A 288,358-nucleotide genomic window follows, 5' to 3' on the forward strand; every position below is an offset into this window, starting at 1 on the left:
TGTAAACAAGACAGTTACAAACAATTATCATATGTTTATCTTATTTAAATTAAACGAGATAAACCCATATGTCATAAACTCAATATAATTTTTCTTTCAACTTACATTAAAATAACAAGCGAAATTGCGTGACCCGTAAAATAAAATCCAGAAGGAAATTTGCAAATATTTTTTACCAAAACATTGTGCTCAGTATTCTTTAGCTGTTGGCCAAATTTCATATCAATTGGTCAAGCCATTACATTCTGATGCCCTTACAAAGAAGTTACAAAGTGAGGGAAAGTGATCTTCGCTCAACTAAAATACAAAACTCCTAATGTAGTACATCTGTAAAACTTTTTACAGTTGGGTTGTGACTACCAGCATAGATAAAACCATAAACATACCGTGACCAGCCGGAAAATCCCGGATCACAGCACGGCCACCGTCTAGCCACTATATGCCATTAGCGTGACCGTGCACTAGCTCAGTGCTTTTTTCCATTATCCCAGCAAATAACAATATTGGGACTGGACTGACTGGGAATGGAGTGGGTTTTTATTTGTGTTGAGATTTGGGTAATTTCTTTGCTACTGGGTTGGGTTTGGGTATATGAATGGGTAACGGGTAACCTAACATAGCATTGTTCATTGATTAGTTGAGTTAGTCCTTATTTTTTTCCATTGTAATTCTATTCTAAAGTTGATTGCAATGGATCTCACCAAAATGAAAAACGATAAGAAACTGTATCTCTGCAGATGGTATTTTCGTGGTAAGTTAATTTGTCCTAATATAAATAAGCTAAATTGTAAAATAACAATAACCATCCAGGCCTAGCCTAGGTCTAGACAACTTGAACCTATTCCTGCCTATCACTACAGTACTTCTAACCTCTCAACAAGAATCGCCACTGTGGAACATGACTGAAAACTATAACTCAGCATCTTCTGATATCTTATGCTGCATTAATTATCAAATCCCCAATAAATAGAATAGGCCATGAATTTTGACATGACTGCAATCAACTAGGCTAGGCCTAGTAGCCTAGTTTAACACGGTGAGTGCGGCCGTTGCCGATCTGGTACGGTGCTCGGTCTCCCGTACGTACCCGATCGGGAACGCTCGGCAATGCCTTTTACATACCTTCGTTTTTGCAGCGTGTAGTGTGTGACTTGCATTTTGTTGTGGTGTAGGTTGGTAGTAAATTTCCCTGTTAAAAATACCCATCTGGCAAGCTTAGGCTATAAATCAACTTTTTGTCCTGTCTTTTTCCCTCCATTTGGCAGTAAAATTTGAATGGGACCGGCTACGTTCCAAGCAGTGCTGCTATCTGTGGGTGTTAAGCGAACTACTTCGACTCTCGTCGTAAAGCAGGACATCCCCGCACGTTAAGTTTATTTGCTATTCGTCAGACCGAAATTGGAAAGCCAATCACATGCGGCAATCGGGTTTGTTCGACGCTGCAGGCTGCACCACACTGGGGATACACCTGCCATTTGACGTGCCACAGCGAACGTGCTAACGAGCCGGTGAAGAGGAAATGGGTACAGTTTCTTAACTGGACTAACTTATGCTAATATAGATTGATCCTTTCGGTTTGATTAGTAATTACCTTCTTTAGATATTATTTCATTATCTGCAAGTTTGGTTGGTTAAGTACCTAGGTTAGGTTATGGCAGCCAATTTCATTGTTTGGCCTACTTAGTTAAGCTATGTCCCGTGCACTGTAAAGTTTGTGTTTTGTTTACAATTTGTTTCTTGTTATTTTAGGTAGTCATTTTAAACCTCGTTTAACATGTTCGCTACCGCAAAAGTATTAAATTATCATTATTTACTAAATTTTTCATTCATATGGACCAGGAATACTAGAACAGACCCGGTATGGATCGTAATCGTTAACAAATGGTACTTTGATATTATCTGGAGGTCACCCTTATACAGCGCGCTACTGCTGTTATTTTAGGTTAAAGGGTTATCATAAATATGTTTGTAGGACTTCCCTCGTTTCATTATGAATCAAACAATACCAGATGAGTCATACTTTTGACCACCAAATCCCCTCAAAGTTGGCCAAGATCAGGTCGTTGACCGTAGCGTGCGCATCACCTGTCACCGCCTGTATCTTGGAGTTAAGTGTCCTGAGTGTGACTCATTGATTCATAACGAAACGAAGAAAGTCCTACAAACATAGGCTATATATGATAACCCAACCTAACATAACCTCTGCAGCGTGCTGTATACCTATTTGGCGGAGTACATGAACATGTGGCAGCTACCGGTGGCGACGCATTCAACTCACCCTCGCCGACATCACTGCCTTCTGGGAGGCAGAACTCAAAGGCCACTAATTGTAATTGTGTCAAATTTGTATACAGTATGTCAATTAAAGTATGTTCTTTCCAACTTTGTAGTTATTTAAAACTCCTGTAGGCCTATGTAAATGAAATCCCTTTAAAATAAGTGGCCTCCAGACAATACCAAAGTACCTAACAAATTACTGGCTTGAAAGTAATCATTGTTTAATATTGCTCAAATGGAACTGTTTAAACCATATGTTAATGCTATTCGTAGGATTTAGGCAAGCAGTGTCATTTGTTTATGATCCAAACTGCTTTTGTTCAAGAATTTGTGAAATGGACTAGCACAGAAGCTTATGTGACGGCCGGTTTCTACCCATAGACTGCCGTCGTAGATACGACAGCTGGTCACATTAAAATAGAATGACCTTGCATATTTGCGTTGGTGTGCACATGTTATTCAAAAGCTTATATCTTTGTAACGGTCTATTTAAAGCCACTGAATTCTCTGCAGTGGTCTACAACCTGGATGTCTGTCACATTTGCGTCACTTGGTCTGTGGATATGATTAGTGACGTCACATGATAGTTGGAAAAACTTTTTAACACTGGCCCGTGGTCTGCATGTACACCCAAGTGACATGTCCCGTCTATGTGTAATAATAAAATGTATATATCTTGGGCCGTGGCAATCAACGCAGCGTCGCAAACATGTGGCGATCGGTAGCTAACGTGTTAACCAAAAAACAATCTAAACATGAACAATAAAGGTAAAGTACAAATCAAACTTTGCCACTTTTGATAAATAGTAAATGGGTAGACCTACAGTAGGCCTACTTAATCCTTAGAATTTTAAAACTACAGTATGTATACCGGTACATAATTTGTAAAGAGAAATTTTGTTACATTTCAGCTGGATTCGCCTTTTTGCCCTTTGTATGGTTGGTGAATGCTGTTTGGTTCTTCCAAGAGGCATTTAGAAAACCACCGTTTGAAGAACAAAAGCAAATCCAAAGGTGTAAGTATGAGTGGCTATGTAAAAGTTTATAAAAATGTTATAGCCCATATGTATCTCAAGAAAAATTTGTGGAAGTCTTAAGTTTTTAAATGGAAAGCTGGCGATAGTTGTTTCAGCTTAAGAGATCGCAGAAGACCATAGTCATCTGCACAACGGGCCAGCAGCGGGCTTCTGTCAAGGCAGTGAATGAATTTTAAGAAACTTTGTTTGCTGGTTGGTGTGTTAAGGAGTTCCATGATATGGCCATAGTTCTTGATGATCTGCGTCCTCTGTTTAGTTCGACAATCCCTCTATTTTAGTCACCGCAATCCAAGTTCAAAATGTGTTCACTTTGGTCATTGTTTCAAATACGACTGATGATCGACAGCAGTGTGTCTACAACAGGAAAAGGCCAACTTCGTACTCCCCCACTCCTTGTGCACATTTTCTTAGATAAACTCCATCAACACCTGTCAATTAGTGCTAGACTTCGATGCTAATTAAAGATTGACCATAGAAATCAACAAGTGCCTGTCAATTTTCATTTTGTTTTCAAATACATTGACGAGACTTATCATCTCATAACCATTAGTAATAGTAATAGATGGAAGAAAGAGAAACACGACATTAGTCTTGGATTTAAATTTTAATCTTGATAGGTTAGCTGTGATGGAAACACAATGGAGGCCTTAATTTACGGATGATAACCCTTGTAATTCAGATAATAGTATCAAATCTAATAAATGATATACTGTTGCAGATGTAGTGTTGTCTGGGATTGGTGCTTCCATCTGGGCAGCTGTCATTGCAGTTTGGATCTACATATTCCAGACACATCGGACAGAATGGGGAGAGACTGCGGATTATATTTCCTTTGTCATTCCAACTGGTATAAAATAATCTGACAGTTCCTTTGAATTTTGTTACTCATTGTATAAATGCTGTATATCAGTTAATGTAGGTTAAGGCATAAGAAATTGTTACTGTAGCAAATATTTATTTTTACTTTGCTTAGTATTGTTGTTTAAAATTAAAGCTAACTCAATCATGAAATACATAATCTACAAAACAATAAGTTGTGTAATAGTAAAAGTTATGCAGTTATTTGGTTCACCTCTGTTTTCTTATTATATGCTATTCAATTTTTTTATACTTCATGCACTGTATAGTTGGTACAGTTATATAATTGGGATAAACCTCTTTGTAATAAATCATATTTTTTTATAATTCTCTATTTTATAAATTCCCATCCTATTAATTGGTAATCCAGTAGGCCTATTAAATATAGTTATTATAGTACTGTTCTTGGACAAGATCCTGCGTCTGGCAGAGACTTTCGGGGACATGTCATCTGCGATGTATTTTTGTTTGTTTTGGAATGTCTTGTTACAATCTGATGTTGATCCTTTGTTAAATAGCGTCATAATTTAACGGGCAAAGAGGTCCTAAGCTGTTTCGGTATATAGTTAGCAACCTTTTAAAATTCTACTTGTAAATTGGCATCCATTAAGAACAGCATAATATGGACCCGTTCACTTGCATAGTTGGTGGCGACGACGGCGGTGGTGCCACCAAAAGACCCCTTGTCGTCGCGTTATCACGGAAGCCTTATTGAACGATCTTGGTGGCATGGAAAACCATTTAGCGTATTGCAGAATTCTCATCATCATTAGTTTTTCGCTGTCACCCATCTACCACGCCTTGTATGAAACATCTCTTCCTGGAGTACTATAAAATTAAGAGTTTATGACTGAAGTGTGCTTGGAAATGTGCTTATCAAACTTTCATATGCCTTGGGTCCAATATTGTTTTTCCGAGATGAAAGTAAAGAGACATGTGGGCAATATCAGTGCGCTTCCTCTGGGTATCTCAGTCTGAAAGTATGGTACACTTTGTTTAATGAGCCTGATACAGAGTCTACTATAGTTCGGCCGCGTAGAAAGCGACCTCCTCCAGCATTGGTTTAGCATTAGCGCGCAGGTCGTTTTCTAAGCGGCCGAACTATAGTGTGTAAATTTCTACTTTCTTGCTTATTTCGTTAACGATATATGTAGTTGATAGGGAAAGTCAGATGCAATAGCTTAGGGCCTACATAAATCGTCCGATCAGTATGACTTGGTTAAAAAGTTGGTGTATTCAACAGAAATCAGTAATTTGCAACAGCACACACAACTCAACTCTGTCAATGACTCAATTCTTCAACTACGTCAAATCTAATAAAAAAACTGGCAAAAAAATGAACATGGGGATGGAACCTCTGGTTGTATCAATAGTCAAAATATATCTATCCATCTAATATCTATCCATAATAGCCCTATTATCAAATTGAGATGGTGTCTGTCTGTCTGGGCAGCTGTAACGACTAAATAACTAAACCGATAAAGCCAAAATTAAGCACAAAGATGGTCCACATATCTAGGAATGCCATCGGCCTATTCATTTCCCTGAGTTCCTCTTGGGCTACGCCCCTTGGATGTTTGAAATTTTGAGTTGAGGTTTTCAAAAGTAAATGTATTAGGTCTCCATGGAAGCATGAGAAAATTCACCATTTTAACATTTAAGGCGGCACTCCACCTGAGAATGTGTAAGCGGTGAGAGTAAATATACGGAAATGGGATTTGTACAATTTTGTTCAGAATTTAAAGGACTATTTCTGTTATTTTTGTAGTTTTACTTTTATTACTTTTAATTTTAGCTTTTAACATTTAAATAAGGACATAGATGAACTTGTAACAAACTTTATTTCTATTCAAACCATTCTTCATTATTGATCTTATTTACATAACACAAAACCAAAAACATATGATATTAAGCTATTAACTATTTGACAGTTTCTAGGAGACAGAACATTTTGCCATTACACAAAGTACTATACTTACTATATACATTCCTTTCTTAGCTTTATCACCCTCAATCACATCACAGTTTTCTGGAAACTCAATTTTTTCATTTAAAATGTATACTTTTTTATCGTCAAAATATACTGAACCGTTGTTTTCTGTGATTTTGTTTACAGACATAAGATTCTTAGATAATTCAGGAACACAATACACATCTTTTAATAAGCATTCATCATATTCAATTGAACCAACCCCTGTTACAGACATACTTTGACCATTTTTAGCTGTATTTATTTTCTCAGAACATTGTCAAATTTCTTTAAAATACTCACTTTGACTTACCATATGAGAACTTGCTCCACTGTCTACAATGAATTGGCATAATTCGTTTAGACATTTTTCACTTTTACTCAAAAAAGCTATTTTAGCGTTTTTGTGACTTTTATTAAATGTATTTTGTTCAGGCTTACCTTTATTCCTAAAAAAACAGTCCTCCTCTCTATGATTTGTCTTTTTACAAATTCGACAGACTTTAAATATACAGTTGTTTTCATCATGATTGTTTTTCTTACATATTGAGCACCATCTCTTTGGGCAGTTTGCTCTAAGATGTCCTGTTGTACCACACGAAAAACATGTTACTTTCTTCTTCTTACCTCCATAATTTGCTTCCACTTTAAAAGATACGTTTTCATCCTCTTTACTTGCCATTTTCACTTTATCCTCTTCTAGAGTCAGTCTTGCAATAAGATTCTCGAGGGTTTTGTTTGTCTCCTGAGTAGAATCCCAGGCACTGCTGAAATGCTTAAAGCGTTCCGGGAGGATAGTCATTATCTTTGAAATCATCATTTGTTCTGTGATTTCCTCATTTAGACATTTTAATTTACAAACAATGTTTTGAACTTCACTAATATTAGTATTTACATCTTTGGATTGATCAAACTTGAAATTGTAAAAATCTTGAAGTAGTAAACATTTTTGTTGACCAGAGTCTTTTCTGTATATTCTCAATAGTGTATCTTACATTTATTTTGCTGTTTCACATGGCATGAGACGGACTTTCACTTTGTTATCAACTGTTCTCAATATTACATGTTTAGCAGTTGCATCTTTTGTCTTCCATTTCTCAATTTTGTCTGTATCACGTCCACATTTAGCCAAAAGTTCTGTTCCATCCACTATGTCCATTAATTTCTTTGCAGTAAATAATATTTTTACCTCAAAATGCCACATAGGAAATGTGCTAGAGTCTTTCAGTTTTTGTATGCACACTATTTCATCACTATTTACTGATGTCATCTTACCCTTATTTCTATTTTATTTTCACATAAATATTTTTAGTTATTGTTACAAGCTTTTACTGGGACTGGGCCCATAACCTTCTGTTTATTTTTGTAGGTTTACTTTTACTTTTATTACTTTTAATTATAGCTTTTAACATTTAAATAAGGACATAGATGAACTTGTAACAAACTTTATTTCTATTCAAACCATTCTTCATTATTGATCTTATTTACATAACACAAAACCAACAACATATGATATTAAGCTATTAACTATTTGACAGTTTCTAGGAGGCAAACATTTTGCCATTACACAAAGTACTATAAGTAATTTCAACAACTATAACATACTAAATTTTTATCAAAATCGTTCGGGCCATTTCTTAGAAAATCCATTTTCCGTTATTTTATGGGAAAATAACATAATTTTCAAAACTTTTGAACCGTAATTTTTACAGAAATGGGATTTGTACCATTTTGTTCAGAGTATAAAGGACTAAACATACTAAATTTTTATCATCATCGTTCAGGCCATTTTTGGGAAAATCTTGATTTTTCCGTTATTTTGTGGGGTTTTATGTGAAAATCCCATTAAAAATCAAAATTTCTAAAAAATGAAAAAAAAAACTATAAAAATGTTACCATGGTATATCATGGTAATTTTCAGAAAGAACTGTAGAACACTTTTTAGAAAACAACTGAAATTTTATAAATTTTTGTTAAATTCCTAGCTTTTTTGGGCATGGAGTGTTAAATGTTAACAATCATAAATGCCAAATGGTCATTTCACAATTTTAGACAGGTCGTAGGATTATTTGATCTAAAATGTTATTATATTATTTTATCTATAAAGCTCAAAGTACCCATGAACTTTTGAGAAAACTACAATTCACACCCCCATAAATAATATACATAAAATATTCGTCATGACGAGAAACCTTGCACAAAACTATCCATTATTTCATAAATTGTCCTATAAGGTCGGAATTGCTTTCAAAAGGGAACTCTCCATTATACCTAATGTTAAAAATACCTCAGCTGTACTTATTTGTGTTATTCTTTCAATTTATTACCTACAGGTCAGGTGTGATTATTTGTTGGTATTACTGTACCTGTTCTGTTTTGTTTATTTCAGCTAAACTTGACCAATCAATAGTTTTATTAATACTTTTGAAGTGAAACGCGGGGTGAAGCCCGTGGGTAACAGCTAGTTTATCCTAGATCTATTTCAATGATCATGAAACTGATTTTTCTCCCCGTTACAAAGCATGGGTACAACAGCTAATAAAAGATCAAATATATACACGCTATATGAGGGGCCCATATTCAACTATCTTTAAGAAAAAACCTAGCAACAGCTGATCTACATTGTGGATGGAATTACTACTACAAAATCCAAAATTTAATCTCAAACACAATTATTCGTAATACACATTTTGCGTCAAATTAATTAAGGGTCGAGGAGGTCTAGTTTCGTCCCCACAGGTCTTGTTATCCCGCGTGATGTGTGATCATTACAACAGCTGTTTTAGTCAGCTGGTAACACAGCTGGTATCGTTGGTGATAACAGAACAGTTGTGTGACCACGTTGACTAGTGCTCCCGGTATCAGTGCGTTCTACTTTCTGTCCTTTTACTTTCTTACTTTCGGTGTTTTAACTCAATCAAAGCAAATAGCAAATTGTTATTGTGTATGTGGTGTTTGATGGCTGACTTCGATTGTTAAAAGTGTTGCAATAAGGTAAGTCTAAATTATTTAATGACATAATTAACACCATTTGTGAACAATTCAAGTTGAATTATTTAATTGGTCTCGAAGAACGTTCGAGTGTATGCAAGACTGTATATTGTGTAAATACCATTTTACTGATTTAGTTACTGAGGAAATTTTGTAACTATCTATTATATTATTAAAGTGATACAATCAAATTTTATGTAAACGGTTAAGGCAATTTACCAAATAAAAATATAGGCATATCTCACATCAAAATTAAGCTTAGAATGTGTAGATTTGCCGAAAAGTATTGATATGGACGAATTTCCTAAGGGCTCTGCCTCACAGGCTGATTTCCAAAGGGCTACGCGTGGCATGCTTCCAAAGTTTACATGATTTAATTTAGTTAATGAAACAGCTGGTCAGTACAATGAACTGGTGTTTGTTTATTTACTCGATCAAGATGTTTGTGATGCTTTATGTAGATTTAGGAGGGTTATGTTTGGTTTGAAAGAAAGGTTGTAGGTATACGTTTTGTAAAGTATTGCTCAAAGTTTCATTTTTTAATTTATTTAGTAAGCTACATGTAAAGAGCCTTGACTAAAGTTGAAGAGTTATCGTAAAACATGTCATTCGTGAAGCATCAATATGAAGCAGCAATTGATGCTATTGCTACACTAAGGTAGCATGTCATTTTGGATCTATTAACATAAAAAGTAGGAGTTTGAAAGTAAGTAGGTTTACACTTTTAAATCAGTTTATATTTTCATACTAAATCATAGAGTTGCTGAAATTTTAAAACACACATCAGAATTACTTTAATAGTACTCTATGTCAAATTTTTTTCCCGTTGCAAAGCACGGGTGTAGCAGCTTGTTTACATATACAGGCCAAATTTTGATTTTCGTACATTGGTTTCATTAATTTTGTCTTTACAAAATCACTGTAAGATGAAAGAAGGTTGATTTTGTGCGATAATAATTATTTTAATGTTGGAAATGCAACTTAAAATTGGATTTACTTCAATGTTGAAATAAAGTTTAAAAAGATTCGAAACTGTAAAAAACTTTAAATGATCTGTAACAAATACGTTTGTATTTCAGCGTTTAAAATAATGCAAAGCCTAAATATTTTATTTGCATTTTCGTTGCATATTGTATTGTTAATAATTGCACATTGTCTGGCAAGTGAACGCATCGCCTGAACAAAGTTTTGATGTAGATGTTTTATCTATGATTATGTACTGAAATATAGGTAGAAAAACAGCTTAATTGTTTTAAAATCGACATTACTTTGTCAAAAATATAAATAGGTCAAACTATTTTCGAGATACATATTTATTTTAATTTAAAATAAACTGGAGTATGTCGTCACACACCAGTGTTTTTCATATTTAGTACATTATAGAGAAAAAACACAACTCAATACACAATGATAAAATGGAAGTTAAAATTTACCCTAAGGGTTTTAAAGTTTAGTCAAAATCATCGATGTAATTATATATCGATGGTCAAAATTAGCGAACCTTACTCGTAAAGGAAATTTAAACATGTTATCGTACATGTTGTTGTGGAGGGATGTCTATTTGCAGTAACGATACTGGATCTATATCCAATTTTGAAAGTTAACAAAACTCAACTTATGCTTTGCAGTAGACGTTTATTTATTAACTGAACCACCAACACAATACCAATGTGTAGGTTGGCAAACACGAGGGACGACAAACCCAACGAGAGGTACTGTAAATACAACAACCAATCTAATTACTAAACGAACTGCAGATTAAGTAACGCATGTTTACCACTGGCTACTAATTAAACTATCCGTGTTTTCTCTCAATTGTGCGGTTAGAGACTTGGGTTAGTAGTTTTTTTGTAATTACAAAAAAAACTACTTAGCTACTTTATCCGTTCCTTTAGGAAATTAAACTAGAGGGAAAACTCGTTATAAGTACTGTAAAACACGGTTGCAATATCACCACTGAATACAAAATACTACATGTTGTATTTTATGATCGACTTTACTATCGTGAAGTAAAATTCGTATAGTAGTGTTCGTCACTAGGGGCGAAAGTGGCTCTTTTTGGTACGCAATCGTGTTTTACAAGTGAGGCGCAGCCCAGCTTGGACTGTTCCCTATTTAAAGTTACCCGAAAACGATGATTTGGCTATAAAGAACTAAAAACTGATGCTTTCCTGACACTATGATGAAAAAGTATTATTTATATAGGCAACTATTTAACAGTAAGCTTAAAAATGTACTATTAACTGTTGTTTAAACGTCAGAAACATATAACAAGATCATATTCAGCTTTCAAACACCTATTTCTTGACGTAACAACAATAATTACATTAAACAAATAACACTATAGGGATGAATTTAATTTAAAACTTAGCTGTGTACCATGGAAGCGTTTTGCGGTTTCCTGTAGAGTGTCAGTTCAACGCGCCGCTATCATGGGTGAAAGCATTGTTATCACCTCAACCTTGTGCTGTGCTGCACTGTAGTCTCGGGTTGCTTCAATTACTCATTTCATACCTCCAATTACAATTACAATCACTATTGGACAATTGTGATGGAGACTATCGGGCGTGTTTTACCTCAAAATGTGAATGGAAAATGTAGAGTGAGATTCTGTGTGTAGCTTTGTTACTGACGAATATCAGTTCTCAATTGTCTTCAGGATCAACCAACGATCTAGGACAACTAAGTCAAGTTTCAACTATCAAAAAGCGAATCAATATCTAAATAAAATGTATTAAAAGAGTTCGTTGGACGTTTGTATACAGCAAATTTACCCATAAATATTTATTTTTACAGACAGATTAGGTATCAATAATTTAAAGCTCTCATCCTCTAGATGTGCCTTTTGCAGGTTTGGATAATATTCCGTGAAAGCCCTTAGTCTTACAGGCTTTTAATATTTCATAGTTTGTGCTGAATTCTGTTGTCATCAATCATTTAAACTTTTTCAAGCTAACATTTGTTCACATCAAAACAGATCGCCATGATACAATTTGGCTCCAAATATATAGCTACAGTTGGTGATGTTTTAGTGAGTTCAAGTAAAATATTGTTATGTTATTTGTATGAAATGTAAATAAGAAAATCATTTACGTTTGATTTTATGTTTTCATAGTATGTTTCATTAGTATTTGTAAACTTTCTACGGTGCCTCGAAGAGATCGCGCACGGACATATCATCAAATATATATCACTAAGTGACGCTGACTGTTAGTCATGGATAAAAAATGAATGAGGGTTATGAGTGTTGATTCCCTATCCAAGTCTCTGTCGGGTCTAGTACTGGTAATGTTGTCACAAGTGTTGCCACAACACGAAACACAATACACAATCACAATACACCTAACACCTACAACAGCTGACGTTCCTTATCCGGGTCGCTGATGTCAGATTTCCTTGGGTAATCGAGTTAGTTTGTATATTAAATCGGATTAGTACGTTGATCCACCAGGCTGCTTAGGTGAAAATTAGTTATGGAAGAGTGTAGAGAATGAGGGTGTATTGATGAATAGCATAAAGTTCTTCAGTAGAAGTAAACGACCAAGACAGTTAGGTTATCGAACGATAAAAACTGTCTTCACCCTGGATCGAACTGGGAACCTTTGTGCAGCAGGCGAGCATTCAATGCACTCAGTTACCTAGCTAATAAACTGTGTAGCCTAGCTATATAATTCTACCTTAAGTCCACCTACTGTATTAAATTATACAGATTAATGACCATTCAACAGTTTTTCAAATTTAGCATATGCTGGTCTGTGAAGAAGTTTCTAATCATTGCTATCAATACTTTTAATTGTAAAAATACATGCAATATTTCAAAACGTATTCCTTTTATTTGACTTATGACACCATATATGCGTTTTGACGTTTTTTAGTAGAGCCGCCACAAATAACTAACTAGCATTCATTCAATAATCGAATCACTACTGCGTCACTTAACCTAAATTTATTTCCAATGTAATAAGTAAAGCTGCAATAACTTTTGGTTACAATTTAGATCACAATATATTAATTCAGAAGAGGTTTCCTTTCCAAAGAGGACGAGACCTTCTCAGTACAGACGGTTTCAAAACATACATAAACTCATGTTTGTTTTTCCCCTTATTATTCATGAGTCATTTTCACCACTATGACATTTCAGTAGGAATGCAGCATACAGCATACAAGTGTTCAGCATTGAATACTGTAGTTCCGTATTGACTTTACTTTACCTGTTTGTGACTCACCGAACCAACAATAGATGAAGTTGTGTCGGTTGAATAGATTCACGACTTCGATAACATTGTGAGATATCACCAGACTGAAACCGGCGTAGTTTAGTTTCCATGCAGCTTCGCTGTTCTTTTCGTTTGACGTGTTGAACATTTTGATACGTTTATAATTAGGATTGAGGATGCTGATTTTCTAACCCACAAAAATTAGTGGCCCAATGTCGCTGACATATTTACAGAAAACTCATTTTATTGTATACTGTAGCTGTGAATCACATATTTTACGTCTAGTATGATTTAAAAGCTTAGGTACAACTGTTATTTCATTTAACACTGTTTCTTGTATGCATATAGAATAATAAATATTACCGTTTTAATTGTGGTTTTAGTCCACCATTAAGTGTGGGAATACGATATGCAATACAATTTTTAACTGGGTTCTGAAACTTTATACTAAACCCTACATGTTGAAATGTTGAACGATTTTTTAACGTCAAACCCTTAAAATTTAATCAGTTCTGAAAAAGATCTATCAAAATTAGTGATTGCCAATGAAGTGCCTAAATAAAAGATAGTTGTAGTCGTTAAAAGATAAAAAGTCCGTCTTCTTTTTGTCCTCAAAATACGTTAAACTCTCAGTGGAACGTTTAAGAGAGAGACAAGAAAACACAATTAAACGCCAAACACTATTGTCTTATTGAAGTGGGGGTCCGAGAAAACACTTTTAAATCAAATTTGACTGCAGACGTCCAAAGAAGTCCTAAATGCTCTTTCATTTGGCGAAGTTCACTTATTTCGCACATAACTTGAGAATTTTCTTGTATTATATATTTTTCTCTTATCCGTAATACTCCCTCTTAATTTTTTAGGTATTTATATTTTGTTAACTTTAAATTTAAAGATAAGTGATTGTATGAACTGAAGATCGATAAAAGTAATACAAATGTGGCTGGAATAAAAATTATCACTTGCAGTGTGTTTCACTGAAAGTGTTCAAGATAACCTTGTGTTTAGATTTAACCTAAACCCAATGCACTAAACAGGAGTGACTCACTTTCATATAATACACATTAGCCTTTTATGCTATAAGTCCGTGTTTAGGTATCTTACTTTAAATTAATTTAAATGTGTAAATATATTCAAGTCGTTTGCAAGTGAAACCTTTTTGTGACGAATATCAATGGTATTTCTTTACGTGATGCGTTTTGACTAGAGATCGAGGTTGGATTGTAACAAGACCAGTGTTTGGAAAAAAAGTTAAAAAATGCAATTGTAAAAAATCGCACAAAATACGCAACATGAACTATTAATTCAGATTAACCACTTAAGGTTCCTTAACCCTGCACCTTCTATCGACACATACGGGCTCGTAACATCTGCTGAATATTCATGCTACTCTGACAATTGATACTTTACCAGCTGTTAGATAACTAATCAGCTGATGTGTTATAATCATTCAGATTACTGTTTTGTTTATTCATGGTGTTTGTAAACTTTGAAGGCAATGACCTGAATGTTGTATTTACGGTGAAATTGTGTTGCAGGTTGAAAATGAGCGTTGAAAATGAAGATTAAAGAGATTCTCCCGTTCACGATTGAATCGCCGGTGATTCACTTGGTACAACCGAGTCCTACGATCCCTCTAGGACATGAAGTTGTCTTCCAACAAAGTTCTGCGAATGGTGGAGGAGTCAACGCCATTTACGCTCTTGCTGCCCAGGAGAAGAGAGTTAGAAAGCAGAAAAAGCTCCAACAAGAGAGTAAAAAGTTTAACGAAAAAGACAGTAATCTAAACTGTGGGTTTATCTCACCTCCTATACATCCAAGGATGGACGACAAGGCGAAAACCAAGGCGAGCTTCTACGATCTAAGAAACAACAGGTCGATGTCAATTGTGGAAACGTCTCTACCGAAGTTGAGTCCTACTTTGTCAGCGAGATCGAAATCGGTCGACGAATCTCCTAGACCGGAGAGACGAAAGAAAAGTCCGGACTTTGAAGATATCTTGAGAGAGTTAGGATGTTCCTCGAGAACTTCCGACGCCGGAGAATCCACAACGTCTAAAGCAAGTTCTGGAGAAAGTGAACCGAAGCAAGAAGTTCGCAAATGCTCGATCGCCAGCAACGACTCAGTATTCTATGACATATCCCTCGATGACGCAAACATAGACTCAAGCGCTTCTCCAGATATCGCTCCGAGGAAATCCTTCAGCGAGGAGACCTTTGACAGAAACCAATCCGCGTACAAAAACCGCACAAGGATTTTAGAAACGATGAGGAGGAGTTGGAGGACGATGTCTTCTGACTCGTGTGACGAGAGCTACGAAGAAGCCTGGAACAGTCTGAAGCCTCACGACAGAAGAAGAGTTTCCCAGATGGTGGACGACCTTCTGTTGGAGATCTACGGAGAGAAGGGGACGAGACCAGCAAGACGTAGAAGCTACACTGGGATAGCTAGAGGCAGATCTCCTGCTCTGGATGACTCACATTGTGAATCTCTGTATGAGGACACTTGTTGTACAGAGTACACGTCGGCCAATGAGAGCTTCAGACTGGCGTACTTGCAGCAGAAACGTGAGTTTTAGTTGGCACATTATTTTTTTTTAGTTTCAGTTTACAATCAATTTTATTTCACTGAAAGTATTTAAAAAGTAGTTAGTCGGTAATATTTTCAAATCCTGCAATATTCATAGTTAAACCACTTTTCCAGATTTTTTGAACGTTTGGCTTTGGTTTTGGATAGAAAATTGCTTACATGAATCATCTAAATAATTTTTATGTCTCACCTTCACATCCTTGGACATTAGGTTCTACCCCGGAACTGTTTTGCACCTTACTTCAGTCTAGTCCTAGATGGTGGCGGCATTACCACATAGATACAACACATTGGGGGTTGGTGGGATTTGAGCCCGGGACCTCGGGTTTCGAAGCCCCGCGCTGCACCACTAGAACAGCTTGCTCCCTGTCTACATCTATAGTAGAGTCATGTTGACAGACATACAGAAATTGAGTTAAGACGCGTTTCGGCTTCTCTTGTTCCTTAGGCGTTGGAACGTAAAATAAAACCAAAATGTTCATTAATTTACGCAATGTACAATAAACAAACAGACAACATTTTATTTATATAGATGTTGCCAAGCTAGGAAGCAGGGTTGCTACTACTGTATAGAGACTAGAGTTCCTGTTATAGTATTTGTTGCTGATACTACAGTATAGCAACCGTAGCAACTTCAACTACTATTATTGTAATCATAGTATTTTACTGATATTCCTATATTTTATGTCGTACAGAGATAATATACAGAAGGTTTGCTATATATTATATTACAATAGCTTACAACTCATGAAGCAAAAATACTGTAGGCCCTACCATTGACTATACTAGAGGTGTATAGTCAATGGCCCTACTCATCTTAAGTCTTCTTTCACGAAATACAAATTATAATTTCACTAAGCTTAGCATACTAATCAGCCTTTTATTTCAATTGCACTTTTCGAATTTAATTATTCTATTTTTCCAGTTGATTACATATTTGACCAACGCCCTAACTAAGCTCTGGAGTAATGTTTACACAGCAAATATTTATTTAGACGGGAAATAAATTGACTCTTCCTAAAATAAACAGTGTTGATTTTTGAACTAAAATCCGTTTAGGTGTTCCATTTAATTGAAAAACATATTTACAGGGGATGTAAAATGTTAATATAAACTAACAACTGGAATATATACTCATAAAATACATTTGGAATTATGTTAAAATGTTTACTGTGTGGTAGATGAACTATATGAAATATGTTTTGAAAATAACAATGTACATAAATATAGTTTTGTATAATAATAATGCTGTCTGGGCTTTATCCATATAAATAAAATTACAGTATTATGTCTGTACAATGCGTAGATTCATGAAGTTTTTGGTTACTTTTGCTATTGATATTTTAATAAAAAACACACTTTATTAGTTTCCTTGTAGCAGCTAATCATAACATAAATGTTAATTTAATAGATTAATTGAAAATCAATCCAGGCAAATGGAAATTCGCTTATAGTCGGCAGGTTTGCTGCAGCGGGGGTATAATGGTATTCAGTGGATTGGCAAGAATGCTTTTTAGCTATTAAAACATGGCATAACTACTTCAAAAATAAAATTACGAACCTTCTGTGCGGTGTTAAACACATTTTACCTAATGTGTACATACTTCATTTATGAAATACTAGCTGTAACCCGCGGGCTTTGCCCCGTTTAACTTCTTAATTTTCAAGATTATCTCGTTCGCATGGCTCAATCACGTCCTGGTTGAAGTTTGTTCGCTACGCTCACTCCCCTTTAGGTTGGAGCTCGTTCGCTACGCTCACTCACCTTTAGGTTGGAGCTCGTTCGCCACGCTCACTCACCTTTAGGTTGGAGCTCGTTCGCTGTGCTCACTTGCCTTCAGGTTAGCTCGTTCGCTACGCTAACTCGCCTCCAGGTTGAAGTTCGTTCGCTACGCTCACTCACCTTTTGGTTGCAAATTAGCTGTTGTCATAAATTATGTAAATGTAAAAGAAATAATAGTGCTGCACCCTGTTGGTAATCCTTGTAACTTTAATGCTATTGAACATCATAGAACAGAACCAACTTGTTTAATTGAAACAGCTGTTAAGATTCAATAATTCCATTTCTCATAAGGTTAACATGGGAAACTCCAGAGCCACTGGGGCGGAGCCCGAAAGGATTTTTGAAATAAGAATATGCCTATATGTTAATCGGGAATGTGAGCTATCATCATGCCAAATTTCAGCCCAATCCGACCAGTATTTTTCGCGTTCACTTGTCACAAACATACATCCATACATCTTTACATCCATACATCCAAACATTCTCATTTATAATATTAGTAGGAAATCATCTGTTCAGAGAATACGTCATGAAATACATATCAGTTGTTAGTACTTCTTTGATTGTCAATTCTTTCTGCAGACTGTCACTGATGTTTAAGTTGTTTACAAATGGTTCGTTTTTTAGGCAAATCTAAAATAGAAGCTAGAAATATTTTTTGCAAATGCTGTTATAACTGTTAATAAGTACCATTCTGAATGGTGGTTAAGACTGACCGGGTGATGTCATGTATTTGTGTTTTGATACGGGGTTTTTAATTGTCACCTTTATTAACCTACAGTCACGTGCCCATTCATAACTGTGTTTTTTGGCTCTCTTTTCACGTAATCTCAAGTAAACATCACGATTGAGTGGTCACGGATGTAGCAACGATCGCGGAAGATTTTACGATGTCATCGTGATCGCCACTGATGTTTACGGATATGCTGCAATCGTTTCTTCGTATTTTTAACTTCGCTTTTGTGTTCCACTAATACGTCCTCCATTCTTCTGGACCTTATACGCATCCGATGGGCCCACCTCCTGTTGGTCAAGACCATTTTGACAACGGATCTCAATACCTGTACCTTTCACATTATTTGTTGTTAATTATTATTTATCATTTGCATAAATTATTTTGACAACTCAACATCTATATAACAGACAGAAATGTCAATTCAGACTATAGGAAGCACTAAGGAGGCCGGAGTGACGTGCTTCCGTGTCGTGGAGAGAAATGTTGCTGGTATCACTCCGCTATCAGCTTCCGCCCCTTATCATACAATAGTATAAAATATATACTGTATTGCACGTGTATTGGTTGGTAAACTCACGTTGAAATGCACGAGGAAATGCATGTGTTGTGTTCACTAAGGGGAATTTATGTTTGTTTACCTCACCTACCGTAGACTTCCCAAGTGTTGAATCATTTGTTTTTGAAAAACATTGAATGATGAACACAATTTAAGTTGATGTGTGACTTTTGAGCGGACGTTTGATTTTGGCTCATGTTAATTAAACTGGCAAAATGGGGCAGTCCACTGGGTTAATAAGACAACCTAATTACTCAACACATATACTTCTACTTACTTTTGTAAAAAAATTGGCTTTATTGTGGCATAGGCACTACATACAAGATACATTAAGATGTTTATCAAGATGTATAGCATAACTAGCTTTATCACTGGTGAAACAGCTGGCAAGACTGTCTGCTAGCTAAGTAGTAATGTTGTGCTGTGTCACCTGACCATTGACCAAGAACTGGGGTTACGAACTGTGGATATTTATATGCATGCACTGTGGATGCTATATTCCTGGTGTGGATTAACATCCGCACGAGTGAGTACTACGACTATCCGCAGTACTATCCTGAAAATTAGACCAATTCGTATATACCAAGGCAAAAATTTGGTTCGGATTCCTCTATAAACTGTAGGTCCCTTAGTTGCCATTAGCTGTATGGGCATTAAATTAACTGCTGTGTCTAAGGAATATGTTGAACTTAGTCACTAACAAGACTACAAGATCGCGCCACTCATCCTACACTCTTCTTCATTCATACTTGGCTTAAAATACCTACTTTGTACGTTTGCGCAGGTGTGGCGGAGCTGGCGGGGATGGTGCGCAGTCTACAGGCAGACGTGAAGCGCCTTGGCGGGAGACTGGTGAAACAGCTGGTGCGGCGAGACTGTCTGCTAGCCAAGAGAGATTACCACTGCAACTGGATCACTGCCTACCTACAAGCCAACTCCGAGAAACGCAGTGAGTAGAATATGTACACTAAACGAAGTAATGAGTATTTCGGTCAATATTTTGGGTGTGTTGCCAGCCTAGTGGTTAACGTCTCGGGCCTCTGTGCGGGAGGGACGGGTTCAATTCCTGACACATCTACAACACTTGATCGCATTTCCTTAAAAGCGTTTGAACTTAAACTAACATTGACTCGATAAAAAATGTCACTGGAGTAGAAAAAAAGAAAAAAGATTAACACGCTGTTGCAGGTAATTTAGCTACTGATTTTCCGTGATGCAGGTATTAACGTCACCACATTTAAATCTCATAAAAAATTCCTCGGTGGAGGTCTGTAGTAGACTAGTTAATGAAATAGACACGAATTACGCACACAGACGTAACGAAAACAATACTACTGGCCGAACCAAAAGTAATAAAGGAATAGGATACAGTGTTGGTGTAAGATAAGTAGATTTATTCCTAATCGTGTTTCATCTGTCCGGTTCCGGTTGTCTAATAAATTAAACTTTGATGGCTCGTTATATCAAGGTACTACATAAAATATATTTAAACATTATTATGAGCATGACGTTTATATGTCCCATTTTTAGCATAAGTTTTTATCCGTAGTTCAATGCGTTTCTTCATTTAAAAGTCAAACAACCTGAGATATTCAGTTGTGTTTTGTGTTATCAGAGACTGCTGTCCCAGACGTCCGCTATACACGTCTTATCACGACCATGTGTCACATATTGTACACCGCTCCATTTACATATGCCTGCAATCTATCAAGTTTAAAGTAGAGATTTCTTTGTTCTTGTGTTACTTTATGTGCTTAAAGTTTTTGTTTTTGTTTGTATCGGCATTCTGTAGTTGGCTCATCTGTATCTACTTTACGTTGTGTATAACCAAAGCATATGTAATCTTTGGTATAACTTACAAAATAATTCTTTATTTATAATATAATTAAGTAAATAATTTATTGATCAGCCTTGTACGAATCGCCTATCGGGTCCGATGATGATTGGAGTGTCCCATGTCCCATCAAAATGTATCACTACTTACCATCTTTTATATCTCTTTTACCGTCTTGTCAGTTAATAGTATAAGAGTGTAAATATATATTTTAAGTGTTTTAGACATGTTTCATTTACTTGTTTGTAATTTACTTACTATTATTGCATATAACTAATCAACCCTCAGATCCCGAACATTTCTCTGCCATTCTTACGATAGTAAATTTTAATAAAAAGGCTATGTGTGTTGTATGTTTAAAAAATGAAAAGTGTTTTGCCTTTGGAAGTGTAACATTGGAGGGTTAGAAAGACTACTATCATCAGTACAAAATGTATACAGTAACACTTTGGTCCCGATTTATAAAATGGTTTCTTAATTATAATACTATCAATAAACTCATTTGATCATCGCACGCTCAATCAAAACGATTTACATTTGAAATCAATTAGTATTTCGCCAGTTAAAACTGTAATTAAGCTAGCTATATTTTGAATGTAAATCATACACGTACAAGTACGTTATATATTTACACCCTTTAAAAACAATAATTAAAAGTCAATCGAACCTAAATTATTGAATTTCAGCCGGTGCAAAATTAGTTTTGTTAAACGAGTATTTATACGACATTAACTCGTCTCTTGTAAAGCGTAAATAGATTACTCTGACAACAATGACAGACATGATCAGCTGATCACATCAGTATTGCCAACCTTACCCCTGTAATGACGTAATGAAACATGCACTTCGCCGGAATACTAATGTGGTGGACTTGCATTACTACTCTTTATTGACAAACTGTAATGTTCCCGTTCAATAGTTATTTGCGTAACTAGTGTGCAAAGTGGCGCTTTGCTGCAAACGAGAGAAACGTTTACTCGACTGTGTACGCTTGAATAGTTATTTGTGTATCTAGTGGGTAAAATAGCTTAATAGCACTTTGCTGAACCAGATAATCGTAGTCGTAATATCTGTAAGTGTCGCCAACTTATTTTCGAGCGTACACGTAATACGTTCCTAATAAAAGCACGCTGATTTGTGTTGTTTGGTTGGAATATTGGAGTGCGTAAAAAAAGAGTGCGGCAAAAGTAAGTAAATGCAGCAATTAGCAACTTTCTCTGCTGTAATCAGTGCAAGGAAGGCCAACTGATTTAGGAAAAATAAGTTGGCAACACTTTAAGATATTACGAGCACCGACCAGCTGGTGCAGCATTTCACATTTCGTTCACGCTTGGATTTATCCTAACCTATAAACGTGTTGTATATGTATAGTGTTTGAAAGACTAATTATTTATATGATTTGTTAGTAAATGTAGGGAAAATGGAAAATATAGTGTGTAATGCGAGTGCAAAGTGCCTTTTCGCTCACTAGGTACACAAATAACTATTTCACACAATTTGTTTTCTAGTCAGTTGAAAAAAGTATAGTTTAAACAGCAGCAAAATATTGAACAACTTAAACAAACCATCTGACCTAAGTGAACAACGGATTAAATGAATGCATAAGTTAAGGTTGTAATGTTTGTCAATAGAATTTCAATCCTAATACATATTTATATTATTGTTTATGTTTGCAAGAATAATAAAGAATGATATAACAAATACCAATGTACTCAGACGTACTAATAAGGGGGCAAAAGAAAATTACACGTCTTAAAAGAGATGAGGATAAACGAAGGTAGAAGGAATTTGATAAATTACCTTCCTTTGTCTTCTCGCCCCCGCGTTACACTGATATTAAATACAAGATGGCATTTTAGTCATAACGTATTACAGGAATATTGTTTTTTCTATGGTACGCTAATTATGTTTTGTTTAGCAATGACGATATGGTATATTGAATACGTTACGTCGTTATTGATTTGTATTCTATTCACTATAGTTGTTGGATCTGAGATTGTAGAAAAATAATTGCAACAGTCAATTTTCATTATTTTAAAATGTTTTCTTTTGATTGGAATAATAAAAAGTTACGATTTACTTACGATTTAAGTTTATTATTGACTATAAATCGTGTTATTTATTATTAACTCTACATGCCAATTTATCTTATAAAACGTACACTAAATGTAAGAAGCGCTAATGTAATTAAAAATACCCCCGCCGCAGCAAACCTGCAGACTAAGCGAATTTCCATATGTCTGATTGGATTTACACTAAAATGTCTACTTAAAAATTTAACATTTATTTCCTATTTAAATAGAATTAGTTTAACAGGTACTTAGGTTTGCTGCATCAGGGAGGGTAAAACTGTTTTTTTTTTTGTAAAATGTTAATAGTTAGTAAGAAATAAAAACATTTTCCAAATTTGATCAAAATATGTTCATAAACAAGCAAACTACAACAGTTTACTTATTCTCCATAAGAATAACATGGGAATTTAAAATTTACATTTTTTTGGAATTTTCTCCGTAACTATTGGGTGCATAGTAACACTTCAATATACTAAATTATTTGTTTTTTTAAGCTCTACAAAATGGTTTGAAAAGATTTTGCAAATTTTTATGTTTTTTGGGTCAAAAATGGGAAAAACCTATTTTTACCCCATAAAACCCTCCGTAAACCCCCGTTCCCATAGTCCGATCATGCTGGTTCGCGAACTCGTTCAAGTTTATCCCGCCTTACACCTTCAAACCAAATTTTATCAAAATCGGATAAAAATTACTCAAGTTATCGTGCGGATGGACATATATATATATATATATATATATATATATATATATATATATATATCTCTATATATAGATATATAAAAATTTGAACGAATGGTGTTTTTGGCCTCCGGGGACATCAAAATGAAAAAGTAAATTGGTCCCGGGCCTAGGTCTTACCATGAGACCTACGGTAATAGCTACTTCCCTATAGGGAAATTCGCTAAAAAAATTATTTATAATTGTTATGTGACGGTAATTTTCTTTCATCTTGGGACATGTTGAACAAAGAACTGCAGAAGTTAAAATTAAAAAAGCGGTGAAAGATTCATATCAACAATATTGGAAAAGTTTCATATATTGTTAACATTTTTATTGTATAAAACGCAGACTAGGTTTCTAATACACTTAAGTTTAAGTTAGAATTATCTATGACTTTTGTAGGTTATAGCTTTCAAAAACCGAGAAAACTCTTCTGAGAGACCCATCCTTTTCTGTGTCCCATTAAAGTAGACCTACATCTTGTTTTCGGCTATGAACCACCGTGTGTTTAAGCTAAGGTAATGAATATAAAATTTTAAACATTTGTACCTATTCCCCGATGTTGGTAATTCTTTTAGACGTTTCCCACGATTCCGAAACATCTAATAATTCCAAATGTAAGCCGAGGAAGGCTTTTACAGAAGCTTAACATAATTATCTCCCTCTCTCTGTAGCTCTTGCAGTTACACTGACCTTTACGAGGACCTCTTCCTCTGTTAATGGCATTTGCTGTCTTCCCTTTGGAAATAACTCGGTTATAAATGTTTTCCTACGTGCTCGCTGTGGATGAAATAGCTTTGGAAAATGAGTTAAATGTACTAAATTAGGTATTAAAAAGGTTAGAGGATTAGATAGAAAATTTATAAGATTTGGTATTTCAATTATTTAGTTTTCGATTTCAACCAATTGCCATTATTAGACTTAATTTGGTCGTTCCGACATTGTAGTCAAATACTGTACATCCAGCTCGTTTCAATTTTGCAATGACTGTATTGTCGTTATTTACCACTTTGAGTTATATCGTTTGGTTTTAAACGAGAATGGTCTAACTATAACAGATGACATACGTTTTAGCGTACGGAAAGTCCAATAAACATGTTCAGTATGTTGGGCTTATCTATTATAAAATAAATTAAGCTTTATGTCGAAAGTCAATACACTAGATAGAATGGGCGTAATTAGTAATTTTAATAAATGTATGGTAACAATACATCATTGTTAACTTTCACAAGTGGTGTTAATGTTAAAAATATTAACCGGCAGTAACACGTTTATTACCTTGATTTCACTTAGGTCGAGTGCAGTGAATGTAGTGTTCCTATTACTTTTATTCCTCTTTCCGTTATATTTGTGAACCATATCTCTCCATTCTCTACATGAAAAATATATGAAATAGGTGTTCACTAGGCACAGGCTAACGGTGAACACGGTGATATCGATATGTCAGCGTGATTTCAGCAAAGTTATTTGCAAGTTTCTAAGCAACGCGAGGAACGTAATTTGACGTTTGGCAGTGACATACTCTCTGTTGATGAAACAAACTTCTGTCATGTGATCGACTTTAGTCGTCTATTGACAGGAGATGACTAACACAGGCTAATAACGGTGAACAAAACAATCCTGGCTAAGAAACAGCTGGTCTTAGTCAGTAACAAAACCACACAGCTAATTAATCTATCTCCATTCTACACCCTTCATTCATAATCAACTTAAACTACGGACCAAAGACTCTAAATACAATTAATTGTTTGGTTGTTGATGGGATGATTATGATAATTTATTATACAATGAAATTAAATTACACTGCGAAGTTTTAATCACGTTGTTTCACTATCTAGCTAAAATATGATACATTATAATAAGTTATACATTCATTAATAAAAAATAAAAAATACATTTTTTTAATAATTAAAAAAATTGCTCCTTTACTACAAACCTCTTTCAACAAAACAATGATGGTACAGTACTAAATACAAACAAATACTATATATCCAGAGAAAATTAAAATTTCGTTTTTTATTCAAAGCACTCTTTTCTAGTCGTCACTTAAGGCACAAAATACAAACGATTGCAGCAGATCTTTTTAAGTGTGTCAGTTAAGGAAGTAAGGGAAAAGTTCTTAACAAAGTTATATTGCTTAGAAGTCGGCAAACTACGTTTAGTTAGTGAAATATAAGTATATAACCCAGAGGGTATTTTCTTGACTGAGGAGTATATTTTGTTTTCATGGTCATCATGGAGAACAGTTCTACTAGATTTTGTTCTTGGTTTTAACCATTACACAATTAAAACAAACCACGAAAATTAGAGTTATCGGTTACTCCATGGACGCTATAAGCAGTTTATGTAATTTTTAAAGTTTGGCTGTTTTTTTAAATTTTCAAATATGACTTCAGCGATTAAGAGATCAACACGGGACTTTTTGTCCATTTGGGTGAATTTTCAACCTACAAAACACAAAAAAAAACAAATTACAAAATACGATTTTAGCTTTCGGTATATATTAAAAATCTAAATTTTTGGTGAACTTTTCGTTACTAGGCTAATCAAAACGTATTATTTCGGTTGCCTGATTGAGGGCGTTAATCGAATCCAGCACAAAAAATTAAAATAAAACTGCTTGGATAAAAATACGCAATATGATGGGTTTTTCATCGAACAGAGAGGTATAAATGGGGAGGACATTAAAGCCTGATAGTACAGACCGCAGTGGTTGTAAGGGTTCTGAAGACCGCCACATGTGGATTATTATGTGGAAATGATCACGAGATAATCCCCAATAGCCTCAACTAATTTAGATTTGATATTCAGTGGTTGTCACTGTATATTCATCAGGTCCTGATTGCAATTGTATTCTGTTTGTTGTATAAATTATAATTGTGCAGATTTTCCAAAATAGTAATATTCTAGTAGCTAGTCCGTGCTTCACAATACGGTTATAGAGGAACGAGTACTCTATATTTCTAACGCTATTTTAGATAGCTGTTCCAATTTCACCCTGGATGAAAAATAACCGTATAGTTCCAATAGCAAATGTCATCATCACTTATGTTTTAATGGAAGTATAGATTTCACTTTTTGTTGCATACAATAGGGAATGAACTCACAACTCTCGCACTGAAGTGAGAGGCGTTAACCACTAATCACCAACAATATTCAGTACACAGTTTTTTTACGAAAAAGTCTCAACTCCTGATATAAAAATATATACATTTTCTTAAGTTTTTTTTCTTGCAGATTTAGCCTAATTTTCCTTTAAAGACAAGTAAGACATTGTAAACGGAGTAACCTAGTGTTGAGGAAATTCTAATTCAGCTTACTGGATGTCATTTGAATTGTTAACAAGCGCTGTGGTTGGTCAGGTTAGCAGGGTGATACCACGAATAATTGCATTCTATAATTAGTTTGTTAACTTGCAGGAACGAGAGTTGTACCTTGGTTTGTTTAGGAATATAGGGTTAGCATATGGTGTTGAGATAAGTCCAACAAATTATGTTGTTGTGTATTTTCACATTATTGTGTTGCGACGAAACTCAGCTGTCTTGATTTTAAATTTAGTACAATTTTTTTTTACTAATAAATGGATGGAAATAAATCATTCCAAAAAAACTTCCATCATAGTGCTTTTAAATTATTTTGATCTAATCCAAGCTAGTGCCATTACATATACAAAATTTTAATAGTTTCAAATATTACAAAAGAACATTGTTTTTATTTTTTTAAAGACAAACCTACTTAATGAGTTCAAAAAACTAACACACCCGTTTTTCTAGTTTGGAACACACTACTTTACAAACCTCTTACTATGTAGCCTCCCACGATCACATGACATCAATACGTTACACCGGTCAGTATGGGACTTAAGTCACTTAACAAATTTCATTAAACTGTAATTTATTGAACATGTTAGACTTACTTTCTGCATAATTATAGTTTTAAATTATATAAGGAATCGTGTGACGAAATGACTAATTAAAAAAGCACAAAATATATTAAGTTTGTACACTTAAAATGTAAAGAATATTTTTACAGCCACTTTTTTTACAATAAAAAATTCTTAAGGCAGGTAGTAAGAGGTTCCGAAAGAGTTTAAATGGATTCGAATCATCAAAAGTTCATTTGAAATGTGTTTCATGTATTTTGTCTCAAATTTGTTGTCATTTTGTCACTTGGATAGACAATTGGCTGTGGATTGTTGAAATATTCACTATTCGCGCTTCACTATTCCCAGTGAATGTATGCGAGAGAGATGGCACAATATTATTCTCTCTCTCTCACTTGAGCCGAAGTATATCGATTGCCATTTGGCGTTCTGACCTTTTACATAATCCCACTCCGGCGTACGGCTTCCAAGTCATTCAAACTCGGTCTAAACTCTGTTGCTCGATATCGAGCATAGATTTCTGAGAGTATTCCAAAAAAATTTTTTTGGGACATTCACTTTAGCCCCCAGATAAATAAAATGATATTTTTTTATATTATTTTCTCGGCTCAAATAAATAAATGTAATTTATTTGTGCTACAGTTGGATGCAGCTAAGCAAGTTTACTTATGATATGGTAAACAGTGTAGCGCCGAATGCGCGATTCAATCGAACTAGCTGCAGGCATTTAAATAGCTTAAATCTCACGTGTTGAAGAACAAATTGCTTACAAACTTCATAAAACATAATGTCAAACTATTCTCAATTCAAACACGTTAAAACATTTGTGTAATGGAGTATGATACAGATCCCGATATTTCTAAGTGTGGCTGTAGAAAGTAAAACCGTTGTGAAATGATGAAATGAAAATGATTCCAAGAAGAGATTTCCGCATCCGCAAAACACGTGTTTTATTCCAACCAACTTGACGTATGGATGCAGTTGTCAACTTTGACACAAATATATTTTCCCGCTTCAATCCAAACGCAGACTGCATGTCACTGCTTGGTGTAGAATAGCGACACTTAATTTGATTATTTTCAACAACCTTAAATGTTTATGCTTAGTTTACATGTCGTGTTTGAAAAATATTTAAATTAGTGTTCCATATTATATTATTCCTACAGCAATCATTAGTGATAAAAGCCATTTTTCAGTATTTTAGTTTGTGTTTTGGAACCCAACTAAACAATTACAACACACAATACAAAAATTACAACACTTGTTTTGATCCCAATAAGGACTTTTTTTATAAAACTCCTGCAAACGATTGATACAAATAAATTTATAAGAAACTGATTCATTTGTAATAATTTTTTAATACGAGTAAGAATGGATTATTAACTGCTTTCAGGAAATAATAAATAGGCCTTCTTTTTAATTGTAGGCTACCTTTGTCATTAGGGATTTAACTTAGGATGTCCAATATATATTACAAAGTCTTTGTTTGTGGGCTACAGTAAAATACAGGAAAATACAGTATTGTAGAAAGTTTATTCAGCTGCAGTGCTGACTTTTGCATCATAATGCAATGCAGCAAAGCGAGCTTTAAATGCACTCTGCATATCCGCGTGCATCGTTATGGATTTGCAAATTTTACTACATAGTCTAAGGGCTGACTTGATGAAAGGATTTAATTATGCAAGCTATGAAAATCGTAAAATTTTCCACTATGACGTTGTTGCGTGGTCGATAATATCAATTTAAGGCAGTTCGTTATTATATATGATTTTTTTTGTCATTGAATACTAAAGTGGACTTTCATTGGTTTAGTTACTAAGAATAGTTAGATTTGTATTAAATGGTGTATTAGTGTAGTAAACAAATGATGAGACTAAAATATTTCCTATTTCATACGAATTACGCTTCGAAATGTAATACTTTATGAATAAAGTACTTGGATAATCATACTATGATGACACTCCTGTGCAGTTAAATTTGACAAAATATCTCAAGAATAACAAGAACATAGATGTTTTGTTATAGACAATTTAAATAGTCCTTCACTTGTAAAATCATATTTTCATGTCCAAATTAATGTGATTTAACCAATTAAAATTATCACTGAGATCGACGTGATGGTAAATACCTCACTTATTATATGGTAAAATCAATATTAATTTATATTTTTTAAATATTCTTTAACCCATACAGACAACAAGACGAATATACGGTTCAGAAATACGCTAAAGCGGATTATAGTCCAATCACAATAACTGGCTTTAAACTCTAAATCCCTCGATGGTCGAACCAGACAATCTGTCTTTGTGAGCTTCAGGATTTTATTAGTCATAGAATGGGGTTAAAAATTGGATTTGAAATAGTGATGCACTTTTTCCTTGTACCTTTAAATCCCAAAAACATAATTTCAGTAGAATTAAATAAGTAGGGTGTGTTACTATCCTTTATTAAATCGATTAACAAATAAAAATACCCCCGCCGCAGCAAACCTGCAGACTAAGCGAATTTCCATTTGACTGATTGGATTTACACTGAAATGTCTACTTAAAAATATAACATTTATTCCCGATTTAAATAGAATTAGTTTAACAAGTACTTAGGTTTGCTGCATCAGGGAGGGTAAAACTGTTTTTTTTGTAAAATGTTAATAGTTAGTAAGAAATAAAAACATTTTCCAAATTTGATCAAAATATGTTCATAAACAAGCAAACTACAACAGTTTACTCATTCTCCATAAGAATAACATGGGAATTTTAAATTTACAATTTTTTGGAATTTTCTCCGTAACCATTAGGCGCATAATAACGCTTCAATATACTAAATTATTTGTTTTTTGAAGCTCTACAAAATGGTTTGGAAATAAATTGCTAAATTTTATGTTTTTTGGGTCAAAAATGGGAAAAACCTATTTTTACCCCATAAAACCCCCCGTAAACACCCGTTCCCATGGTCCGATCATGCTGGATCGCGAACTCGTTCGAATAAACGTAGGTCTACACGTTTGTACCAAATTTCATCAAAATCGGATCATTTTTGCTCGAGTTATTGTGCTGACGGACACACACATATATATATATATATAAATATATAAATATATAAATATATATATATGAATTTGAACGGATGGTGTTTTTGGCCTCTAGGGACCTCAAAACGAAAAAAAAAATCGGTCCCGCGTCCAGGTCTTACCATGAGTACTACGGTAATAGCTTATTCCCTATATGGGAAATTCGCTAAAAACTAGATTAATTCAATTCGTAGGTTTGGCATGTTAAAAATTATATAACCTGCAGTCAACAATTTTAAATACCAGTTGGTAGCATTGTTCAACCCTATTAAGTGATGCCAGACAGGAATATCTGACCCTGAGAGTTAATTTTGCTGTCAGCAACAGCAGTGATAATCTCACTTGGGCAGATTTCAAGTTAATTGATAGTGGTTATCGTCTGATAAATGCTATTTGAAGTAGTGTATTTGTGTACATCCTAATAAATTTGGCAAATTTAGTGGATTCGTATTGTTTTATTGTTACCTTTTAAAGTACCAACACTCAAATAAAAAGTGTGTATACTGATCGTTTGGATTATTTATTCATTGCCAAAAACAGAAACAATATCTATCAAATAAACGTAACATATGCGAGAAACAATTCATCAAATCCTTAGAACCTCCTATTACAAAACAATAACTGATATAGGCTAGTATATTTTGTTCTTGACTACGTAGTAATTATAACTAGGAACATCAACTTGTTCATGAGTTGAACCTTTGTCTATTTAATACTACTTCAGTGTCTATGTATAGGGAGAACATGTAAACTCTGTATGAACTCTGTATGTATCTTGTACAAAGTGTGACATAATGAACGCATCAATGGCGTATTAGTACTTCTTCGCCGTTGGGTTATTTTTATTTGAAATGTATTTTGTCTCATTGGGTACTTTAACAGGTAAATGACCTATGGAGTAAGAGCATGCTCCTCTGTGCAGCTTACAGATTGTATTGTGTTTGTAAAATATTTGTATATGGACATCAACTCTATTGCCCGTTCTAGAGCGAACTAAAGACACATAAGTTACTAAATAGAACGACAATGTATTGCAGCGTTAAGACCTGCTCAAGGTTTTCAAAATATATTTTTGTTATTTTCTATTTATTTTTATTTTTAGATGGGGGTTGTCCTGTATTACTTGCTAACTACAAATTAAAGAACCTCGTTTGAACCATAATTATTGATTTGACACGTACTAACGAAGTGTTTATAAATAAAAACTCCTAAACCATATGTGCAAGGTTCAACCGGAAGCTTAACGTTACAGAACGTAAAAAATAGCTTTTAAGACACAAACCTGGTAAAATAACAATTATAACCGTGGAAAAACTCAATCTATCTCACACTTCAATTATTTTTCTTACCTAAACTTTAAACTTTAATAATTAAAATAAACTGAATCAAGAAGAATGGTCGAGGTACGATGGAAAGTTTTAATTGGTTATTGGCTGCAATTGTGGTTCAAGATTTTACCTTTATTTTACTTAAAACGCTGTCGTTCCCACGTCAAGGTTTGCAAATTTAATTACCTACGAGACGTCATTTAATATTTCATCCTGCAACGCAAATTATTTTAATATTTAAATTATCTAATATTACCGGTAAATTGTTTTAATTTTTAAAAGATTTCCATAATAAATTATGTAAGTCTTTATAAAATTTGTGGTTTAATATTGTGAAGCAGACGCAGTACATACAATAACAAGTGACAAACCTTTGAGATGATCTAATCAATGTGACTGGTTGATGGAATATTTTTAATTGGTTGTTAGTTAAATCCTAATGACACCATAATACAATGATTCTGCATAAAAAGTGTAGTGAGAATCGCAAAAAAACCTACTTACATTTTTTATTTTAATTCACCAATCTAAGGAATCCAATTTTTACAACAGAATATTTTTAGTAGGTACAGTAATTATACGACCTACTTATTTTAATAACTCCACATTTATTTTTAAGCATATTTCTATGTAAAGAAAATTGTTGGCGTTATTGTGATAGGCCTAGTGTATTTTGCAGTGTACAAAAGTTCGCAAGTATGTACACTTAAACAATTTTAAATTAGTCCATTCAATCCTGCATATAAAAAGCACAGAGATATTTAATTAATAAGTAACAAATTAATACGTTGTATACATGTAATATACATATTTTTGTATAATTATTAATGACTTATATTTACAACTGATTCAGTTTTCTCACATATAAGAATTAACTGATTTTTCAAAGAAATGGTTATTCAAATTCTTAGATATTGACCTCATGCTTAAATAAACGCAGTTGAAACAGTTGGTTCTCGCAGGAAAGTATGCGCTTCGCCGCAGCATATATACAACCGCCGGACCCGCTAACTACGGGAGGACCGATGCTGCTAGGTGTCGAAAGAGATTCATTTCTCTACCCTGTTGTCGAGCCCCTATATTCCGAACTCTGAAGCGAAACTTAGTTTCAGTTTCAAGTTGGTCACTTACACCTCAGTAGCGGACTTTGTTCTCCTTTTACTTTTACAAATGAATAATTTATTTATTCGTTACATATAATACATATTAATAATATTACTAAATATTATTTAGACTACAAGATCGCGCCACTCATCCTACACTCATCTCCATTCATACTTGGCTTAAAATACCTACTTTGTATGGTCGCCATTTCATAGAACAGAGTATTAACAGTATTAGTTATAAGATATTTTTATCGAACTTAACAGTTGCCAGACGATGTACAACTGAAAAGTTCCCGATGAAATTTAGGACACAGATTCCCTTTGGACCTAATTTATTTCAGAATTATTGTTTCCTAGACGTTCAAGATCGACCTCCAAAGCCCAGAAAAGTGTTATTCTTTTATTTTGAAGCACCTCACACAGTCAAAGATTATTATTTGTGCCATTAACAATTTAATCCACATTAAAAACACGTTTCCTAACTTAATTTTCCTAAAAAAAACTTCACTGATTCTGGGTCAATAAATAATTACCAAATATTTTAGTAGAGTACCAAATATATAGTTTAGTACCAAATATAACTGTGTAAAACTTATATTTATTCTTGTAGTTTCTCTAAATTTGATATCAGACATTTAATTTATAAATTTATTGAATTAATTACATATCTGTACATTATATAATGGGCAGGGCGTGTTATAAAGGGTTTAAAACAAGACTTTAAACTTAAATACTCCTGCGTTTATATAAATGCAACTAAACCTTCCAGAAGGCAAATGTAAAAAAAAAATAAAAAGATTACTGCTGGAATGGAGCTAGGTGGAGTGAGTAGATTCATTCATACGTAAATCCAGCAACCATCTAAAAGGTCTGCCAATGAATAATGGTATCGCATTAAGTCTAAATTTTAAAAGATTATTTTAGGCTAACTAAACTTTTTTTGGTAAGTTATTCAAAATTTTATGACCAATGTATTGTGGGGATTGGAATGCGTTACATTTGTAATACAGTTACCGATGTGCACTGTATCCAATGGAAGTAGAGTTTTGTTCTAAAAGTAATTTAAATCGATGTGAGTAATTTAAGTCATAAGTCTTAAACTGTATTATATTGAATTCAAAAATAAGATACCTAATTATATCGTGCATAACCAACAAATTCATAATGCTGTGAACATGACACTATATTATCATTTACTTCATCAATATAGGCAATGCAAAATCACAACGTGTGTCTGAATCAAGCTATTCCTAACACAAGGTAATCCACATGTCACTCACTATATCCAGTAATGAAAGAAGCCTGTCACAAGCCTGTCACAAGCCTGTGACAAGCCTGTTGCAAGATCGGCAGCCGGCTCATCCCACGAGAGCCGTGTCAGTGTTTTTGTTTACTCTCCGTAGGTGATAAGGGTCGGTGTGACCGGTTAAAATACATATCAAACTCTAATCATTTATCATTGTAAATTTGTTGCGTGAACCTATCGAGTCTGGAAAGAAATAGTCTTTTATTTCATCCGTATAACCTTTTTTATGACCTTCCAACTCCAACTATAAGGTTTCAAAAATGAAACTTACAAAATTAGTTTTCCAATTTAACATAGGTGTTCGCACAAGTTATACTGGGTAAAACGATGAAGAAATACAAATTTATAATGCAAAATTGGAAACTTACATATATCTAATGACAATTATTTATCGTAAAACATTTGTGGAAACTACAATATGTGCGATGTTGTTATACGGGCTCATATTATTTAGGTCGCATTTACAATGCGGATCTTTCGAAGTACCGGAACTACTAGATGTCTTTGAAATAACCCCAACCATCGGTAGCTACATATCCCTTGCTGACCTCTTTTTGTTTGTTTTCACTAAAGTAGATATCCTAAATATTTAAATAAATTTATGTCCTGTTTTAAACCCACCAACAATACAGTTAAATGAGTCCCTTGTACAGTAACGTTTTCTATTTTAGCTTTCATACACAGATGGTGGAATTTAAAAAGATAAGTTTTCCATAAGATAAAATGGAATGTTTGCTTCACAGAACTTTATATTTAGCCAAAGTGTAAACTTTTTCAAAGTTAAGTTTCAATCTTGTCATGTTTTACCAGTTATTAACAGATTTATCAATCACACTCTTGTTACAATCATCGTAATTATCTTACAATCAATACAAGTTGTAACAGGATCACGAATGGCGTGACTCGAACCTATTAACTCCGTTCTATTATCGTCCTTTTACCAAGTTTATAAATAACCTCTACGTCACCGAGGTACCGACCTCATCTGTATGTATCGATAGACAAACTCTTGGCGCGGTCGTTAAATTTAATTCCCGCTTTGTGTGTGAGGTTTGGAATTGTCTTGAAGTCAATGTGAGAATAAAATACTGTATGACGTATCTAAACTGTTTATGTATTGTGTATACCTGAATTGTTTACGATCTTACAAGTGAAATCCCAGAATGTTACGAATCAGTTGCTCAGCGAGTTAGGTCAGACGTCGCCGGTTCGAGGATAGTCAGTTACTATTTTAGCCTACTCTTATGTGACTATACAGCAATTGTACTTCGTTGCATTTAGAACACCAGTAGGGAATCGTAGACGAAAGTGTGATAATAATCGAACAGATTTTATTCAAGGTCTCTTTGTTTTATAAATCCAATACTGTAATATCTTTATGACATTCGTTTTATACATAAGGATAAAAACAATTACATTAATCGCTCGTTATTCATATGGAATCGTTGACGTATGTTATTATTTATCGTTGGTTATGTTGCCACTAAAAAGATATAATTTAACAATAACATAATTTGCTAATAATTTCGTATTATACTCTAACGAGTTTTTTACATTCTAAAACAAAATACCCCCGCCGCAGCTAACCTGCAGACTAAGCAAATTTCCATTTGACTGATTTGATTTACACTGAAATGTCTACTTAAAAATATAACATTTATTCCCGATTTAAATAGAATTAGTTTAGCAAGTACTTAGGTTTGCTGCATCAGGTTAAACTGTTTTTTTTTGTTTTTTTTTGTAAAATGTTAATAGTTAGTAAGAAATAAAAACATTTTCCAAATTTGATCAAAATATGTTCATAAACAAGCAAACTACAACAGTTTACTTATTCTCCATAAGAATAACATGGGAATTTTAAATTTAAAATTTTTTGGAATTTTCTCCGTAACCATTAGGCGCATAATAACACTTCAATATACTAAATTATTTGTTTTTTTAAGATCTACAAAATGGTTTGGAAAGAAATTGCTAAATTTTATGTTTTTTGGGTCAAAAATGGGAAAAACCTATTTTTACCCCATAAAACCCCCCGTAAACCCCCGTTCCCATGGTCCGATCATGCTGGATCGCAAACTCGTTCGAATAAACGTGGGTTTACACGTTTGTTCCAAATTTCATCAAAATCGGACCATTTTTGCTCGAGTTATCGTGCTAACGGACACACACATGTGTATATATATATATATGAATTTGAACGGATGGTGTTTTTGGCCTCTAGGGACCTCAAAACGAAAAAAAATCGGTCCCGCGTCCAGGTCTTACCATGAGTACTACGGTAATAGATTATTCCCTTTATGGGAAATTCGCTAAAACCACACATTTGGCAATGGTTTTCTGACGTTTTAATAATTAATGTAAAACAAAAATAGCCTACGTAATTCTAAACTTATATCCTAGCGATGAATTAACCCCGAACTGCATATATCGGATATATGAAAGCGAAAGCTAAAAAAATCATGAAGGTCCAGAGATATTGACAAATGGGATGTCAACCTGGTAGCGTCTGTATAAATGGTTGTTGGGGAAGGTCGGGCAGGCGCCAAGGTTTTGCCGCCAATTTTGCTACCTTCGCCAAGTGTTCTTCATCCCTCAGCTTTTCCAATATAGGGTCATGTAAAGTTTTATTATTTTTTTAAATAATTTAAAATCGCTTGAAAATAACTTGCAAAGCGGACGGAGATTAGCCTTACTTGTCAATACTTACGTACCAAGTTTCAAGTCAATTGCTTAAGAATGTTCGAAAGTTATGGATTCATTTGTGAAAATCACTTACAGGCAGACAGCCGGCAAACGAGGCTCCGGCGACCCATGCTTATAACGTGAAATATTCTTGTATTAACCCAAGGAACAATCCTGTGAAGTTTTTTGATAGAGTTCACAGACACCCCGTATAATTCTAATCTCTTATCACAAAAAGTTATGCAATAATTTGTAATAATAGAAATTGTGTAAAGTATTGCAACATCAATTGAATATTTGTGTTTTATTTTTAAGCATCATTTATAATTTAACAGACGAGTAGTTAAAGTGGCTTTGACACTTGTTAAACTCTTGGTAACTTTCAGTTACGTATTTGCGGATGTGTTAATTATGTGTCAAAGTAATGAAAATGTCAAATGTACATTTAGGTTTGACGGTTTACTACGAAATGTCAAACTTTTAATGAAGCTTTGTTTGTAACTTGCCCTTCGTTTTACACGTGGTTCATTCAGTTTGATCAAACTTTGGACTTGAAAAACCAACTTTTTATTCTTGACGTGTATTAGTTTACAATGAGCAGATCTGGAGTAGTTGAGCGTAGCTCTGCTTGGAGTCTCGGGTTCAAATTTCACCAATGACTAAGCTGTATTCTAATGACGTTGCCTTGTGTTTTGGATCCACATGTCTATGATCTGACACAGATAATTTCAGGCGAGGAGCAATTACTACAGAAGATCACCCTCTAGGAAAATGCCTATTCATTTTCATCAATTAATGTTTTTGTTCTCTCATTTTACTCATTTGAGTGTACGTTTAATCTAGATTGGGACTTATCTTAAATTTCAAGTCTTGAGGATTTTTTAGTTTAACGTTTGAAGGTGCCCAATCGGCAATCAGAGTAAACGTGTTTATTTTATTCTAGATGATAAAGTTGAATGATGATGATGTTGAATGATTGAATTGATGAAGATGTAAAGAGTTTTTTTTCTATAGTGAGGAGACGAGCAGTTAGATTTTGTTCAATTTTAAGGGAAATATATTGAAATAATATTGTATCCAATTGTAATAACCAGTAATTTATAACCTTATAAAATTGAACTCCTTTACTTACATGTTAATTACATGATAAGCAATTAGTTAATGTTCAAGATCGCCTAGTTATGGCCATAGGTTTACGATTGTTTACAGTCTGAGGGGACCCGGAGTGTTGGAGGGGTGGACAGGAAAAAGACAGGGGAGAAATGGGGAGAGGAATCGATAGTGGGGGTGCAGGGATGTCCTTCGTGGGACAGAATAATTCCCTGCACCCTCACACCACACTACCTTACCGCACATGGGGTAAACTGTCTAGCGTCATATGGAATGAACTGATGATAGTTTCATAGGGACAAGTGGTTGAATATTTTATTTCTTCTTTTCAATTGGATTTTTGTTTTTGTTATTCAAACTGCCGTACATTCTCAAGGTGTAAACCAACTAAAAACAAATCAAATATAGAAGAAGGTGACAATCAAACACTTTATATGCCACACAGTGGAAGTTTAATTATTGGATAAGGATACATAATGTGTCCAATATACCAAATGGCATTATGGTGCCAAGTAGGGATCCACCATGTGCCAATAGTGCGGAATATTGGACTATGAATTAAATAAAATTATTTCCCTATGGTTCTTCTTCCTAGTTGCCTGGCTTTTTAGGGAATTACGTCGATATCGTGTTTAATTTCAGTTTTTAAGTATGTAAGAAGGGAGATATATGCTATGTTTTATTTTCGGTTTTATTGTTAGTCAAATGGATTGACGATTTGTTCGATTGGTGCAGTGCCCCCATCTTAATTGCTAATATAGTGTGCGTTTTTGTGGTTACCTTGCCAACGTATGAACACAACGCGATGCGTAAATTAATTTCGAGACTTTTGAACCTGGTTATCGGCGCGTCGCACGCAGACACAACCTCCATTTAGTCGACACACGTTGACCTTTCCGTGTATTTCTCGTTAGTTTCACATTTGAATGTATTATTTCAGCTCTTATTCTGTTTACTCAATATTATTATTTTTATTTTGAAACATATAATCTGTAGAATCACGGTTAGATGTAAGGATTAATTATACAGTAAGTGAAACGTGATTAATTTTTGACGTCACGAGAGAATTACAGAAAACATAAAAGTAGAATTTTGACCAGCTGTTTGTAGTTTTTGCTTCTATTGGATTCAGATGAAAAAGGGTTAATTAGCATTATATCGCTTTTTAAGTGGCAGTAGGGTATCTTGTTTGATTGCATGTATTTTTTATGCCAATAACACTTTTAATAATTGTTCAAAATTTAACTTCTCTTTCACACCCACTTGCTACAACAATGTTAAAGTTTACACCCTGTTTATTGTATCCAGTTTTTGTAGACCATGTTTGATGGTTCTAATATATAGCTTTTGCTTATGTTACATGTATTTAAAGTTTAAACTATAACTCACAAATTACCTGTTACTGAACACCTGTAACCTTTACAATACCGCTTTTTTGCGATTAAAATGGTCTGAAACAATATCAGAGCAATCGATGGATTACTTTACAAGTACAGACGGTAGATTTTTCACTGAAATCCAATAAAATTAACCGGACAGTGAAACAAATCCAATCGTCCCCCTGTGACAGCCCCATGCTGCGATGGTCGTCGTTCATTGTGTGCTAAATCAGGCACTGATTGATCTGATTACTACTCTGAAAAGAATTCATGGGTAAATTTAGAGCTGTAAAAGCTGAAACTATAGAGAAAAGTACCTTGGTGGTAGCCGTTACAGCATTGGTTCTATTAGTGTTGTGTAATACATGTAAGTAAATTAAACAAATTTACTATGTTGAGGAATATATGCATACAGTATATACAGGGTGATTCACCTAAAGTGTTACAATAGGTAACTTGTTAGGCATTTATTTTACGGAGAACTTTAAATTAACAACTTCACTTATGTTTTTGGTAAATTTTACGACATGCTAATTGTTATTTAAAATTGTGCCGCTATTTTGGGAAATGGTGGACAACTTGGTTTTATAAATGGCATCCGAATGTTAAAACTCACACTAAAATAAACCTAAAATAAGGGAATATTCTTTTGTCGACATCAGAGCACCAAATTAATAGTATACACAATTTTTTACAACGTGAATTAACTTATTGGTCGTAAAGCAATGTTTCCTTCGCTAAATTAGAAAGTTTATTGTTTAGATGTTGTTTTATATTGAAAACTCTCGATACTGTTTCCATGGTTCAGCCAGCACTTGAAGGTAGCGTTGTATTCCCAGATAAGCGTTGTACTACATCACTATTGAGTTATCTGGGCAATAAACCTCGCCGTAGTCTTGGTTGAACGAAGGAGGGAAATGTACATTATTTTGCCGCCAATTTCATTGTTCCTTGTTCTCTTATCTTTGGTCAGTTAAAATAGTTCCCCGTTAGGCCCACTATCGATAAATAAATTACATTATGTTAGATTGGTAAAACACGATTACTTTGAATCCTACAATAATGTATAATTTTAATTGTTTTTTTAGCGAATTTCCCATATAGGGAATAAGCTATTGCCGTAGTACTCATGGTAAGACTTGGACGCGGGACCGATTTTTTTTCGTTTTGAGGTCCCTAGAGGCCAAAAACACCATCCGTTCAAATTCATATATATGTGTCCGTTAGCACAATAAATCGAGCAAAAATGATCCGATTTTGATGAAATTTGGTACAAACGTGTAAAAATAGGTTTTTCCCATTTTTGACCCATAAAACATAAAATTTAGCAATTTCTTTCCAAACCATTTTGTAGAGCTTAAAAAACAAATAATTTAGTATATTGAAGCGTTATTATGCGCCTAATGGTTACGGAGAAAATTCCAAATAAATTGTAAATTTAAAATTCCCATGTTATTCTTATGGAGAATAAGTCAACTGTTGTAGTTTGCTTGTTTATGAACATATTTTGATCAAATTTGGAAAATGTTTTTATTTCTTACTAACTATTAACATTTTACAAAAAAAAGTGTTACCCTCCCTGATGCAGCAAACCCAAGTACTTGTTAAAACTAATTCTATTTAAATCGGGAATAAATGTTATATTTTTAAGTAAACATTTCAGTGTAAATCCAATCAGTCAAATGGAAATTCGCTTAGTTTGCAGGTTTGCTGCGGCGGGGTAATTTTATTTACTAAAAGGGTTGTGTCAAAAGGTTAATGTTTGACGCTTTATGAAGTACTCAACAATGGACATGACACGTACACAGTCAAATCTGGGCGTGTATTGATCGTTGGCCGAACGCCAGACTGAAGCAAGCTTGCCTTCTCATACGTGGCTCGTTATTGAGGGGTCGCAATAGAGACATTCTGCGTACAAGGAGGGTAGTTGAAGTACTCCCATAGCAGTGAAAATTAAAGGGAATTAACTAGAAGACATGTAAGCGTAATTACCGCAGGGGATTTAGTTGTTCAGTTATTGAATACATTTTTTGTTACATAAATAACATTTTTACAACAGATGGGATCAATACAGTAATAGGGCTTCAGTAATTCAAAACTGCCCCTTTAATAAGCAATCTGACCGGCGTTCTTTCGTTATGGTGTATTGATGAAAAGATGCATTTTTTAAGTTTAAGTCTGAGATAATAGTAAAGTCGTGGTATACCGGATGCCCATGAATATGCCATAGTTTCACTCAACCACTGTTTTCACTCAGTATAGCGAAGCATCCAACAAGCTACAAACTTAAAACCCAGCGGCCTCAACGAAATCGTGTGGTTAGCTGGATACGGATCAATATATAGACAGACGCTGGGGATAACAGAATAAGATTTTATCAAAATAAACATTTATTTGTATTCAACAACATTTGTTTGAAAAGGGCAATTCTCCTATAGTGACTCTGTCTTTTTAGGAAACCAATTGGCACATGTTGTTTGGTGGCGTTGACCGTTTGTGTGTTTGCTGAGTTTACCGAATCAAGGGCCGTCAGCTGTTTGCAATTACAACCAAAACAATTGATTCACTAGCTTGAAAAGATAGCTTTAAAACAATTCGTGTTTGTCAGTTGCATTAACTCATTTATTTGTAATCTTTGCTAACGTAAAATTAAAGCAATTATGTTTTTAATAATAACATTTGAATACATAGAGGTATACTTTTTTAATCAAGTTGAGAAGATTGGTTGTATATATCACATAAGAATGGTTTGATCATGTTTGTTGAGTTGAACGTGTACTCATACAGAAACGTGAAGAACAGTTATACCTGGAATTGAAAAGGCGAATAAGCTGCTTTGGTGAATCGGAAACGTTTTGCAGCATTCTAGGGCTCAGCTATTAATCGTATTTACTGTGGAGTAATACCTTAAACTGAACCGAATCATAAACCTATTTTATACTGGGGATTTTCATATTATCGTATGAAGTTTTAAACAAGTCTAAATGAAATAACCGTTTCAATCATGTAGTTTTTGTTAGAAGAATATAGAATTTTTAACAACTAAAACTTTTCCCTGTCTTCCCTGTAACTTGTAAATCATCAAAACTTACTATTAGTAGTTAAAGTATGAAAATTATTACATAACTACTACATTAGCTATTAAACCTTCTAAAGAAATCCTTCATCTAAAGTCTTACGAATTACGATTAATAATAATAATGTCCGACAGTGTGTAAAGATACAAGCTTTCATAATTATAACACAACACCTATATTGATGTAAACGTCGTAACTTCTATGACAAAAATCTTTAAATAAAAATAATCTGGATATGAAATGGAAGAAGTCATTAAATGATTCACTGATGCGAAGATTTCGATCGTGCATCAAATATTGAGGTTGAAGCGACATTCAGTCATTCGATATCAACTGATGAATTCCGAGTAAAATTTCCACCGTAAAGATCGTTTGACAAATATTGTCATACGAGTTTTTTTTACCCCGTTCACGCAAAACCGACAGTTGTGTTTATATAGTTTATTTAAAGTTTACTTTGATATCCAAATATATTTTGAAATAGCAATTGAATACTCAAACTATCTCTAGCATATAAAGTTCCACACTCCACCACTTTCCCGATCATCAATGTTTAACACTTCATCTTTAATAACTTGTTACATTTGTTTATGAATTAATGTTATTAAATAACTTCTTGATCAGCAGTGTACGTCTTATTAAATTTACGGAGAGTAAATAAAAGAAACGTCATATAACACTTAAAACATATATGTACTGTTACTCACAAGACGGTAAATATACAAAAAAGATGGTAAGTGGTGATCGATTTCGATTGGACACTCCAATCAATTTAAACCCATAAGCACTATATGTAATTATTGCAGACCACGTCAAGATACTCGGCAGCTATTGAGTGAACGTTCATACATTTAATACTTGTAGAGTGTAAAACAAAACTATATTCATGTATACTAGACGTATCTGGGATGTAGATATATTTTTCAATATATTTTGGGATATTGAAATAGTTTTTAATGAAAATATTTATGATTGAAAGAGCATATTGTATAATCTACGCAAATTTAGCTAAGCAAATTTAACTTCAAAATAAATTAGGATCTAGATTTATATTAATTAGATACACAGTATTATCATAACACTTATGACCTTGAATACGGAAGAGAAATCATCCACATTTAGAGTTGCTATTTTTCCTAAAAGAGTAGAAAATTAAATGAGCTCACAGTGTCCTACTTTTGAAATTATATTCTGTATTTAGATTTTTAAATTGGAGTTAAAACTATTTTTTTAATATGCTGGCTTTTTATCGTTGAATGACTAAAAAGTTAGTATTGAAGAAAGAAAGCGGCATTAAACCGCTGCAGTCAAAGGTAGTGGCTGAATTCAAGAAGTTTGTAATGGCTTCAATTTAAAATTCATTTTTATATGAGAATAAAATACGTTCTTTGCGTTTCCATATTCAAGGTATTTCTAATGATTTACCGAATTTACTTATTCTACATATTAGATATTAGAAAACAACCGAATTTTATTTTGATTGAGTATTTGCAAAGAACAAAAAAATCTTGCTCTAGTTGTTGAACTAGCAGAAATCGTATTCTGGTGCGATGCCAAACAACAACGATTCTTCGATGAAGAAGATAATCTCATTTTTACATTCTCACTACCCTTAATTTTGATCAATGGATTAATGCCAAGATAGTTAAACTATGTAATAAACATTCCCCATATTTTTCGTCATTCCCACATGGGTAAGGTGAGTTTTTATTAACAACGTTATCAAATTGAGGTTTCGAATAAACAACGAACTGCAACGTAGAAAATATTTATATAAATATTCAACAGAATTGGACTGAGAGTGATGCATTTAAATGTGTTTGGTTCAACACAACTAATGATTGGATCCATTGAAGTGAGGCGGACAATGATGTTTAAAACCAGATTTAAAAGGATTTGTTGTAGACTCTTTTAAAAGCCGATAAATGATTGAGGCCTAAAACGTTCATAACCGAAGCTATAACTGTTATTGTAAGTAGATATAATAGGACAATATGACCCCACTTTCGGCGTTTTAGAGGCACTTTTAGGGCACTTTTTATAGGGGAAAAATGAGAAAAAAATGGAAGAGCTTTTTTTGGCCACTTTTTTTAAAGATCCAGCTCTCGACCTATACACCCCTATATAAATTTTCTACTTTTGTTAATACTAAAAATCACGTCTGGAATATGGCTCATTTTTTGGCCACTTTTTTAAAAGACCTGGATCTCGTCCAATACAAGCCTATATAAATGTTCAAACTCTATTAAAATTTCAAATCCACATCCATTCCCATGTATATTTTCAAAATCATGTGAGGTTTGTGTGTGAACTCGGGCATGCTTATGGCTATGCGTAAACTATGCCTGACTCAAATGAATGACTGTGAGTGTAACCTAATGACCCCAATCAAAACCAATTGTCAACATTCTCTGCCTGTCTGGTGCCAGTCTGTCTGGGGCAGGTTTAGACAATTGCCAAATATGTTTGATTGATTGACCTCAATTATTCAATTGTTCAATTTCAGTTTGTTCAATTTCCATTGTTAAGTTCTAAATTAATTTAGACAATTTTGTGGTATATAAGGGGGGCATTCTATGGAATCATCACTAACTCTTCCACCTGGATCTTCTTGTTATGGTAAGTCTTTGACATCTAAGCTAGACTAATGTAATATGTTGTCGCGTGTCGGGTCATGGGATCAATTGGTGATGTAATTGATGCTTGTAGGCTACTCATACTCTGTATTTCTTTTAACTTAGGAGTGTAGTTAATTTCCCGAGTCCATTTTTAAACACTTAGCCGAATTGAGTCACTAAGGAACTTATAAAAATGTATATAAATCTATTTTTAAACACTTAGAGTATTTTGAACAGTCACTAAGGAACTTAAAATGTATATAAGTCTATTTTAAAAAACTTAGCCAAATTCACTCATGAGGGGGACTTTGAGTCAAAAGTTTGCACAAGTTATTATTTAAAAACTTAGCCAAACTTCACGCACTGGGGAACTTTGAGTCAAAATGTGTACAAGTTATTATTAAAAAACTTAGCCGAATTATACTCACTATATAATTTTGTCAAGTCCCTTTTAACATAGGTAACATAGTCTTCTCTATAACTAACACTCACTCTGTATATATGTAGACTCAGTATTCTGAATTGCTAAAAAGTATTTTTATTTAAGATTTTGGATTTAGTTTTGATTTAGAAAATTACAATTGCCAAATCTTATTGTATTAAATTGTTTTGAATATTAAAATTTAAAATTTTGATTTAAATTATTATTTCCCATTAATTGAAATTGTCTAAAATGTAATTTCCACCATATAGAACATGCTAACTTAGTTTTTTTAGTTACATGTCAACTGTGTGCTGCTTCTCTATCCAAAAAAGTAACTTATTTTGTTATTACTATTTTTAAGTGAGTCAAAAATATATACAAGTTATTTTTTAAAACTTAGCCAAATTCACTCACGGGGGAACTTTGAGTCAAAAGTTTGTACACGTTATTTTTTTAAAACTTAGCCAAATTTACTCACGGGGGGAACTTTGAGTCAAAAGTGTGCACAAGTTATTATTTAAAAACTTAGCCAAACTCACTCACGGGGGGACTTTGAGTCAAAAGTGTGCACAAGTTATTATTTAAAAACATAGCCAAATTTTATGCACCGGGGGACTTTGAGTCTAAAGTGTGTACAAGTTATTATTTAAAAACTTAGCTGAATTATACTATATAATTTTGTCAAGTCCCCTTTAAAATAGGTAACACTCACTCTGTATATATGTAGACTCAGCAATCTGAATTGCTAAAAAGTATTTTTTATTTAAGATTTTGGATTTAGTTTTGATTTAGAAAATTACAATTGCCAAATCTTATTGTATGAAATTGTTTTGAATATTAAAATATAAAATTCTAATTCAAATTATTATTTCTCATTAATTGAAATTGTCAAAATGTAATTTCTACTATATAGAAGATGCCAACCTATTTTTTAATTACATATATAAAAATGAAGACTACATGTCAACATTGTTTTGCATCGCTCTCCAAAAAAAGCAACCTGATTCGCCACTACAAGGTAATACATAAAATGAAGGTGAAACTGTGCAAAGTTTGTGATATAATCTGTGATAATAACATGGCTCTAAAATCTCATATATTACAAACTCATAAGACTTGTAATTTCTGTAAAAGAAATGTTGTTGGTCATTTTAAAAGACACATCAATTCTTGTAACAAATGTCCATATACAATGATTAAATTTGTTGGTGAATCGATTAAAACTGAACTTAAAAGTACTCTTCAGTCTTGTCCTCTACCGATAAAATGGACTTTAGTAAGGAGAATCAAATTTATAAAATATACAATAGATCAAAATGGAAAATTAGTTAATGAGAAAGAATGTATTGCAGATTTTAGAAGCCTTACTACCTTAACCATTGAGAAGAGAGATTTAAAGCCTCAAATTGAAAATGCTCTTTTAAAGATTGATGCTTCCATACACAAATATCAAGCCGAAGGCAGTGGATGGATTTATGACCATACTAAATATTGGCAGTTGCACGTTTACAAGTATAAGCCCCTAACTCCAAAGTCATATATCCCCACACCAAAAAGTATTAAATTGACAAAAGCAGTTTTAAATATAAAGAATGTTGATAATAAATGCTTTCTTTGGTCAATTTTAGCAGCTTTACATCCAAGGAATGCTAAACATGCTGAAAGGGTATCGAAATATGCACCCTATGAAAATCAGTTAAATATGACAAACATAAAGTATCCTGTTAAAATATCTGATATAGATAAATTTGAAAGACAAAATAATATAAGTGTTAATGTATTTGGAGTTGAAGACCAAAAATTTATATATCCATTAAGAAGAACCAAACTGAATAGTAATGCTCACATAGATCTATTATTATTACTACAAGGTCGTAAATCACATTACTGTTTAATTCGTGATTTTGATAGGTTAATGCTACGGTCTACGAAACAAGACCACAAGAAGTATTTTTGCAAGTTTTGTTTACAACATTTTTACACCAAAGATAAATTAGAATGTCATATAACATATTGTAAGAACTTTGATGCACAAAGAGTGGAAATGTCTAAACAAGATACATTACAATTTAAAAACTATAAATATCAACTTAAAGCCCCATTTGTGATTTATGCTGATTTTGAGTGCTTTATAAACTCCAATATACATATTCCATCGGGATTTGCATTTGTCGTAGTAAAAGATTCTAAGATTATTTCTGAAGAGTTATATAGTGGTGCAAATGTTATGGATGTGTTTTTCGAAAGATTATTTGAGACTTATGATTTTATTAAAAGTCAAATGGCGATATATATTCCCCTTGTAATGACTCCTGAGCAAGAGGCATCTTTCCAAAACTCAACACATTGTCATATTTGTGAAAAGCCCCTATATTTTGATAGGGTACGAGAACATTGTCATTCAAATGGCCGATACCGTGGAGCTGCCCATAATGATTGTAATTTAAACTATAAAGTAACAAAGAAAATACCAGTATTCTTCCATAACTTGAAAAATTACGATGGACATTTAATAATGCAACACTTGGGAAAATATAATCGTAAATTAAATTGCATAGCCAAAGATATGGAAAAGTACATTTCATTCTCTGTTGATGATTTAGTATTTTTAGATTCCTATAACTTTCTGTCCCTTCCATTATACAAATTAGCTTCCAATTTAAATACATTTAGATTCATAGACAATCCACTACTACAACGTAAAGGCGTATTTCCCTATGAATACATGACAGGACCAGATAAGTTTGCAGAGTCTCTACCTCTAATTGAAAATTTTTACAGTACTTTAACTAAAGAACATATCTCTCCCATGGAATATGAACATGCTAAAAATGTCTGGACCCATTTTAATATAGACAATTTACAAGAATATCATGATTTATATCTTAAAACAGATGTATTGCTACTGGCTGATGTCTTTGAGACATTTAGAGACCTGTGTTTAAAAGATTATAAACTTGACCCCGTACATATGTATTCACTTCCAGGACTAACATGGGAAGCCTGTCTTAGAATGACTGGTATAAAATTACAATTATTTCAAGATATTGACATGCATTTGTTCATAGAAAGTGCAATCAGAGGAGGAGTCAGTATGATTTCTACACGTTACGCTAAAGCCAATAATAGATATATGGGCGAACATTATGATCCCAATCAAGAAAGTGTGTATTTAATATATTTAGATTGTAACTCGCTATACTCCACAGCTATGTGTGAGACACTACCCGTGGATGGATTTTGTTGGACGAATGAGATAGACTACAAATACAATCAAAATGATGAGTTTGGATACATTTTAGAAGTTGATTTAAAATATGATAAAAGCTTACATGATTTACATAATGACTATCCATTAGCACCTGAGAAAATGAATGGCAAATTAATACCTAATTTAAATGACAAAACTAAATATATTTTACATTATAAAGCATTACAAAAATATGAGGAATTGGGTTTGGTTGCTACAAAATACCATAGAATTTTAAAATTTAGACAGTCCAAATGGCTTGCACCCTATATTAATTTTAATATTGAAAAACGCAAATGTGCTAAAAATGATTTCGAAAAAGACTTTTACAAATTGTTAAATAATAGTCTCTTTGGTCGAACAATTATGAATCAACGCAAGTTTCGTGACATATATCTCAAAGATGAGTCACTATTAACAAAATATGTCACTAATCCAAGGTTTGACTGTAGCAAAAAGTTTGATAACAATTTACATGCTATACATTTAAATAAATTAGTTGTAAAGTTTAATAAACCTATATATTTAGGAATGACAATTTTGGATATTAGTAAAGTAATAATGTATGATTTTCACTATAATTATATGTCAAAATTTAAGAACAAAAGATTTCTTATGACAGATACAGATTCTTTAATGTATTCTATAGTTACAGAGGACTTTTACAAGGAAATAGAATGTGACTTGCACTTTTTTGATACCTCTGGATATAGTAAAGACCATTTCTTATACTCTGATAAAAATAAAAAAGTCACTGGCAAGTTTAAAGATGAATTAGATGGTCATATTATGTATGAATATTGTGGTTTAAGACCAAAGTTATATTCTTATATTCCTCTAAAATGGTTAAATGAAGAAGACAAGCAAGCTTTAGAGGTGAAGAAAGCTAAAGGAGCTGATGCTGCCACAGTTAAACATCTCCTCAGACATCAACATTATTTGAACTGCCTTGCAACTGGGCAAGATTACTATGAGAATGTGACAAGGATAAAATCTACAAATCATCATCTTCAAACCTTGACCATGAACAAGAAAGTACTATCATTTGACGATGACAAGAGGTTTATTCTAGAAGATGGCATCAATACTCTTGCACTTGGTCATTATAAAATTGATGTTCAATAAATTGCATGTGTAGATATATTTAATGATGCAAAATAAATGCAAATGTTAAAAAACTTCAGTCTTTTATTTATTTACCCTTACCATCCTCTTGATAGAATTGATCAAACATAAATCTATATTTGCCATTATTCTTTGACCTTTCTTTGTCTATTACGAAAAAGCCATATTTAGTTTTATCCCAACATTGATGACAGAGATTTTTAAATTGTTCAAATGAAAAGTCATTACCAACATGATTGTGATATACATGTTTTAAATTTAAATCATCTTGTTTGAATAATATTAGGAAATTTACATTATCACGTAAATGTTTGTGTACTTTGCTGTAAGATTGACACAAGTAAAAACAGTTAATATTTTTATGTCGACCCATTGAAAAAAAATGTGTAATATTTTGACTATTTATGTCATCAAATACAACAACTGACTGTGATTTTACATCATTTGGTGTGATTTCACAGTCAGTAAACGTGTGTAATTTCACTTCGTCACACAAACTAAATATTTCAATTATTTTTTTATATTTTTCTTGTTCTAAAGATTTAGATATTAAATATAAGTTTGTAAATTTTAATCCTTCCTTTCTTACAATTAAATTGTAAATTACAACCGTCTTCCCACTTCCACTTGGACCACAAATAACACATCGAATATTGGTAGGAAATAGACCCAACTTCTTTGGTATATTTTCCTTAGTATGTACTATTTTAAATTTATGTTTTTGTTGAATAAAAGACATTTTTTATATAATAAAAATGGTAAAAAATGATAATAAGAAAACATGTAAAAAAGGCAAAGGTTTATTCTTAAAGCCTTACAGGGGTCGAGGGTTATTGAATACTCTTATAAATAACCTTCCATTTAATTTGAAAATACCAACATATCAATACTGTGGACCTGGAACGAATATACGTCAGAATTTAGCTAAAAATGTACCTCCAAAAAATAAGCTAGACTCTTATTGTAAAGAGCATGACATATTCTACATGAATAATCCCGATACCGCTGCTCGGAACAAAGCAGACATGAGATTAGCAGACTTAGCTTGGACTAGAGTAACGGCAAATGACGCAAATCTTGCTGAAAGAGCTGCAGCTTATGCGGTGACAAATTTGATGAAGGCAAAAGCAAAAATGGGAATGGGATTAAAATTTAATAAAAAAGATGGACAACTACCAGCTGTTAGAGGCCGCAAAAGACGTGCCTCACTTCCGGGGGGTGTACCTAAAAAACGAGCTAAAAAATCTAACACCAAAAGTAAAAGAGTGCGGAATAGTTAATTTAGACAGTTCATCTGGCACACATTGGACAGCATATCGTAAAAATAAAGATATTGTAATTTATTTTGACCCATTTGGAATCCAACCTCCAAAAGAAGTAATTAAATATTTTGAGGGACATAAAATATTCTATACAACCGATCAAATACAAGATTTAAATAGTTCTATTTGTGGAATTTTATGTTTATCATTCATAAAAAATTTTTGTTTATAAAAATGGATTCATTTACTATAACATTTTCGGGTACAGAGCCAGAGCTAAAGTCAGTGTTCTTTCCTCCCATAGAATTAAATGATGATTATGTAATTGGATTAGTAGATTTTCAAAGTTATAATTCTATATTTAATGTAAAAAAACCACTTAATACTTTAACATATTACAAAGTAGAGAAAAAAACATTACCAAAGGGAGAGATCTTAGTTGATGATTTAAACCAGTTATTAGATGGTAAACTTAAAGTTATAATACATAAGAATGGAGAAGCATTAATTAATACTAAAGTCAAACTTTTATTCAAAGGGCTTATTCCAAAATTAAATCAACTTAAAGGCAACAAATTAACCATTGAAGAAGGTGATGATGTTTTCTATTATGACCACAAAGCTCCAGTTACAATAGAAATTTCTGAAGGAACATATGAGGTGGTTGAGCTTGCAAAGGAAATTCAAAAGCAAATCCCAGACTTTTTCCTTACAGCTAATAATAAAACTATGAAAGCGACATTACTTTCTAGCCATGTGTTTGATTTTACAAAACCATGTTTAGGGTCTGTTTTATTGGGATTTAAAGGTGTTTCTACTCCTGGTGTTCAGTTTGAATCTACAAATAAAATAAACATTAATAATGTAAATGTGATTAGAGTAAAATGTAATATTGCAAATGGGTCCTATTTAAACGGAAACAAATCACACACCATACATAGCTTTTATCCAGAAGCTCCTCCTGGCTACAAAATTATTGAAGTTCCAAGAAATATTATATATTTTCCTGTAAATAAGAGAAGTTTAGATGTTGTCAGTATTACATTTGCCGATCAGCATGACAAGGCAATTGACTTTAATGGAGAAGAAACTACAATTACTTGTCATATAAAAAAGATATGAGAATTTATAAGAATTTATCTATAAGTGTACAAAATGCTAGGTTCCTACGATCAATAGGACTAAAGTTAAAATTTTCTATTAATAAAAATGGAAGATTTTCTAGACGTTACAGGGAAATCCCAATTCGACGATAGTGTGGTTAAAATTACAAATCACTCCTATGTTCCCCACAACACTTTAGCAATAAATAATTCCGATGAAATTCGAATATGTATTAATAATCAAGATTTGCTAACTCTCCCGTGTAGGAGTTATCTGTATATTAAGGGAGAAATTGAAAATCATGATAAAGGTCATTTTATAAATAATGCATTTGCATTCTTATTTGATGAAATTAGATATGAAGTCGCAGGTAAAGAAATAGACATTGTAAGAAACCCAGGAATTTCTAGTCTTATGAAAATATTGAGCTCTTACAATAAAACTACTAAATTGTCAAATGTGGCATTTGATTCTGACACGAATTTAAAAGAGTTCCATAAAAGTGGCAAGTTTAGTACTTGTTTGCCATTAGAACTGTTAATGGGTGTATTTGAGGATTTTAATAAGGTATTAGTAAATGTCAAACAAGAATTGGTGTTAAAAAGATCCAAAAATGATTTGAATTGTATATTAACAACCACTAGTGCTCCAGCCAGTGGTACTGCTGATATGATTCCTAAAATTACACTTAACTCAATTCAATGGGTGATGCCACATGTAATACCATCAGATGGGGAGAAGTTACAATTACAAAAGATGTTACTGCAAAATAAAAATTTGCAAATTGCATTTAGAAGCTTAGAGTTGCATGAACTTCCATCATATCCCAATACTACAAGACATACATGGTCAGTAAAGACATCTTCAAGTTTGGAGAAGCCTAGGTATATTATATTTGGTTTCCAAACAGCTAGGGATAATAGTGCACGAAAAAGAACTGATGAATTTGATCACTGTAAGTTAAAAAATCTCAAAGTATTTCTAAACTCTGAATATTATCCTTATAGTGATTTAAATCTCGACTTTGAAAATGGAGATGTCTCTAAAGCTTATGAGATGTTTATGAGGTTTAGAGAGACTTACTATAATACTATCCCAGATCCTATGATTAGTAGGGCTGAGTTTATGAAGAAATATCCACTAATTGTAATAGACTGTTCTAGACAGAACGAAACAGTGAAGGAAGGAATTGTTGATATTAAATTAGAGATTGAAACTGCAGAAAATGTGCCAGCAAATACATCTGCATATTGTTTGATAATACATGATAAAGTGTTTGAGTACAATCCTTTGTCAAATGAGATAAATAAAATGTAAATAAAAGATGAAAAACATTCAACAAGAATTGGTTGACTCTGCAAATCAAATACGAGAGAAATATAGAGCTTTAAAACGTGGCAAGTTTCTAGAGGCTGAAGAGAGGTTCCAAACATTCCAACCTTTAATAGAGCCATTACAAGAATTAAAAAAAATCGCCAAAACAGAGAGGCCTCGAATGGAGATTCTCCCAATGACTCCATCTAGAATACCAATAATACCAAGATTACAACCATTACAACAATCTACTCCACAGAAATTAGATTTTGGTCTTTTAGCATCAGACTATTTAGGAAATTACCTCAGTAAAAGTAGTATGACAGACACTACATATGGTATTAGACGAGAGGCAAATAAATTTTTTATTGGAAATAAGGAAGTTGATATTGCCAATGATGATGTTACAATTGCAAATAAAACCTACAAGGGGACAAAAGGTTTGTGGCAATTGTTAACTTTAAAAGAACCTGAGGATTATACTCCGGCTGATTTGCAAAATTATAAGGAAATTTTGGAAGCTACAAATGGACATTTAAAGAGTTACAAAGATGGTGCACCAATTTCAAGTAATAGACATACTAAATATCTTAATATAATTAAACCTCTTTTTAAATCTGTTGGTGAAGGTTTGAGACAAGTGACTGGTAAGAAAATAGACTATATTTATTGGGATGATCCTAATGAGCTTGTAGATAGGTTAAGACTTCTTTGGCTAAGTCGCCAAGCCGGTAACTCAGGAGTGGATAATGAAATAGATTCCATTATTGAGGAATTGAGAGAAAGTGGAATTATTTATTAAATAAAAATATGTTTATAGATAAATTTTATCGTTTATATAATCCATATAATAAGCCTGCAGAACCCAGGGCTAGTAGTGAACCTACTTTAAATTTACAAGACGATAGTTGGAATGGTTTAAACCGTAAACTTGGTAATGTTAAAGATGGGGAGTTTGTAGATGATGTATCAACTTTGGGACAGACATTAACTAGAAAAGGTGATGTCTTCTTACAAGGTAAAACTAAATATGAGTTTTTAGAATCCAAGAATAAAAATTGGAATGCTAAAAAACAGAAAATTACTAATGTGGAAAAGGGTGAAAGTTTAGATGATGTGCCCACTTTACAACAGACTTTAATACGAAAAGAAGATGGTAAATTTGTACAAGACAATAATAATTATGAATTTTTAGAATCAGAGAATGGTGTTTGGAATGCGAAGAAACAGAAAATTAGTAATTTGATGGAAGGTACAGATAGTAAAGATGCTGTGAATGTTTCACAAGTTCCAAAAATGGAAGCAGGCTATTGGAGTTTTAATAGTAAAAGGTTAGTACGTGTTAAACCTGCCATTGATGACACTGACTGTGTTATAAAAGAACAGACTATAACTTTTGATAAAAAAGAAAAATGTTGGGATGCCAAAAAACAATTCATAAGAAATCTACCAGAGGGGGAACATTTGGATGATATTTGTCTAATGTCACAATCTATGCATTATGATGGATCAAAATTTGTATATGGAGAAAAAAAATTTAATTTGATGGAATATAATCCTGATTTATTAGTTGCTGACCCCACATCTTTGAGTGGATTTAAGTATATAGATAATAGACCATATATACCAGAAAACTATGTATTTAAAAGAATGGAAGATAATCTATTGATTGGGGCTAATGGTGATGTATTTAGAGTTACAGGAAAGGATGATGTTATAAAAAATGAATGAAATTGCATACGAACTTCATAAACCTGCAAGAAAGAATTTCATTAGAAGGTCTTTCAAAGTATTAGGTATAAATGAAACCGTACAAATAGATTTAATTGATATGCAAAACTATGCTAGAGAAAATTCTGGCAATAAATATATTTTAACTTTAATAGATACATTTTCTAAAAAAGCTTATGCTGCTCCACTAAAGAATAAGACAGGGTTAGTGGTTACAGAAGCCATTAAAACCATTCTACCAAAGGGGGTTAAAAACATTCAATCTGACAATGGAAAAGAATTTTTTAATCAATATTTTAGCAAACTAATGAAAAAATTAAATATTAATCACTATCACACATTTTCTACAACTAAGGCTGCAATTGTGGAGAGGTTTCAGAGAACTTTAAAGAATTGGTTATATAGGGAATTTAGTGCTCAGGGGAGTTATAAATGGTTGGATTTACTTCCAAAGTTAATTCGAAAATATAATAATAAAGTGCATAGATCTATAGGAATGAAGCCTAACCAAGTAAATGTTAAGAATAGTAAATATATACATGAGAGGTTGACTTCTATAGTGCAAGTTAAAAAGCCAAGATATAAGGTAGGTGATAGCGTAAGGATTTCCAAGTATAAACATGTTTTTAGTAAAGGTTATACTCCAAATTGGACAGGGGAACTATTTACAATAGCAGAAGTAAAGAATACAAAGCCTGTGACTTATATCTTGAAAGATGAAAATGGTAATATAATCAGGGGAGGCTTCTATACAGAGGAGTTGTTAAAGACCAAGTATAAAGACATGTATTTGATAGAGAAGGTAATTAGGAGGAAGGGTGATTTATTGTATGTCAAATGGCTTGGATTCCCAAGTAGCCAGAACTCATGGATTTCCACTAAGGATGTCCAAGGGAGCACGTCATAAGCCGGGAGCATGCCCGAGTTCACGCACAAACCTCACATGATTTTGAAAATATACATGGGAATGGATGTGGATTTGAAATTTTAATAGAGTTTGAACATTTATATAGGCTTGTATTGGACGAGATCCAGGTCTTTTAAAAAAGTGGCCAAAAAATGAGCCATATTCCAGACGTGATTTTTAGTATTAACAAAAGTAGAAAATTTATATAGGGGTGTATAGGTCGAGAGCTGGATCTTTAAAAAAAGTGGCCAAAAAAAGCTCTTCCATTTTTTTCTCATTTTTCCCCTATAAAAAGTGCCCTAAAAGTGCCTCTAAAACGCCGAAAGTGGGGTCATATTGTCCTATTATATCTACTATTGTAATACTATTTTCACAATAACGGAACTGGAACAAAATGTGTGCAATAAAGTTGTGATTTACCAATAAAATATCAAAGTTACTCCCACCACCATGATAAAGATTGCTTCAAGTTAATGGGAGAAAGTATGTGTCAGATTGCTGAAACAGTTTTTTTTTATATGTGTACTATTAGGTTGTCTGAAATTAGTTGTTTGTAATAATACCCCAAACTAATCACTTTAAATTTATGTAGTATTTATTGTGAAGATTATCAACAATATGTATATTCAAGTAAACACGTTGTCACTAAAAACTAACTTTGTTTTTTTCTTTTTCAGGTAAGTTGACATTTGTCCATGCAAGACCGCTTCAAATGTATGTAAAATGGTTATCAGCTTGTATATTTTTAATACAGTAGCCTAACTAACATATTATGGGATGAATATAAATCAACGGCTTCTACCACTGCTCATGTTCAAAGCGAAGACCTATTAGGTTTTTATTATTTGATTTTTATCACTGAAATAATTATTTCAACCAATAACGCGTTCGCCACTTTGCCATATCCCGGGGCTCCGAAGTTTCCCTAAACTTATGTGTTCACCCTTAATCTAAACAACACAAACGGATAGTAAAGTTTTATTTCGGTTACCTTATTGTTCTTGATGTTGTCCAGAAGTCAGTGAGGCGTTCTTTGCCTCAATCTGGCATTTTTAGAGTACGTACTAAATTGTATTACCATTTACATTTGTGAAGAACGTTAAGCACGGCGGGTACGTGTTGGGTGTAAGTCGTGGTTCACTTCTTTCGCTGTTCAACCATTGAATATAATAGTTCAACTGACTGGACTGTTCCCGCAGGGGGCTCACGCTTGCGTGGGTACGTGGCCTAGCGACCACGCGGACCCTAGCTCTCCCAGAGGGGAGGTAATTGCCCGGTGTTTGAACCGGCACTTCAGGTAGGCCACAGTTATGGACGACTGGTAAGCGCCAGCCCCTTAGGGGGAGCCTCCAGTGACATTCCCTCCATTCAGGGTGGTGGGGTGTTTAGCTCTCAGTGACGCCGTTAATTCCGCCTCTCCTCACCTACCTGTAACTGTGACTTGAGTTCTTCGGGCTCGTCCTACCTGTTGTGTACGACTGACATTTTGCGAGGCATATCCTCGGCTCTGGAAGTAGCCTCGTCCTGGGAGGTGAAAAACCTAGCCCCCAAAGGGGAGGTAACTGCTCGGTGTTGGTATCGGCTTTTCAAGTGGGCCATAGTCATGGACGTCTGGTAAGCGCCAGCCCCTTAGGGGGAGCCTCCAGTGACATTCCTCCATCCAGGTTGGTGGGGTGTTTAGCTCTCGGAGAGGTGGAAGTGCGCCATCAATCTCCCATCTACCTGTGACTATGGTTCTCTGGGCTTCGGCCTGCTTGTTCTGTGCGACCAGCATTCAGTGTGGCAAATCCTCCACTTTGGAAGTAGCCTTTCCTGGAGGTGAAATCGGGCAAGTACCCGTAAGCTCATGGGGACACTCTAGGGGAGCGTAACTTTCCGCAGTGTGAGGGCAACGGCTGGGCGCACTCCATCAGCCAATCCCTGTCTCTGAGACCGGAAGGTATGGTTATCTAGAGTGTGGGGAGTTCTCCCTGGAACTTTAATTGAGCAAAGGGTGTCGCCACCTTTGGTGGATAGGTTCATCCGGGTGGGACCCACTTCTATTCCTGCCTCCTTTTGGGAAACCCTGATGGCCTGGCAGTGATGTTGGGCTGGACGGGCAAACGAAGTAGATCGGGTGCTGGGTTCAAGCCCGCTAGGGGTGTTCAGGGATCTATCGCCTAGGCCACCTCTGGTTTCCCAGCAACTGGGTAAGGCCTCGATCGGGTAGTGGTAAAAAAAAGGTGGTTGGGGTTCCCCCCATCAGCTTGCTGGTGGTCCCCTTCTTCCTGGCTTTGATGGCGGGCTCTGCCTGTCAGGGATTGGATAGGTCCCGAGTGTTACTTGCACTAAATGCGTCAGGGCATTCCACTATGGTCCTTCAGGGTTTTGTACCTGGGGGAACCCAGGTGGAGTGACGCTTAAACAAGTAGCCGGTATCCCTGGTTAGGATTGAGGGGAAACCCTCTCTCTCTGAAGGGTGTGCTTCGGCAGCCGGTGAGCCTGATGACCTTAAGTCAAGGCCGTAGCCAGGACAAACTTTCGGGGGGGGTCATGTCGGTTTTAGGACCTTGACAAGAGGGTGGCCACAGGGGGGTTTGGGTGGTGTGGAGCACCCCCCAATAAAGCAGGGGGGTCTGGGGGTATTTGGTGGCTTTCTAAAGCCATTTTTAACACCTAAAACCGTGCCCAATTGTCCATATAAACTCCCATTTCACCCGTTGTTTGTCATGAGCAAATAGACATTTAAAAAACTAAACAATGACGGTTGCATTAATGAATTTTAAAACACACTGTAGACCACGGCCATCCCTCCTAAAAGCCGTTGGGTGACTTTCTACAGCCAGTTTTAACGTCTAGTAAAACTGTGTGCAAAACCTCCCATTTCCTCATTTACAACCTTAACCTAGACGGCGGCGCCAGCACGTGTTGGTTGGTGTCTTGCCGCCTGCACCCTGTACCTAGTGCCCGGTAGCCTATGAGTTAATATGCTATATTCTGGATCGCACCGCACGCGCACACTACAGTCACGCAGCGCACGGCAAAGACTAGGGAGTAAGGCAGTAACCTACTGCATCCATGTGATATTTATACTTGTGCATTTTTGTATCTTGTATTTTAATTAAAAAATCTAAAATATTAGTATGCATGCAATGTACAATGTTGTTATGTTGTTGGATCCTCTGTTATGATTTAAATTTTATAATTTAATTTTAATCCCAGTATTAATGTTTACTACTAAATTTCGGGATTTCGGGGGGGGGGGGGTTTGACCCCCTAACCCCCCCCCCTGGCTACGGCCTTGCCTTAAGTCATCCTCCCATGATGTACCAAAGGTTGGTGCATTAGCTTCGGCCTACATCATGGGGCCCGGGTATGTTTAATTATAGGTACCGGGCTTGCAGTCAGGGAGCTCCATGCTCTCATGACAAAACAAAATGGAATGGAATGGAATGGTTACTGGACTGTGGCTAGAGACAGGCTTATCCAAGTAATGTAGAATGATAATTAATTATAACAAGTTCTTGAAACTAGGCAATACTATAAAATGCATAGTAGAAAAGGTCTTACAAGCTTTGAGAACCTTCTATAAGTTTGAATACTTCCTAATTTCAAAGTAGTTAGACTATTATTACCATTAATTGAGATGGCGACGCCACCTAGGTGCGTATTTTAACCCAAGGATGAGTGTAAAATGGTGTGAGATGATTCGTGTAGTTTAGCAACTAACTAAGATCAGCTGTTTCATTAGCCGGGATAATTCATTTAAAGCCCAATGATCAGGGACAGCTGGGTATAGTTTCGAACCTTAAAAAAGCGACTTAACTTTCTCAGGATCAATCCGGCAACCTCTCGATTGTCAGGCGAGTACTATAACCAATCCGGTACTTAGCCACTTTAAATATAATTATTGTAATATCTTAATTAAAACGTCATGACCCCCTCTCTTACTTATAGATTTTACTTTATACTTTAGAAATTTAACAAAATTAATAATAGATGTTGAGATACATGCTGATCTCCAAAAACTTAATAGTTTAACAAATCTACATTTGAATTTGGCTACATAAAAAATCAGTAACTTCAACATTTAGTCAGATAAACTTCATTATCAACGAAAGCGTTTGAATAATTAATTAGCGGCAAACACACAGTGGAGTCTACAATGTCAGTTTATGCAGTAATCATGTCACGGTGGTGTGATGCGTTTTAAACTTGCATTGTGGTTATTGCCTCGACAATGGTTGTGGCTTTTTGTTGTGGTTATAACTGCGAATTATAGCCTGCATTTTTGTAAAGGAATTTTTCAAAGTAGTATTGTATAAGTTACAAGTTTTTTGTTTTTGTTTTGCATTGGGATGATAATTTTTTCAGCGATTAAACCTCGACATTTAAGGGTTTTTGGGTTGAATCAGGCATTATTAGTATTTGTTTAAACTAATGTAATATAATAACACTAATATAACTGATGAAATGACTTTTTTATCTGTAATAATTACTGAAACCAGGAAGGAAAGAAACAAAGCATATAACACGTTATTCTAAAATAATTTTATTTCCTTTGTCTTGTAAATTTAAAAAGATCGTTAAAATACTATAAGGTGATGATTTTTTACCAGATTTGTTTTTTTAGGAACATTAGTTAGAGATCTTTGTCAAATGAAGACTACGTTATTCATTGTTTCACATAGATCACGTAAAAAGAGTCAAAGTTGTGTACAAAATGTTTGGCCAGACCGTTTTTTCTTCTCAAAAATAAACTATCTTTTTCAAAGTACATAAAGTGTAGTTTACAAAAGTACTCATTTCATTCAGTTTTGATTCACCCAAGAGGGTTTCCAACTGAAACAATTGAACAACACTCTGTTATACCAGATTAATTGAATTTAAAACAAATTTTGTCGCAATGGGGCAAAACACAGAGAGAGAGTATCTTTGAAACTTAACTGGGAAAACAGAGGTCAAAGTTATTTTGTCAGTTTGTTTTGGTTGTAATATTCACTCTAACAGCAAACGTTACACCTCAGGCAACGTTTACGTTAAAATATTATTGAATAAATTTACTATTAATGAGTAGTGAAGCATAACACTTAGTAAAGCACTATTGTGCTTGCTAAAATTGTACAAAATAATACTGTAGTTGTTTATATATTGTTGGATTATAACATTAATGTTTTATTTTCAAATCTAAAATTGTTTACGGTATTTCCTTGTCCTTTGTTTGATATTAATTTTCCTATTTATATCATATTGTTGCCTACTATTGTAGGCTATAAACTATATTTTTCTGCTACATCCTCAAGTTTATCATTTACGATTAATTATAAAAAAAAATGAAACAGACGTTGACAAATACACAAAAATTGTTTAAAATTCTACATAGATGCAACAATAGACAATAGACAATCCAACAATAGAAACCAATATCTGCATTAAGTACCAAACTTTGAAATTATAAATCTTTAAAATCCGACAGCAATAACATTTTCCATGACAAAATAAATAGCGAAGCGTACGCAATGATTTAATTATTAGAATAAACAAATACATTGAACAGCTGATCGACCTGTCACGTGACCTTGAACCGGACACAACAATGCCAGTGGCTACCGACCTGTCTAAACGCCCGCACGCACCGCGACGATGATCTAATTAATGTGCAGTTTTGTGTCAAATGTCTATATGTCAAGGTGTGTTTCGTATTCGGTTTTATGACGAATGGTTGAAAAGGATAAATCTGTGGCAGAAACATACAGTTGAAGACATATAAGGACATTGTAAGGTAACCAAATACTTTCATAAAATTTGATACTCTCTTAGAGTGATGATAGCGTATGGGTTTGAATATTTTTTTAGTAAATCATATTATTTTTTCACCACACTATGATGTTTTTGGCTGTATTACATACGTCAATTGGTGGCTGAAAGTTACGTTTTGCTGGCCATGCCAGCTGTCATCAAAATTTGGGGATCGAGCAGGTTTTTACAGGCCGGGGCCGCAAAATCAGCTGTCCGCTTACTTACTTAAAACATGAATGCATTTTAAATACACAATCAAAATCCATAGCATTGCAATAGAATTGTGTTATTGTCACCGTTGCCTAGCAACTATTTATTTTTATTTTTGCTGATTCCTCAAATTATTTCTTTACATAACCTTAATGTTGTAGTTGTGTTGACTATCAGTGTGCATTATTATAGTGGTGAATAGTGGTAATAGGGTATAGTGTGGTGAAAAATAGCGTTCGTACCACGGGCAGAAATGGTTTTGCAGCTCTCGATCGATTTAAGTTCTCGACTTCGTCTCGAACTTAAAAACTATCTCGAGCCGGCAAAACCTCATTTTCGGCCCTAGGTACGAAATATACTATTCTTGTATTGATAAAGTTATGGAGCGTGCAATAATGTGAAGGTTAACAGGATTTACAAAACAATAGCTACATCCATATGAAGAGTGTTGATAAAAATATAATTTTTAGCAAAACATAGCTATATGAAGCAAACCAGCCAAACATATGGCTTATGCATTAGATTAGCTCTGCATGTGATGCGTGACGTATGTGCAAATGTGAACCGAACACCTGACATGAAGAGGGCGTGATTCAATAGACTGTGTACATAATGTCTACCTTACTGTGTGTCATGCCTAGCACTACATGGATATAGTTATGTATACAGTGTAATTTAACTTGTTACCATGCGTATTACATTAGCTGACAATGTATGGCAATTGCTTTTGTAAGGTTTACATATTTAAAAATTACGTCCAAATTGTAGAAATGGCGAAGCTATCAGCTGTTCAGGCTAACAATTAATTGTTGTCAACTGTATTAGGAATTTTTAGAGCATAAGACATAGATTACACGTTTCCTGTAATGACATAGAGATATCACTTAAACGTAATAATGGAAAGTTTCATCCGTTATCTTATTCTAATATTTATTTGGTGGTAAACTGTGTGTAACCAAATATGTCCTGTGTTTACGTTCTTATTTAGCAGCTACTGTGGAGTATATTGTGTCCAAGTTCTCCGAAGTTTTTTTGCTATGGCCTGAACACTATTTTATTCCAAGCATCAGTTGCCTTACAATTTATTTTGCATTATAAATCGTGTATTCAAGAAATATTACGAGCATGTATTGCGTTTTATGAGTTGTGAGTTGAGTTTTCGAGGTACTTTTCGTTAGATATAGGCCGTATAAATTGTTGATGTATAAAATTATTGCTTTTGCTTACTTGCTTCGTCAATTTTTTTGAGTTCACAGAGCTCTCTGGGGTGGGGTTGGCTGATTTATTAACCTAACTGAATAAAAAAGCTTAGTTAATTTTAATACATACATTAGGTGTAAATTATTATAAAATTTGTTTTATACATTAAAATGAACAATGTTTTTCTAATCAAAGTGAAGTGTACAAAAGTGTTCAAATTGAGTTGTTGTAGTTAACGTAATAGAATATACAAATTCTACTATATCACAACTGGTACAAAAAAAAATTAAAATAATATGCATAATTTATAGTTTGAAATACTAATAAACTTAGGCCCTACTCATTTTGTTTCATATCGATTAACTAATAAATACGTTTATATCGTAATACATCTTAGAGACGTGTGGCGGGTTTTATAGAAGCAGCGAATTGAGTTAAACAGTCTGAAACTCTGTTAACAGATTCTGTTAGTAACAAGTTGAAAAGGTTGTCACTAAACTTGAGACCTCAGTTTTCAACGTACTTTAGCAACTTTGTCTTCCCACAAACATGTTTTAATCTACTTAGGTAGGCCACGTGAGGCAATATAATTTCATCCTGTGATGTAATCAAAAATTCGATACACTCTTATTTATAAGACCTATAGCAAATGTATTTCAATAGAATATTATTAATTCAAATATCATTGTGATACCTAAACTAACTGGATATTTAGGAGTTTTCTTATTTTATAACTAGTTGTTTGCATAATAAAAACAAAAAATACATTTTTTAAACTTATTTTAAAATATTTTACAGCACTACCACTGATCATAAAATTTAATTTTTACTTTTTTTTACTTGGTCATACAAAATATAGAGCCATATAAGTTTAAAATAATCAACATTGTTTCTTTTTTAACCGAGAAAAATTTAAGTGAATCAAACTGGACAATGCTTTTACCCTTTTCGTTATCATAAAAAAATGCTCTTATCATACATGAAAACATAGAACTAAACCTAGAATCAAAACACAATGCATATCTCACTCATCGGTATATAAGTTGTGTTTTTGTTTTCGAGGTTCCATTAAGTTTTCATGTAGCTTTTCACAATGGTGGGACAGAAAGACCAAGCTATATAATAGTAATCAAGATTTTACCAAGTGTTGAACATCTCGCATGTACGATACCTAGCTTACTGCGATATTATGATTTTTACAACAATTATGTTCAAATTCTTCATACCAAGCTCACAACACGCCGGGTTGTCTGCGTATTCGTTACTTAGGTATGAATATCAGTAGAGACAGGCAACAATATTAACCGGGTATGTAACACATTATTGGACTGTCCATATGGACTGTGATGGACATATGGACTTACCCACATGACAGGCTGGCATTTGTAATATCATGTACCAACTTTGACGAATATCAGTTAAGACAGAAAACAATAAATGACACATTTAATACACTCCGGCCCTAGTTGTATGACGTACTAAGACTAAAATGAAGTCATAATACAAGTGTAATCCATGTATTGCTTTAAATGTGTATAATTACAAAAGTAAAATAATGCAATCTATTTATGAAACAGATTTTAAAAACCAAATTAACTATTGGGATTAAGGCTGTGCAAAACTACTTGCTTTTAAATCTGTCACAGCATTGGCTTTTAAATACTAAGAGCTTTAAATCAGATAAACTGTCATGTCAAGTCCAGGTAGGTCTATCTCTCACATGTTCACCTTGTCAACCAAAACTTCGTACATGTTCTATAAAAACGTAGCGTGAAGTCAATTAACAAATTTTGTCGGTTAGTTTCCTACGTAGTGAAATTTGCATTATTTAGTATTTTATTCGATTATATATTTATCAAATGGTACACCAAAACTATGCCTAAAGCACATACTACCTGTTGTAGATTTTGAAATAGTTAATGTTAATTTTAATGTTTACTGATCATTTTTCTTACCACACCACACGCGAGTTTTGTACAGAAAACAAACCTTAGAGGGAAACGAACATTGTTGAGCGGATTGATTTGAACTGAGGGCTTCAGATAACCTGTTCTTTACAAACTATATTGCTCAATAGCGTATGCTAATATAAATTAGAACCAAGCGCAAACTGTACGAAGGACACGTTACTTTTTCAATATAAAGCAATACTGTATTTGGTCTTTGAATTTTAAGTAATAATTTTTATTGTATATGTAATCCAAATTATTATATATCAAAACTCTAAAACCTATTGTAAGAGTTTTAAATCAATCGGTCATTGGAATGTGACACCTCAACACTCCGAATAAAAGTAAAGAAGAATCCAACTAACCTAATAAATCACAGTTAATCAATTCAGCCAGGTTTCTATTTCAGTGTAGAGTGTCACGTTGGAATTGACTAACCGCACTGAGAATCTGCTTGCCTCAGTAAATTGAATTCCCCAATCAATAGCTTCTGTATATTAAATTTATCATTCGCTAATGCTAGTTTTCAAATTTGTTGAATAAAGATTTACTATATAACAGTTTGTTTGGTTATAAATTATTAAGAGTAACATGACTTTGCATAAACGAGTTTTTCCCATCTTTGGATTTTTTTACAATTTGTTGTCAGGAAACATTTTCTAAAAAGTACACCTTTTTCATTGATTTTCATCGATTCTATTTGAAAATGCATATTGCAGAGCGTATGTGTAACTTTTTTATACAAAAGATGTAAAGGTCAAATCTTTCTCTTCTGTGTCCTCTCCGTTGTGAAGCATGGGTGCAGCAGCTAGATGAATATATTAACTATTATAATTTCTAAATCCAGCTCTTCAAAACTTGAATGAATGAATTGAATTTAATTGAATGAATGAACTCAACAGCCCAGCCACAACAACAACTTCTCTTCATCATGTAGCAACGTTAGAATGTTGTTTACCACTGTATATCACCAGAGAATGTAAGTGGATGAGTACAAGCGACGTCTGGGTTGTGTCGTGTACATTGTCCCTCAAGTAAACAACCCAGCAACAACAACAACTTCTCTTGATCATGTGTGACAACGTTAGAATGTTGTTTACCACTGTATATCACCAGAGAATGTAAGTGGACGAGTACAAGCGACGTCTGGGTTGTGTCGTGTCCATTGTCCCTCAAGTAAACAACCCAGCAACAACAACAACTTCTCTTCATCATGTGTAACAACGTTAGAATGTTGTTTACTACTGTATACCACCAGAGAATGTAAGTGGACGAGTACAAGCGACGTCTGGGTTGTGTCGTGTCCATTGTCCCTCAAGTAAACAACCCAGCCACAACAACAACTTCTCTTTATCATGTAGCAACGTTAGAATGTTGTTTACCACTGTATATCACCAGAGAATGTAAGTGGACGAGTACAAGCGACGTCTGGGTTGTGTCGTGTCCATTGTCTCTCAAGTAAACAACCCAGCAACAACAACAACTTCTCTTGATCATGTAACAACGTTAGAATGTTGTTTACCACTGTATATCACCAGAGAATGTAAGTGGACGAGTACAAGCGACGTCTGGGTTGTGTCGTGTCCATTGTCCCTCAAGTAAACAACCCAGCAACAACAACAACTTATCTTTATCATGTAGCAACGTTAGAATGTTGTTTACCACTGTATATCACCAGAGAATGTAAGTGGACGAGTACAAGCGACGTCTGGGTTGTGTCGTGTCCATTGTCCCTCAAGTAAACAACCCAGCAACAACAACAACTTCTCTTTATTATGTAGCAACGTTAGAATGTTGTTTACCACTGTATATCACCAGAGAATGTAAGTGGACGAGTACAAGCGACGTCTGGGTTGTGTCGTGTCCATTGTCCCTCAAGTAAACAACCCAGCAACAACAACAACTTCTCTTGATCATGTGTAACAACGTTAGAATGTTGTTTACCACTGTATATCACCAGAGAATGTAAGTGGACGAGTACAAGCGACGTCTGGGTTGTGTCGTGTCCATTGTCTCTCAAGTAAACAACCCAGCAACAACAACAACTTCTCTTTATCATGTAGCAACGTTAGAATGTTGTTACCACTGTATATCACCAGAGAATGTAAGTGGACGAGTACAAGCGACGTCTGGGTTGTGTCGTGTCCATTGTCCCTCAAGTAAACAACCCAGCAACAACAACAACTTCTCTTGATCATGTGTAACAACGTTGGAATGTTGTTACCACTGTATATCACCAGAGAATGTAAGTGGACGAGTACAAGCGACGTCTGGGTTGTGTCGTGTCCATTGTCCCTCAAGTAAACAACCCAGCAACAACAACAACTTCTCTTCATCATGTGTGACAACGTTAGAATGTTGTTACCACTGTATATCACCAGAGAATGTAAGTGGACGAGTACAAGCGACGTCTGGGTTGTGTCGTGTCCATTGTCCCTCAAGTAAACAACCCAGCAACAACAACAACTTCTCTTGATCATGTGTGACAACGTTAGAATGTTGTTACCACTGTATATCACCAGATAATGTAAGTGGACGAGTACAAGCGACGTCTGGGTTGTGTCGTGTCCATTATCCCTCAAGTAAACAACCCAGCAACAACAACAACTTCTCTTGATCATGTGTGACAACGTTAGAATGTTGTTTACCACTGTATATCACCAGAGAATGTAAGTGGACGATTACAAGCGACGTCTGGGTTGTGTCGTGTCCATTGTCCCTCAAGTAAACAACCCAGCAACAACAACAACTTCTCTTGATCATGTGTGACAACGTTAGAATGTTGTTTACCACTGTATACCACCAGAGAATGTAAGTGGACGAGTACAAGCGACGTCTGGGTTGTGTCGTGTCCATTGTCCCTCAAGTAAACAACCCAGTAAACAACCCAGCAACAACAACAACTTCTCTTTATCATGTAGCAACGTTAGAATGTTGTTTACCACTGTATATCACCAGAGAATGTAAGTGGACGAGTACAAGCGACGTCTGGGTTGTGTCGTGTCCATTGTCCCTCAAGTAAACAACCCAGCAACAACAACAACTTCTCTTCATCATGTGTGACAACGTTAGAATGTTGTTTCCACTGTATATCACCAGAGAATGTAAGTGGACGAGTACAAGCGACGTCTGGGTTGTGTCGTGTCCATTGTCCCTCAAGTAAACAACCCAGCAACAACAACAACTTCTCTTGATCATGTAACAACGTTAGAATGTAGTTTACCACTGTATATCACCAGAGAATGTAAGTGGACGAGTACAAGCGACGTCTGGGTTGTGTCGTGTCCATTGTCCCTCAAGTAAACAACCCAGCAACAACAACAACTTCTCTTGATCATGTGTGACAACGTTAGAATGTTGTTTACCACTGTATACCACCAGAGAATGTAAGTGGACGAGTACAAGCGACGTCTGGGTTGTGTCGTGTCCATTGTCCCTCAAGTAAACAACCCAGCAACAACAACAACTTCTCTTGATCATGTGTAACAACGATAGAATGTTGTTTACCACTGTATATCACCAGAGAATGTAAGTGGACGAGTACAAGCGACGTCTGGGTTGTGTCGTGTCCATTGTCTCTCAAGTAAACAACCCAGCAACAACAACAACTTCTCTTTATCATGTAGCAACGTTAGAATGTTGTTACCACTGTATATCACCAGAGAATGTAAGTGGACGAGTACAAGCGACGTCTGGGTTGTGTCGTGTCCATTGTCCCTCAAGTAAACAACCCAGCAACAACAACAACTTCTCTTGATCATGTGTAACAACGTTGGAATGTTGTTTACCACTGTATATCACCAGAGAATGTAAGTGGACGAGTACAAGCGACGTCTGGGTTGTGTCGTGTCCATTGTCTCTCAAGTAAACAACCCAGCAACAACAACAACTTCTCTTTATCATGTAGCAACGTTAGAATGTTGTTACCACTGTATATCACCAGAGAATGTAAGTGGACGAGTACAAGCGACGTCTGGGTTGTGTCGTGTCCATTGTCCCTCAAGTAAACAACCCAGCAACAACAACAACTTCTCTTCATCATGTGTGACAACGTTAGAATGTTGTTACCACTGTATATCACCAGAGAATGTAAGTGGACGAGTACAAGCGACGTCTGGGTTGTGTCGTGTCCATTGTCCCTCAAGTAAACAACCCAGCAACAACAACAACTTCTCTTGATCATGTGTGACAACGTTAGAATGTTGTTACCACTGTATATCACCAGAGAATGTAAGTGGACGAGTACAAGCGACGTCTGGGTTGTGTCGTGTCCATTGTCCCTCAAGTAAACAACCCAGCAACAACAACAACTTCTCTTGATCATGTGTGACAACGTTAGAATGTTGTTTACCACTGTATATCACCAGAGAATGTAAGTGGACGATTACAAGCGACGTCTGGGTTGTGTCGTGTCCATTGTCCCTCAAGTAAACAACCCAGCAACAACAACAACTTCTCTTGATCATGTGTGACAACGTTAGAATGTTGTTACCACTGTATATCACCAGAGAATGTAAGTGGACGAGTACAAGCGACGTCTGGGTTGTGTCGTGTCCATTGTCCCTCAAGTAAACAACCCAGCAACAACAACAACTTCTCTTTATCATGTAGCAACGTTAGAATGTTGTTTACTACTGTATATCACCAGAGAATGTAAGTGGACGAGTACAAGCGACGTCTGGGTTGTGTCGTGTCCATTGTCCCTCAAGTAAACAACCCAGCAACAACAACAACTTCTCTTCATCATGTGTGACAACGTTGGAATGTTGTTACCACTGTATATCACCAGAGAATGTAAGTGGACGAGTACAAGCGACGTCTGGGTTGTGTCGTGTCCATTGTCCCTCAAGTAAACAACCCAGCAACAACAACAACTTCTCTTGATCATGTAACAACGTTAGAATGTTGTTTACCACTGTATATCACCAGAGAATGTAAGTGGACGAGTACAAGCGACGTCTGGGTTGTGTCGTGTCCATTGTCCCTCAAGTAAACAACCCAGCAACAACAACAACTTCTCTTCATCATGTGTGACAACGTTAGAATGTTGTTACCACTGTATATCACCAGAGAATGTAAGTGGACGAGTACAAGCGACGTCTGGGTTGTGTCGTGTCCATTGTCCCTCAAGTAAACAACCCAGCAACAACAACAACTTCTCTTGATCATGTAACAACGTTAGAATGTTGTTTACCACTGTATATCACCAGAGAATGTAAGTGGACGAGTACAAGCGACGTCTGGGTTGTGTCGTGTCCATTGTCCCTCAAGTAAACAACCCAGCAACAACAACAACTTCTCTTTATCATGTAACAACGTTAGAATGTTGTTTACCACTGTATATCACCAGAGAATGTAAGTGGACGAGTACAAGCGACGTCTGGGTTGTGTCGTGTCCATTGTCCCTCAAGTAAACAACCCAGCAACAACAACAACTTCTCTTGATCATGTGTGACAACGTTAGAATGTTGTTTACCACTGTATACCACCAGAGAATGTAAGTGGACGAGTACAAGCGACGTCTGGGTTGTGTCGTGTCCATTGTCCCTCAAGTAAATAACCCAGCAACAACAACAACTTCTCTTGATCATGTGTGACAACGTTAGAATGTTGTTTACCACTGTATACCACCAGAGAATGTAAGTTGGCGAGTACAAGCGACGTCTGGGTTGTGTCGTGTCCATTGTCCCTCAAGTAAACAACCCAGCAACAACAACAACTTCTCTTGATCATGTGTGACAACGTTAGAATGTTGTTTACCACTGTATATCACCAGAGAATGTAAGTGGACGATTACAAGCGACGTCTGGGTTGTGTCGTGTCCATTGTCCCTCAAGTAAACAACCCAGCAACAACAACAACTTCTCTTGATCATGTGTGACAACGTTAGAATGTTGTTTACCACTGTATACCACCAGAGAATGTAAGTGGACGAGTACAAGCGACGTCTGGGTTGTGTCGTGTCCATTGTGCCTCAAGTAAACAACCCAGCAACAACAACAACTTATCTTGATCATGTATAACAACGTTGGAATAATTTGTGGCTTGAGGAATAGTTTGAATACTTTTACAACGTACATGGAAAAATATTCGTTAATCTTAAACTAAATACAGCATTAAATCATTATAAATTATTCTTCTTATTTGGAAAAGAAAATGTACAAATAACTTTAAACACGAATAAAATATGAAGACGTATGAAAATGAAATGGTGATGCAAATTAAATAAGTAATTGAAATAATCTGAACCTCTTAAGATTTTTGTAAGCTACTAAGTTGATCTGGTTGTGACATGTTTATTTGTGAAGATAATTGAATAAATTTACGCTCAGGAATAACGTTATAAAGTGATTAATGAATGTTTTTTTTTTGTCGGCAACATCTATTAAATCAAAACAAAAAGGTCTTATAAATAGTTGCACATAAATTTCAATGGATCTTGTAGAACAAAATAATATTTCCCCATGTCATAAAAAAATAATACAATGCTATACTATTATGAACAAGTATGTAATTTTTAACTTGATTAACATCAACATAGATTTAATTTACCAATAGTGAATCTTCCTATTTTTTTATAAACTTTTCTCGTGTTTTGTGTAGAACTAATGATAGTCGCTAGGAACAACCCTGGACAGTTGGCTCAGAGGGATAATGACTCTTCTAATGAAGTCCTCGTCAAATATTGAAACTTAGCGTCTAATTTGCACAAAGCTTTTCGTCAAACTGAACTGTACTTGGTGATGAATAATGTTCAAGTACTGAGAACTTGCAGTTCCTCGTATTTTGTCTGAGAGGAAAATATTTACAGAAACTTAAATTTTATTACTGTAAAATCTTATAAGTTTACGATATTAACCTCATTAAAATCCTCACTCGAATATAATTTCAATTATTTAACGGATTCCTTCTTGGACAATGGTTTTGGATGTTTAAAAATGTAATGAATTTTGTACAGCAATATAATTTAGCTATCATAATATTAAAAATCTACTTTTTTAATGTATATAAACCACACAGTTTTTTGTTATTACCTTGAAAAGTATGATTATAATTTTACTTTGTAGTACTTCTACTAGATTTTTCGTTTATAAATAATTAAAATCGCAATGCATATGATTTCTCCAATCGTATCTAGTATTTTTTCTTTCGAGTGTTAAGTTAAAACAATTTATAGCATTGATAGTTTATACAGTGACCTTTTTTGGACGATGTGCAGAATAAACCTATACGTTGAGGGTTTACTCTTAAATCTACTGAGCATAATAGAAGTAATACAGTTAGTAGTTATTTAAACATTCATTGTTACTCTACATTTAAGGGGAATGCAAAAATACACCAAATTTTCCATCATAAGACTAGTTTTTCTACTTAGTACTTTTATTTAAGAATGATTAAAACTGTTTGACATTTTGTGTTTCAAACCAGTTTGTAGTCTTTGTTTGCGAGCTTGGACATTTTATCTTAGCATCCAATTGCATCGCTGGATTAAGTAGCCGTATTGTATTTTATTAGATCATTTTTAGGTATTCATACGTTTTCGTTGCTGTTATCGTAGACGCTGCAATACAATACAACAACATACAATACAACATACAATACAATACAATACAATACGGCTGCACTACTGCAATAGATGCATTGTGATACAGTAGGCATCCAAATACCATGTTAAATCTGTGTACTTTGCTCGTCTGAGTTATAAAACAAGTGTATTTGTGTAACTCCCGGTTTTCTTACTTATACAGCATCTTTTTAACCACAAGTTAAAAATAATTTGATAACCTTAAAATATTTGTCAATAGTACATTTTTATTTAAGTTATAAATGCCTGGCACGGCGTAGTTAGCGGCAACACCAGTGCAGTATCTAGATTGCGTCCGTGCGTCTGCAGGCGCTCCTTCACAGCCAAGTACTGTATCGCTATGTATAAATACAGTAGTTTTAAATAGGTAACACCATGGGAGATTGTTGGTTATACAATCATTCATCTTGTTATTTATTTGCCATAACAGGTTAAGTGTAGATGTTTCGAGTGTTGTTAGACGTATTTGTATTTAATTTTCCTATCCATCAATGCATGAGTGAGGAGCGGAGTCAACTATTTCTTGATTTTCAATAACCTATTGTTCAGTACTTCTTTAATATTTAAAATCGATCCTTTAATTGTCTTAATTATAATTTAGTTATCTTCAAAACTCTTTGCTTTCCTGATGTTAGAATGCATATCAAATCCTAGACGTATAAATATTGATATTGTGCATATTTTTATTCAAAGTGTCATTAAATGCAGTTCTCATATTTTTTTTCAATCCACAATTATGTGGTTCTTAGCTATAAAATACAGTCCAATTATTAATTAACACACAACTATAAAGAATTTAATTGTCTTCCTATACTTTTCTTACACCGTGAAACAAAAATAAAGAGTTCTTCAAAAAAAGCACTTTAAAAAATGTTAATGCCAAATGTGCGCATTCATTACTATGATTACGGCGAAGTAACATTATGTGAAAACCCGCTATCTGACAATGCTGGAATAAAACAATCAACTAATTGTAATCACCCCGCGTTTGTTCCCACACAACCGCAGTAAATACCACCTGCAGCTATTTAGCATTCAACCGAATGTGGGATTTACAGAGGCGACGGGGAAATTTAGGGCGGTAACGTTTGCCACCCTGCATCCCTGCCAGCTGATATTACTCAGTTGCAGTGCAGCCATTCGCGGTACTGTGTCGTCTGCTAGTGTATACGAAAGTGAAACCTCTTTTCAGTGAATCGTGTATTGTACAGTATCTGTGTTTGTGTAATGGTTTAGTAGTAAGATATTTGGTCACGTGACGTCCGTTGTATTCTGATAATCGATTGATTTTCTGTCGCTGAGCTCATCGTAAGTGTAGGTGTCAGGAAATATGTTTGTACGGCTTCGCGGTGTAGGGATGAATGTGCTTGGTTTGTTTACCATGTTGTACGTGTGTGTGCGTTTCAAAATATTGTGTGGAGAAATTAATGAAATGTATTTCTTAATTACATAATAAATCGGTTTACACTAGGAATAGAATTACACGGAATAGAATTAATTAAACACAAAACGGTAATTGTTTTAAAATTAAAATGTAAAATTTCAACCTAGTACATGTTATAAAATTTAAAGATCATTATAAAATTAATGTATGACATTGTATCTCACCTAATGAATAGGAAAGTTTGTTATTATTACTAAAACGAACTAACGTGACGTATTTTGTCGTTTCGTTGTCAAGCCCGATTCTTTCTTGGGCTCTTTAGACCTTTCAAAACATAAACAACTCGAGATGAATAATATGCCATATGTAGAAGATAATAATATACTGTATATTAGTATGTTTTATTATTACAATCCTTTAAAATCACTCCAGTTGTCTCTGTTTCAAATGCTTCTTTTGTAGAAAATGAGAGACATCGCCAAAATAATGAAAATGAATTAAGAATTAGCATATGTAATATGTAATATATTTTAGCTTCAAATTATAAATGGATATTATAAAAGTTTAATATATAATATTTTGATATTTAAAGTTTAACAATGATATATTTGAAATCGGATAAAATTAAACTCTATTTCTATTACAGACACGTTGGTTCCTATAATCAAAGATAGGCTATTTTAAACACTAGGCTATTGTAGGTAATTTCGCTACTAGTATTATACATTATCTAAATTGAATTCCCTAGGGAAATGCATTGCGAGGGAACAAGTCGTTAAACCTCAGTTCGATGCACACAATAATGAAATTACATAATGTGATTCGTAATAAACTGTTACAATAGGTTGTAAAATTGATATAACACTGCAGTTGGCCTTTGCGTTATTGACAATATTTGTATCAAAACACGTGAGTTTATTTGTCCCTTTGCGTAATTTTTATTCAACATTTGAGTGACGTTTACGATTACAGTTTAATACTTCAGTCTTGGAAGTTACAGGCTCTAATCCCTCCAATCAGTAGCTTTTAGTTGACGCCGAGAATCGGTGGTTAAAAAGAGAGAATTACAGTATACTTAAGCTAGATTAGAGAAAGTAGTGCTTAAGCTGTAGGTCTATCAATCAAACTTAATCTAGGGGGGGGAAATTAATAGGTTTTTGTTTTTGGAAAGACAATTTTCTTTCCTCTTTGCGTTTGAGAGCTTCCTAAATTAAAAGCCAAACTTAAAGTTTTTGTCATAAAACTATATTCAAGAGTTTATTTTTTTTGGTACCTGATTGTTTAAGTATTACGTATCCATACAAAGCCCGACATCAATATTAATAAACTATTTAACAACAAAAATGTAGCAGTAGATCTAGATTGACAGATTTATTAAAGTTTAGGAGGAAAGATAAGTGTTGAAACGATACTTTGTTTTGAAATGAAAATAACAAAATGTAAAATGTTCTTGGTTTTCCGAGGTCTGAATAGGACGATGTTTAGCAATGTTTGTGTTGTGGAACAAGTACAAACTTTGAGTTTGCTTGTATTTGCCTTCTACAAACAGGATTTTAACATTTGTACAGCCCAATCTGTTCTTGGCTTATTATACGCAACCCAATAGTTAAAAACTAAGTTAAAATTAAACCTTTTATTACTGTAATGCAGTATTTTCCATTATAGTATTAACTAAATCATAATTTCATCATCATCGTCATTTTTTCATCATCACCATCATTAATAATTTTCGGGAACCTTATAGTTCCCAAACATTTAGAAATATGCATCTTTTTAATTTTTAATGCTGAATCAATTTTTTATTTGAATTTAAACAATTTGAGTTTAAACATAATCTTAATGAAACACTATATTATAAATAAGACCTAATGTTATCTTATAAAATTTAGTTGGAATGGTTTTAAAGTCCTCTTGTGTAGAGTAGTTCACAGTTTTTGTGATTTTAAGACAGAAAATGTTTGTATTACGTGACCAAATACGCTAAAATTGAAGAAAAAACTTCCTTGGGCGATTAAAACGTTGAATAGTTTTGAATCCCCGTAAAGTAGGCCTATACACAACTGCTAAACAAACACAGTTACATTGTATACTCATTCCACCGTGCAAACTTTTTTCTATTGAAAAATCAAAATAATTAATTAAAACAGTTTTAGACAGTTTAATTACTTGTAGTTTTTTTTTATAATACACCATTAAACATGAGTGTTTGATGATTAATTTTCCAAAACTGTGAGAGATGCAATAAATTCTTCAGGGAATTTTAAACCAATTCATTATAAAACTAACCCTAGTTGTAATAAACATTGTGGTTTAGTTGTAATACTAGGCGTATTACAAGTTCATCACAAAACGAAACCGAAATGATTTTACCCTTTTTTCAATTCGTTCCAGTGAATGGTTTCAGCAAACTTTAACTAATAAAAATGCATAGTTTATTTCACATCACACATTTAATTCCCTTTTTTGTGATCACACTCATTAATACAAGTCACTTGCTAATACATGTAGGGTTATATATGAAGCAGTTCTAATTATCATCAGACAACAATTTACAATCGATGGCACACATTTCATTTTACATTTGGTAAAACAAGCCAATTACAAAATAGTTATGTAATAACATGTAATAAAACACTCTTAATTACAATGAATGTAAGAGAGTCACGCGTATTATCATGACTCAGCTGAGTACACGTACGTTAAAACCCCCGAAAGCAAAACGACGTAATTCTGGCGAAAACTCTGTCATGTGTTTACGTTCGCTGGACGTATATTTTCACAATGTTTTTAGAATGTTGGTTGTAACGAAAGCAAGAAATGAACCAAAAACATGTATTGCCTTCAAAATAAATATTCCCTCTGCCAAACAAGAGTAGATATTTTATCAATTTATCTTTGTTTTATTTGATTTCAATGGAAACCTTTGCTTAAATTATGTTATTTTCAATTAATAAATATATTTAAAAAAAAACCTTATTTAGTCTAGTGTGTAACATCTCGTGCTTACAAAATTATAAACGATATACGTTAAAATATTTGTATTATATTATTCTTTTTATTAAATATTATTACAGTATTTGTTTAGTTTCTTTCTCTTTGTTTTAGTAATTACATTCTCTAAAATGTTCCTAGTTTTGGGCTGGATTATCTTTAGAATGCTTTATTAGGAAAATAAAAATAAATTATTTTAAAAAAGGAAATTTTGGAGAATGTTGTAGGTACAGAGTTTGCCAAATAAAGTGTCCTTTACTTAGCATTTAATTTAAATACAATTTTACCCTCCAGAATGTTGATATTTTTTAAAGGAATTATTTTCCTATTTCTCTATTAGAACGAACAATGTTGGACTATAGTTCATAATAATATTGTGAACCATGAATTATTTTGCACATAAAAAATGAACGCCACTGATCAGCTTATAATTGAATGAGGAACTTTGGTCTCGAAGTCACGAGTTCAAATCATGTCAGAGATCAACGCCTTTTATGTATTTGATAACTCAGTAACTATTCTTGACTCAGTAGTTCAGAGCCTACCTTGAACTGAATTAAACTATCAGTTATTTGAGATTCCCACTTATCCAGAAAACTAAATATAAATGACAAGTTTCGTTTCTGATGATTTTAATTTGAATTGAAAACGTATTTTTTCTACCTCCTCTTTCCAGTCCTCTTTCTAGTCATAAATAATCTATGCGAACCAGTAATATTTCGAACGATAAAACCATGTACAATTATGACGTTTAACTTTCATATACTTTTTTTTTATTTTACGTGGTCTAACACATCCTGGTAGGTTTTGTGAATCCCTTATTTAAGACCAATCTCCCGAGGGAAGGATAGATCGCTCAGCTGTGAAACAAATCGATTCCGCTTGTTTTACCAAGTCTCCGTTGAACCTTCGCAAACGCCTCATTAATTCCCATAGAGGATGTCTGTCTTAAAACACAGCCCATGAACTGTATTAAATATTCTTCAACGAAACATATGTGAATTAGTTGAGTGTTTTATAAATATTTTTAACTATGACGTCACCATACTAAGGGACAAAATCGTGAAGAGAGCATGTAATTTATGCGCTATTAAAGTTTTAACTCAAAGATTTAAAAAATAACCTAACCGAAGAGTGTAGTTTCAATGTAATTCAATTTGCTTTTTCTCTTGTAGTTTTTTTCATAATCATGGAGAAATTAATGTTGTCATTTGCAGACGAGTAATAGAAAGCAATGTTACAACTTCATCAGCATGGTTATGTAGTAAACCTGAATAATGTGAAACACCGTAATTAAAACATAAAACTTGCTTATGTAGTTGACAATTTTGACCAATTCATTAGCCTATTGTAAAGTTTACTGAACTTGTAAATCGAATTGCGTATTGAAAGGAACCTCTTTCGTGTTTAAAAATTGCTGACAAACATTGTTTGTTACTATACAGTACATGTTTGTCAGCCCTTTTAATGCATTTAGAAATATATATTGTATTTAAACTATGAAACATTCATTCTTTTTTTTTAAATATACCCACATAACGTAATTTGAAAGGTTGCTCAGACTGTTTGGTAAAATAATCGGTAAACATAGTTAATGATAAGTGATAAGTGACAAGTTGTTCCAACAAACCTCCATTAAGTTGAAAAATAACATAAATGACTTTTGAATTGAACCATCAGTATAAGCAATGACGCAAAATGTCCTGTTTGCGACATCAGCATCGATACAGCTGTTAGGATTGGTTTTGTACATTAGAGAACGACCTTCGACCCATTCCAACAATAGAGGAGCTTTCAATGTTTTTACTGCTTTGCACATTACCGTCAGCAATTCTCCACATGGTTGTTTAGTTTTATAAAATATAAAATTATGAAAACACCTCGAGGATGTTACAAAGATTAGTTGAATCGTGTGTGCTTAATTTATTCCTTTTGAGATTAATTTTGTTTTCTCTTTCTTCTGTTAGAGAAATGTTTACGTTCGTTCAACAATCTTAAGAAAATTAGTTTATATAAAATGATTACGAGTTTATATTTTATAAAACTAACCGTTTTACGTTTTTTTACCGTGTGTAACTAATTTATTTGGCGAATCCAAGGCAATTAAAAACCGGTTGTTAATTATTGTTATCTTATAAATTCACTTATCCCCAACAGCTTAAAACCATATCACAAAGAATATTAGGTATAGCCACAAAACAATTGCACCCTTAAAAACCTTTATGAAGATACATTTAAAAAGGGTTGACACTATCTTATTAAATCTTGATAATGATGCATTATGTGTAAAAGCGAACACATAACCCGTGGGTTTGAGGTGAAATGTCTCTCTTATTAGCGGTAAAATTTGTTTTATGCAGCAATAGAAGCAATAATTGGTCATTGGACGCCCATCTCCCCGATATTGGATAATAATTGCTCCTTTCTCCCGGGTTTGTGCATTTACTGCTGTTAACTTCAGCTTCTGTTTGGACGTGGTTGATTTTCAAAATCTACTTGTACGGTATTTTAAAACTTAACTTATTAATTCTAGTATCTGTTGCAAGCTTGTATGTGTTAAACAGTTTAAAATTAAAATACTTATAAAATTTTTTTATATCGTTTATTCACTGTGAATATTTTTTAAAGTAGTTTCTAAAACTCAATATAAAAAAGTTAGGAGGAAAATAGAACAAGATGATTATTCTCAGATCTAAATATTTCAATGACTTTATTTCACATTCGTGTTTGCCTCTTCAATGCAAAGCCTGAATCTGTATTTCCATTCATATCTCGACAGAAGAAATACAATGTTTTATTTATAATTTTCTTTGTACCTGTATATACTTGAAAACATATTACAGTGAGTCTCTTTTATATGAGTAAAGGATCTCGTTTTTCTTCAGATTACCTTACCTGTTTGATAGGCAATCTTATCCTCTTGGAAAATCCATTTGAAGTGAAAACTTAGAATATTGAACTGTCAAGAAAGTGCGTGAAAAAATTTTACTGTAAAACAAAGTGTTTTCATTCTATAGTGTCAAACTGAGAAATACCTGTGAGAAAACTACAGATAGTGAACCGGAAGTGTAAAGCCTAGGGATTATTGAACCGGAAGTGTGGAGGACGATGGGAGTTTGGCGGTAAGACTCAAGATGGCAACTCCTGGGCTCGACTTGACCTGACATGACCAGCTTACTCAACTCCATTAAAAACCTCGCTAGACAAAATGGTAAGTAGGCATTCAAACATGATGAGTATTCTCAAATATATACATATCCTTTACGTATGATGCATAAGTAGTCCAGTCAAGGAATGAGGTGTAGAGTGCGTGAGCAGGTAACTAAGCGATTCCTTCAGAAACTTGTTCAGGGGGCTTAGGGTGTTAACATACCAAAAGTCCTGACTCCTAGGTGGTGAGCCAGGGGGTGGAGGGGGGAGAAAGGGGGGGAGAAAGGTACGCATTTTGGGTTTTTTGATTATATCTCGAAAACTATCAACTTTTTGAATACTATAGTAAATTATAAAATTGAAGAAGATTAAATTTTCTACAAGAAAAGTATATAATGTGTTTATTTTGGTTCAACAGATTACGAGTTATAACTTATTTAATTGATATCTTATTAAAATCTCCTTCCATAAGAAATACATGTAAATTAGTATGCGAAATGGGGCGAATCCTATCCGCCCAAAGGAAATATAAATGATATTCTGGAAATCTTGACAAAATTTCCAGTAATTTGACACTTTAATCATTAAAATTGATCCAAAATTAAGGCGAGGGCGAGGTAACAAAATGTCGAGTTTTGGTGTTTTTTTATTGGAAATATAAAAAAAACCTTAAATCATCCCATTTTTAAACGCTCACCCTCGCTTTAATTTTTGACAAAATTTCATGATTAAAGTGTAAAATTACTGGAAATTTTGTCAAGATTTCTAGAATATCAGTTATATTTCCTTTGGGCGGATAGGATTCGCCCCATTTCGCATACTAATTTACATGTATTTCTTATGGAAGGAGTATTTTAATAAGATATCAATTAAATAAGTTATAAATCGCAATCTGTTGAACCAAAATAAACACATTATATACTTTTCTTGTAGAAAATTTAATCTTCTTCAATTTTATATTTTACTATAGTATACAAAAAGTTGATAGTTTTCGAGATATAATCAAAAAACCCAAAATGCGTACCTTTTTCCCCCCCTTTTTCCCCCCTCCACCCCCTGGCTCAGCACCTAGGAGTCAGGACTTTTGGTATGTTAACACCCTAAGCCCCCTGAACAAGTTTCTGAAGGAATCGCTTAGTTACCTGCTCACGCACTCTACACCTACTTTTGGATCATTCATTGACTGGACTAAAGGATAGCAAAGGTATTTCAGTGTCTTAGAATAAGTTTGTTTATTTGTTCTTTAATGCCTTGACTGTTAGGATGTTAGAAGTTAGTACAGTTTTTTTAGACATCAATTCCAGTTTTTTTCTATTTTATTTGATTTAATTAGTAAATATCTTTTCTGCTGTTCTACTTCTACCATTCTCTGTGATGACTTTTGTATTTATTTATAGTAGTTTTACTCATTTTGATTTTTTTGTTTTAATATTTCCCTCTTTTTTTCTTTTCTTCTATTTTGGCTGGTCTTATTTTATTTTGTCTAAACAAACATTTATATTGTTTTAATTATTTTCTATTTTCCTTTTTTATTTATTGTACTTTTTATTCTTCTAATTAACGTTTTATTTTATTTAGTAAATATAGACCTATCCTATTTATATATCTGGGTGACGATATTCGTATATATACGTCACTCTTTTGCATCGTTCGACTCTGGTTTCTTTCGTGGATAAGATTCAAGCTAATGTAACAACGACATTTTAAGCTGTGTTTAAGCTTAATTAAGCTGTGAAATTGAATCACTTTTCCAATGTTCGTTCAGTTGTTAATAGTTTTAATTTTCTACCATAGAAACGTTATTCCGTTAATATTAAACCTATTATTTGTTACTGCATACAAAGTTATATGGGTGAAGTTCTACATATTTATCTTCAAATATACCTAAAATAATATTGAAATATTCAAGCTTGGTTCAAGCCGATCATTGATATGAGTTCATATGATGTACTTTTATAGTGTAATTCAGATATAATCCATAGGTTTCATACAATAGAGAGAAATATGAATTGAAATCCTCAAAGGAAAACGCGACGAGAGCTCTACTTTGATATAAGACACCTTTTTCACTCCTAAGTTGCTGCACCATTCAGGGATAATAACTCTTTGAAGTGTTGTGATGATCATTTTTTCTCGTGAAATTTAATAAGATTTTTATAAGTAAACTTTCGATATATTGATATACTTTCGATTTACTTAAGTTGCGATAAACTTAATGATGAGTAAAAATCTTATATTCTGTATCAGCCAATTAGAGTAGACAATAAAGTTAATTTAAGTTTGATCGATGTCACGTCAGGTTTGAATTAACTTTAATGTAAAGGTAATGTAATTTTAAATCCTTGTGGTGGAAAACAATTTGTCAGTTATCAAAATATTTATTTCGGACCATTTTTTCTCCGTTCCAAAAGATTGCGTAGAAATCAAGAAAACGCATTGCAAGTCATTGCAGAGTTTTGTAAATTGTAAACCATACATCGACATTCTATTAAGCGAGTATATTTTGATAATCCAGATGTCATTAAACCATAATACACATGTCAATAATGGAAAATAATTTCATTGGAAATCCCCGTTAATACTATATCACCATGATATACATTTATTTCATAACGCATTAAAAAAAGAATCTTAATATTTCATTTTAAAAATACATATACAGCAAATCGGATCGTAATTAATCCAGCACAAACATATGTACAAAACAAAAACAAAGAAACTAAGAAATAAATGTTCAATTCGTAACCTCCAATTAAGTCGGTTATTCGCCTTTCCCTTTAATAATCAATGTATTGTCAAACCAAAGTTCAATTTAATAATGTTTAGATATATTGAACCCGACTCGATTACAAAAATCACAGCTAAATCATTTCCACCGCAGAATTTATGGAAGGAACTCTTGCGATGCTCGTATTCACTTTGCTCGATGTCGATAAAAATTCATGATGGAAACTTTTCGATTTCACAACAATATTTTGACATATTTAACGTATATTCAACGTATACTTTACAGCAACACACGTGTAAACGAGTAGATTCTTGCTGAAGTAGAATATGTTTCGATCATAAATGTCAATTTCAAGGAAGCCTATCAATATGGCGACCTAGCCAATATAAACCTTCTATCATACGACCTCAGCTTGGAGTGTTGACTCTTCAGCTAGTAAACGTGTCAGTTTATGTCTTGAGATGTATATCAGGGTTGTAAACAATGTAGACGGTAAATCTTTATTTCTCAGTGTTGCCAACTTAATGTTTGTTGAGGTAGTGATGGTGTTGTGTGTTCAAATCAAATGTTGTTTTCAGTGTTCGTCAAGAAAACGTTATATGTAAAACTTATGAGTGTTTTTACAATTTTCAATCGGAATTATTGTAAACAATTAGATGTCAAAACCAGCATTAATAAGTTTTAGTTTATACCATACGAAAAAAGTTATTTTCCAATTTTATGTATATTTTGGCACAAAATTCAAAAAAATACATTTTTCTTCAACTACACTTTTTAATTTCACGACAAGATCCACAATAAAATCCATAAGATGCTACAGTGCCATGAAAATTGGTTTTAAAATGTACATTTAATAGCTCTTAATAAATTGTGTAAATAAAAAATTGTCGTCCGAAGTTGTAAAAGACAATTTCTTCAAAATTAAAATCGTAGTCAATTTACAGGTAAAATAGTTGTTAATGGTAATCAAAAGTCATTAAAAAAATTAACAGCTAAAATCAAGCACGGGTAAGTTTTATTTATGTTAAATGTTTATGTTTATGTAAATGTGCTATGTTATGTTTGCCTTGCTGCAAACATTTTACTTTAATTTTGCTCTGGCAATTCAGCTGTAATACAGAAGTTATTTCAGGAGCTTTAAAAGGCTTGAAAATGCATTTAATTAACATAATGAAAGGTAACATGCAAATTGGTAAGTCATTCAGGGAGCTGCGTTCTCGTTTCAATTAAACTAAGCTGATGTGAGAAACTTCATTCACGAAAACTTTTAACATTCGTTTACTGTTAATGCAATATGAAACATGGTCTTATAGTACCAGCAAAAATATACCTTGATAAGCTTACTCAAATGTAGTTAATAATGATGTTATCTGTTCGTTTATATTTTTCTCACTAAAGTGTGCGAACGACTTTGTGGAAATGTGCTTCCAGAGAGCTCAATTCTCCATCAGTGTTGACGAAACTGTGTTGTTTTTGTACATTAGGGCGACCTGAAAACTCAAGAATGGTGCTTTTAGCTGGTCGTCTCTTTAAACACATTACTGCCTGTATTTACGGTGTAATATTTCAGCCAAGGGTTATATCAATAGTTTAGAGCTATAAACAGCATGACCTCGTTGAAGGAATGTGTGTTAAGTACTCTTAAACGCCCCAGGTAAAATATTATAAGTTATTTTTTCATCTAAATATTATAAAGACAAGCAAAGCATTAAACTGTATTGTTTGAAATTTATATGAATGATCTTATTAGTTAACACTCGTAGATGAGTGTTGTAGCAAACTTTACGTATTCACATGGCTTTAAGTGTGAAAAGTCCACATAGCTCCAAGTCACATAGCTATTCCTTTTCGATATTACAGTGAATCGCAAGAAGCACCGCGCTCTCGCCTCCTGAGATCCAGGGTCGTTCTTCTTAGCAAACAAAGATAGATTAGCCATCAGAAAAAATGTACTGCGTATATTAACCTTAGTTTTATTATAAATTCGATCTCTATCATATTGCTGCATTTAATAAACAATAAACCATATTATCATACAACGCACACTCGATGATCGCATAGCGACCTAATTCTGTCGAGATAGTCACACACCCATAATGGAATGTATTACTAATATATTGTATTAGTAATCCTATTCCATGTCAACAGCTAGAGTTATCAACTTTTTACTCTGACTTTGTGCAAAATTTGACCAATTGTTTGCATACGGTTTTAATGTAAAAGGTAAAGAATAAACTGGCAAAAATTACACGATCATGATTCGAAAGTTTTGTATCAGTTTTCATTAATTAATTTCGTTCCCTTTATTTAGTCAAATTTATAATCAAAGTCTTTACATTTTTATACATGTGTCCTTGTAAAGCTGGCGGTCTCATAGAATTTATTTTATTTTGAATATTTGTTCATTAAAGTTTTATGGCGTCGATAGATTGATTAGTAGAATATTACACTTTTAACTTCACAACAGTAGTATCACTCTATACGCTGATAACTAACAACTATGGAACAAACTCCAAATCAACATCAGTTTGAATCACAGTAACCCAATTAAAAGACACTTGTAGTAACTAGGCGTTGCGATTGATTGAATACAACGTTCCATTGATACGAAACTGACAATTAACAAATCTGTTGTCAGTTTGTTGATCACCCAAGGTAAATAGTATTTTTAGTGTTGACGGCTTTAAAAACAAAATCTATAATTTAACACAGCAACCATGTCCGTTAAAAAAAGTAAATTATTAAAAATTGATACTCAAGTAAGCGTATCGTTTCTACGTTACTAAGCCCAACTGATTTTTTGGCCAACATATTTTTAAAGCAGTAACGGTTACAAATAGTGGCTTTACCCATCATCGGACCACCAAAAAGTGTTTAAATTAAATGAAAAACCTAATGATTCGGTTAGAAAAACTTCATCATGTTTTCAAAGTATTATTTTAGATTATTTTAAACCATAGTGTTTATAAACCACACAAACTGTTAATGTTTACCAAACAGACCTTACTAAAAATAAGATTGTTTCTATTCCAACCGAAGCAATTATCTTTCATTTTCAGATATATGACCGTGAAAGAATCGATTTAATACAGATAGATTATCGATTGTGTTTATCGTCTGTATTGATAGGTTATTACTTTCTGATGAAGGAGCCATAAATAAAAACGGGCGCGAGGTACACTTCGTTTGGAGGATTGATACTTTATTGATTTGGTGTTCGCTTCAAGTAACTCGCTCAGGTAAATAATTCATGAGAAATTTTAATTTTTTTTTATACGATTGTTCACACTGACCATATTCAAATAGAATTTAGAAAGTGATAAAATTATTGTTACATTTCTTAACTATTTGTGTTTGAATTCCTAAGTAAAAAAATAAGTTCCTAAAGATAGTACTAGAATTTAATTTACACATTTCAGGTACTGTAAAACCAACTAAAGGAGAAGGCGAGTTCCGTTAAGTCTGTTTTTGCTATCTTTTCTCCGAGGAACCAAACGTCAAACGGAAGTTAGCTTAACTTCCTGTCACGAACGGACGTCCACTGCGAAGGAATAGAGAAATATTTCAAGTTCAATCTTTTCATGGAAGTTTGCCATGAAATAAACATGAGCTATTAGTTGTTCTACTTTATCTAAAAAATATCTAAATACTCCGTCTTGGAAAAATTAACTGAACAGTGTTACCGTATGTTATTTAAATGTAATAATTAAAAAAAACACAATGCCTCATTGATAGTAAATAATTAGTAACACATTTTTTGCATTGTTATAACAATGTATTATGAGACATGTTGATCTTAATGACTCACGTTACGGGAAAATTTAGTAATAGTGTACAAACATAGATATTATAGTTAGAAGTCGCATTTATGTTTTCCAAAAGCCACCTCCATGAACGATTGTAATGATTCGATCTTCACTAATCAGCTGTTTATGCAAATTTAATTGTTGAGTGATGCAATTAGTGTTTGGTACAATGTTTCTTTGCATCACTGTCGGCGGCAATGAGAGGTTATAAACGAAAACATAGGCTAACCTCTCTTAGGCCAGGGACACACTTACCGGCGAAACCGCCGGACGCCGGATCCGGCGGCGCCGGAGCAAGTTGAGATACACAGGAAGGCATGGGGCAGGCCACACTTCTCCGGTTCGGCGAATCTGCCGATCCGGCAGGAAAATGCTCCGGCGAAACCACCGGATATTCTCTACCTCGCCGGACCGCCGGAGCAGCGGGTAGCGGGGCATTGTGCATTATGGAGATGAACACACTTACCGGCGAAACAGCCGGACTGCCACTGCCCCCACTCCTCAGTCGTGGTTCAACCCTCGAGGATGGTGATTGTTTATGATTTTAATGCATTGTCCAAGGAGTGTATTTTTTTCTGTTTTCCTATTTAGTTAATTTAGCTTTGATTTTTAGTTTGTTTAGTTTTCTATATCATCATGGTAGATGTTGATATGGATTTACTATTAGCATAGAATAAATAAACACCATATTAGTTTGGTTCATGAGAAACCAGAACTTTGTGATAGGTCTTTGGAAGTTTACAAAAAAAAAAAAAAAAACAAAAAAAAAAAAAAACTAGGGACAGCAGCAGCTGGCGACAAATTTGTGCCGCACTGAATCCAGCCTTTCCAGCGTCTCATGTATATGCTTTGACCTTGTATTTGCACTGTAATCTTTGATAGTAGCTCGTCGAATGAGGGGACAGACATTCGAAAATAATTAAAAAAACTTATTTTCTCCATTTCTCAGTGGCACAAATAGAGTGTAAAAAGCTCCATGTAGCTGTCTGTTCTCCAGAATAGGATGTACCCAAACAGTTCGGTGGTGTTTTCTCTTCCTTCGGTGGTGGATCAAACACAGCAAGGCCAACTTTTGAGGTCTTGACAGCACCATTTCTAAGACTAAACTGTACTAGTGTAAGACAAAACTCATTCAGAGTTCATTGCACTCTATTTATTGTCGCCGGCTCCGGCAAAATAGTTTTCGCCGGAACAAGTGTGTTCTGACCCTCAACCTCCGGCGGATCCGCCGGATCCGGCGCTCGGCGGTTTCGCCGGTAAGTGTGTCCCTGGCCTTAGAAGTTATGAGTAGTGATTTTTTTTACACTGTCGTAGGTAAAGTAGTGTACGCAACTCGCGTAAATGGTGTTAACGACACTCGCTGCGTAAACTACTATAAAAAACCTTGAATATAATATTGGATTTTAAGTAGATAATACATGTCGGTACACGACCACAGCCAGTATGCAACGCAGCTTGATGCAATAACCACAAAGTGCCACGCTTCAATAGAGTTTTACGACAAAATAACCTTACACAAATGGTTTTTGTCGGTCATTTAACCACTAGCACTGTTCTCTGTAGTCATGCATGGTTGCAGTAAAACATTAAATTGATTTTATATTGTAATTACGCTTTTGAGCATTTATTAATAATACACGTATTTCCGGAAATTTCGCATTTGTTTCTTTGGCTTGCAAAACACTAAATTTAATGTATTCGTTACTATTCATTTCAATGTCTAGTTAGAATATTTTCACAAACAAAACTGCTAAGTTGTCGGTTATTTGTTATATTCATTTAATTTATACGCTACCGTAATTTTTTATTTTTGTTCATTGAACACATATTTCCAATGTTTTGTCCCTTCATTAGCAAAATGTTTTACAATGATTTATGTTTAGTACTTTGAAAATTATTTGATCATGCTTTGCTTAGTTTTGGTAATAGGTTACAAACTAAGTTTATCTTAATGAGTTGTAATAATATTAAGTTAATATTTCAGTGGGCCGTCCCAATCAGAATAAATAAAAGCCAAAGCTCTACACCCAAAAGTCACCAGATAGGTGTCTTAAGTGTGCAAAAATAAAAAAACAAGGTTATCCGTAGATTTTCTGAAAGAAAAACCTGCAACAGATTACGCAAACGATACAAAAATTACAACTCTATGCATATTTGGTTTGATACTTTGTTTTCATTATTGTATTCAGCATTGCCAACGTTATCATATTTGTTTAAAAATCGCAATATAAAGGTTTTCTGAAAACCCTTAATCATTTAAAAGTCATCTGTTAACATGACGAGATTTTCTAGCCAAAAAACCGTTCTCTTGATAAAATCTTACTTTTGAATGGATCTAGTGAATGGAAGCTAAGGATTTGAATTACTGATTTAAAGATTCAGCTAAAACTTAACGAAAAGTTTTATCAAAAATAATGAAACTGAAGAGTATTTGCTTTTATTATCCACCATACAAATAAATGTTATTCTTTACAGTACAAACTCGTACAAATAGAAAGGTATTACTTTATTGTTACAGTAATCAAGACTTTTTTTCGATTTCATGATTAGGATTTTTAAGGTGACAGTAATAACTGGTTGACTCTTTGTTTATAAAATGAGTTTTTCAAAGTCAGACTCGATGACTTACAAAATCGTTATGATTGATTCGCAATATCAATTCAAGTGTGCTCAGGCATCACATAACTTCTTCAATTTTGCCTTCGATACTAATAACTCTATTGAAGTGTTTGTAACATATTTTTTTCATTATTAAAAGTCAGCAGTGACAGCAAAGTATGCATTAACACCGATAAAATATTTCAATTTGATCCCTTGTAGAGTTGGCAACAGAAAAACGTTGTTAGCTTCCTGACAAAAATATGCATCATTCTACATCAAAATATCAGAGGGAAAAGGGTAGGCTTGTTTTTTTATTACAAAATACAATTTTCCAAATTTGTTTTTACATGATAGAAGTAAAATGAACTGTTCCTCAGGCCACACGACATTCTAACGTTGTTACACATGATGATGAGAAGTTGTTGTTGTTGCTGGGTTGTTTACTTGAGGGAGAATGGACACGACATAACCCAGACATTTATTTTATACTGTACATGTTGGACTGGCATTTTTATTGCATCAGTATTTTTTGAAACGCTGAATTATTTTGTGATTCGAGTTGTGGTTGGTACAGTAGTTGTTACAGCGTGGCATTTTCGTTTTTGTGTCAAATCGCACCAACCAAAAATTGATTTAAATATCCAATAATGATATCACTATGAGATTTAGGGACTACGGTAAAGGTCTAACCATAAATTAAAATGGCTAGGTCTTTCAGGGCAGATTGAGTCCTTGCGCATTGAAAAGTTCTCCCAAGAGTCAATTGAACTAATAACACTACCGTTTTACATTTCTTCAAAGAGCGTGTTATTAATGTGATACAAATTTGTCCTATGCCAAAGTGATCCCTGCATATAAACTATTTTAAAAATGAATGTTTCACTAATTAGCAGCAAAATATGTCTATCAGTTGAGGAAAGTATTTGAATTTTTCATGTGCAAAAAGTGTTCTTTTGTATTCATGAAATGAAGCATTTCCGTAACGCTTCAGCAACTCCGCCAGGTTGCGAAAAGTTGCGACAAGACGGCAAAAATCGATTCAGGTATTAAGCCACGTTTAATTCACTCTCCATTAGTTTTACCGAGTTATAAACTTAATTTTCATCCAGATTACGACAGCGTTAACAGAAAATTACCTCCAGTTACCACGGATTTTGTTTATTGACGTCTTAGAACTACAGTCCTTACTGATATGGGTTGGATTGCAATTTTAAATATATTAATCATCGTATTATGAACACGTATTGTGTCAGCTAGTTTATTATTTTAAATATTATTTTTCTAGTTGTAATTGAAATTCGGTACAAAAATTCCCATTTAGCATTCACTTTTTATTGTTCCAATATTTTTTGGACCATTACAATGATTAAATTTACATGGTACTTGTTTCGTAATAAAAACATAATTGGTTAACAATATTCACTCCATTTATTTCAGGTTCAATAAGTTATATTTTTCTATAATATTGCGTATTTGTGTCCCATCTTGTTTGATACCCATCTTGTTTAATGTTTAAGCTACCGGTGACGTCATCGCTATAATTACCTTCAATGATTGTGCTATAGGCTCGATTGTTGATTAGATGTTGCTGTTTGTCAAACAAATTAAACTAATTAGTATGAAAATCATTCCATTCGCACGAGAGATAAGTTCCTCTCATTAAAATACACTGATTGTTCTATCTAAACCAGAAATGTAATCTAGTCGATATATTGCACAGTCGTACTATATAGTGTATTCATAAAATGATCGTTTTAGAAACTTATTCGCAAATATTTGTGACATTTTGTAATCTTTTCACGCTATTGAGTCCATTGACGCGTAGTACTTGCTTTATTAAGACTTAGACCTAGGTTATTGAGTCCATACTTCTAGTAGACTGCCCATTTTTCATCTTGTTGATAAAACGCATTTTTGGGCTGTGAAGAATTTAAAGGGAATAAGCATACCGACATTCACTCCTAGATCAAAAATTATTTTAATTCGTTCATGATTATAAGCGTTTAGTGTATATAAACTTACAAAAGTCATTTTTAAAGGAAGTTTTAAAGTCGAAAATCGCTAGTGACATTCATCCAAAGAACCAAGGAGATTCTGGCAAAGTTAGGATTATGTTGTCAAATGGTTTGACACTAGTAACTGCGGTGCTGTAGCTATGTTATGTCATATCTGTGTCGTTGTATGTTCTTCTCCAATATTCTGATTTTATTAACAGATAAAACAATAAAAATTATGTCAAACAAGGCTCATTTTGTTTGCGTTCCACGGACATATGTTAGTAACAAGTTTGGCTTGACAAAATGAATTAATACCAATAACATCAGTAGGCAATGAGTTTCTATAAAGAAAATGCAACTTCTTTGCTTAACCATTTACATTACAGAAAAAGACATTTCATAGCTGCACCACACTTTTTATGGGTCCATCAAAACTTAGCACTCCTCGGTAAAGTTTTCTTTCAGCTTTATGTTTCCTGTTGAAGTTTCGTTGCAGCTCATCCCATTACTTGTCGTGTGTAAAATGTATATTTGTCAACGTGTGTTCAGTGTTCAATATTTTATTTTGTATATAACGAATCGTATGACAAGATTTTACCAGGAGATGTAGCAGTCGCCACATCCCATATAGTTTAACATGATTTTAACGTATATTGTCAGACAAATAAATACTTTTTATTTTCATTCCTCTTAAGCATTTCGGGTAATCAACACAACTCGTCAGTCCACTTTGCCATAGATATGTCGAGTTGAACGTTTTATCTAGTACCACAAACATGATATTGTAATCATAACTAATGTACTGTTAAGATGATTTAAATAATATCTACGTTAATCGTGTTAAAATTTTAATCACAATGGGTTTTAACGAAATGTGTAATGAAACTAGAAGGATGATACGGAAAATGAAAAGGTTCTCAATTGTGACTGAAGTAAGATTTTCTGGCGAGGTAATCAATATAGGGTGAGGGAGGGTCTCAACTTTCCACGTACAAGAGTAATGTAAAATGGACAATGAAAGAACGGCAGTAAAACGTGATGTCTAAGTACAAGACAGGAAATACGAGAAATGTATTCATTTGAACTCTACTATAACTGTTAAAACTAGTTTTTAATTTGCAACTTGGGTTTAAACGTTAATCATTATAAAAGAGTTTAACTAGCTGAACAATTTTTTATTCACGTTTTTAGTATGAATTAAATAAATTCGTCTAAGAACAAACAAACCAATATGTCACAAGTATGCAAATATTTTGTTCGAAATACCCTTTGAATAATTTAAACACCATTGATCACGTGTTCACAAATCTGTAGCTTTTTGCGTGTTTTCATTGTTAGTATACTCTTATAGCGAATTGCCCATATAGGGAATAATTTATTACCCATCTTTAATGCACTTTGCTATGAAAAGAAAAAAACATTTATCTCGCGGTTTTAACCTACCATTGAAGATATTTGATTAAATAAATGTGTTATTAATATTCTCTCAATTAGTCGTGCGTTCCATCTTGTATTTATTTACAAGCATACTACTGCACTAGATAATTACTAAACAAAGAATAACAAAGCGCGTTAATCCAACGTGAACGAAGAAATATTACATTCTCATTAATCTTTCTTATTTGGAATTTTTATAATGAAAAGTAAAGCGAGAGTGTAGCAAGATGGATTGAAAAGCAGACATTCTAGATTGATGAAGATCAGCTGATCGGCCCACGCAGAGTTCAAGTCATTGATCACTATCGTTACTAGCCTCACATCAGGCCGAGGTTCAAGCCGGTCAGCCCTTAATATCTCAATTTTATTATATTTTCTAGTTGGTTATCACATTTTTGTAAACTCATTTGTGGGAGGTCAAAGCATGAAGGGGTTGGTAAGGTTTCGAAAGATTACCTGATTAACAATATTAACTAAAGAATACCTCTTGAATACAATATCAACTATCCTAATCACGGTTGAAAATTGGCAGTAAGGAAGTACACTTTCTCCGCCTTTAACAAGAATAGATATTCGGCTAAAAAGAACAAGTAAAGTATTCAAAGCATTAAGAATAAATTTTAAAAATGAACTTGAACTTTTATAACTTGAAGATCCTATATCCATGTAAGTTTTATACTGGGAGGGAAACACTTATCTATTATTGGACGTGAAAATAAAGAAAACTTTGGAGGACATTAAAAGGGTAATCCTCGGGATGTAAATTTAAAACATATACATGTAGAACGTTAATGAGTATTTTATTATTCAAGATACGTCATATGTTTATATTTATATATCCTAGAGATATTACCTAGAATCAAAAGACTGAAACAACAATCAAAACTGTACGGAAGAGTGACTTGGGTAAGTTAGGTTAGTTTCTTGTTATCATTGCTCTCTAGGACTGTACATCAAAAGTTGTACTGGTGAAGAGTTGCTTTGAGGTCACGTAAAACACGTTTCAAACCATCCGGGAATATACAAGTTCTATAAAGTTCTTTGAATTTTGCTTTGACTTTATCTAGCTTAACATTGCGTAGTAACAAAACTGTGTCGACTAAAAATCTAGGCCGGTCTCATTTCATGACTAAAACATAAATAAGAGGATTTGCCAACGTTGTTATTCAGTTGGGAATAGTGTTTGTAAAAGATAATACAAAAACTGGTTGACCCTAATGATGGACGATGTGTTTCCTTACAGTGTTATGCATCGATTTTGTATTCATGGACAATATGTATCGGAAGTTATGGAAAACACTGTTTCATAAAAATGGAAATACAATGTTTAAACACCAAAAGGGATCCGTTTAACTTTTTCTCTAGGCGTAACATGTTTTGAAAATTGTTGGCATTTGTCATCGTAAAAATAATTTAAAATACTCCTTTACCGAAATTGAGGACGAACTGAAATTCTAAATAAGTTCAATAATAAATTATGAATGTATTATTGGTGGAGTAATACATATTGGCAGAATAATACATAAAGCTTCAAGAGTAGTTCTAGTACAGTAATTACGAAAAATATAGTTCATCGCAGTCAAAAAGTGTTTTTTTAAACCTAACTCATATTCAAATTAAGATAGCGAGTTGTAAATATTAAATTTGAATCTTGGTGAGATGGCTTTTCTCAGTTAGTGACCCTAATACGATACAATGTTGAAGGTGTTGAAGAAGGTTTTTCCATCGTTTTTATCCAATTACTTGAGCACACCAAAGCTGCCACTAATTTGATTGCTTTTCAATATTTACAGTGAATTTTATTGTGTGCAGTCCAATTACGGTTACAACATAATTAAATAAATGTTTTGTTTATAGCAAATTTATTACACATTCTCTTTAATTTGCGTAACTCTTTTAATCGATCTGATCACTTATCCTTCCATAATATTATTTTAAGTTATCCGTTTTAAAATTAACATTCAAATAATACTTCAAATGTTCTTATTTGCCTCATTCAACAAAAATATTCTTGCATCACATGCTCAGGTAAAGAGTGTTTTCTCGCACGAATATTAGAACAGAAACGGTAAGGATTATAAGCTTAATCGAAATACGTCACTGGCCTGAACATCGGTTTTGAAGTATTTTTGCAGTACACCATTTAAAAACAACACAAGCATGTTTAAAACTGTATTTGTGACGTAATTTGTATATATTTATGATCAGCGTTTCTGTTCTAATACCCGTGTTCTATCAGAGTATTGTCTATCGAATGGAGACGAACTGAAAAACTCTGTCCTATAAATTACGCGTTACACAAAATTCTTTTTCATACAGAAAGTTTATTAATTTGAAAGGTTTTTTATTTCAATACTGTAACAGGCAACGAGTGTAACTACGTCAAATAACACAAACAAATCACTCTACGTGACCAATAGATTACACCATACACAAGTAATGTCCACATATTACGTCATTCCATTACGTGACACCGAGTCTGTCACGTGGTATGTGACATTACACCATACACAAGTAATGTAGAATGTGACGTCATAATGAGTCACGTACTTACCACTTCCATTAGAATGTGACGTCATAATGAGTCACGTACTTATTATTATTATCAATTATCAATTATCAATCATTAATAAACTTACCACTTCCATTACGTGACACCGAGTCTGTCACATGGTATGTGACATTACACCATACACAAGTAATGTCGAATATGACGTCATAATGAGTCACGTACTTACCACTTCCATTACGTGACACCGAGTCTGTCACGTCGTATGTGACATTACACCATACACAAGTAATGTCGAATATGACGTCATAATGAGTCACGTACTTACCACTTGCATTACTTGACACTGGGTCTGTCACGTGGTATGTGACATTATACCATACACAAGTAATGTCGAATATGACGTCATAATGAGTCACGTACTTACCACTTGCATTACTTGACACTGGGTCTGTCACGTGGTATGTGACATTACACCATACACAAGTAATGTCGAATATGACGTCATAATGAGTCACGTACTTACCACTTGCATTACTTGACACTGGGTCTGTCACGTGGTATGTGACATTACACCATACACAAGTAATGTCGAATATGACGTCATAATGAGTCACGTACTTACCACTTCCATTACGTGACACTGGGTCTGTCACGTGGTATGTGACATTATACCATACACAAGTAATGTCGAATATGACGTCATAATGAGTCACGTACTTACCACTTCCATTACGTGACACCGAGTCTGTCACGTCGTATGTGACATTATACCATACACAAGTAATGTCGAATATGACGTCATAATGAGTCACGTACTTACCACTTGCATTACTTGACACTGGGTCTGTCACGTGGTATGTGACATTACACCATACACAAGTAATGTCGAATATGACGTCATAATGAGTCACGTACTTACCACTTCCATTACGTGACACCGAGTCTGTCACGTCGTATGTGACATTACACCATACACAAGTAATGTCGAATATGACGTCATAATGAGTCACGTACTTACCACTTCCATTACGTGACACCGAGTCTGTCACGTTGTATGTGACATTACACCATACACAAGTAATGTCGAATATGACGTCATAATGAGTCACGTACTTACCACTTCCATTACGTGACACCGAGTCTGTCACGTCGTATGTGACATTATACCATACACAAGTAATGTCGAATATGACGTCATAATGAGTCACGTACTTACCACTTGCATTACTTGACACTGGGTCTGTCACGTGGTATGTGACATTACACCATACACAAGTAATGTCGAATATGACGTCATAATGAGTCACGTACTTACCACTTCCATTACGTGACACTGGGTCTGTCACATGGTATGTGACATTACACCATAATGAGTCAAACAGTTACGTGATGTAGACATCACATAAGTGATCATCGGTCACGTAGTTTGATCGGAAAACGTTGAATGTTTTGTGGCAACTGTGACGTGATGGGACGTGCGAGTTGTACACTCGTCACTAAACCTGTATCACTAAACCACACTATTCACAGGATTGACAGGATTTTGTTTATAGCATTTGTATGTTTACGGTTCGATTTCATTGTGAATTTTCATCCGTCGATAATCGTCTGTATTGTTTTGTTCCATAACTCAGGTTGAAAACGAAGTTGAGGCTCATGACGTCTCATTCATCAATAGCAAACCTCACTGATTGATGGATGTGGTTTGTCAATTAATGAAATGTATGAAGTTTTGCTTTTATAATTCGTAAAACTGGTTTACTTTGAACTCTGATCGATGAGTAAAATGGTGTCTGCTCAGTGTGTTTTCATAATTATAAAAAATATTGAATAACAATAATGTTTTACTCTCTAAGTATTAGAACCTGAAGTAGTGTTTGAATTTAGGATTTACTATTTTTTAAAGAATAGTATTCAAAATAATAGAACTGTTTAGCACAGATCCACATTCTCAAAATATAAAATAAGAGTACTTCTTAGGTTACCGTGGACATTTTGCAAGACAAACCGTCTATAAAAGTATAAAATCACAGATTTATTTGATCAGTGATGTTATAAAACATAATCAAACCACCACGTTGCTTCCAACGAGAGTAATATCAAAGACTGACAAATTGAAACGCTCGTTAACTAGCGTCCAAAGACCACTAGAATACCCTTGAGCTGCTCTGCTGTGAATTGTAATTATTTCCATAGCTTTTGACACAAAATAATATAAGACTCATCTCAATAGATATTACATAATACTACTTGTCTTGTGGGATGGTTTCACGCCACTTTCCGTCTGGTTTCACTCAAAGTTCCCATCACGTTCGAAACTTTATGGCCAACAAATTTGCTGGTGGCGATCGTAATAAAACTAGGAATTTTACGATTTGGAGCGTTTTCCACGTGTTACAAAGTACACGCTTTTACAATATTTCACAATATGTTTCAATAAGTTTTTTATTTAATTTAATTTGTTTGATAATAGTTTCAATCTGATCAAATTGATAACCATTTAATTGTTAACAGCCCTTATTACTGAAGGTCGAAGTTTTACATATTGTTTATAACAGTTTTGTTCAGTCAAACCCAGTTCAACGAGCAACGACAAGGCTAACTCGTATGATTTAGAGATTACAGTATGGATTGTATTGTTCTACAATTTAAATATCGATACAACTAATTATAAACGGACTCCTTATTCATTTATTTTGTCGAGAGTTTAATAAAATTAAATAGTCGAATGAGCTTAAGTATTTCTAATAAAAATAACGTTGAACTTACATTTTTTCCTTGAAAGAATGTTGGTATATTTTCCATTTATTAACGCCAACCTGTCTTAGTAGGAGGTTGATAAGTTACTTAGGACTCTCAGAACAGCATTTTTCTATTTTAATTCTTTCGAGCTATGACGTAATGTTTTATTTTAAGATTGTAATACTTTATTAAAATATGTTTTTTTTTATTTAAACATATTTTATTGAGGCAGAATGCATTATGCAGAATGATTTTATAAATAATGTACTCAGCTTATTGCTTTTCACACCTTTAAATATTTGAGAGCATTTTCTTGGTGCTGAAATAGACTCCTGTATATTTTTACAAAATTATTTTAAGTTTGGTTATTGTTTAAAAGGTTAAAATTCACCCAGGCATACTCATCGCAGACTTCGTCCGTAAGAAACCCCTAATTATGCGGAACAAATTTAGTGTAAACATTTTGAAACTTATTTTCGACTGCCCACAAACTCTCAAATTTGGGATTTATGCAGCTGAAGTTGCCCGACACAATTAAAACAACTCATTATCGAATTGCATACGTTAATTGTACTAATTGCAGCAATGTCCAGGTCCAGGCCTAATTAACATATTTAATTAACACATCCTAAGTGATAGGATGGATTGGCTCATACAATACGACGAGCAAATACAATAGTGAACGCTTGATGCATTATGTGTTTATATAGAAAAGATGCTAATTATTTTACAACTTATTTGTTCGAAATCTAGAATTTTTTCCCTAAAGATTGCTTTTTAACCAACTTATTCAAACTAATAGGGTTCTAAAATTAATTTGAGATTGTAAGTTGGGATCCAGAAGTAAGTTTAATTAATTAATTACACCTTTTATTTTCAAAGAGTTCAAAAAAATGTTTAAGTAAAAACTAATTTAAACAAACATATTATAAACTAATTGATATAGAAAATATCCAGTTTTGTTTTCTTATTCTTTGAAAGTGATTGGTCAGCTGTGCTTTAATTTCACACTAACATGGTTTGAGTTAGATAACGGTATTGTAGGCCAAACTAAATGTATTTATGTGTCTAATCATAAAATTCCAAGAATTCCTTATACATTTATAGATTTTCAACCTGACTGAATTGTGTTCATTTTTTATCATCATCGAAAATGAAGGTTAACTTATCCAAAAGATTATGTCCATTTGTTTTTGTATTAAGGCGAAGTGGTTGAATTTTCAATGCAAAACTCGCATGTTGACTCTTAAATATTTAAAGCAACAAGAAAGCTTTTCTAGGGTAAGGTAAAACACTTCTAGATAAAGTTTGCGGTAGCTCCAGAAATACTTTCGAAGTATTTAGTGTCTCAAGCTCTTGTGCTTGCCTGTACAGTATTCATATAAACACTACTACTATCCTGTTTTCGAAGCTTAAGTGCAATGCAGTAATAATTATAATGGGGATTCTTGATTTAAAAAATATGTATTGCCTTTTAGGTGTATTTATTTTATGCTGGTTTTTTGTATTTTGTGTCAGTGGCATGTTTACTTTTTTCCAAAGAAACAGTTCAAATTTTGGTCCAGTAACTATATAACGTTGACTTTTTCTTGGAGCACATACTAGCATCAATAGATAATAGCCAAATTACAAATAGCATCTTTCTCCGTAATTTACACCAATCAGGAAACTAGCAGGCTACCTTCAGATCAAAAAGTAAACCCCATAACCACAGACTACAGAGTAAAACATTACACATTCTACAGTCTGTGCTACAATCACTCGGCTACCCATACACTCAGGAGTGCTCAATGGAGTAAAATAAATGAACCACGTAAATTTTAGTAAATAAAATTTAAATAGAACACATGATGAAAAATAAATTCAACTTGTCGATAATGTAATACATTGTATGTGAATACTTACTTGCACTTAAACTATACCATCTAATTAGGAACATATATGAATCGTTTTATTGTTCTGATTTACCTATAATCTTATTTACGTTTGTTTTGTTAACGTATAATCTTCTATGCATCATCTGAAACTCATTTAGACACATGTATCAATCCATTGAATTTTGTGCAATTTTAATTATTTTCTTGATAGGTTACCGAAGTTAAAACAACTTTGGACACATACATTTATGTATTTGAACGAAAGAGTTAATTGCATAATGTAACATTTACCAACTGAGGAAAAACATACTGATAATAAGAATACATAATGAAGAATACATATTCAAACGTAACAGGGAATAGAACTCCTATCAAAACCGATCTCAAAATTGTACAATAAAACTATATATCCTCCTTTAAATATCCAAAATCTCTATTTGAAAACATCATAAAAACATTAGTACCCTTTTAACGCATTTTAATTATCAACGACTAGTTTCTTCATTAAGGTCGTAGTCATGTTGACATTTTACACAAAATCGATAACAAAATCACTAATATCACCAGTTTCAATGTAGGTATTTGCTAATGTCTTTGATTCACTGGACGTCGATTATTTTATCCAAGTTGTCAAAAAATATGTAATTCATTGTAAAAAGAATTAAATATGTACAGACATTTATAACAATAATTATTCACCCGATAAAAAGAATTAAATATGTACAGAGATTTATAACAATAATTATTCACCCGATAAAAAGAATTAAATATGTACAGACATTTATAACAATAATTATTCACCCGGTAAAGTATAAATAAAAGTACGGTGACGTGAGACGTGACGATAGATCCTCAACCTGCTCACTGAGCTGTCGAACTGAACAACGAAACTATTTAAACCTTGATCCTGCAAACTTGGCTATTTTACAAGTTCAAATCGATAATACGTATTTCCAGTAGTTCAAGTAAGACAAGTTCAGTTTTAAGCGCAATGTACGTTGGAAAATGTCTGCAGAGATGTTGCATTTAGTCTAAAAAAGTGTCAAATATTTCCAAACAGAAGATTAAGCTTTGAATAATAGTGGGATCCTATGACGGTTTATAAATTTTGCAATACTTACAATATACAATGATGTGTTGTGGTGTTATATGACTCAATAACTTCTTGATCAGCATTGTACGTGTTATTAAATTTACGGTTATTATGACTTTAACACGGTGCTCTTAGCAGTTCAGACAATACAAAATTCCGTAATGATCAATATAACTAATATTAACTAAAAAGAAATTTTAGTAGTAGTATTAATTTTGTATAAGTATTCATATCTTTAGCAATGAATGAGTTAGGATATTAGCTAAGATGGAAAAGGTTAAGTTGTAGAATTGACTATTGGATACAGAAGGTTGTAGCATTAAAACCTTGGATCAAGCTTAATATCTCATTATTTGATGCCATTTAAACCGCAGACCGCTTCAAAAGACACTAATTAATATCACCAGCCTACGCGGCTTTGCTGTACAATGCTAAGCTTCTTGAGGGATAACACCACCATTAATATCACACAGCCTCTCTGACAATAAGGTTTCAAGTGAATTTTACATTGCAAAGTGTATCCCTTATGTAAATAATATTACAGTTTTGCCCGTTCTTTGGCTGTATATAGAATCGTGAAATTTGTAATTATTTTTACGTTTATAAAAAAGGCATTCATTTTGCATTGGCCTAAGAAATTTGAACGAGACTTATCTCAATTTCTGTCCGTCTGTCTGTCAATTCGCTTGTCTTGCTTGTCTGCCATTGTATCTGCGACGACAAAATGCCAATTCACGCGGCCTACTTGGAAAAGAATAGTAACAATCAAGATTCAAATACTTGTATTCGGTAGATTGGTTAGAATGCCTTCAGCTGATAAAACATTACCTATACACTTTGAAAATAAAATAATGAACGTTCATAACCCCAGTTTTGTGCGACATTTGTGACGTTTTCTATGTTAATTGCCTCTTTAAGTTAGCAAGCACACAAATAGTTTTTTTTTAATATAGATATAGACTAGAAAACAAAATACTGAATGTTATTGTCTCTCAGTGTGACAATAGGAATTTCGTATTATATAAGAGGTGTAGATTAAGAATTCCATATCTGAACTTAAGTAATAAATTTCCTGTCACTTTGATTACTTGTTTTTTTTTTTTCAAAACAAAAAAACAGTGTCGCTAAAAAATTAATGTTGATGATTATATAGATTTTTAAGATTATTTATAAACCATTATTTTCATAGTACTGGGTGGATCCATGAAACTGGAATAACTTATTTACATGCAAAGCTGCTAGTCAGAACGGAAGGGAGAGATCATCGCGTAACCAGATTCCACCCTTCACAAAGTGCTTACCTTCTCGGGATATCCACCAGCTTAGAGAGACTTTTTGGCGTCCAATATCTTCCACACACTATCAACGCTTACAACTTACTCCGTTAAACATGTAGCGTTTGTAAACGAATGGTTTATAGCACTCCTCAAAACATGAGCTACAAAATGGAAGACACAGCTGATTTCATTGTTGCATTGTCTAAATCTGTTTGGTTTGTTGCATGAACAAGGAGAGGAGGTGTCTGAAATTTTTCAAGCAGATTTACTCACCTCAATAATTTTTAGGCCTACGAAGAAGAATTTTTAAATGTTAATTTGTATGCTTAATTATCTTCAATGATGATTAATATGATTATGTGTGTATACAAAGAACCACATTAATATCGTCAAGGTTTTCTTTCTGTTGCTCAGCCCGAATTAGCAAATGGTTTGTACTTTAAAACTTTATACTTTCTTTAATACTTTCTTATTAAATGGCGACCATATAAAGTAGGTATTTTAAGCAAAATATGAATGGAGATGAGTGTAGGATGAGTGGCGCGATCTTGTAGTCTTGTTAGTGACTAAGGATATATTCCTTAGACATATTTGTTAATTAATAGCCCATACAGTTAATGGTAACTGAGGGACCTACAGTTTATAGTGGAATCCGAAACACATTTTTGCCTTGGTATATACGAATTGTCTAATTATCAGGATAGTACTGCGGATAGTCGTAGTACTCACTCGTGCGGACGTTAATCCACACCAGGGAGTATCGCATCCACAGTGCATGCCTATAAATATCCACAATTCGTGACCTCCTAGTAGTTGGATTACAGGACGACGCCACCCGTCCCAATCGATCTAATGTCTTAACTTTTTGATTCTTCACTTTGGCAACCTCAGAGTCTAATTGTTGGTAACTTAGGTGGTAAATTCAATGCACTAATTCCTCAGTTAGGCAAAAAAACAACTCTATAGTTTGAGTTATTGTAAATTACCATCAAATATGATTCATTTACAGATTAGAAAATGTATTTGGCCAACAACCAGTCTGTTGCACTCGAATGTGAAGTGTAACTAACTCTGACTGTTCCAGTAACTGCACGTAACATTGTTCATTACTGTACTGATTGAATCTCTCTACAAGGATTTGAGCTCTATCTCTAATATTAGATACACCCAGTGATTTATTGTAATATTCATAGAAACTGTCTATAAAAATAGTGTTTATATTCGTAGAGATAGTTTACAGACGTCTAGGAATTTTCCATTGTTTTGTTTACCCCATTACCATAATATAACAACCGATGTTTCAGCTGTATATTTTACTTTTTCGTACAACGGAAACCACATGCTTACATATAAAACTTTCTCAATGTACTTGTTTTAATTTAACTATGTTTTTGTTCACAGGTAAGTTGCATATGGCTGACTTTCATTGCAGTGTTTTGTAAGTAAAGCTTATATGACCGTATATATTTGTGCTATTTTTAGAACCATAAATTGTTACGCTTGACTATACGAGTATGTATAAAAAATATTTTAGACGACAAATCAAGTTCGACCACAACATTATTTAGGAAATTTAAGGGAATCGTTGTCAAGATATTGTAACATTTTAACTCAACCATACTTTTGTCACAATGTTGATCTGAAATTCATTACCATGGGCTGTTTGTCATATAAATGTCGTATATTCTCTTAATTCAAGTTCTAGCTTTTACACAGCACAGCCATTACTGCACCCTAGGGATGACCCTGTCTGTGCTGCAAATTCTGCAGGAACATTTAGTTTAACGAGCTTTGCGCGGGTTAAAAATTATTTTTGTATTTCACAAGCTTTGAATCACATATTGTTTCATTTATTCATTTGAACCAACACTCCGTGGATGAATTCATGTGTGTTTAAATCTGAATTTCATTGACGTTATCGTGTGTGACATTCTTATGACAATTTGATGAACCGGTACTTTTGCTCTGTGGACAGAAAAACCATATTTGTCCCAGACATTACCATAAAGTCTTCCCTACAAAATAATTCAGTGTAACATTGCTTGGGATCCATGTTAAATTATTTTATAATATAGCATTAATACGTTTATTGTACAATAAATGCAATTTACGTTCAAACTATAGTTACAATTTAATTTTAGATTCAACCAGTGAATGAGGTTTTAATTAAAAACAAACATTGTTATGAAAGCAGATAAATGTGGACACAAAGAGCTGCCGCTGAAAGGTGGTCAAATGCCAATTAAAGTTTCTGAGCCAACTATAACTGGATCCAGACAACCCGCTGTTTCTGAGCCAACTATAACTGGATCCAGACAAACCCGCTGTTTCTGAGCCAACTATAACTGGATCCAGACAACCCGCTGTTTCTGAGCCAACTATAACTGGATCCAGACAAACCCGCTGTTTCTGAGCCAACTATAACTGGATCCAGACAACCCGCTGTTTCTGAGCCAACTATAACTGGATCCAGACAAACCCCGCTGTTTCTGAGCCAACTATAACTGGATCCAGACAACCCGCTGTTTCTGGAGGGTAATATTTTTCACAATTTTCCCTAACTTATAAAACGTAATCTACAGTGTTTTGAGTGATGAACGACAAAGCGAGGTTCAAACTTCGTATTTACGACAGCATTTGTTTCAGACTAAGCTTCAAAGCTTCATCTCAAATTCCGATATTTAATATTGAGCACCTCTTCTTGTAGCACGTGAAACATGAGGTATTGTAATATGTCTCGTATTCAGACATTTATTTCCGCTTCGCTACGGTTATTGGAAAACAAAAGAATATTCCCTATTTCTTGTAATGCAACGTAACAGTAATGTGATCTTTTTAAAACATTACAAAACAGCCACATAGCCAGCAATGATGTTAGTGAAGCCGTCTTTAAAACAACGAACAAGCAAATGACAAAGTGAATGAAAATGAACCGTTAAAACGTGTATCAGTAAAAACTACCTGGAGCCACACTATAAGATTGGCTTCAAATTAAACAGTTTATATAAACAAATAGAACCAGTGATGAGTAACATAAGGCCAGAAATAGAATCTCATTCTTTAAACATTTACGAAGGTCTCCTATAGGAGGTTAAAGAGGAGGCTATTCCAAGGATAATTAGAAATGGTTTAGATAAAACATGGTACAGCAAAACAAATATAAAGTGGAATACAGAAATGAAATATAAGACATTAAGCGAACAAATAGTTACACTGAGGATTTAAAAAACATTAATGAAAGACTTACAGTTATAAAATAAAGCAGACGATGTATCAAGTAAAAGTAAATTAACAAAGGACAAAAAGTGATTTTAAACGAAGAAAGAAAATTACATCGGGTCTGGTGAAAATGTACTGGTAGAAACGAAAACAGAAGACTATAAGAAAGAAGAACACTTCCAATTAATATGGCTTGAGTTCTTGGACATTAAAATATAAATAACTAAATATACAATCTGTTTTTATTTATAATTTTATTTTAAAACTATACATTACATCGTTAATGTTTGTTTAATTTGGTTTAAGGTTTGTAATACAGGCTTTGTACATAATTTCCTTCCGGATTATTTTCAGGGCGTATAGTTGCTATGAACAGACTAAAATGTCCAGAACTATAAATTAACAACCTTGCTGGAATATGTTTTGCATGTAGTACAGGCGTTTTGATGGCTATAATAATCCATAGCTTGACACTAGAATAGACAGGCTTTTGATACTGTCATGAATAGTAATGCGTTTGAGCCACCTACAGTCGTAGAGCCGGGTACTGCTTTGTACTGCTTGCTACCTTGTACAAGCTAGTGTACACATTTGGTATCATAATCAAACACTTACATAAATTGTTTTGTTTAACATGACATGTACATTACTTTGTATAGAATGATATATTCGAAAAACCTCTAATCACAGACAAGGGAGACAACCTTTAATTTCCTTAGTCAATGCTCTAATGTTCCACACAGGGTGTGACTTTTAAATTTATTCCTTTGAGTTACTAGGATACAAAATACATTAAAATCTTACTACAGAGCCTTCCTGATATTATCGTTTGGGTCTAAATTAGTATTTCGAAGTTTCCGTCTGTTGACAAACCACTCACTGTTTGAAACTGCTATACAGTATTTGTTTCGCTTTTTTTACTAAATGAGAAAAGTTTTATTTTAAAAAGTTAATCCAGCTTGTGGGTAAACTGATTTTTTCTAGTTTACACATATTATTGCTTCAAATTAGTTATTTTGACTATATACAAATGTAATTGGACCAGGTTTTATTATGTTTGAGTCATTTACTAGGCAGCCCTCTTTTATGTTAACCTGATCATAATAGGCATAAACTACGGGCAAACTGATAACAAATTGTTGGCAAACTGATAGTAAACTATTGGCAAACTGATAGTAGCTATTGGCAAACTGGTAGTAATTATTGGCAAGATGATAGTAAACTATTGGCAAACTGATAGTAACTATTGGGCAAACTGATAGTAAACTATTGGCAAACTGATAAACTATAAGCAAACTGATAGTAAACTATAGGCAAACTGATAAAAAAACTGTAGGCAAACTGATAATAAACTGTAGGCAAACTGATAATAAACTATAGGCAAACTGATAGTAAACGTTTGGCAAACTGATAAAAAACTGTTGGAAAACTGATAATAAACCATAGGCAAACTGATAGTAAACTTTTGGCAAACTGATAGTAAACTATGCGCTGGATACTCGGATCGATGATGTCGCGAGCATTGTACATTGTACGAATAAGAGAGATTTTTTTTGTACTATATTTTTATCTGCACCTGCACACAATAATCCATGTACTGTATTATTAGTTGTGTTTTTTACACTAAACCAAACCACTCACCTGTAGTGATCGTTGGATGTTAAAAGCGTCCGATTTGCGCTCCAGCCTTTGACAAACAATCTGTCTGGGCCACGGATGGGAGAGTTTTATTCTCTGCTATAAAAGAAGCGATAAAATTTATGACCCGTAGTCTGCTGCGCCTATACTACTGTACACATTGGCTTGGAACTGATTGAAAAATGTACTACGTAGTACGTTTGAAAAAATGTTTTTCCAGGGTATTATTTTCCTCTTTCTAGTAGGAAACATTGTTGCATAAGGTTTATGTGTTTCACTTGTATAATACTTACCACTACTTTCCTCACAAATCAAATATTTAGTGATTCATGGTAGCTTGTAGCTTATGTTCCAGTTAGTAAATGTTGAATTTTAATATTCATGAATTGTTTTCACCGGACCTCTTTACGTTCTCATTATATTTTTTGTCATTAGTTTACTTGTAGCTGATTCCATGAAAATGCTAAATGTGCCGACCCTAGTATAGGATGAATATGTGCTAAAAAAGTTGGACACCTATATGATATAGGAAATTGACACAATAATCAGACCTGTATAAAACAACAATTCATTTATAAAAACGTGCAACATCATACAGTGGTTGAAAGGGGAAAGTCATTAAATCAGTAGCCAGGACCAAAAGAATAAAGGTTAACTTTATAGCTATTCATCCATAGTCTAATAGCTGTTATTAAAAGTCCGAACAAATTATACGTGTTCAGAGTGGTAGTTTTTATTACAGATCATGATTTAGATTTGAAAGTTGCAATATAAACGTGCCCGTAATGTAATTGACTCTCAATAATGCTAGTTTACATCGTTTTCATCTTAGTGATGTATACATTTTACAACCGGTTCCTTAGTCTTAATAATGTTCTTAATACGTTAATGTTAGTTACTCAATATCATTCATACGTTGTCGAACATAAAATAACGTGAAATAGTGTCTGCCATTGTTACTGTTAATAGCGATGAATTGATGTAAAACCAAGCTGAAAGTTACGTGTTTTTCAACCAAATTGCTCTTATGAAAGTTGATATTGGCCAACAACCAGCCAGTTGCACCTGAATGTGAAGTGTAACTAACTCTGACTGTTCCAGTAACTGCACGTAACATTGTCCATTACTGTACTGATTGAATCTCTCTACAAGGGTTGCACTCTATCTCTAATATTAGATACACTCAGTGATTTATTGCAATATTTATAGAAACTGTCTATAAAAATAGTAGCTATATTCGAAACTGTAAAAAAATCTGAGCGATATTTTTTCGATATTTTAGATAGTGCAGGCTAACTTTAATGGATTACAGTTTAATGTTTAAATTCAACCGAACTCTTTTACAGCCAGAACGACGCTGATAATTAAATTAAAAACAGTTCTAAGCTACAAACCGAATGTAATCAGGGATAATGCTAAAAAATAACAGCCCCCATACATAACAATAAAAAAATCAGGGAATCACTTTAAAAGTCTTGGGCCCAACATGAAGTAGCCCCACATACCCTCGACATAAAGACTAGCATTTAAACGTTGCTTACTCGTCGTACCCTCTGGGGACCCTCCCTTCAACCCTGCGTAGAATCTTGAGTAGGCGAGAGTGCGATTTTATTATTGAATCGCTTTTTTCAATACTGCAAAAGTTAAATTATTTATAAAATTTTAATTTAACGTCGATATGTTTGGTAATGTGTTCATATATATTTACTTAAACCTCCTGGAGTGGCTTTGGTTGGTTTCAAATGCAATTTAAATTTTTGTAAACAACAGAAGAGAAACACCTTAGTTTGTTCATAAATTACAAAACGATATAATTATTATATTATGTCGAGTTAGTTACGTGTACCAATAGTAAGCTACATGTTGTCACACGAATTTAAAAACCGCTCAATTCTTTACGCCTTTAATTTAAAAATTATTTATCAAAATGAGAAAATAAGAATTTACCCATACCTATTCAAAAACAAATAAAAAATACTGCGTTCTAATAGACTTTCTTAATCAGAGTAATATTCTCCTGTAAATTTTTGTAAATAAAATGATAAAGATGGTCATAATTTAATGTTTTAACAGCGATGGTACTATCGTAAGAAGTGTTATTTTAAAGTAGGCTCATCATTTAAATGTATTGATGTTTACTTAAAGTGGACTGAAAGGTTGAATAGAAGTTCAAACCAACCATCAGAATGAAAGGAAATCCATACCACAACAATACCCATGGACATTTCAGTCCTCGTCGATCAGCTTTTCATTGTTGCGCCGTTTTGTTGGAAACCATACACTCTACTTGATGAGACGTATAAATTACTAAGCTCGTTATAAAATCAATATGTCAAGTCGGACCGTCCTTGTAGTATCTAATCCAACATGAGTGAATGATTTGAATATTCAAAATATACCAGAGTTTTGAATAAAGAAATCAACACGAACAAAATTTTGTGACATGTAAAGATTAATTAACAGCCTAAAATTTGTCTTCAATTTAGGCATATCAGGTGCAGCCCGACAAAAATTACTAGATTTTGGACTGTCCTACACAAACAACCTGTAGAAAACATGCACAAAATACAAAATAAAATTTATAGGTCGATATTTAGATTTCATTAATTAATGTACAAAAGACTTGCATGCTTTACGATGCCTACTTAAAAAATTAACTTTTAATTATTATTGTTGTTTATTTGCCCCCCAGTATTACTTGAAGATGTTTAGTAAATTAAAAACTATTGAGTAAGTGCTTATCATAATCAAAATTAATTTTTAAGTTTGACAAATAAGTCTGGAAGCTGTTCATATCTTCGTCAAATTTAATTCACAACGTTTAAACTAACGTAAAATTACTAAAGTATGTTTTTTGCAAAAAAATACAAGTTTCATGAGGGATTTTCAGTAATCTAGAAGCGATATATTTGTGGTGTGACTGCAGCTGTCGCATTTATTTGCTCCTTAAGTGACGTTTGGATTGAGTTTTGTAAACTCACCTTACAATAATCATTTAGGCTAGGCCTATTCTATAAATGTTTAAAGTTAATAAGTTAACAAAGATAAGGATTACAAAAGGTGTTTTATTTAAACAAATGAACAATTAACATGCAATGAGAAAAGGCTTGACGTTACAATGAAAGGATTGACAATGGTGTATGGGGTTAAAATTAAATTGAAATAAAAGATAAATTTGAATAATAACTTGAAGGTTCAAATAATTTAGATGTGATCTATCCCAGGGTAGGGTGTCGTGCTGGCTTGAATGCTAATAATTAATAAATGTAATAGTGTCCAAATAGGCCTAATTAAGGTGTTGAACTTATAAATCCCAACAATGAAAAAAATATAATTTTGGTGTTGTCCAAAAGGGAAGTCCAATTAGCACAAAATTTAAAAGAGTTTAAAGAAAATGTTATACTTAATTTTGAAGATAATGATTGAGTTGAGTCCTCTTGAGGTTTAGGCTACTATATGATATAACTTAAAACTTGAAATGAACTTGATTCTTGATAAATGAATTTGATTTAACTTAGGTAAAAATTTTAAGTCCTTCTTCTAATAATTTCAACTTCTCAATGGCTTCCTTCTCTCTCAATTCCAATGTTCACATCACTGATTGTTGAACACATGGGATCACTTTCACTGCTTCTTAAATTTTGATTCCTTATGGACTAATTTTGAAATTATATTATAAGAAATTTTGATGTATTGCAATTCTCTTACATATTTAATAAATAATTAGGTTGTGGGTGTTGAAAAAAAAATATAGGCTATGGAATGAATATTATTAATGATTAATTGAACATATTAATGAAATGATCTAAATTAGGAAAATGAATATTAGGGCAGCCTTTCTGAGGAGTGATTATTAGGTGTATGAATAAAAGTTAACATTTAAAAAAAATTTAATACTAAATAATGAATGAAATGAAATGAAATATTACAGTTTGATCAAACAACTTTGTTGACTTTTATCACTTTTTGAAACTTTCACTAATGAGCAACTCTCAGAAAAAGTTTTTCCACTTGGTTTTCTCTTGAAGAATGTCATGTACGCCAAGAATTATGGTTTTCAGTTTGATCGGTTCTAATTAAAACAGAACCGGATTCAATTTGAATCAACTGGATATTTAAAATGAACTATATAGTGGTTTATAAATCACTGCTAACAAATAGTTATGTGTCAAACAAAATCCATCCAAAATTAGGAAACAATTTTAGTCGTTATTCCATTTAATTGTTACCACGCGTTAAGAACACATGAAAACATTCTTAAAATTTTAAGGAAAAATGTAATCGTGGTCAGGTTCGCTCAAAAGTAAAATACGGTTCTCAGAATAAATTGATCCGTTGCTTGGATGAAAAAAGTATTTTTTAGCTACTCTAGCCTAGAACTACCTCGATAGTAATGTAATCATTTCCAATAGCACTAATCAAATTGGAAGCAAGGTATAACAATTATTTGTTAGACTGTGTTTACTGTGTTTTTTTTATATTAGTTGCTCTCCATGGAATAAAAGAGGAACACACATTTTTACCTTGAAACCCTTGTACAGTATCGAGTATCATGGCGCTCGCTCGGAATCCTAAGAGACTTCAAATGATCTTGATAACTGTGTTTGCATGTTTCGTGTCCGCTGAGCCCTGCAGTATCTGTCGCGTTATATACAGATTTATAGAACAATCATTTACGTGTCCTGCAGTGCACTTCTCTCAAATTAAAAATATTGAAAGCATACTTTGCAGATTTGTGCCTACGGAAATTACACAAAGGCACAAACAAACCTTAAAGTCTTTTGGTTAGTAGCGTTCTGAAATACAGAAAGTGCCCTCATCGCCTCTGAGGCCTGTATTTTTTTCTCGATATATAGTAGACTTAGACTTACTTATGCTTTAAACGGACACTAAACTAAGTTCCCAATTTACGGCATGATTCGTGACATAGACAAAAACTACTGGTAATTAGAGGGATTTGAACCCTAAACCTATGGGGAGAAATGTTCGAGTACAGCCTCGTGCTTGTTAAGTATATAACAATAATGATTAACTAACATGTTTACCTTCCGATGTTAGATTAAATGAGGAAATTTACTTTTGTGTTTACTAATTTTTAGTTTGCAATTTCGTGAAGTACAATTATATATAAATTTCCATGTAGTCCATAGAATACTCTGTTCCTATATTTTGTGCACGCGTAGCATGGTTAGCTACTAGTAAAATTTTAAACCAATATTCGTTAATAATTTAAGCTACAGTCAAATTAATAATACGCTTTCCTACTAATAAAATAATCTGATACAAGCATTTGATATCTAATTTACCGCATAAAGCACCGGTAAATCCCCTAAGTCTATGGTAATGGGAAAAGTTTACCGAGTAGCAGAGCGCACCAGTTAAGCTTTGGAAGCGGCGTTCAAAAATCTCTGTTACGGAACAAAAATTAAACTATGTACAATTGATGATAACTAAATAAATTGTAGTTTGACACACTGTATATAATACGAAAATAATATATGTTTAATAGGAATTTCTTATGTTCCCTTTGAGAAAGAGTAAACTTTTTCAGTTCTCTTTGATTTTTTATTTATATATAGCTACATTAAAAAAGAATATTTATTTATATATATAAAAGGCAAAGCCCTCACTGACTGACTGACTGACTGACTGACTGACTGACTCACTCACTCACTCATCACTAATTCTCCCACTTCCCACTTACCTAGAAGGCTGAAATTTGGTACACTGATTCTTTAGGCATTAAATAGGAAAACTAAGTGGTTTTTATTCTGATCAGACTCACGGGCTCCGCCCCAGTGGCTCTGGAGTTCCCCATGTTAATCTAATGAGCACTCATATTTAAATGGAATTAATGAATCATAACAGCTGTTTCAATTAAACAAGTTGGTTCTGTTCTATGATGTTCAATAGCATTAAAGTTACAAGGATTACCAACAGAGTGCAGCACTATTATTTTTTTAAATATTTGACAACAGCTAATTTTAAACCAAAAGGTGAGTGAGCGTAGCGAACGAACTTCAACCCGGAGGCGAGGTAGCGTAGCGAACGAGCTAACCTGAAGGCAAGTGAGCGTAGCGAACGAGCTGCAACCGTAAAGGTGAGTGAGCGTAGCGAACGAACTTCAACCATGACGTGTGAGCGCAGCAAACGAGCTCCAACCTAAAGGTGAGTGAGCGTAGCGAACGAACTTCAACCAGGACGTGATTGAGCCATGCGAACAAGCTCACGTATGAAGTTAAACGGGGCAAAGCCCGCGGGTACAGCTAGTTTATTTATAAAACAGATGTTCCACGGCCATGTTGAGCTAGTTGTAAAATTACCTATTTGGCAACAATATAATTAAGTTCAATAGTATAAAACTTCCGTACTCTTAGTTTAAGAAGTTTATTGAAGTATTGAAGTTATTGAAGTACAAATAAAATAGACAATGAAATATTTTATCAAATTTAAACCTATTGTCCATGGAGATAAAAACCAGAGTCGAGTTGAATATAAAAATATATAGACTCTATATATATATAAGTTATAGTAATTCATGATTTATAACAAAAACAAAATACAGAATGGTGTCAGCAACATAATATCTAAGAAAACGTTAAAAAAAATGTTCGTTGAAACAGTATAATGATTTAGTATTAAAAGATACCCATATACTTGTAATTAGGTTGAATCTGGATTTATAATCTTGTATTAACAAGGTAATGGTATACATAATATATTAGGTATTAGAAATTTAAATTGAAATCACTAAAATGGCTTCAAACGTCGTTCAGTATTTATATTCAATAATGAAACATATCTAAATTTGTAAAATCATAATTATTTACGAGTTATAAGTTGCTTAATTGGTAAACCTGTGGTAATGTCCATTGTTTTGGTAAACCTGTTTTTTATAAATCTCCCTAGTTATTCTGTATGAGTACAAGCGAGGCAACATTAGCTATTCCCGAAAGGGTTATTCATTTTAGCGTGTATTCTCTGAAGAGTTATTAATTAATTCCCTCACACAGTCTCTCTTAGCTAATTCCATTAGTATCCTTGAAAACATATTTATGTTGGGTTTGTTTTTATATTTTTCTAAAGGTCGCACAGTCAGTATACAAACACAGAAGGAAAATAAGCATATTTACTAGGAGATAAATTAAAGTTGTAATTCATTACTGCACTTACCGGCTCACCCCTTACTTTACAGTACTTGATACATTCCACACACATCTGTGGACAGGAATATCCAATCCAAAATACCGCCAAATTTTGAACATGATACATGGAATTCAATTTCCCATAGCCTGTTTATTTAGTAGAAAGTTTGCTTACATTTATGGTCTAGTTTGATAAACTTTAAACCCCATAAAGCAACTGTAGCTGTGTGTTAATGCCGGTGGCCATCTGAATGTGTCATCTTATCTATATAGATATTAAATACAACTCCATCAAAAAACATACCAAACAAATTTAATTCCATCATTGGAAAATCGTGTTTAATTTCACTTCAGAAACTTTGATATCCAAAATGATTAGATCAAGTTGGAAATCGTAAGCGGTAAAGAAAGTTGTAAGTTTCCAAGTAGTGAGCTTGATGCATGTTGATTGTACAGGATTTATGATGCTGACGTAAATTTGACTGTTGATCTATGACTCTTGGGATTGTTGTCTAAAACTTTGTATTGCTTAAGAGATTTATTTCAAAATGCACTACTTGTTGAACAGTCTTACCGAAGTAGATTTTAATTGGATTAATAATTGTTTCATTAGTTTATTTCTTACAAGTTAAATTTTATAAATATAATTACAATCCTTCACAATATTAATGTGAAATCTACATCAGAGTTTACACTTAAACTGATTGGTTCAAATATATAATAATAATACACTAAGCTCCTATGTGGGCTGAGAATTAATTATCCGATTAAAAGGTTAGATAATTAAAATATTCAAAAAAACATAACATGTCATATTTCATAGATCAAATAAATTGCATTGTAACGTTGGCGTGAATCGTATTTCAACCTTTACATACTTTTAGCAAAGTCTTCAATCCATTTAAATATTTGTATAGAGACAAGGAGTGGAATTTTCTGAAACGGGTTGTCAGCAGTTCATTTACGGGCACTTATTTTCCTTATTGAGGACTCACAACTAAAAAACACGCTAAAGTGAAGGATTAATTTTCCATTTTGATTGAATTACTGTAGTGTTTTAATAAAATCTGTGTTATTATTTTGTATTATTTATTTGTTTACAATAAAGTCTATGATTAATCGATTAGTGATTATGTTTTTATTTTCAATTGGCATTAAGTTCAGCTTATATAACACTCACAATGATATGCTCAATTGATATAGAAAGATTTTCCCGAATCTTTATCATTCTCATTCATGTTCACTCTACATCTTTATTGTATCGCTTTATATAACCCCTCATTTTGAATGGGGTTTCAAGAAATAAGCAATGGTGCAAACCTGAAGTCGCTGTGTCACCTCTAGCCAAAATGGCAGGTATTTAAAAATTCGAAATGGTGAAATGGGTGCTTTTTCACCCGATCGTTTTTTTTAATACCTGCCACTTTCGCTAGGGGTGGCATATCGACTTCAAGTTTGCACCTTTGCTTATTTCTTGACAAACCCCTTCAAAATGAGGGGTCACTCAATAGGGGGTGGTATTAATATTAATTAGTAAGATTGTTAATTAAAACACCATGGGGTCCACGATTGTACCACCATTAACAAAATAATGATACAATTAACTTAAAACGGTAAACTTAAAATCGCCCTTCAGCGTTATTTATTTTAGCATACCTTATGGTTGCCAGCTAACCCAGTTTAATTAATCATTTGTTCTTGAAACTGGGATACCACTCAAATCTTAGATTTTTCATGATGTTTGCCTCCAAATCACTCCATAAATTGGGTAAGATGTGTTTTTTTTAATCTTAGATAATGATAAAGGGAACTGACAATTTACTATCAAGTAATTGAGCATGCGATTGAAAACATACTACCTATTTTTTAAGTTTGAATGTAATATGTATAATAGAAACATAAGTATTAACAACAAAAAAAAAACAACATGGGGTCCACGATTGATTGTACCATTAACTAAAATTTACTAAAATTGTTTATAAATAAACTGAAACCGGGAAACACAGGTTTAAAACAATCCACCAAACTATTTTTGGAAATCAATTTGTATAATCCATATCCTTTTTCTCTATAAATTTTGTTTATTCAAAGAACTATTTTCGTCTCCTAATTTCCTGAGAGAGATTCAGATCCTTTCAGCCGATCCTGAGTGGATCCAAGGAGGGGATAATCTAAACGCAAGTGGCGCAGATGGCAAATTATAACTCCTTCTGTCTCCTCGCCGTAAAAATTAGACACGACGATTTTTATTGATTTGATCCAGATATAGATTTAGCTCGTTCACTCTCCAATGTTTATATTTAGAAGAAAATTTAGAGTTTTCTTGGATTTTGCATGCATTACTTTAAGACAGGGAATGCGTATATTAAGCTGAATATAGATTAAGGGTGAGTGTAGAATGGACTGAGATGATCTCTGCTTTGTTACTGCCCAAGATCTTTGTTTCTCTAGGCAAAACACTATTGACTGAAATCCCAATAAACGATTAGGAACAGCTGAGTCCAGTTTCAAACCATCAAAAAACTATGGCCAGGATTGTACCGGCGACCTTTTGATTGCTATGTGAGCACTGTAACCAACTCAGCTGACAAGCATTTGTAGTATTTTATGAATAATCCATAGAACAAAATATTTTATTGACGTATGGTATTTATTGTGCCTAAAAGGATTAACATTTTGTGTCGAAATAAAACCCTTCTTAACGAGTAGTTAATTCTGGTATTTTTATGCTGGGTTTTTAATATTTGATAAATTATTGGAAATCATAATTTAATGAATTATACCATATCATTTTGTGGTGATTTTATTTCGTTGCTTACTTTGATAACTTCAATATATTGTTCCATAGTTTCCCCATGAATATAATCCAGTTTTATATGTTTCAAAACAAAACAACTGTTTGCGTTTTCATGAATATCTAATAAGGATTTTCATTGAATAATGCACAATGAATACACTCTGAAATCAATTCCAGATTCACAGAAAGGAGAAACATGAATAGACAGCATAGTAAACTAGACGTTATGTTCTCTTTGATAAATAATCATGTTGCATACACAAAATGTCATGTTCAGTAACTGTGTTAAGGTTCATAACTGGATTCGGCTGTACTGATCATTGGAATGTTAATTGGTCATTGCTAATGAAATAGTTTAGTGTTAGTGCTATGAAATTTAGTTAGTGGTAATGAAATTATCTTAGCCAGTAACAAGGTATCTCTCGCCATTCTAAATTCACCCTTCTTCTATAATTAGGTTAAAATTGCGTTTCATACTGATTGATAATTAAAATACTGTACCTTCAAAATATACCAATAGCTTCAGAGGAATATTTACGTAAGGTTAAATTTATTACATGATAAAATACACCAAATTTCGGGAGATGATTCATTTGTCTACACCTACACCTGATGTTAATGTTTTTAATAAGAATGTTAACATTAAGCACTAATATGGTTTTCAATTTTGGTCTATCATGAAACCCAAGCAAGAGCTAGCATAAGGTTGGTGCTCAATAATAAATTAAAATTGCGTTTTTTGTAAATAAGTATTTTCGATATGTTCGGAAATCGTTTTACTTTGATGTTGCTTGTGTTCGCGTCTGGAGGTGATTCATTGTCGCTTGATGCGAAAAGGAAATTAAACACTTAGTTTTGATGGGAAGTTCCCAAGCACACCTGAGTTAGCAGGATTCGGAACAGAGTTTGAATTTTAATACTCTTTATAATCTCCAAATTATATAATTTCCAAAAAATATTTATGTGAATGGTGAATGGCTTACCCATAAAAACGTGTCCGTATATCCAAAAATTTCTTATATCGTTATTATGTTTTCCAGGATAATGTTTACTTGACCTTGTAAAAACCACGATGGTCACATATCAATTTCACATCAGCGCAGATTGCACTACAGAGATGTCATGTTTGTGATTGTCCAGAATTGTGTCAACATTGCCATTGATTATTTAATCTTTCGCCATAACATTTTAGAAAGGTCAACATATGTTTTTTTAACATTGCATCATTCTAATTAAATTGAAAGGCATTCGTTTTTTTTTTTGTATCTTACAAATATAAATAAATAAATAAATAATAAAAAGGCCTTTATTTACAAGCGAGTTTCATATACATGATTTTCAAACTTACTCAAGTCAAACTAAAACTAAACTAACCTAATATATACAGAAATTTAATATACAAAAAACTACAAAGAAAAAACATTTACAATTTACATTTGTTTTTATGCATTGCGGCCCTGAATGAGCCATACGATTTGGAGCTCTTTATGTCCTGAGGGAGGCCATTATACAACTGCGGGCCAAAATAAGAAAATGACTTTCTTCCAACCTCAAGCCTCACTTTAGGAAAGTGAAGCCTGCGGTCGGAACGAGTACCACGCAGGCAGATCTCCCCCCTGTACTTAAGCCTCTCGCTGAGGTACTGAGGCTCTCCCAGCGTGAGCACTTTGTGGACCAGGCAGCAGGTCAGCCTCCTGCATATTTCATCCATTGGGATGAGCTTTGCAGCATCTCGGAAGGAGGACACGTGGTCAAAGCGGTTAAGGCCAAAAATGAACCTTACTGCAGAATTTTGAATTCTTTGAACTCTTGCCATATCCTCCTTAAAGGATATGTTTCAATATATAATATGAAAACATATTTTATTGTTTGAAATAACCATTGTTTGAAATGTAAAGTAATAAAGTCATGTACCGAAGCTGTAGGTAACTTAACTGCAAATAAAATATGAATAATAATCGAGTAGAATTAATTATTTTATTTTTTAATTGAAAATAATACTAATAGAATTTGTTATAAAAGAAACAAACTATATAGCACAAACGTGTGATTGTTTTTATGACTTTGCAAGTATTGGGATAAGGGCATTAAGCAAGGTAAAACATGTTGGAACTCATAAAACAGAGGTTCAAAAAGTTGAAACGCTTGTTATTTTGGAAGCAGCGGAGAAGATTAATTCACTATTTATGCCTTTGTTTTCTTCCTCTCTTTACAACCATGGTTCATTATTCTCATCTTTTAAAAGTCTTGTTTTCTTTAATCTCTAATGGCGTGTTAATGTGCGTTACCCCTTGGAAATTGTTTAATGAATACCTAATGGTCTTGGGACAAATAAAATTAAGCCAGATATTAGATAGATTTACATAAGGTCTTAAAAATCAAGAAGTACCCCGGGCCCTGGTTGCTTTTTGCACGCGCTTGTCTTACGTTGCAACTTTGAACTAAAAGATCAGATGATCTTAATGAATTCAAATATGTTATCTTTTATGAAGTAAAGTGTCCTCAAGAGACATGGTCCATAGAATTTTTTTCTAATTGCATTGACTTTAGAATAAACTCATATGACTGCAATTGCAGAGAATGATTTGAATAATCTTATAAATAGTCTAAAAAATTATCGTGTTAAATGTCGATTGTCCTGTATATCTTTGTGTGATAATCTACACTTAAGATACTAAATATCAAAACCGATATTAATGCCAAGGGCTAATGGTGTAAATTGAATCTGTCTTTAAAATATTGATATTTTCATGTAAACTAAACCAGTTTTTCTCTTTTGCGATCGCTTACTTGTGTCAACTCTCGGTGTTTTGGCGGCAAAAGATCAAAGGTGAAACTGTAATGAAACTCGAGAACTTGTATCAGTGAGTAAAATAAATGTTTGTCTAAACCGTGTTTCAATTTTATTCCAATATTTTATATTATTCTAGCATTATATATACAAACTGTTAAACTTATTGCATTATTAATTAAACGACAATGAACTGTATTTTTGTTATAAACACCGTAAATAGTATTGCATTTTAAAAGATGCCGTATGTTTGGTTCAATAGTTAAAATTGCATATATTCCCTCTTTTTATCAATTTGAATATTTTAACATAGCCTTCTTCGGTATATTGCATATTTATAACGAATTAAATTCAAATTTGTTACAACAACTAATTAGTTTCATTGACCGTTTTAGTTCTTTCAAATTTCATAGAATATATTTATTAGTTTTTTTTTCTTGTAAAACTTTGTTTACTTGTATCAACTTATCAAATTATTTATTAAACGATTCCACCACAACGAGTTTAGTTTTATTTGTTTATGTATTTAATTTTATTTGTAACAGTATTTTTATCTGTTAAGTTTCCTAATTATGTAAATGTAAACGGACAAACTTCTCTCTTAGAGATCCTAAGCTTATTCAAACTAACTCAATCAAACTTGTAGAAACATTAAGCAGCTAGTTAAATAACTCCTTGACTTGTAGATTCGTTCAAAATCAGCTGTAGAAGGATGTGTGTATATGTTTACCAAAGTTAAATTGGAGCAAACTCAATTAATCGTTCAAACATCCAAACCAGTTGAAACTAAACTCTCATATTTTTGCAAAATTTCTGTAATACACTTTGGTGATTTGATCGCCTCAATTTATGTGTCAAAATGTGTGCTGCAAAAACAAATAAAAATATTTGGATTGCAGCATTCAGTAAAAAATTTTTGAATAGTCCCAGATTCAATTACTTATCTAAGTTATAGCACACAAGTCCTTTAGTAGTGCCAGTGATAAAAAATATGCGTCTTAAATAATTTATACTTTTGAGTGATTAATTTAGCTTAATATCATAAAGAACATTGAACAAAACAAAGGCTAAACTTGATCATACTGAATATATTAAAATCTAAAATTATAAAACTTCCAATATACAACACCAAATTAAATGTGAATTTACCGAGCCAAGGAATTTCACTTTTATTGGACTTTTAATAAGGGAAATTAAGTTACCTAGCTAGCTGATTAGGTATTTTCTTTCTTGAAATTGTAGCAGAATTAATTGTATTCGCTTCATCTTCGCCGACGTAAAAAATATCCTTTCAAGGCAGAATTTGTATATTTATGTTACAAATGGCATTAGTATTTTAGATGATGAATAACTTAATATATATTAAATGCATCAATGGGGAAACCCCTTTAAGAATATTGGGTGTGTGGGATTTGTGAATATATGATTAGTTGCTACACTCGAGCTACCTTTGTTGAATACAGTACATATTCATGTTGCATTACCAAATTATATAGTAATTAATACACGAATACATGGCGATGTTATTTTCTCTTCTGCATTTATATTCAAAACGGTAATGTTAATTAATCGTGTAAGGTTTGTTTTGACAAATACCAGTGTCAGAGTAGGGCCCAAGTAATAGAGATTGAAGCGATTTTCAAAGGAGAATCCTACTATTCCTTTATCTCTATAACTGAATTAGTTCGAAGGAAATTGTGTGTTTAACGACACTCAATGAACAAGATCGGTTAAATAAAGTGTAATAAATCCATGCGGGTCCCTAAAGGTTCAAAAGAACTTCAGAAGATTTGTCCAAACCCAGATTTCCCCCTCAGATTTGTATGAGTTGTAAATGAGGTCTCGGAGGAAAATAAAAAGAAGTTAATTAAGCTGTCAAAAATTAAACATTCATATTTTTTCATAATATCGATTTTAAATTTTGAAGGGACACAATAACTTAACACTGTATACAATCAAACAATAAATGTACGATTATTAATGATTAATTTATGAACTATACTTTTAGGGAATTTTGACGGAATTTTTAAACATAAATTAAAACGTATTTTTAAGATTTTTTTCTAATTACTAGTGTCAATTGAACAATGTTAAATCGAGTTAAACTGTTTTCTTTACTTTATTCCAAATTTTGCTTTATGAAAATTTTCACCAGCTAAATTCTAAAAATTACATATAATTAGCTAATAATTACCTACAGTGAATCTACACACTCCGTAACTAACACTACTGGGTTCGTAGCAGAAAACTTAACTCTGCGCAAGTTGTAACTGAGAGAGTTAATTTCTTGTTAGCTCAAGGCGTGAAGCTTAGATTACCAAGTGTTTATTTACATTAGGCACAAAAACGACTCAACCAAATTCTCACCCGGTTCTCTTCAATTTGTGTAGGTTTACAAGCTGCCATTCAAACTTGTTAAATGTAGTCCTTTTATGTTTGTCTAAATAGTAATAACTAATCATAATTGAACTACACTTTGTATTTATTTTCACAGGAGAATATTAAAGTGTCCTCTTAGTTTCATTTTGAGATGTCTAATTCCAGTTTGACGGTAGGATGTTAAAAAGTTTGATAACATAATATTATTACTCGGAAAAATTTGTAATTTGGTGTGTGTGATGTGAGCTCAATACATATCATCAAAACGAAAATGAGCAGATTATTGTAACCTGTAAAGAAAACTCGTCTACATTAATCAACTACTATACCATACGATACATTTATTCACTATACGAGGACATAGAGACTTAGAGCCATAGAGCCATAGGGACATAGCTAGAACTTTCACTGTGGACAAATTTGACTGATATGATCTTCGAAGGACGAAGATACTGCTACTGTCTTTTAGATGCGACTTACGTTAGGAGTACGTTTAGAATAAAGTTCGTTGTCAATAATCAAACCCAACCAAACTTGTATGTTGACAGATTTAACGTAACTTTCACCAAGAATCAAACAAGAAACGTCGCTGTGTGGGTTGTGAAGTTTCAAACCAATCAAATTAGATCTCTTGATTTTACACCCAAGTAATTCTTAAACGACGACTGAAGGAGGAGTTCTAAGAAGTTTTATATGTGCTTTGTTTTATTTATAGTCTATCCATTTTCTAAATGAGTGTCAATATTAATAAATATTTAAAACGTTAAGTATATTTAAGTACTGTGTATATCAATGAGTAGGACAAAATACTACTACTATGCTGGATCGGGAACATGTCCGGATAACAAAAGAAGATTACGGAAGATATTATTCAGCAATTCATTGCAAACTGGAACACCAGTTGATTGATTCTAGTACTGTCTTATTTTAGCATCTTTCTATCAAGAATCGCTTCATTCATGGAATTAGATACATTATTCCTTTGACAATGTTACTCAAATATATATTTTAAGAATTAGAGGATCAAGTGGCTCCACTGGCTCTGATACTAATGATTCTATTTCATTTTGCGGAAAACAATCAAAACACCCTACGGACTTTTGTGATAAAATTCAATAGCATAGTTAAAAATACCGATATTTAAATACTACAATGATAAACTCGTTTTCAAAATCGTAAAAGTAAAACCTCTAGATACACTTTTAAATATTCCAAAAAGTAATAAAACTCTTTAAAATGTACTAAATATCAAACGATGTTGTGAATATTAAAAGAAAAACAATACATTAAATGAATCTTTGAATGAAATGTATACATGTTTACGGTAAACATAATGTATTATCAGAACACACGTGATATCAAGGAGGCAGACGCTTTCATCCAATCAGAATCTTGTTTGCATTTGCTTCTCCTCCACATCCGCCTTAGCTTTCCCTTCATCTCCTGCATAACATTTCAACTTAATTGTATTAACTGGGTCCTTTGATTAGTAAATGTACAGATCGGAAGTAATATAGGGGTGAATACAGCTTCTAGACGTATATTTGTCCAATTATTATGTTTTTATCAAGTAGATTTTTCAGTAGGGGGAATTTCCGAATATGAATAAGGTGCTTCTCACCTAAGAGACCTTGTTTTAATTAGCTGTGTGGTAGAGTAAGATAAATTAACGTATAGCAAATCAAACTGCATACTGCAAAATGTCCTCCTTTTGTCGAAATAGAATCCAATAACAATTTACTTCCGAAAGCACCTCAAAAACTTTGATGTCCACAAGGAGTAGCTAGGTAAATATTTTAAAAATATGAAAAGGCCAAGTTCCTTATCTATTTTTGTACAAAGTTTCATGAGGTTCCAGTAGATGTTTCCGTCCGCAGGAAAAAAAATCCTCTTTATCATTTTATAGTACCGTATGATAGATAAGTAACCTTATATGTATGTAAGGGGAACGGGCTGGTCAAGTGGTTAAGAGCGAGACTTCAGTCCTCAGATGTCCCGTGTCCAAATCCTGCCATTCAACAATGATCAAAGTGATGATTCCGCATCATCTAGGTCTGGTCTGAAGTAATGTGCATAACCCGAAGCCTAGTTAAAACAGCCTTGACAAGATGGGAAAGCTGGGGTGCATACCCGACATTTTTGCAGAAGGTATAATTTTACAACTACAGTACACGAATCCTAATAACATGGCCGCTTGTTCTCTACCACTTCAGTACAATACGAGTGGACGATTTTTTCCGAAGCGCCTACACAGTTTAAACTAATCCCTAACGGAGGTTGTTAACGCGGCTTTAACACTTTTCAGAATCGGAATCCCTGACGTGACACAAATCTGGTTTTACGAGGCTGACGTCGTAAGTGATGTCAGTTTTGACGACCTATAAAAGCCGCATGTGAATGATGGGCTATCAGTCTTCTGGTTTAACAGATTATGTAAATGTTTACAGACTTCAGATTGAAGGAATGTTGATTCTCACATGAAATTGGTAAATGTTGGTGAGCTATTATAAAATATGATATTATTTTTTTATCTTAAAAAAAATTAGTAAAATTTCAAAACAGTTGTACCGTGTTTTGTCATTGACTATACACAGAATGGACTTGACATGTAATGTAAAAAGTTTAAGCTAAGAAAATAGATACAGTTCAGGACCATCTCACAAACCGGGTACTAGTGTATTGTGTTAAATACATTATTAATGGCATTAATTAAAACCAATGCAATATCATAGCATACAGCTGATTGATTTATCACTTGACACAGAATATTGTCCTTAGTTGGTAGACCAACTCAACAGATTGCATCTCAGTTCTGTTTGCTTCAATTGTTTATATTACATTGTGTATAGGCTAGTCAATGGTTTCACTGAGTGATAGTTTGTCTTCGAAATCATGATCGAACAGCCAAAAAAGTAACTAACGACCTTTTGACCGTTTGACATTTTACGTTAACTTATAATCCATCCCATTACTTCAGGCTACTCTATACTAGGTTCTAACTCGGGATTGTGTTTCACATTACTTTAAACTAGACTAGTAGCATTATCACTTAGCCATTGTTGATTAACAACAGCTGATCAGCAACAAACATTAAATACAAAAAAGTGGTTTGGGGACTTTCCCTCAAAGTGCCTAAATATTGTAAACGACGTAACATTGAAAACTGTTGCAATTCAGTAGAATATAAGCCTTGGAATGTAAAAGAACCATGGTTGAACCATTTTCATATAAATGTGTTTTGACGCAAGCACTCTTTTGAAACTATTCCAAACTATTGTATAGGTACTAGAAGCATCGTTTATCATTAACATGCAAGTAGACTAATTTGCAGTTTTCTCTCAGAAACTGTAACACGTAAGTCGCCTGGTAATGAGTTTAGTTTCTCGGGCGGAAAAGTTCATCAGACATGCTTACGAGGAAGCTTGCAGCATTGACTATATAACACTGTCTATAAATATATTGACTATAAAAGTAGTTAGGGCCGATACTTGAGGTCTAACATGGGCTCTTATGGGGAATAGATTTACAGCTATCTAACGTAAATAAACTGTTATTTTATTCCTGCGTAAATGTTTATTGAATAACTGTATACTGACACTGTATTATATTTGTACTGTTTAATATGTGTAGTATAAGCTATAATCTAATTTCTAATGTTTATGTCTTTTAACTAATGTATACAATATCTATTCAACATTTATACAGGGAGTAGGATACCCAGCTCTTGCGGGCACCAATCAGAGAAGAGCATTTCATCCCCACTCCTCCCCTTAAACTATGCCCTCTGGTGTCCCACGTGGTCTAACCACACTTTTACCCACGTGGTCTAACCATACTTTTACCCACGTGGTCTAACCACACTTTTACCCACGTGGTCTAACCACACTTTTACCCACGTGGTCTAACCACACTTTTACCCACGTGGTCTAACCTAACTTTTATTTTCGCGCCAAACGAAAAAACCCTTACTTCCCGCCGATTCCTGCCAAACGAAAGAAAACCTCTCCTTCCCGCCAAGTGACATAACCTCACTTTTATTTTCGCGCCAAACGAAAAAACCCTTACTTCTCACCAATTCCCGCCAAACGAAAAAAACCTCTCCTTCCCACCAAGTGACATAACCTCACTTTTATTTTCGCACCAAACGAAAAAATCCCTTACTTCCCGCCCATTCCTGCCAAACAAAAAAAACCTCTCCTTCCTGCTAAGTGACATAACCTCACTTTTATTTCACGTCAAACAAAAAAAACCTTACCTTCCCGCTAAATGAAAAAATCACCTTACCGCCAAGTAACATAACCTCACTTTTATTATCGCGCCAAACAACGTAACCTCATCTTCCCGCCAAGCCTCACTTAATCACGTATTGCATACGTAGGCTCCCGCCATCTTATATAACCTCTGTAATTAGGTGATACCGCCAACTCTTGCTAAGTGATACCATAGACGGCATAGACTAACCAACACAAGTAGACTTCTCATCCCATTGTAAATTTTGAAGCACGTTTTTCGTGTCTAGTTCATGTACGTGACACAAAGGCGCTAGTGTCGACGAAACTTTGTTTCTATTATTTTAGGGTTGTTTTCTTGATTTGTGCTTTGCTGTTTGGTTATATAACTAGGGGACAAGTTATTGTTTATGATTAGATCGTATTATTTGGTTAAACGAGGTTTTAAATGGCTGTAATAACGGGGAAAAATTGTAAACAAAAGACGACCTCTATATAAACCGTACAGAACTAACAATAAAATTTTCTTCAGCTGTTCTATAAGGATGAGAAATCTACTAAGGGAGTATGTTTTATCTATGGTGATACCAACGTGGTCATTTCATACATGCTATGTATTGTTGGAATGATGTTTAATCTGAATAATGTTTCTATCTAGTAGTTGGCTGTGTATGAGCCTCTGGTCTCAGAGGTTTGTTGGTTGACAACACCACTATTGTTTGATTTTATTATTTTAGTTGGTTACTAGTTGGTGTTGTCACCATAGTTCCGTGTTTTACCACTAGAGTCGCTAGTTTGAGTTGCGTTGTAGTTTGATGTTTTGCCACTGGAGGCAGCACCGTCGCTTACAGCACCATATATATAGCGTGGATAGACCAGCTACTTTAGACTATCATCTGACTTTGCTGGGGTTAGACGTGTTTTGAGCTCTTAACTTATCCTTAGACATTTATATTATGGAGTCCTGTGACGGAGTTTGCCAAAAAGGTTCTCATAAATCTACCGGCCCCGTTACTTTTATCGATGAAAACAGAACATTTGTGCCAAAGTTTAGGCTTTATGGATGGAAAACTACCTTTAAATTTACTGAACCTCCGGAAGGTGTATCTGAATTAGAGTGGATACGCAGGGGCCTTGAGCAAATAGTAGAACAATCTAAACACGACTGTTCACCAACTGACTACTTAGGGTTTACTCTTACCTCTATTAATTTGAAATCTAAAGAACCCGGGTATGTTGTTCCACAACTAGCCTCTGAGGTTACAGTTGATTCACTATGGGCTATTTTTGGAGGTATCATTCAAAGTAACTCAGAGTCAATTACTAGTAGTGACACATTTACAGTAAGTGTTTCTAGAGTTAATGTTCCTGTAGGCAAGGGTAGAGTGCGTCCGGGAATGTATAATTCATTCAACGAAGAATGCAAGGCCAGAAGGGGGATGGTAGTTATAAATAACACTGACAACTTATGTCTAGCTAGAGCAATAGTGGTAGGTAAAGCATATGCAAAAATGGATCCTCAGATTTATGGAATTCGTAAAGACAAGTGTTTGCGGCAGACAATTAGGGCAAAGAAACTTATAGCTAAAGCTAGAGTTGAAATGCCTGAAGAGGGGTCAGGTATCCCTGAACTTGAAAAGTTCCAGGCACACTTAAAGAAATATAGAATAACTGTGTATAATTACGATAGCAAAGGCCGGAATGTATATTTCTCTGGCGGTAATAGTGAAGCAAAGTTTAAAATCAACTTATTGTACCATGATAACCATTATAATGTAATTACAAACTTAACAGCCGCTTTTGCCTGTGGTTACTTTTGTGACGCATGTCACATACCCTATGAGCATAAAGGTGAGCACCGCTGCTCAAACATCTGTCCATCTTGTCACACCTTCTCACCTCCTTGTGTAGAGGAAGATGCCGGCATATCTTGCCGCTATTGTAACCGATTTTTCAAAAATGAACGGTGCTTTATTGCCCATCAGAGACAGATTTGTAAAACAATTAAATTCTGCCGAGGGTGTGAAAAAATGATATTCCCGACTAAACGTAAATCGGCTCATGTGTGTGGAGAGGTATATTGTCACCCTTGTGGTACATTTAAAGATCCCAATCATAAATGTTACATTCAGATAGACAAGAAAAGCCCAAAAGACCGTGACTACCTATTTATTTTCTTTGATCTGGAAACACGCCAAGATGAGTCCCTACCCTCAGATCCCGAGACTAAGTTACATAAAGTGAATTTATGTGTTTCACAACAGTTTTGTTTCAAATGCATCAATGGGGGTGAATGTGAATCTTGTTCGGAACGTTATAAAATATTTGATAGCAATCCTGTTAGGCAGTTCATGAACTATGTAATGGAAGCCCGCAAACAATTCAAAAACGTCTGTGTAATTGCACACAACGGACAAGGGTTTGACTTTCAATTTATACTTAGGTATATCCTTGAAGAAACAAAATTCACACCAAACATCATCCCAAGAGGAACTAAAATTATTTTGATGGAGGTGGCTAACGTTAGATTTATTGACTCCCTTAGCTACTTTCCCATGTCCTTATCTGCCTTACCGAAAGCTTTTGACTTACCACCTGAAAAGAAGAAAGGTTACTTCCCACATTTGTTCAATACAGTAGCAAATCAAAATTACATAGGCCCTATGCCTGATAAAAAGTACTACTGTCCCGAATCCATGTTTGAGAAATCCCATAATGACTTTGACAAATGGTACAATGAACAGGCTGCTAAAAAGTATGAATTTAATTTAAAAAAAGAATTATTAGAATATTGCATGTCAGACGTTGACATTTTAGCTCAGGCATGTATCAAATTTAGATCATTGCTACTTGAACAATGTAATGTAGATCCGTTTCTTGAGTCCGTAACAATTGCTAGTGCCTGCAATCTGGCCTTTCGCCGTAACTTTCTAAAACCAAATACAATCGGTCTGATCCCTAAAAATGGTTACCGGTCTTCTACGCAATCAGCTGTTGCTCTACAGTGGCTTACCTGGGAGGAGGAAAGACGTGGGGTGACAATCAATCATGCTGGACGTAGTAAAGAGGTTGTTATAAAGGGAATGAAAGTAGATGGGTTTGACGGCGAAAACATATACGAGTTCCACGGATGTTACTGGCACGGGTGCCCTAAATGCTTCCCCTATAATCGCGATACCCCATTAAAAGAGGACCCTTCTGATTCACTTCATCTCCGTTACGAGAGAACCAAAGCTAAAATTGAAAAGCTCGGAGATGTGGTGCAGATGTGGGAATGTGAATTCCATAAGCTGAAAAAGGATCAAAAACTCAACCATCTAGACAAATTACCTGTTTTAAGTACACTTCCATTAAATCCTAGAGACGCATTCTTTGGAGGTAGAACAGGAAACGCAAAAACTTACCATAAATGCGGCCCTGGAGAGACTATTCAATACGTCGATGTTTGCTCGCTATATCCTTTTGTAAATAAATACTGTAAATATCCTATAGGTCATCCAACTATATATGTTGGTAATAAGGAATGTAGAAAGAGAGGTATAGAAGTAGATGGACTGTTGAAATGCAAGATCTTACCTCCTTTCAACTTGTATCATCCAGTTTTACCAACACGTGTTCATGATAAATTGATGTTTGTTCTGTGCAGAACATGTGGGGAAATAATGTACCAGGGGGATTGTTTTCACGAGAGTGAAGATAGAGCATTGGTTGGGACGTGGACAATGGATGAGATTAGGAAGGCTGTAGAGAAAGGCTATATTATACAAGATATGTATGAGTTGTGGGAGTATGAGGTAGCCACATATGAGAAAGGAGGGCTATTCACTGAGTTTATTGATAAATTTTTAAAACTAAAGCAGGAGGCATCTGGATACCCTGGGTGGTGTAAGACTGAGGAGGATAAGAAACAGTACATTGCAAAATTTCTTGAGCGTGAAGGTATAGAAATGACAAAGGAGCATATTGTTAAAAATGGGGGCTTAAGATCAGTAGCAAAATTGATGCTAAACAGTTTTTGGGGTAAATTTGGGCAAAGGGAAAATATGATGAAAACATCAATCATCCGAGATGCCAAAGAGTTCTTTCGGTTATTAACCAATCCTGAGGGTAAGTTAAAATACTTTCAGGCTATTAACCAAGATGTTGTGCTAGTAAATTGGCAAAATATTGAAGAGGCTAGTGAGTCTTTAAAAACTGTAAATGTAGTTATGGCAGCCTTCACTACTGCTCACGCTAGACTAAAGTTGTATGAACACCTTGATGCCTTAGGAGATCAAGTACTATATTGGGATACAGATAGTATTATATATTACTACCACGAAGGACTGTATAGGGTGCCTACAGGAGATTACCTCGGCGAAATGACCGATGAATTGGTAGAGTATGGACCCGGCTCATACATTACTGAGTTTGTCTCTGGGGGGCCTAAAACATACGCGTACCTTGTCTGGTCGACAAATCAACATAAATTTATCCCAGTTTGTAAAATCAAAGGGCTTACATTAAACATGAAAACTTCTAAAAAGATTGGATTTGACAGTTTGAAAGAGATGGTTTTAAGTGAAGCTTCTAAAATCGTTGAAATTGATGAGCACAGGATTAGACGAACAAAATATAGAGATATTGTAACAACAGATGAAGTTAAACAGTTTAAGGTAACTGGTCCAAAGAGAAAGTACGAAGGAGAGCATGATACTCTCCCCTATGGATACAAAAAACAGGAGCATTGACCCTTACATAGGTGGGTGTCATAGTATGTTTTTAATCACTTTACCGGTAACAGTCAGCGAGAACAGACGTATCATTGGTGATCTCCTCACTTGTAATGGCTGTATTTCTGAGGTTTCTGTCTAAAAAAGACATAATTGAAAGTAAGAGGTTTGGTATTAAAACTTCAGAGTTTCAGTTTTTTCTCACTGATTCAATAGATGTGTTGGAATGGCCAAGGGCATTTTCAGACCACATTATAGGAATAATTACAGAAGACACACCCCCATCATGTTTTATTGGGGCGTTATTAACATATGAAGACACATCTGGTAATATACCATTTATTCCTATTGCAACACTTACATCAGCATCATTTTCTAATTACTTTGACAGTATATTTGCTAAAATAGAATCAATGACCGGTGTTTTAAAAATTGAAGTGACAACCGTTTCCATACCAAGCAGGTATCGTTGATACATTAAACCCTTAATCATTTAACCTAAAAACAAGTTTAATCCTTGAGCATCTATGAACATGAGATATTCCTCTTAAACTTTCTCCAGAATAGCTACCAAATAAAATGTTGGAATATGTATCAAAGTAAAGTAAATTGGAACAATGTAATTTTATATCAGATTAAAAATATATAATTCACCTTAAATACCAGATTATAGTTCGAGGTGTTTCCTTGTGTGTATGTGAATATGTGTACTCGCCCAACAGGCAGGCTTAAAATCCATAAGTCCAGGGGCTGGTACGGAGGTTGGCCTAAAAATCATAAAACATTGCGTTATCCTCCCTATGTGTGAGTGTGTGTGTGTGTGTGTGTGTGTGTACTCGCCCAACAGGCAGGCTTAAAACCCATAAGTCCAGGGGCTGGTACGGAGGTTAGCCTAAGAATCGTAAAACATTGCGTTATCCTCCATGTCACCTAATTTCCCTTTCACCTCGGACTATAATCTGACAAAAAAATTACAAAAAATTAAAAAATCTCTGTCATTCTTAGTAAATAAAATGTCGTAGGCTAAAATGAACGGTTCGCCTAGTAAATGGCCTGTTGACTTTTAAAATGAACGGGTTGACAGAGACAAAAAAAACATATAAAAGAAAAATATCCTTTGTCAATGGTAAAAAGGGTTAATTGAAAAGCTTCACCGAGTAAATAATCCTTTACATTTGTCAAAGGACAAAAAATTGGGAGGTGGCAAATCTGTTATGGAGTGGCCATCACCGTAGGCTGCGATGGTTGGGGCAGCCTACCTCAGAGGTTAGGACTCTTGGTGAAACTCTGGGTTAACAAAAAGAACGCGCTGAGACCCTACGGCCTAGCCTAACAGCTTACCGTGGTGTGGAAACTGGGTCACCTAAGCTCTTTTGAGATTAGGCAGCTACATACAATTGAAATAAGATTAAAAAAGGTTGCAGCTATAGTTTAATTATATGTCTAGGTAGTGTTGACGTCTAAAGTCTTAAGCATAGAAATGATTTTTAAAACCATTAACTTAACACCATTTACTTGAAATGAGTATACTCCTCCTCCTCTTCTTTTTCCCCTTCGTCGTCCCTCTCCTTTTCTTCCTCCATTTCCCTCATCCTTATCCTCTTCTTCCTCCTTTTCCTCTTCCTCCTCCTGCTCCTACTCCTTCTCCTTTTCTAACTCCTTCTATTTCTTCTCCACCTTCTCCTCCTTCTTCTCTTTCTTCTCCTCTTCTTCCTCCTTCTCCTCCTCCTTTTCTTCTTCCTTTTCCATCTCCTCATCCTACAACTCCTCTTCCTTCTCTTCTTCCTCCTTCTCCTCCTACTCCAGGTATAATATGTTTAATTACATATTTAGAAATTGAATACGCAACCTTTATTTTATTTTTTATCTTCTGTTCTTTATTTATCCTTATAATAGGTGTTCTATGTTTACAAGTCAGTAAAATGATTAGTTTTCATTGCTCTAAAACTAATTTCAAACACATAATAAGAAATAAATTTACTAAAATAAACAGTACAATCAAATTGTTTCTCTATAATCCCTGGTAGGTATATAACTTTTACTGTAGATTTAAGCAACCATATTAACCAATTCCCATCTGTACTCTAATTCTGTTGAAACGTGTAACTAGTTGACCATAGCATTCAGAAATCATCTAGACATTTAAGCATAGACCTTGACAAGAGGTGATCAGGACAGTAGACTGTGTCCATAGAAAATAATCATTAGCACTATATAGGAATGACTAAATGTTTACACTATTAACCAGAGATAATACCAATTTAACATCAGTATAAAAAAAGGATACATTAGAAGTTGTATACTGGTAAATCTAAACATAGAGCTATTATCAGTGCATTAGGTTCAATAACTTAAGTCAACATACATTCTAAGCTCTCCACTGTTGGGATATGACAGGTATAAAGAAAGATGTTAGACGATAATGCACAGGCAAAAGTCATCAGGTAGTTAAAAGAGTATGTTTACAGTTACAACAACAAAAAGTCATAGACAGTAAATTAAACACTTAACAAAGCCATTGATATTATTACTATATAGTTAGCTAAACAGAAAACTGTTAACACACAAGGATTATAACAGGTTTTAATGTAGGTAGCAACAAGTTATACAATAAACAGCTGCTGAGGTGGTGCATAAATGTGTATGTTGATCCATGAAAATATCAACAGGAAGTTACAACAGAAACCACAATCGATGGTGATAAAGTCAACACATATCAGTATTAGTTATCATATGTACAACTCTATAAAAGTTATTGTGTATTAGAACAGTACAATTATTAAGTGTAATACAATGCAGTACAAGTAATAAGTGGGTTCAGTACAGTACAGATGTAATACAGTGCAATACAAGTGTAATACAATATATTACAAGTGTGATACAGTACAGTACACATATAATGTACTAATTTAAAGTTACAAGGATACAGGTAATTAATTTAAATCATGTTACATTCATTACCATAAACTTGGTAAATTACCCTATTTGTTTCTTGTTATTCAACGTTTCAATAAATCAAGCACAAATGATAAAACTTCATCAACACTAGTTTAATTCCAAAAAGACTTGTTTTAGACTATATACATAACTAAGGTTCAAAGTTAAGGTTATGTCACAGCTGATTAATTTGGCAGAAACATATTACACAAGAAATACCAGATATGAAGATGGGTATTAGTAAGATACAAACCTATAACCTCTGGGATCATAGTTCACACTACTCCCACTTCAATACTAAAACTCAAAGTATTAACCCAACCAGATCGGTGACTGATAGGATTCGAACCCACAACCTCTGAATTGAGGTAGTGCATAAATATAAAAAGTCGGATGTTATGCCAGAAAGATGAAGTCATTCACTTATCAGATTTACAACACTCCACAAAAGTGATAGTATATTAGTTGGGTGTATTAAAATACATTACAAGTAATAGTGAAAAATACAGTACTCATTTTTTAATATGTTGGTGTAATCTTTTGTAGTAAATCTTCAGTGCCGGTTCGTTAGTCTCATGGTAATAGTTAAATTACATGTTACAGTGATACAAAGTCTGTGATGATTACCATTAATAAATCATTTAAGTAAGGTTATCATTAATATAGAACAAGCTTTATCAGGTATTCTGTAGATGCTTTGTTAGTCAATATATCATTAAATCAAATTACACTAGGCAAATTTCATCGAGACTAGCGCTCCAGTGTCACAAATATGAATGAATAGACTTGGTATAATACAGAAAGAGAGGTTATGTTACAGATACAATCTTGGCATGGGAATTCACAGCTGATTAATTTAGCAGGTACATGTTACAAAACCATAAGAAATACCGGTTATGAAACAATTAGATACTAGTAGGGTTTAAGCCCTAGACTAAACCACTAAACTCTCTATACCATACTAAAACTCATTTTGACCAAGAATGAAACAATCAGTGGCTGGTAGGACTCAAACCCTCAGGCTCTGAGATTGAAGGTCCACACTACTACAGCTACAATACAACATCATACCAAAATCAACATATCACCCCGACCGGAAATAAACATTTGGTGACTGGTAGGATTCGAACCCGCGAACCTCTGGGACCAAAGGTGCATATACAAACAGTTAACTACAAGACAACACCAAAAATCAACATATCACCCCAACCGGAGATGAAACATTTAGTGACTAATAGGATTCGAACCCGCAAACCTCTGGGATCAAAAGCTCATACACAGACAGGAGACTACAATACAACACCGAAAATCAACATATCACCCCAACCGGAAATAAACATTTGGTGACTGGCAGGATTCAAACCAACAAACCTCTGAGACCAGAGGCTCATACACAGCCAACTACTAGATAGAAACATTATTCAGATTAAACATCATTCCAACAATACATAGCATGTATGAAATGACCACGTTGGTATCACCATAGATAAAACATACTCCCTTAGTAGATTTCTCATCCTTATAGAACAGCTGAAGAAAATTTTATTGTTAGTTCTGTACGGTTTATATAGAGGTCGTCTTTTGTTTACAATTTTTCCCCGTTATTACAGCCATTTAAAACCTCGTTTAACCAAATAATACGATCTAATCATAAACAATAACTTGTCCCCTAGTTATATAACCAAACAGCAAAGCACAAATCAAGAAAACAACCCTAAAATAATAGAAACAAAGTTTCGTCGACACTAGCGCCTTTGTGTCACGTACATGAACTAGACACGAAAAACGTGCTTCAAAATTTACAATGGGATGAGAAGTCTACTTGTGTTGGTTAGTCTATGCCGTCTATGGTATCACTTAGCAAGAGTTGGCGGTATCACCTAATTACAGAGGTTATATAAGATGGCGGGAGCCTACGTATGCAATACGTGATTAAGTGAGGCTTGGCGGGAAGATGAGGTTACGTTGTTTGGCGCGATAATAAAAGTGAGGTTATGTTACTTGGCGGTAAGGTGATTTTTTCATTTAGCGGGAAGGTAAGGTTTTTTTTGTTTGACGTGAAATAAAAGTGAGGTTATGTCACTTAGCAGGAAGGAGAGGTTTTTTTTGTTTGGCAGGAATGGGCGGGAAGTAAGGGATTTTTTCGTTTGGTGCGAAAATAAAAGTGAGGTTATGTCACTTGGTGGGAAGGAGAGGTTTTTTTCGTTTGGCGGGAATTGGTGAGAAGTAAGGGTTTTTTCGTTTGGCGCGAAAATAAAAGTGAGGTTATGTCACTTGGCGGGAAGGAGAGGTTTTCTTTCGTTTGGCAGGAATCGGCGGGAAGTAAGGGTTTTTTCGTTTGGCGCGAAAATAAAAGTTAGGTTAGACCACGTGGGTAAAAGTGTGGTTAGACCACGTGGGTAAAAGTGTGGTTAGACCACGTGGGTAAAAGTGTGGTTAGACCACGTGGGTAAAAGTATGGTTAGACCACGTGGGTAAAAGTGTGGTTAGACCACGTGGGACACCAGAGGGCATAGTTTAAGGGGAGGAGTGGGGATGAAATGCTCTTCTCTGATTGGTGCCCGCAAGAGCTGGGTATCCTACTCCCTGTATAAATGTTGAATAGATATTGTATACATTAGTTAAAAGACATAAACATTAGAAATTAGATTATAGCTTATACTACACATATTAAACAGTACAAATATAATACAGTGTCAGTATACAGTTATTCAATAAACATTTACGCAGGAATAAAATAACAGTTTATTTACGTTAGATAGCTGTAAATCTATTCCCCATAAGAGCCCATGTTAGACCTCAAGTATCGGCCCTAACTACTTATAAATATAGTCAATGCTTGCAGATACTGAGTGTAAACGTTCATTATGTATGAAGCAAAACTGAATATTAAATTCTTCATTTTCCTCAAAACATTAAATCAGATAAAATGTTAAAATTGTACCTATTTATCTTGTTATGTTTGGAGAAATGGAAACATAAGTACGTTGGTAGAATGTTAGTTAGACTAAGCGTAAATCCATGTTTAAATATTATTTGTTTCGTATGAAACCCCTCTATTGAGCAACTTGAAATGTTCGTAGTCTGCAGGTTTGCTGCGACGTGGGTAAAATATTTTCAGCTCATTTCTCTTGTTGGAGTGGTTATTTTGAAATTGATTTTGGTCATTTGATTACTCATTGGTACTTAAATAAAATAGTTATGAAGAAATAATAATGTATTTTCACGTTATCCAAATAAGGTAATCTCTACAATTTCTGTTGGTTTTGTAAGTGATCGAATTTAATGGAGAGGAAGCATGTATGGAGTATGACTGTTGCATTTTTGGGTTTACTGAAAAAGATAAACAGCTTGAGTGCAGTAAAAGATCTGAGTGAAGCGGGGAAAAAACTAAAGACTGTCGCGTATTTGTTTTCTCAAGGTTTATCTGATATTTATTTATCCTAAAATACACAACTCCACGGGGAAGCCTTCGATGATTTCAAAAGGATTCTTCATTGGAAACCTTTGTCTTTAAAGCGTCATTCTTGTTCAGTTGAAGGTAAAGTTTTGTTGGTTTTTATGTTCCTTGTAAATAACTTGGTCTCTCTTGTATCGCTAAACGCCTTTGTTTCGATTGTTATGACTTGAATTCCATCTATTTTCGAATGAAAAGCGTTTCGGTTTATTTTTAGTGTAAGGTTTTCTCACAACTAAGGCTAAATTTTGTGTGTTTAAACGTTAACTAACGTAAGCTAAATCATAGAATTAGTGATATAATAATTACAATTTCAACTCCTTTTCAATTTGACTAGAATATAATATAACATAGCTTTTTCTCCTTTCTACATATTTTTATACTTAACCTTTTTAGCTTAATTTCTTGCTGAACATAGTTATGCCAACTGCAATACACAATGTTAGTCTTATAAATTACAAAGTTTAAGAGTTTGTTTAAAGGTTGATTAAGACTTTGGTAGAAATGTCTTAACGTAATCAAGGCTATGGTTTCAACATTGCACTAGCTGTTGAAGAAGATATAACATGAACATATAAACCCGAAATACAAAAAAAATCATGTGACTGTTCGGAGATCATGCGTAATTTCTAACTCGAAAACATATTCTTGAATAAATTCTTATTAAAGAAGGTATCTTTACCTACTTCTCTACAGGGAAATTCACTAAAAAAACACTTACCAAAACACTAGCGACAGTTGAGGTACAAAAGAGTCATTCATCAAGATTTATTTTCTTCCAGAGTTCCCTCTTCTTTGCGTTCTTTTATTTTGTTCTCGTTCAAAGTTTCCCGTTAAATGTCGAAATACTTTTTGAGCAGTTTGTAGCTAAATATCTGTTTTTTAGCTTTTAGAACTAACAAGTAAAATTATTTGAGTTTTCAATATTTTGTTTGTCACTTGAAATATGAAAATTGTATGTTCATCTTGGTAAAATGTTATTTTAAAGTCGATGGGTATCACTTCAAAGGAATCATGAATACTATAAATGTTTTACTAATTGACTCACTTAATAAACCACGTTATTTATTTAATAGATTGACTATTAACCACGGTTTATTATTGTGTACATAATTAAACGAAGCTGTAAATGAATTACTAAGCTATCAATTTAATCAGTGACATTCAACCGCTGTTAATGTTTGGATCACCCACAGATATATTTCCATGAAACGCTAAACCACTTTGTCTGATTGTAACTCAAATGAAGAACACGATGTTTCAATCACTCAATGCATTGTTAAATAAATAAACTTGTTTAACAACACTTCATAACAGTGTGTTGGTATTGAATATTGTTTTGGTGTTGTTTGCCTAAGAATGTTGGAACCGTAGACTATATGATATAGGTCTTACAATCTTAATACAGTATTGTAAAGACAGTATTGTAGTTCATATATTCTACTAATGGTTATTGTACTTTTAAAATGATTTGACAATTTAGTGTCATATTTTTTCTGTACAAGTAAGAACTGTTTTATACAAATTATCAATTGACGTTTGTGTATCAACAAATTTGTCATAACTTAAATGTACGTTTTCCAGGTTTTAATTTAATCTACCCTCAGAATAAACACATTATCGGCTTTCAGAACTAAAATATTCATAACCAATTCCTGCGTGAAGCATTAGCAGATTAGTTAACGCCTTTTAATTAAATGTTTCCAATTCCCAATAGTTAATCCGATGAAAAGTTTTTTTTTTATAAATTCGTTTTGTGTCGAAGCAGCTTATTCCAATTGTTAAGACATGCAAAGCAATGCGGTTCCCCATAAAGGTCTAACAAAAGCAACTCTTCAAATAAACCATTGGATTTAGATACTGAAGTAGTATTCTCATTTCAAAAATCGTAAGCTTGTTTTAATTGAATTGTGGTGTCGTAAATGTTTTCTTGTGAGTTTTACATCGGGTGCTTTTATGTTTGGTAAGAATGCCAGAGAACAATCAACTAATTGTAAATAATTCTGTTTGTAACGGTGATAGTTGGTAAAATAACATGAAATAAGTAGTTAACATCGAAATGCACTTTACATATACCAGTAGAACATGCCTTCAGGGAGTTTGTTTAGCAATGAATAAATATTGTGTTATAGCATTGTGTAATGTTAACAACGTGTTGACATATGTGTCAGACGATTGTAACTGTCATTCATACTGTAATGAATAAAAAGAGCATTACTTTAAATATTATAAATGTGAACGCTGTATGCCACATTGAGGTTTATGTGGGAAATTATTTTTATTATTTAAGATTTCCTCGCGTTATATAAGATACAGCGCCGGGATATAAGAGATTTGATGTAATGGCTGTGTGTAACTGCTTGGAAAGGAAGTGGGTTTACCGGTCGATTATGGCTCTCTATGGTTAGTTTAGTATACTTTACCATATGTTCGTTCAATGGACGTCATTTTTCAACATGCAATACACTTAACACATTTAGGATATTGCTTTGAGAGATAAAAAAATTACATTAGAAAATGAAAATTTTGAAGCAACTAATATATTGTAGAAGAGGGATCTGTTGGGTTGTAGAGTTAAAGATGGCCGTGGTTTAAATGACTTTAATTCAATATTCACTAGTCAACGGACGCCGTCGGATCCGATCAGTTACAGTTTGGTATCTCTGATCTTTACGTGTCATGTTATGTGTCGTATTTGTTTATCTCTTCTCAAGTGTTGGTGTTTTGCTTACTTTGACAACTAGTCAGCACCTGGCGAAGAAAATTTAGGACTATTCCGAAGATAAGATGGACTATTTTGTCTGGGATTCATCTGATATCTAAGAAAGACGAGTTCATGTTAAATTTATGCTTTAAAGCTGCATAGAGCAATATGCAGCTTTAAAAAAAGTATTGAGCCTGTATATGAACTTTAAACAATAAAATATAGCTTGTGACGCTACGATACGTGTAGAGATAGTGATACAGTTTGAAACTTGGCTGTTATACGTGGTGGTAAAAATCGCAATGTAATCCAAAGAGCTGTTGTACATCACACAGAATGGGGTGTATAATATAACCACAACGGCACATCCCTGGTGTACAGTAACACGGACACTCCATACATCTTTGTTACAACAGAAATATTGCTACCAAGAGTTACTTATTTTTACATTCTGTAATAACTTTTATGTTTATGAGAGTATGAAAGTGTATTTCAAGACACAGTCTACAATGGATACGTCAATGAAACATTTTTAAAAGTGAGAAATCTACTTACCTATCTGAAAACTTTATTAATTTCTTTAGCTTTCCAGCACAAAATATGTTATATGGTGTATTTTCCATGAGCGGTAAAATACATAATAGAAAATAGTTTCTATATACTACTAGCTGTAACCCGCGGGCTTTGCCCCGTTTAACTTCTTAATTTTCAAGATTATCTCGTTCGCATGGCTCAATCACGTCCTGGTTGAAGTTTGTTCGCTACGCTCACTCACCTTTAGGTTGGAGCTCGTTCGTTACGCTCACTCACCTTTAGGTTGGAGCTCGTTCGCTGCGCTCACTTGCCTTCAGGTTAGCTCGTTCGCTACGCTAACTCGCCTCCAGGTTGAAGTTCGTTCGCTACGCTCACTCACCTTTTGGTTGCAAATTAGCTGTTGTCATAAATGTAAAAGAAATAATAGTGCTGCACCCTGTTGGTAATCCTTGTAACTTTAATGCTATTAAACATCATAGAACAGAACCAACTTGTTTAATTGAAACAGCTGTTAAGATTAATTAATTCCATTTCTCATAAGGTTAACATGGGAAACTCCAGAGTCACTGGGGCGGAGCCCAAAAGGATTTTTGAAATAAGAATATGCCTATATGTTAATCGGGAATGTGAGCTATCATCATGCCAAATTTCAGCCCAATCCGACCAGTATTTTTCGCATTCACTTGTCACAAACATACATCCATACATCCATACATCCATACATCCATCCATACATCCATACATCCAAACTTTCTCATTTATAATATTAGTAGGATTGAATAACACTACCTGGCGAATACAACCACATATAGTTACTTACTCTATACAGTCTTATACTTCTACTACTCTACTTTATACGGAAATATTTTGTAGTTTGACCTAAAAACTACATTGTGAAAACCTTGTGCTTATTGCTCACATTATATGTTTTCACAGTTCAGAATCACTCAGCAAATTGCAACTACAAGTTAAAGGTTCACATCGCCATTTATCAAAGTTTAATCCCTCACCTGTGGCAAGATGGAATCAGTTCTGCAACTTGTTGGTGTCTATTGCAATTTGTTTCTCTTCTCGTGAACATTTTTTACAGTTTTGTTTGAAACTAAAAAAATATATCATCCAACTATTGATGTATTTATAGGCATGCACTGTGGATGGGATACTCCCTGGTGTGGATTAACGTCCGCACTAGTGAGTACTACTACTATCCGCAGTACTATCCTGATAATTAGACCAATTCGTATATACCAAGGAAAAAATGTGGTTCGGATTCCACTATAAACTGTAGGTCCCTTAGTTGCCATTAGCTGTTTGGGCTATTAATTAACAGCTGTGTCTAAGGAATGTCGGCCTTAGTCACTAACAAGACTACAAGATCGCGCCACTCATCATACACTCATCTCCATTCATACTTGGCTTAAAATACCTACATAGTATGGTCGCCATTTCATAAGAAAGTAGTAAAGTAGAAAGATGAAACTACTGTGGTGAGTGCACCAATTCATAACCAGCTGGACAATGATTTATTTTTTAATAGTTTAAATTTTGTTTTTGTTTATTGTGTAACAAAAACAAAATTTAAACTATTTAAAAAATAAATCATTGTCCAGCTGGTTATGAATTGGTGCAGTGTTGTTCCTATAAGTTAGGAATCTAGGTGACTGGTTTATGGATGTTTAATGGGATGTTTAATGTACACTTAGGTTTACTCACGTTTAAAAGGTAGCTTCTAAAAACGTGTTATTAGCTTTTTCAATTATAGGTTTCATATGCGGATACACAATAAACCATGGGTAATGATCGGTGCAAGCATTGACTTTATACTAAGTGCAAGTAGACCTCACATCATATTCAATCATCTGAAACCTATATAAGTATAACTACGCAATAAAATGTAGATTACGAATAAACAGAATGATCAAAAGAATTTAAAGAGTATGTCTTAAAATATTTATCCTGAAATAAGAAATAAAGAACGACATCAACAGAACCTGGGCAAATTTACCGAACAAAAATAAACGGTATCAGCAATCTGACACATACTTTCTCCCTTTAGCTTGTCAACAACCTTTCCTTTATCATGGGTACAGTAAGCGATGCGAGTATACCTATAATATTTTATGTGAAAAATAACAAAAGTTGTAATAACTTTCGAACCGTAATTTTTACCGCAATGTATGGTTGCACTATGTTGTTAAGAATTTTAAGGACCATCACATGCTTATTTAAATAAAAACCGGCTTTAAAAATAAAATAATCTTTTATTTTATGTTTTTTTATGGGAAAATAAATTAAATAATTTAGAATAACTTTTGAACCGTATTTTAAAGAATGGGAGTTTTACCACTTTGTTCAGAATCCAAAGGGCAACAAAAAACTAAATCTTTATCAAAACCGTTCTAGCCATTTTTGAGAAAATCTCTTTTTTTTTGTTTTTTATTGGTTTCTATATAAAAATCACAATTAAAAATCAAAATTTCAAAATAATGAAAAATCCTTATAGTACCTAAGTTTCATCAAAATCAAATCACAGGTGTAGTCTGTAGCTCTGCACACTCAGTGGCGGATCCAGAAGGGGGGTGACCGTCCCCCCTCGGGCATACATATACATATATATTCTTTACTGCATGTAATACAGTAGTGCATAGAAGTTGTGTAAAATAATTTGTCTAATCGAAATTTTGTAGAACACAACACTTTATCTATCATTATTACTATGTATAGGGAAAGAAAGCAATTAACATATGCACCAGGCTTCAGATCTTAAGATAAGGAGACAAATCGAATTGCACTATCTATCACAATGTTCGATTAACATGTACCAAGAAGTGAAATTCTTATAATTGAGATAGTCAGACTTGAATATTGGCTGTACCTTATTCTATTAATCAGGATAGCCTGGTCACGCAATATTATTAATAACGTTGCATGAGAGTTGGGAGTAGCCTATGTATGTCAGTAAATAAAAATATGAAACTTCGAAGAAAATAAATTGTATTCTATATAGTGTATCAAAAAAGTAAGAGAAGACTCCATGTTACAAAAATGTCGTTTGACCCACTTTCCTAAAACTAACCTAAAAAAGGCGAACAAACAAAAACAATTCGATCATAAACGTTCATCTCATCTCTACTAGTTAGTACTACTAACCTCTACATCGCTAGCCTATGTAAGTATTTTTAATAACTTAGAATTTTATGAAGTTTTAGTTAACTGTTTAATAGTAAATTATGAAGTTTGTCTGACGAATCCCAATCGTGTAACGTGGCGAAATTCAATACGATGGTACTAGTTTAGTACAGTAATAGGGCGGCCTGGGCCTAGTACTGTCCATTGTAAGTTAGGCCTGTTTTGATCTCACATTTGATCAAATACCGTAAATAAAGAGTAGCGTACATTATATTGTACGATGGTTTGTGCTTCAAATTAATAAACAGACCTGGTACAGTTTCTTAACTGAGCTATGCTAATATCTATTGAAACTATCGATTCGATTAGTAAAAACCTTCATGAATGTTTTCACCCTCAGCAAGTTTGGTTGGTTAGGTTAGGTTAATTTTATAATAGATTTAAAATATCGATTATTAGCAATATTTTCAATTCTATAGTTTCAATCAATATTAGCATAGCCCAGTTAAGAAACTGTACCCAACAGACCTTTAGCTTCGCTAATTATAAATTTCTAAACTCTATTTTACCGTTCTTTTGACTTAACTATTTTGCACTCATACTTAAGGTATGTTAGCTAATTTATTTCGCTAAATATGTTAGGACTAGGCCTAATCTCCTAACTGGTCAAATATTCCTAGACGACTTATTTTTACGTCTTTAAAGGCTAAGGTGTAGTAACCTAAAACACAAGAGGACTAGAGGCTTGCTAAAAATACAGCTTTTGGACCCTTACAATTTAAGCCTAATTTGCTGTGGGTTTCAGTAAGATAGTCCCTTACTTAAGTTAGGCCTATATCCAAATAGGCCTAATACCAAGAAGGAAATAACGGGAAGTGGAGCCTATTCTTCGGGGTGCCATCCTATTCTTTGCCGTTGTGGGTCATTTCATGGTAATACTGAGCTTAACCTATTAACCGTCAGGTAGGCCCGAGTGCCGTTTGACTCAGAGCGTAAGAGTGATTCAGGGAAAGAGTTACAGTGGAAGGGGGTGTAGTGGGCAGGATCTAACGGAGACCAGGCATATTTTCTTAACCAGGCTACCCTAATAAGTTACCAATTGAAAATATTGATTTGATTAGTAAGTTTAAACCTTCCTATCATTTTTTCATACTGTAACTTCTTAATCATCATCGTTTGGCTACTTTATAGTAGTTTCATTTTATCCCTCAAACAAGTTTTGCTCATCCTGCTTCCCCCCCCCCCCCTTGGTCGATTATTCAACCCCCATACCCTCCGCACACGAAACCGGTCACTGATATCTGGCTGGCACGGCATTCGCACCGCAAAGCCCCAGGCTCTAAAATGACCCTTGTCAAAGTTTTTAGGAAATTTCCACTCGGAAATAAGGGTACTTTCCTGTTAAAGGGAACATTCATTATTATCGATGACTTTTCTCGATATATCAATATTAATAAATTGCAACATATCAGCTGACAACTAAGTTACGATAAATATTGTTCAGTATCATCAACAAACAATAATGAAATGAAACTGTTCTAAAAAAATAACCTAACGTAACTAACCAAACTTGCTGTGTAACATTCCATGTTTAACTTGCCTTTTCTGTTATCAATAGGAATTTTTAAATAGTAGGCCCTACAGCAAGTTTGGTTGGTTATGTTAGGTTAGCTTAGAACAGTTTCATTTCTTAATCCATATAATTGACTATTTTATCCTAAACAAGATCAGTTGTCAATATGTAATGGATCGGTAAACAAAAATATCGATATATCTAAAAAATCATCGATAATAATGAATGTTCCCTTTAACAGGAAAGTACCGAAATAAGTTAACAAACAAATTAATTTGGATAATTTCCAAGTAGAGTAGCCCAAAGAACATTAGTTTCTTTATTTAGGCTAAATGTATTTTTTCTTCATTTAGGTCACTTTATCCATGGCTAAGTTAATCTTAGTTTGCAAGTAGCCTACGCTAGTTAGATGTTCATATGTCCACCATTTTGAGTTATTATGGTAAATGAGGTTGTAGCTGCTAAAAGGGGGCCTAGGTTCAAGATGGGCTCTTTTAAAGGAGAATCGCCATTTCGTTTCCTCATGTTTTCTAATTGGCCATAACCTTATGACGCTTAAAGCTGGTGGCACCATCGATATATAAACACAATGTTTGTTATACCGGTATATCGATGGGGGGCACTAGGCCCTTTATGCATAGACGACTGCCAACGTTGACAGCCAAACATAACCTCTAAACTTTAACAGCAGTTATCTCAAAACATCAGTTATTGAGATATGCCCATTTAGCTGCTTTTCAGCCTCAAATATTTATTGTTGCTAGTGAAATTTCGCTTAAGTTAGCTACTGTAAATACATCAACTATTTTTCAGTTGAGCTTCTAGAGAAAAAAACCTTTAAAATAACTATCTATTAATTTATTTGGTTTGTGCCTACAAGGGCAATTCCACGGTGTCGGACATAGATTTCAGACACATTTTTCTGCTATTTTAATGCTTTAAAATTACTTTTTGTAAAAAACCTTAATCTTTAGTATTTTTATTTGAAAGAACAGTTCTTTAAGAACATTTTCATATGTAACATTTTTTAAATTTTAAAATCTTTAATGGCTAAAAAAAATTTTTTCTGCGGTGTCGGACGTAGAGTGCACAAAATCGATATTTCTTTTTTCCTTATTTGACTTTAAAAATCTGTGAATTTTAAAGAGATAAAACAACAGAAAAAATCATGGATGTAAAGAAACTTATTAGCTTTAAAAAGAGCCTAGGTTCAAGTTTTTTGGTTCAATAGTTTTGACACAAAAAAAAATCTCCTACGGTGTCGGACGTAGAATTTTTGGTGTCGGACGTAGGTTGTGTGATTTTTTTTAGATTTACAAATAATAGGTAGTAATTAAATGTAAAAAAACGTTCACAATTTTATATGAACCCTTTTAAACATTTATTCATGCATTTAAATGAGCCTGAGCAAATAAAATTACTAAAATCCTCTATAGGCTACCTGGGTTTAAAATATTTAAATTTCGAACATTTACGTTGCACAATATGGTTTGACATTTTACCTTCAGGGAAAAAGTAAAAGACTGATAAACACTTTACATCTTTTATTAGATATTTTGCTTATTTAACTTAAAAAAGTTACAGCTTCTTAATTCCTACAAATTACCCATTCTCTACAAATTAGTCTCTTTAAAAAAAATAATGAAATGAAAAATTCATGGGCACTTTGGGTTATATGCCTAAAAGTAAGACATGAGAAAATGTGTTCAAGGGAGCACATCTGGAAGTGGACCGATGATACTTTTAAATTTATAGTGGTCTCTTGTTCCTCCGTAAGGTTCAGGAGGCTCAATTTTCTTCACAATGTCTTTGGCTTTGTACATAATACAGTCTTCATCAGTTGGCCAGAAATAGTATGCACCTGACTTGGAGCAATGCATTACTTTCACTTTGGCTTCATTTTGTTCAACACACTGTACTTCACCTGGATAGTAATCATTATCGTATTTAACCACAACCCAGTCTTTTTGAGGCACTAAATCCTGAAGGTTTAGGTCATTTCTCTCTATTTCGAAACGCTCGCCATACTCCTGTTCTGAGTCATCACTGTCCGAAGACTCCGGATTTTGAACAGTTTTTACTTTTCTTTTTACTAAATCGTCGCTTGTGTCGCCTACAATTAAGAAGATTTAAAGACGATTTAAGAGATTTAATAACCAACAGTTGTAGCAAATGTTATATATTTTTTTTTTACTTTTGAAGCTTACAAAAACTTATAAATTTGGGTGATATGTTTTTATTTATGTTTAACAATGGGGGTGTGGGATAAATTTTACATCTAACTAAACTGAAAGGTTCCTTAGTGCAGGTTAATTGAGTACTATGATAAAAACTCAACTTAGGGTTTTATAGTATATGCAGCATGTTACGGTATTTAACATACACTACCCAATTTTAGTACTTTGGTGTCGGACGTAGAGTCGGACGTAGGAAATATTTTCTACGTCCGACACCATGATTAAAAAAAAACCATACATGATAGATTTTTTTCCAAACATGGATCATTTAGACCTATGTAAACTTGCTTTGCATACTAGTTTTCAAGCTTTAAAAAAAATCCCTCTAGCCACAGTAAAACTAAACGTACATTTTTGGTGTCGGACGTAGAATTTAATCTTTCTTAATGTTAAACATCTGTAGGGTGGACAGAAAACCTTTTTCTTAATTCTAAATTGCATTAATATTTAGCTTTACTCTTAAACTATCAAAAAAATAATTCATAAGGCTTATTTGAGAAAATTTTGTTTGTTGGTTATGAAAATAACCAACATGGTTGTAAATCGGAGTGAAAAAAAAAACGGTAGTCTATAAAAAAACATGTATATATTTTTTATTTATTTATTTTTTTGTAACCAATGTTATGAGTGGAAAGCTACACTAACGAGCTTTCCAAAAATGTATAACAGTAATGGGTTTGATAAAGTTGACAAAAAAGTATAGAGGTTGACCATTTTATGGAATTGCCCACAAGCTGTCACCTACCTTCCCAGAATTGGGTTGCTTGCCTGTGGGCTTCCAGAACACAGGCACGCAACAATACTGATAAAGCGATGTTTTAATGTCTAGTTACAATTACAATGGTACAATCAAGCGCAATGCTATACAATTACTTAACTTTTAAACTATTAAACAAATTTTGTAAACTCACCGAACCCGTAAATTGACTGCAGTTACACCATGGGATTTTTACAGATTTTTGGAACCCTGAAAACAATGGCAACAGCTGCACCACAAACGGAACAAAGAGACAGGAAGCGGAAAGAGAGCATTCTTGACCTGTCAAAGTACCTGGAAAAAGTTATCAGGGTAAAGTTTTCTGGAGGGAGAGAAGTGGCTGGCGTTCTGAAAGGATACGATCCTCTCCTGAACCTTGTGTTGGACAACACGACAGAATACCTGAGAGATCCCGACGATCCCTACAAACTCACAGACGACACTCGGTTGTTGGGACTGGTCGTTTGTCGTGGAACTTCTGTGGTGCTCATCTGCCCATCGGATGGAATGGAAAGCATTTCAAACCCTTTTGTCACCCAGGAGGGCTAAATTAGGCTATAAATTGTGACTGTTAAATTTATAAAAATATAAATCAATGTGTGTGGGGAGGGGGGGGTTGTTCGCCCTATAGACCCACGTTTCTTCTTTTTGAACTAATAACGTGACTATCATTTTCAGTATTTTAACCCAGAGATTTAATTGGATTTCATGAACAATTTTCATCTTTCATCATTTCCTGATTTAGTCAAGAAGTTTAGTCTGTTTTTACAAAGTTGTTTTAGTTTTTTTTTTTCTTGTAAATAAAGAGTTTTGTACATATTTCTTTATTGTTTTATTTTTAAGATATACCCGTAACCAGAGATTTTTAAATTGTTCTTCTTCTTGAATGTGAAGACTAACTGCATTAGGTTTTTCACGAGGCCTATTTTTTGTTTTATTTTAATTTTTATTACACTTAAAATAATTTTGCAGCAGATTGAATCCTTAAACTGATTTCTACAATTTTTAAAATCTTACAGTAATTCTTTTGTGGAATTTAACTGTAAATAAGTCTTCCGTAAGTACAGGGTTTAGTTATCCAGCTATTACGCTAACCAAGTGCATGTCAAAGTGCAAACAAAGTCTTTTTAATTGGTCTAATTGTTTGTCAAATATCTATCTAATCAACCAAACTGCAAATATAACAATAAAATTATCCGCATTCTCGTTATATAGATGCAATTTACTCATCTCGTAGAGACGTTTTCATAAGAATCTCGACGTATAAACAGTTTGAAACGTGTAGTGTTTACCCTGTGTACTGTACTGCGTCAACATGTCTCGGCTACTGGAATATCTACGCCAAAGGCAACATTTGCATGCGACACACGCCTGTGAAGGGAGGTTGACAGCAAAGACACAGATTGGTTACTACAGCGCTAAACTTACAAAGTGACTCTGTTGAATGCGAGAGGTTCAAATAATACTGAATAAAAAGGTACGAGTGAATGTTTATTAAATTATAAATTTATAACCATGCAATCCAATGACTTTATAATTGAGAATATGATTTCTTTTACAGTAATTATTTAATTTATAACGTTTATAGAATAATGTAGGTTCATTAAAAGAATATTTTAATGAAGGTGTTAGTTTTATGAAGGGTGTTCTTTGATTTATCTTTGAAGAAAGAAGTAGACCTATAGAAAGTTTTTAAAATTTTGATTTTAAAATAACTAATTTTCACAAGATAAAGTTTTTTTTTTTTTCTCATTGATAAATGTACTAAATTCAAGTGTTATTTGAGGTGACTACAAACTATTGTTGAGCACAGTTACATGTTCACCCATTTTAGTAATGCACAGAAAGGGTGTCTTGGAAGTGTGATGCAAAAAGAAGAAAGTTTGCTTCAACAACCCAGGAGCACTACACAACTTTTTACTTGCATAAACTGTATTCAAAAGTATTACTACTTACTGTATACTTTTGAAGTGTGATACTTTTGTGGATGAATTAATGTTGAATATTCTACATTGGCCTGATTGTAAATTGCAGTTTCTGTTGTATGATAAATGATAGAAGGATACTTTCAGTACAGATTTTACACAATACCTTAAAATGTTGTGGTTCTTATCAATCACATTAAGACCATTGTTGACTTATGTCACTAGTGACGAAGAAACTATTTTGTCTCAGCCTAGCTACCCAAAGTAATAAGGGGTGAAACATATGGCAGTAATCACAAACTAACGAAACTGTTTACACTGAAAATAACTATGAGTTTTAAATTATATTTCAGTCCAGCAGAGTAAAATTTTATGTGGCATTTTATTTCTTGTTGTTTAGTTGCTTTGAAATCAATTAAATCAAATACAATTCTTGTTTATGCCTACTCCAATACTCGAATAAAAATACTAAATACACTTCTAAATACATTACTTAGTAAATTTTATCCTCAAACAAGGTAAACATTTATTTATTTAAAGCTAGATATCATAACAATCTTCAATATTTTTTTCAGTCCAGCAGAGTAAAATTTAATGTGGCATTTTATTTCTTGTTTTTAGTTGCTTTGAAATTAATTAAATCAAATACAATTCTTTTTTATGCCTACTCCAATACTCGAATAAAAATACTAAATACACTTTTAAATACATTTCTTTTAGTAAATTTTACCCTCAATTTCTCAAACAAGGTAAACATTTATTCAAAGCTAGACATCATACTTCAATGTTTTTTTCAAATGATATTTGGTTCTTTTTCGGTTTCAAAAGAGAATGTATCATGGATGATTAATTTTCTTAACTGTGGTTGATACTTTTCAAATCCAGGATGTAGATTTTGGGTTGTGTATGACACAAAAAAATCTTAAAAATATAGACATAACCTAAAACAAAAGTCAATAAAATGACAGTTTGTTTATGTTAATCTGTAACATGAATGTATAGTTCTTGTTCTGCCAATAGTCAAAGGTAATGCTCAGAGATTGCAGTAGACATAACATGGCTTACGTCATAATCACATGACAGCTGTATGTGAACTTCAAGTTTTTTTTTATGGAAAAAGTTTTTAATAGACTTTATCTTTGCAAAAGTTTACTGCTTGGTTAACTACTCTCTGATTCTCACACCAGAGTTGGATTTGACTTGTTCCTGCCTTGACCAGTCTGTAATCTGTAATCAACTTCTAATCACGGAAATTATTTCATTTTGTTCATTGAAAGTTATATCAACAATATGAGTTTCAATTGTTTTAGATTCTAGCCCTAAGTGAGTGTGCTCAAGGCCCCACTAGAAAAACAGGCTATGCTGCAGCGCGGAGTGCAACACTACGTCACAGTGGTGGATAGTTGTACTAAAATCTGACAAACAGCCAGCTTATTTACCTAAAACATATAGGATATTGCAGTGAATCTATCCACTAGTGTGACGTCATGGATCCTGCAGCATGGCCTGTTTTTCTAGTGGGGCCTTGGTGTGCTACGCTATTGACCACTACAACTCTACTCAAGCAGGAAATAAATACATGTCAAAGGTCAACTCATCATGACAAATTAAAGTCATAGACGCATTGGTAAATATGGTTCTGTGATTGTTTCAGGCGAGGATACAAAGACCCGGTTCTCGGTGGCGCCGGCACCGGGAGACTCTGGGTTCACACAATGGCAGAACGGTATGCGGATGGTAGCCAGGCTACCGGAAGGCATACCATCGCAGTTCAGGAAAACGGTGAGTGGAACCTCCACAGTGTTTGGTTACAGTCTTTCGTAAAAAAGTGACACCATTTGCATTAACATTTAAATTGGATATCAAAAAATACTGAGAGCTCATCCCTAAAAAAGCTTACTTGATGAATATTAACGGAACCAGGCTAATCCACAATTATTGGATAAGAGGGCTCCAAAAACTATGAATTTTAATATTTCCTGAAAATAGAAGTACAGTAGAGTCTCGCAAACTCGGCACTCGATAATCTGGCAGTCTGGATAACTTGGCCATCACCTGGCTCAGAAAAGTAGTGATTTTTTCGAGTCCAAGTTAAACATGGACTTTAGCCAGCTCAAGTAAAATCATTCACAACTCATACCAAGGATTGGTTTTACTATATCTTGTTGGTTTATACAGACTTGTAATATAAATATAAATAAAAAAGGTGGTTAAATGCAACTCGGCACCTTTCCAGTCCACATTAGGCAGAGTTTGCGGGACTCTACTGTATTAGATACTTGTTCACCAAGCAAATCAGTTAAAAAAAGAAACAATCAAGCATAATACTATAGCCCCTTATTACACCTGTTTTGTTAACCACTAGATTAAAGTCCTGATCACAATACATTCCTCCATGGAGAGTAAACTAAATTTGTAATGTTTTAAGCTTTAAGAATTTAATAATAATTCTCATTTTGTTAGCGGTCTTTAAAAACGTTTTATAGCCTGAACTAAATATAAATAAACTTTTAGAATTAATCCAACTTTTCAAATTACAACCACCAACCCTAACCTTCTGTTTTGGCATGTTTTGTTTTCACAAGTTCTTTCATTGTTGAAGCTCAGGGTGATAACCAAATCCATAAATATTTAAGTTGAACATTTCATTGGGAACCATTCATCCATTCATATTTGCCCTCCAAACTCGCTCAAGCGAAACGATAGTATTGGAAGTTGTGTTAGCGAGTTTAGACTTTGTCAGTTCAACGAGCTGTGAGTTCACTCAGGTGTGCCAACCTTTGATTACAGCTTTTGTGGCCAATATTGAACACACTTCAAGGCTTACTTTCACTGTGCAACCATCAGGACATTGTTACCAACCTGAAAACAAACATTTTCTTAACAATGCTTCTAATAATATGTTCTTCAGACTTTGTTTTAATAACAAACCCAATTATTGAAATGGGCCCTAAAACATGAGAAATTAATACCCCCGCCGCAGCAAACCTGCAGACTAAGCGAATTTCCATTTGACTGATTGGATTTACACTAAAATGTCTACTTAAAAATATAACATTTATTCCCAATTTAAATATAATTAGTTTAACTAGTACTTAGGTTTGCTGCATCAGGGAGGGTAAAACTGTTTTTTTTTTTTTTTTTTTTGTAAAATGTTAATAGTTAGTAAGAAATAAAAACATTTTCCAAATTTGATCAAAATATGTTCATAAACAAGCAAACAGTTTACTTATTCTCCATAAGAATAACATGGGAATTTTAAATTTACAATTTTTTGGAATTTTCCCCGTAACCGCTAGGCGCATAATAACGCTTCAATATACTAAATTATTTGTTTTTTTAAGCTCTACAAAATGGTTTGGAAATAAATTGCAAAATTTTAAGTTTTTTGGGTCAAAAATGGGAAAAACCTATTTTTACCCCATAAAACCCCCCCCCGTAAACACCCGTTCCCATGGTCCAATCATGCTGGATCGCGAACTCGTTCGAATAAACGTAGGTTTACACGTTTGTACCAAATTTCATCAAAATCGGATCATTTTTGCTTGAGTTATCGTGCTGACGGACACACACACACATATATATATATATATATATTTGAGATGGTAAATAACTCTTTATTTAGCAACTGTTTGAAATTATCCATGATGGCCGCTACAAGGACTCTTAAGGGAAAGTCATAAATAATGCAAGATTCAACAATCCAAATTATTACTTCATTCAACCTCACCTAGACAAACATAAGACTCTCTTTTCTTTAGTAAGTCTCTTTTACAGCCAATGATGCCTTACGTTAGGTTAGTTGATGTGTTGGAGGGTGACTGCTCATTCCTGCACTCATGATTACAAAATATTCTGAGGCTGTGTTAAGGAAAAAAACAATAATTTTTGTGTAGCCAGTTGAAGTCTGATCCACAACATTTTTTAAATCCCCCAGCCATATTCTTTCCAGGGGCCCACTTATAAGCAATGCATAAACTTGTAGCTAATAACAATGGTAAAAATTTCAGGAAATTTTAAATATTTAAATCTTGTTATACGAGACGAGATTTGTTTTTGATCAAGATTTTTTCAAGACAAGATAAAAATAAAGAAATTTAAACGCCTGCAGAAAGTCAATGCAATACACGCAATACAGGAGCGCGTTGTAGTTGCCAAATAAATATTACATAAATTGTTTTATCATTTGATAAGTTTTGTTAAGTGTAAGCAGTTAGAGGCATGTTTTACTACTGTAAACATAGCCAAAACAAGTAAGTAGCCTATTTTATACAAATTAATATTGCTTTTATTTTATGATTTATTTTATTTTAGGACAAGTTTAACTCTATCCCTAGAACTGATATCACCATGTTTCCTAAGCCTAAGTGTTATTTTTAATAAGATAGGCGTAATTAATATAATTTTTTAAAATTCTGATTAGAGATGAGCCGATACCAAAAATTGTCGATACCGATACCACCAAAGTACTCTCGATAGCCTACCTATCGATACCGATACTTCCGATACCTATCTTTTTTGCACAGTTTCTTCCACTAATAATATCATAAACTGTTATACCATAAAAAACACAATATGTATGTGTATCAAACTTATATTTTGGTGTTAAAGGTTTATTATTAATTGCAAACAACAATTGCAAAAATATGGAACTAAGTGTTTATTTTAAAATAGGCCTACTGTAAATGTTTGAATTTGACTAAAACATGAGATCTAATAAAGTTTCCTCTAATTTATAAATAAGCTTATATAAGTATTTATCTAAGTCATTTGTCAGTTTTTGTATTTATTTGAAATTGCATCAATTGCCAATTGTTGTTAGTTGGAAATTGTTAGTTAACTCATTAAGCTATAAATAAAAAAAAAAAAATTACGTACATCTTGGCCTACAAATATTCTTTGTGAAGGTAAGTTTTTTTTCCCTAAGAGAGTAAAAACAAACTTCCTATATAATGACATTTTCTCACTAGTTGTATGAAAAACAGTTAGGCCTATATATCTTCAAAATTTGTTTAACTATGAAAAAGTCACCAAGTCTAGCTGAAAACACATTCATAAATGAGGATATTTTTGAAATACAGAATAACTAATCAAACAACATTTTTATTTTTAACACTTTTATTTCTTAACTTATTTTCCTTGAAAATGTCAACAGTTTTTAAAACGTTTTTATTAGGTCGCTTTCTTGTCCGCTACAAATTTTGCAACCGATTTTATACTAACTTCCCGATGAGCTAGGGACTTGAAACTTGAAACATATCTCACAAATGGAAGACAATGCAATATTATATCATTTAATTTTCATATTTCCTTTCGGGCTACGCCCCATGGGCTTGTTTTTATTAGCTCGCTTTCATACAAATTTTGATATCAATTTTAAACGATGTAACCGATAAGCTAGAGACTTGAAATTTGAAACATAGCTCACAAATGCATGACAATGCGATATTATATCATTTAACTCGCCTTTGGCTCGCTGGGGGCTCCGCCCCCAGGCCCCCTAGCTGTTAGTCGTCATTAGTAGATTAGAGTATAGCCCAAGTCCCCCATTGTGGGGTGTTGAATTATTGTTATACATCCTTGGCAAATTTAAAATCTCTAGTAACACATATCTAACAGCCCCTTTCAAACTTTTTCCCTATAAAAATAAAAGGGGGAATTCAAAACTTGGGAGGGGGTGAAAGGCCAACACCAAGAAGCGTAAAGAAGTCAAGAAGGCAATACAAATAAAAATAACTGTAAGATGGTTATTACGGAAAAGTAGTTTTTAAAAGGCTTCTGTTCCATATAAAAAAAGTCAGAAGCTTAAAAATTTATTTCCCAAAAGAAAAGGTTGGGAGCGGAATTCTTAAAAAGGGTTATAATAGGAAAGTTTAACTTTTAAAAATTGTCTAGTTTGTTTGAGGGGGGGGGGGTTGTTATTGTAAAACGTCACTTTTCAAGAAGGACGCAGGACCTAAAGACCTACAATCGTGCCAAATTTAAGATCTCCAGTTGATGTAGAAGTGGGTAACCGTGATTTAGACTGATGCAATTGGAGAAGTCAATATTTTAGAAGGGCGTTATTATTATTTTCAAATGTCAATTTCCGAAAAGGGTGCAAGACCAACAATCGGGCCAAATTTCAGTATCTCCAACTAATCTAAAAATGGGTAAACGTGATTTAGACCGATGCACCTGTAAGAATAACATTGGGGGGGGGGGAGAAATTCAATATTTGGGGGGGGGGGGTTATTATTGTAGATGTCAGTTTTAAATAAGAGCTCAAGATCTACAATGGTGCCAAATTTCAATCTCCAGCTAATCTAGAAGTTGGTAAACGTGATATAGACCGATGCACCCGTAGTGACTATAGGAAAGATATAAGGGGAGAAATCGATTTTGGAGGGGGGGGAGGGGAATTGTTATATGGTCCCTTTGAAAAAAATGTGTTTTGTCATTTTTAGAAGTCCGCAATTTTGGATTTTTGGGGAGGTTAAAATTTGAAAATGGGACTTTTGTAAATTTCACCCTTAACTTAAGATCCCATACTACAATACTACCAAATTACAAGTCTCTAGCACGTTTCTAAACGATTCAGATGACCATAACAAAGTCATTAAATTTCAATGTTATCCTCCATAAGAATAACATGGGGCTCGTAAAAACTTTCAAATTTCAACATTAAAAATAAGTTTTGGGGGTCAAAGAGTAAAGTTACGAAAAAACATTTAGTGTGTAAATTTTAAAGTAAAGTAAGGAGAATAAAAACATTAACAATATTTAAAAAAAAGTTATTTAGGCAAGAAAAAATGGCGAAAACCGTTAAAAATTTTGAAAATATTTACCAAATTTTGAAAGTAGGGCGTTTTTTGAAGCTGAAGGAGTGCGATTTTCGGAAAACGCCTAAGAGGGTTTTGTAGAAAATTTAATTCCCGTTCATGAAAATTCTTTCAAATCTTATCTAGCTCTCACCGTTTTCAAGCTATAGCCCTTAGAAAAAAACGTGTTTTGTCGTTTTCAGAGGTCCGCCATTTTGGATTTTTGTGGGGGTTAAAATTTGAAAATGGGACTTTTGCAAATACTACCAGTAATGTAAGATCTCATACTAAAATACTACCAAGTTTCAAGTCTCTAGCACGTTTCTAAACGATTCAGATGACCATAAAAAAAGTCATTAAATTTCAATGTTATCCTCCATAAGAATAACATGGGGTTCGAAAAAATTTCAAATTTCGACATTAATATTAAGTTTTGGGGGTCAAGAAGTAAAGTTACGAAAAAACATGAGATGAGTAAAATTTAAAGTAAACTAAGGAGAATACAAATCAATAATAATATTTGCGACAATTAATTATTAAAGTATGAAAAAACAGCGAAAACCGGTAAAAATGTGAAATTGACCAAATTTTGAAAGTAGGCCTTTTTTTGAAACTGAAGGAGTGCGATTTTTGGAAAACGCCTGAGAGGGTTTTGTAGAAAATTTAATTTCCTTTTGCTAAGATTCTTTCAAATCTTTTCTAGCTCTTACCGTTTTTGAGCTACATCCGGTAGAAAAAAAGTGTTTTGTAGTTTTCAGAGGTCCGCCATTTTGGATTTTTGGGGGGGTTAAAATTTGAAAATGGGACTTTTGCAAAATACACCGTTAATTTAAGATCCCATAGTACAATACTACGCAACTTTGAAGTCTCTAGCACGTTTCTAAACCGTTCAGATGGGCATACCAAAGTCGGCCATTTTTAATGTTATTCCCCATAAGAATAACATGAGGGGGGAATTCGAATTTTCGGGGGGGTTAAAATTTGAAAATGCGACTTTTTGGAATTTTATGGGTGGGCACTAGACCTACAACCACCGAAAATTTCAAGTCTCTAGCTCATCTAGAAGTGGTCTAGAATTTGTATCCCCAGTCAGTTACACAAGCGGCTGTATATCTATCTATCCATCTATCTATCTATCTATCTATCTATACTATTATAAAGAAGAGGTGGTGTCTGTGTGTGTGTATGTATGGGAAAAGTAAACGCGAAAACTACTGGTCGGATCGGGCTGAAATTCGGCATGATGATAGCTCATATTCCCGATTAACATATAAGCATATTTTTATCCCAAAAATCCTTCCGGGCTCCGCCCCAGTGGCTCTGAAGTTTCCCATGTTAACCTTATGAGAAATGGAATTAATGAATCTTAACAGCTGTTTCAATTAAACAAGTTGGTTCTGTTCTATGATGTTCAATAGCATTAAAGTTACAAGGATTACCAACAGGGTGCAGCACTAGCACTATTATTTCTTTTACATTTATGACAACAGCTAATTTGCAACCAAAAGGTGAGTGAGCGTAGCGAACGAACTTCAACCTGGAGGCGATTGAGCGTAGCGAACGAGCTATCCTGAAGGAAAGTGAGCGCAGCGAACGAGCTCCAACCTAAAGGTGAGTGAGCGTAGCAAACGAACTTCAACCAGGACGTGATTGAGCCATGCAAACGAGATCATCTTGAAAATTAAGAGGTTAAACGGGGCAAAGCCCGCGGGTTACAGCTAGTAGTTTAGATATATATATATATATGAATTTGAACGGATGGTGTTTTTGGCCTCTAGGGACCTCAAAACAAAACAAAAATCGGTCCCTTGTCCAGGTCTTACCATGAGTACTACGGTAATAGCTTATTCCCTATATGGGAAATTCGCTAAAAGGTGATATCTCTGTGTAAAAGAAAGAATGTATATCAAAATTTGTCACTGTTGAGCGAAACATTAGTCAATTTCAAGTAACAGGTGAAAATGACATGACTCAATACCTTGTTTGTAGATTTAACTACTTTTCATATCAGTCATGTAGATACGGCAGAATGAATTCAATAGCATTGAACAGTAAATACAACCTTTTAATTTATTGAATACTCGTAAAATTTTTCTAAAACAACTTAAAGAACTACCAAAATTCTGTAGTGAAATTTCAATCCACCTTCCAAAAATCTTGTTCATAAAACTAATTTCACAATCTATTTTGAGTGACCTCTGTATATACTATAGAAGCAAAATAATTTATTCTACTCTACCATATTTTTACTCTACCATATCCTTATTTTACTAGACAATCAAAAACTTTTAGAAAACTACAATTCCCATGACGTTCTTAAACCTCCATTATTGCTAGTGATTTTGTTTAAATAAAAAAATAAAAGTATAAATTTGTCCATTTACATCATAAATAGTTTACACGAGTACTCCATAAATGTTGACTTTTCAGCGACCTGATTAGGTTAGTAAAAAACTAATTATCTGAGTAGATGATATTTTCACGACCAAAATGTATTTATTGCTGCCATCTCTCCAGCTTTACTGTGACACTAAGCCTAAGTCTGGCGGATCCTGACTTGTTGCTGGTTGGACTCAAAAGAAACACTAATGCCTTTCGGTGGAAATGATCTTGAAATGCAATTACAGAATAGAATTTATCTCTAACTTCACCTCAGAGTTGTAAGCTTGTTTTATTCATTTTCATCAAAACTTAATTTTGGTGGTTGGAAATTTCTGTTGAATTATTTGTTTTTATGTTTTATAATAGTTTTAGTCCTGAGCATCTTTTAAGTTTGTCATTTGTTAACATTTGACTTATATACTTTTAAGGGTGATTCATTCCATTTTGCATGTGTATAGAAAAATCAAAAATTATTATTTTCCGACCGATTTAAATTAAATGTTTAGAGATGTATTTTTATTTAATTGAACTGACGCCACTCATGCCTAAAAAAGTTGCTGTTCCAAATTTATTACACTTAAAAAAACGATGAAATGAGTCAAAAATTGAATAGTTGGTTTACTTGTTGTATGGTATACAGGGTGCATTACCATACAATAAGTAACCATAAAGTTCCGCACTGGCTTAATATTTTCTAAACGTCAACAGACAAATCAATAAGATTTGGTATATCAACACCACACCTAAAAGTCTACTTTTTAGGGAACTATCAATTTTTTGTCATATCATGGGGACAAATAACCAGGAGTTAATATGAGACAAGGAGTCAGAAGGAAATCTTAAATAGAAGCATAGTTTGATATGTACATCAAATTAAAGACCTTTACTAGCTGAATATAATGCCGCAAATTTGAACTTAAACGGACAACCAAGCCAAGGATGACAGCGGTTCAAAGATTAATTTAATTTGCATTGCTATTATAAGCTAATTCCTCAGGGGGGCACAGCCCTAGGAATCGGAAGAAAATTGTTAACGTAAGCATAGGTATCAACCACCAACAATTTTCAATGCACATCAAATTAAAGGTCTTCATTAGTAGATTACAATGCCGTAAATTCAAGCTCAAAAGAACGACTGAACGACTGAGTAAAAAATGGCAGATTAAAGAAATCTTTGACTGGTTGCCATTTTTTACTCTGTTATCCGTTTGAGTTCAAATTTGCGGTAGTATATTCTGCTAGTATAGGTCTTTAATTCGATGTACATATCAACCTATGCTTCTATTTAAGATTTCCTTCTGACTCCTTGCGGGACGTCCCCATAATATGGCAGATAATAACACACATACATAAAAGGCTTCAGAATTGTGTGAGTTTTAAACTGTTATTATCTACATATCCACTTTTAACCCTGAGAATTCAGGAGCTCTTTTCTGATTTTAAAACAGAACTATCCCTGAATGTGTTTGAATAAGTGACCCTGTCTAAAGAAACAGCTGAGCACAGTCAGTAACAATACTATCATCTGAACATTTGATTCAACATTCATCTTCATGTTTAAATATGCAGACTGGTATAATAGCATTGTACAATCCAATACAATCCAATGTGATATTTTATTTTGGGTTGGTTATATATTTGTGTATGATATTAGCTGTATTATAATCTAGTTGATATTTTACCTCCTCGATGGTTTTTCCAGTTATGGCTGAACCTTGCTGAGAAGCACTTGGCCAGTCGAGGAGTTCAGTGGTCGCAAGTCGAGGAGTTTTGTTTCAACGAGTACACAAACCCTGACGATGAAGAGTTGGGTGTTCAGATTGTTAAGGTAACTAAATAGTAAAGATTGTGTGTCAAATACACAGGATGTGTAGGGAGGGTAGTGCGAGTGATGCAGAAACCTCCACACCACTCCTCCCCTACTCTGAATAATTAAATGAGATCTAACGTTAATTTTAAATTACTAAAAATAGCAAAATCGGAGGAGCCTGAGGTCCCAGGTTCAAATCCTGCCAAATCACCAATAGATTTTTTTCTAAGTGATAGTACCCCAACCATTAGGTTTAGCCTGAAGTAAAGTGAAAAACAATCCCGGGCTCGTGCATAGCGGCCTAGAACAGGAAAGAAAGTAATTAAATTACTGTAGTTTAATTTTTACATGGAGAAACTAATAATTGTGTAACAAATAATTTATTACCAATAATTTTCAATGAATTGTGTAAAAATCACAAATAAATAACACTATTTACGTTGGAACTTAATTCGGAAGCATTAAATTGTAACCACTTTTCTGGTGACTAAAACATGTCACAATCATCTTAATGGATGTGATGTGTTTGCATCTATATTGGATTAAATAACCATTCGTTCACAATGTTGATTGAATTATTCAACCCATTACTTTCACCTTCAACCTTTTACTATGTTTTTATTTTAGTAAACTTTGTCATTTAAAGGGAGACAGTTTACTAAGAATGTTGAAAGCAGTTCAAGTTTAAGGGCTCGTTATACGAGTTGAGTTGTTTCGCTAGTTAAAGAAACAACTGAGCATCATCCTATCGTTGTTGGTCCGTGAGGGTTGTGTTAAAAGCTCTAATGAGGCTACGTTTCATGCACTTTTGTACTTTAACATGTTAAACCTCACTGTCACAGAAGGAAAGGTTAAAGTTTAATGTGTGGGATTAATTTTAACAAAGTTTTTCATTCTTTGAAGAACACATATATCCTGTACATACTGTATGTGTTCTTCAAAGAATGAAAAACTTAGTTAAAATTACTCTGATATTATTTGTTTACTTGAAACTACACAAAATAATTACAGTTGAAATATTTATATATCAATTTTCCAAATTTTTTACTCTCCCAGTTAGTTATTTAAGATAAATTTAATGCATAAAATATGTCTACTTAGCCCGATTTACCCTTTTTCCCAAATGTTGAGATTGACACAGATATGTTTCTAATTTTTTTTTTTTTTTTTTTTGCTTTGCAAAGCTTTAGAAAGAGGAACACTAAAAAAATTTTATCTGGAACTTGAATCAATGTAAACTTACAGTGTCTGTTAGTGTGGTTTTTTTATCATTCTTGTTTTTTGGCTAAGTTAATTTCATTAAGATTAAATCTTAAGTATGAAAATATGTTAAATAGAGGATTATTCCTTGCTTTAAAATATAATTGAAACACTCCATTTAATTGAGAAAACACATTGGAGTGTTTCACTTCAAAAAGTGTGAAACAAATATATGATTCCTTGAAATTGCTAGTGAATAAATATGTTTAGTTTATTGTCGAGACCACGTAAGTTTGCAGTTGGTGACAGCCAATCAAAAGACAAGGCTAGTGCGACGTTGCCACATCGCCTGTTGACAACACAAATTTAAACATACTAAGCATTTTCAAATCAGCTGGTATTATTAGATTAGGCAACACCGCACGGTTCTCATTGGTTCATTCAAAACCATATGGTAAATAGGCTCCTCCCTCAACTGCAAACTTACGTGGTCCCGACAATAGTGCTTTTCATTAAAATAAAAACACAAAAAAACACCTTTGCAAAGATTTGATAAAACAAATGTGGTTACTATTTGTTAAAATTTTTGAATAAATTGAACTTTTTGCTAATTTAATTCAGACAATCAATATTTCATATGAATCAAAAATAATTGACTGCGTAACTTTTTTCAGGACGTCCATCGTACAGGATGCTCGCTCTTCTGTGGAGTCTCTGGAAAGGACAATCAGGCATTGCTCAAACGGGTGTTGCTCGCATATGCTCGCTGGAACAAAGCTGTCGGTTACTGTCAAGGGTTCAACATGCTCGCTGCCCTCATTCTCCAGGTTATGGACAAATCTGAGGTAAGTTGGAGGATAGTATTTGTGTATATGGTTTTTAATACCTTGGGATGGTTTGATACTCCAGTAATAGCGTCAAACTATTTTCTGCTACCCGCTAAATAGTAAAATAGAAGTTTACAAGATTTTGTTGTATTAATCACCGGTGTAGAATGCCCATAACAATTCAATGACCAACTCACCATCTCTGACAACCAAATAGCTGCGTGGTTGAGGGGTTCAAGTGCTCGCCTAGTGATCAGAAGGTTTACTGAGAAAAGTCATTTAGGTAACTTGTTGATTGTTCGAAATTGGGTCCAACTCTCCTTAATCATTGGGCTTTTAATAAATGATCCTGACTGACAAAACAGCTGAGCTCAGTCAGCAACACAGCTACACACACACACACACACAGAGATCATTTCACCTGCATCACTCACCTTGCAATATGCATTCATATCACCTTAAAAAATACGCGCATCCAAGTTTGCTTGGTTGTTTCAAAGTATTGATAGTTAATGCTTGAACTTTATTAATCAAATAAATCTTTCTTCATTATTGTTTTCATAATCATTCAGGTGGAAAACATATGTACTTTAATTCATAATTACGTGTTTGTAAACAGATAATTATTGGGTAGGTTTTTAGAACTATTTCCTTAAAAATACAGTTCTTCTTACCAAAGAGTATTCATTTTTGTTTGTGATTTAGTTGTATCTACAGAAATGCTAAATGTTTTATTTTGAGAAATTGAGATAACTAAACTGAAATATGAAAGTTGACACCTTGTTTTCTGTTTCCACTAATTTTGATCCCATCAAGTGTTCATCTAGATACAACATTGCTCGGGCTCTGAATGTTGACAAAATTAAGAGTCGTCAACACATACAATCTAATCAAAGCTTTATCCGCAGGTTGACTCAGTGAAGGTGATGATCTTCCTGATAGAGGGAGTGTTGCCGGAGAGCTACTTTGCCAACAATCTGCGAGGTTTGTCTGTAGACATGGCAGTGTTCCGCGACTTGCTGCGAATAAAACTGCCAACCTTGTCTAGGCACTTTGACCAACTGCAGAGCGAATCCAAGGACTCTGGTGAGGTTCTAAGTAAACTATGAATTTGACATAAAATGAGGTTACTAACCTGTCGTCAATCAGTTCTCTATTGTCTTGGATGACTATAGTTTCGGGGTTAAGTAAGACCCCATTCACGTAGATTATTGTGGGCTTCACTCACCTTTATTTTTGTCTGTGATGTCCGGGACTCGTCAAAACACACATAAACACACATATATAAAACACAAAATCGTCAACGGCATCAAAGTCCGACGTTTCGCGGAACTCAAAAAAACGTTCTGCTTCTTCAGGGTAGAAATATACTATTTTTAGCCCGCACGCGGGTCGAACACCTAACCACGACTGCCGGATCAGCTGAGCTTGGAGGAGGACGGGCGGGGGCGGGGGTAGGTGCATTGTCCATTGTTGACACCAGGTAAGACCCCATTTTCAAATCTTCTCTTCAGTCGTCAAATGTCAAACATGTTGAACATGTTTGAAAATAGAGGGTCTTAACCCCGAAACTATAGTCATCCAAGACAATAGAGGACTGATTGACGACAGGGTAGTAACCTCATTGTATGTCAATAGATCAATCCTGGAGGCAAATTATGTATAAACTATGAATGTATAAAACATTTTAAAAGTTAAAAGTAAGTTTCAAAATATGGGAATTTTTTTGTTAGTTCAAGGAAAATAAAAATGAAATAACTATCGTGTATAGACGGGTATTGCTCCAAAGAAACAATATTTTAATGAGAGAGAAGAAATTTGTTTCCAAGCAAACTAATTCCAAGAGATAAATCCAGTACTGATTGTTTTGAATTAACTTAATGAGTTTGCTTATTTAATCCTTCAGGTCTATAATCAGGGTCTTAAGAAACTCAATGTGACAAATTTAGACTTATTTATCCCTTCAGAACGTTAATATAAATCCACGAGTCAGTTTGAATCACTGTTCTGGCTTTACCCTAACATGCCAAATAAAAGTCACAAACATGATTTGAATGAAAGCAGTAGATTAATGAGTGTGTTTCTAATTTAACAAATTTACCACTAATAAATTAAATAAATTTGCTTCGCACTAAAAAATAATAGGATAGATTGCATTTTACCACTCAACTCTTGGTCCTCCTATGATTTTTTGTTTTATTACATATATTTTCCCAACTCACTCTTAACGTCCCTTAGATTTCATAATAAATTAAGTAGCTTTAGTCCCCTGAATAAGTACCTCCCATCATCATCTAGATAAAGGACTGTTGCACTGATGTCATTTATTAAAACTTAAAACAGAACTGTGTTGTCCTTGATCTTTTGTTTTTTAATAAATAGTCACGACAAACTAACAACTGATCTTAGTTAGTAACAAAGCTACACAGACCATCACACCCCATTCTACACTCAATGCATTTTTATTTAGCTTAAAATATGTGCGTCGCTGCCTCAAAGAATTGAATCATGAATCATCATTGGGTTTTTAATAATGTTCAAAACTGATCTTGGTATGTGAGGAAGCTACACAAGGAATCACACTTTATTCTACACTCATCTCAACTAGTCACTGTCGCTGTCTGCAGGTACCAGTTACAAGCCTCCACTGACCAACGTGTTCACCATGCAGTGGTTCCTAACGCTGTTCTGCAACTGCCTGCCTCAGGACACTGTGTTGATTAATGTAATTGTCTGCAGGTACCAGTTACGAGCCTCTGTTCTGCAACTGCCTGCCTCAGGACACTGTCTTGATGAATGTAATTGTCTGCAGGTACCAGTTACGAGCCTCCACTGACCAATGTGTTCACCATGCAGTGGTTCCTAACTCTGTTCTGCAACTGCCTGCCTCAGGTCACTGTCTTGATTAATGTAATTGTCTGCAGGTACCAGTTACGAGCCTCCACTGACCAACGTGTTCACCATGCAGTGGTTCCTAACTCTGTTCTGCAACTGCCTGCCTCAGGACACTGTCTTGATGAATGTAATTGTCTGCAGGTACCAGTTACGAGCCTCCACTGACCAACGTGTTCACCATGCAGTGGTTCCTAACTCTGTTCTGCAACTGCCTGCCTCAGGACACTGTCTTGATGAATGTAATTGTCTACAGGTACCAGTTACGAGCCTCCACTGACCAACGTGTTCACCATGCAGTGGTTCCTAACTCTGTTCTGCAACTGCCTGCCTCAGGACACTGTGTTGATTAATGCAATTGTCTGCAGGTACCAGTTACGAGCCTCCACTGACCAACGTATTCACCATGCAGTGGTTCCTAACTCTGTTCTGCAACTGCCTGCCTCAGGACACTGTCTTGATTAATGTAATTGTCTGCAGGTACCAGTTACGAGCCTCCACTGACCAACGTGTTCACCATGCAGTGGTTCCTAACTCTGTTCTGCAACTGCCTGCCTCAGGACACTGTGTTGATTAATGTAATTGTCTGCAGGTACCAGTTACGAGCCTCCACTGACCAATCTGTTCACCATGCAGTGGTTCCTAACTCTGTTCTGCAACTGCCTGCCTCAGGACACTGTGTTGATTAATGTAATTGTCTGCAGGTACCAGTTACGAGCCTCCACTGACCAACGTGTTCACCATGCAGTGGTTCCTAACTCTGTTCTGCAACTGCCTGCCTCAAGACACTGTGTTGAGGGTCTGGGATCTCATCTTCCTGGAGGGGAACCACATCCTCCTCTCCACTGCTCTGGCCATCTGGAGCACACTGTCTGAGTGAGTGTTTACTGTTTATACCTTCAAGACTCCACCCTAGAATCCTAGAGTCTCCCATATTTAAATTCGAGTTGAGTTGAGATTGTTTCAAATTTAAATCATGTTAAATGGTGGACATATGTGAGGATTGAATTTTTAAGCTTACCTCAGACAACACAGCAGTCTTTGCAGTTTTTGTGTAGCTTAATCAGCCCTTCTTGTTACATAGAGAATAAATCCGCGTTACACGAGGCAGACAGGTTACCTTTATTAGTTTATTTCAAGTTACCTGAGTTAACTTGCCTTGTGTAAACGAGGCTTTTCTCAATCAATCCTGTATATATTTTTGCTTATCTTGCCCGAGTTTGCATTTATATAACAAAGGAAAACACACCAGGTTCTATTTTGGGTGACTCTTGTGCTACCCTTTACACTAGATTTTGCTACCATAGATTTTTTCAGACTGTCTAAAACTCTTAAAAGCCATATTGTAATCTCACTAAAAATATACAACAAACTAATACATTTAATACAAAAATATCCTGAAAACACTTTTAAAACAAAATTCTACAGATGGCTTTTGAACAACCCATTCTATTCTCTAAATGAATTTTTTGAAATGTCTGGTATTAATTTTTAAGTAGAGTTAAGAGTTTGCGAATTGACCAAATTACTGTTGGACTTTGTTGGTTATGCGGTTTAATCACTACCATTATTTTCAATACCACAAATTTTTCTTAAGAATTAGATTACCTATTCAATTGTAATATTTAAAATGTGTATTGTAAAATGTCTCATTTTATGTAGTTAGCTATATTGTATCTTACTGTATTTATTAACTGACTATGCTATAAACCTTAGCAGTTGTATGACTTTGTCAATAATTTGTGAAAATTCTAAGGACAATAAACATTTCATTTCATTCATTTCATTTCACTAAACCTGCTCTACACTATCAAATGAATGTCATGAAGAGTAATTAACTTGATTGGTAAGAGAATCAGGCTTGATGTGTAAAGTATATCCTCATGAAAAGGTCTCCAGATATCCCTAAATGCTAAATACAAAGAAATTGGTTGGACCATTCTACTCAATTACTCAATACATTTTTTTATCTGCAAAAATTTTTATTTTTGACTTTAATGAACTAGAAGAAGAAGCTTGGCGGATTAGCATTTGTATTTCTGACCCAGTGAGATTAAATCAAAACCACTCTTTTCCTAGAATTTGTACATTCCAAAATTGTTTACATTTACAATCCAAGAATTTTACCTTGGTTTCTGTAAGCTTGGTAAAAGTCAATCTTATTAGATTCACTTTTAGCTGGGTGGCATCAGAAAAGATATCTTGACAGTATCCCAACTTAAACAAACCAAATCCAATCAAAACTATGTGATTTACTTGTATGCAATATTGCAAATATTATTAGACTTTAAACATTATAACCAGTCAAGAGCCAATCCAAACACGTGTTTATCATCTGTATATACTATATAGCATACGTTTATGTTTCACAGTCGTATCATGACGGTGGAGAGTGCTGATGAGTTTTACTCCATCATGGGAGTTTTGACTCGGGAGATGCTTGAGTTTGGATTGATGGATGCGAACGCTCTGATCAAGGTAATCAAACATTTCTGTATTTGATTTTTTAAACTGTATACATCATTACTTGTTGGTGCTAATGCAAGACTCAAATCTTACTCACGTAGCCACAGTGTGTCACCATTTATAGACATAAATAGCTAGCTTTTCTTTGAATAAGCAAAGGTAGACCACAGAAGACACATCAAACACACAATACCTCGTCCACCGAGGGACGCTTTCAAGTGTAGACAAAAAGAGTTCACCTTCAATAAACTTAGTCTACACTGTCGGTGAACTCTTTTGTCTACAGAGTATAATTATTCTCAGCGTACTAATCCTTTCCATTTAAATGTGTTTGCAGGCCATTGTAGGGTTCACACTCCCCGAGTTGCCGGAATTGAGAGAGAAGTACTTGTACAACATCACTCCTTGGACACAATCTGTGTCTACAGTCGCTCGTCGAGGTCTGCGACTCTTCTACAGCGATGATGACACTGATACTGAGGAAGACGATGAGAAGATTGCCATTGCCACGGCCTACGGTCTCTTCCGCTCACCCAAACGGAAAGGTTAGCCTAAGTTCATGTGGCTACATTTTAACTCCTCATGTTTACGTTTGTAGCACATTTAGAATGTTAGGTCTTCACTTTTTGTGGAAGAAAAATTATCTATATCATCGTTCCCCTTTAATTTTTAGAGTGAATATTTTTCTGCCTTTTTAACTTGTGCGTTATCTGTTAAATTATTTCATTGTTTATTAAGCTACAAGGCGGAATGTAGGTGTTTACAATATAAATACGATAGATTCATGCAGGTAACGTAAACATCTTTCAGGATGAGTCGTGCATGATACGTTTTGCCACAATAACCACAAGTAACATACAAACCTAACAAACAATCACAGCAATGTTAAACATACAGTTCACTATTTTATCACAACATTTCAACAAAATTGTCAACTGTTTTTAAACTTTTTCATTATTTATTTGTGAACCATGTGCCTGGCCAAACCTGTCAAATATTTAGCATGAAGAACTGAAGAAACTCATATTACACCCTTTTGAAAACATGTCACCTGCATGTGAAAGTGAACAGTAAATTTACTGTATTCCAGCTGACTAGAGACTCGGCCCCTTTCTGTAAACAAGGATTTTCATGTATACAAAGAATACGGTCTTGAAACCATACTTACTGTGTAACGTGGTGAAACAATATTTACATACTTTTTCCCGTCAATTTGTTGACTATGTCTGAATTATCATGCTGTCAGAGACAGTGTATTGCCTGTATGGCTAAATTGTCTCTAACATTCTGTTATCTGTATGAGTATGTTATGTGTATCATGTTGCCAGCAATGTTGTGTTTGTCACAGATGGAGCCACTGGTGTAACTTCACCTCCGCGAGCCCTCACTTGTCCAGACAAAGAGAAGATCGCAATGGACATCTCGGCTCTGACCAAGCAATACCGCAAACTGAGGGAGCGACAGAAACAAGCCCATGTCATCCTTACAGGTGGGTTAGTCAATTGTGAATAGTATATCAGCGGTAACTAAGAGAATGTGCAGTCAAGGATCTATAAATTTGCAAAGAACACTGACTGATTTAAAATCTTTCAGAATTGCATTACTGCAAAGATTTTGAATATAAAATAGGTACCAGGATCCGAACAGATATCGGTGCCTTGGGCCCAAAGTCCGTGGCGCTACCGATTGGGCCAACTACTCACCAAATCTTACATTATTGTAAAGGAATGCAATGATTGACACTTAATATTATGAACAATACCGTATAATATTATGACTCGACTTGAAAAATTAATTCCTTTTTTTGTTAATCACAAAATCAACAGTGAGTTGTTTACCCCAAGGAATTTCTCTGTCTCCAGCTGCTTGTGGCAATCAGAGTCTGGTCGGCCCGACCTCGTCCCATGTAGCCATGAACCATCTGTTGATGGGGAAGTTCGCTCTAGTCAACAACAAGGGTCGAAGACTTGGTCCACCTCCGGGCTCCATACCTCCACCTTCCCAGCCTCGACCCAGACAGGGTAGGTAGTAACACTGTGCTGTGTAGGACTATACATTCCTTTCCAATGTTAAGCTACAGCCATTGACAGAGTGCGCTGGAGTAGATTACTTATTTCTGCCGAATATGTCAACATTTCAACCAAGCCAAAAAAGTGAAAGGACAACTTATAGAAACCTTATATCTTATATCACATTAAATTGCATTTATGTCACATTAAATTGCATTAACAAAATGAGGGTGAATGTAATTTTTGACTGTAATACACTCAGAGTAAGTCATTCAACTTTGTTCTTTTTTAGTTGAACAAAAATGGCTACATGTGGTCTATATTGGTTGGGTGACTACTCAAAAAAGGTCAATGATAATACTTAGTTAAGTATGCCTGTTTGTTATAACTAGACAATAATTGTCTTTTAATTAACTATTTGAGTTGTAGTACCTATTAACACACTTGCTGCCAAGTTTCAGTAGACTATTTCAACTATTTCAGACTATTTATCAATATTTTTATAAAAACAGACAAAATTGATCAGGTAAACCAAACAAAGTTTCTGGGACTGGTTATTGATGAAAATCTATCTTGGGATAATCACATAAACTATGTAGTAAATAAATTATCATCTGGCATTCATGCCTTGCGGCTGATGTCCAAGGTTTGCAACTTGGAAACTCTTAGGATAAACTATTATTCTCTAATTCATTCCCACATATCCTATAGAATCGCCATTTACGGAGCAACAACTTAGGCAAATTTGGATAAAATACTTATAAAACAAGAAAAAGCTATTAGAGTGATAATGAAATTAAAAAGAACAGATTCAGTTAAAAATATCTTTCCTGAATTGGGTGTATTAACAGTTTACAGTTTGTATATCTATGAGACAATAATTTATGCAAAACAATTTCATTTATTATCCACTGCAAGTAAATATAACACACGCTTTCAAATTAACCTTCCTAGACATAATTTAGAATTCTATACCAAAAAACCTTCATATGCAGGCTTAAAATTTCTTCAAAAATTACCGATTTCACTTAAAAAGGAAAATAATACAAACCGATTCAAAAGACTACTAAAAGACTTGTTGATAAGAAACCCATTTTATTCCATCAAAGAATTTTTAAATTGTAATCTCGAAACGACCATTTGAATTCCAGATACTACCTAGTTTTACTCTGACGTAACCTTCTAAGATTTTGTGATTTTTTTTAAGTTATAGCACTCATTTTTAGTTTTACTATATAAATCCTTTGTGAATGATTTTAATTATTTAGTTTATAATTTTTTGTTTATGTTAGTTTAATTACGCTATTCAAGACATATTGTCTATTTTAAACTTTGTGAATAAAGAATTTTTGATCGATTGATTGATTGACTACACGATGCGGTGTGTGTACCTGTAGACGAGTGTAACACCTGGTAGTTAACCTATTAAAGAAAAATATTACAACTCTTTCTATTTTTAGGAGAAAAACAAACCATAACTATCAGTGGTGAGACGTTGCACTGGAAAGACACGGCGGACGGAAAGAAAATCCAACAAAGAGATAACAGTGGTGAGTGTGTAACGGAAAGTTTCAAAGTAAATTAGGTGAATAAATCATTATTGTTGTTATACAAATAATATACTTTTGTTGAAAACAGAATATTCTTCAGGATATTCTTTTGAGTTGTGGTATTTCAGTGACAATGAAATATTCTAATGTTTTGTCAGCTTTGTGTATAGTATAAAGTTTTGTGTATCTTGTGCCAGTTTGGACTCTTATTCCCAATCGGTTAAGCCTACTTTTCCACTACAAATCTAAAAATGTTGGCCCTCGAGCTGTATGTTACATCCTTGAATGTTTAAAGCAGCTGAATACAAAAAACCAAACAGAAAAGTGGAAAACAGAAGAAAGATTAACATAGAGAATGTGTTTGAGGTACAGGTCTGTAAGCCTGTGGTTCTCAATCGAGCCGAGCTCAAGACTAGCTTTTGGAAACATCACCATTGTCTACTGCAATTGTGGCAAAAAAGCTTGGCTTGAGTTTGATTGACTTGGTGCTTGATCACTCAAGCTTTTAGACTTGTCTTGGCTTGAAATTCGAGCCACACACACACCTCTAGTTGGAGGTTTTGTTTATTACCTCTCTCTAGCGACACTGATGATTGTACAGATGAAGAGCACAGCCCTGAGCCAGGTTCCAGACGCAGCAGTTCGTCCTCTACCTCCACGGAGCTATGTGATGATCCTCAACGAAGCCCGAGTGACTCTGAAGATCTCAGTGATGCGTCTGCTTTCCTACCATCAGGTGTGTGATGTGTTGCTAAATGCTAACCAATATCACAGTCATTGTGAAAGTATCTTCTAATGAAGTATGAATATTGTTAACAATGAATAAAATATAAAGGTTTAATACCTCTTGTACCGTCTGTGATTCGTTTTTTCAGTCAGCGACCAAGGTTTTGAACCTAAAGGTCTACCAAGTTAAAATTCCTCTTCATCCCTGAAGCCGTGAAGAGTCATCAAATAACACTTATATGAACCCGGAAACATTAACACAAATTTGGCCAAATTATTATACTTTGAGTGGTCGAGTAGTGTAGCCCGCAAAAGGAGAGTCATGACTCATCATGATCTCGTCATGACTGAAAAAACGTATCACAGAGTCATTAATTTGCGTTTTCCCACTATTATGTTATACTTTAAATTTCTTAATGACATCGTGATCTAAAACGCTAACCGTACCCATTATTTCAAATAGCTCAAACACTACTAGGACCTAGGTAATTAGCTGCTTTGGCTAATAGGATTGGCAATCTCAACTACTGAAAAACACCCCTCATTTTATCTCAAACTCAGTCTTGTTTCATAAAACATTACTGTGCTGGTTTTGTTGTTATGCTTTACATTTTGTTAAGGTCTCCTTTTCTCACTGCTTCCTCTACTGTGTTTGCTTGTTAATCCATTCCTTGTTTTCCTTCCTGAAAATTTCATCATGATGTTTGCCTGAAAACTTCACTACAGTATATGCTTGTACAAGGTCCTTCTTACACTGTAATGTATTTTATGTTTAGCTAATTTCCTTACATATATAAGTTAACTTATTTGTAGGTTTTGTCCAAATTAAAAGGGAGATCTTTCTAGAAAAGTTATAAATATAAATGTTTCATTATTTATCAGAACAAATTCTTTTTCAGTTTGACCTTCCACACTTCAAAATTCATCTCATTACATCATTCTGAAATAATGTTCGGTAAGACGTAGTTGAGTTTGCAACCCCAGTCATTACGATTCTTGGTGAAGTATTTCCAGTTGTAGTTAGCATGTGTGAGTTGCGTTGGACTAAATTCATAATAGCTGCTTTTTGTTCCGGAATTTAGAAAAATAATATTATTGAAATGAAATTCGTCAAAGGTAATGTAGGCTACTATAAAAGAAGTCATGAATTCTTTTGTTCATCCAGAACTAGTATTTTCCTACAACTAAATTTCCAACGAAAACTTTTACGTGCAACATTTTGTAACTACCCCTGTTCCATTGGTGCCTTATCGTTTGTAACCGTTTAAAACTGAAGATATTTCTATTAAGGTAATAAAACAACATGTATATATTGGATAATGAATGAACATAGATGCTGTAGTAGATTGCAATTTAACGTAGCACATTTTGTTGTTTTATTGCTTTATTTTGAGTTTTCATAATTTCAGTTGAGTGCGTTTTTTACAAGGTCATTTACTCCTAGAATTTTGATGTAGTATGTTCAAGGTTTCATCTCACAATGTGTGTCTTTATTATTCACAAATCTTATTAATAAATTATTGCTTATTTACAGACACAGAACCATCCACCCCAAAGAGATTGATGCAACCAAAAGTCCAACATCCGTCTGATATCATCAGCTGCAAAGAAGAAGATGAAGAAGCGATTGATAAAACAGAAGAGGAAAAACACACACGCCAGTCTGTACTGGAAGTCCAACTAAACGACAGCAAGTCTTGCAAGAGTTTAAGTCCTGTCTCCATGAAAAGTTTGAGCCCAACCTGTATTAGCCCTGATGATGAAGAAAAATCACATAAGCGAAAACTTTCCTTCAGGATTGACCCGGAAGAACTAAGACAATTGGATAGGAAACTTTCCCTCAAAATAGTTGAAATCGAACGGAGAAAATCTAGTGCTGGAATAGAGTCTGAAGACTTGAACTCTAAAGTTTTGTTTCCTTTCGATAGAGATTATATCCAGGAAATGGAAAAATGTGATAGAGATACACCTTCTAGTATACCCGATGACAGAATGTGCTCAACTGAAGATTATTTGAGCGGTTTTGAAGAAGAAACTATTCTCGTTCCCGACATTATCACGACACATAAGCCTGTAACTTATAGAATGGCATCTGTAGAAGAGTGTGATGAAACTAAAGTCAATGAGTCGTACGATGATACTGATGGTAACCCAGCGGACTCAATGGCTGAGGAAGAGGTCAATGATGCAGTCTACGCAGACAATGAAAGTCCAGAACTATATGACGGAGAAGAAGAGGACGAGGAAACTGAAACACCTTATACAAGCTATAACTTTGATGAACTGTTCATTAAACAAGACCTTCAGAATAAAAATTGCTTTGAACAGAGAGAAAATAATGATTATTACTCTGGGAACTCTAATTCGTCTGAATTCAGTTCAAAACATCAACTCGGATCTCGAGTGAATTCGCCTGTAACAATATTGAAATCCGAGCAGACTGAAGGATTAAACTGTTCATCACAAAGTCGACCTGGAACATCGTGTTTCAAATCAGATGAGCATGACAGTAGCAGTGGATTGCTTCAAAGAAGCTTATATCTGTCAGATGACATGAAAGCTAAAATATCTGTTTCAGAATCTGTTGGGGATGGCAGTATTGCTACTAAGGTGTTGAATCATGAAAGCAGTGGCTTGCCAAAATCCGATCCACAGTGTAGTGGTGTGAATACGGTGTCACAAAGTTCAAATGAAACGTCAAGTTCTGTAAACGAAACATTTGAATTGAAGAGTCATGGGGTCAGCAGAACAACCTCGCCTAACTTGAGTGATTCAGAAAAAGCTCTTGAAAGGAAATTGGCTAGCGTTCTACCCAAACTTGCATCGCTTAGTTTTGACTCATCTATGCCTGATGTGACTGCGGTGACTTCTAGAGAAGCACGAATCAACTCCATTAGAGAGAAGTACGCCAATTTAGGACAGACTTCTAAAGACGAAGTGGATTCAGTAGAACCGGAATGTTCACATCTTTCAATGAGTAATTCTAAAGCGGAACAAGAAAAAGTTATATCCACAGAGAAAGTATTACCCACCTTTAATAATGTCAGTACAAATAGTATAGACCCCGTTGACACAACATTAATACACAAGATTACAAGTTTTCACAATGCCTCAGAAACTTTGCAGAACCCTATGAGCGACACTCACGAATCAGATAAGTCTACTGAAACCCAAAGCAATAATAGCAGAGGGAATTCAAGTGATAGGCTCAAAGAGGAACAAATTGTGGTTGGAACTGGTGATTCAACTGAAATAAAAATCACACCGAAAGTAGTAGCTGAAGAACTTGAAGAACTTAAAAGAAGCAATACAGATATCACAACAAAGACGAAAGAAGAACCTAAACATGACAACATTGACAACAAAGAAATTGATCAGCAGAAAAACAATTGTGATGAAGAACCAAGAAGACCTTCATCAGTTTCTTCCAACAGAAGAGGTAGTGAAGTTGCTTTGAGTTTGATTTTAAAAGAAAACTCACAAATACTTTCCAAAATACAACAGCAGTCTAGAAGAAATAGTGAGGTAAATGTGGATCAAACTTTGATATATCAACGGTTTTTGAGGTCAGAATCGCCTGAAGAAGATATTGAAAAACTTAAATCGGGCCAAGAGATCTCTGCTCTAACAAAAGCGATCATGAACATCAATACTGATTCTACAAACTCTTTTCAGTGTGATGATATGAAACCTGAACTGTGTAATAAGTTGTCTTCAGCAAATTCAAGACTATCTCCTGAAAATCTTGAAGACGACGTTTGTGGTAGAAATGTTATAAGTTCTGATGAAACTTTATGGAACAAAACTAAATCTAACTTTTGTAATGATAATGATAAAAAGACTGAAACAAGTGAAATATTTGCTGCAAAGAAGATAGTTAAACAGGAAGAAATTTTATTGGAATCGAACCTTAATGAAAAACATAATTCTTTGCCAGATCTGTGTAAGTTTGAAAACGATACCAGTATAAGTTCAAACCCTAAAAATACGGTTGTGTCATTGGATACGTTTCAACCCTACATGCCATCAACATTGAACTCAGAGAGGAGTGAAAATACAAATGACATAACAGTGAAAATAACCAAGGATTCGTATAGTTATTCAAAAAGACCATCAATTATGTCCCCGACCACAGAAGTTGATGAAAATTCCCCTCCAGAAATAAATACCAAGATGGAACTAATATCAACTTCAACTGTCAATGAACCAACAGATTATTTAGTGAAGTCAAGTGACAAATTATCCACATACCCAGTAATCTCTGCATTGCACAGAAAATCTGATTATTTACAAGTAGAAGCAAAAGATTTTGAAATAGACAGTCTTTCAGATACAAATGAGGATATTATAAAAGAACTCCGTGCTCTAGACATTAAACCAGAAGAAGTTCTTGAATATTCAGAGTCTAATGTTATCCCCATTACTCCTGTTACTCCAGACGAGAGTATAATAAGAAGAAAAACATCACCAGTTGAAGATATGTTGAAATTCTCATCAGAAGTGGATGATCAATATAGTTTTAAAAAATCAATTACTGACTTGTCATACGACAGGTCGCCCAGACATCGTTTCCATGATAGTAAAACGGCTTCATTTGACGTGTCTTCTACTAAAACTGATCTTTACGGAGAAAGCTACAGACCTTCCATTAGATCATCAAAAACATTAGACAATGACGACTCTTTGTATTTAAGTAGCTACAAAAGTCATGGCAGATTGCTTATTGAAAAAGGAGAGCTTGACCCATATAGGAGTTTGGACAAAGAACCATACAAATTTGAAAGTTCAAGTACTGATAGAAAGCTTTTAAAATCTGAAGAAGAAAATGAAAGTGCCTACGATTTTAGATCGAGTAGTTCCAGAGTAAACCGATCTTACTCGGAATTCCTTTCCGATGATGTGAGATCGTCCATTTCAAAAACTGAACCCAGAGACAAAACGCTGTTCAGGTATAAAAGTGAGGATTATGGAAGAAGTATGTCTCCGCCCCACCACAGGTTTTCAAGTGCCTCGCCAGTGAGAAAAAGACTGGACACTCTCCCGACTGAATCTCTGACCTCTCCCTATTCCAGTTTTACCAGAGCTAAAAGTCCTTCTCCAACTTACTACGGTTCTTCTCATTCACTCCGAAGAGATCGGGATAGTAGTTTGATCAGAAGTCCTGAACGGAGTACAGACTGTTATGAATCATCTAAAGACTTCAAAAGGTATTCAAGGACTGAAAGTTTAGATTTTAGCCATGTTGAAGACAGATCATATTTAAAGAAAAGGGCAGAATCATTTGATGTATCTACATCTGACAAACACGGGGATAAAAAGTTATCTTTGAGTCCTCAAAAGTTCAATCCTTTTCCGGTTCGTAGTTCTTCCCGCCAGCCAAAAGAATTGGGCGTGAAGCTCGGTTTGTATCTTCCTCAAAAGTCTGATAAATCTCCGAGTAAACATGTTACGTAATTTTTCTTCTTCAACAACAATAAGCTGAATATGTCGTCACCGCAAATACTTAAATTGCTAGGTTCTACTTGAGTAAAATGTGTATGGAAAAAGAAAATACAATTCAAAACCAAATATAAATTAAAATATAAGTTGTTATATTCATACTTTTTCATGTATTATGTATGTAACTTTTTATTACTTATCATACTTTAATAACCTTACCAGCCTTCTGGGAAAAGATTTTTTTTTATGCAAGGCGACATCTGAGTTGTTAAATTTTTCAACACTGAAAGATTCATAGCCAATGCTATAAAAATTATAAGATCTCAGTAATTAATTATGATTTTGTTTTTCTTAAATATTTTTTAGCGTTGAAAACAATTAAGTTTTTAACCCCCAGGCAAAATCAATATTTGGTTGATTGGTTTTGTAAATACAGGGTTTTTGAAAAAGAGCTTCCCATTTTTAGGACATGTTTCACTGTGAAACATGAACAATATATCTATCAATAATGAATACATTTGTTACAGAGAAACTAGCTTGAGTTTTAGCAAAGATTACATAGCATATGTAATCTTTGGTTTTAGTTTTCTGCAACTAACTTACATGTGCATTGTTCACTCCTCCATACAGACCAAGATTTGCTGTATTTGCTTTAACTTTGACATTACACTACACTAAATTACACATCATATTTTGAGACTACTAAACAGACTTGCCAATAGGTAAAATTTCCTGCTTACACAAGAAAACATGATGAGTTACTGATTCCAAATACAGATCGGCCAAAACTTCTGTGCGCGTGGACGGGTCGCTACTAGCCGAACTAAAACATACGGGTACCGGCTATTGGCAGTGCTAGGGGTAGTGGCGAGTGAGTAGCAAGACACAAATGTTTTCACAAAAGTATCCCCGCCAACCCCCTCGCCTAGACTCAACCAGATCTGGTCGCGCGCACAGAAACTTTGGCCGAACTGTACATACAGGAAACTACAGTAGTGGAAGTAATTTAATAAAGCTTCCAAGATTGGTTAGAAACAGAAGGTTCTTTTTCAAACTCTGTATTTTAGTTTTTAGGAGACAAGGATGCAGAGATGATAAAATAAAGAAACGTTCAGTGAATTTTTATACTATTCCGCAAAGTTAACTCTATTTTAATTTGTTCAAACTGTTTAGTAAGAAAATATAGAAAAACTTAGTTTTGAAATTAAAGTTATCCGTCCATCATTACATTGTGCTTGGTGTCACAATATCCAATTATGTTCATCATGTCAAGATTATTGAATCGTGATTTGGAAGAGGTAGGCTATCTTAAAAACTGTGAAAATATTTACTAGTAAAATAATAATGTAGAAATTCAAAGTATGGAATTATTAATTGACGGCTGGTAGTACAACTACTCGTTAGTGTATCTTTAGCGTAGTAACCAACAGGAAGCAACAAGTTTTGTTCAACTCTTTTATTTTAAAATTATGTTGATTTGGAGATCATTTTCAGAACAATAGTCTTTTTTTATAATCGTCCCTAGCAAAAAAAATTTATGTTTAGAGAGAGTTATTTATATTTGTAGCATAAGGGTTCTGTAACAAGTGCATATTCCTAATGATTCTTGCAATAGTAAATAGGTAACAAATAAAATACAAAACATTTCACAGCACTCGGGCAGAGGGTTGGATTTGAGAGATGAATGACAATAGTTGTTTTAAGTAATCCAACATTTTTACTTAACAATATAAACCGCATTACTTATTGCATAAATTGGTTACATTTTTTAATTTTCCACTATCTTTTCATTAGATAATGTCAGTTCAGTTCAAATTTAATTCATAACTGGCGTTTGGATTTATATTAAGAAAGCTAATGTTTACTTTGAAACAGTTAATAACTTTCTGTTTTCACCATTTGAACAAATTCTCCATGAGACACATTTCTGACTGAGTAAGTAAAATTTTGCAATCCAACAAATCAAGAATTACTAAAGTGGTTTTTATTAGCAATAAATATTTTTGAATAAACTAAGTAACAGGTAATATATTTGTGCGTGTATTGCCGATATGCCTTGTAGAATGCCTCCATTTTGTTTGATCTGAATGTATTTCATTAGTCCAAGTTTGAATCTTTATTGTTTTTGTGGTTTTTGTATAATATTTAGATAGTTATTAATCTTTAGTCTTGATATTTTTGTAAATTGTTTCTATCCTCATTAAAGGGTAACTTAATATATGTAAATATTAAAGAACGGAATATTTTGATTTCAAGTTATCGTTAGTGCCAATTGATAAATGGTATTGTTAATGTACATTAAAATAAAGTGATGGTATTTATAAAACTAGAAACATTTTATTTTGTATTTACCTTTTGCACTGGACTCAGTTTCGACCCCTTCAAAAAGCTAACAACTTCAGGATTTTATGTACTTAATTATTGGTAAACTGAACCTACACCAAGGGGGAAGGGGGGGTATTGTGCTTGGCAGTGGTTGAGAGATTAATGTTTCAGATTATCCTATTTTAATATTAAAGTTGCCAAATAAAATAACTTCTTCCAAGCAATCCAAAATAGGTATTTAATAAGAAAAATTCAGTTTTATTTGGATTGTTTTGTCTTGAATGTTTAAACTTGTCTTTCCATTCCAGTGCATTTTCTCATTTGATGGGTCAATATCCGTGATAACTGTTCAATAGAGAGTCTCCTTTTCTTAATGTTGTTCCCGTTGTTTCTGTAAATGTTTGATTGTTAAAATAATTGATGAAAATTCATGTGCTTAACTCGGTCATAGAGTTAAGGCAAAGGGTCAAATAATGTACAATCTATTAACCTACATGAAACTTTGTCGAACCGATTTTATCCATTGACGGAAAGAGCGTGTCGCGTAGATTTGCAAAGTGACCTTACATTTTTGTAAAAGTCCCTTGGACTCTGCCCCAGTGGCTGTTTAAGTTCCCATGTTATCCTTATGAGGAATATAATTGTTTACATTTTGATCAGCTATGTAATTTAATCGCTTATTTATTTGTCAATTCAAAGGTAGACTTTTGAACTCATCTGAAATTATGATAACTTTTATTTGTTTTTATTAAATAACTAGGCCTACTTTAATTCTTTGCAATTGCTCGATTTCGAGCAACGTGTTTACTCTAGTATCTCTTATTTCTCTTTTTCAAAGTTGATGTGAACCCATGTAGGTATGCTTAAAAACCACAGTACTTCAGTTCCTACTCAAAATATTGGAAACCTAACACTACCACACTGTGTAAGGGGGTTTTGAGGGAATATTTTTAAGATTATATCCTCGCCCTAGAAGGATCAACAGTAAAAAGTGATGAGCAGACAATCTAGCCAGAACACAGCAAGACAACCTCACGCTCAGCCCACCACTGCAGACTGCAGCGCTCAGTAACCCTCTGAACTGATCACCATCGACCTATGCTTGTACGTTTATGATTTTCATCTGGTGGGTGCCTCACAGTAAACATTGCAAATTCAAGGAATATTTGAACAGGGGCCCATTTCATAATAAAGTACAAACTAATATTATTAGTAAATCAGCTGATTGCCCAATGCAAATCTAATGGAAATAACAAGTTACAAGTTGTAACTTGTAACTTGTAGTTTATTATGAAATGGGCCCCAGCTGTCATTTTTTACTTAATTCCATTTGTCCGTTAGAGTTCGGGTTTGTGACATTGTATTTTACTAACGGAGTGGTATTTTTTCCAATTGTGTTTTAAAAATTTAAAAAGATGTTCCAGACTTAATTGTCACCCTGTATTTTCTTCTTTTCTGTAAATTAGCTTACTACTAAAATGTAAAAATTAACATTTTACAAATGAATGAATGAATCCTTTTTATTTCATTACAGTACATCAGTTACAATGGTACAAACAACAATTACTGAAATGTAATCCCCAAATGGGCTAATGCCTGTGGTTGGGGATTGAGTCCATCATCCGCACAATAAACAGTAAATTTAGACTACTCTTAAAAAGGGAAAATAATATACATTGTACACAGAATTTTGTTTACAAGAAAAGATAAATAATAAAAAAACTAGTTTACGAGATAAATATATACAAAACGATACAGTGTATGAAAAATGAATGAAAAGTGAATGCACGCATATATCACGCGTTCAGTTTGCACGTTAAAATATAGGAAATGCCTTTTATATATATAGATTACCATTAGAAATAACAAATAATTTGAAATGCCCGAGACTTGGCACATACATTCCACACACATAGCCCTACACATTCACACAGACCACTCATACCTGCGCAAACTCACAAAAGAACCACACTCACCACAAACATACATTCACAGCCACTACCTTCCATAGTACCCTTCCATAGTATCATTAAAGTACAAATTAATGAGCTGATGTCACATGTCTGCCATGTTATCTTATGGGACATCTGTCACTAAACAACACCACTTGCGACATTGCCAATTCTACCAGGCCGCGGCCTGTAGTTAAAGGTGGCTGTAAATATTCAAAACTTATTGCTTATTAATAGAACAAGACAACACCGTAGACTAAAAATACATTTTATGTAAATGACACCATAATCGAGGCCCAAAAAGGTGGCCAGTCATAGAGTTGGACCAAATACTCTATGGTATTCAGTTGCAATTTGTTTTCTTTGATGCTGTGCTGTGGTGTGTTTGGCGCATTGAGATATAGATTATAACTGGAGTCACTACTCTCTGGTTAAACGTTAGAGAAAAACGTGCCACTGTTTTGGCTGGTTTGTTTTTGGTGTTTCGTGTTGTTAGGTTGGCCGTGTGATCGGTTGGTGGGATGCTGTCAAATAATTCCAATTCATTCTAACCTAACCATACTATTTATTTGGGGTTATGTTATCCGTTATATCAGGGACTTGTATCAAAAACTTATTTAAGTTATTGCACGTTAAAACCTCTGTATTTAAATTTATTTTGAAACATTATAAATTGTTTTTGTTTGATAGTAAATAAATACTAACTTATTTACCTCTTTTAAAGCTATGTGGTGAAAATAGGCTAGTCAAGTTTCCTGGTTTGGAGATATTGGTTTAGGCCAATAGCCTAACGGCATTTGATTAAATAACGACCATCGGTTTATGATCTTGTTAAAATGGGTTGCTCTTGCTCGTAAAATAAACAAATAAACTTATATTGCAATCATAACGTTGAGTTGGCAGATTTTTGTTTACTATCATCAACAAAACAGGATGACGCCATCTTGATTTTGCCTCTCTAATTTGACAAGTCCCACCAACCCGATCACCTGGCCAACCTAACAAAACGAAACTCTGAAACAAAACCAGCAAAAACAGTGGTACGTTTTTAAAACACAGAGTGGTTACTCCAGTTATATTATTATAGCTCAGTGGTTTGGCGCCTTCTTGTTCATGTTCTTACGTGAATTTCTCAATCGTGTTTGTTTGTTTTCTTATTTTGAATATTTGAGTCTAGTTCTTGGTTGTAAAATTCCTAAATGTTAAACTTGTGGTGTTTTATCTTAAGCAAATCAAATAGTTATAATTAAAATGTTGTAAATTATCCATGGGTAAGGATTTTTCAAGCACCCCAAGATGTATGTCAAGTCAATGGTTATTGAAGGTTTCAAGTCTTATGGCCAACGAACCGAGATTAAAGATTTTGATAGACAGTTTAATGCCATTACTGGGTTAAACGGTAGTGGCAAATCAAATATTTTGGATGCTATTTGTTTCGTCTTAGGAATTACGAATTTAACTCATGTAAGTAGCTTAGTCTGATTTATATTTTGGTTAAGCTTTTAGGCCTTTTTACTCCCCACCCTAGTCTGGTAAAAATTGGGTTGTTATTTATTACCGGTATAGCATAGGCTGTAGACTAATGCTGGAGGACAATAAAAACATTCTGATTCTGATATTAGTCTAGCTCACAGTTCAAGAAGAATAGGCCTTGACAAGACTAGGCTAGGTCTAGGTTTTTTCGTCTTACCACTGAAAGCATCTAAAACAATCTAATAGGCCCAAATAAGTTTATTTAACGTAGCTTCAGTATTTGTTTGCTTTTTGGTGTTAACTTAGTCATAGGCGTAGCCTACGCTTATAGGCTAAACTTAGGCCTACTTAAAACACGTTCCATTTGAAATAGGATAGACCCAAGGCTTTGGACTCCGAGGATAGGCCTACTTACGTGTCCGGTAATTGAACGTGGATTAGGCGTCTGGCAATGATGTCACCGGGTTGTGGAGCCCGGAACAACATAACCACTAGCCTAGGCCTATGATACGATATGATGTTCGTGGTGTATTTAGAGTAAACTTAACTTAGTCGTCTGATGAACAAGAGGTGGTAACTAGATCCAATCTTATCGGTGACTCTAACTTTTTATCTAAGATTTGGCTTAGAATTTGAGGCATTTAAGTTATAATTTTATTTTAAGAACAGAATTTAAACATCATTCGATTTTTTCATCATCAGCAAGTTTGGTAAGTTAGGTTAGGTTAGGCCTATGACAGTAACTGCCGGACACCTGACCGGACGTGAATCCTCTGCCTATTTAATAGGCCTAGGCCTATTAGACTTGGCTACAAATCTATGGCAGTGATGTGGGCTCAAGTCCACGTGCTGCCACAAATCCTACATTAGACATAAGTACAATAGGCTCCTCGATGTCTTTAGCTAGGCCTTAGTTTATGGTTCTTTCATAGGTACCAGTACTGTAACATTGCCTAACCCCTTGCAAAGTTATGCTTTAAACAAGTTTGCTACCCACCTTATAAATCCCTCAAATTTTCTTGAGACCATAAGTAAAGACCTTTTGAACCTAAATTAGTTGACAGGAATGAAATAAGTTAGGACTTCAAGTTTATAGCCTTAGCTACAAGCTTATAAGAAGTTGCCACCCATTTATTCACTATCCAGTTGGCTCTGAACTAAACTTAAGTTTAGCCTACTTTAAGCAAACTTCAAAATAAAGAGCCACGGAGAGATAGGGGTATCTTAGGATTAATTAATTAATAATAAGAGGGATTAAATTAAGTTAGCATGTTCGCTGCATATGGGTCAGTAGGCTACTGACCCTCGGTGGTCGCAGCGCTCACGTGACCGGGTACTGACCCACACTATAGGATACTCCGGCAAATCAATCGGACTCGCTATCTTAAGTGTTTAACCCTAGCGCTGGCAAACGCCGGATATACGGCGCGAACGGCCGCGGCCGAAATGGCGACGCCGGATATACGGCGCCAATGCCGGTGTTCGGTAGGCCTATATATAATTTTTTTTTTTAGTTTTGTTAACTTTTTTGGGCTACTGTTGTAATAAATAAGTTAAATAATACAAACCAGAGTACCCTGGAATTAAGGTGTACGGATTTGTAGCCTACATGACCTGGGTTGGGTGATTATTTGGTTCTAGATCGACATAGTAATAGGGCTACCAAACAAAATACACAAAATAAGCTAGCCTTTATAAACTATAGCCTATATTTTTGGAATTCGCACAAAATTTACCACAACTTTACAAACTTTACCTTATGATGCTAAGTCTTACATGCACTTAGCTATACGACGGAATATAAAAACATTTTATAAAAAAATTAATAATGCCCACAATTTGGAAAAACTAAAAAAAATTTGTTTGTGTCAACCATGTAAATCACCTATAATATTGTTCTTTGTCTTATTCTGAACAAAATGATATATAACAATCCATAGTTATGTTGCTATTTCTAATTTTTATGATGGTTTAAAAATGATATTACATAATCAATAATGAATGAATGAATGAATGAATGAATACAGCCTATAGTTTATTCCAAAAAACATTGGCTACAAACAGTGATTATAAAATCAAATATACTTAACAGAGACTTATGACACTAAAAATAGTAATATCCCTATGCAAGTACAGTGTTACACTACTGCCAGCTCTAGAGTTAACCTCTAGAGTTTTAAATACCCAGGTATTTTACATCAGTAACCACACGGGATATACTTAAACGCCTGTCATTGGAATTCTCAGCCTAAAAGCAACAAAGATTTTCATTTCCAAATATGTATGTTAATAGAGGCTGCCAATTAGATATGTAGACTTCCTACTAAAACTTGATAGGTTAAATTATTTTACTCACTTGTGTTAGTGTAACCTCTAGGTTTAAAGTTAGTTCTTTATTTAACATTTTAGCCTGATCAAATGGCATTTTGAATTGAAGGATCTCAAATACTTGTAAGGGAAAATGGTCTAGAACCTTTTTTAATTTGTGTGCATACGTCTGGATGAAACCTTTCATTCTTGCAAAAGACCAAGACCCACTAACAATAGGCCTACACACATTTCTAGCCCAACAAGTTATATGGTAGGGCCTAGGCTACTTAAAAGCTTTAGACTTGACTTTTTACAAGAATATAATTAATCCCTATTCAAATCTTAACTTATTTATTTTTTATTATTGTATTCAAGGCCTAACTTACCTGTTTTATATGCGTTTTTGTGATTCCGTTGCTATCTTAGTCGGCAATTGTAATAATTTATCAATCTAGGCCTAAGAAATACATTTTTTAACTCAGATTGAGGATCTTATCCAGAGTCAATCAAATAAATGTGTTTTAAGTTAGGGCCCAAGTTAGTTCTGTCCACTGCAAGATTGAATTATGAATCTCAGACTTTTCGCTAAGCAGGAATCTTGTATGATTTCTAGGAAATAACTTAAATTAGTATTATAACATTTGGGTTTAGGTCCATAAAAAATTATTTTCATATTATCAACACATTGTTCTCATTGTATGCATGGACACAAGACTACAAGATTTAGTTGTTTATTAGCCTATAGTTTTTACATTTTCTTAAAGCAGTCTATCGAAGTAGGCTTACAGATAATGAATTTGTCTATGATTCCTAATATTGTTGTAGGTTCGTGCTGGATCACTACAAGAGTTGGTGTACAAAAGCGGGCAAGCCGGAGTTACAAAGGCTTCCGTCACCATCACATTTGACAACCGAGACACTAGCAAGTCTCCTCTCGGATATGAGAAGTACGATGAGATCACTGTTACTAGACAGGTACGGCTATTGTTTACAATTGGCATACCTTTATCAATGCAGTAACTAAAATTCTGGACAGGTCTAGTCTATGTCCTAAGCCGGGTATTGTTCAACTTGTGCTGGACCTTCATTAAACTTACTGCTGCTTGACCTTTACATTTAAAAGGACTGGGAGTGCAAAAACAAATACCGTAGTAATTTTCTTTAGGCAACTCTCTTAATTTTTTAGTGAATTGCATTCAAATCAGTGAACATATCATTCAAGTTTACATATTTTCAATCAATCAATCAATTAATCAAAAGATGGGGACACCACTAGGTGCGTATTTTAATTTGATTGTTCTAGAAGTAAAAATTGTGTAGGCCTAAACACGGTGACCAAGTTGCATGATATGTGGTATTAAGACGGTGTATGTATGATGGTTTTCAGACGGTGGTCGCAGGCAAGAACCGATACATCATCAACGGTGTGACAGTACAAAACAAGAGAGTCAACGATCTGTTCAACTCTGTGCAACTCAATGTCAACAACCCCCACTTTCTCATTATGCAAGGGCGGATCACTAAAGTACTCAACATGAAACCCCCAGAGGTAGGCCTAACCTAACAAGTGTTTCATTCTGGGTTTGAGTTAGTGGTAGATAAATTTAACTAAATATTGTAGATTTCTTAACAATAGGTCTAGTACGCTCTTTAGTAATTGATAGCTATAAGTCAGCTTTACACGGCTGTGTGCATATTTTAAGCTGAAAATAGATTAACTATGGGAAAAGGATAGAATCACGTGAGATAATGTGTGTAACTTTGTTACTGACTTAGATCAGCTGATTCTTTTTACAGCATTATCATTTATTTCGAGGCTAATGATCAGGAACAGCGAACAGCTGTGTTCAGTTTAGGATCATCACAAAATTACTGACTTTTCCATTAATGACCTGGCAACCTTTTGATTGCTAGGCGGGCACCATAACCATTCAGCTACCCAGCCAGTTAATTAGTTTTACCTAAGACCGTTTTTTAAAGAAGCTGTTTTAGTTCAGTTCTTAGAATTGAAAAGTTTCACATAACAGCATAGTTTTACTCATAACAACACGGGTAACAGACCAATGAGGTCCAAGGATTGAGAGAGAAGAAGTAAAATTGTAATGATTCGAACTTCAACTAATCAGCTGTTCAGGCCAATTTAATTGTTGAGTGGTGCAATTAGTGTTTGGTACTGTTGCATCACTGTCAGTGGCAATGAGAGGTTATAAATGAAAACATAGACTCTCCTAGAAGTCATGAGTAGTGATTTTAGTAATTAAAACACTTAAGTAGGTAAAGTGGTGTACGCAACTCAAATAGTGTCAACGACACTCTTAGAAGTTTTTAAGGCCAAAGCTTGTACGTTAAATTTTTTACTTGTGTTGTTAACACTATCTTTACGCAATTGTCATGAACTCATTTAAAATTAAATTGTCCTCATCCCTAGGCCTTCTTTTGTAAGAAATATTTTATTTACTTACCATTTGGTTACTGTATACTGTTTTTTGCTATTAAAACACATTCAGGTCAATGGTCCATGATTTCACTCTTGCATTTTCCTATGTCTACACGGGCCACTCACTAAATAAACAACTACTGGAAGAATTTAAAAAGGTCCGTTGCTACCTCAACTTACAGTGCTCAAAGTTGTTTTACAGTTACAGTGCTTTAAATGTTTTTCCCTTCAGATATTATCAATGATTGAAGAAGCTGCAGGAACTCGAATGTACGAGACGAAAAAGCAACAAGCTGAAAAAACCATTGAGAAGAAAGATGCCAAGCTGAAGGAGTTAAACGATGTAAGTCATTGAAGTCTTGTATAATAACTTGCTTCTCTGTTTTCGGAATTAACTTCAAGGCAAAATATTAAAATAAGGAATTAATAATTCCTGTCATAATTCCTTGTCTGAGAAGATATTAGTGTTTAATAACTGTACAAATCTCCCAGGAAATAAAAAGAAAAAATCAAGTGTTCAAATAGCCTACTGTTAAAAAACAATGACGTTAAAATTCTTATTGAATAGTTATTAAATATCTTGGTACCCCAAATAAATCCCACTTGTGTGGAAAAACTCTTAAAATAGATGTCACTATCCTTTATATTGAAGTGATTGACCACCCAACATTTAACTGGACTGATTTGCCAAAAATGTTGCTTTTTATCAATGAAAGAACAAATATCTTAGGCCTATTTGACAATGGTTAATATTTTGTTAATATTTATAACTAATTGTCTCATTTCCAAGCAAAACTTTTGTTTATAGTTGATCAACGAGGAGATTGGTCCGAAGCTAGCCAGACTCAAGGAGGAGAGAGGACAGTACTTGGAACTGCAGAAGGTACAAAGAGAGTTGGAACATCTCACTAAGATATCAATAGCCTGGAACTTCATGAGACTGGAGGTACGTCAGACGCTCAGAGTTTAATTTTATAAAATATTAATATTGTGGATATTTTTTAGCAAGCATTTTATAACGCGATTTGATGGGCATACGTGAACTCCACTTGCAATTTTGGAAGCTAAATTATTGTAGTTGTTAAATGTTAACTGTTTTATCAGTGTAAGACAAAGTATCATAATTTAATCAGTCCCCTAATTTGAAACATGTCTGAATTTTGAGACAGGCCATAGATAGATTAAATTTATATACTTAAAGAATGTGTTAACATGGGTAAATAAATGGTCCACACTTCAAGTTTTATTATTGATTAATTATCTCAACATTCTATCTACAGTATTGAATAATCTACTATTGATTTTCTTATTTTGCATCAATAAAGAATGCAAGTGTGATTTTAATACATTTATTGTTTGTGTTTATTCAGGAGGCTTGCAATAACCAGGAACTAGAGTTGGAAGAGACAGTGCAGACTTTGGATGGCACCAAAAAGAAGATTGAAGATTCAAACAAAGAGATGTCTGATATTGATGGCAAGATTGAAGAGCTCAGGCAAATCAGAGATGCTGTGAGTAGATCAGTATATTCTAAATAATTAAATCTATCATTCTTGTTTTAGAAACCAAAACACTCTCCATGGTTCTCTTTTACAAGTTTTTTTTTTAAATCATGCTTAGTGTTCCAAACCTTCATCGTTAAGCATTTCATGTCTTTATGTCAATTAGGAAACTGGTGGCAAATTGGCCGATTTGGAAAAAGAACTTTCAGAACGTGAAAAAGAAGAAGCCAAGGCCGTGGCTAAAATGAAGAGTGGCAAGGAAAACGTTGCCTCGGAGGAAAAGAAAAAGAAGCAACTGGAGAAGAGTCTAAAGGATGTGAGTAGCATAATTAGTTAGTCAGGTTTTGGAGCATGTGAACATAGAATAATATCTCAATAGACAAAAAGATATGCAACTTAAAAGCAAAAATTGATTAGGATAAGAGATTACTCCAGTTTTTAAAAAAGTCACTCTTTCTTCTTTCAAAGTTCTCTTTCTTGGTCTTTTTTCACAGAAATAATGTAGGAAAAAAGTGTTTTGTCTTCTCTATAGACTTCTAGTATAATTAGTACCATATCAAATTTTTGAAATGTCAGGTCACTCAGTTGGACTTACAGTAGGACCTCTTTAATCCGAAATAATTGGGACCGGGGGTAGTTCGGACTATTGAATAGTTCGGATTACAGAACATATTGTTGTTTTTACATAACAATAGCTAAAACCTGGCTAAAATTGATCATAATTGGTACGGGAAAAGTGAAAAAATGCTTTATACAGTAGAATACAGTGTTTATTTAAAACCATAGTAAACGTAGTGAATAAACAGTACTGTACATTAAATACAGTATACAACAAAGAACTGCTGTACTGTGTATAAAGTACAACAATGAGGTGTTTGGATTAGTGGACGTGATTGTTGGTTAGGCTACCAATATGGGTCTGCGGGTCTCTGCTATTTTTGTGTCGGGTTTGGCCAAACTCCGGTTGGGTTAAGCCGAGCCAAGGTTTTTTAGTGATGGCAAAAAATGTCTGCAAATATTCAAGATGACAATTTTGCCGCTATCGCTTGTTTTGATCATGCAGTTTTGGCGCGATCGTGGGTAAAATTGATGACGTTGACGGTTTTGCTTTGACTAAGGAAGAAGGTTTGATTTCAAGGATATGGGAGAGGATAATATACAATGTCATGTAACAGTAGTATTACAAATCAAAATTTAAAAGTCCAATACTTTCCAAAGAAAGCTGATTATGATCTAACTTGAAGCAATAAACTCTTGCCTGCAGACCTTTGGTACCTACAAATGAGTTGATCACCATTCAAATCAGGGTACGTTTTAATTTCCCACTATATCCATTGCCCATAAAAACAAACCAACTCCAATCAAACTTAGTCAATTATCTTTGGCAGGACGAGGCAGCGCTGAAGGAGAAAGAGAAGGTGTTGAGTAAAGCAGAGGATGTGTTCCTACGACTGAGACAAGCAGACGAGGAGGACAGCAAAGCTCTGGAAGCAGCTCAGCGCAAGTACCAGGCTGTCAGCTCTGGTCTGCTGTCATCAGACGACGGACAAGACGCTACACTGCAGGACCAGCTGATGAGTGAGTCACTACAGTAGATAATGCAGCCAGAGTGATAGTTGGCGACATTAGTCTCAGGCCTAAGGATTTTTTGCCACTTTTTGACGTCAACCGTACAAGATGTTTATACTTGTTTTGATTAAATAGATTCTTGATTGGTCAAAGGAAGCGATTTTGATCTTGACAACACCTATAGGTCAGCAGAACACATTTTATTTGGATTGCCAGTAAAACAAAGTTTTGGCCTTTGGTGGGAGAGTTTTGACAAAATAAAGTACCAATTATAGAAATTAATGGCTAAGATGGTCAGAAAAACTAATATTGAGTTAGGGGTGTTAGTAAACAAATTTTTGGTTAGGAACATCCAAGGAGTAAGCAAAAGTACAAGAGATGTTTGCTTTGAAAAATTTGAAGTGACTTTTAATTTAGACCTAAGCTATTTTACAAATCTACTAAACAATAATACTTATTTTGCATTTGTGCAGGGTAGGTTTCAAGTTGAATGTTGGTCAATCGTGCAGTAAGTAAACGTGTGATAACAACTTATAAAACTGTGATTTTCAGATGCAAAACAGGAGGTTAGCCGGCTGCAGACAGAGTCGATGCAATGTAACATGCAACTGGAACACAACAGAAATGAGCTGAAAACCAAGCAGAAGGACTTGAAGCAAGGAGAGACAGACTATGCCAGGGATGAGAAACAGCTGCAATCTATGGACAAGGAACTGGAGTCCCTCAGGGTAGGTCACTAAGTCTGTTCTTGCTGGTAAACAGGTTGTCTGTTGAATGTACCAGTATGTGTTAATTGTTTAAATCATCACAGAAGCTACTCAAGCAGTTTTTGTGTTAGTGATAGTTCAGCCTTCAATAATCCCCCCGAGACATTCCAGTTTAATCCCGTTTGATCTTATCCCAAAAAAATCATAGCCTAGTGTAATTTCATATTGTCGTTTTGTACAATATGGAACAATTTTATATTGTACTGAACTTATTGAAATTTACATTCATTATTAAGAATCAGTATTGAACTGCACTACCAGTGGAAACAAATCAGGAAACAAAAATCTTACGTAATTACTCCTAGACTGCAATTATTTATTGATTGTAAAACTTTGGCTGTCTCAAATCCAATAATAACAAAAATTCACTATTTAAATGGTTTCTCAATGGTCTTGCCTCTTCCTAAATGCGGCTCATTGGCCGCCCGTTTGTACCAGATTATCAACGTTCTTCTGTATTCTCTAATCTGAGAAATTTTGAAATGTCATTCTTAGGAAACTTATAATGCACTGCTTACTATACAAGGGACTGGTGAAAGATTATTGTTATTCTATGCACTATTTAAATGGTTTCTCAATGGTCTTGCCTCTTCCTAAATGCGGCTCATTGGCCGCCCGATTGTACCAGATTATCAACGTTCTTCTGTATTCTCTAATCTGAGACATTTTGAAATGTCATTCTTAGGAAACTTATAATGCACTGCTTACTATACAAGGGACTGGTGAAAGATTATTGTTATTCTATGTTATTGCAGTTAGTTGGGATGGTAAGAGGAATTTTGACTGTATTGTTCATTTACTTTATCTTGTTTTGCAGCGGGATTTGGGCAAAGTAAATTATGAGGAAGGAAAAATAGAAGAATTGGAAGACAGAAAACGTCAGCTTAACACAGACATAAGAAAGATGAGAGATAAAGTTGAACAGTTCCAAGCTAGGTAAGTTTGAAATCCACCTGTGTTTAAATCGCTGGTCTCCAATATCCTTTTATACTTGTAGATCTATTGTCATACTAGTTTGCTTTTAAAACATACCATCCAATCATGCAACTACATAAAACCACAATTTACAATAATAAAGGGGCATTGCTGTGTCGGATAATCAATTTGTCCGGTTAATCAAGGGTTGTTGTACAATGTTAGGTTTTTAGGTTATTTTACTCTAATTTTAAAATCTACAACTTTCCTTACCTTACCTTACCTTACCTAGTTGGTTACTCAACTTTTGGCCTCGCCAACAACTTTTTGCCATCTTCCTCGGTCTTCCATCAATTCTTCCGTAACATTTATTCTTCTCACGTCTTTTCGGACTTGGTCCCGCCATCGTGATCTACAAATGCAAACACAAAATCTTTTCTTTAAAAATAATTGACAATTATTTTCTGAACTATATCTTTATCACCGTAAGAGGTTTGTTGTTGTCTGCTTGGCTGCAGACAGTTCCTGTTGCCTAGCTAATATTCCAAACCATCAAATTTTATTTGTAGATTTATTTAACTTGAGTTTTCTGGGAAAGGGATAGAGTAGAATGCAGTTAACCATTAAAGAAATTCTGCACTTGGACAAAATATCAGTGTTTCATCAATTCTTACATGTATCTGTAAGCCCCTGGACTCTAATGTATTTGTATAGACATATCTCATATTCATTGCTGAAACTTGGCCAATGTATTATGAATTTCTTGAATTAATTCAATGGAATGTTCTCAGGTACCTCTTCACAGAATCAAACTCCCTAACTCACCTACTGTTCAGTAATTGAAAACGTATAACACATTATTGAAACAAATCCATATTAGCATTCACTCACGTACAGATCATAGTTTGATCAAACCTCATCCCTCAAGTGCATGTGCTTGTGAGGTAACTTCAGTTTCTTGATATGCTCTTACACTCAGTTATGACAACCTTTGTTTAATCTTTTGCAGGAACTCTGCTCTCAGATTCAACTACAGGGACCCGGAGCCCAACTTTGACAGGTCGGCAGTCAAAGGTCTGGTTTGTCAGCTGTTTAAAGTCAAGGATCCAAAGTTTGCCATGGCTTTGGAGTCTGCTGCAGGAGGAAGGGTAAGTTAATTTTGTTACCATTCTGTTGTAAATGCTTGAATTTATTCCCATTTCCCATCCTCCCTTATCTTTTCAGGGTTGTATTCTCGGGTTTTCTAAATTTCTTTTTACTCTCAACAGTTGTACAACGTGGTGGTCGACAATGAGATGACGAGCAACAAAATCATCAAGAAGGGACAGCTGCAAAAGAGAGTGACCTTCATCCCCATAAACAAGATACAAGGCAGCTCCATTGACCAACGGACCATACAGACAGCTCAGAGCTTGGTAAGTAAGAGCAAGGCTGACAAGCATGTGTGGCATTTAAATCATGTTTTTTTTTTAAGTGCAGCTAATCCTTTTTTTTTTTAAGTGCTGTAGTTAACCACACATTCCACTTGAAACTTTGCCTCTCCAAGGAGAGTTTATCAACGGAAGTAAAATAACTTCTACCATTGTATTACTGATTTACTCCCTTCTGATTTTCCCTTCTAAGAACTCGCTTAATTCAAACAAAGTACAAACCTAAACTGTTCAAAGTAAGGATGTCAAAGTTTTCTTTAAAATAATAATATAGGACAGAAGGTAAAATGTGCTCTAAGATTAGCTAAGGGGAGGACTAACTTAGCAAACCTTAACTAACTTACTTTTAAGGTTATTTCTGCTAACATGAGTTTGTTTTGATCTAAAGCTGTAGTTATGTTTAATTTAGGTGAGTGAGATTTAAAAGTGATTAAATACCTTAACCTTGCATGATAAAGGATTACACACTATTTTGGTGAATTAGAAGAGCAACTTAGTCCACACAAGGCAAGAAGTACTGTATTAAAATGCAGATAGCAAGTATCTTTTAACAATCTCAGTTTTATAAAATCCTTAAACACCCTCAGTGCTCGTTAAGTTCACTATTTTCTTTTCTTTTGCTTCTTTTGGAATCCCTTACTTTTACTGAATAACATGTTTCTGTTTGGCTTGTAGGTTGGCCCAGACAAGTGCTGGCCTGCGCTGAGTCTCATCTCGTATGACAGATTGTACCAGCCTGTGATGGAGTGGATCTTTGGTCAAGTGTTTGTGTGCGACCAGATGTCCACTGCCAGCAAGGTCACGTACCACAACAGTATACGGAAGAAATGCATCACGTTGGACGGAGATGTCACGGACCCTGGCGGCACCTTGTCTGGAGGTAAAGGGCTACTAATCACAAAAGTCACTAAAAGTGGTAAAACCGTCCCAAACTCTTGAATATTTTGTGAAACCATCACTCTCATACCAAAGTTTGAGATAACCCTTGGCCATGTACACAACATAATGATAATGTTCGATAAATTATTGGAGTTGAAAACGGGGAATAGTTATGACGTGTGAAGTCTTGTTTATCTAAGAAAACCTATGATTTTTTATGGTTTTCATTCTGGCTAATGTAAAGTAATGATCACCGCCAGTATGTTTCATTATTAGTCAAAAAAGTCTTCATTTCTCTACGTTTCATTAGGCCTACTGTATATTATAGATGGATTATTTAGAAAATGATTTTATTTCTCATTCACGTTATTAAAGGACAGAGAGAACACTATACAACTAATAAATAAGTATGGCTGAGAGTTTTTAAGGGTCCGTACACTAACATTTTACTACTGTCCAGGTGCACCTAAGAGTGGAGGATCAGTGTTGATGCAGATCGTAGAATTCACAGAGAGCCAGAAGACTTTGTCCCAGCTTGAGGCAGAATATGCAAACATTGACCAGCAGATCCGGATCATTTCCAAGGACGCTGACAAGTAAGGAGATTATTTTGTAACTTGAAAATTTGAGTAAAAGTATAGCCTAAACTTGTTAAACTATTTTGACTCTTTCTTCACCTCATCAATCTACCTTCTTTTACATATCCTGAGTCTTCCTCTATCTACTGCTATTACCACCAACTAAGATTTTCTTGAAATTCCCTTTTCCGGGAGCAATTGGCTGATGTCAGGTGTCGGAGATGATTGATTGGTTGACGTTTGGTAGGACTGCAATATGTCAGGTGCGGGCGTCAAATGTCAGGTCCAACCGTGAGACATCAAGTGTGACCATAGATGTCCTGTACGACCGTCAGATTTCGGGTGCGATCATCAGATCTCAAGTGTGATCGCCAGATGCTGTTCACAATTCTCTGGAGTCGGGTACGTTCGTCAGAAGTTAGTAGCGCTCGGCAGAGGTTGGGATTAATTGGAGGTTAACAATCATGTTCCTAAATAGGATAGTAGAGAGTAAGATCTACCTGAAGATGGCCATATTTTTACTATACAATTAATTAATTTTCTAGTTTGAACTCCACGTTATTCTAAACAATTGTGGTCCTAGCGGGATCAGAAACAGTTTCAGTATAATTATGCACTTGTCTCATGTTAAGTTGGCATTCCACAGATACAACTCGCTGAAGCAGAGGCTGGAGATCAGACAGGCGGAGGTGGAGATGGTGAGGACCAGGATACAACAGACAGCTCATCACCAGCTGAGAACTGAGGTCAACCAGCTACAGCAGTTTCAGTATAATTATGCACTTGTCTCATGTTAAGTTGGCATTCCACAGGTACAACTCGCTGAAGCAGAGGCTGGAGATCAGACAGGCGGAGGTGGAGATGGTGAGGACCAGGATACAACAGACAGCTCATCACCAGCTGAGAACTGAGGTCAACCAGCTACAGCAGTTTCAGTATAATTATGCACTTGTATCATGTTAAGTTGGCATTCCACAGATACAACTCGCTGAAGCAGAGGCTGGAGATCAGACAGGCGGAGGTGGAGATGGTGAGGACCAGGATACAACAGACAGCTCATCACCAGCTGAGAACTGAGGTCAACCAGCTACAGCAGTTTCAGTATAATTATGCACTTGTCTCATGTTAAGTTGGCATTCCACAGATACAACTCGCTGAAGCAGAGGCTGGAGATCAGACAGGCGGAGGTGGAGATGGTGAGGACCAGGATACAACAGACAGCTCATCACCAGCTGAGAACTGAGGTCAACCAGCTACAGCAGTTTCAGTATAATTATGCACTTGTATCATGTTAAGTTTGCATTCTACAGATACAACTCGCTGAAGCAGAGGCTGGAGATCAGACAGGCGGAGGTGGAGATGGTGAGGACGAGGATACAACAGACAGCTCATCACCAGCTGAGAACTGAGGTCAACCAGCTACAGCAGTTTCAGTATAATTATGCACTTGTATCATGTTAAGTTGGCATTCCACAGGTACAACTCGCTGAAGCAGAGGCTGGAGATCAGACAGGCGGAGGTGGAGATGGTGAGGACCAGGATACAACAGACAGCTCATCACCAGCTGAGAACTGAGGTCAACCAGCTACAGCAGTTTCAGTATAATTATGCACTTGTATTATGTTAAGTTGGCATTCCACAGGTACAACTCGCTGAAGCAGAGGCTGGAGATCAGACAGGCGGAGGTGGAGATGGTGAGGACCAGGATACAACAGACAGCTCATCACCAGCTGAGAACTGAGGTCAACCAGCTACAGCAGTTTCAGTATAATTATGCACTTGTATCATGTTAAGTTGGCATTCCACAGGTACAACTCGCTGAAGCAGAGGCTGGAGATCAGACAGGCGGAGGTGGAGATGGTGAGGACCAGGATACAACAGACAGCTCATCACCAGCTGAGAACTGAGGTCAACCAGCTACAGGCCTCCCTAGGTGAGTAACTTGTAAAATCCCATCGTTAATTAACTGGTCAGCTTATAAATATGTTTTTAATATTGTTCTCTTTGAGGGTTTCTGTTTATTCTGTTAACTATTATCTAATTTATTTTGTTTATTTTAGATGAATTATCCAAGAGAGTTAGTGAGTGTAAGGAAAAAGAAAAGGAGTTTGCAAAGAAAGTTAAGGAGCTGGAAGCTAAAGTAAAAGATGCAAAAAACCTAAGAGAAAAAGAATTGAAAGCTGCAGAACAAGAAATGAAACGATTACAGAAGAAGGCTGAGGAAAGCAGAAATCAGTGGAAGGAAAGAGAACAGGTAATTATGGTTAAGGTTTTTGCTATTTATTCAAAATTACTTTTGAGGTTATTCGGTTCCTACTTTTGAAATTGAGCATAATTAAACATAAATTTTCAGGAGTTTGAAACCTCAAAATTAGAAATAGAAGAATTGAAGAAGAGCATTGAGAATGGACAGCAAGAAATTGAAAAATGTGTGGCTACCATCGAACAACTGAAGAAAGAACTTGAAGAACTTACAGAGCAAGCGAATCAAGCCAAGGTGAGTAACAATTCAATTTTATGCCCATTTTGTGATTATTGTTTCAATTATTACTTAACCATTAAGACCATAGTCTATTTTGTATGATTCTCCCTAAAACGACTAAATATTTTTATTTCAACAGACAGAGGTTAAGGAGCTCCAGAAGCAAGTAAAGGACCAGAAGGATGTTTTGTCAAAACAGAACAGCGAGATTCAAGCGACACAGAAGCACAAAGCATCGTTAGAAAAGGAAGTGAGCGAAATGCAGTTGCAAGTGATTGAGTTGCAGCACAAGATTACTAAACTCAAGTCAGACTCAGGCAGCACTAAGGATAAGGTAAGCTAGTTGAATTTGAACCTCAGTTTTTTTCATCCCACAGTGATTGTTTGAATGCTTAGTCTTACTTTGACCATTATTCTTTGGTGTCAACAAGGGTACATTAATATGAAATGTACTTTTAGCTGAACGACTTCTTGAAAGCCTACGAATGGATTGAGACGGACAGACAGTTCTTTGGTCAGCCGGACGGAATGTACGACTTTAAGGCCAGTGACCCTCACGAAGCTCAGAAGCGATTGGCTAGACTCAAGGAGACAAAGGAGAAACTCAGTAGGACTGTGAATGCTCGGGCTGTCAACCTGCTGGGCAAAGAGGAGGAGCAGGTGAGAGGGGATTTAAATTGCAAATCCATCTTCAAGGTCCTAGAGTTAAGTGAAAATTGTTGATAAATCTGTACCCATGTTTCGCAACATGACGAGAACTGAGAGGAGTCTATCACTTTGTAAAAATGATTTCAGCTGTAACTGACAAAATCAAATTTAATGACTATCAAAAAGTAAACGGCTCTCAATTTTATTTGTTTGGTAGATTTTTTATTGAAAGGACAGTTTAGCTTGTTTTATAATACTCGTAGTTTGGATTAATGTTGATAAACTAATTAGTAGTTCTCTTTTGTTACCTAGCTAAATGATGGTTTAATAACAAATTGTTACTGAGGATGTTAAATTGAGTTAACTTTGGTTAGATTAAGTCATTGGAAGGGTGTCATAAATGTTTTGTCTTAAGTTAGCCTAAATGAGGTTTATTAGATAATTTTATCCTTAGGTATTGAAGATAGTTACATATTCAATGACTTGACTAGTTTTTAGTTAACTTCCTTAATTAGCTCGCAAATGTTAACCGAAAAAATTTTTTCTTACTTATAAAAAAAATTATTAGGTACTTCTATATAAATTTACTGAAAAAAAACTATACAAAAACCCATCAATGTTAGAATACTAATATAGCCTATATTTGACTTTTTAAATCAAATTTTGCATTGCTTTTGTAGTACAATGAGGTGATGCGGAAGAAAGGAATTGTAGAGAAAGACAAGCAGAAAATTGTTGATCTGATCAAAGAGTTGGACGAGAAGAAGAAGGAAGCGTTGAGGTTGGCGTGGAAACAAGTGAACAAGGATTTCGGGTCTATCTTTGGATCTTTGCTGCCCGGGGCTCAAGCTGCTCTGAAACCCCCCAGTGGGAGAGATATATTGGAAGGATTGGAGGTATGGGCTTATATAAAAATAAATCTTATATTCCCACTACATAGTGCTGTTTTGGATTGAAGTTATTGGACGTCTTCAGTCCACTAATCAAGTGTAAACAATTAAACATTACTTATTGTTCTATCGTATTGAATTTAAATTTGAAGAAGTTTGGTATACGTTCATGTCGCAACTTAAATTAATAAAATTGAACTGCACTCAAATTGCCAGCAAGATTTCAGACTTAAAATTATCTCTAATTCAGAGAGAGTTCTTGCGTAGGGAACTTATATTTCATTTAAATATCTGGGTGGATGTAGGCTACAGTTTTACAGGCCAAGGTGTGCTCTAAGCCACTGGTTAGCTGAATCAATGGTGATTAGTGGGAATTGAACCTAGACACTCAGGAAAGTAGTCTGGCATTTATCTACGTCATTTGTTTACCAGAAGAGCAAAAATAAGTTATTTATCAAATATCTATCACTCGGTGAGGACCGTAACATTAGGGCAAGGGACTTAGGGCCCTGAGGACCTGGGTTCGAATTGCACTAATCACCAATGGATTTTGTCCGAATGATAAAGTCTCAGGTTAGGACTCATTCAGGTCAATTAAGAAAAGACCATGTAGCCCTAACTTTGCCTTAAAAATAAACAATTAATCATTTCAATTTTTTTTAAATCCACTACCATCTAGACTCATCTCATTCTGGCCATGTTGTTACTAACCATCTCTCATTGCTGTCACAGGTGAAGGTAGGGTTCAACGGTATCTGGAAGGAGAGTCTGGGAGAGCTGAGTGGAGGTCAGAGGTCACTAGTAGCGTTGTCTCTCATCCTGGCCATGTTGTTACTAACCATCTCTCATTGCTGTCACAGGTGAAGGTAGGGTTCAACGGTATCTGGAAGGAGAGTCTGGTAGAGCTGAGTGGAGGTCAGAGGTCACTAGTAGCGTTGTCTCTCATCCTGGCCATGTTGTTACTAACCATCTCTCATTGCTGTCACAGGTGAAGGTAGGGTTCAACGGTATCTGGAAGGAGAGTCTGGGAGAGCTGAGTGGAGGTCAGAGGTCACTAGTAGCGTTGTCTCTTATCCTGGCCATGTTGTTGTTTAAACCTGCTCCGATATACATTCTGGACGAGGTGGACGCAGCCCTGGACCTTTCTCACACACAGAACATCGGCCAGATGCTCAAGGCGCATTTTAAACATTCACAGGTAACACCTACCGTGAAACATTGCAATTTTGTTTCAAATTAAGAATCAGACTATTCCTACAAGGAATTTAATGTTTCTGTTTTTTGCGAACAATTGGCCTTCTTACAGGTATTATAAAAATGATTTCACTGAGTATCATGCAATTGAAACATTTGGGTTAACAAATAGCCATGGAATTGCACCAATCATAGAATAAATCAAATCCATTGTTTCATCTAAAATTCATACACCATTTATTTAAATATTCAATGACTCCAGTGGAACCTTGATAACAAGATCATGAGGATTATTAAATAAGATTTTATATTGAGATTTCATTTATATAGATGACTTGGTTTCTTATTGAAGTTTGCAATATGTAATTAGGGGTGAAATAAATTCAAAGTAATGTGAAAGTCAAGACAATAATTTATTTTTACATAAACATTCGCAATTGAAAACAGCATAGCTGAGTAAACAGATGAAATAACCAAATCCAATAAAAAAAAACCAATTTAAAATCGATAAAACCAGGTTTACAAAGAACTTCAAATACCGTAGGTCATACAGTGGCAATTTATTAAAAAGTTGTTTTCTTCTGTATTAGGGCAAGGTGTCCATCTAATAAAATCTATCTATTAAAAAGTGTCCATCTGTGGATGGGCAGTTGAAAATTAAATTATTGCTGTTTCTGTTTAAGTAGCTATGATCAAAACTGTCATTGACTTTTTATAAATATCAAATTAGGAGATTATGCATTGAAGGTAGAGTTAATATTTTAAATAATAATATCAATCAATATCTTTATCTTGAAAATACCTGTTAAAATATCTGCAAACGAGAAAACAAATTTTTTTCAACTTTACCAATGTTCTGTTTCAGTTTATCATCGTATCGTTGAAGGACGGTATGTTCAACAACGCCAACGTCTTGTTTCGTACTCAGTTTGTGGACGGGATGTCAACCGTGTCAAGAACTACGCTGAATGAAAAAAGATCGTAATTCTTTTACTCGTCTTTCCTGTACAAAGTGTATATAAATACTCGTGCCTTTCGTTATAGATTATTCCCTGTGATAAGTAATAAAAGTGTGTTCCACATTGCTAAATAAGTTTTAACAATACCTGACTTTGGGCTTGCAGGAGAGGCCTAATGTGAAATTTATGTTAAGTACAAGACTAGGTCCACTGAGACCTCGCATGTATGTTTACTGAGTGAATCTCGCATTTACTTATACAGTTTTAATATCTTGAATCAATTGTGTAACAGTAAGAGAAGTCAACTTAAAAGTTTTATGATTTTCAAATATTGATCTGATTCAGAATGTATATTAAGTCAATTATTTTACCTAAAACTTCAATGAATGCATAGACTGCCATGTTGTTCAAGAAACCTAAAGCTAATCAGTAAGTACCTTTTTTATGTTTTAATAGTTAACAAAGACTATGTTTCATGTTTGGTAATAAAAAGATTAACCAACCATTAAAAGCCATTTGCTTTTTGTTTAGTTCCTGAATAATAATCATTATACCAAGGTAGTTTGGTGATGTTGTAGTGGTAGTGGTAGTGCGGCCATTCTCATACACTATACAGACGTGTATATTAAGTCAGTGGGTGTCCAACTGTGGTTGTTGAAGGGTTCTGCTTTCCTCGTTATGATTTTATAGACTCAAAATATTGTGCACAAGAGTAAATGCTGCAAGTAGGAGGTGCAAGTTGTTAAGATTTTTAACGTCCAAATGTATTCGGTTGCAGCTAATCATAAAGAGTATACAATGTGGAACAAATGTGATGGATTAATATGAGATTAGGATCTTTACTATCTTAGCCATGCAAAAAAAAATGTCTGGTGTCACGATTTTGAACTAAAACGCCCAACCTAATGAAAGACATCCTTATGAAAACTTTACATTCAGATTATAGACTTATGGGAAAGTTTAATAGGAACAATTCTAACGTCTGCTAACAGACTCACAGACTGGATTCAGCTCTCAGTGAATACTTGATGGCGTTGTTGCATGTGAAGACAAGGTTGAGGTTCCAGTGGTTCTGGGATGATGAACTGAAATATACTACTGATAAAATACCATAAGTGCTCAAATGTATTTCATTATGTCGACGAATAAAGTAAAAATATAGCTTTGAGATATAACAAATTGGTTTTTGTCTACATAGTTGTATTTTCTAGTAGCAGAGTAACGGTCCTTTGTATGGGGTTGGCGTATAAGTATAAAATTCTTATTGCAGTGAGTTATACTTGTGCTTTGCATTTGTAATAGGGGAGGACACGGTTTAAGAAAATTTGGTTCTTTTAATTTACGGTATACTATAGTATAGCACATCTACCATAGCTATAATGTTCTACCATTGCGCCTAAACAATAGAAAAAAATATTAAAATGGTATAATATTACCTGTTTCCGTCTGTGATCCTATATTTGTTGTATAGAGCAACCGGTTTCAAGGTTATAACCTCATCTTCAGGCTCTTGTTGTCACTCTTGCGAGATGTTGAGTTGATCTTGAGTCATGACAAAACGTTTGCCCGTGCTGCGTCGTGTGTGGAACTAGTTCCCGAATTTATGTTAATCGTCTTCGTCTGTCAATGTCTCGTGTTTATTTATTTCAATGTTAGTGTTTTTGTGTGTTTATAAAACTCGACGATCTCGCAAGAGTGACAACAAGAGCCTGAAGATGAGGTTATAACCTTGAAACAGGTTGCTCTATACAACAAATATAGGATCACAGACGGAAACAGGTAATATTATACCATTTTAATATTCAAGAAGTGATCCTGGACCAAATAACATCAATATGAAGAAAAAAATAAAGTTCTCATTTGCTTTTTGTAGCTCAAATCAGCTGGGAATGTGAGCTATCATCATACCAAATTTCAACCCAATCCGACCAGTAGTTAATGTGTGATTGAACTTCAAACAAACACCCAAACTTTCACATTTATAATATTGGTATGATGATAACTGACCAAAGGTTACTTACTCATAGTGCGCTTCTAACCTCCATTTGTACTAATTATGGTTTTCTTCAACACGTTTGCTGCTGGTGGTTCGGATCCGGGACAAGTGGAGCGTCATGGGCATTTATTGGTTCCGAGCTATCCAGCCTCATAGTGGCATGTTCAACAAATTCAACAATAAGTTTGTGCTTGCATTTTTGTAAGTTTGCGATTGCGTTTTTTGTCATATTTTGACTTTTTTTGTTGTAATGTGTGTTTCTTGACTGATATTTGTAGTGATATTGTTGTGGTGTAGGTTGGTAGTAAATTTCCCAATAAAATCACCGTCTGGCAAGCTTAGAAATCAACTTGTCCCGTTTTTCTTCCTCCCATTGGCAATAGAATGGGACCGGATACGTTCCAAGCAGTGCTGCTATCTGTGGGTGTTTTAGGGAACTATGTTGACTCTTGTTGTAACGCAGCACATCACCGGATGTTATATTTGCTAACGAAATATATGAAAGCCCATCGCCTGGCAATCAGATTCTTTCGACGCTGCGCTGCCTGCCACTGATGAGCCGCAGCGAATGTGTTAAGGATTTATTGTTTCCTGTTTTTTTTACTACTATTTAGTTTTTGTCTGTTTTTCCAGTTAGTTTAGGTTTTTGTGTACTAAACTTGTCACGTTTTGGTTGAGAAAGTAATTTGAGGACGGAACAGATTTCAGATCCTGAAACGTAAAACTTGTTTTTATTTGGTAATTTGTGTTGGAAAAAGAAATTACAATTTCAGGTGTATGAGGGTAAAGGAGGTTTTATAGTGAGTTGTCTGGTTAGCAGGATTCACTCTTTAGGCAGGACACCTATGTGCGGAAAAGCATTTTTCCACATCCACTAATAATAGTGGTCTGCGGGCCAGACTTTTTTCTTTAGGTCGGGTTGGGCCAAATATTTTTACTTTCCTGAATTGGATAAAAAAGGGTTGCTTTGGAACGTGTGAAGTTTTACAAATGAAATGTTAATAATCAGTGCTCGATTTGTAAAAAATGAGATGCCGTAGCTATAACCTATTTAATGTGGTTAGTATCTATTTATGCCAATATTTTAATCTCTCTGAAAGAGAGGTGCTGAAACGCCGTTCCGTCGCAAATTGAACACTGTTAATAATTATTGTGCTACAATTTGTTTATAAAATATTGTGCGTTATCTCCCTCAATTAAGTGAAATTGTCAACATCTCCCGTGGTCGAGGCATAATCGTCAGCGTCTTATTTGGTTGCGGTGAAATCAGGGTACCGACCCTTAAAAATTAGATTCACCAATTAAAATAACGTATAGCTTACCAATGTTAATCTACCCAAGGTAATGAACACACTCTGTGCATTTTTATACATTTTAATACAAACATATATTTATCATTTAATTCACAGTAAATTTACATTTCTCTATATATTTAGAATATCATTTGCTTACTTATTTCGAAAGTAAAGTATGAGCAGTCTATAGAATCTGTCTACGTTTAAGTAGAAAACTATTACTTAATACACTGCCAATAGAATCATTTAATCTGAAAACACGAGTTAGTGTTGTCGACATTGAGTTTCCTTGTGAATTTCACGTTTCTATAATATTCGTAAGAAGTAAGCCTTAAAAGTGGTGTGACCATTAATACATTTTTCTAGACTTTAGTGTCAGTTCATGCTGCAAGAATATTGCTTATTTTTAAGGTAAGCTAACTTCTTTATATGATAAATCAAAAAATGTAAATCCAAATTGCAGTATAATGAAATATATTGTGAAATTACTTAAAAAATGCATGTGTTTCTACTATACAGAAATCTTGCATGTGTGTTCAGTTCACTATAAGGAAATATATGTTTTCTTTAAATTTTACTAACAGGTTCAAAGAACGATAAACATAATATTTAACTACATCCACTACTATAACTTAATAATCTTTTAGATCTAATCAAATAGTCAACATCAGTGTCTCACACCCATAGAATTTTCATTAAGAAATTGGAAGAAATTACAATCGAGCATTTACTTTTAACCCTTCATGTACGCTTTCCTTAACAAGTACAACATAACCAATCACAGATAAAATGTTTTTATAGCTTTTAACTTCAATAAACCTCCTCTCTTCATTAGGCAACTGTACAAACTTTAAAATGACTGAATCTTCAGAAGTAAATACACAAATTAATAGACATTATATGGCTTCATTCTATACTTACTCAAATTAAAACAATGTACAATGTTTCTCACCTTCTGATAAATAATATTTTAAATGAAGAAAAATTTATGTCATCTAATATTACAAAGTACGATACTAGTTATGTTCAGTTATGAAATACTCTGTTATATCTTTATTATTTTCTCTAATCCTTTTTGATAACTAATTCAAAATGATGTATTAAACTGTACAGTACAGTAGTAGAAAACCGTCATGCTGAATATGTCCTATGTTTGTATATATTAAACATTAATCTACACTTTAAAAAAACCAGAACTTCTGAGTTTAATTTTAACATCCTGTAAACTCTATATTGTAGTTTTAAACTGGTATCGTTAATCTATAGGATATTTTTGGTTGTTATTGCTATTTCTCAATATTAATAGTTTTATACATATTTACATAATTATGGTTTTGAGCAAATATTGCATACAGAAATAAATTACTAAGTTAATTGATATAAGTACATTACATGCAATTAATTGCTTTAAATATTGTGTAAAACAAATGTTTTAGAAACTAACACGCTGTGTTAGTTTCAGAAGTATTTGATTACGCAAACATCAAATTTTTATAAATACTGTTATATGTTTACGGTGCAATTTAAACATTGCTTAGGCAATCAAGAATTGTTTACTCTACTAGAAGTTGGTAAAACCAGTAAAACTAAAATATCCTATTTTACCAAATCAATCTTATTTGCAAAATAATTTTAACACATTTTGATATTCATTAATCGATTTAGTTACTAACCTTAACAAATAATGTATCTCTTTGCTAGACTTGTGTTTACCTTTTAAAGTCAAAGCTGATTTTATCAGTAGATCACAGTCCAAAGTAACTTTGTTATTGGCTACTTGCTTATCTCATACCCATTCCTTAGCACCATCTTTCAGGGTTACTTAAGCTATTGCAAGCGTATATCAACTATAGCAAAGCATAGCTTGTGAAAATGTTAAATTGTAAAACATTATCTATTATAAAATTTTAAATTGCTCAGAAGTTTTCATAGTTAATAAAAATTCTGCTACAGCTATTCTTCAATGGAAGATACTTTTTCGTTTTAAGTCATTGTATTCTTTCTCAGGAGCAGCACGGCATAAAATGTGAAATTTTAAAGATGTCTCATAAGTGTTTGTTGAAATTAAAATTTAAGACGGTCGTAATCAATAATAATTTAAAATGAAAAACTAGTTATCCACTTTGATAAAAGATATTCTCTTCACACCATTTTTAGAACTTTTATGGATTTTATTTTTGAAAATTTACTAACGATGGACATTTTAGTAACCCTGAATACGTTAACTAAAACAAACATTTAGCGATCTTACTTGATTCGCCTTAGATATAAGAAAGACATTTCAAAGTAACAGTTACAGATAAATTTAACAAATAAAACTATGTTTTAAACATTAAAACTAGACGCAACACTTGGTAACATTTTCTGGAAGATAGGATATAGTTGTATAACTTTAACAAATAACAAAGTTAAAACTTATTAAATCTAACAATTGTTTACTATATATTTTAATCAAGTAACAAATTTTATTCCGTAACATTATGAATGTCATAGTAATAAACATCCAAACAAACTCTTTTAATAAAAATAATAAGAGTGTAATTAAATATTTATAAAGCCGGAAAATATTTAAAATGTGCTTAACTGGAAGACTTAAAATATTTTAGAACTTTTTCTATTAAGAATTGTTTGTTAGGCATGTTTAATGTGTTGAAATCAGTATGGATGTATTTATGTTTATGAATCAGATAAGGTAATTTATGTAAAGGATAAGTGTTTGTTAATTTATTTTTCATTTAATTTTGAACATCGTAAAGGTTTGAAGTCCTCTGTTAAAACTCTTAAAACCAAACTCAGCATCCAAGCAGCTTAATCAAATTTGTATGGAAAGATTCAACACTACAATAAACTCATTTAAATAATTTGTAGGCCTATATAATCTGTAAGCCAAATAAACTCAACACTAAATACTACCTAAAATCCCTCCTTTTCCACAGCATGTGGACATTGGTTTTCAAAAACATTGTATAGATCTAACAACAGTTAAAAAGTAAGCTGGTATATATTCCTCTAAATTAAAAATATTAGCCTTTAAAAGTCTTTAAGATGTAAAGTTCCGTTTGAAAGAAACATCCCGCTATTTTCAGTTTGACTAAATTAAAAACTTGGTCTCAGCCGAGCTTATGGTTCGAACCAAACTACGAAATATCTCGTTGAGCAAAACTTTACAGTGACTGAAAGTTACATCTACAGTGGCCGCTATTCCGTATCTCTAAAAAGCTTTTTAAACTCGAGTTGATGAGATCAGTCTACATAGCTGAAGCTCAACTAGTTAAATTAGAATCTAAATTATAACTCTCTTTGTGCCGAAACAAAGTACTTATTGCTCGTTTTATTGTGTCATTCGTGTACGAGTGGTTAATATGTACACTGCGGGTCGAGATCTATGTGGATAGGCATTGTAAATTATTTTCAATACCTACTTTTCAAAATGTTCCCTAAAGTTCTCTAGTAAGAAAATGTTTGTGCAATGTTCTGCTAGCTATGTGTATATGTGTACAGGATGGACTGAAAGGCATGACGAGGATTTAGCTTAGTGGAATTGTGTTTGTCAAGTCAAGAAGAAACGAGGTCTGATTGTGCATTTGGATTAACATTTCAAGCGTTGCAAAAACAAATGAAATATGTTCTTTGGAATTCCTATTCAGACATACTACAGTTTATATGGCAGTCAACATTTTTGCTATTCAGTACCCAAATAGCCTACTGACTTCTGACTTGATTTGCAAATAGCTTATGTGCTAATTTTTCTAAGAGTAGTATTATTGCTGTAGCAACAGCTTTAACATCAGGTCGTCGCTGATTGGTGAATGGTTTATATTTGAAGATTACCTTTACAAAAAAGATTTCATATATCAAATAGTGGCACACGTTATTCTGATTATGGGAATGAGCTGGTCAAGTGGTATTACACGGGGCATCAGTTCTTGACATTTCGGGTTCAAACCTTACCAATCACCAATAGATTTTATCTGTGTGATACTGCCATGCCCCTTTAGGCCTAGCCTGAAGTAAAGTAGCCAAGCTAGACCCTATTGCTCTTGGATGTGGAAATGAAAAAAAAAATCCAAATGCAACAACCAACCAATATTAGATGCAAAATATTTTGAGCTCTTAGCTTGCTAAAGCAAGATCCGAAGAGAGTCAGCCAAATCTGATATCTCTACCTCAGTTATTCTACAAACTGAATAGGATTTCCACCCAAGATATTTCGCGCCTTGCATACATATCCCAAAACTGAATCAAAATAGACCGCAAGTTGGAATATTTCACTTCTTGACTGACAAACAATTCCGCCAACTTGTGACTCTAAAGTCTACTTGTCCTCCCCTAACAATACGAGATCGTCAGCGACCACGTCACTGATGTGGAGATAGATGATCCAATACATTAGGTTGAAACAAACAAAACAGACGGGGAAGATGACTCGAGAGTACTTGTCTATATCACTGGGCGTAATACCCAAGAACAGAGTACCGGTCTTGTCGACATGGCCGGGCCGTGGGAAAGGAACCGTCATAGCTTCTTCGTCGCCCTTGCCTCCGTTAACGGTGTTCTCCAACGTCCCGCCCTTGAAGTGGGCTTTAGGGTCATGAACTTTAAAACGTACCTCCTGAAACAGGCCAATCACTTAAAAGTATTTGTTCGTCAAAAGTTTTTGCTTTCTAGTGATGTGTAAAACCTGTGTGTGTGGTTGTATACAGAGCTACAACTACGTGGATTTTGATGAATTTTTTTTTTTTTTATTTATTTTATTTCCAAAAAATACAAATTTACAACACATACAATTCCAAGCCACAAAAGCCAATATGGCTTGTCTGCAGCAATTATTCTAATTTTGTTATTTCACAGTGCTTTTTTTTTATTCAATCAGTCTTTGTTATTCAATCAGTCTTTTGTTTCCCTTGTTTTTCTTTAAGAATTCAATTTTGGTATGTGGTTACTAATCCATCGTACCTCATTCCATTTTTTCCATTTGTTTGAGTCAAAAGAGCCGAAGCCCCTCACCTGCAACCCGGTACCTAATAATTAAACATACCCGGGCCCCATCGATACGCACCGACCTTAGGCACACCATGGGCGGATGACTTAAGATCATCAGGCTCACCGGCTGCTGAAGCAACCCTTCGGAAAGAGGGTTGCCCCTCAATCCTAACCAGGGATACCGGCTACTTGGTTAAGCGTCACTCCACCTGGAATCCAGCAGGTACAAAAACCTGAAGGCCCATAATGAAATGCCCTGACACATTTAGTGCAAGCAACACTCGGGACCTATCCAATCCCTGACAGGTCAAAACCCGCCATCAAAGCCAGGAGGAAGGGGATCGCCAGCAAGCTGGGGGAACCCCAACCCCCCATTTCCACCACCACATCCTGGGCCATCCCATTGCTGGGAAACCGATGTTATTTCATTATTTAAATCTATATTTTCAATGGCGATTTTTTCATCGAAACCCACAAAAATGGTTTGAGGTTGAACCATTGCCAAAGCATGGGCAGAGCAACTAGTTTAGTAAATGTTATAATTTTTACATATTTACAATGGTAATTTATTATTTCCCATATTATTCAGCCTCACATTGGTCAGTTTGATTTGTAGGATACTCACAGTTTGTTTAGGTAAAGTCGCAGAATCTCCCTCCACTGGGACCGACGGTTGACCAGCCTCTCCCAAAGCATCCTTCTTCTTCTGTTCAGCGATCTTTTGCATTGCAAGGATTCGGCTTTTCCTCATCTGTATTCGTTTTGCCATGTATCCCACTGTAGCATATTCTGCAGGGCAAAGAGGAAGTCGTTGAACAAGTTATAACTTTAAATTCAGAATTTGTGTTTTGTAGCTAAACCTTCACCTTTAAACCCGTAATAACCCCTCTCCCCTGGTGCAAGTCCCTCTTTAAAAGTAATCATCCCTGTTAAAAAGCTATTTTTAGCCGTGATTGTTTATATAATAATTTATGTTTTTATGGTTATATCTCAATTTAACTTTAACTTATGAGATCGGGGTCTAATATTTTTAAAATTTTGTGGCTAATATATCCTTCAAGACTATAAAATTCCCAGTAGTTAGATGTTCAACTATTGTAGTTTGCATTGTCAACGGCCTTATCTTGACCCATCTGCTACCATTCCTCATTTGGTCACTGCTCTTTTCCTTTTTCCATGACACATTTTGGAGTTTTTATTTTCCAGTTCATTTGACTATTTTGGTGTGGAGGTTATACTGTATCTAAAACACTTTGGTGTGGAGGTTCTACTGTCTCTAAACAATTTTGAGGGGTTAAAAAAACTCTCCATTTAAATCAGTCTTCTCGATTACAAACTACTTCTAGTATTGTGCAAAAAAAAAAAACTTACCTAGAAGTGAAGCGAACACCATGACGAAACATGTGCCAAGGTAAACATCGATGGACTTGACGTAAGATATCTTGGGAAGCGCAGCGTTGGTGGAGCTCATCAGAGTGGTCATGGTCAATACAGTGGTGACGCCGAGGTTGACCCTAGCCGGAGTAGCGTTGCGGTTGAGCCAGAAACTGACCCACGAGATGATGACGATCAGGCTCGACGGAAAGTAGATCTGGATCAAATAGTAGCCCATGGAGCGCACAAACTGAATCTCGCACGCCAGACGAGAGTAGTTCCCTGTGGAAAATAACAATTGTTTCATTACTCTGTGTAGAAAGTAGCCATTTTTTACCGGATGATATCAAAGACAATAATTATTTCCCAAGTTCCAATTTAGTGGTGATTCCTTTGTGACTTTTATTTAGGTGATGGAGTTGAACATAAAGTTGTTTGAACAGGGTCAGCTCTATGAGGAAACCCATTAAATTGCATTGCCTTTGATCTAACTAATTTTAACTGAAATATGTTTTTGTAAATCAGCTGATGATTACATCATAACTATTCAGATGGTTGTACAAAGTCCAGTGACAGGGATTATACAGTGCTGACATTATTAAGACAACAGATGTACAAGTTTATTTGACTCACCAGTAGACAGACTGATCTCCATCGCCCTCTGCCGATGACCCAGCACTCTGAACTGTGGGAGAGACACCTCGTTGGAGACGCCGACAGAGTTGGGTCCTTCGTTCCACTTGTAGCGAATATCCCTCATGGTGTAGCCAACTAAAATACCCAACATCCACCTGAATTTGCTGACAGTTGTCCGATTTACAAAACAGTTGGTTTTGTTGTTGACTTCACAAGGATTATACGGGTAACATTATCTTATTAGATATAGGGTTAATCTACAACTTTAGTTTATAGTTTCATCATATTCATTATGCAAGCCAATATTTAACAATATTCTATACACATGAGTTTTAAATTTACTTAAATTTTCACTTTTATAAATACACTGGATTCCGAAAAGTATGCTGGAAACCCTTTTAATTTTGCTCAATACATCCATCCTCCAATAGGAGACTGCAGAGGCAAAATCTGATACACAGTGTAATGTGAAATTAAAAATAAACGTGATAATCTGTGGTATTAATTATTTAAAGTTTTCAATTTTATTCATCTATCAGTTTTTTACGATTTAAATGATAATTCCTAAATAAAAATTACCACATTCATTAGTTTTGGTTTACCTTGAAAAAAAAAAAACTATTACTCCCAGCGTACATTGACTGAAATGATGATCAATTTGTCATCTCGCTCGCTCACACGACAAGTTATAATGGAAGTTGTTGAGCAGGAAATTTCAAAGTCAATTATCATTAACGACCTCATACACTATAGGATGTTCTATTACAAGTGTTGTACGCAAACCAAAATAGGTATGGATTCATTTACAGCATAATCAACCATTTTTTTACTTACTTATACAATTTTTACATTTTCTGAAATTTCTGTTGTGTAGTTATTGTTTCACATCCAGATTCTTGTCAGACTGTTCATATGTTACTGGGATAGGTAGTGGTATCATGTAGTTTAATCTATTGATCCAGGAAAAACGATAGAAGAAAAATGAGTGTCCTCCTCTATACTCATTGAGGAGGAGCAAAATCTCATTGTATTGAGGAGCAAAACAGTTGTGTGCCGTCAACATCCACCCAAGGTATATCTATTTAAAGTGGACTCTGCCACCTGCTAAACCACACCCGCGCGAGACACTCGTCAGTGCAACACGTTAGTCAACTCGGCCGGCCGGGACAAGTGCCTCTAAAGACATGCGACGCTAGCTATCACAGGTGAGACCTTACACATGTTAAAGCAGTGTAGTTACCACTGTGAAATGCTCATGACACTGTTAGGGCAAAAACTATCCTTTCAACAAGATTGATGTTTGACAAAGACTACCAAAACATAAAATACCCATTTTAAACTCTTAATAATCACAACCGCAACAGATGTTGAAGCCAGTTCAATTATTTTCCTTAAAAAATGTTTCATTTTTAGCTACGCATTTATCTTTGAACACAACAGCTGTGGATGTTTCTCCATTGGTTGGTACCTGTGCGGTTTCTGTCTCCTTGCCCACTGCGCCGTGCCTTTACCATCTGCTTATGACAGACATGTAAACACATCTCAAATGAACAAAGTATATTGTATCTTATCAACTTTTTCAAATTTTTGAATGGATTGGTAGAATTTAGAAGTATTTGCAATTGGATGTGTACAAAAATTACAAATTTTTTTGTAACTAAAAAATGCATTTAATTGTTACTATTGCAATACAATATGTACAATTTTATTAATTAAAACCAATCAAACATTTTTCACTGTCTATAGAGAATACTTATTAGTTTTGGTTATTATAAGTTTCAGTCAAAAATAAGCTCTATCAGAATAAACGAGAAAAGTGAGTATTTGAAATTATTTATCCGTAAGAGGTAAGAGCATATTGGTATTTCATAAAAAATATTAACATGTTTAGTCGTTTATATTAGACTTTGAAATTACAATAAACCTCTCACTGAATATATAAAAATATGTGTTAATTATTACATTTTCTTAATAGGTACGGTAAATGTAAGGGGAACCATCAACTATAGATTTGATCAATTTAGTAAAAAACTTGAGATTTCATTACATTAATTAAATTATTTTTCAGATTTCATATCTATCCTGTAAAAAAGTTTGCTAATTTCATTGATACAAAAAAACCTTTATAGATCAGTGGATTTTTAAAGGATTTTACTTCACACTTTTATTTATATCTTTGCTTCCTTATTCTTGTACTAGAATCAATTAAGTGGTTTTTTCCCTTTCAAGCTTACACAAAAAAAGTATTTCGACTTTAAAAAAATAAAAATAACTTCAAAGTTTGTAATGTGCAAAATAAAATAACATGTGCAAAACATAGGATAAAATCTAGCTAAAATATAATTTCAATCACTAGCATCATATAAGAACATGCTGCACACCAAGGCAGATTTCAAAATAAAGGATTGTCCGGGGTTTTAATGGGAAAAATTCTCCAATACTATCCGATGAGATAGTTATATTTGTTTAACTAATACTTTTTTGTTCTATTTATAGGTAGAGCTGTAGCAAAAGGTGAGCTTTGAGAACTCAAGTCACGGCATTATCACAAATAAAAGCCATTGAAGATTAGAGGAACTTGTATGTTTCCAAGACGACTACTTACTAAGGGTAATCTTTCATCAGTATTATAAATATCACTCAGCTTCAACCAATGCCGAGTGAGTTAGTTGAATATTTGTGTTGTTAAGTAGGTATTTTTATTATTACATGTACATCATAATGTTGTGACTATATTTTTTACATTTTGAAAATATTCAATGCATGTTTGAGTATTGTTACAGGGAAGTGCAGTACAAATCCTCAAAAAGTTTTACATTTCCAGGCCTGTTTGGCTCGTTTAATGGGATAAATGTAAATACATTTTCACAAACACAAAACAGTAACAGCAATGAACTCAAACAAAACAAACACAAAGAGCATCCTGCACACACATGAACCACTCTGTGCGAAATGTTTGACCTTTGATCCGACGGAAGGTTCCCATAGTGCAACATTGATAAGCGTTTCCCTCCGTGGCACGAACTACAGTGCGGTGGGAAGGAGACAGAACCCAAGCAACAGATATGTGACTTTATATACATTTTGGAATATATAAATAGCACACACGATAGTATAACTTTGAAACAATTTGTCTATTCACTCAAAAAGTAGGTATTAACGCTATGACTATGCTATCTCGGAATTGTTCAGCGGTTATTTCAATTACTTACAACTTTCAATTTCTATGTAGCAGAGTTGTCGGTCCATCGGGAAGTATTGAAGGTTCATTGGACAAGAAGCGGTGATGGTTAATCTGAAATTTGAATCAGCGAGTGAGATTAGATGAAAAGGTCCGTAGTTTGCATCGGGCGTCCTATGGTCCCAAGAGATATTTGCACCACCCTCTTCAAATAAAAATACCCTTATGGCATAGGAATTTGATGATTTGACAAACATAACAAGAACAACTTGTGATAAGCGATCAAATCTAACAAAATGTTTTGTAAATGAAGCCCGGTTTCAAATATATTTCTAAGTCAGCTGTTTGAACATAGAATGGCAAAAAGAAATAATCCAATCACTCTGGTGAGCTTACATATTGCAGTAAATGTCTAAGGGCCATGTCATATGAGCGCTATTGCCGTCGCTTAGATGCCGTCGTGTTAAAGTTGCTCCAACCCGGCAATAGGGTTCTTATGGAGCATGTCATACGGACGCTAATGCCGTTGGCGAGTCCGCATCAGCCGGACGCTGAGCGCAGCCAACGCGGACAGTCGCGCTAGCGACGCGGCGCACATGACGCAGGACCCTGTCAGAACAATTGGAACACCTTTGGAGTGATTATTACGATATTTGATACGATGTTTGGTACGGAAAAAAAAATTGATTTAGTCGTCAAAAGAAGCAACCGACATTCGATAGTAACTAAAAAATTTATCTTCATACTTCCTGTGTTCCTGGAACATCAGATGGAACTGTCCTGTCGACAAACGATAAGAAAGCTCAGGATGGGTTCCCCATCGTCTTGGATTCTTCCGATAATACTCTTCATATGTATCTAAAATGTGTAAAAAGCTGATACAACCTAACTGGATGGTGTCCATCTTGAACATAATTGCCACGACGGCAAATGCGCCCGGAAGACGCTACATATGACAGGCACCTGGCGTTGGCGGGACGGCATCAACGCGACGCATTTGCCGTCACGTATGACAGTACTTTTTCCGGCGCTATCTCGACGGCATCTGCGCGACGGCAATAGCGCTCGTATGACATGGCCCTAACATGGCTTTTGACGTTTCAGGCAATTTTAAACAAACAAAAAATGCTCGGTAAAAGAGGATTACAGCTGGTGCATATTTCAGAATGGTGCTTGAAATAAAGTGTTTGACTACTCATGACACTTCTCGTAATCTATAACACTGTTTTAACTAAACTGGAATTTCCAATTGATACAAACAAAATATTGTTGGCTTCAGAAAGGAAAATCTGTTATTACCATTTTTTATTAGAAAGTAATCAATAATTTTAGTAGATCTTAGCTGAAATAAAATTATGATAACGGGATGTTTTTGAATATAGGGTAATATAAAGCAAGTAATTTAAGGAAGCTATTTCTTACTATAAACTAACCTTATGCTTCTGGTGATGCTTCCAGAATGGTGAACTCTGATGAATTCATTGCTGGTGGTTGCGCTGTGAAAATAAGATTGCTTCTCGTTTACAAAAAATGTGTCGGGAACCCAGATGTTTTTTATAAATTCGGAGCCAACAGATAAAGTTTCGACTCCGGGCTTCTTCTCAAAAGCAAGTCGGGGATCTGTCCAGAACTGGCGGAAGTAGAAATCAAGGGTAAAATCCTGGAACAGACAAGAACAACATTTGTTTTAGTGGATAGTTATGGAAGGTATGGTTAAGGATGATTTGGTAAACTAAGTAAATACATAGCTAATTGCAAATTGTTAATTTTCTCTTTTCTATCTAATACTATTCTGTTTTCTTTTAGTTCTTTTCCTTTCAATTGAAATTATTTTAGATTCTGATTGCCTTGACTACAACTGTAGCTGAATTTACTACTTAAGGCATTGCTAGTTTTTCTGTCTTCACTAATCATTTTCAGTATGATATTATTTTGGTAACTATGTATGATTTACTCAATTTCAATTCTCAGATGAATAAATTGATTATTTTAAAATTGAAATTCCCTTCCTTTATAAAGCCTTACAACAGTTTGACCATTGTTTCAGGCACCTATTGTTCTAAGGGAGTGCACTGTTCGTGAGTGTTTCGTGAAATGAACTATACCTTCCATTACGAAAATGAAACAGGAAAAGTGTTTTTAAATGTAACAAGTTTACCACTTTTATATATATCTACAACACAATAAATACTTGAAAATATTAATATGTAAGTTACGTACTTTATGTTTATGTATAATTTTAAGTTTATTTAAAATGTTTAGTTTAATACTATATCCGAATTAGTTAACAATTTGTGTATTTTAAGGTATTTGTAATTGGTGACTTTGATATAACTTTTTTTATGACAACGTTTATAATATTTTTATGGTAGATATTGTTAAAACATATTTTTTTACAGTCAGTTAATCTAGTTTATAGTCTCTTTTGGAAGGAATATTTGGAGCCCTCTGAGTGTTAATTATTTCCCTTCATACTTGTTCTGATTGATTTGAGGTATTTTGGAATGTGAATAATCTGTGTTGTTGATCCTTTTCTAGGACTTTTCGTGACATATATATAGTTACAGTATATTAATAGTATGGTACCTATCTTTTGGTTTTTTTATTTTGTAAGGTTTGAAAATAATAAGGTATCTTAATGTGACTATTAGATTAAACTTATCTTAATTCAATAAAGTAAGAGTAAACAATTAGATTGTGCAATAAGTCTTAAAGACTCGAGGTACAAAATATAATTTTTCACCACACTGTAAAATCACCAATACAATACACAACTATCAATTATGAAAAAGAAAATATAATTTGTGAGGAATGAAAACCGGTTCGGTAGATGACCAATAAACAAAACTAGGTAACGAAGTATTGAATTTTAAGTTTATAGTTGCTAGCAAACGCCAGATATGCACACATCATAAGGTCATTCATGTAATATCAGTCTGTCAAATTAGAAATTATTGAATCCATGAATTCCAAATCCCTTATGATGTACCGATAGTTATACAAATGAGAGATGGAATGATTAAGTCAATTTGGTGTAATGTGCCTTTATATCATTTACTTCAGATTGTAATCCGTTATCATTTCCGTCAATCAAAGGTTTGAGGCTGTCACCGGCAGTCGCAATGGATATCCCGAGATTCGTGCCCCAAAATTACAGTATATAAATTTCACCCATTAAAAAACAAAATAAAATAAAACTGTCCCAAACTTTTCTACGATTTCGGGTCTTGATAATAACTATCTGATTCTATTTCGTCCACTGTTTTGATCGGACAGAACAGTTGAAGGTGCGAGTTTAATCATTAGGTTTTAATTAAATTTGAAACTTGATTTTTGAATGCAGCTGAATAAACCTCGAATTTGAATCTTGATTGAGACTTAGTTTAGAAACATTAGTTTAGTTGAAACATATCGATTACATCTATTTAATACTATTTCTTTGAAATGGCGACCATACAAAGGTACCTTGGTATTTTAAGCCAAGTATGAATGAAGATGAGTGTAAGATGATTGGCGCGATCTTGTAGTCTTGTTAGTGACTAAGGCCGGCATATTCCTTAGACACAGCTGTTAATTAATCTGCATGATGAAAGTGTGGTGATTTTTATACCTAACTTAATTTTTGTTATATTAAAAGGTGATTTTAGTAGACTGAACTAATTGATTTTCAGTCTTGGCCTTTAATCACTCAAAGGATGTTCTGAAAATATAGCATTCTATTTCGGTGGAAAATTCTTAATTCTATTGTTAATTGTTTTAAACATTAAAACACTATTTCTGACTATTAAAGGGAACTATTACTGATACTCAACAAGTTTGAGTACTGGGGTAAAATAAAATTGCAATGAAATTACCAACAGCTCACAATAGTGCACTCCTGACTTCCACTACACTACAAAATCATTTAGAAGTTCTTTTTCAGTTTTCCCCCCCTTAAAACTATCAAACTAAATCACTTACATTAGGTACAATCTCTACGAATTACATCAATGCATACATGCATGTTACATACATGCTCGTACATGCACAGCCCAACCACCAACCATATAGAGAACTAAACGGTTTTGTAGAATATTGAATGAGATGAAAATATAGAATCGTCGCAGGGAAGTCACTCAGAATGTCTTGATGATCTGTAACTGTGAAGAAGTAAAATTGGTCCTGGGACTAAATTTGCCGTAAAATATTATTGAGGTATTTTAACAATTTACGAATAAAATAATAGGTTATTTTCCAAAGTGGTTACAAGATTTAAGTCAACATGTTTTGTTATTGAACAGTTTGTATTGGCTTTTCGAAAAATAATGTAGCGATTAGAAATTGTAATTAATTAGCCACTAATTCACGTGAACTTGTCTTATGTTGCGCATTATATTTTGGGTTATAGCAAAATGTAACTTTTTATTTTGCACGAATGTGACACCTAATTTTAAAATGAGACAGTAAGGATGAACAACGAAACTTGTCATTAAATATTGCTGGATATAGTGAATATTGTACGTTTAAAGTACTTTTGTAGTCAGTACTTACACACAAACTTAAAACCGACATTGCCAATATGAATAAAATATTGTTAAATTTGAGATTTTTTAGGGTAAGTATCTCTGAAAATTATAGGAAAGAGATATCTAAAGGAATTGAAGGGATGAAGAGCAAAAGATGAGTTTTTTGCAAAATTAAGTCATTGTAATAGGAAAAGGGCATGGAATAAGCTAACTTATTTTAAAATCAATTCGCTTCCGTTTCACAGCACTGCCAAAATAATGTGGCTTTTACTGGATAGATTTTTTAAGAAATTTAGTATAAAATTGTACAGTATAAACTTTTATAAAAACAAAGTAATGGAAGAAAATGGAAAATGTTTCTCAAAATTATAGCATTGAAACAAGAAAAACTCATGTGATGACAAAATCTGCACCAAGGACTGCTTTATAGTGGCAAAGTAACTAGTGTGAATGTAATTTTAGAAAATCCTACACCAACAAACACTTAAAAAGTCTTTTCAGAGGTATTTATTCTATTGATCAACCCTGTCACAAGATAGATGTTTTCAGTTTTCAATTTTAAAAGTAGACTTTATTGAAAAAAAACCAAAAAAATATTACTAAGATTATGAAAACTTAGATTTGTATTTATGCATATGAAATTCATGCTTTTAATTGCAGACGAGACGTTTGTTGAAAGCTCTAACAAAATGTTGGTTGTTTCTGAACATTTAACACAGCAACATCAAGAGCAGTAGAGGGTACATTGATTTACCAGATTAAACAGTCATGCAAATTTCTAAATGGTTTTATAAATATCAGTTGAGATTCTTAATGTTTATTTGATTCGCTTTGCTTTTATTGTTATACAATTCCAATTTTCTGACTGAATGTATCCCAGCTGTGTAGCCTATAGTTTCAATCATATAGAGTAACCAGTTTCATATCTAAACTGCCTGAAATGTGGTAATATTTTTAAAATTGGGATTATTTTTATATTACGGTTTTTGCAGCATTCGCTTTTACTCAAAACCTCGCTTAAACACGTCACTGTTTCCAATTCATATCCGAAGTAAAATTTGTTCTTATGATTAACTACTGCTGTAATATATGAAAATTATCATTGAACATGAAGTAAATGTAAAACAATTATGATAGAGCATATTTTTTATGTGTTTTTTGTGTAGGTATGGCTAATATTTAAACTTATGACAAATAACATAGAAGTAAAAAACTTTTATTAACATATTTATTTTATTGTTTTTAATGAATAACTTCTTGATCAGCATCGTACGTGTTATTAAATTACCCGTAAAACACAAAAAGATATACATCGAATAACACTTGTACTAATATATTTACACTTGAACTGGTGACTCTTAAGACGGTAAATACATGAAAGGTTGTAAGTGGTGATCGATTTCGATTGGTCGCTCCAATCATCATCAGACCCAATAAGGCGAATGACCAAACCTTTCGCTTATAGGGTCTGATGATGATTGGAGTGTCTAATCGAAATCGATCACCACGTATAAGTGTAAATATTGTTATTAGACGAATATCTTTTTGTTTTTTCAGGTGTTTTTTTTAATATACCATAACTATCTATGCAATAGAGTTGCTAAAATCAAACTAATTTCTCGTTTGACTAGTTTTGAATTTCTAGTTGAACTTTAAAAAAATTCACACAAAAAATCTTGAGTGTCTGTTTTTAGTGGTTACAACGGTTCTTCCAGACGGGGTTTGAAATTTTTCAGAATCCAAGAAAAAAGTTTATAATTCATGCTGTGAGAAGAATTTTACGAAAAGTAACTTTTTAAGTGAATGCAAGATGGTTAATGCATTATTGTTGATCAATAAATACAATAAATCCTAAGTTATCACTGTAAAATTTGTACTTTTCCACTACATTGATATTATCACTGGTACATTTAAATCTACTCAAACGATTGCAATTAACGGTATACATACGACCACAAAAAATATTTCTTCACGGTATAAGTTTCTATATATGTTGAATTAAGACTCACTAAGAGACTTACGAACTTTCAAACCACGGGTAATTTTACTCATATCGCTAAACACTAGACCATTTAGTTGTTAAGAGTAAGTTTTTTAAAAAAAGTGCAATAAAAACATTTCTTCGCGGTATTAGTTTTGATACTCCATTAAGATTTGTAAATTACAAACTTTAGTTTAAATTCTCGGTTGATTTGAGTCATATCGCTAAACACTAGACTATTTAGTTTAGAGTTAGTTTTTCCAAAAAAAGGGTGCAATAAAAAGCAAGTTGTACAAGGAAGGGAGGACCAGGTCAGGCCACAGATGACATCAAGAAACATTGGACGAAATACTAAGTACCATTTGCACTTCGGATACCGAGCTGATGCTCAGTACGTACATAGTCACGCCCACGTTAACTGGCTGTCCTGCAATATATAATACACCTTTACTCTCATATACAACTTAAAGTAGTCACAATTTTGTTTCCTCATTCCTAACTCGATTTGTGTTCAAATTTGGAAAGTTGTGAAATGATAGTCGAAAATTTGAGTCTACTGGGGATACTTTTTGTGTTTGAATTTATGTGCTTCGAAAGCAGTGCTACAAGTGTGAGTTCTAGAGTAGTCCATTTATATAAACATGTTTTTAAATCGTACATTACGGGATTTAGAAACGTTGAAAAGTTTTATAGAAAGTTAATAGATTCAGACCTCATTTATTTGTTGACATTTTCAAAGTGATTCTTCCAAATGTTATAAAAGTTTTAATTACACCTCACAAATTTTTGGGTAAAGATCGGTCTGGTTGAATACAATCCTTCCAAAGCATACCAGCTGAAATAATAAACTGGTCACTAAATGAACAAGCATGCCAAGTGGTGCCGTAAGATCTAACGTGCCCGCACCGAGGCAACCGGGGAAGGCAACCACTCGCAGACCAAACTGTCTCTATAAAGGTAAAAGCTAAAATCCATGCATGTCAATAAAAAGGCAACTACCGTCTGAAACTCTATCTCCTATAACAAAGACGGATAAAAATCGTTCCTACAGAAAATAAAAAATCAGCGCAACATGATCAGGATAAACATGTTCCCCTGAGTGGTTTGGATGTGTCCGAATACAGATTCTTTTTGAGTGACTACTGAACATCGTGAGTGTCATTGAGTGAATTCGAATTGTGGTCTTTGCTTTTTACAGTCGAGAAAAACGTTTATCATGAGTCATTTTTACTGCAAATAAAAGTGCAGAGGTAAAGTTTACTACGTAGTACCATCTTGACTTCATTGAGAGAGCCAATGGAGAGGACATACATCGTTACACCCACTTCCACGGGAGTTCCTGGAAGTAACAAAAACTCAAACGAGTCATTCTAACACTTTAAATTACTCAAAGGTGCTGTTAAACACTTAAAAACTCAATCGAGTCAATCAAACCCTTGAAATTACTTAAAGGTCATTCTAAATAAGGAGGTAAATGAGTCATTCTAACACTATAAACAAGTCATTCTAAAACTTTAATTTACTCAAATTAGGTATTCAAACTGTATATTCAAATATTCTGTACGTTTTGTGCCAATATATCAATCATTCATTCAAACACTCAAACTCAGATGTGTCGATCGAACACTCCAAAACAGCTAAAAAGATCATTTTGAACACTTTGAGCAACAACAAAAAAATCATTCAAACTCTTTAAACACTCTAAAAAAACAGTCCCAGTAAGTATAAGAATCTGTCATACTACAGTGTACAGACAAGAGACAGATTGTTGCTCAGTATTCCTCTGAGCTACTACTAAAGTATAAATAATATACTGCATTCATCTCTTTTCAATGTAGTCTCTTGTGAAAATATCTTCACCAACTTTACCTTAAAACCTTCAGACTGAATCTGATCATAACATAGTTTCAGGTAAACATTATTATCAATATTAACTTTAACTTTTAGCTGTGCTTTATTATTTTATGTCATTAAATTAAATCTCAAAGATATGAGTGGACTCTTTAATCTATGGTTGAATGAAAAAGTAGGTGAGCCGACAGCCAAGTATATTACTCAGTTTTAGATGCATTATACCCTTTAATCAGTTGGAATTCGGTCAGTTAAAATGTTGAAAGTTTAATAAAATTTGCCCTGTAATGTTTTAAGTTTGTATAGGCTATGGTTGGATGTATAATATCTCTTTTCCACTTTTCAAGGTATTGTGGGATGAGTGTTTAGTTTACTAAGCTAAAAGTAAGGTTAAATGACAAAATAACACTGTATAACCAACTAAGACGTAATAAGTCAAAGTTCACCATTTAAAAATTAAAAGTCATTGTCATCTCTCAGTGCGTTACTTAAGAAAAGTTAACACATTAACATAGAAATATTGTAGTAAAATCACCGAACCGAACTGAAAATCAAACAAAAAGTTTTTAAATAAAACAGGATTTGATTTTTACTAACACTTATCTGAGGGACAGTGGTGGATTACCCATTAGACACAAGCAGACAGAAAAATAAAAATAAAGTTGTTGTAAAAATAGTTTGAAAATGTTTAAAAAACAAACAAATTTAAAGCCAGTTTTAGAACATTTACTGGGGGAGAACCCCCAGACCCCCTGGTAGATCTTGCCATGTGGGAGTCGCTGAGGTCATAATCCACCACTGCTGAGGAAGATAACAAATTCTTAAATAAACCAAATATATCCCTTAATTAACTATACCCTTGACAATAGCAAGTAGGTACCCCGCACAGATCTCCCCCTCGCCCTCTTAAAATTCACCACTAAAGTAAACTGCATGTAAGTATACCAACTGATTCATTGTAGCAAAATTACAATCAACTGTTTTACTAAACCATTTTCAAACAGTGTCTGCTTCAGTGACATTTTTCAGCCGTCAGCAGAATACTTTCCAGATGGTTTGATTGAATTGACAAATCAAATAGTAGTGTGTAGTCATTCGTTATATAAATCAGGGGTTTTCTTACAACTCATAGACTTTATGTATTTGACTTTTGATTCCCAGTTAGTGTTATTCCTCTAATCACTCACAACTAGTCAAACTTAGTAAAATGATTGACTTACGTCCGTAGTTGGGTCGTACTCGTTTGTCGTAACTGATACTGAAGGAATCGAGAGTTGCCGAGATGTTAACGTCGCCCAGCATACTGCCTCCTCCCGTCCTGGAAATAAATTTGTTGAACCACGGAACATCGTAAAATAAATTTTAAAATAAAGTCCTTATTGTTTACACGACACTGCACTTTTCACATCAATCCCCTTGAAAACGCCATTACACATCCTGTTAGAAACCTCTTACATGACTATTTCCATCAAAAAAACTTAATAACTCACCTTTTTTCTAAATCACAATGAATATTGTATGTTCTTGCATCCAAACTTTTGAAAAAGTAGGGCATTCAATTCCGTTGCAACCAAATTAAATCCCATTGAATGATAAAGATAGGAATTTGCAACTAGATTACTATCGATTAACCTTTATCAAGTATCCCTTGTGGACAAGTATTTAGTAAAACATTTTTACAAAACTAGAAATTGAACAATAAAAAACGTTTTTTATATAGATAAATATATTTCTGTGCAAAAGGTTAGATGAAAAAGTTTAAACTAATACTCGGAAAGTTGCGGTTTCAAACTAAAATTTATTACTGGATGAAAAACTAATATTGGTATCTGCGATAACAGTGGAACCCCGAAATGAGAGGGGGATGTCGTGGGGGAAGGGGCTGGTTTGTATGCAGAAGCGACAAGCAATTTGGATAGCTTGTTTGTTAAAACTGAATTATAAAATCAATGCTAAAGGCAAAGAAGTTAAAATACATACCAGTAAGTTTTTAAAAAGATTAATCAACACGGAGTAGCAATTTAGATCTGTGATCAACATTATTTTTCATCACTCCATATCGAAAGTAACTATTTTCAATAACAGCTGATATCAAAGAAAGTAGTTGTTTCCCAAGCTCTAATTAATAGCGAGGGAAAAAGTATCAGCTGATTTTCCCTCGCTCTAAATTTACATTTCCTCACCCTGGATTAGTTCTATATTTATCAACCACGCGTGCTAGTGTTTTTACGGTTTATTTTAATTAATAAAATCTGCTGTTTTCATTATTACACAATCTAAATGTATATAGAAACAGGCATTAGATTGTTTTACTGTGTTTTAGCATAGTGTGAGTTTGAAATTGTTCAAAATATGTCTATTCCTGATTATTAGATGAAAACAGCTTCAGAAGTAACTAACCGTCTTCCACCAGAGAAATCTCAGGAAAATATATGAAGAGCAGGAATAGGAATACAGAAAGTTTACAGACCGAATTACATGTTAAGTCAATTAAAGTAAGTGGTGGATTAATTATTAATATATTAATCTAAAAAAAATCTATAATCATGAAACCCCATACGTTGTGAAGTAGATTTTCAAAGATAAAGAGTCGTCTAATACTAATACTATTTTAATACTTCTGATGAATGTTATTCTGTATGTGTGTATTTTTGCGTCGTGATGAAAAGTATAGTTCATAACTCGTACCGAAAGCTATTCCCCGACACTTCTCCATTATTCCCGTCCACGGCTTCACCTCGTATGTGAAATTTTGTTTTCCTGTGTGATGAATCTTGAGCTTGCGCAGAAAAATGACACTTTCGGTCCTAGTAATGAAATATACCATTTTATTGTTGTGGTGTTTTTCCATGGCCTACGTTATGATTTTTTTATTAGAGCGTTTTAAAACCATTTTATAAAATCTCACTATTATGACAAAGTTTATCAGAAATCCGTGAACTATAAGTAGGGCCTATATTTTAAATTGGATAAAAAATACAAAATACTACTACCTTTTCTTCACCCCCTCTAGAGAAATAAATGTGAAGGTTATTATTATATTATATTTTAGCTAAAAACTTTAGCTAAGTTTAAATAGTATACATTCTGATTTTACATTACATTTTATACAGTACACCGTACACCCCTGGTTTGAAAGTCTTATAATGTGGTGTCATAGAACGTTTGGTTAAGGCAAGGGCGGCACCTGCTGGATCCATACTGCAAACCGCAGCACTTTGGCGACTCGCCCGTAGTGTTCAATAGAACAAGGCGAACAAACACTTTGCAACGTTATTTGACTTTGTGATTTTATTTCCTAGGTTTTATCACAGAATTACAGAATTGTTTCCGCACACAAGGCTAGGTCTAGAGGGGGTCGGGGTATTATCACTTCGATAAAAATGCATTGGTTATTGACTAGATTTGAACCCGGGACCTCGAGGTAATGTGTTTTGGAGAATAAGTTACAATAGCTTTTGATCCGTAATTTTGCAGCGATTGGGGTGGTGACGTACAGTTTTGAGTTAAAAAAAACGATCGCTTAACGGTACTAAATTTTAACCAAAATCGTTCGGGCCATTTTTAGACAAATTTGTTTTTCCAGTTTTTTTTTAGAAAATCATGTGAAAATTGAAATCACGTATATGATGCTAGCCACGCTTTTCAGACTTGAGGGACGTGTTCAAGTCCCGGAATATCCAAATCCTTTGTGGGGATCGAGTCGCTTTCGCAGTTTTAGTTTAGGTATGATTGCAATTTTGTTTCAAGCTTGACACAAACCAACGGACGAAGTATCATACTCTATAGATCATGTGTGGAATGTGAAACCCCGGACTAGTTTGGCTGTGGGTAATTTGCCGCCGCTCTAGTCACCCAAGTTTCCATAACTTCTCAACTTTCGCCATCTTGTTCTGGCACGATCACAAAACAAACTGGCAAAGACAAAACAACGCAGGAACTACAGAACTACTGACATGGCAAATGCGGCCTGACGTTTTGTATTTCTTTTTGTTGTAACTTGAAATTTTTCGACTTTAAACTTGAAACATATTTCACAAATTAATTACAAAGCCATATTAAATCGTTTTATTTTCATATTTTTTCGGGGCTACGCCCCAAAATTTTTCTGGGCTTCAAAAATTTCAATGTTTGTATTTTGGATAAAATGTAAATATATCAATCGAAGTCAGCTGCAAATACAAATTTGACAGTTTGTTCAAAGAGCAGACAGAGGTTAAGAGGTGCAGATTCTGCTCCCTAGAGATTATAAAGTTTTATGATTATAGCAACAACATGTAATTACAGTTATAAAGGTTTTGGCTAGTCATAAAAAATTAATTTTAACATATTTAAACAATAAAGACTAAAAAAGTATAAAATAATTTATAAATAAAAAACTTTTTAAAATGCCACGTTTTTAAACGCACTTAAAAGTAGAAAATAGTTGATAAATATAGGAGAGGAATTGGCAAGTGTAAAGGAACACTTAAAAGCCGTATGGTGGGGAGATTGGGCTCGTACGTCTTTGTACCACAGCACAGAAAACATACTACTATAACCAGGCAAAGCTCTCTCAAAACGCTTAATGGTTTTTACCATGCGGTTGGCATTCTGGGTTATAGTAGTATGACCACACTGACCACAGTCAGTTGGCTGTCCCTTGACCTTGAGCTTGGCGACAGGAGTCCACTCTGTGATAACAATGTTGACGTTATCTCTTGGGCCATAAAAGCTAGAGCCGAACTTATCGATTTAAACTATAAGCCTTGGTTACAACGAAATTATTTATGTTCGTTATGCAACCTTCAGGAAAATGAAACAACATTTAACTTCATAGCAAAATGTCCTGTCTTTCAGCATTTAAGAAAACGGTTTTTTGGGGAACAAACTTTAAGTCAAATGAATTATGATGGGATGAATTGGCGGATACTTGCTAAATATTTGAAAGCCGCTTGGAAATATTGATGGGCATTGATAAACGAATTTAACTTTGACTAGAGCGTTGTATAATTAGATATAGTTTTTTGTACTTCTGTTCATTCCTTGTTTTATGTATTTCATATTAATTGTGTTTAGTTGACTGTATGTAACAAATTGTCTGTCTCTCATCCTCATGCTCAGAGTACTTAAATTTGGATGTGTTTTCAAGTAGCTTTTTATTTTTATACTTTAGAGATTGTTATTATTTTTACTAAAAGAATATTGCTTTGTACCAACCACAACAGACGGTTTTATAACCATTGTTGATTTATGCTTTTATGTAATGTAGTAAATGTTTTTTTGTGAAAAATAAAGCAGGTTTCTTCTTCTTCTTCTTCTTCTTCTTCTAGTTTATAAATATGGGGAGAGAATAAATACTTGCAAGATTTAAAACGAAAAACAAGGGGCGCATTCAACAGATAATAATATTTCAATAGGGATAATCGTAAATTAGCTATTGCATGCGCCCCTTTTTCGTTTTAAATTTTACAAGTATCCATTCTCTTCACATGTTTATAAATTATTTTCTACTTTTTAGTGCGTTTAAAAACTTTATATTTAATTGTTTTTATTATTAAATTGTTACTTCAACTCCGCGTGAAATTGCGAGTTTAAAATATACTTTATTTAATTCTGTTTATATTTTATACTAGTTGTCTCGTGCTTTGCAACGGGAAGAGGATGCTTATATAGCCTAGCCACCTAAAACATAGAGTTCGCCCAGTGGTAAAAAATTCGACCATAAATAGGTAATGTTCAAAGTTTATTATGAAAATTCTTGTATATTTTGTCACTAGCAGAGTACCCGTCCTTCGTACGGGATTGGCATATAAGTATAAAATGCTTATTGCAGTTATACTCAAGCATTGCGTTTGCAATGGGGGACGACACAATTTGATCAAATTTGCTTCTTTAAATTTACGGTATACTATACACATTACACACATTACACACATACACATTACACATCTATCATAGCCATAATATTCTACCACTTCACCTAAACAATAGAGAAAAATGAATTGTTAAAGATTCGCAAAATATCACATATGATGATTCATGAGATTAAAAACATAAAAGTAAACTAACTGTAAACAATCCCACTTTGACACTTCTCATTGCATATCATAGTTTTTTGTTTATGATATAACTTTTATGTTATGATATAAGTTTTTTGTTGTTGCTTAGTTCAAATTAACTGTTTCCATAAATGCAAAAAAAGTAATAATGCTGCACCCTGTTGGTAAATCTTATAACTTTTAATGCTTTTGCATACCATAGAACCAACTTTTTAAGTCGAAACAGCTGACTAAATTCTTTTATCCCCTTTAAATATGAATACTCATAAGGTTAACATGGGGAACCACAGACCCACTGGGGCGGAGCCCGAAAGGATTTTTGAGATAAGAATATGCCTATATGTTAATCGGGGATGTTGGCTATAATCATGCCAAATTTCAGCCAAATCCGTCCAGTAGTTAATGCGTGATTGAACTTCAAACAAACAAACAAACAAATAAACAAACAAACACACAAACTTTCACATTTATAATATTAGTAAGATAAGATAATCTGACGTATTTTGGTGGTACTTATTTATTTCTCAATTTAATTAAACATTACTAAAAAGCTCAGGCTATTCAAGCTGCACAGTGTTTTTATTGACAAACAAACCCTACAAAAGTAGTTAATTGACATTATAAATCATAAAATATTTCCTTGGAATTAACAATTTATTGATAAAACTAACAATTAAATAAATCTATTACGAATACATTATGTATTATTTAAATTTTTGCATTCACCAACAAGGATCAACCCGGCAAACGTTTACCCCTTAGTTGAGCTAGACCTAGCCTAAGTGGCTTAGCTACCCAACAATTCTATGTATATGTCATGGCCTTCTCTAAGAATAAGAATAAGAAAGTGGATCTAATGTAATCATTTCCATTTGGCATCTAGTATCTATATTATTAATATTTCTTTTTGATACACTGTACTTACTATTGTGTTAGTTATAACTCTTTCTTTTTATGATTACTGTAAATTAAATGCTCGAATTTATACTTGACATAATAAGATTCCTCATTGCATTGTTTGTACTATATATTTTATTCACCTCGTCGTACGTAGAACGGGCACACAGCTAGTTAATTAATTAAATCAGTCTAGTAGAACCGTAGATTTAATTGTCAAATACTTCTAGTTTAGTATCTTCTCACCGCTATAAATTTGGAGGTTGCTTAGCTTTTTTGCAAATAACTTTTAAAAGGAAGGTGATGTTCTGAAAGAGAATCAGATTTCTTACAAAAAGCTATTATGCATTTTTTGAAAATACTCAATAAAGGCAGCCTAAAGTTGGCGGCTACAAATAGGAACTTGGAAATATAATCTTGAAAAAAAAAACACCGCATTAATGTATTCTTGTTTTAGAGAATTTCCCATATAGGGAATAAGCTATTACCGTAGTACTCATGGTAAGACCTGGACACGGGACCGATTTTTCTTCGTTTTGAGGTCCCTAGAGGCCAAAAACACAATCCGTTCAAATTCATATATATATATATATGTGTGTGTGTCCGTCAGCACGATAACTCGAGCAAAAATGATCCGATTTATATTACTTCTCTGTGATTTACGGTAACTGTATGAGGAACATAATGTGTAACGCTAGTGCAAACTGCCTTTGCTGCACTCCAAAAAAATATTTTTTTTTTCTCTCGTGAGTAGACGAGTGCCTTTACCCACTTAGTTACACAAATGACTATTTTTAGTAGTTTAACAAGAAGTTTTGATAATAATTCGGTCAAACACCACACTTATGCAACTACCGTTTAGGCTCGCATCAGTTCGCCTATTCACCACTAGATCTCACTACCATCGAGGCTCGCAACAATTAACGCAATGACCGCTAGATGTCCCAGCAATCGGATATACTCAGTCCACCGTGGTTAATTTATTAACTAATATTTTTAACAATTTGAACTGAATAAAAGTTAGAAACAAAATATTTAACAGAGAAAAAAATAGAGAGCTATACATTTTAAATGGTTTTTGTCGATTTATAGCCTTGGTATTTGACAAAGACACATTTTCATCACTTGACACTCGCAGTGATTTTTAGGTAGCTCGTACTAGACCACCGTACTAGAGTATGTGATGTTTAACTACTGTTGTAGCCTAGGCTAACTACAAAATTCTATTCTTTAAAAAGCCGAGAGTCGTGTCTCTTACCTGAGACCGATAATTGGCTTATTAAAATGACTGCGCTGGCACACGTGTTGATTGGTTCTGCCCTGTCCTTGGCTTTTTGGTTAATTTTTAGTTTAAATGATAAGATTATAATCCTAATCGAATAAGGATTAAGGAATCATTATTTTATTAAGCTTTCATAGGTTTACATTTAACTATCACCCTTGTGGTATTTCGGTATCTGCAATAGATTTTAGGCTACGCTCTCTAATGACTACCGATATCAAATTGGCAAATGTTTTTAATTAATCTACGTGCACAGGTTTTTAGTTGTCTCGATTTTATGACTATGAAATATTGGGTTTTGGATTCGGCGAGTTGATTAATCATCCTATATTAAATTTGAAACATGTTTCTGTAAGTCTCATATACTTTGTATTATTTTTTGTAAGTTATTTTACAAAGATGTCTTAGTTTTGATAAAAATTCGATCAATAAACACTAGATGTAATTGCCGTCTAGGCTCCTAACAGTTCGCCTAATTACCGCTAGATGTCTCTACCGTCGAGGCTCCACACAGAGTTAACCTAGTTGTTGCTAGATGGCACTGCAATCGATCATAGTCAATTCTCACAAGTTTATTTATTTATTAATATATATGACACTTCTAACGGTGTAAAAATAAGAAACAAAATTGACTTAGGTTTATAAATTGCAAGCTATATATTTGAATTTGCATTTTTTTCTATTTAAAGCCGTGGTATTGGACATAGACACATTTTCATACGTCGACACTCGCAGTGATTTTCAGGTTGCTTGAGCTAGACTACCCCACTCAGTCACGGTTTGTTAATTTTTGTTAGGTTAGGTACGAGCCTACGATTTACATTTACATTATTTTAAAAGCCGAGAGTCGTGTCTCTTACTTGAGACCGATGATTGGCTTATAACACCCAGTCACTGGATCTACGTTATTGTCCATGTTCTCTTTACTGTACTTTGATCAAATGTTAATTTTCTAGATGAATAGGTAACAACTAATTAATTCGGATTCATTAATTAATTCAAGCTAATTGCTTTCATAATTCCTAGCTCTGCGTTTTACATCCATAACGTATAATTGTTCGCTTAATAATGACTGGATAAAATATTTGTAAATGTCAACCTGTAAATTTTTTTGCAGTCCCGATTTTATGACTGAAATGTTGGGTAACTCATCAGGAACAGTAGTTTTATCACTGTATTTAATTTTAAAGTGGTGCAAAATATACGTCATAGACTTTGAATAATGCAAAACTTTGCGAGGGAGAACGGGAAGTTTAAAATTCCCCGTCAACTTGCTACGACAGTCATTTGCCGTAATATCGCGTAATTTCAAAGGTTAAAAGTTAGGTTAGTTTAGATTAGGTTAAGTTAGTGTAGTGTAGTTTTATTTGGATCCAGCTAGCGCAGTGACCGTAGATGCAGATTTGTCGCGCAAACTTACCTTGCTACTCCAATAAGCACCACAGCGGGGAATTTGTGGGGACAAAACAATTCCCATTTTCTCTGGCTTCTACTTCCTTACCGGTCTGTTGTGCCAATATTGCCTTTCCGAACCTTACAGGTTAACCTTTCTTAATACCCTCTACCAGTCGTGCTATTCCAAATCGGCTAAAAATGTGTGGCAATCGTTCTACGGCCATATGGGTTGTTATGAGGGAAAAATTTGGTTTTCTCATGTTCTATCGTAAAAACATAAAATTTAGCTATTTCTCTCTAAACCATTTTTAAGAGCGTGAAAAACAAATAATTTAGAATATTAAAGTGTCCATTAATGATTATTGGTTACGGAGAAAATGATATTTATTCTTATGTAGAATAAGTAAACTATTGTATTTTGATTGTTTATGGATATGTTTTGATTAAACTTTACAAATTCATTTATTATATACTAAGCTATTAATTTTTCCTTTAATACACTTTATTACCCTCCTTGTATCAGCAAACCTACGTACTTCTTAAACATAATGCTTATTTAAATAGGGGGTATTTATCTTTAAATCTATTAACAATGGAGTTTTTACTTCTGATTCTCTGTCATTTTCCATTTGTCTAATGCAAAATTTAAAGTAGAACACAAAAACGACAATATCTTCTCAAATCCATTTACAGGTAATTGAGACATTGCTGTATGTACATGTATTTTAAAGCATGGCCATTTTTTAAACCTAAAATATAATTCTTTGCGAAGCGAATTTTTAGATTTGGAACCTATTATATTCATCATCATACTTCATTTACATTGTACTTACACCTAAAAATGTTATCCCACCGAGTACCAATCACTCTGTATAGTTTGTAATTTTCTTATTTAGTTTTATGATTTTAAGTCCTAATAAATATAGCTATTGGAATCCATAACTGCCATCCAATTGATGTTTTCACACATTTTAATGTTTTATAAAATTTTCAGACGCCTTCTAGTTATATTTCTTTACCGTCATACTGTAAAGTTATGCGGTATATTTACACTTTATGGAAGGCGCTCTTGCTACTGTGGCCACAGAAAAGGGGAATAGATTTATTTTCTTAGTCAATGCTACCTAATCCAAGCCAATCTGAGGATTCCCATTACAATTTTGCTCAATTTATTTCTTAAATACATTCATATTTCTGTATTGGTTCTTAGTGGATCTGAAATTTAATGATCCGTCCCAATTCAAATATTTTACAAGAATATTATTATATTACTTTATACCGTATTTATTTATTTATATTTACTTTCTTTATAAAAAAAGTATATTAAATTAAATAAACTAGGGGTCGTTTAGTGGTCGAAAACTCGACCAAAAATATGTAATGTGCTCTTGACTATAGGATACTGAAGTAGACATTCCATCTATATGGATCAGCTGTCGCAATTTTCTTTATTAAAAAACTTGTAGTTGTGTGAGCCAGTCACAGAATCCGTTTCCAAAATCATTATTTCTATCTTATTATTTGTTATTTTTGTTTGCTTACAAAGTTGATGTGTCACAACAGTTTCTATAGCCATAATAAGTCCTTTCATAAGTTTGACTTGGTAAAAAAATATTGTTTATTAGACAGTAATTAATCATTTAGATCAGCACAATCTGTTGGTAGCTCAAATAAACTACGAATAATTTAACTAACAAATTGCTGGCAACAACTATAACATGGGGATGGAATGTCTAGTTGTAAGTCAAAGGTCAGGATTCTCTATTTTCACCCCACGCTGTAAACATTTGATTGTAATTTCTCCATTGGTTTTGATTTTCTGTTTATACTTCGTTGTTATTTCGTCACCAGCATGGCAACCCATTAAGCCCATGTTATTTTTTGTAAATTTCAAATTAACTTTTTGTGCTTATATTTGAGCCTATTTTAATTTTAAAGGGATTCTGCACATCTACAGGAAAATATCTTTCTAACAGTATGCGTAGAATTTTCCTGCGATACACACGAGCTGAGTAAAAAGGTTTTAAATAAACATGCTTGCCTATTAATATATAGCTATCGTAATTTAACGATATTGAACCCTTATGTTTACTTATTCTTCTCGTGACGAACAGAGAAATTTGTAAATGATAATTTTAGCACTTTCTAAAATCGTATGCTAACAGGTCAAAAATAGTTCATAAAATACAGGAATAATGGCAATCTAACTTAGTACGGACATTGACTTTGGATTCGGCGAGTTGATTTATCATCCTATATTAAATTTGAAACATGTTTCTGTATGTTTCATGTGCGTTCTATTATTTTTTGGCAATTAATTTACAAAGATGTTTTCGTTTTGATAATAATTCGCTAAAACACCGCTAGGCTACTACCGTCTAGCTCTTAACAGTTCGCCTAATCACCGCTAGATGTCTCTACCGTCGAGGCTCGACACAGTTAACCCAGTAACTGCTAGATGGCACTGCAATCGGACATACTCAATCCACCCAAGTTTACTAATATTACTAATAGTTTTGACAATTTATACGGTGTAAAAATAAGAAAAAAAATCCGATTGGGTCTAGAAATTGTAACCTATACTTTTAATTTGAATTTTTTTCTATTTAAAGCCGTGATATTTGACAAAGACACATTTTCATCACTTGGCACTCGCAGTGATTTTCATGTAGCTCGTACTAGACTACTGTGTGAACCAAATCAATCTTTTTAGTTTTCTAGAGAACTGTACATTCTTTTAAAAGCCGAGAGTCGAGTCTCGAGTCTCTTACCTGAGACCGATGATTGGCTTTTATCACCAGCCAGCACCCAATAACTTGAACACCTGGATCTTTGGTATTGACCTTGTTCTTTAAACTGTTGGTCTAATCAATCCTCTAATGTTCATTTGTGTAAATGAATATATTACAACTAACTAATTTGGATTCATTAATTAACTGAAGTTAACCGTTTTCATAATTCATTCATAGCTCTGCATTTTACATCCATAGAGTATAATAGTAAGCTTTATTGATAATAAGCTTTTTTAATAGTAAAATATTGGTAAAATTTCAACCTGTACAGTTTTTGCTGTCGCGTTTTTATGACTATGAAATGTTGGGTCTTTACACTCATCAGGAACAGTAGATTTATCTCTGTAATTATGTTAAAGCGGTGCAAAATATACGCCATGGACCTTGAATAATGCAAAAATACTTCCCATAATTTTGTCACCTTTTACTGATGCAAATGGCCAATTATTAATTGTACTTCCCAACATACATAAAAACAACATTACCCTTCGTCAATATTGAACTCGAAACTAAATCTCTTTCACCTTCAGGAAAATCAAAGTGAGTTCGATTACCCCCGGCCACGTGACACACCATGGAGTTTTCCTCCGGGTGTATTTGTTTTTATAGAAAAGTATGTGATATCGCCTCCTAGCAATTTTAGTAGTAACAGGACTCCATGCATCTTCTTATGAACTGACCTGACATTATTTTGTTCTCACTCCTCCCCTGCAAAACCCCTATTAAATACTCAATGCTATTAATCATTTGAATCCCAAAGAGCCACGGAGCACAAAGCCCAACTCCATGAGTCACCGATGGTGTTGTGAGTTTTGCTATACATGTATATTTTTATTAAACTTTTAAGTGAGAGTTTTTAATTAATTTCATGAACAATTTGATTGATTATACATGGTATTAGCGAATTTCCCTATAGGAAGTACATATTACTGTAGGTGGCATGGTAAGACCTAGTCCCGGGACCGATACACTTTTTCATTTTATGTACTAGAGGCTAAAAACACCATTCATTCAGATTTATATATATGTATCTTTATTAATAATTGGAAACATTATAACAACATTAAGTACCCTTTTAAATTCATTTTAATGTTGTTATAATGTTTCCAATTATTAATATAGTAGTAGCCCTAATCACAACCATACTTATAATGTATCTATATATATATATGTCCGTAAACGTGATAACTTGAGCAATTTATTGCAATTTTTGTCCAATTTTGATGAAATTTGGCTTGAAGGTGTGGGTTAAACTTGAATAAGTTTGCAAACCAGCAGTTTCGGACTATGGGAACGGGGTCTTATGGGGGGTTTATGGGGTAAAAATAGGGGTTTCTCATTTTCTACCCTAAAAACACAAAATTTGGCTTATTTCTCCATGGTTTCTTTTATTTAACCATTTTAAAGAGCTTAAAAATCAAATAATTTAGTATATTGGAGTGTCTTTTAATGGTTATTGGTTACGGAGAAAATTATCGTTATTCCCTCAAACACAGTTCAGAAGTTGGTTGAGGATTTTCACACCAAACCGTTCATGCGTTAACAAAATCTAACTTTTTCTATTGTTCAGCGCAATACAAACTTTGCAACAATAGACCGCTTTGTCTGTATTTTAAAGAAACGCTCCTACAACTTCAACCACAAAACTACGTAGGCAGTTCTTTTGCAGATTGCCCGTCCGTGTTTCTCCAAATCGGGGTCGAGTTGATGTCCTAGTGAATATTCACAAACACAATTCCCATAGTCTACACTCCACACAAAATCCAAAAACACCAACACTCGTCTAATCGAATTCTTCCAACGGAATAAATAATAAGCGAAACCACAAGGGGTTCTTGAACCACACCTTGATTCTGCAGAGCGTGTCTGCACCGTTCCCGGGTTTCTGTACACCCCGGGTGGTTTTGGCGGGAACGTGAGCTATGGTGGTAGGCCTACTTACGCTGAGAAGGCCGAGTGGAGGACGAGGGCGGACGCCCAAGCACACGCCCAGGAACCCATGTTATCTGGTAGGGAGGTCCGTCATTCCTGCAGGGCTGAGAACAACTAAGGTGCTCCACGACTATCGATAACCGCCGAGTTAATCGAGTATTCGGTAATCCGGTGTTTCGAAAATGTGTGGTGATGAAACGTAATTAAAACTTGTCATTGTATGTTTGGAAATTCCATGCGTAAATTGTATTAAATAGTTTTAACAAATCTAAATTTTACGAATACTATACACACTTTTATTAAATAGATAAGTTGTTTCTTTATTTGATTAAAAACGGAATTCCTCGAACAGAACAATTTTGATAATTTAATTATAACGAAACCAGTTTCTTAAACAAATCATGATTTATTGCCCTACGTGACTACTAAAATAATAACTAAGTGGGAAAACGATGAGTTAAGATCACGTCTGCAAAAATATAGTGAAGTGTTCATAATATGTGATAACTATTGATCACTTTAAAATACATATGTATTAAAATTTATCCATTTGACATTATTTTGAATAGCTAATCTATATATTTAATTTATCTTAAATTTGTAATACCGGTAGCGGAATTGTACTTAAATTAATTCTCAAAGAGGGTTTGGCGAATTACAAATGCAATATTTGTCTCCTGTAAAATTTTGAGAGGCAAAAACAAAAATATGATATGGAATTTCATGTAATTATTTTAAAAAATCATCGATTTTTACAAAGTTTTGTGTCAACGGAAATAAAGGAAATCACGAACAATGAAACCCTACCGGTGCAAGGGATGCGAGCGTTGTATCGATTACAACCGGTTAGTCGTATCGAACTATCGCATTGAGCCCTGTTCTATTGATCCTTCTGCACCCACCTACCTCCCGCTCCACAGCCTAATTTGTCTTACAATTCAGCGATACCATACTAGAAATAACACATTTCACATTATTATCACCTCCTTGTCCATTCCTTAAAATTAGGACCCCCGTGTTTCTCTTGCTATCTGGGAAACCCAAAGTTATCTAATTTAAACAAAGTGGAATCTCTAGCATTTAATGCTGATCTGGGTTGGCATGTCATGTGTCCGCAATAGGTGTGGTGACGGTAGATCCAGGTATTTAATATGTTCCATCACGAACCATTTCGTCATACAGTACAATAGAGGGGTAATTAGTTCAATCGCGTATTGAGAATGTGACACAGCAATTTCATTTTACTTAAAGTCATGAAAGAAAATGCCAGCTGTAGGTACCGGTACCGCTTAAATTTAATAAGTGTATGGTACCAGTTCCCAGCCATATTTAATTTTTGTTGCTACATGTCCATGAACAGTTCAATAAAAGGAATAATAAAATACACCCGCCGCAGAACACATACAGACTAAGCGGATTTGCCGGATTGGATTTCCACTAGAGTATCACTTTAAAATTGTCATATTTATTCGCTATTAGCTGCTGTAACCGTACTTCACAACGGAGATGACACTGAAGAGAAAATTGTACGTTTAAAAATCTGTTCGTATAAAATAGTTACACACCCGCCTTTGGTTTCAGGAACCAAATTAAATCGGACCTCTTAGTTTGAACAAATATCTTTCTTTAAAGCTAGTCTAACTTATAAGGTGCATACTACCTTTTTACTACCTTTTTACTACCGTTGTATATACTACCGTTTCTTATAAATACTACGCATAACAACGCCTCAATTTACAATTTCTTCTACAGAATGGTTTCAAAATAAATAATTACAAAATTAAATGTATTAGTGTAAAAAAATGGGAAAACCCAATTTTTGTTCCATAACTCCTCCCACCCAAAACCCCCCGTTTAAATAGTCCGTGATGGCGTGCAAACTTGTTTGAAGAAATTTAGTTTTACTTGTTTATCCCAAACACGGATGATTTTTGTTCGATTTATCACTGAACGGATGGTGTTTTTGGCCTTTGGGGACCTTAGTCAGTAAATCGGACCCAGGTCGGCCAGGTGCAGGTCTTACAATGACAACGACGTAATATCTTATTCCAATATGGGAAATTTGCTAAAACTAGATCGATTTGCGAATATAAAAAGTCACGTTGTTTACATGGAGAAAACTGTAGGTACAGCTAGAAAATATTAATTCCTCAGTTAATTTTTATTCAATAAGCTTATATCAGTATAAAATGTACTAAACCTTACGTTACCCTACTTGCAAATTTTGTAATTATGCTGTATTACAGTAGTATAGTATTATAGCTGTTGTATTATATTATAAGTAGGGACGCCATTCAAGATTCTTGTCATTCGCCTATTCGGTCTTATGATGATTGGAGTGACCATTTGAAATCGATCACCCTTTACCATCTTTTTTGTATATTTACCGTCTTGTGAGTAACAGTATAAGCGTAAATATATGTTTTAAGTGTTATAAGACGTTTCTTTTATTTACTTTCCGTAAATTTAATAACACGTACTGCTGATTAAGAAGTTATTTAATTTTTGTAATTAACGGGTTTCGTGGAATTTGGCATAAAATATTTAAAATACCAGCCATTTTCAAACTGTTTAAAAGGTTTTATTCATTTCTGCTCTGCACAAAGATAATGGCTAAAAGATTAACACTTTTTTACAGGATTTCAGCACTGTAGCTCAAACCACGAGCGTTATCAGTGTTTTTGTATAAAACACATACAGACAGATAGACCGAAAACTGAATAAAATAGGACACATGTTATACTACTTTTTATGTTTCTTTTGACATTCTGAATAACGTAACAAAGTTTGTTCGTATGGTTGCAAGCTGTATACAGGGCGTCCCGTAAGTAAATAGCCAAACTCCAGGAAATGGCTTTAGGTGTCAAAATAAAGAATTACATTTTTTAATCGCATCGTTGACAAGATATCAGCTTGCTTATTCTTTAAATTAATATTTTTTATATTTAGATTGTTCAAAACCAATCTTTACGAAACCTGGTATGTTTGTTTATAAGATACCTGTTAGAGAGAAAATACTTTGGTGCAATTTAAAATTTCAAAATTGTAGCCATTTTAATATTTATAATTTTGATTATCAAAATTTTTGATTTCATGAAAAAAATGTCAAGAATACTAGTATTTCGCATATTGTGTTTCCTATCAAAACCACACCAAGTTAAAAAAAGTCTGAAAAAATAGCTGAAATATCTCGATTTTAGTTGTCAAATTAGGCAAAACGAGATGCACCCACAGCCTAATTTTGCAATTTTTTACAAAAAAATATTGGAACTTTCTTTTACAACTAGGTAATTTAAACTCTTTATCTAAATTTAAAGACGAGAATTTTACTAAACCAATTAGTAGGTAACATTAAGTTTTTAGCTGCAATATTTCATACACGAGGTCAGGTCTGAAGAACCGCATTATTCTCTTTCGCACATTATCCCATCGCCAAGCACGGGTATAGCAGCTCGTTCATAAAAACTGATTGCTGTACTATGTATTAATATTAACGAGAGGTCGTCCAGTGGTCGAAACTCGACCAAAAATACGTAATGTACTCACTTATCTATTTTCACCCCACACTGTAAATAAAACATGTGATTTGAGTTTCTTCCATTTGTTTTGGTTTTCTGTTTATATTTCGTTGTTATTTTCGTTACCAGCATGGCAACGCATAAGATCCATGTTAATATTTTCAAATTTTTAAACTCATTTTTTGTGCTTATCTTTGAGCCTATTTAAATTTATAAAGGGATTCTGCACACCTACAGGAAAATAGTTTTCTAACGGTATGCGTAGATTTTCCCTACGATGAACACGAGCTGAGAAAAAAGGTTTTAAAGAAACATGCTTGCCTATTAATATATAGATAGATTTTGTCCTCCCCATTGTGAAGCACGCTTACAGCAGCGAGTGACTAAAGAAATATTTATTCTACGGCATGCTGCTGATTAAATCTCAAATTCGACGAACAAGCTAAGAAAAAGAAATAAATCAATTAATGAGCATCAGGGTTGCAAAAACTTCTTACGCTCCAGAACAATCAAATAAGACGTATGTATGAAAATATGGTGCTCTACAGTACGGTCGAGGAGAGTCTGCAGTTGAAAGAGGAGCCTAATTACCACGTGACTTAGAATGAGCCAATGAGGACAGTGCGGTGTTGCCAAATCTAACAATACTAGCTGATTTGAAAATATTGTTTAGTATATAAAATTTAATTAGTGTTGACAATTGGTGAACAGAGGCGATGTTGCAACGTGCGTTGGTCCAGTCTTGCTATTCGCTGCCGCCAACTGCAGACTCTCGTGGCCCCTAGTGTAAATATGTCCACGTTTTAAATCAAATCAATTTATAATAAATTTATTTTTTTAAGAACTACGCACACCTGATGGCATATTTATACCTGGCCAGCAGCATTGTGCTGTATTCGCTAATATTTGTTATAGGGAATGAGAAGGAAATCCTTTAACAACTTTGAATTGTCTGTCAAGTACTTAGTAGAGAATGCATCATTGTCCTGACCACATTTTACTTTCTCTCCCTATACATACATATAGTATATGGAAAAGCATTGATTTCGTCAAAATCTTTGTTTTTTATTAACTTTTTAAATTTTAATTTGTTGATTTTCTCGTTAGGTACTCTTAAAATAATCAGTCTGAACGAGTTTAATTGAAATGTAGTATGTTATAGCCCTTTAGCTCAAAAAATCTTACAACCCCTCTATCATCGCTGTAAAAACGGTGGTTAAAAAGTTTTTTTTTTTATTGTTGTTGTTGTTTTCCCATTAATACCCATAAAAAACGGAAATAAGATTTTCAAAAATACTGTTTGACCGGTTTTGATTATAATTTAGAGTATATTATAGTCCTTTTAACTATAAACAAAATGGTAAAACCCCCCATTAGTGTTTAAAAATTATGGTTCATTTACGTATTGAAATTTTGTGGTTACCCCATAAAAAATCTTAGTTACACCATAGATAAAAACATACTCCCTTAGTAGATTTCTCATCCTAATGGAACAGCTGAAGACAATTTTATTGTTAGTTCTGTACGGTTTTCTGTAGAGGTCGTGTTTTGTTTACAATTTGTTTCCCGTTAATACAGTCATTTAAACCCTCGTTTAACCAAATAATACGATCTAATCATAAATAATAAATTGTCCCCTAGTTATTTAACCAAACAGTAAAGCACAAATCAAGAAATTAACCCTAAAATAATAGAAACAAAATTTCGTTGACACTAGCGCCCAGTGTGGCGTACATGAACTAGACATGAAAAACGAGCTTCAAAATTTACAATGGGATGAGAAGTCTACTTGTGTTGGTTAGTCTATGGTTACACCCACTATGATAAGGGATTGTTGACAAACTAATTGGAGAAAGAATACTGTATGTAAGATTTCTGATCACCACTATGGCAAGTTTTTTCATTAGCTTGCATTGCAATACACGTATCATATACATACAGCTCGTATGCTATATGTGACGCCAGGCTGTTTAACTTGCTCGTTGGTTTTAGGTTGGCTGTGGATAAACCACAAAAAATCTAAAAGCTGAATTGTGATTTGCCGATTTTCCAAAGCCAAGCCACTGCCAGTTGAATTGAATTGAATCTGAATGTCGTCCAATTCTGTCAGTCAGTCATCATCATAATCATATGTTTTCTGTTTTCGTTATATTCTGAAAAATCTTATTTCCTTTCCTTAGTCCTTACTTTGCTTTATTTTTGTGATTGTGAATGTGACTGTTACAAAAGAATATGGTTTTGTTTATGTCATTGACTTGTTAAGAAATGTAAATATTTCATTCCATGAGTGTTTCCGAAATATGATTCAGGGGAACAGCCAATATTTTGGAATATTGCTTTGAACATCAGTTTTCTAGTTTCCTCATCTCTTCCAATATGTGAGTAAATTAGCCTTTGTTGAATAGCCTAAGCTAAGTAACTTAGTAGACACGGGGGAAGAGAATGCTCTGGCTCTCGAAAAGAACATTTACAATATTCATGTTATTTCGTTACGGTACTTGGATCTGATTTTAAAGTTAATTTCTACATTGAAACTGGTGTAACTTATGCCTAGCCTATTTTAATTTCACTGAGCTAAAAGAAAAGCCTAATAGGCCTAAAGGCCAAACCAACATTTATTTAGGTAGGCCTAGGCTTATAACAAGGCCTTAGCCTATGCATATTAACAATACACGGAAATCATTAGGTTTAAGAACATTTGACCCAGTTTTATAAGGTCCTTCGTCCTAAATAGGCTATAGGCTACTTAGTCTTAGCAAATATAAGTAGGCCTATCACGAAAGTAAATCTTAACTTTGTAAACCTAGACTAGGCCTAGGCTAGACTAGATATATTAGCCTACTTAATTAAGTTACTTAGGGCCTACTAAGAGATATTAGGCTATCATCTTATTGTAGGCCCTAGGTCAATTAATTGTGTGTAAAATTCTTCTTACCCAAACCTAACCAATTAAGTTCAGATTTAGACAAATATTTTATAGACCTACCAGAATCTTACTAGGCATGCACTTTGGTGCAGCCCTTTAAGTTTATATGCCTACAATGAATGGTCAGGGGGATGCTAAGTTAGTGACCTAAGGTCAGAGATGAAACACTGGATATCACAGTAAGAGTTGGCTATTTTTTGTATAGGCTACCGTAGATTTGTAGTTGCAATCATAACTAGTACCGGTAGTTGCCAAGAAGGCCCTAGGCTAGTCCCCCATGTGATTTTTACACTTAATAAATCTTATTATCTTTTTTTTCGGTAATTATTCCGTACAGGTGCCTCCAAACGAATTTTTAATTTTGATATCTTACTTTATAGTTTTTTAACTTACCTCCTGAATCCAAATATACCATTAATTTTCACCGCTGATGAATATTTCTCAAGATATCGCCGTAAAAACATACTTAACATTGCAATAAACAAGGTAGGATGGATGACATTTACAAGTGGAATGTGGAATGTACGATGGGTTAAGTAACTAAACCAACCAGCAGATTGTTTTCAATCATAGTCAAGCAAATGGAAGTGACAACTTTTATTAGCTAACTCTGATTCTGCAATATGAAAATCACCTGATTAAGTTAAGTACACTTTTCACTTACTAAGACCAATAAGTTAATAATGTATTATTGTTTCCAGTATTTTATCCTTATTAATGATTTATTGATTTATATTTCGCCGTTTAGAAATTACATACTAAAATGGTACTATTCTAACATAACCTAACCTAACCAAACCTCTAGAATGTGTAAGCAAACTCCTTTTGATGTCAGAAAAGGCATGTCAGGGTGATAGGTCGTGCTTTATGTGAATTGGTGACTGCATTAAGTCCTTTGAAGGTAGGTTAGATTAGGTAAGTTAAAGTTTAGGTTATAATGTATCGAGTTGTTAGTTTATGTCGCCTGCAGACTGTTTTTGTAAAATTAAAATCCTGAGAAAAACACTTCAAATAACTATTTCAAAAATGCTTGCAGAATAGCAAGCAAAAATCTCTACAGAATAGCACTTAGCTAGCACTACGGAACACGTATGAGTAGGTACGAATGAGTATTTTGTTTTGTATTTTATTTGTAGTGAAGTAAAATGTCGTCAATAGGCAAATTGCCGGTGACAGAATCAGAGTGAGTTAATGAAGTTCAAAAGTTGTTACTTCCAGTTGTTCTTGTCGTGTGGTTGAAAACAATCAGCTGTAAGTAGGCTTAAGGCTTAGTTAACCTACAGTTCATTCCACTTGTAAAATGTCATCCATCCTATCTTGTTTATTGTAATGTTAGGTATGTTTTTACGGCCATATCTTGAGAAATATTCATCAGCGGTGAAAATTAATGGTATATTTGGATTTAGGAGGTAAAAAACTATAAAGTAAGATATCAAAATTATAAATTCGTTTGGAGGCACCTGTACGGAATAAATACCTTTTTTTCTTGATATCTCTACAACAGTGGCATTTTTACAATGAATCACAAGAGGAACTTAAAACTCTAACTTAAGGGAAAGCTGTCCAAATCCATGTGTTATGCATGTGCTGGGTAAGCCTGTTATGTCTGGTCAGTGTTGAACTATTAGCCATCCTGAGTAAGCTTTGTTACCTAACTTACTACACTTCCATACGTTTTGTATGAAAAAATCTAATAACAGATTAATCACCTTGGATGTATTTTTCGTATGGATTTTGATTAGGCCTACAACACAGTCCAAAAACAACAGGGCCAACTGAAGTGTATGACCTTTTCTCTCTAGATACTGTGGTCAATACCTAGGTCCTATCTAGTCCATAACTTATTATTTTTTATATAAGTTAGCCTCTAATATGTCTTCAAATAGACAAAACTAAAATAGCCTATTTTTATTTGCAGGAGCATGTTCTACAGCACTTGTCTAGACGAGTACTGTCAATACCGTATCATTTTCCCGGCTGCTTTCACAACAGTAGCGTGTCGGGGATGCGGTCAGACTCACAATGTGAAAGAATTGCCCGATAAAAAACCTGTTGAGGGATTGGAAACCAAGCTGCAAAGTCTATTGACCAGTTTGTTGGTAGAAACTCAGACTCCTAAGAGAGGTCCTGAAACAATTAAAGTGCTCGGAGTTTCAAACTACCATCACAAGCTGTTGTCCCATCTGTTAACGACTCATGGAATGGACAAGAAGACAGGAAAGGCGAGACCGCTCAAGGAGCTTCTGCAGAGACCAACATTGGACTGTAGTGTGTTCGGAGACAGATGCTTCAGTATCGAGGAGAGACATTTGAACATCAGCGGCTACGGCAGGGATCAGAGCGGAAGTGCTAGCTACCTTGCAGACACACTGGCTCTGCTACTGCCTTACAATGATAACAAGTAAGTTATTTGTTGTCAAAGCTTAAACTATTTGCAGCAAATCAAAACTGTCCCATGGATGAAAATCAGCAAAGTAGGAAGGAAACATAGGCCTAGCTGCTTACTCTAATATAACTAATATTCTTTCCCTATTTTTCCATATTTCCAGACCATCTTTAGCAATAAACTAACTTCTTATTCAATAACAAACTTGAAGACTGGCTTAATGAGATAAATTTGTGTTTGTGTCCTCTTTTTCCACGAGTTTAAAGTTTTCCATTCATGGACACTCAAGATTCGTTTTCAAACTTAACCAATCAAACTTGCTGTAACATTTCAAAATTCTGTTTGATATTCCCCCTTTTCTGTTATAAAACTGAATTATTCAAATTAAAATTACAATTACATAGCATCACATTTTGCTAGGGGGGTGGTATTCCAGTCGTGGACACGGCTCCCATATTGGTTAGTTGGTGGATTTCCTGGACTTTATTCATAGACATTCAATTTTACATTGATTTTAAAGAACATTAAAAACTGAGAAATTATGTAATAACAAATATAATTGTTTTATATGTCCATAAAAATATGTAACAGAGAGGTCTCAAAAAAATTCTAGGGCCTACCCAGCAAACAACCTAAATCATGATCTAAGACTTATGTTATTACAGACAAAACTAGGCTATATCATTTTACATTTTACTGTATTTTATGTGTATTATTATGTTTATAATTCAAATTACTATTAGAAGCCATGTACAAAATATACAAACGTTCAAAATATAATCAAATGCACCTATAGGCCTCAATTACCAAAGTCCAGTTACCAGTACAGTTTATGCAATTAGCCAAAAGCTATCAGTAAAACACACAAATAAGTTGTGGTACTATCATTTTTTAAAGGTTTAAAATGTATTTTTCAACGTAAGTACATGTTCACAACCTGCAATACTATTACCAAAACAACTCGTAAACAAACATTTACTAGAACATAAACAGTCAAAACAACAACACGAACTAGCTGTGTAAAGCCGTCTACTATTGCGTAATGGTTTTTGATTGGTGGGGATCAAGTAGTCAGTTAAATTAATACTAATTTTACTTGTGCAGAGAGACCCTAGTTCCGCTGCACGTAGATGGCGATGGCCATTGCCTGGTACATGCAGTTTCCAGAGCGTTGGTTGGCCGAGAAATGTTCTGGCACCCGCTGCGCGTTGACCTCCAAATTCACTTCAAGGATCATTTGGATACTTACAAGGTTCGGTCATTTGATTCTATTGTGTGAGAATACAATCAGCAAGTGTACTGAGTTTAGGATGATTGTTCACAGCTAATATGAATGCATGCTAAAACTAAATGCAGATCTTGGAATAGTCCAGTTTACTATTTTCAGTTTTTTTACTTCAGACAAATTTTAATTAGGCTAATTTTGATCATTTCAGTTTTAATGCAGTTTTTATTCCAAATTAAGTTTACTTAGTAACCGGATAACTGAGATGGACCCACTCCTAAATATGCTGGGCGTAGGTGCCATGAGGGGGCATAAAGGGACCGTGCCCTCTAACCCCCTCAAGGAGCCAGTGAAGTTCAAAAGTTATCTGTTGTATGAGCATTAGTCATTTTTGTAGGAAAATATGAAAAATGGTACTACACTATTTAGTGTGTAACGTCTAGTAAACAATACATTAAAAACTCAACGTTTAGCACTTATTTTCCAAAGATTGTCAATGAACAATGGGGTTTTATGATCTCCAGACCTCCTTGCTATTGGGCTGATATTAAATTGTTTGTGAGTCTGTGACGTTAATTGATTCAGGTAATGTGGTGAGTCGGTCGCGTCACGGTCATGGACTCCAAGCCCAAGTCAGCGTGTACAGTACCGGCTCACCCCTTTCCTTTGCTGGATACGTTCCATGCACAGGTCCATAGTCTATGTGGACGGGCAAATGCAAGGTTAAAAGAGGCCGCCAACCTCATTAAAAAAGTAAAGTAGGCCTAAACAAAATTAAATTTAAAGCTTAAATAAAGTCTAAATTAGCCTATATAGCATTTCTATTCATTGCTTTAAATTCATAAATAAACAGCCAAAGCACTTGTTTGTCACCTCCAATCACTAAAATGTAGAGAAATTAGCAAGCTGTAAACTTAATAATGCTAGAGTTAAATTTAACTAACTCAATTTCACTTCATTATTAGGTTAGCTAGGTACAATTAACTCAATCCATTTTCTTTTCATTTATTTAAATACTGTCTTGCAATTCATTTATAGGTACCTTCCCATAATCATGAGAAAAGAATTTATCTTTTGTTAGGTTCAAGGTAGAAACATACGTAACCAACACTTCCCTCGAACAATTTTACTAATCATTAGGAGTAAAATTGTTCCGTCCCTTTTCCACAGGGTCAAGTGGCTCAGTCTTTAATTAGCACATTTACCATATGGCCAATATTTGTGAAGGAGATAAGCTATTACCAAATATTTGAGAAGGGAATAAGCTATTACCATAAATAATAAGACCCAGAAGCAGGGCTGATTCTTTTAAATGCCTACAGTCGAATAATCATTTAAATACAGGCTATATAAATGTACGTTAGCACAATAACTCAGGTAAAGCCGATCCGCATTTTAAGAAATTTGATGCAAACATTTAAATTCCAAGTATAATATTTTCACCATTTATGCTTCATAATAAAGTGTATACAAGTTTTTTAATTTCTCAACTTGTACAGGAACTCCTAGGAGACTTTATCAACGGGTCGGAGTGGCCGTGTATCATTGCGGAGTGTGACCCAGACTTTGTCCCACCTGATGGTATCGTGGGTCTAAGACCCATCCATGTGTTCGGGCTGGCAAATGTACTGCGGCGACCCATCCTGCTGCTGGACTCAGTGGCCGGCATGAACACTTCTGCCGACTATGCCGGTATGTGCAAACTATTCATGGTGGAGAGGAAGGGTCCATGGGCCAAAAATATTAATTGTTGTGTTAGACTTCGGTTTACACAATATTGTAAATAATCTCTGCAATAGCGGTTAAATTGTGAACCTTCCCGCTGTCACGGTGAATTCAAGAATGTCTTTATGAGTCACTGCTAAATTTTAAAATTTTCTCGTGATTGCGGAAAAAGGTGTGAACATTACCTCCAACATAAATTACCCGACCTGAGCTCGGGACTATGTCTGGCCCAAACACAAACCAACTGTTGGCTTGACCCGTTCAGAAATATTGAAGACCTGCAGACTTCTAGTAAAGGGAACTTGCTCAGTTTCGGGTTTTAGTCATTAATGCAATAGAAACCCTCTAGTCTAGATGTTGCCTAAAACATTTATAGTTCTGCGGATTGAGTTTCTCTCAACAAGTCAATTTGTACATTTAGTTTCTATTGTACTTAAAACGAATACGAAATTAGGTTAAATTCCAAATCCTTATCTATATTCAACCTTGTCAATCCTTTGTCCGTATTGAATGAAGAGAATAAGTGTAGAATGGAAGATAGCTAGACTGTCATCAGTTCTTAAACAAGAATCATTCCAATGATTAAAGGAAAACGGAGTTCCAGTGTTGAATCATCCACCCCAGTTTGATAGGGGCTACCTACTACACAGTAGGATGTTATGGTTTCACAGTTACACGTAGGCATTGAATAGCATTATTCTTTTTTCTGTGTATAAGTAGCAGTTAGAGAATATTATGTATTGACATAAATTACTTAATGCCACACTACACTATTTTGACGAACTTCCCACGCAAGGATTTAGTCCAGAAAACAGCTGTTTGCTGCCTACTTAATCAAATGGGGTTTCATTGCGTACTACTGTACTGTAATGAGTTCAGTTTTACCGGACACCAATCAGCTGATTATACTGTATTTGGGTGGCATTGAGTGGTTATAAACAAAAACATAACCTCTCTTAGAGGTTATGACTAGTGATTTTTAGTCCTTTAGTTGGTGGTAATATATAAGGATTTGTACAGATTTAGTAGTATGGCGTAAACTATCGAACGTAACTCGTCCAAAATGTTTTAATAGACATTCCATGCATGAAGTTAGTCCGGGAAACAGCTTTTTGCTGCCTACTTAATCAAATGTGATTTTATAACTTGCTACTGTACTGTAATGGATTTTTACCAGACACCAGCTGATTATAATTGGCAGCAAGTCGACCGACAAATCAATAAAAGAAAACGTAACCTCTCTTAGTCATGAGTGGTGAGTCATTGTTAAGTCCTTTAGTCGATGGGAATATATAACCAATTTGTAAAGTTTTTTTAAATGTTAAGATAGTTTAGTAAGTTATAGCAAAAATATCGTACGTCACATGTCCAAAATGTGTTTACCGTACTCTTATGGTAAGAAGGAAGAAATTGATTTATAACAAACTTATCCATGAAAAGACACACTGCTCCAAAATTAGCTTTATATTTCACCCCTGTAAGGGAAATTCTTAAAGAATATACAGTAAAAAGTCAAAAGGCAATTCCTAATCAAAAAGCCCTCCGCCAAGGAGTTAAATAATATCCAACTTACTGGACATTAAACTTGTTAGTGCTATCAATTGCCTGGAGCTCTTAGGTTAGTTGTGTATTCATCCCTTATTCACTGTGTTCCCAAGCTAAATAATCTTCTCTCAAGCGACTATAAAAGTTTGGATGTGTTTCAGCTGTGTTCCTACCGGGGTTGTTTCCCCCAGAAAGGTGTTGCAACAAAGCAGGCAGGCTGAACCCCCCGCTGTGTCTAGCCTGGAGCAGCCCGGCCCGAAACCACTACATTCCTCTGGTCCCCGTCAAAGAACGTAAGTGAATTACAGTGCTCTCATTTGCCAGGTCTAGCTAGAAATACCTTGTTACGAAATCCTCAGACGAACAAGTGTTGATTTTATTAGCTGTAAAATATATATTATTTGTAATTATGTACATGTATGGCTCATTGAAAACTAAATTCCAACCTGAACTGTTATTATTTGGTAAGATTGTTTTGCCAGTATCAGAGGTAAATGTTTTAATCAACTGTTTGTTGTTTGTTGTTGATTGAAAACCCATTTTGTTTCCAGGTTGCTTAAGAATTTAAGTATTTTATAACATATAATAATTAGTTTTTGTGCAACATTTTTTAAAATTTGCAGAAACTTCACATAGTACTTGATACTGGAATCATCATTATTGGTACAAGATTCGACAGAAAAACACTAGCACAGCTTAAACACATTTTTTAAATATTGATAAAACATATAAACTCTGGATGAGTAGGTAAAGTCAATTTCCTACTTTAATAAATATAACTATCATTTAGAAATGTTTTACAAAAAATTATAGTTGTCCAATAATAATTTACTACAACAAGGAAAAAAACTCTGTAGCACGCTATGCTGTAATATATAAAATTTGCAAAATGCTATCCTGAAAAATCCTAAAAATTTAGGCCCTTTTACTCTATGTCACATTCTTAAGACAAACTTCTGTGTGTTTATCAATATTTACAACAACTAATATTCTGAGATATACATTCTAAAAATTTTTTAATCTTCAAAATTAGTAGTATAACCGAAACACTCTTACATTTAACGAATAATTCACTGGATGTGTAAAACTGTTTACAGGCCCATTGCCTCAGTTCCCCAAGTCACTACTGCCCAAAGTGTGGGGACTTCCCCAGTCTGTTCTAGAGCAGTATTTACAGTTCAACGAGAACAACTGCCTCGTCATCGGTGAGTCGATAGAACTTAGTTAGTGGCATAATGGTTTTGTTCCCATGTAGTTTTTTACAAAAACAGCAGTTACACTGTATTTTTCTAGGCAAAGCATTGTGGCTTGTTGGGATGTGGTTTTGGAAAGGGGTGGACTTCAACCACAGAATTAATATGTTACGCAAAACTTTCATCAAGCCGTGAAAACATTGGGCTTGAATCTGTGAGTGCTGCTGTGTCTTGCCATGTGTGAGGGGGGGGAGGGAGAACTGATGTCACTCAGGGTGTCCACGCAACGGGAATTCCGGGAATTATTGGTGCATTTTATAGTGTTGTGAATTTTCCAGGAAAAATAAAAATGCAGGATGTTTGTTTTTGTTACACGTAATGTATGTGCATGTGATATGACTGACAGACAATAAGTCAACAAAAGTTACAATTAACCAGCTTCCAATGGTGTTGCTGCCATATTCAAAGCAGATTATGGCTGTCCAGTTGGTAACCCAGAGTTTGTGGTTTGTGGTCTACATAAAATATGGAGTACCTGAAATGGTTGATATCACGCCACTTTTCACAATTCCCTTGTGGAGAAAATCCGTTGGTTTAAAGGAATGCGTCAAATCAAAGAAAGATCTACTATTCAAAGAAATAAAGTGACCCAACTTAAATTTGCTTCAAACTAATGGTCAGAAAGCTGATAAAACCGAAAGCAGAAATGTAGGCGAACCTTCACGACGAAATTAGAGATGAATAAAATTAATTCCCATCAAGTTTTCAAACAACTCTAAGAATCTTACTACAATTAACCTAATCCAGGCATCCTAAAACGTTAAGTGGTACAGTATGCATAAATTTGATTTCCATTATTTAATAATCCAAAATATTTAATAAAAAAAGGATTTATTCTAGATTACATATTTACTCGCTGAGTCCAATCTATTTGTTCACACTCCAAAAAATTACCATAACAATCCCAACAGAAGAAAAAAATTAATAAACAAAATACTTGTGCTTGTCCTCTAAATAAAGGAGCATGTTATTTTTTATTCTATAGCGGCTTTAAACTCTGAAGCGATCTCTGGGGTCTTGAGTCTAAGACAGAGCTGTTCAATGCTCAGTTGACCGTCGGCAAAGTCCTGAGCACTCCAAAGCCACGAACGGTCGTCCTTGAGAGTAAACACCATCTCTACTTTCAGGTAGTGGTTCAGACTTATCTTCAAGATTGGTTCTCTCCTCATAAGTAATCTGCAACCACAGTTCAGGAGTTACAATTTTACTAGTGATGGGCCGATTCCTGAATTAGTCGATTCCGATTCTACAACTTTGGTTTCGATTCTCGATTCTGCACTCGATACCGATACCTGTTAAAAATTCATTTAATAACACATACATCTTATGTGTGCTTCTCGCTATACCTCTAAATAAAGGAGCATGTTATTTTTTATTTAATCTTAATGCAATAAGATAACTGCATTGCTATTGATTAAAGTTACATAGATTAGGTAAGCCTATGAGGAAAATATGATAGGCTCTTTCAAGAAGAAGGCGACTGTCTACCACTCTGAAAACCAGGTGACTTGCACGTCTTCACCCCGCTGAAGCTGAACTCTTACTTCCAAGCCCCTCCAAACAGCACTGCTTCTGTTTTACTTAGACAGTTACAAAAATCAGTGGGTCATACTTCAATCAAATGTATATTCTGCCCTGCATTTCTCTATAGGCACCGTGTAAAACACGTAAAAAGACTAATATAACAGAAAGACAAAAATGTATAGTCCTTGGTTAGGAAAAAGTAAATTGAAAGTTAAGGTTCACAAAATGGCTTTACAAAAAATATAAGAAAAAAATGAGCACACAAAATAACCTCAGCAACTATGCAGAAGAGTTTTACCTGTAAGAGAATTTAAGTCACCAAACTCGAATGTTTTGGATGGAGTTGTTTCAGTTCAATTTGAAGGGGGTCGGTTCTTTAACTTCAGACGTAGGGGTAGTGGAATCGGTCAAAGACGCAACAACATCGGATTCGAGGGAAAATGTAAAAGGTTTAGATGGTTTTTAGGGATTTACAACACCAAATGAAAATGAGCTATTAGAACTCTCCCTTGGCAAACCAAAAATTAAGCCGGTTTTGTTTTCTTCAGGTTTGATGCCAAAACTGGACGATTGAGTAGATTCTTCAGCAGGTATGACACCGAATGAAAATGAGCTCTTAGAACTCTCCCTTGGCAAACCAAAAGTTAAGCCGGTTTTGTTCTCTTCAGGTTTGATGCCAAAACTGGACGATTGAGTAGATTCTTCAGCAGGTTTGACACCAAAAGAAAATGAGCTCTTAGAACTCTCCCTTGGCAAACCAAAAATTAAGCCGGTTTTGTTCTCTTCAGGTTTGATGCCAAAACTGGACGATTGAGTAAATTCTTCAGCAGGTTTGACACCGAATGAAAATGAGCTCTTAGAACTCTCCCTTGGCAAACCAAAAATTAAGCCGGTTTTGTTCTCTTCAGGTTTGATGCCAAAACTGGACGATTGAGTAGATTCTTCAGCAGGTTTGACACCAAATGAAAATGAGCTCTTAGAACTCTCCCTTGGCAAACCAAAAGTTAAGCCGGTTTTGTTCTCTTCAGGTTTCATGCCAAAACTGAACGATTGAGTAGATTCTTCAGCAGGTTTGAATCCAAATGAAAATGAGCTCTTAGAACTCTCCCTTGGCAAACCAAAAGTTAAGCTGGTTTTGTTGTCTTCAGGTTTGATGCCAAAACTGAACAATGTTTGTCCCGACTTTGCTGGCTCCTTGACGTCCGCTTCATGTCCAGGTTTGGGAGTGGAACACACCGGACAGACAGTTTTGTCAGCTTCATTCCTAACTAGACATCCCCCACACTCCCACAAGCCGGCCTTGGGTTTGAACATTTCTGCTAGTAATGCTGCTGTCCCTGATGTCTTTTGTAGTGCTGGAGACTTGGGTTTGTCCTTGGGACTGTCAAAGCACACACACTGACTGTCCTTGGCTGCATACACTGTGTAGCAAGCTTTACACTCACACTCCCAACTGCCAGACTTGGGTTTGTACAGCTCCGACAGTTTAGGCAAAGTATCCGCTTCTGAAGGTTTTGTTACATTTGTGGCATTGCTTGACTGAGGTGATGTATCCGGACAGCTTCTTTGTGATGCACTTTCTTCCCACAGCAGTCTCTGTACTTCATCTACAGTCTCTTTAAACTGCTTAGCCTGTTAAAAAAGATACATTGTTATTACACATTGTCATTATTAGTCAACGTATAGTGGTTTAAATTACCTTGTTCTGTCCAAAACGATCCTATGTAGTTCGTAGTGACTACAGCTGCTTCGTTCTTCAGACGATCCAGAGGCCACACCATTATGAAATTATTTATCACATTTGAATAATAATCTCAGTTTCTTTAGGCTATTTACTGTACAAAAACCTAAGTGGGTAGAGGTGGAAATACATCAGAAGTTAATAATGTGGCATAACATTGGTTTATTTTCCATGTTTTACTAAGAAATATTAAGCATATTGGAAGAGGACGTCTTGTGTTTAGCGTTATAGAAAAGTTTGACGTCATTTAGTTTGTTTAGGTTTTTTGAAATTGCTATATTGAATTATAAATATTTCAACGTAATCAGGAGGCTAACAACTCTCAAAAAAGAAATGCATTCTATTATGGAACTATTTTGGAATAAGTTAGTAAATTAATATTATTAAATTTGTTTTCAAACTAGTCTCTTCCATTATTAGAATTAAAGAAAATCCTGTGATTGTTATTATTTAAAATCTGTACAAAGACTTCAATGGCAGACATTTAATACTAGATTTCAGATTTTAAAATCTACTCACCAACTCAACTGTCCTAAAATGTATAGCAAAAAGTTCATTCGATGCTCCTTCTGCATAATCCACAGCATGCCATGTCCATGCTTTCTCAGAGGATAGCGAAGGTTTTAACTCCAGGCTCTGGATGATCCGGTGATCACAACATACTTTGTGCACTTTCTCTCTCCTCATCAACAATCTGATAATTCCATTGACAGGATCTTTTAAAATTTTCATCTGTCCGAGACCTCGTTCCTTCCACTCCTTGGCATTCAGGTCAAATATCATCAGCTTGGCTCTCTCGTCAAACAAGACTTCTTGTCCTCCTTCTCCTGTCTTCACATCGACCAGCTCAGGAAAGGGAATGACAGGAACAAACTCTCCAGCTGGCTCTCTGTAATTCCTGGATATGTTGATTGTACTCTGGCCACCTAACACTGGAGTCCCAGCCCCTTCAAATCCTTTAGATTTTACAGTTTCAAGTGGTGGTGTTTTGTTCTCGTTAATTTTAGATTGTGCGGCAATGTCTAAAACTGATGTTTGGGGAGATGTGAGCAGGGCTGACAATGTCGCTTGCTGGCTCGGTGTTATACTTGTGCCTTGAAAGAGAAAGTTTTTTCCGCCTGTAGAAGTTTTGGCACTGTCCGGCGTCATGGCATTATCTTTTGGTGTGTCTTTTAAAATTGACTTATTGGATACTTCGTTTGTAATTATTAGGCCAGAATCATTATAAATGTCCTCTTCGTCTAGGTTCTCAAACAAATTGTGCTTATTCTGAGTATAGTTGAGTCCAGCAAAAAGAGATGTCGATGATGTAAACCCTGTTGCCAGTTTTTGTGGTGTAAAGCTAAAACCTGAAAAAGAACTTGGATTGGACTGTGGTTCTTTTTTTGTTCCCTCAACCTGTTTTAACTTTTCACTTGATGGTTCTGATAATTTAGGAGTTGATGTAAATTTAAAACCTTCCAAGATGAACCTTCCAGGTGCTTCCTGTTTGGCATCTTTAACATGAGTAGCAGCTTTTTCAGTTTGTTTAGTTTCTTGAATACTCTCTGGGCTTTCTTTGTCTTCTTTGAGCTTTGGAGGACTCTGTCCATATTTTATTTTGTTATCATTAAAAACGTCTTTGAAATTTACCGCCTCTTCTGGCGCTAAGGAAGTGGTTGATGTTACATTTGGGGTTATTGTCTTTGATAGAGTTGGTAAGGTAAACAAAGCTTTAGAAGCTGAGGATATGGTTGTGGGAATCACTGCATCATTTCTTGTTTCAGGTGATATAAATTTATCGTTCATACTGATATTGCCCGCTTCGGTGGTGTACATTTGATCCAAATTAGACTGTAGTTCATACAGTTCTGCGATTGCTTTCTGTATCGGTAGAATCTGTTTAGTAGATGTTTTAAGGTATAGTAGTTCTTTTTTGGTGTTTTGGAATGTTTTTATTTCTTCAGAGTGAATAGAGATTAATTCTGTGATAGTCCGTTCAATCTTGGTAATTTTATCTTGACAATTATTCCACATATCTGAGTTTTGCTTTTGTAAAGATATAAATGACTTCATGACTTCATTTCTAAAAGTATTAATGGTGGCAAGAATATCTAACTCATGCTTCTCTTGGATGATAAAACTTTGTGTATTTTCTGGTCTACATACCTCACACATAAATGGCAATTCTTCTTTCGACATCATTTGAAAACCTTTTTATCTCAGGGAATCTATCAGTTAGTTCCAGTGCTACCCATTTAAACAACATCAAATCACACTGCCTGGTGTTTCACTTAGCCCTGTAACTACAGCACATATACTGTAATATAAAACTAAATGTTTTTTTCGTCTGCAAGATGGCGGGTGGTGAGTCTGAAAGTATTTGTAGCTCGTGCGATAAACTAGTCCAGAATCGTCATAACGCAGTGAAGTGTTATGGGTGGTGTAAAAAATGGTGGCATATCGCCTGTGCTAGCATTTCAAAAACCAATTTCGATCATTTTAAGTGCATTTTTCAAATGAAAGGAATAAATTGGTACTGCCAATCGTGTTCAGAACGAGTTGCGATCATACTGGCGAACAACTCCGTGAACAACTCGGGATTCGGAACTGATGAGTCGTCTAAGAACTGCCCACAGAACGCTTCGGATCTGACTCAAATCATTAAGGAGCTGAACGAGATAAGGAAAAGTAACTTGTCTATGTCTGAAGGGCTCACTAGACTAGAAAGTGAGAGCGAAATTATTAGATCTAAATTAAATCAAGTTTTGAGTGATACTTGCCAACCTACCAAGACTCTTGCGACAGAACCATCTCTCCAGAACAACTCCCGTTCAACCAGTTCCAAGCAGACGAATCAAGATCGGGAAGATGGTTCCTTTACCAAAAATGTTATGATGACGCCGGTTGATAACCCCAAGAAAGCAGATTTTGACCGTGAACCATTACCCTGTGTTTGGAATATTGAGAAGACGTCTGTGAATGGAAATAACGTAATATCCAGTGACTCTTTCCCCGAAGTGAGTGCTTCTAACCCCATCAGAAACCCATGGAGGACAGTTAGGCACAAGAAGAGAACTACCGTGCAAAATAGGTCTAATCCTAACCTAGAAAATGGGAGGCCAGAACTAATGAATCAAGAAACTGTTAGGCCTACTAAACCTAAAGGAAATGGCAGGCCCACCCGGAAAGTATTAACTGGCACTGGTAAGTTGACAAACAGTAATGACAGTTCTAACCTGAAGGCAGTGAAAAGGACTAAATTTATTTTTGTTTCGAGACTTCAACCTTCGGTCGAAAAGGCCGATGTCGTAAACCATCTTACATCATTCAAAAGTGGCGATTATGTTGTTGAAAAGCTGAATACCAAGTATCCAACCTATAACTCCTTCAAAGTTGGTGTTCCAGAATCGCTATGGGATAGCATTTTTTGTGAGGACTTTTGGCCGGAAAACACTTTCATCAGTGAATTCAAACTACCAAGGCGCAATTTAAACTCTCAACACACGGCCGAGACTGGGGCAAACATAGCCTAAACCCAGTAAATGATAACCTTAATGTCTTGTTTCTTAATGTGCAGGGGTTACATTCCAAGGAAAACATCTTAGGCCTACATGCTGTGAGTAATCAGTATGACTTTCTCTGCCTTAGCGAGCATTGGTTGAACCCAAACGAGGCAGGTTATGTTATCGTTGAGGGTTATGAGCTTTCATCGATATTTTGTCGTAAAACCCATATAAGAGGTGGCGTCGCAATATTCGCCAATAATAGCAAGCCTACTAGGCCTACCTTCCAAGTGTTGGACATTGAATGTTATTGTCATGAAATAAGCTTTGAATGTGTGGGAATAGTTTTAGATAATCCTAAAATCATAATTGTTTGTATATATCACTCTCCTGCAGGGGATGAACTTATATTTCTGAATAATCTGGAGCTACTACTGATCCACCTGAGTAAATTGAAGATGAATATTGTTATTGGTGGCGATGTAAACTCAAGATTTGATGTTACCCGAGATCAGCCTAGTGTTAGAAGATTACTTAACCTACTCAGGCAATTTGATTGTGTTTACTTAAATGACAAGCCTACTCGCAAAAAAGCTTGTCTGGACAATATGTTTATAAATGTCCCGATCAACTCCTGCTCCACACACATCGTTCACCCTGACATAGCTGTTCACGAAGGCCTGGAGTTGAGGCTAATAACGGCATCAGAAGCTGCTAAACCATATATTGAGGAAATTATGCACCGCAGTCTTTCCCCAAGGTGCTTAAACAACTTTAAAGCTGAACTGGGGAATGTGAACTGGCCTAACATCCTGAACAGTAACCGTGCGGCCGATCAGTCAGCTGAAGAGACTTTCAATTTATTTTTTAACAAGCTGATTGATATTTTCAACTTAACTTGTCCTGTTAGTTACCTAACCGCAAAGAAGATTTCCGGACGTAAGGACAATAGGCCTAAAAGTGGAGTGGCCTGGTATAGTGATGACCTCAAGAAACTTAAGGAAACAGTTATGGCTTACCGTACTGTCTACATGAACCTTAGAACTGATGCCTCGTACAGTGCCTACAAAGAACTTAGAAACCTCTATAAAAACGTTGCGAACAGAGCAAAATTAGCCGCAAACGCTGACTTCATTGAGCGATCAGCAAACAAATGCCAAGCAGCGTGGACGATAGTAAGGCGAGTTTCTGGAGAGAAGAAGGAGGTCAGCAACAACCATTCTGCCGAGGACTTCAATAGATTCTTCATCGACTCCGTAAACGATGTTCGAGCCAGCATTCCTGTGAGTCCCCTGCCTGCGGATCACTTCCTGCAGCAAGTGAAGAGGCCCAGCACCCAACTTGAGTGGAATGAAGTGTCATGTGATGATGTGCTCAGTGCAGTGTCAAAAATGAAATCCTCAAAAAGCAAAGATGTGTATGGTCTCACAAGCAATATTGTTAAACACATTATCTTTGAAATAGTAATGCCCCTTGTCTTTTGTATCAACCTATGTCTGAAAGAAGGTGTTTTCCCAACCTCCCAAAAAATTTCTCGAGTCATCCCAATTTTCAAAAAAGGGGAAAAATCACAGATTAAAAACTATCGTCCTATTTCTCTGGTCCCTATAATTGGCAAGATCATTGAAGCTGTCATCAAACCTCAGGTATGTTCATTTTTTGACACAAACAAAATTTTTTCAAATTTTCAATTTGGTTTTCGTAAAAGTTTGTCTACCGTGGATGCCCTGGACCACCTTGTTTCTAAGATTTTGAGAGCTTTTGAGGAGTCGAGCTTTGCTCGGATCACAGCTTGTGATCTGAGTAAAGCATTTGACTGTATTGATCACAACATACTCATCACTAAGCTGGAGTACTATGGCATCCGCGGTATACAGCTTAAGTTTTTTGATTCATACCTGAGAGAGAGAACTCAATTCGTTGATGCAGGAGGCAAGATGTCAAGCTGCTTGAAAGTTAGCTCAGGTGTGCCACAAGGCTCGATTATAGGCCCCCTTCTTTTTATCACAGTCATCAATGACCTACCAGCCAATATTAAAAGATCCTCTACCATCATGTTTGCGGACGACACCAATTTTTTGAGTGTTCATCCCAACTTTTATGATCTCATGTCAGTAACTGAGCTCACAACTGATTCAGCTTATATGTGGTTTAATGCTAATAGCCTTTGTCTTAATAAGAATAAAACTCAAAATCTATTGTGTAGTCTTAAAAACATTCCAGTAGAGTCACAAGATGTAAACAATGAAAATGTAATTACAGTTTTAGGAATAAAAATTGATAAATGTTTAAGCTGGTCTCCTCAGATAGATTTGGTTTGTGCAAGATTGTCCAGAGTAATCTGTTTGCTTAGAAATCTTATGGGTGTTGTACCTGAAACCTACATAAGGGTAGCCTACTTTGCATTTTTCCAATCCATAATTAGCTACGGCTTGATTCTTTGGGGAAACAGTAGTCACATAAGTGAAGTGTTAATACTCCAAAAGAAGGTAGTTAGAATAATAAACAAAGCTCCAATTGAAGAGCATTGCAAGCCATTGTTCATAAGAAGTAGAATATTGACTGTGATTAATCTGTACATATTTATGTGTTTACTTAGGGTTAAGAAAAATACTAGTTCCCATGTTTATAGGTTTAATATCCATTCACACAACACTTGTAATCAGTTCCTATTAGACGTGCCTTATTGTAGGTTAAGTAAATGTAAAAATAGTTACCATGTTATTTCATTAAGATTATTTAATAAGCTTAGCATCAATGCCAAAGAATTGGACCTTAAGTCATTTAAAAAAAGAGCTCAGGATTGGTTACTTTTACATCCTTTTTATGACTTAGAAGAATATTTTAAGGTTGACGAAGTTAACTTTTAATGTCCTCACATTTCCACATTATTTTTTATTTGTAAGCATATGTATTAGTATAGCCTATTTTGACTTGTTTTTAGGCTTGTTTTGTTTTGCCTAAAAATAGGCTGTTTATGTAATAGCTGAATTTTCTTGACTTTTGTCTATTGCATTTGTTGTAAATGTTGAAGGACAATAAAACGTTTCTGATTTCTGATTTCTGAATGTAACACTGTTCAAAACTGCATAGATAAGTCAGTACACTACAGCAGAAATTTACACTATGTAACATACACATGATGATGGCTAGAGTTTTGAAGTGTACATTTCTTAAAAATTTCGAGAGGTCTAGGGAAGGGCTGATAAGATATGGATACTTCATGAAGTGAGATGTTACGAGAAGTTATCTATAATATTTAATGTTGTGTCATTTTTGCTTTATATATATATATTTTTGCGTCAATATTGTGTGTGTCTAGCAAGTCGTAGAAAGACGAGAGAGGGCTCAAATTAAAAGTTTTTCTTCTGTGACAGCGGGGAAAAGTAAATAAAATCTAATATATAAAATTCTCGTGTCACAGTGTTTGTCTGCAAACTCCTCCGGAACGACTTCACCGATCGTTATTAAATTTGGTGTGTAAATTCTGTAGGTATGCGAATCGGACGTAAACTATTTCCCGTTTCGAAATTCTTAAAAGGGCTCCAGTGGCTCTGGAGTTTCCCATGTTAACCTTATGAGAAATGGAATTAATGAATCTTAACAGCTGTTTCAATTAAACAAGTTGGTTCTGTTCTATGATGTTCAATAGCATTAAAGTTACAAGGATTACCAACAGGGTGCAGCACTATTATTTCTTTTACAATTTATGACAACAGCTAATTTGCAACCAAAAGGTGAGTGAGCGTAGCGAACGAACTTCAACCTGGAGGCGAGTTAGCGTAGCGAACGAGCTAACCTGAAGGCAAGTGAGCGCAGCGAACGAGCTCCAACCTAAAGGTGAGTGAGCGTAGCGAACGAGCTCCAACCCAAAGGTGAGTGAGCGTAGCGAACGAACTTGAACCTGGAGGCGAGTTAGCGTAGCGAACGAGCTAACCCGAAGGCAAGTGAGCGCAGCGAACGAGCTCCAACCTGAAGGTGAGTGAGCGTAGCGAACGAGCTCCAACCCAAAGGTGAGTGAGCGTAGCGAACGAACTTCAACCAGGACGTGATTGAGCGATGCGAACGAGATCATCTTGAAAATTAAACGTAACGGTACTTTCTTTCCATCGGTCTGTCTTAGGGGAAACCTATAACTTAGGCGATACGAAGTTCGCCGGGTCAGCTAGTGTTCTCTATAAGAATATGAAATTCAAATTCTTTATTAACTCATAACATCTTTTTTGTAGTACAATGTACATGGTTAGGAGTTTTGTCAGTATTTATGATGAGAAAACTAATTACAATTTTTAAAACTGTAAAAATGTAATAGGAATATCATCCAAAATGATAAACAGCAGGTTTTCATTACTTCTGATCATCTTTTGTGATTTATCTTAAAGCCAGTATGCAGTATATGGGTTTCTTTTTTGCCAGTCAACTCTGCTATGTATTTGATAACATCATAAAACCAGGGAGAACGTAATAAAACATTGAGTTTTTTTGTAAAGTCTTAAAATGTCGTAAAATTGTAGCTAAATTGTATGCGTTTTGTAAATTTGTATTTTTTGGAAATAAATAAATATAAACGTGGACTTTAAATATAATGTTAACTATTTCTCCTAAAGCATTTTGTAAGTACAGGAAAAATGGTTGCCTGAGAAGGGAATTATGAATTGCATCATATAGATTTGTGGATAACATAAATATGGGGTTTGTAGGTACTGTATGACAAATCGACTGCAGATGAAATTGCCAAAATTCATTTCTGATATTTTCAGGAAAGGTGGTCAAAACTACTTTCTATTGAGCCCAAACTGTGGTCCAATTATACATCCGCTTTTAGGGAAATTCTGTCATATAGACAATTTCTTTTCTCTTAGTTTGTTTAGTTTATATTACAATACCTAATTGGTTTTCTACATAGGTTATCAGGGGCTTTAATGTGCAAAAGATGTGGTTTTTACAGGCTACTTCGAGTTACATTACCTATCCATACAAGTTGTTTATATCGAGCTTGTGGCACACCTAGGCTACATTTTGGTGATTTGGTTGTGTGAATTATTACCATAACCAAATGATGATTATTAATATTGATTGCAACACATTAAACACAGAAATACCATTTACCATTCGATGTATGCAAGAATTATTGATCAGACGGCCGGACACACCGTGAATTGACGATTGAGCAAAATATTAATATTAGAATAATGACACGAACATTTTTCACTACATTATCTGAAAACAATTATAGGAATTTAGAATAATTACATAACTAACACCATACCTCACGTGAGGGCCTTACCCCTGGTTCAATGGCAGCAGCAAGACAAGGCTTCGAGTCATCTCTTGTCCTCTCCTTGCTTTTGCGCATGCGCGAGCACTCACGTGACCTGAAGAGTGCCTTCTTTGTGGGACATTTGAATTATTGTGGAGGTTAAGCTCCACAAGCTATAGGCCTACTGTGACATTGCCTATCTGTATAAGTTATTTGTACCAATAATGAATGAAATAATTAGATTCTGATTCTTAGTCATCAAAATAGTCATATTAACATCCAGGGGTACATTATCACTGTATTCTGATTATTACCAAAGGGTCGTGTCTTTGTCTTCGGAGGTCACAGCAAAATTATGAACATCTCCCGTGGTCCCGTAGACCTCATCATCGTCTGCAGCGGTCTTAGAAACATAATCATCGTATCACGCTGATCACCATTTAGTATTGAAATTTAGTAAAATATGGTCCTTTTAACTCTGAACAAAACAAAACCTCCCCCGTTGTTGTAAGAAATATGGCCCAAAAGTTACTGCAACTTTTGTGATTTTACCCATAAACTGCAGTATTTACTCCCATCATAATATTCATGGTAAGGGTTGTCGTTAGAAAGTATGTTTTAGATTGCTGATACCATTTATTAACTATTGCAATGTTCAGGTGGTGAGAACTGCATACAGGCTGGCTACATGCTGCGACTGACTTGTGCTATGGATGAGTTGTTCTACAACAAGTATGGAGCTCAAGCTCAGCTGGTAACGGACATGTATCTGTATCAGTACGCTAGCAGGAAAACTGGTGAGTTATAGATGACTCTTGTCTCACATTGTCTTGTGAAGGTAAAGAGGTTTCTATTGTCTCTTTACCTTAGGGGAGCGAGCTGGCGTAGTGGTTAGAGCGCGGGACTTCAGTCCCTGAGGTCCCGGGTTCGATCCCCGCCAAGTCACGAATGGATTTAATCCAAGTGATAATGCCATAACCCCCAGGTCTAGCCTGAAGTAATGTGGAAAACAATCCCAGGCTCGTGCCTAGTGTCCCAAGACACAAAAAAAATTGTCTCGTTACCTTCATTATCTCCTAAAATATATTTTATTGACTCATACTTCTGTGTATATCTCCATGGTGGAGATATACACTGATACACATGGTGTACAGCTATACATAGTGTCTTGGGTCACTGAAATACATTGTAGGCTAAAGGCTGAAGTATGCTTTTTAAGAGTAAGTAAGCTCACTCTTTACACACCTTCTAAACAGGCTGACTCAAACAGAAGAACGTCTTTTGGCAATCCGGTGTCACTTTCCTGAAAATGAACGGATAGGCAGATTGCAGGCATTCATCAGGTGGCACTTCACCACATTTATTAATGTGTCTTTTCTGAAAAAGACAATGAAAAGTTGTCGATCGAAGTTGTTTCATAACAAGTTGTCTTTCTGTTTGGATTAATTTAACAATTTCGGTATTCAAAAGAAATCAGTAATTTAAACCAGCACAATCTGTTTGTGGCTCTGTTCAACATCCACTTTTAGTACAAAGCTGGCAACAACTCTAACCAAAAGTGTCTTTTCTCTTTATTATTTATGAGTTTAGATTTTTTATGCACTATGTACTGATTATTGTGGTTTGCGTTTTGTCATGAATCTCAATTAGACTTCACTGGGAATATTGTAATTAGTAGATGAATAGAGACAGAACTAGGTCGTACATTCCCAAGAAAGAATCCCAAACACAAGAGCTGAAGTTATCTTCTGTTTCCAGGTGCAGGACTGCGGATGATGTCAGTAGTGGAAGCTACAACCGCAGCTCTGCAGGATCGCAGGCTGCAGCGCTGTCTGGTGTGTGACGCTATCAACATTCTACCTCTGAGTGACGACTGGTTGCGACCGCGCGGCTTCCTCTACGCAATGGCCAAGAAGCAATACGGCTTCCTACAGGAGGATCGCAAGTACCCCTTCACGGCTTATGTGAGCATTAAATTGAAAGTGACTCACTTATTTTCTTGGTTGAACACGTTTCTATAAATTTCTTAAAGGTTACCTAAATATAGCTGGGTAGATGAGTGGTTATACAGGTAGTGCTCGCTTGATAATCAAAAGGTCCCACTTGAAGGTGCCCTTTAAAGAGGCAACGATCATAAGATCCTGAGAAAATTCAGTAGCTTAAAGTTCAGTGGTTAAAATTGATCCCTCTAAAATTTATGTTGAAGTAAGACAAAACTTCACAAAGAAAAATGGCTTATTGAATGATTATAAATTATTAGTGCTCGTCTATAAACGAGGAGTTATGTACCGGTATTAATTTTTTCAAACCACATTTTAAGTGTCAACCCGATTGCAGTGTATTGTTGTTTTCAGGGCGTCACATGTACTTACAATGCTAAAAAAGACATGTTGGTAGTAGACTCTGCTCTAAGTATGGACAGCTGCATGTTCTGTAGTGGGTGAGTAAAGTAAATTGTAAGCCTCATGAATTAGCTCTAAATGTTACATTCTTATGTTACTGCTATTATTGTTATTTGGTATTGGTGTAAAAGATTATTGGAGAATTTTTCCATCTCGGATTCTGAAAGCATGGGATATTTAACATTTTGAAAGCTGTCATTTTATTTTGTCCTCAGATATTATCAGAGCTTCAAATAACAACGCAAATCTGAAAACAACACAGACTAAAACAAGTTTTAGATTATTAAGCAGTAAAAAAAGTCAAAAAAAGGAAAAAGTATCTATTAGATTACATTGTCTTTCTGACACACAATTACGATTGCATAGCTGTACAATATTTGCTATGGTAACTCGGCCGGCCAAACCAAACTTCTTTGACTAATTAAACAGTTTCCAGAAGCATTGCAACATGTTATTTTATTCATCTATATTTGAAGCGCATATTTTAAGTAGCATTTATTGTCACCCCATTTGCTAAAATGGCAGTCACAGGGATGCTCTATTTTAAAATGGCTGTCTAGAAGAAAATAGCCTTCTTGACATGGTTAGGCTATTGTTTAATCACAATGTATATTGCATTGAACATAAATTGCAATTCATTTGTTGGTACCTTTTCCTTTGCTGTATGTATGTAACTTGATCATGGTTGTTTATCGGGTTTATTTGCAGGAAACTCCGCATGATTCATCATGATGGCACAGTGGCATACGAGAACGGAGACGTGACAAACGAACCCGTCAAGAACCCTTTGAATCGTTGTCCCTGCGGCTTTAAACATTGGTGGAAAGGAGTGGCTTACGATAATCCACCTGTAGAGGTAAAAGATTATATGATTTTATACAATTTTTTTTACAAACAGTGAAGTTCTATGATTGTATGAACAGGGCTGGATTCAAGCTCTGCAACACAACCATATCCCCAGGGGGTCAATGTGTCACAAAGTAATCTCATTAGTCAGGATGTATTATTGTAGATAGTGAGTTCAGTGGTAGCTGTAAATTTTCCTGTGTGGGAATGTTCAAGATAGTTTGTGGAGATGTTCACGATTTCAATGTGATCGCAGATATTGTTAATGATTTTTTCGCGATTACATGAGACTTTTTTTCATCACAATTGTTTTTGTAAACTACTTCACTTTAAATAAAACTCTGGAAAAAATATTTCAATAATCACAACTTCAGGAGGTGTTCACCATTTCACCGCATCACTGGAGATGTTAATGACTTTCTCACTGTCGCAAATGCTTCCTTGATCTTTGAAAGATTATTATTACATGAGGTTCGTTGTCTCCTCGACATCAAGACCAGGCCGAGGAACACTTTCCTGGGGGAGAGCCCCCAGACTCCTCTAATGAAATGAAATGAAAATCCTTCTTTATTGAGGCGAACTTAGGACCTCCTGGTCCTTTCTTACAGTTAACCTCTAAATCTAATCGATTTTTTGTCTCTAATTGAGGAGGTGGTAATTTTTACCTCCCTCAAACCTCAGTGATGTCTAGGAGCCTGGGTACAAGTGATGTGTAATATGTCTGCAGATCCCCGTGTTGATGGAATGGAACGGAGTGAGTGTTGGTGACATTGTTCACTGGTTCCAATACGAGTCTGACAGACGACTGAACAGCAATGCGTACCAGCTGGCCTCCTTCCTGTTGCAGAAACACTTCCCAGGTGAATCTAGCTTCAAACTGTTAAACAAATATTTTAAGTTAATATTTTAGTATTTTCTTTTTTTTTATTTGTGTTGAGTGTATTTTTTTGGTATGTTATTTTACGTCTTAATGCATATTTATTCAACATTGTACCACCCTATTTAGCCATAAAGAAATATTTCCCCCTTGATATTTCTTGTTATAAAAGAAGAATCCTTGCTCTCCTCGTCCATACCAGTGTAAAGAGAAGCAAAACAGACTGTTATGTGTGCATGTGCAATCCTTACTAAACTCAATAATGTCATCGACTTCCTAACAAGCCGGTCATCGACACCTCTACCAACCAAGTCCCACAATTATTATTGTGTTATTGTGTTATTATTGTGTGCTTATTAGCTTAATATAGATTGCACACATATGGCATTTTAATCCGCACATGTTGAAATACCTCAATGCTACACTCTCCAGTGCAACTCCTTAGTCAACTGGGTTATCATGCCACTGTCGGCCACTCGGGACACTTCGACGCACTTCGACCACATCAGCCTTCACAGGCTTCATGGGCTTAAAAAGGTTTTCCCAAAATCAAATAGGCAAGATTTTGATTACTATGTGACTAGACAAGCAATTTAAGCTACCAATTATCCTTGTCAGAAAAAGTATTTAATCTGTTTTAAGAGCAGATGACAGTTGTGTTAACATTTTCTATTTGAATTTAACAAATTATTCTGTTCAGGTGAATTTGGTTCGGAACGCCTGCATCAAAACATTGTCCAACAGATTTTGGAGCAGGTGAAGGAATTACCACCGGCCCCCCGAGTTGATTCTCCTGTCGTAAGTAACGGTCTTTAAGCAAAAATGTAATTTATATGTCATTCTAAATCCAGACATATTACGAGCACTTTCAATTTGCTACAACTTATTTCATTTTGTCCAAAAGATGTTTTACTAAAATCAATTTAATTCAGGTTCCTATTATGTCATTGTCTAATGACATAATAGTTTAAAATGCTGACTCTAGAGTCAGCATTTTAAACTGAAAATATCTGTTAAGTTTTCTAATTTGTAAGTTTGTATTACAACAGATTTTTTTGACAGAAAATATAAAACCTTATTATTGTTATATAGGCCTTTACGTACTTCAGTAAATTTAGTTGTTTTACAAAATTCAAATTTGTATTAAGGCTTTTTGGCTGTAAGTGGGTATAACGGTTTTGTATAATTCTATATATGTAAATTCTGAGAAAAAATTGGGTATAAATGCTTTGTAAAGAATTTTAAAAAAATGTGGGTTTGTAAATAAAACATATCTCACAATGAGGAACTGTTCAATTTATAATTTTAAATAGCCACTGGCGAGAATTTGTGTAAAGTAGAGTTCACGATTTTAGGAACGGTCAGCTACAGTAGAACCTAGCGTAAAGGGGATGTGGAGATGGTTTCAGATAACCAAAATTCCCATTATAAAGAAGACAATTTTTCAGTATTTAAAGTGATGAGAATAACACACGGTAATAACACAATTAAAGCACATTTTAAGGTTATAACACTGTTGGCCTTGATCTCAAGCACTCTGCAACCTTTCATCCTTTGTCATTTCACATGTTCATACTTTGTCTGAGATACAATTTTAGTGTTTTTATTTTCTCAGACCACTTCAATCTTCAGTGTTTTCGTTGATCTAGTTTCAACTTATTCCTATTTTATTTAAGATGCCTTTATTCGTAATCTCTCTCAACGTATTATTTTGCATTAACCTCATAATTTTCTTATACTCACTATTCAACATTACAGGACATGATGGAGCAAGACTCACAGTGCAAGGAGGAGGCTTGTGGAACCAGTGTTACCACCCCTGTAGCAGTGAATAGTGTCGACCCACCAGCAATGAACAGTGCCACTAGTGCCAACACGAGTGAACAAAGTGACGCATGTGCAAGTGCTCAGCGGAAAAAGAAAACGTTGATGAAGCCAGAACACAAACCGAGCACCTCGAGGACAAATCCCAATGTGGGTCGAGGTTACCGCGTGGGCCCCGGGATGTCGATGTTGTCTTCTATGCCTGTAGAGCCTAACTCTGAGGCCATGGACCGATTCCTGCAGTTGATGAAACGCAAAGCTCCATCGCCCAGTTCCCCAGACTCGCCCAGCCCTTCTACTAGTAAGCAGTAATTTACGGTTTACTCAAGACTATTTTGGGCTTTTGTCTTTTGAGTTTTCTTTTTCTTTTATCAACAACTATCAATTATTTAAGAGTGAGACACAACCTTTGGCACGTACAAGCTGAATATAAACAAAGGGTGTAGAATGGAGTGAGATGATCAGCTGAGTTTTGTTTTTGACTCAGCTGTTTTTTAGTTAGGATCATAGATTTTCACTCAATGATCAAGAACAGCTGGGTCCAGTTTACATCAAAAAGCTACTCACTTTTCTCAGGGTTGAATAGGCTTAGGGATTAAGGCACTTTTCTAAGGGTTTATTTATTTCACTTAGGGATTGATTAAGTAGTACAGTAGATTTCCTCTTGGACAGGACAATTTGGTTCAGATATGATAACCGACTGTGTATTATTTACTAACACAAACTGCTTCGTTTAGTCACGTAAACAAACAACGGTTGGTCCAAACCTTTTTTTTAGTACATCCAGTTTTTTTACCTTCAATGTGTTCAATTCAATGTGTTTTAAGATTTGCAAGAAAAAGAATATGTGACAAAGAACATTTGATATTTTAAATCTGCTGTATGAAATAGTTACATTCACCATTGAATGATTTTAGAAACAGAATTGTGTTTGTGTTTACATCAGCATTTTTAACCTTTTTTTGTCCTTGAAACAAACCGTGAATGGTTGAAACCCTGGTCTCGTTACTAGCTAACATATATATTTTGTTAGATAGCATCATTAATTTATACCCCAATGATGAATACTTTCTGGGTCCAGAAGCAGTGTCCTTTGGGATAATTGTGTCTACAACCTTTACAGTTAAATTACTTGACCATCGAGACTATTCAATTTTATTTTGACGATTTGGGATGCGAAATCAGATAACTGATTTTCCGTGCATAATTTGTGCTTCTAAAGTCCCAACATTGATTTTCGTAGTATCGTCTGATGGTTTTGGACTTTTTTGCTTGGTTAAGATGGCGATCCCAATTTGTCAGAGCGAGGGGGAATCTATTGTAAAATTGTTGTTTTATTTATAAGTGTGTATGTTCAATATTTAATGCTTTATTTTAACTGAGTAAAATGCTTCAAGGTTGCTTTAACAATTTACATATTACAATTTACATCTTAAATCTTTATGTTGTCATATTTTAAAAAACTGTTTATGTACCTTATTTCGTATTTATTCTTCAAAATTTGTGATTTTAGATAAAGACAATTGAAGGAATAAGATTAGGCCTGTATTGGCATAAATTATAGGGATAATCATAATTATACCATTTTGCCCATGATTAAAAAATTGTTTGAGTAGCATTTTTGTTTTGTACCCACAAAAGTCACATTTTGTAAAATTATTTTTCCATTTAAATCTGTTCATTTAAACAGCAGTTATCATTCTATCAAGAATATACAAACAAAAAATTCTTCATGCTAACAATTTTTGTTTTGTGTAAATACATTCTTGACCACATATCAAAAACTTAACATATCAGACATTGCAGTTTATTTCACAAATAATTTATTTTGTTAATAATATTGGTTTTGTTTTTTCAGAACATTTCAAATTGAAATAGTCTTGAGTAAACTATGTGGGAGTTCCTGTGATTGTGAAAAATTTAGTGCTATGTTAGATAAACGCTCTGTACAGTTTGTTATTTAAACTCGCTATATTATATTGTGATATTGATAACTTTACTTCATAAATATTATATAAGTTATTATAGTTTATTATCTTTATTTATTACTATAGCTATAACAGATTTTCTTGTACAGACATTTCACAACTAAAATATAGTTTCTCCGTTGGAAATAGTTAGGATTTTATTTGGCTAATCCTCCATGGTGCTGATATATTGCAGCGTTGTCTGTCAAATATTTTGGCTCTTAAGTTGTTTGCTGCTTTGTTCCTTTTGTTTGAATATGGGTACTTTCATACTGGTTTTTTAATTTGGTAGAATCGCTTATTTACCGTCATCTAAAAAAGGTGTAAGGCAAAATCATGCGGTTGATGATCTTGGATTTGACCTCGATTATGGCCAAACTTGATCAGGGGAAATTGACACTGACGCGTCCGCAATGTAGAAACTTGTGATGTTGCCATGATTGCTAGAGGTAATCACAAGTGTTACCGTATTCGCTACAATTCCTCAGATCATTATTGTTATGAGTGATGAATTTGAATTTGAAATTTTAGACTCAAGTTTTAGGATTTGAATTTTATCATCATTATCCTTGTAGTGAAGGCGATTTCTACAAAACACTACTACCCCATTAATAATGGATGGATTTTTACAAACGATGTGTCAAAATTAAGTATTTTTTTGTGTAGACGCCCCCTTTCACCAATTACTGTGATAAATGTCCTCGGGCTTTGCCCCGCAGGCCATCAAAGTCCCAGTGTATTTTTTATGAAGAAAATTTACTACCCAGCTGTTTAATACATCTTAGTTCAGTAGTGGGATTTGTCAAGTGTCAAGATATTTTGCGTCATTGTACATGTTGTTAGTTGAATATAAACAAACAACACATTCTTTTCTGCATTCACCCCGAAGCACGGGCAGAGCTAGTTGTCTGTAATAGCTGCAATTAACCAAAACCTAAAACCAAAATCAACATATCTTATGGTGAAATGTATACAAATCCACATGTTCATGAACAATAACTATGTACAATGCAACAAATGTTTTCTACCTCCTTTTTAAGTGTTTTTTTATCTACCTACAGAAAAAATCACATGTTTGCTAGCTTCTTTTTAAAATTTTTATTTTAACTATCTAAACTTTTATGTTTTAAATATTTTTTAGTCATTTTACTCCACTTTAATTGAAGTGAATTTAGGTAGGTACTTTGAATGCTTTTTAATTTACTAGCTAGAACAAAGTGAATTTCCTATTGGTTATCTTGTAAGAGTCAAAGTCTGTTACCTAAGGTATGCTTATACAGAATACATTAATTTATTTGGATTGCTGTGTTTTAATATATCTGTGTTTGACTTGTCTTTGATCATTTTAACATCAAACTGTTTTGCAATGCTCGTTGCAGCAAACTTGAAAGTCTTAGGGGTGTTCTAACTGTAAATTTCCTTTTGTTGTGAAAAAAAAACGCTAAAGCAAGAAAAAAATTGCTCTTCAGTTTTGCTGTGGGGGGTATTTTAAAGTTTCTTTTAAATTTTTGAAGTGTCCTTATTGATATCTATGAATGTGGAGTGCTTAGAATACTTATCATGAAGTATATTATTGTAAGGTAGTATTAAATATTTTGTTACTCTAAAATGATTGTCTGATTATATTTTTGGTCAATTAGCTTTCTCTGGTTTATTTAAAGATTAATTTTTCTTCTGTTTAACAAACTAAAGAATTCAAGTTAGGTTTCTCAGGACAGGTATTGGTTTTGTTCAATTGAACAGTAAAATTGTCTGGATTTACTTAAGTGTGTGAACTTGCTTAAGAGTGACATAGGCAGGACACAGTAAAAATATCTAGTTATGCTGCTGTATGCGGTTTTTACCCATGATGAGTATTTGTGTGTTTCACTAAAATACTTTAAACAATATTCAAAGAAAGTGTTAAGGCCCAGAACAACTGTTTGTTTTAATGATCAAGCCAGGCCAGTGAAAAATAAGTTTTGTTGTTCTACTTACCCAACCGACTGAAAGAATTTGTGAGTTTAAAAAATTAAATGGTTAAAGCAAGATGTGTTATTTATAAAATCTGTATATTATTACTTTTTGTTTTTGTTGTACAATTATTCATGCATTTCTAAAAAATTTATAAAGTCTTTAAAAATGTGGACATGTACTAGATTTCACAACTAGCTTCAATCAAATATGTTTTTATTCTTTTGTACCCCACAAACAGAGCTTTCTTAAAAACATTTTGCGACTTTGTTTTGCTCATTTAATAATTTAAGGAGGCTAATAGGTTCCATTTGATTTCATACCCCTTTACACATTGGCCACTGGCGCCACCAGTTGCTCACGGCTAATAGCGGCTTAAGAGATAAAAGTCTAAAAGTCATATAGTTAGGAGTTTGTTCAAAATTAATTTTCTTCACAATTGATTACCCTATTTGGTCACACCATCACATATCTCAAATAACGTAAGACTATTAAGTATAAATTAATTTGTGTTTTTGACAAAAATTAGGAAAACATTTGATCCATTCTCTCTGCAAACAACTTTAAGAGCTAGCTTTAGGATATTTTTAACTCGATATTTAAGTGACGTGAAGTAAAGACACAGATAGAACTTTAGTGATTGCTCAACGAATATTACGATAAGTAGAAATTATCATTCGGTTTTGATAGTAATTTGTAAATTGCTAGTTGGTAAACTCAAGTATTTTTTTACTTAGCTTAGCATTTTCGTTGTTCTTGAGTTTTCTTGAGGGATAAATAATAAGTTTAAACTATTGTATTGTATGTAATATCAAATAAAAATTATTTAAAGTAAACTATTTCTTGTGTGTTTTGATCCATACCGAACTGTCTTTATTTTAATACATTGTGCAATTGCTAAAAAGTTTGATCGAAATTGTTGAGTTAACGGTAAGTGCTGATGATGAATTTTTCAGTAATGACTCACAGTACGAGTACAGAAGTAAATATTATATTCATTACAACTCTTTGTGGACCCAAGTAATTGAAATCCTTGGTGATAATAGAATGTTATCAGGTCTTGAACAAGTAAGTTCCATTGGTGTTTTCCTTTTTTATTGGTATCATACAGACTTATCAGAGGGTTTTCTTATTATTTTTAAACATTATCATAGATTAAACACATCCTTTGTAGATTTGCCATTCTTATGCTGTGTACTTGGGTATTTTTATAATGAACGTTGTAAAATGAAATTATGTGTGCTATATCCAGGACCTAATGGATTACATGAAGGCAATTTTAAGGTAAGTTTTACAGTGTGTTTAATGTTAACAATTTGTTTCTTATTTTTTTTTTTTATTAGCAATATGAACTTTATTTTATTATGAATAACATTATTTAACTCATTTCAGGTAACAAAACACAATTCATTTAAGTACAGTAATGAACATGAATCATGAATGAATAAGTACTTCTGCAAGAATACAACAAACTTAACAAGAAGAAGACCATATAAAAAAATGTAACTAAACATGGGAACAAGTAAATAAATATTCAAGAAAGGTTGACATAGTTTTATAATGTTAACAATAGTAAACTACAAAATAATTATCAAGAACCAGTAATAAAATCAATCAATCAATCAATTTATTTATTGAACTATAATGAATACATGCATATTATACAATAGGTGCAAAAACCATACAAGGCTTGTCTGCACCAACATATTATGAAAAATATTTTTAGTTAATTAATAGTAAACAAGAGTAAAAGCAAGAGCAACTTTTTTCATAAACAGACTATAATGAAAGGTGTTGGTGAATGAAGGTGAGGTTATTTACTGAAGAGGTTTGCCAAGCGTCTCTGAAGTCTAAACACAACTGATGGTGCTGTTCTCATGGTTTCTAGAGTGAAGTAAATGTCCAAATCAGTCTTTTTATCTCGTTCTGGATGGCAATTAATCAGTCTGTTAAAAATCTGGCTCAGAAAGATAATGTCAGGGACTGCAATCCTGCTTGCTTAAAGTCAACATTTCAGTATTCTGTATTGTAAATTTGTTAAGAACCTGGAATGAATTTTTTATACAATAACGGCTTTCTCTGTAGCATTCCTTTTCTGTCTGTCCTACTAAACAGATTTTTTTTAAATTGATGTGTCATTTTAAATACGCTTATAATTAGAAAGGCTTGAAGGTAATTCCCTTCAGTACCCACCCCCTAACCCTAACCTTTCATTTATTTTTTGTTAACACTACTCCCTTATTTGTGGATCAATTTTAATGTTTCGTCTCAATTTGTAGTTTTGCAATATGGTTTCTTGAATTTAAAAATTCTTACCCATACCTCAAAGGTTGACTTTTTCCCATAAGAATTACACAGAACAATTTTAAAAACAAAAAACAGCTGTTGATAAAAAAAAAACTTAGTAGCTTTTTTGGGATCAAATATTGATGTTTGTAACTATAGCAGTTACCCCGTGCTTGTTGCTGCGCTAACTACTATTATTTTAAATAGTAATTTGTTCTTTACGATAAATAATAAAAATATCAAACAAAAATAGAATATTTATTTTACTTGCAAGTGGATAAACAATTTTTGTTGTTGTTTTTTTTTCATTAGGTGTATAATTATATAAGTTTTTAGGCGTACCTACCACCACGTGATTACGCAAAATATATCTGTCGGTGTGAAAATCATGCATTTTCTAAAGTTAAACGGCGATAGTCAGGGATTGCTCTTGTGCCTTATAATGGTGATTGCGAAAGCAAGACGCAAAGGAAATTTTAGTCGTATGAATTCAAAGGTTAATTTGTATGAAATAACAGTTGTTTAAAGATTTAAAATAGTTTTTTAAATTTAGAAATTGGCCAATTTTGAAAATCTTTGAACATTTACCATTTTGCGCTAGATCAACCTTTGAAGTGCAGTTTGCGGCATTGTATTCTACTAAAAAAGACCTTTCATTTGATGTGCATATTGACCTATGCTTCCATTTAAGATTTTCTTCCGACTCCTTGTGGGCCGTCCCCCTAAACAGTTATTGTATCACTGAATATGTGTTACAATAGAGTTTTATGCCTTGTAACTTTCTACCAAGTATTGTAGCTCTATCTAAATTATTTTTTAAAATATTTATTTATCTTTGGACTTAATTACCGGAGTATATATATTAGTGCAAGTAATATAACTATATAAGTGATAATATAAGTATATATATTAGTGCAAGTCCCATGGATCTATGATTTTTTGTTAAAGTTATAGAACTTTGAAGTTTTGCTACGGAAAAGGCTTATTTTGAGAAAACTATTTAGAAAATTTCAAATAGGCATAAAAACAGTTTTTTTTGTATTTAAGAAACGATTTTGGTACCTAAAGAAAGAGTATAATGTTCTCTATGAAAACAATACCAATTGTTGTCTTAACTCACGGTAGTTATCATTTAAATAATTGTTTTATCGACGCATGTGGTAAAAATCACCTTTTTTCTGCCATATGTCATTTCTCCATGACACAAAAAGGTAACCTGTTGGGACCACAAAACTTGCGAGATATTTTACCCTCCGTAATCTGAACTTTGTTGTAGCTCTCTAAATGTTCACTTGAGTGCAGGACAATCTATTTTTTTGGACTAAAGACTGTTTATGAAATGAATATCAGAAATGTTACCTCTTGTCAGTATGGAGAAAACATTGAGTCTTGAGTGACAAAAGGCACTTTTCCTCAGACCGTCCAGAGGCTAACAAAATAATTTATTTTGACCTTTTACATCTTCGATTCCATATTTTAACCGATACTGCCCAGTTCTACGTTAAATGAGGTATAACAATCGATAAAAACAAGAAATTCGATATTTTTTACCTTAATTACTTATATCGGATGTACTGAAAATTTTTTCGACAAGAGGTACCTTTTCGCTTTCCACATCACAATTTTAAATTAGTAGTTTTATTCATCTAATAAATCTCTTTTTATCATTTTGTTTGCAGCTTACTCTTGTATACCATATTAAACTCATCCAAATCGTACAAAACATTTCATAATAATTTTGATGAAAATGGCTATCGCCAGCCTTTTTTGTGCGTATCCATTTTGTAAAAAGCTCCTCATAATTATATACCTACTAGCTGTAACCCGCGGGCTTTGCCCCGTTTAACTTCTTAATTTTCAAGATTATCTCGTTCGCATGGCTCAATCACGTCCTGGTTGAAGTTTGTTCGCTACGCTCACTCACCTTTAGGTTGGAGCTCGTTCGCTGCGCTCACTTGCCTTCAGGTTAGCTCGTTCGCTACGCTAACTCGCCTCCAGATTGAAGTTCGTTCGCTACACTCACTCACCTTTTGGTTGCAAATTAGCTGTTGTCATAAATGTAAAAGAAATAATAGTGCTGCACCCTGTTGGTAATCCTTGTAACTTTAATGCTATTGGTCATCATAGAACAGAACCAACTTGTTTAGTTGAAACAGCTGTTAAGATTCAATAATTCAATTTCTCATAAGGTTAACATGGGAAACCCCAGAGCCACTGGGGCGGAGCCCGAAAGGATTTTTGAAATAAGAATATGCCTATATGTTAATCGGGAATGTGAGCTATCATGCCAAATTTCAGCCCAATCCGACCAGTATTTTTCGCGTTCACTTGTCACAAACATACATCCATACATCCAAACTTTCTCATTTATAATATTAGTAGGATACTAATTTTCCAATGTGCGCACGGCTCCCACGTATTTATTTCAATAATTCGTTTTGAATCAGCAATAATTGTTGAATTAGTCAGAAACAGAGCAAAGTTATGCAATTAGTAGTCTCGCTCCCAGCGCGCGCAGACCAGCTGTGCAGCTGAACAGCTGATTGCTGTCCACCTGTCGTCTTGTCTTGAGTTAGTCGTCTGCTAGCCGTCGACCAGCGCTGAGTGTGACTTCTCGCTCCCTGCTGCTACACTCGCGACATGTTGAGGTTAGTTTTGATTGTATTTATGGTTGTAATTTACCTATTGGTTAATTATCTAATCCGTTGATGACCTAGATTTGGTTTAATTGTTATTTAATAAGTGGTATCACAGAGTGAAGAGTAGACATATCTTTAATTGTTGACTAAATTAAATGAATTTGTATTAAATCGGCGTCTCCTAAAATAATCAATAGGATGAAAACTATGTTTAGAGCTGCATAATATTTTGGTTGTATTGTAGTATAGCTTAAGTGTTAATAATTGAAGATCATAAAATGCATATATAGTGTATAAACGTGTAAAAAATGTGTTGAAAAACTACTAATTCTATTAGTATGAAACACCTCAAATCCATAGCTTTGTTAAATAATTTAAAATAAATATTACCATCCATTAACAACCAGGATGGAAACAGATTGCGTAATTGAAAAAATGGTATTTTATAAATAATCTGTAGGGACCCTAAAATTAATTTTAAAATGAATTAATTTAAATTAGCTAAACTCTACACTGAATAGGCCTACCTACCTGAACTGAACTTTCTAAAACGGATGCTGCTAAAATACTGTAAAAGCTACATTAAGGAAGAGTTCTTTCAATCCAAACTCTGACTATTCATAAAATAATGTAAACAACCCTAAATTTGTAGGTCCCTTTATTCGGCGAAAATGTGAAATTGTAGCTCTAGGCCTCCTATTTTATTTTATTTTTTTTATCTTATAGTGAATACCTTGACAGTGTAAATATTTGTGCACTCTAATGCTGACCTTGCCATTAATTTTCATTTTTGAATCTTTGGCCTTCTTTTAAAAATTCCACAATGTTCCTCAATCAAGGGCGAAAATGATTTTAAAAAATTTGTTTGGTTTAATAAGGTATTTTACAGTGTTTCTTCGTTATTTTAATGAATCTGATTTTACTTGTTTAGTTTTAGGTTTTAGTGACTTTTGCTCTGTACATTTTTGTACTGGCAATAGAAATATTCTGATTCTGTATTCTAAGCATTCATTTCTTAAAGCTAGTGTGTTACTTAAGAGCTGAAAACGTTATGTGTTTATTTTACTGTGGGAATTTTGTGTGAACGTGTAACTTTGTGCATTTTTCATTTACTCTAGCCAACAGTGGATTATAATCATTTCTTAATTTGTCTATTTTCAAGTGCTACGCCTAAAACTATTTATGTCAAACCAGTCCAAAAAGTAACAAACCGAATCTTAAATTAGGTTTGCATCACTACAAAGATGTTTTATTTCATTTTTATCGCTTGAAATGTTTATATCATCACGACGGGGATATAATTGTATCATCGAATAGATTATAAAAAAAATTAAAAATGCATGAAAGAAAAATGTATAACATTAATTTTACTCGCAATTTCGTACAATAAATACCTAATGTCTAGCCTAGGGATCTCAACACCTCGTCACTAGTTCAATAACATTCCCTATCAAAAGACACAACTCGTTCTCTCATCTACTTGCAGTTGTTTGCTCTCTTCCCAGTTTGTAGTGAGAGAGTCTCTGGTATTGTTATGCCCATTGTTGTTTTAGCGAATTTCCCATATAGGGAATAAGCTCTTACCGTAGTACTCATGGTAAAACCTGGACCCGGGACCGATTTACTTTTTCGTTTTGAGGTCCCTAGACACCAAAAACACCATCCGTTTAAATTCATATATAGATATTTATATATGTGTCCGTTAGCGCGATAACTCGAGCAAAACTCATCCGATTTTGATGAAATTTTGTACAAACGTGTAAACCTACGTTTTTTCGAACGAGTTCGCGAACCAGCATGATCGGACAATGGGAACAGGGGTTTATGGGGATTTTATGGGGCAAAAATTGGGGTTTCCCATTGTTAACCCTAAAAACTTTAAATTTAGCATTTTCTTTCCAAACCATTTTGTAGAGCTTAAAAAAACAAATAATTTAGTATATTGAAGCGTTATTATGCGTCTAATGGTTACAGAGAAAATTCCAAAAAACTGTAAATTTGAAATTGCCATGTTATTTTTATGGAGAATAAGTAAACTGTTGTAGTTTGCTTGTTTATGATCATATTTTGATCAAATTTGGAAAATGCATTCATTTCATACTAAACTACTAACATTTTACAAAAAACACCTTTTCAACCTCCCTGTTGTAGCAAACCTAAGTACTCGTTAAACTAATGTTATTTAAATAGGGAATAAATGTGATATTTTTAAGGAGACATTTTAGTGTAAATCCAACCAGGCAGATGGAAATTTGCAGGTTTGCTGCGTCGGGGGTATTTTTCTCTTTGTTTTTCTTTACAAAGTACACTTATTGTAAAAGGATTTTCTATCTAATTACAAAATTATCTGCAGTCTCTGGAACTAACGAAGTGTTTTATAACATTTTTATTAGCTCGCTTTCTTGTTCGGTTCAAATTTTGCAACCATTTTTAAACTAACTTCACAATGAGCTAGAGACTTGAAACTTGAAACATAGCTCACAAATGGATGACACTGCAATATTATATAATTTCAATTTCATATTTCCCTTGGGCTTGTTTTATTTCTTTCAATTTATTCTTCAGTATTGAGTTTTCTTTGTTATATTTACACCAGACATGATGTCCCCGTTACAGTCTCACACATGTCTCGGACTGAAATAGAACGTTCGTTATCTTTGACATTAAGATGCTGCGATAGACGTGAGTCAACACGACACATTTTTGGTCCCCATCTTTGTTTACCAACACCATCAAAACTGTCTGGTCATCTCATGCGGCCTTAAAATTCAACTCGTTGACATTGTGTGTAAACTCATTGGCAAACACGCGCCTTGGGTTAAAATAGCTATATGCCTACTTCACATGTTATTTTGTTAAGGTGTGATTTTCATTCGCCTGTCATATGTTTAACCATGTATTTTAATTTTCCTTTGTACCAAAAGGCAATCAATCTTGTGTTGGAAATAATATCGTTGTTTCTAGATCCTGGGGTTTATATTGCCAAAGGTACAGCCGTCCCGGGCATAGTTTTACCATAGAATAAATAAATACCAGCCAGGTGTTTATTTATTTACTCTGTTATTTATTTATTTAATTTCCGGTGTTTATTTATTCTATTAATACAACGACTAGACATTCCATCCCCATGTTAAAGTTGTAGCCAGGTTTTTAATAAAATTTGTCTCAGTTGATGTAAGCCACCTACAGATTGCGCGGATCTCAATTACTGATTTGTGCCGATTACATGATGGTTTTTACCAAGTCAAACTGATGAAATTACTTATTATGAGCTACAGCAACTGTTGTGACCCAGTAAATATATCAGTAACAAAAAATAAGGTACAAAATAGAGTTTTAGACACCAGCGCAATCTGTGACTGGCTCACACAACTATATTCTTTTTTAGTAAAAAATTGGCGACAGCTGATCCATATAGATGGGATGTCTTCTTCTGTATCCAATAGTCAATAGTTTTACCATAGTCATCTGTTGTCTGTGGTTTTACCATTGTTTATTTATGAGTAGTTGATTGTTTATTGCGGACTATGGCGATTGCTTTGCTACTTCATAATAGAAAAAATCACTCGAATTTTGAAATAATCTTTATTTTATGTTAATCTTTTGTAATAAGCATTTTTTGTGTTAAATTTTTAAGGGGGGCACCTTGTAACAGCAAGCCAAAAATACCGGCCCTCTTGAATATTTTTTTCACGGTTGTTATACTTAATCTATTGTAGGCTACGACCTCTTTACATTAGGTTTTTTGTGTCAAATAATTTAATCTAAAGCTCACTAAACAAATAAATAGCTTATTCCCAATATAGGAAATTCACTGTGTATTTTTTTTGCATCTGTAACTGGTAGTACCTGTATGTTTGTTGTGATTTTTTTTCGAAACTACAGTAATATTATTTATATAAAGTGTACCTCCCCTTAATCATATTGCTCATATTTGTCAACCTTGGATTTATTTAAATTACTGGAATTTCGCTTTAAGAGTGAGTGTGTGCTGCTACATCTGAATCCTGACTTAAACATTTGATTTGTAGACGTTTACTTCATTCAGCAGGCTCTATCTATAATCAATGTTTTCAGTCGCTAGACTCTAAGTAAACATATTTCGACTGTAGTAGTGTAGTAGCGTGTTCCGTGACAGTGGAAGTTTGTCGTAAGAATCATCGACTCGGAAAGTTTGTTATCTTTCACAGAACTGATTATGTGACTGACCAGACATCACGCAATGTGAGTGGGAATTGCGTCGATCCTGGACCATAGATAAAAGGAGTATAGACATGTATAGACAGTATAGACATCCTTTTATCTATGCCTGGACTGTAGAAGGATCTTTAGTCAACGTTGTAGAACGTCGTGACGATAAGTACAGTATTTGGCCATTGTTTTGTTTGTGGAAAATAGTGTTAAATGTTTAATTACTGCATAGGATTTGATTTTTTTGCACATTATGTGAATGATTAATAATTTCTTCCATGTATTAATAATATTTGTGTGTCTCTGATAATAGGATAACTCAATTGAAAATAGCTCGATTTTGAAAAGAATCTGTTCAACCTTTACGAAACCCCCGTATAAAACGTTTATTCGGACGAGTTCGCCAACCATCAGCATGATCGGACTAAGGGGACAGGATTAATTTGAGGGGGGTTATGAGGTAAAAATTGGGGTTTCCCATATTTTACCCTCAGAACATCAAATTTCTTTCCAAGTCTTAAGTAGTGCTTAAAAACCATAATTTAGCATATTGAAGCGTCATTGGACGCTAAAATTGTTATAAAGAAAAGTCCAAAAAACTTTAAATTTAAAACTTTCTTATTATTATGGAGAAAAGTGAACTGTTTTACTTTGCTTGTTTTTAGATATATTTTGATCAAACTTGGCAATTTTGTTTTATTTTATACCAACTAAGCTATGCACCTATTAAAAACACTTTATTAGTATTAGGCGAGTAGCAGGAACTACTGTTTGAACCTAAATTTAATGGTATATATAACCTATAGGGAACAAAACTGACCTGTTGAAGGAAATGCTTGTTTAGTTAACTTTCCATTAGGTTCTAGATATCTCCATTGACCCGTGATATTGAGCAACATTAGCTACTTTGAGCCAAACAAAGCGTCTTGCCAACTTCTTTAATGTCTCTCACCTCATTATTTTACTGAGATTGGCAACTGTTTTGTATAGTTTAGCTAGAGTGGGCTTCTTACTTTCATGATGAGATGCCAACAGACGTAGCTTGATTGTTGGTATCGTTTGTGTTTTATCTTCCATTATTATGTAGGCAAATAAAATAAAAGTTTTTTAACAACACATGTTTACGATTCGATTAACATCGAAATTTATATTTTATGGTATTCAGTTTAGTTATAAAAAATTATTAAATAGTTAAAACAGCAGGTTTTAATGATGTGCTGCCAAAAGGGTTTTTCAGCACTTGTTCCATTTTTCCCGTACTATTTGTAATTTTCTCGATTTTAATTGATAATGCTGCATTCATCTACTAAAGAGTTATTTTTACTGCTTGAGTATATCAAAAACATAACACGCGGTATCATACAAAACTGGAGATACATTACAGTACAGTGCAGGAGTTTATTGACCACTGTGTGCTAGAGCCAGTGTTATCAGCTGTATATCACGTGACCTTGTTATCAATTGACGTCCCTTAGTGAGCCGGACACTGTGATTATCTCCACCGCACCTACAGACACTTGGTCCAACAGTGTAGCAATGTAGTGGACATTACAGTACAGTGTAGGAGTTTATTGACCAATGTGAGCTAGAGCTAGTGTTATCAGCTGTATATCACGTGACCTTGTTATCAATTGACGTCCCTTAGTGAGCCGGACACTGTGATTATCTCCACCGCACCTACAGACACTTGGTCCAACAATGTAGCAATGTAGTGGACATTACAGTACAGTGTAGGAGTTTATTGACCACTGTGAGCTAGAGCCAGTGTTATCAGCTGTATATCTCGTGACCTTGTTATCAATTGACGTCCCTTAGTGAGCCGGACACTGTGATTATCTCCACCGCACCTACAGACACTTGGTCCAACAATGTAGCAATGTAGTGGACATTACAGTACAGTGTAGGAGTTTATTGACCACTGTGTGCTAGAGCCAGTGTTATCAGCTGTATATCACGAGACCTTGTTATCAATTGACGTCCCTTAGTGAGCCGGACACTGTGATTATCTCCACCGCACCTACAGACACTTGGTCCAACAGTGTAGCAATGTAGTGGACATTACAGTACAGTGTAGGAGTTTATTGACCACTGTGTGCTAGAGCCAGTGTTATCAGCTGTATATCACGTGACCTTGTTATCAATTGACGTCCCTTAGTGAGCCGGACACTGTGATTATCTCCACCGCACCTACAGACACTTGGTCCAACAGTGTAGCAATGTAGTGGACATTACAGTACAGTGTAGGAGTTTATTGACCACTGTGTGCTAGAGCCAGTGTTATCAGCTGTATATCACGTGACCTTGTTATCAATTGACGTCCCTTAGTGAGCCGGACACTGTGATTATCTCCACCGCACCTACAGACACTTGGTCCAACAGTGTAGCAATGTAGTGGACATTACAGTACAGTGTAGAAGTTTATTGACCACTGTGTGCTAGAGCCAGTGTTATCAGCTGTATATCACGTGACCTTGTTATCAATTGACGTCCCTTAGTGAGCCGGACACTGTGATCATCTCCACCGCACCTACTGACACTTCATTCTACAGTAGGTAGCAATGTAGTGCATCTAAAACTTTTGTTAGACCTTCCTAAGATTGTGAAAACTCCTCTCTACTGTAACAAAAGAATCATTCGCATACTCCTGTACAATCCTATAATGGAGCATATGTCTCGATGGAAATGGAAATGTATATGAAGATTACCGAATGTACGAACTATAACAACCGAGTAAAACTTCATACTGTTGTACAATATTTGATCAGTTCGTTCTTTGAGTCATGTCATAATAACTTAATGTTTATTCTTGTAGGAAGGATATCATTCTGATGGTAGCCTTTTTATCTTATGCTATTTTTATGTAAAGGCTCATAAATTTAGGAAATATATCCTAATCACGACATAAAAATCTTCGCTTAGTATTTAGTTTATCTTTTCAAATTTAACTGTTGCTCCCAATCTTTGTTTCTATCAACCGAAACAATTCCTGGAAACAATTAATTATTTTTATTCTGTGAAATGATTTGTGGATACAAACGATCATACTAAACGTCTTATGTACCTAACAGGGTCAGGGTTTATCCAAAACCTCTGCGCTGAATAACGATCCTTTGCCAAGAATCGGTTGAATGAATTTCCTGTTGGCTTTGGCATTGTCGTGACAGCGGGAGTCACGCACTTGAGAGGAACAGGAACCTCCCACACTGCCAAACATTGTATGTACGTGACCTAGTCACAGAACATCAGGGATTTACCATACCTCCGAACAGTATGTGAACACGATCTACAACATCAACTGTCATAGAATATCAGGAACCTCCCACACTGCCAAACATTGTATGTACGTGACCTAGTCACAGAACATCAGGGATTTACCATACCTCCGAACAGTATGTGTACACGACCTACAACATCAACTGTCATAGAATATCAGGAACCTCC

The 288,358-nt window shown here is 34.4% G+C and overlaps 8 protein-coding genes across 13 annotated transcripts; 7 read left to right on the forward strand and 1 right to left on the reverse strand.

Annotated features, from left to right (window-relative positions):
• Window positions 1-607: 607 nt before the first annotated feature.
• LOC128995011 (gamma-secretase subunit pen-2) lies at window positions 608-4,499 on the forward strand. The gene is made up of 3 exons (XM_054419876.1): window positions 608-751; window positions 3,189-3,293; window positions 4,033-4,499. The coding sequence occupies exons 1-3, from the start codon at window positions 691-693 to the stop codon at window positions 4,170-4,172; spliced, it is 306 nt and encodes a 101-aa protein (XP_054275851.1). The 5' UTR covers window positions 608-690; the 3' UTR covers window positions 4,173-4,499.
• A 4,547-nt stretch (window positions 4,500-9,046) lies between these two features.
• On the forward strand, window positions 9,047-16,940 carry LOC128995427 (uncharacterized). The gene is made up of 3 exons (XM_054420444.1): window positions 9,047-9,135; window positions 14,888-15,916; window positions 16,864-16,940. The coding sequence occupies exons 2-3, from the start codon at window positions 14,908-14,910 to the stop codon at window positions 16,893-16,895; spliced, it is 1,041 nt and encodes a 346-aa protein (XP_054276419.1). The 5' UTR covers window positions 9,047-9,135; window positions 14,888-14,907; the 3' UTR covers window positions 16,896-16,940.
• A 2,995-nt stretch (window positions 16,941-19,935) lies between these two features.
• LOC128993987 (U6 snRNA-associated Sm-like protein LSm7) lies at window positions 19,936-149,607 on the forward strand. Of its 2 annotated transcripts, none has more exons than XM_054418152.1 (2): window positions 19,936-19,962; window positions 149,066-149,607. In XM_054418152.1, exon 2 carries the CDS (start codon window positions 149,087-149,089, stop codon window positions 149,414-149,416), a length of 330 nt encoding a protein of 109 aa, XP_054274127.1. In that variant the 5' UTR covers window positions 19,936-19,962; window positions 149,066-149,086; the 3' UTR covers window positions 149,417-149,607. The 2 variants fall into 2 exon arrangements, with proteins under 2 accessions (XP_054274127.1, XP_054274126.1); XM_054418151.1 differs by lacking the exon at window positions 19,936-19,962 and adding an exon at window positions 144,322-144,340 and having other exon boundaries at window positions 149,066-149,606.
• LOC128995803 (TBC1 domain family member 30-like) lies at window positions 80,405-167,392 on the forward strand. The gene is made up of 8 exons (XM_054420822.1): window positions 80,405-80,620; window positions 152,447-152,574; window positions 161,677-161,802; window positions 163,659-163,829; window positions 164,720-164,897; window positions 166,624-166,833; window positions 166,960-167,100; window positions 167,184-167,392. The coding sequence occupies exons 1-8, from the start codon at window positions 80,575-80,577 to the stop codon at window positions 167,390-167,392; spliced, it is 1,209 nt and encodes a 402-aa protein (XP_054276797.1). The 5' UTR covers window positions 80,405-80,574.
• Window positions 167,393-167,412: 20 nt separating this feature from the next.
• LOC128993986 (TBC1 domain family member 30-like) lies at window positions 167,413-175,034 on the forward strand. The gene is made up of 9 exons (XM_054418149.1): window positions 167,413-167,579; window positions 169,076-169,181; window positions 169,507-169,714; window positions 170,518-170,658; window positions 171,032-171,190; window positions 172,639-172,728; window positions 173,330-173,464; window positions 174,354-174,409; window positions 174,989-175,034. The coding sequence occupies exons 1-8, from the start codon at window positions 167,446-167,448 to the stop codon at window positions 174,356-174,358; spliced, it is 978 nt and encodes a 325-aa protein (XP_054274124.1). The 5' UTR covers window positions 167,413-167,445; the 3' UTR covers window positions 174,359-174,409; window positions 174,989-175,034.
• A 9,286-nt stretch (window positions 175,035-184,320) lies between these two features.
• Window positions 184,321-203,701, forward strand: LOC128994995 (structural maintenance of chromosomes protein 2). The gene is made up of 22 exons (XM_054419860.1): window positions 184,321-184,634; window positions 187,779-187,928; window positions 188,341-188,502; window positions 189,623-189,733; window positions 190,199-190,336; window positions 190,761-190,901; window positions 191,059-191,208; window positions 192,281-192,470; window positions 193,014-193,189; window positions 194,046-194,164; window positions 195,153-195,291; window positions 195,412-195,558; window positions 196,249-196,453; window positions 196,913-197,048; window positions 198,839-198,963; window positions 199,091-199,284; window positions 199,384-199,527; window positions 199,652-199,846; window positions 199,972-200,172; window positions 200,841-201,056; window positions 202,039-202,248; window positions 203,110-203,701. Exons 1-22 carry the CDS (start codon window positions 184,467-184,469, stop codon window positions 203,227-203,229), a joined length of 3,537 nt encoding a protein of 1,178 aa, XP_054275835.1. The 5' UTR covers window positions 184,321-184,466; the 3' UTR covers window positions 203,230-203,701.
• Window positions 203,702-206,563: 2,862 nt separating this feature from the next.
• On the reverse strand, window positions 206,564-239,454 carry LOC128995899 (gamma-aminobutyric acid receptor subunit beta-like). 5 transcript variants are annotated; one of them, XM_054420943.1, is made up of 9 exons: window positions 239,355-239,454; window positions 226,226-226,323; window positions 223,514-223,581; window positions 218,102-218,328; window positions 216,700-216,782; window positions 213,485-213,622; window positions 212,849-213,133; window positions 212,103-212,266; window positions 206,564-211,103 (listed from the first exon to the last, which is right to left on the reverse strand). In XM_054420943.1, exons 1-9 carry the CDS (start codon window positions 239,411-239,413, stop codon window positions 210,810-210,812), a joined length of 1,416 nt encoding a protein of 471 aa, XP_054276918.1. In that variant the 5' UTR covers window positions 239,414-239,454; the 3' UTR covers window positions 206,564-210,809. The 5 variants fall into 5 exon arrangements, with proteins under 5 accessions (XP_054276918.1, XP_054276916.1, XP_054276917.1 ...); XM_054420941.1 differs by having other exon boundaries at window positions 206,564-211,106; XM_054420942.1 differs by lacking the exon at window positions 223,514-223,581 and adding an exon at window positions 224,426-224,493.
• Window positions 239,455-245,054: 5,600 nt separating this feature from the next.
• LOC128993809 (deubiquitinating protein VCPIP1-like) lies at window positions 245,055-276,637 on the forward strand. The gene is made up of 14 exons (XM_054417824.1): window positions 245,055-245,240; window positions 247,707-248,189; window positions 249,279-249,426; window positions 250,899-251,091; window positions 252,831-252,962; window positions 253,767-253,874; window positions 266,592-266,729; window positions 267,691-267,896; window positions 268,287-268,372; window positions 269,043-269,190; window positions 269,908-270,040; window positions 270,758-270,855; window positions 271,816-272,182; window positions 273,740-276,637. Coding segments are annotated over exons 1-14 (2,262 nt in total). The 5' UTR covers window positions 245,055-245,238; the 3' UTR covers window positions 273,760-276,637.
• The last annotated feature ends 11,721 nt before the right edge of the window (window positions 276,638-288,358 follow it).

This window comes from Macrosteles quadrilineatus, unplaced genomic scaffold, assembly GCF_028750875.1.
Source record: "Macrosteles quadrilineatus isolate MER2022 unplaced genomic scaffold, UCM_ALF_1.0 Scaffold_5__1_contigs__length_97177068, whole genome shotgun sequence".
NCBI lineage: Eukaryota > Metazoa > Arthropoda > Insecta > Hemiptera > Cicadellidae > Macrosteles > Macrosteles quadrilineatus.

Excerpts from the sequence above, each read along its gene's own strand:
- LOC128993987 (XM_054418152.1), top strand. The coding sequence starts at position 149,087 with ATGGCAACAGCTGCACCACAAACGGAACAAAGAGACAGGAAGCGGAAA.
- LOC128995899 (XM_054420941.1), bottom strand. The coding sequence starts at position 239,413 with ATGGGTTCCTGGGCGTGTGCTTGGGCGTCCGCCCTCGTCCTCCACTCG. Across the intron at positions 218,329-223,513 it reads CGGTATCCGAAGTGCAAATG|GATTTTACCCTTGATTTCTA; the intron begins GTACTTAGTATT and ends TGTCTGTTCCAG. Across the intron at positions 213,134-213,484 it reads GGAGATCAGTCTGTCTACTG|GGAACTACTCTCGTCTGGCG; the intron begins GTGAGTCAAATA and ends TATTTTCCACAG.
- LOC128994995 (XM_054419860.1), top strand. The coding sequence starts at position 184,467 with ATGTATGTCAAGTCAATGGTTATTGAAGGTTTCAAGTCTTATGGCCAA. Across the intron at positions 199,847-199,971 it reads CAGGCAGCACTAAGGATAAG|CTGAACGACTTCTTGAAAGC; the intron begins GTAAGCTAGTTG and ends ATGTACTTTTAG. Across the intron at positions 202,249-203,109 it reads CGCATTTTAAACATTCACAG|TTTATCATCGTATCGTTGAA; the intron begins GTAACACCTACC and ends GTTCTGTTTCAG.
- LOC128993809 (XM_054417824.1), top strand. Across the intron at positions 267,897-268,286 it reads AGTACCCCTTCACGGCTTAT|GGCGTCACATGTACTTACAA; the intron begins GTGAGCATTAAA and ends TGTTGTTTTCAG. Across the intron at positions 270,856-271,815 it reads CCCGAGTTGATTCTCCTGTC|GACATGATGGAGCAAGACTC; the intron begins GTAAGTAACGGT and ends TCAACATTACAG.
- LOC128993986 (XM_054418149.1), top strand. The coding sequence starts at position 167,446 with ATGCAGTGGTTCCTAACTCTGTTCTGCAACTGCCTGCCTCAAGACACT. Across the intron at positions 167,580-169,075 it reads ATCTGGAGCACACTGTCTGA|TCGTATCATGACGGTGGAGA; the intron begins GTGAGTGTTTAC and ends TATGTTTCACAG. Across the intron at positions 171,191-172,638 it reads CCAGCCTCGACCCAGACAGG|GAGAAAAACAAACCATAACT; the intron begins GTAGGTAGTAAC and ends TTCTATTTTTAG.
- LOC128995011 (XM_054419876.1), top strand. The coding sequence starts at position 691 with ATGGATCTCACCAAAATGAAAAACGATAAGAAACTGTATCTCTGCAGA. Across the intron at positions 752-3,188 it reads CTGCAGATGGTATTTTCGTG|CTGGATTCGCCTTTTTGCCC; the intron begins GTAAGTTAATTT and ends GTTACATTTCAG. Across the intron at positions 3,294-4,032 it reads ACAAAAGCAAATCCAAAGGT|ATGTAGTGTTGTCTGGGATT; the intron begins GTAAGTATGAGT and ends ATACTGTTGCAG.
- LOC128995427 (XM_054420444.1), top strand. The coding sequence starts at position 14,908 with ATGAAGATTAAAGAGATTCTCCCGTTCACGATTGAATCGCCGGTGATT. Across the intron at positions 15,917-16,863 it reads GGCGTACTTGCAGCAGAAAC|TTGATTACATATTTGACCAA; the intron begins GTGAGTTTTAGT and ends CTATTTTTCCAG.
- LOC128995803 (XM_054420822.1), top strand. The coding sequence starts at position 80,575 with ATGACCAGCTTACTCAACTCCATTAAAAACCTCGCTAGACAAAATG. Across the intron at positions 164,898-166,623 it reads GAGCGAATCCAAGGACTCTG|GTACCAGTTACGAGCCTCCA; the intron begins GTGAGGTTCTAA and ends AATTGTCTGCAG. Across the intron at positions 166,834-166,959 it reads AGGACACTGTCTTGATGAAT|GTACCAGTTACGAGCCTCCA; the intron begins GTAATTGTCTGC and ends AATTGTCTACAG.